This window comes from Sabethes cyaneus, chromosome 3, assembly GCF_943734655.1.
Source record: "Sabethes cyaneus chromosome 3, idSabCyanKW18_F2, whole genome shotgun sequence".
NCBI lineage: Eukaryota > Metazoa > Arthropoda > Insecta > Diptera > Culicidae > Sabethes > Sabethes cyaneus.
Genome location: NC_071355.1, coordinates 176,083,312 through 176,341,503, shown reverse-complemented (window position 1 = coordinate 176,341,503; position 258,192 = coordinate 176,083,312). Strand labels below are relative to the sequence as shown.

Genomic DNA, 258,192 nt, shown 5'->3' with positions numbered 1-258,192 from the left:
ACACTCGTGTGGCCTAATTTCACAGACGCATATTCATTCTTTCGGACCATCGCTCTTATTTATTTATGCACTGCAACGAGTTTTTGCGAGTGCGTGTTTAGCTAACAGCTACGGTCGTCGCTCTCGTTCGTCGTTGAAGCCCGAACTGCTGATACCAATTACTCGCGAGGGTTCACACTCCCGCCCATGAATAAAATCGAGGGCAAAAATGACGAAGAAAAGGAAAAGTAATGCAAAATTTGTATCACATTTCTCCATTAGCTTCACGGGCAGCTGATTGCTCATGAGTTTTTTGACTCGCGAATAAGCTACGTAAGAAGACAATGTGAGGGTGTGCTTGCGCGAGTGCGTGGGTAGCAGAATGTCTGCACACAGCAACGGCGGCTGTTTCTTTTACGACTGCGTGAGCGATGTAACTGTTGAATACTATGCTTCTCATATTCTCTCGCGTTTGAGTAGGCATCGTTGACTTCTCGTTCGTTTCGCAACAATGCTTTCGGTTTTATTAAATCCCAAGAATACTCAAGAATAAGACACACAACAATAGTAATTTAACTGCTGTTATTAATTGTTATGTAAACTTTATTTGAAAACTAGCCGCTCTAACCTAACCTATACATACTAGAACAAAAGACTGCGGCTTATTCAGTTTGAAAGTCGCTTCGCCGCTTTATATTTTACAAAACTTAAATCGATGCGAGGACTAGGGAAAACTAACTAGTGGTCAGTATCAGTAGACCTAGAAAAACGAATAGACCTAAACAGATGTGATTTCTGCCTGGGGTTGCCCCCCCGCAGTGGCCGGCACTTCCGATGGCGGGGCACCGGCGAACACTCGCCGTTGCCTACGGCCGGCTCGCCCTGAGTCATCTAATAATGAATAAATTAAAAAAAAGGAACATTTGCTACTAACCTGGTAAAAAGGTCCCATATCTTATGATAAGCATAACTCATATCTCGCTTAACCAAAATCAAAAATTCAAAAATTGCTGAGCTCGAAAATCAGCCAAGTCTAGTCAAGTGATTGAAATCTTACAGTGTAATAACGACAAAGCAAAAATAATTTGTTACGATATTAATTTGATATCAATTTAATTTTTATTATTGGTGACAAATAATATTAAAGTTATAGTAAGTAATTTGTAAACACCGCTTGTTGAATGTAAAAGCCATTTAAGCGCTTTCGTCGCTTTTTATTTTATAAAAAAGAGCAAAGGAAAATTACCGTACCTCGAAGCTAACTGGACGGCTTTATTTTATAAAGGTAACTTGATGCGAGAACTAGGGATTAGGGAAAAATAATTAGAGGTCTACTAGATCTAGGAAAACGAATAGCCCTAGACAGATGTGATTTCTGCGGGGGCCCCCGTGTTCTAGTGTTACATTCGGGCTAGTGTTACATTCGAGCTTGTGACATTCGGGCTACTGTTACATTCGGGCATGTGGTATTCGGGCTTTTGGTATTCAGGCTAGTGTTATAAAACCTGGTTGCAGAGCCTTTTCTGACCTGCCTTGGCTGTTCAAGTTCGATCAAATAGTGGTACAATGGCAATGGCTTCACTATGGTTCCCAAGAAATGGAACCTGCCAACACTGCGAGTTTAAAACCAAAAACCACCAATAAAGGTTTCCTGCAACGGCATCAGCCTGTTCTGAGAAACAGGATACGGGAGAGAATTTTGTATGCATAATTGAGGAAAGCAATGCCTCGGTGATTGCTGCATTCGAGTCAAAGGCCTTTTTTGTAAATAGGGAACATGAGACCTTCTAACCAGTCCGTAGGAATTTCCTTCTCAGTCTATACCTTTTAGTATAACCTTATAGATCATTTTGCGATGACGTCATTTTGCCGTCAAATGACACCACTTGGTGGTTTGTTTACATGTTTTTTGTCACATCCAGCAGTTTAGATTTGAAATTTCGTGAAGGATTACTGCATCAGTTTCTGTAAAATGCATGTAAGGCACTTTCTCTTAAATAAAAACTATAAATTTCTATCATTATTTGCCGAACAAAGATAGAAAACTCAATTCAAAATTCAACACCATGTAAACAAACCGCCAAATGCTCTCAAAAAAGTGTGGTTAGGAGCTCCCGTGAAATGATCTATGGATTGCACCCGGTCTTTCAAAAGTTCGCTCCCGACTTTCAAAAGCTTAGCAGGGATGTCATCATTTCAAACTGCTTTGCCATTTTGCAGCTATCTCGCTGCTTTTATAACCTCGTGCAAAGTTAGTGGATCCATAGCTTGTCCATCATCTTCAGTCGTTCTCCTATTTCTGTTGAGCGCTCCATCTTGTTGACCATTCAACAATGTCTCGGAATGTTGATCCCAACGCCTAGCCAGTAGCCACCTCCTGGCAATTTCGCTGCCCATCAAACCAGATTTGCAAATTTCCAATTGCTGTTTTATTCAACATGATACGCAACAAAGAAAAGGTAAAGAAGAATGATTTTTTCGGTTATCCAGCAGCAAAACTATTGTAAACATCTCTGAACGTTTGTCTCAATTATGCCACCATATTTATTTAAATAGAGAGAAAATACCATCCTGTATCGTAAACGAATAACTTGAACCGCAATTAACGTATTATCAGTATGAGAAAAGTTTAATAACACTTCCAGGTGAACAAAAAAAGGATTTTAAAAATGCTTGTTGCGTAATCAAATCATCCTTTTCCAAACAATATCATTTTTTTAACTGTTACTTAAACGTTCCTGATATTCACAATCTACCATGCGCCTCCATTAAGTCAAATGCCCGTACAAATTTCAAGTTAAGTTTTCTCAAAAAAGTTCCATAGGCTACGCCTAGACGAGCAGTCCAGTGAAGTTCTGGATCGACAGGACTACACTATGGTGTATATGGTTAAACTCTAAGCCTGTGACCGATGTTTCCTTGTTAGTTGTTTATTTCTTTCCATAGCAAATAGTATTCATCTTAGTAGTTCAACCAGATAAAAGTAAGTTTATCATAAATCTGGTGAACAAACAGTTTTTATATTACTCATAAAGCTATTTCAAATATTTTGTAAAGTTTTTGTCCTTCAGGTGTTGGGCAACTAAAAGGGTGGGTGAAAAAACCAGATTTTTTTAATCGAGCAAAAAAATACAAAGACATTTTTACTTAAAGTTCAAACGTGAAAACCAGATCTAAATTTATTTCATTGCTTTCCTTTTCCTTCGGATGTAAGAAAGTCCTAGAAATAAAATCAATATTTCTCAACAAAAACAAAACCATTATTTTATGCTTCAAAGATTAAAAAAGTTGGGTATGTATCATTAAGTAGACCAATCTCAAGTTTTTTAGTCTTGACCTTGAAATGCGGTCATACATACATACTAATATTTTTTTGAAACGATGGTTCTACAATCGATGAAGGGGACGGTAGGGGAAAGAAATGAATTTTTTTGGTGAAGGAGGGGGAAGAGCCGAAAGGTGAGGAGAGGGGGGGGGATATTGGTAGCTATGCTTAACAAGTAGTCCTTTTGACTCCTACCTTTTGTCCAATGCTGGACTGCCCTTACCGTCCCTTCATCAATTGTAGAACCATCGTTTCAAAAAAAAATATATGCCTGACCGCATTTCAAGGTCATGACTAAAATCACGAGGTTTGGTCAACTTCCCGTCATTATTATTTCATACGGACCGAAATCTCATCTCCCCAGAACACAAAACAATCAAATTGTGAGCAAACAAGAAAAAACAAAAAAAAACAAATCTAAAATTATTCCACGTGTGTGCGAAACTGCTTTTCACCCGGCTAACGCAACGCAACGCCCCACCGAGAACGTGAGCACTCAAATTTTATCTGAATCAACTTCTTGGTTTATAATGAATATCCTGTGGAAACTAATTCGTTACCGTACGGCTGAGTCAGGGTCACATACTGAGCGGGATACGATTTGGGCGGAGTGACCACATGCTGAACTTATGCACATGATGCCCAGAGGACAAGGAGTGTCCATCGTAACCATATGAATATTCAATTAAACGTTGATGGATTTCCAGCTAATCCTTGAGCTAGGTTTGGCAGGATACTTTGATACTATTACTTTTCTTCCTTTTTCATGGCTATCCCGTAGGTTAGGGAGAATAAATTAAAGCAATGCAATGCATTCCATTATAAATTGTGGGCTATCATGGAGCTCAATTTTGCTAAGATATCAAGTTAAAAATATAAAAGTTAGTTTTAGAGACAAAATCATAAAACGAACCGCATTTCGTATAACAAATAGTTACCTATTGATTCTTTACCGTTGTCAAACACACGTATGCGATCAGTTGTGCAAATACCGATTTCACCACTACGATGGTTTGAAAACAAGAATCCCGAATAGTCGATGTTGAACACATCCGATAGGATAGTCAGTGGGATTAGCTGAAGCTTTGATTTCGGTTTCGACATTCGAATGTTGACCAAATTCAACAAATTCACCTTATCAATAAATCAAAATCCCTCACTGTACAGTCAACTTTGTCTGTGATGAGCTTTTCGCTGCCTTTAGCGCGCGTCCGCGTTGTCGCGAGAAACGCGAAAACGGTAGTGACCAGAATTGCATCCTGAAACTTGCTCGCTGTCTGTTGTTTGGAAGCGCTCTAAAATCTCGTCCGCTGATGGGATTATAAATTCGATTGGAAAGTCTGACCGTCAGAGCCAGAACTCGGACCCTGTTGGTAGCCCAGCCACCGCCCGCACCATCAAGTGTAGCTTGGGCGCCAAAGGGCAGACCAGCAAAAAGTTGTGCGAAAGAGTAATAACAAAACGTGACAAATAGGCGAAAATTTATTTCCATTCCGTAATGACTTTTTTGGCATTTTAGCAGCCAACGGCTGGCAGCATCACGGATAGGAAAATTACGTGGGCGAATTGCCATCTGGCACAGGGATGGATCTGAGGGCTGCGTATCAAGAAAACAAAAATGCACTTCTTCTACGGTACGGTTGCGATCGAAACTTCAAATCTGAATGTTAGGTAGCAAAAGCTTAAGCAGTATTTTCGGTCGATGGCAATAATTATAACACATATCCTATTGGAAGACTAAGAAGACGCTTTTCGAATTTTCTGAATAAGATAATAAAATTTAGCGATATAAATCATTTAAAATTGGGTTTATTGAAATATCTATTAAAGATTTTATATTTACATGCTCTTGTTCCGGAAAATTTTCAGTATTCACCGTACAATTAATTCATGAAGAAATTTCGTAGTTATGAAAATTAAAAAATAAATTAATTAAAGAGCAATGTACAGTTTTCTAGGTCCTTTATTTTTGATGCTATAAAAAAGTTAATTTAGCCTGTATTGCTTTATCGTGGATAAAAAAGTTGTTAATTGGGACTGAAAATCGAGTAATATTAGGTCAGGTGACATCCGTTGAAATCTGATTGCACGTCTGTATTCGACAAGGTTTCCTAACTAAAGCGAGCATCGTTTTCCAGAAGGTAATGGGAGAAATCTTTTTACTTTGATTCCGGTCAGTATGAATGCAAAAAGGTTTTCCCTTGAACCGTACCACTATCGCCAAGTGGATGTCACCTTTATGAGCTGCTGGCTGAATATTAATCATAATTGCGAGAAACGGATAAAAACAATCTCCAAACCGAGATCAGTTAAGATTGGGATGCAAAAAGGAACGAATATAATTTAATGACTGACCCCTTCCGGTCATAATGCCGCAGAATAATGATATAAAATACGAAAAAAACGAAACGATGGCTGATTACCAGTATTGCAGTTTGGATAAAGATACTGACAAGAATCGTTGGTTGAGTAAGAATCGTTCGTACTCAGAAAAGGCTGTTAAAATTGATTCTAATTGAAAATTTAAAATAGTGCAGATGCCACATGTGGCATTATCCGGGTTTAAAATAAAAAGCTGAGTGGTAATAATGCTCATACAACCTTCTTCAAATTTTCATTTAAAAGCTAGGTCCGAAATATTTAAATAATACTTAAGGCTACAGGGTGTTCAGATGATAAAATATAGATGATACGATCACAATTTAGTCGCGCGAAAATTCATATAAATTAATTTTTTTGACGTAGGACTACGTCTTTGTTTACTATACTGGGGCTGGGTAGCACTTTGTGAAAATGAAAATAGAAGTATAACCAAGGGTAAGTCGCTGAGAACATTCCGTTCACTTCATTCATAGAAATTTTGTATAGTCTGTGCCTTACTGTGCCGCCGAGGTGCTGATCGTGTGAAACCAGTCAAACTCGGCTGCGCCCAGCGTCAGCCAGACTCTTGATCGTTTTGACAAAAACCTTGACAAAAACAAACATTGGCAGGGCTGCCAATTTTCAACACTTAAAAATTTAAATGTCAAATAGGTGGGCCACAGTGTGCCATAAACTGTGAAATGAATGTACCGCAATTGCAATCAATGAGGTAAGCTGTTCTCTAAACTGAGCCTGCCACAATGTTCTAAGCGACGTACCCTTGAGTATAACGTTTGAATGAAAGATTTCAAATGGTAATAACTACTAAACTACTGAACGAAACTAAACAACTTAAATGTCGTTGGATAGATAAAATGACCAGCAATTTTATAGGGCGGTAAGAGAGCAATTTTAAGGAGGGGGGCTCCAATACAAAGGAAACAAAAATTTCCTCAGAACTCGAGAACTAATCAAGCAAATGGTAACAAATTTGGCATGTGGGGTTTTTTAGAGCCATGAATTTATTTATTTTATGATGGTTTGAGACCCCTCACCTCTGTGGTAGGAGGATAAGGACCCTCATACAAATAAAACAGAAATTTTTGTGTATGCGCCATATTTTCTGCTATGTAACAAGCGGTAAGCTGTGAAAGTAAACTAGTAAAACCTTCTCGGAGCAAAAGACAGTGATCATTACCATTTCAACCTTTATGATGCACACAAGTGATTTTTTGATCTCTGCGTCAGAAAGGTTGCCTGCATTGTAATTATGAAACCCCGTCCACGTATTTTAAAAGCCACCATTGCATTCAATGGAGAATTGAATCTGAATATTTCGCTCTTCTCTTTTAAACATTCACTTAAACAATGGCACTCACAGATTCTTGTAAACATACATATGCTAGAAATGCAGTTTACATTAGTCATTAGTGTGTTCTCAAATTAGTGTGTTTGATCTGATGATCTGATATAGTCCTACGTCACCCTTTCGTACAACCCTTAGGGCTGTATACCTTGTAGTTTTTTATAAAAAAAATTAAACCATTTCTTATTTTTACATTTTTAGTTTAGCTTCCGGTTAAGGTATCGACCGACCGGTTACGGCATCGACCGAATTTCCGAGACTTTCGTTTAACTCCTGCCTTCCTTCCTCTATAACAGCCGCAGATTGCAAATTTGCCTTAAGCTGTATCTTCGCTTGACAATGACCCAATATTTCTCGATTGCGCGAAGCTCGGGTGTATTACGAGGGCTTTGTTCTTGAGCATAACCTTCACGTAGTTGGCGGCATTATGATCCATGATCCTTGTTTCGTAAAGCCAGAATGTCAAATACAGCGAAAACAGCACGGAACAATCGTATTGCTTCAGTAACGGTTACAGACGTTATTCCAGACACCCGTTCACATAAATTCCCTGGTTGATGGTTGCAAAGAAAATATCGTTTTTCAAGCCACACGTAGAGATCATCCGCTTAACCAGGTATCTCTTAGTGCTCTACAATGGTTTCATATGCCTGAAAATGTCTGCAACCTTTCCTCTTCGGGTTGTCGCATGAAACTCCTGCCAAGGAAGATGTTTGTCTTGAAGTAGGTATCATCGTCCATCACCACGCAATCGAATTTCGACTGAATCGTCGGGTAGAGCTTCCGGAACTGCGTTTTGGCTGTCTTATTTTGTTTATCGTTGCGATTTGGAGCTGTTTATAAGTCGACAGTCCGACACGATGCATCGTTGTAGATAACAGTTTCTTTGCGACATCTCAGATGGAGAGGTTGGAGTTCCGTTTGAAAGCGCTGGCCACTCTTTTTGTCGTCACTGCGACTTTCGGTTGTCGATTTCTCTCCGATCCAAGTTCGCCAGATGTCCGGGCATAGAGGTTTCTTCTTCTTCAGCAGCATAGAGCCGGGGTGGCTCGTGCTGTTTCAAGCACTCGTCTCCATTCAACTCGGTCTTGGGCCACTCGTCGCCAATTTCCTAGTCGTCTCAGAAGTCGCAAATCGCTTTCGACCTGGTCGAGCCATCGTGCACGTTTGGCCCCCTGTTCCTGGTGCCGGTGGGGTTGTTGAAGAGGACTATTTTCGTCGCACAGTCCTCCGGCATCCTTACGACGTGTCCGGCCCACCGTAGCCTGCTAACTTTCGCTTTATGTACGATGGGACTCTCCCCAAGCAGTGCCTGTAGCTCGTGATTCATACGCCTCCGCCACTCTCCGCTTTCAGTTTGTACTCCGCCAAATATCGTCCGCAGCACTTTCCGCTCAAACACGACAAGGGCGCGTATGTCCTCCGTAAGCAGCGTCACGGCTTCAAGTCCATAAAGACCTACCGGTCTAATAATGGTTTTGTACATTGTTAGCTTCGTGCGGCGGCGTATGCTTCCTGATCGTAGCGTTTTACGAAGGGCAAAGTAGGCCCGATTTCCCGCTTGGATGCGCTGCTGGATCTCCTTACTAGTGTTGTTGTCCGCGGTCACCAGCGATCCCAAATACATGAACTCCTCTACCACTTCTAGTTCGTCGCCGTCAACGGTTACCGTCCGTGGGAGGCGCGCATTTGTTTCCTTTGAGCCTCTTCCTTTCATGTATTTGGTCTTCGACGCATTTATTTTTAGCCCAATTCTCCTAGACTCCGCTTTCAGTCTAGCGTAGATTGCCTTCGCCGTCGCAAAGTTCCTGTCAATGATATCGAAGTCATCTGCAAAACCAGAAGTTGGCTACTCTTGGTAAAAATCGTGCCTCTCATTTCGATGCCCGCTCGTCGGATCACCCCCTCAAGAGCGATGTTGAACAGCATGCAGGATAGACCGTCACCTTGTCTCAACCCTCGTCGCGTCTCGAAGGGACTCGAGAGTGTCCCAGAGATGCGTACGTAACACATCACTCGATCCAATGTAGCTCTGATCAGTCGCGTCAGTTTGTCCGGAAAACCGTATTCGTGCATTATCTGCCATAGCTTATCTCGAGCGACTATATCGTATGCTGCTTTGAAATCAATGAAGATGTGATGGGTGGGCACGTTGTACTCCCGACATTTCTGCAAGATCTGTGGGATAGTAAAAATTTGGTCCGTAGTTGCGCAAGCCCCCATGAAACCCGCTTGATAATTCCCTACGAAACCTTGTGCTATCGGTGACAGCCGGCGAAACAGGATCTGGGAGAGTACCTTGTAGGCGGCGTTTACCAGCGTAATACCACAATAGTTGCAGCAGTCTAGCCGATCACCCTTTTTGTAGATGGGACAAACCACTCCTTCCATCCATTCCTCCGGTAGCTTTTCCTCCTCCCAAATCCTCGAAATAACCCAGTGTAGAGCCTTTGCTAGCGTTTCTTCGCCATGTTTATAAAGCTCTGCCGGTAGGCGGTCCTTCCCAGCGGCTTTATTGGTCTTCAGCAGCCTGATTTCTCGTTTGACTTCTTGGAGATCAGGTGCTAGGACATCACTATCTTCCACGGGCGCTCCTAGGTCCGTTCCGCCTCCTTCTGCGACTTCGCCATTGAGGTGTTCATCGAAGAACTGCTTCCACCTGACGACCACCTCGCGCTCGTTTGTAATTAGATTCCCTCCCTTGTCCCTACACATGTCAGGTTTCGGTGTGTATCCCTTCCGAGTTTGGTTCACCTTCTCATAAAACTTGCGCGTGTCATTAGCTCGGAATAGTTGCTCTAATTCTTCACGATCTCTGTCCTCCTTTTGGCGCTTTTTTCCTCAGGATCGTGGTCAACTGATTCCTAGCTCGTCGGTACTTGGCCAGGTTCTCTCTAGTGGCAATACTTAGATAATTTTTCCAAGCATTTTTTTTCTCCTCCGTCGCTTGTTGGCATTCCCCATCAAACCAATCATTTTGTGTACTCCGAGGCTCAATACCTAGTGCCGCGGTAGCGGCATCTCCGATGGCCGAGCGTATTCTACCCCAACCGTCTTCGAGGTTTGAAGCACCTAACTCCTCGGAAGAAGGCAGTGCCTCATTCAGTACTCGCGCATAGTTCTCGGCAGCTTGTGGGTTATCTAGCTGCCTGATGTTCAGCCGAGGAGGACGGCTTTGACGTGTCCGGTATACGGTGGACAGCTTTGAGCGCACGTGTACTGCTACTAGGTAATGGTCAGAATCAATATCCGCACCCCGACGGGAGCGTACGTTCGTGATGTTAGAGAAGAACCGGCCCTCTATGAGAACGTGGTCAATTTGGTTCATTGTACGTTGGTCAGGTGATCTCCAGGTGACTTTGTGGATATCCTTGCGCGAGAAAAAGGTGCTTCGGATCACCAGGCCTTGGGAAGCTGCGAAGTTTATACATCGTTGGCCGTTATCGTTTGTGTCGGTGTGCAGGCTATGGGGTCCTACCACCGGTCTATACATTTCTTCCCTACCGACCTGGGCGTTCATATCACCAATGACGATCTTGATGTCCCGTGACGAGCAGCTGTCGTACGTTGCCTCCAGTCTCACGTAGAACACTTCTTTCTCATCGTCGGGTCTACCTTCGTGCGGGCAGTGCACGTTAATGATGCTATAATTGAAGAAACGGCCCTTTATCCTCAATACACACATTCTCTCGTTGATCGCCTTCCAATCTATCACGCGATCCTGCATTCCGCCCAGCACTACAAAGCCCGTTCCCAGTTCGTTGGTAGCGCCACCGCTCTGGTAAAACTGGGCCTTTCCGCCACGGATCTTCCATACATTCTCTCCTTTGCGACAGATTTCCTGCAGAGCTACGATGCCGAGTTTGCGGGGTTCCAAATGTTCAATCAGCACCCGCTCGCAACCTGCGAAATTTAGCGATCTGCAGTTCCAAGTCCCGAGTCTCCATTCGTCGTCCTTATTCCGTCGCCTAGGTCGATGCCGAATATTCCGCTCCGAATATGCTTGAATGTTGTTAGTTTAAGTTTATTTAGGTGTGTAGCCGTACTGGGGCAACACTACCGAGTCTCGCGATGGGGCTGCCATCTTATAGTGCCGAGACTCACTATACCTCCTTCCCGGTTAGTATACGACCTTAGTTTCCACCGGGGTTGGTTACCCGATCTCCGCTAAGGTTGCTCGTATTCAGGCTGGTACCACGAGGAGGTCGGGATCGGAGTTGCTGGATAAGAGGCTAACGACCACTATAGGGTCTATATTCCGCATTATCCAGCCGTTTACCAACCATAGGCATAGAGGCCTGTCCGGTAAAACAGGACTTCGCCCGACTAAATTTGGTACCAGTTGGTCCTCTCCGCGATTAATGGGAGCATCTCCTTTTTTAAAGAAAACTGGTTTTCAACTAACCCTCTTATTTTTTAATACTAGATTGACATTTTTTTCTCAATGAGTACAATTTGATCAATTTGATTTGATGTTAGACCAAGAACAAAATTACATCTTTTTGAAGTGAAACTCTGTGCAATGTAAACATATTTAGCGCTATCAAGAAGGCATGTATACAGTACCCTACTAGCACAGTTATTATTAACTAGTTGTGGTAACCGACTAATGACTAAATTCAGTCATAAAAAGGTTGCAGCAACCAGAAATGACAAAAGTGTGCTACTTGGGTATGTAATACAGTTTTTCTTAACAATGTAACCAGTTCAGTTCAGTAAGTTCAGTTTCTTGTATGATTGGTAAGGCTACTTAGAAGTTCTGATTGAGTTGTGTATTTATTGGGAAACTTAGTAGGTCACAATGTTCAATAAGGTTCGTTGCGTTCGTGTTTGCTAGTGGTTGGCTCGAATTAAAAACCGATTGTATGTAAATCAGCTCGTTATTCCTAATTTTGACACTCGTTTTTTCAATTATGACTCTAAAATGTATGATTTCGATACTTTCTATTGACGGACGCCGTCCGTCTACATCGTTTCTAAACCAAGACGAAAAATTCATAAGTAAATAAAGAGATATAAAACTGTACCTTTGATTATTATTGATCAAGAAACTAATAGTTTCTGTTACTGTTTTGCAACTAGAACGGTAAATTTGATATTATTGGTAGCGAACAGGAATTAAACATATTCAGATCATTGTTCTTACCACGAGTTTTTCTAACTATTCATGCTTATGCTAATCCTACTGCTTATGATTTCAATAATAGACCATCGAAATCACCCAAAACAGCAAACTTTTCAGCGCTTACTTACTCGCAGACGTTTTTCTTCAATTTACCTAAAATTTCCCTGCTCTAGTAAGGTTACCATAACGAATGCGGCATCATTTCTTGTGTGACAGATGGCCTAAATGTGTACATTGCAGAGCAGTATAACAGAAATACCGTCCTGTGCCTCCGATCTGGTTTCCGGTTTGCCTCTCGTTCGGGTGAGCACGAATAAAACAGGCAAACAACCTTGTTATGAGGCAATTCGTCAGGTTATGAGCAATGAAGCATCCGGTGCCTCGATGTGTTATTGCCGCACTAGGCGCTATTTCGCAGCTTCAGCCGCCTGGCAAAATGTTTTCCATTAGAGATTATTTTCAAACTTTTCATTCTATTTTTTTGCTCTGAACATTTTATGAATAAATTAGTTTTTTTTTACCGCTAGTCGTGTTAATTTTTTTTCATATATATTTTTCCACTTGTTAGGATTACAGGATCTAGGATTTTCATTAATTTATAGCAAACTAGATACCTAATTTATCCATTTTTTAGCTCTTTAATTTTGATTTTTGATACGTTTTTCGCTACTGGAACACTTGCTCAAGATGGTGCAATCTTTTATTCGTGCTAAGGTCAGTTTTGCAGGACTAGACAAGCTTTAACATAAAAATGTCCCTTTAATGAAAGTGTACCTCTCTCATGTTACCTTTGACCCTACTCAGGCCGATTCTTAATGATTTCTTTGCCTTAAGATTGACAACGCACCGAGTTTTTTTCCTCCAATGCCCCGGCTGAGCTGTTCGTTTTCGCATACATTATTTGGTTTTTGTTCTGTCCTCGGCGAGCATATTCTTGCGTTGCGGTCGGTCATACACAACTACCGTCGATTGATGTTGCTTTTATAACTCATATCTTTTCAACTCTATACAACTTTGGCATGATGCAGGTAGATTTCTAATATCAGCACTATAAAGTGATAGTAACAGTGTTAATCGCTTACGACAAGTGATGAATTGTTTTTTCGTATGTGCCTACGTATTTCAAATTGCTTTTGTACCAACCTCTTGTGAACAAGCACAAATTCGCTTAACAACGTTTTCAGAGTTACATTTTTTAAATCTTTTTTAACATTTATTACATTTTTTTGTACTAGAATGTTCCTAGAATGGCAACGCATGGAATCGATCTTTCTCGAAATTGATTCGAAAGATAACAATTTTTGTCCTGAATACTGTAACCATTTTTGGCCTACGAAATCCTTGTAAGAAGTTAATACGTATAACCGCATCTCAGAAGATAATGAAAGCCACATCTTCACACGGTATGTGTTTTTCGTGCGGTGTATATCTTAAAAAGGTACGTAGAAGTAAAAATGCGGACCTAAAATAAAGGTTCCCATGGTTTCGCTTCGGAGCACACGATATAAATTCAACTAACATGACATACATTCTGGTTACGACAAGCGTCGGGTCTGTGATGTGTATGCTAATATGTAACATATTCCAGAGCATGATGGAGTTTACATAATAAGTTGAAGGACCGGTTGAGCGGAATTTCGTCAAACGAAATGTTTGCGTCTGTGATATTTCATATTCAAAATTCCTTCAAAATGGTAAATTAACAGTCTGTGCAGAGCAAAATATAATGCAGGGTACGATGCAGTCGTGCGACGAAGAACGATTCATGAAATTTTACCCTGAGCTACTCATGGCTCCTTTTTACGCTATGTTTAAATATTTCAGTTATATGAACACCTGAAAGCACCAAACAATGTCTGATGGCCGGTGGGAATATACGGACGAGCACAAGTACAGCATGAAGAAACGAAATCAACGCACATCAGCAATTGCGTAAAAACCACGTAGTCAACGACGCCGGATGTTGGCTTTTGCACACTGTAGCCAAGCTCGACATGATTCGCACAATTGATAAGGGAATATTCATTACGGCCTCACCAGCTTATGGGCTATCCTTGACATGGATACCGGGACGACGACGTAAAAACACCTCCACAGCTGAATCATTTTCCAAACACACTGACCTCCGGTTGCGAGCACCGGGTGGATTGTAAAGTTGAAAGTTATTTTAATTTTGAATTTTCCAATCATACTTTGTTTCCTCCAGGTGGGCTGTATACATTTACAACGTTTCAAGATTTTCTATTCCTAGCCTTGTACTAGTGAGCCATTAGATGAAAAATATATAGGTACGCACTTATTAAAGACGAAATATGAAGCATAAATTTTTTTATTGCTTCTATATGACTGCCCATACTCATTTATGAGCCCCGTAATAATTTTCTCCATTTTTGAGTTAAGTGAATAATTAAGCTCTGTTTTTAATGTTCTCTTTCTCTTTAACATACTGAAATTGTTATGTTGACTCCTACTAAGTTATCAAAAATTCGAGATTATAACCGGATTCGAACCCACAACACCCGCCAGGGCATGTGGCTCGCTGGTACTAATGTACCTTTGGAACATAGAGGCTCTGGAATTTTTTATCCTTGACCAAAAAATATGAAGAATCTTTAATTTACATTCCGTATAACGTGCGATATAATGCGATACGTATCGAAATCGACAAAAAACGAAGCGAACATACCACGACTGGTTTGTTAGACCAACGTCGTACCGCGAGGCCAACGAAATGCATGCATATAGAGGTCAGCTCTATCAATACGTGGCATGAATGCGTCCATTCATCAACACGAAATTCGACCTACCTTTTGTTGATTATTTTTTTATGTTTGTTTGTATATTGTCCGCCTGCTTCTGTCCGCCAATATTGATTGGCACAATCGCCAGCACGAATAGACGAATCCATCCGGGACCCTAAGCTGACGACCTTTTGACTAGTGGACTGGTATCGCCAACTTTTATTTCCCCATGCAATGAATCTGATTCTTTAACTTTATAGTGCAGATTTTGGCAGTATATGCTTTAAGCGATGAGACAGATAACTTGTGATTGAATATTTTATTTCTTATATCGTACTTCTCTAAGACCGTTCGAATGTTATATTCATAGAAGTGTTGAAATCTGCTGTATGTGTTTTCATGATACTATAATGTAACTATAATTTTTATTTTAACTTGCATTTCCATTTATGGCAATTATTACCATAAGGTCCTCTGGATGTTCCGTTCAACTGGTAACTTGAACTGGTAACTGGTGGCTTGAACGTCATACTCAGCGACGAGTTTAACATAGGGAGAGAAAAATGCGAAATAAATACTTTAGATTGAAATTATTTAATTTTAAATAGTTATAACTTAAAATTCGAAATGCAATACAAATTCCGATTGCATAATATCATGCTACTTTGACTTCACATCCTAACACTCTTATTATAACGCCTTCTACAAAGGTCTAGTAAAAATGCGTGAGCGTGACATCCCAGTTCCTGTAATCCACGAGGATGTCAACAGATTTCAATTCAATAAGTATTACTTGCGATATGTCTCATTCTGTACCTCGTCGTCGATGTGGCACTCATGCTGGAGTACACTCCAATAAATGGCAACCGTTCTCGGTGAGGGCTGTTCTACTGCACGGTCTCACGGTTGATGTATTATCCAATTACATATGATCCAATATCGGTTCTTTTTTTCGTTTTGTTTTGCAACAAATCCTCGTGTAATAGCACATCAGATTACTTCCACGGTGGATACAGGAGTGACGTCTGCTAGCATTGCCCGTATATACTGTCGGAGTGTGCCAGTGGAAGCTTTTCATTCCGAAAAAATATTTTGTCGTTTATTTAAAAGAAAAGTTTTTGTTTATCTGTACGTTTTCTTTGAACCTGCAGCTGAGATAAGAAGCTGAAAGCTTCAAATTTACATGAAAGGTTATGAAGACCCATTACCTTTCTTCATGAAAATAACCACTAGTGGCCTACCGCGATTCTGTTTATCGGCATCCGAATAAATATAACCGTACGCAAGAAAACGATACTTAAAGTCTGAAGCATGGCACTGTAGAAAAGATCAACACATAAAATAACGTTTCCGACATTAGAAAAGTAGAGAAGAAAATCTGTTTCATTAGAAACAATTAGTTTTCATTTAGTTTAAAGGATTAGTAAAAGTTACGTTCGGCTGTGTTTCTCACAGTGCTTCGTTCCGCTTGGTGGACATTCTAAATCTAATCGGTACCGTTATTGGTTGCATTCTGACATTCGGTTCGGTACTGCATCTGATTCCGGTGGGTATTCCAAAGTCGAGATGTATACAATGTGTGAAGATTTTATTTCCTTTGTTTCGTGCTTCCCGTGTACGTTTCCGATATTGCCTCTGAAGGAGCGAGCTTTTCCGTGTTGCAGCATTGAAACAAATTGGGAATGGAATTGATCTGCAGATTGATTTTAGACTTCATTTAAAGTTGTTTTTCGTCATCTGTTACTTTCTCTTACGTTTACCTTACGGTATCCTAGACAATTGCATTATTATGCTTTTGTAAACTTTGTTACATGTCCTCTGTTAATAATTCGGTTTTACTTTTCAGGTCACAATATAGTACTTTGATAAGCTTTTTGGTAATTTATAAGTGATTTGATAATTTAATCTAAAAGAGTGGCACAGTGCGTTACTTAGCAAGCGAATTGATGATTTCCTGATCACGATAATGTAGAGCTTAACAAGTACTCCTTGGATACTTTTCACAAATCGTTAGCATGCTTCTAACATACTCAGGTAAGTGAACTAAGACGCACTGTACCGAATATTCCTCGTATCCAACCGCATTAATTTGCGAAAACAGTTAATCCCTCTCCGATCATCTAATATCATTGTTGAGAGCAAATGACGAAAGAACTGGACAGGCTGTGTCCAAGCGGGCAGTGCACTGCCGAAAGACATTGTTAATTTAAAAATCCGCATAAGTCGAGAAACATGCTGAACCTCGTGAACTGCGGAGAAAAGCATTTTAGTAACCACATTATATGATCATAAATTTAGTTACAAGAAGTATTTACTTTCAAATGTTTAGAAATATTTAGTTTGAAGTTTAACCTCGCCTACACTTCTTCTTCTTCTTCTTCAGCATAGAGCCGGGGTCGCTCGTTCTGTTTCAAGCACTCATCTCCATTCAACTCGGTCTTGGGCCACTCATCGCCAATTTCCTAGTCGCCTCAGAAGTCGCAAATCGCTTTCGACCTGGTCGAGCCATCGTGCACGTGGGGCCCCTGTTCCTGGTGCTGGTGGGGTTGTTGAAGAGAACTGGTTTCGTCGCACTGTCGTCCGGCATCCCTACGACGTGTCCGGCTCACCGTAGCCTCCTAGCTTTCGCTAGATGTACGATGGGAGTCTCCCCAAGCAGTACCTGTAGCCCGTGATTCATACGCCTCCGCCACTCTCCGCTTTCAGTTTGTACTCCGCCAAATATCGTCTGCAGCACTTTCCGCTCGAACACCGCCAGGGGAACGTATGGCTTCTGTGAGCAGCGTCACGGCTTCAAGTCCATAAAGAACTACCGGTCTAATAAGGGTTTTGTACATTGTTAGCTTCGTGCGGCGGCGAATGCTTCCTGATCGTAGCGTTTTACGAAGGGCAAAGTAGGCCCGATATCCCGCTTGGATGCGCTGCTGGATCTCCTTACTAGTGTTGTTGTCCGCGGTCACCAGCGATCCCAAATACAAGAAATCCTCTCCCACTTCTAGTTCGTCGCCGTCAACGGTTACCGTCCGTAGGAGACACGCGTATGTTTCCTTTGAACCTCTTCCTTTCATGTATTTGGTCTTCGACGCATTTATTTTTAGCCCAATTCTCCTAGACTCCGCTTTCAGTCTGGCGTAGATTGCCTCCGCCGTCGCAAAGTTCCTGGCTATGATATCGAAATCATCTGCAAAGCCTAGAAGTTGGCTACCCTTGGTTGAAATCGTGCCTCTCATTTCGATGCCCGCTCGTCGGATCACCCCCTCAAGAACGATGTTGAACAGCATGCAGGATAGACCGTCACCTTGTCTCAGCCCTCGCCGCGTCTCGAATGGACTCGAGAGTGTCCCAGAGATGCGTACGAAACACATCACTCGATCCAATGTAGCTCTGGTCAGTCACGTCAGTTTGCCCGGAAAACCGTGTTCGTGCATTATCTGCCATAGCTTGTCTCGATCGACTGTATCGTATGCTGCTTTGAAATTAATAAACATGTGATGCGTGGGTACGTTGTACTCCCGACATTTCTGCAAGATCTGTCGGATAGTAAAAATTTGGTCCGTAATTGCGCGAGCCCCTATGAAACCCACCTAATAATTCTCTACGAAATCTTGTGCTATCAGTGACAACCGGCGTAACAGGATCTAGGAGAGTACTTTGTAGACGGCGTTTACCAGCGTAATACTGCGATAGTTGCAGCAGTCTAGCCGATCACCCTTTTTGTAGATGGGACAAACCACTCCTTCCATTCATTGCTCCGGTAGCTTTTCCTCCTCCCAAATCTTCGAAATAACCCAGTATAGAGCCTTTGCTAGCGTTTCTCCACCATGTTTATAAAGCTCTGCCGGTAGGCGGTCCTTCCCAGCGGCTTTATTGGTCTTCAGCTGCCCGATTTCTCGTTTGACTTCTTGGAGATCACGTGCTAGGACATTACTATCTTCCATGGGCGCTCCCATGGTTAATTTCCGTTCCGCCTCCTTCTGTGACTTGAGGTGTTCATTGAGGTGTTCATCGAAGAACTCCTTCCATCTGTCGACCACCTCGCGCTCGTTTGTGATTACATTCCCCCCCTCGTCCCTAGACATGACAGGCTTCGGTGTGTATCCCTTCCGAGTATGGTTCACCTTCTCATAAAACTTGCGCGCCTACACATTTTCTCTGAATACTGTTTTACCTTTCTATTATATGAAAATATAGTATAAAGGTATAGGAGTCACTCAGAAAACTGAAAATGAAAAAAAGGCCCATCTGATACCCCATCCCATACTGATCGGACTTTTAGTTCAAAAGTTATGTATAAAAATATGGAAAATACTTCATTTTCTGAGGGATCCCTCAATCGATTTGAACTAAATTGATTGCAAATGAAAGGAGAGCCTTTTTTCTCCCGTGTTTGGAACTTACCACCGCGACTATTATTTTGATCTATTATGGTGTGTCCTCTTTTATTTTATGCCATGTCGTATCAGTGAGCTATCAAAGTTTGATTGACTACCTCTACAACTATGAGCATTTATCCCAATCTGGTGATGCATTTCGTATGAAATTTATCACCTGATTAGGAGCAAGCATTCCAAATAAGAGAAGAGCCTTTAAAAGCCACTGCCTCCAAATTTCTTGATGGTTGGGCTTGTAGTTTGAAAGTTACATAAAGAAATATTAAAAAAAAAGTACTTAAAACATATTTTGCCACATATAAGCATCAATTCAATGAGAAATATTCTTCAATTTATTACGATTTGAAAATTACCGTTAAGATCTTTCAAACGAAACCGAGTTTTAGAAAATCGGACGATTCATACAAAAGCTATTCAAACTTGATCACTTAAGCATCGTATATAAAACTTCTCAAAACGTGTAAAACCAAACTATATCAATCAAGCGTTTATTGTATTCAATATATGTGTGATGTAGGTGTGTGTTTATGTATGCGTGTATGTTTGTACGTGTGTATGTATATATGTGTGCATGTGTCTATGTATGTGTGTCCAATTTGCATTGAAATACAAGCAAAATGAGAAACGTTTCAATTATCATTTTCTTCACTTACTGTTACTCGCAATCGGACAAGAAAAGCAGAAAAGCGAAGAACATATGGATACAGTGATGTATACGATTGAAAATGCTGTAATGAGTTGATTTTCTCAAAACTATCTAACATTCTACCCAGTTATTGTTTCATTTCAGATATAATACAAAATTGACGTCAAGTATGTAAATTACTCATTGAAATTTTATTGGATCAATCATTTTGTTCGAGATATCCTTTTTCCTTTCTTTTCAAAGTGAAAAAGAGAATTTCCATTTGCATCTTATCAGATTAAAGCGCACACCAGTATTGATAAATCAATAACAATCAATGACAAATGTTTTGACACTTCGCTGAAAAGGAAAAAACTATTCCGTAAGCCATCAGTGGAGATATGCAGTCCCGGTATTGGAAGTATTTACTTTATTTTGGGCTCAGAATTTTGACCATGTAAAAATTAAGCCAAATAACAGATACCATACGCTTTTGTGATTGAATTAAAGCAATGTGATTGAACATGCCTTTGAAATTTCACTGCCATATTTTAATCCATTTGTAGTGAGAAAATATGTGTAACTGTTTAACATCAGACAAATAAAATAAAATTGAATGCTATAGATCCAACACCGTTCGGCTATTTCTAAACTTCAGCGCATCAAATTGCATCTAACCATATGTGGTTTCGTGAACAAACAGTTTCCCGTCAGTACAGTACCGCTCCATTACTGTTGCACAGTGGCGATTGCTGGAGCCGGTGATTCGATTTGATGGCTGATGTGGTTCGACCCCCCTTTTTCATTGACCATTCCGGTCAAAACATACGGCCCGGAATAGAAATCAACAAACGTACCCCAACCGCCATTCTTCTTGAGCTGTGCGTTCTCTCTGGGGGCCAAATCCGGAAGTATCCGATTGTGGAATGTCAGATTTGCTCGGAAGATTTATTCCCGTACATTCGGTTGGAATTTCAAGCAATTAGTTATGGATCGATACGTTCTGTGCTAGCAGTGAACGATTGGAGTTTGAAGCAAGCGATGATGATGGAAGATTGCGAAAAGGTAAGGTCGGTACAAATCATGGCATGTTGGTTGAATTTTGATGACTGTCTGGAGATTAATTTGCCGGATGAAGTTTGCTGGCAGTATGATGAAATAACTAGCCGCAAATAGCAATGGAGCGGCCGAAGGATTCGTGTGTATCGAAATGTGTAGGCAATTTCTAATCAAATGTATTGCCTAATATTTAGCCGTTGCATTGCAAAGAAAAATACCTACCTACATGCATGAGGCGTTTTTTCCTAAGTTAGCTTACCGTAATTAGAAAGTGATTGAAATTACCATCTTTGCATATTTCAGAGTGTAAAGCAAAATCAATGCTAAAATGTAAACCAAAGTTTGATTATTTCTATCGATTTGGTTTGTTCCTGTCAAAAAGTTTTTTTTTAATTATGACTTGTTGCGATGAAAAAAATATGCTCTGCTTACTGTTACATTAATTATACACCACATTAACGTTTACGTTTTAATTTAGCATTGCAATTTATTAAAATTTGTCTCACTCATCCATAGAGCCAATGGCTCCCTGGAGCATGGAGCAATAGATGATTTTACACAAGGCGAGCTCCTCAGGTTCCGCTTAAAGTAGTCGGTAAACATAAACCTGAGCACCAACTTTAACCAGATTTCACTAAGTAGAAAGCAATAAACACTTTCTTCTAGGCGGAAACATAAACATATTGGAATGGTGCGGTACTTAAAGTAAACACATAAAATATGGGGTCAGGTATCGTTTTCTTATATAGTAGCAGCACACTGCTGTTCGTAAGATTGCTTCAAAGGTGAATGTTCTTCGCATTTTCACACTTTCGCCAGACCTGCATACAATGCATAAATTAATTCGTCGTCACTCAATTCCGGAGAAAATTATTGTGTTTTAATGAGTCAGTTCCGTCGGGTCTGCGGTGCCGTAGGAAATTTCATATTCCACCGTGGTTTAGTTATTTTTGAAATATACTTTGCGTTAGTTGTTTGCCATAGAGCTAAAGAAAATGTAAGGAATTGTGGAAGTTATAATGGCGCACTTATATTTCAATCATACAAAACAAATTTAAACATATAATCGAAAAGCAACACTTGCATTTTCCAATATGAAATTATTAGGTTCACAACTTGGTACCTACCTTTCCAAAGCGGTATGCAGCTTCGAAATAAACGATACACTCGAAAGCCGTTTTGGGAGTTTAATTCAATATTTATTCAGTTTTCGTCGACTTTACCGATTGTTGTTTGTCCTTCATGACTCACATAAATTTGTAATGAAATGTCTTCGAGATAAGCAGATAATCAACTTCACCAAACGCAAGTACGTAAAACTGTACCGAACAGGGGTTTTTTGGCCGTAGAAACAACTTCTTACCTCCTTGTGTTGTTTACGTTTTCGGCCAGCGGCTGTTGAGAACAGCATCAACGCACTGCACCACTTTATAAACCGTTCAGTGAGTTAATGAATAAATTACTACTGAGGCATTAGCTGATTTTAGTTTTGTTGGGTTGTGTACTTTAATCGAATTTGAGATGTATTTTTTTTTTTTTTTTTTTTATTATAGTCACTTTAACAGCTTGGGTAATTCGTGACTTCTGCGGCATGAGAAGCGTGAATGCTAGCTAACCACTACACCGGGACTGACCCCAATTCAAGATGTATATTTCAGAGATTTTTCTATTGTTCAATCTATAGCTTGATTGAAAGAGTCTCACAATCAAAATCTAGTTATTAAATGTATTACTGAAATAATACTAACTTGCTTAATCGGAAATAAAACACTTTAAATTTCAGTTCAGTAAATACAGGCTAATTATGAATAATAATCTTATAAAAAATCGCTGTATAAAACGCAAAATAGAATTACAAATAATTGTCCAAATTTTCGCACGTATATTGCCTCCATTTTGGTACATATATGTTCTTATACGTTGTGAAATATAACTTTTTCGTTCAGATATGATTTCGTATATCTCAGTTGCAATCGAGATATACAAACCAAATGGTTTACTGGGTACTCTCTTCAACAGTATTGTAGATAATAATTAACTCTACAATTGCCCTTTACACTACTTTTTTGAATTCTGTTTCGCTGATACGCTGTAGTCAAATGAGCATCAGCTGAGCAAAAAATCGCAGACGAAGCCAACCTAAAGGGTGTCCACGTTGGGTAAAATTATTTGAAATTTTGCATGAACAAAGTTCAAAGTGCATTGTTTACATTGTGTGAGACTTTTCATCAGGTGCGCACGGGTACATCGAAAATAAGAATTAAACATGTATTTGAAAGAGTGTTTCCAAAAGCGATTTCTTCCTCTGCCGAAGTCTTCATGCCGTTACGCAAAGGACGTGCTGGAGCGGTATAAGGCAAATAATGTCGATTTCATGCCTAAAGATCTTAATCCCTCAAATATACCGGAGCTGCGGCCAATCGTGAAATACTGAGCTATTATGAAGCAGAATCTTCCGAAATGTCGTCCAAACAGTTGAAGAAATGAAGAAAGCATGGGCAAATATGCAAAAAAAATGTCGCTTTTGTAGTTGCGCAAAACTTCGTAGGTGGAATTAAGGCCAAAGTACCGGCATTCGGACACGGTGGCGAAATAAAATAAAATAAAATAAAATAAAATAAAGACGCTAAAACTAAAGTTAATTGTTTCGTTTGATACCCTGAAATTTGATGGCAATCGGATAAAAACACGAAGTTTGCTAATTAATTTTGTGAGTGGAAATTTTACTGTGAACACCCTTTAACGGTGCAGAAGATGTGCTGGACGGGCTCGACGGTACCTACGTTTAGAGATGGACATACCGTTTACCAGAGGTATGGTAACACACACGAGCTGGGCACAGCTTTCAAAGTGATCATGTGAAGTGAAGTTGAGAATGAAACTGCAGGTTGAGAATGAAGGGCTGTTTTTTGGTGCCTAAATACGACCGTCATCCAAACGTCATCGAACTTCATGGACGTTCAATGCTCAGGTCGGCTAGGAAGAGGAATACAACGAAGTACCTTTTTCCAACATAGGAATCTACACAAGTACACCTGGAGGTCACCAAATCAATCAGAATCACAGATCGACGACGTTTTGATCGATTATCGGCACTGCTCAGACATCATTGACGTCAGATTTTATCAAAGCGCTAACGTTGACTCGAACGACTGCTCCTCGTTGTAAATATCATTCTGTACTGATGCCAGCCTCGGTTAATTCTCGTGCTGCTGAATCAGCCTGACGTCGCTGTAAGCTATGCGAGTGTACTCGAAACTGTGTTGATTGAAGAGGACGAGCTGAACGAAGCCCCTCTCGAGGACTGTTGGAACGCCATCAAAACAGCTATTACAGCGTTGCGAAGAACTTCATCGGGCAGCTGGCACGGAATCTGCGAAACGTTTGGTTCGATGACGAATGTGGAAGGGGAGAACGCTGAAGGGGCGGCTAGGATGCGCAGAACTTGGAAAGACACAGACAGAAGAAGATGCAGCGATCCCAAATCTTCCGGGAGAAAAAGCGTTGCCTGGAAGAGTAGCAGTATGCGGAGTTGGAGCGGCTGCAAAATTCTCAGGAAACATTCAAGTTCTACCAAAAACTGAACAGATCCCGCAAAGGCTTTTTGCCGCCCGCCGAAATGTAGCAGGATAAGAATGGCAGTATTTTGACGAAAGCTCGTGAGGTGACCGAAAGGTACAAGCAGCACTTCGATGAACACCTGAATGGCGCCCAGATGGAGAACCATGACCGCGAGGAAAGCAATTTCGATGGTGCGACAAACGGAAAAGAGTTGGAGCCAGCCCCAATGATAGACGAAGTTAAGGTGGCCTTCATTCAGCTAAAGAATTATAAATCAGCTAGGAAACATGACATCAGAGCGGAGCTTATTAAAATGGGACCAGACAAGCTGGCCACTTGTCTGCACCAGCTAATTGTTAGAATTTGGGTTAAAGAACAGCTACCGAAGGAGTAAAAAGCTGGGGTTATCTACCCGATCTACAAGAAGAGCAACAAGTTGAACTGTAAGAACTGTCGTGCGAAGTGCTGTCCCAAATCATTTTCCGCCGACTATCGCCAATTGCAAACAGATTTGTAGGAATTTATAAAGTCGGCCTTGTATAAGGATGGTCAACAACGGATCAATTATTCACACTGCGGTAGATCCTCTTAAAAGGTCGTGAATACAAAATTTCCACGCACCATTTGTTCGTTGACTTCAAAGTTGCAAATGATACCATCGACCGAAAACAGCTATGGAAAAACATGGTCGAGAAAGACTTCACCAGGAAACTGATCAAATTGGTATACGATGGACAATACGATGGAGGGTACACAGTTCTGTGTTCGAATTTCGGGTGGATTGTCAAGATCATTCGAATCACACAGAGCGCTTCGTCAAGGTGATGGTCTCTCATACTTGCTGTTCAACATAGGACTATGAAGGTGTTATGAACCGAGTGGATATCAACACGCGGGGCATGACTTTCAACAAATCCAGTCAATTGTTCTGAAAAAGATTGGGTTAATGGTAAATACGTCTAAAACAAAGTACATACCTGCCGGCGGATCCGAAGCTGCCTGGCGCCGCTCGGGCAGCAGAAGCCGTGCTTACTATGGGCTTTAGAAGCAATTGCGGTTGAACAGACTAGGCCCCGGTGCAAAGTGTGTAGTCTAGTGCAAGTGAAAAAGACGCTTATTAGACCGGTTGTTTACTACGGGCATGAAACGTAGGCGATGCTCGAGGAGGACCGGCGGGTGCTTGGAGGTTTCGAAATACGAGTGCTAAGAAACTTAAAGTCTAAATAAACCAATACTAACTTGAACTAAGTTTGAACTTATTCAACGGTTCGCCGAATTAAAAATATTCTTCAACTTAGTTAAAAGTCAACTGATTCATTTCGGCCAAATTCAATCCGGTTAGTCAGCAGCGACGACGGTCTTACAGTCCTTTGAGATGCGCGGAAATTTAAAAACGACAGTAGCTTCGAACAGGCAATCTCACCATTTAGCAGTTTTGTCACAAACAACACCTGGTGCACCTTACGCTGCAACTCAAGTGTGTTGAGATCAAGCATACCTCAGCGATCAGGATGCGGAAGTAAGTTATCTGGATCACGCCAAGGCAGTTTACGTAGAGCCAATCGTAGAAACTTTCTCTGGACTCGTTCAATTCGAAGATTCCAATAGAGCTGGTAAAGCAAAACCGTGAGTTAAACCATCATTAGACATTACCCTTCTTTATCGACAGACTTCGCAGCCGGCTGTTTAGAGTACAGGAAAATTACGAGGCCAGTGTAACGATCCTACTGACTCTATCTAGCAAACACCGCCAAGCCGAGATTCGAACATATGACGACTGGCTTGTTAGACCAGCATCGTATCTCGAAGCTAACTGGGCAGCCAATAGAGCTGGAGTGGTGTCCTAATTATGCGTTTTCGAGAATCAGACGGACTAACGCAATTTGAAATTATCATTACACGATGCCAATCAAACGCCATTTTCCAGTCTAGTGTGACACTGAGATCGTTAACGCAATTGAAAAAAGCAAAGCAAAGCAAAATCTTGGTGCTACATTCCGTTATCGAAACTTGACATTCTGTTTTTATACGACAGACTTCGCAGTCAGCTGTTAGAGTGCAGGACAATTGCAGGGCCAGTTGCTACGATCCTATTGACTCTAACAGCCTTTCCCAGTCGAGATTCGAACATACGACGACTGGACTGGCTTATTAGACCAGCATCATACCTCGAAGCCAACTGAGAGGTTAACGCAATCGACCCTTTTTAATATTTGACCATCAATTTTATAGTTAAATACGATCGGCGATTTAATATAGTGGAATGTCGTTAAACACATTTGGGAATGCTGACAGTCAAGTAGTTCGATTTACACCAATTCACAACTGTGTCCAAAACTGTCTGAAGACGGCAACAATCCTTGATGCAACTAAGATCATCAGTATATACCAGTCTGTAACCAGTTCCTAGAACAAAGTCCAAGTTACTGTCTTGTGGTACACCAGATTTATTTGTGAACGGCGACGTTAACTTAGACTCAAGTTTTACTTGCAGGACTCTATCGCACAAATACGAGCGTAGCCATGTGACAAACTGTTGCGAAGCACCCACATGTGAGATTTTGTCAAGCAGTGTTCGATGATTGATGCGGTCGAAGGCCGCTTTTAAATCAATATATATTACATCCACTTGTACCTTACATTCTATTTCGGTAATACAATTAGAAGTGTTGCTAGAATGCCGGACCACTACCCTGTAAAAATGATGTTTGCTTCAAATCCGATAGAAACAAGACGATCAGGGGCGCAGCGAGCAAGATGGTGTTAGACCAGGTAGAGCGAGATCTGGCGGAGAGTAGTCGGTGTCCAAGGAATTGTAGAGAAATTCTGTTCATTAGCTTTAGGGGTGGGAAAACTATCATTAATTACTGATAATTATCAGTAAGCAATAATACCACTAAGTATCAGTAAGGTTTCGCAGTTATTGATGCTTACTGATACAGTTACGTCGTCCTGTTAGAAAAATCATTTGGATTAAAGTTAATGGTCGGTAGTTGCGTACGATAGACGAGAGTGACACAATATGTCGTCGTTGTCGTCAGCAGTCTAGAGCCGGGGTGGCTCGTGCTATTTCGAGCAGTCATCTCTATTCGCGTTGACGGCATTAAACGATCTCTTGCACACTCGTAGAAATGCCCATATGTACGTGTGGGTGAAAATCTGCCAAAATGTTTCGATCTCTTGCGCTCTTTAAGAAATTCCTATTCCGCTTCACCCCTACAGTAAACTTTTGGAGGTGGCAGCAGCTTACGTTTGTCAACGCGAATTCAACTCGATCTAGGGTCATTCGTCACAAATTTCCCAGTCGTCTCAAAAGTCATGAATCACTTTCGAGTTGGTCAAGCTATCTTGCGTGTTGAGTCTTTGTGTTTCCGGTGCCGGTGAGGTTGTTGAAAAGAACTGTTGTCGTTGCTCTGCCGTCCGGCATCCTTACGACGTGCCCGGCCCACCGTAGCCTACCGACTTTCGTCAGATGTAGATGGGAGTCTCTGGGATTCTCAAGCAGTGAAAGTATGTCGTGATTCATATACTTCTACCCTTGCAAGTCATGCCTCTCGTTTCGATACCCGCTGGTCGGAACACCGCCTCAAGACTAGGATTGGGCGATACCGTATCGATACCCGCGATATCGATACTCGAAGGTCGATATTTCGATATATTTCATCGATACTTACGACGTCGATATTATGCTAAATCGATAATTTCATCCCGATACTATTTTGATAAAGCGGGATATGCAGCTGAAAAAACATAGGCTAAAACTAGGCCAGGAAATGCTCAAGAAAGCAATATTTTAAGGATTTTTTCACGCGTTGTTTTCTTTTCAGGTAGCTACTAAGTTTAATTCTCAAATTTACTTTATTGGAATTGACCAAGGGGTCGGTCACTCGGCACAGCCGTTTTTATGTTAGGCGACTTGAAACGAGCCGAATTGTGCCGATGCTGTACCGTAAGTGCCGAGCTGCAAGATTTGTTAAATCTTATAGATCTGGCAATCGTGCGAGATGATTTTGACACCTGGCAGTGCTCCCATTGCAAATGTTAAATTGAACCGGAGGTGTGCCGCTTGATATCTCTGAAGTGCCGCGGCACAATGTACTGAGTGTCCGACCCCTTGGAATTGATTCTTATGCAAAACCTTGAACAATGTCACTTGCATGTTTAACGGTTATTGAACAGTAAGTGCATACGATATGCGATTTTCAGCAATTCAAATCTGACCAGAGAGCACAGAGAGTAGTATTGGGCGTTGACGGCATTAACGAAGACTTTCCAGCTTTTTACGCGCCATAATAGCGGTGAAAGTGGCAGAGGTGGGACAGAGATCGGGCAGAGCTAGAACCGGAAAGGAGAAACTCCCGGCGGAACTCTGCAGGAATGGCCAAGAACCGCCAGCAACGACACATCACTGAATAGTTTCAGGGGTTCGGGAGAGAGCGGCTGGACGAATGGATTGCGGGTGTGGTTTGTCCCATCTACAGAAAGGGCGATCGGATAGCTTGCTGTAATTACAGCAGTATAACACTGGTCAAAGCCATCAACAGATTTGGTTGCGTAGGCTATGGCGGCAGGAGAGTTCATAGGGTAGCACCCGGTGGGCTTTATGGAGGCCCGTGCTACTATGGATCAAATTTTTACTCTTCGGCATATCATCTAGATGTGTCGGGAGTACAGCCTATCATATTTTTGTGGATTCCGGGGCAGCATACGATTCAGTCGGGCGCGAACAGCTGTGATAGGCGGTGCGGTTTTCCGTACAAAACGACGTGTCCGAAACAGAGCTGCACTGGAGCGAGTGATGTGTTGCGTGCGTGTTTTGGGGGCACTCTCTTTGCTCAACATTTTTTTATTGATTTTTATTGATTTTATTTATAATTTTTATGAATCCCTTTTTTTGAGTAGCATGTCCTAATCCCAGAATGCCGCCTTAAATAGTATCGATAAGTCTAATATCGATGGCTCACGAGCGATATATCGACGGTATCGATAAAGCGGCGGATTTGATATTGATATTCAATAATCGATACTTTCGTGAATTTTGCCCAATCCTACTCAAGACTGATGTTGAACAGTATACTGGATAAGCTGTCACCTTGTCCCAACCCTCGCCGCGTCTCGAAGGGAGTGTTTCCCCGAGACGTGCGAAAAACATCACTCGTTCTAATGTAGCTCTGATTAGTCGCGACAGTTTATCCGGAAAACCTGTTTCGTGCATTATGTGCCATAGCTGGTCTCGATGGACTGTATCGTATGTTGCTTTGAAATCAATAAAGATGTGATGCAAGGACACGATGTACCCTCAACATTTCTGCAAGATCTGTCGGATGATAAAAATTTAGTCGGTAGTTGCGCGAGCCCCCATGAAGTCCACCTGATAAATTGCAATGTAAAGTTACAATGAATAATGCCGTTATTACAATTGCCTATTTTTTGCTACATACAGCATTATATGTGATGGGTAAAATTACTGATATTTACTGATAGTTATCAGTAACGTACTGAAACTATTGATAGGTATCAGTAACGATTTTTAATGATAGTTCCCATCCCTAATCAACTTGTCTTGTGGGGAAAACCAATTAAGTAAGTAAATAAGAAAGAAAGTAAGTTTTGCACACATTTTTGATCAAAATATCATAATTTTGAATTATTAGCTCTCTATTGGCAATTAATTCTCTAAAGGTGCGTTTAGACTGGGCAATTTTTTGGCAACATGTGGAATGCAACATGCGGAATGCGACATGTCGCTAGTTGTTGATAAACGTTGCTTCTGTCACCACCTGAATACTTGTGATACGTTGCTATAGTTGCATGGAAACGTCGGGCAACAGTTTGGAAAAAGTTGCATGCCACATGTTGCCTAAACGCACCTTAATACGATTTGGCATAGGTTGGGCAATTTTTGCGCTGTATGCAGTAGAAATTTGCTCTTACATTAAAGCATTTTAACTACGCTTCTTTGCTGGTAATCGAATGTTTCCCAATAATTATATCCAACGTGAAATTGCTACAAATCTGATACCATTCAACCAACATCTCACTTTCACCCAGTTTCTGACCCCGTCTTGCCATGCTGCGGAGCAACGGGACGCGTAGGTACACAGCAAATCGACATTCCTGTTTAAGGCTCGGTTAGACTATTTGATTTTATCGGTCTGACTTCCACCGCATTCATAATTGATAAGCCAGATAATGTTCAAGCTTGGAAATTCGCATAGATTATCTGATTTACTAATTAAGATTCCGATCAACATCGAACCGACAAATCATATAGGCTGGACGACCTGTTAGAAATCACTCGCATATTTGCTCGCTTATTGCGAAACATCGTTAACAATGCGTTGAGTGTTTTATCGATTTCAATTTCATACAATCTGAAGTCGGAAAAATGACCTCGAATGACGACTGATGGAGTCATGATAATGGTCCAACAGCACCACGGTGACGACGTGACAGACGGAGGGGTGGCGACTGTGACGAGCAGCTAAAGACGTCTAGCGGCACGGCATTGCTGGGAAATTACGTGACAATGTTGGGAAATGCTTCGACAGCTCCCCCTCGGCGATTGAGCTCTCCTCGTTTGTGCTGCCGGATCACCCACAGTCATTACCGGGTTTGTTAAACATTTTCATTTATAGTCTAACACATTCGAGGGTGTGCGGTGCTTGTTTGATGAATATATCTTAGAGCTGAGTTTATCGTCGGAGGATGTGGCGAAGAAGATAGTTTTTTTTCACTCTGTGTGTTGACCATTTTTCTTTCTACCTTAATAAATCAGTTCTGTTAAGAAGTTTCTAAATATCACGCATGCATGAAGTCTAGGGGTGATGGATGGGAACGAGGATTTTCGATGCACTTGAAAGAAAATTCTCTCGACACTAATGCGGAAACCACAGCTGACAGACAAAGTCGTTTTCTTCGTCATTTGGATTGTTTATTGTTGCTTTCGGTTGTGAGTCAACTATGTATAAAATGTTGGGAGTATCGCGCGCTAACTTCAACACTCTCAATGGGCTGTGGATTGATGCTATGCTGTTATGCTGCAAATCTACACAGTGTTATTGCCTTATGAGTGGGACCACACAGAATGGCACCGAATAAATTTAGGAGCGATTTCGATGAAACCATCTCAATGAATTCTGCAGTTGGCACACACGCCATTCCGCATGCATATTTTAAGCCTTATACATACTTTTCGTTTTGATTAATTCTAAGCAAGGAAATAAGACTGTAAATTTAGATGTTTGGATAGTATTTAGTATTCGAGCAAGAAATACGAACATCAGAAGAAACAGAAATATCATTAAATATCATTAATGGTAAGAAGCAATGCTGTTGGTGCCTGACTGGCTGTGGCATACGGAAAGTATCACACATCCTTCATCCGATCTGTCTGCCGGGGCCATGTTTGCCGGTCTCTTTGGGTCTGTTCCGTGTTAATCGTCTTCTGCTAATAAGCAACGACTGACAGGAACATGTGTTTGATGCTCCAATTTTACCCGTTAATTTGATATTGTTGGTGAGTGCCTTAGGCGGTCGTTTTATGATGTGTATTTTTTTCTTTGAAATTTTTGACATGTGAAAAATATGTTCTGCCAACGCGTCACTTTGGGCATTTGGCAGAAAATATGTACAACAATTGACCGACTGTAAAAATATGTTTGATGTCTATTTCAGTTTGATATGTAACATGCAGAATTTTCATTTTCAGAAAGCAACAAGACCAGTAAAATGAATTCGGATTCATGTAGCCAAACTAATTTAATATTTATGGAAATAATATCAATATAACGCTTTGTAGTATTCTTATCGATGTAAATGTTACACTTGAGAAATTTAATTTCCTAATTCATTACTGGCATTATTTCTGAATGAGTTCAAGCCGCCACATAATTTTCTTTATTAAATTTTTACGTCTTCAATCACCAAATCTAGTACCTAAGAGTCCAATCTAGTAAAATCTACGCCTACTCTAAGGACAAATCAAATGGTTTGTATGTTATCATAATCAAAATCTCAATGAATTATAATGATGAAACTTTTTAATGTCACTTTAAAAGTACAAAGGAAATATAACGTATGCACGGAAATTCAATCGAGCGTTACCCTTCGTTTGCAAGTCATAAGTCTTCGTTCGTCGACTCGTGCGATCCTTCATTCACAACTTGGAAAACAAATTATACGCTTTCATCCACAAAAAATCTCTGAGTGTGCCGTTAATTCATCAAAGTCAAATAGGAAAAGTGAAGCACATGAAACGAAACACACAAATCGGAAACATCCGCTCGGGAATTACCGTGTTGTTGGTAGCGAGCGTATTAATAATTCGCGAAGTTTTTCGTGTGGTTTCCCACACGACAATTTTTACGAATTCGCGGTAATTATTTATCCCGAATCCCGGATTACCTGCTGCCTTATCACATGTAGAAAATAACGAAACTGCTCACAGTTTGGGAATTTGGATTCGCCATTAGCTACAATGCACAGCAATCAAGCTGAAAACTGGAACCATGTTTTCGGTTTAAGCTTGACTATCTGCGACGATGTACAAAAAAAACTTTTACGCCGAATGAGGCAGTGGGTAGTGAATTTGGAAACGTAACATTGTGAAATCTCAATTACCAACATTACCAACCGAGAAAAAGAGTCAAACCAATGTCGTGGAAAAACTGTGGTACACAATTGATTCGATGATTGCAAAAGCAACGTGAAAAGTTTTAATGTTATCGGCTTCATTTTGCGTAACGTAGGTATGCTGTTGAAAATTGTTGTTTTCCAGTTTTTATTTTTCTTCACTTTACCTTCACATGCTTATACATACAGATTGACAGGAGGGATAGGCAGGATTGGCACATGAAACTGTGTGATCACGAAATTTAAATACCAGATCCTGAAAAGTTTACGTATTTCCGAAGCAGTACCTATTTCTCAGATTTTTTTTTTTGTATTTAAAAATTGTAATTTGCATTTTAGTATGTCAGAGTAATAGTTATTTGTACTGAAAAGCAGACAGCCTTAGGTCCAAGAAAACAGTGTTAATATGTATTAATATTTTTTGAAACGGTGGTTCTACAATTGCTGACTGGACGGTAGGGGAAAGCAATGAATTTTTTTTAGAAAATGGTGGGGAAAGAGTGGACAGGTAAGGGGGGGGGGTAATATGTAGCTACACTTAACAAGTTGTCGTTGTGACTCCTACCTTTTGTCCAATGCTGGAAGGTGCATGGGTCGTACCAAGCACCTTTTCAGAGATTATAACCGGATTCGAACCCACAACACCCGCCAGGGCGTGTGGCTTGGGCGCTGCTACTTGTACGCTGGACAAAAGTAGACTGCGCAACCCGCCTTATTAATGTAGCGACGTATCTGGCTTTGGGTTATTTTTAGACACACACATTGCGTCTCTTCCTTCATCAAGTGTAGAAACCACCGACCGAGAAGATTTTTTATCTAACTTGTTTTTACTTTCAAGACGACGACACTGTGCAGGCCCTTACGAGGCCCTCATTCTTAGTGATGTCCGAAATGTTCAATTATTCGATTACCGATTAATCGGTGAGCGTTTTCTGCACTAATCGATTAATTCAACTATTCGTGCCAGTGGTGTTTGATTAAAAATATTCGAATATTTCTTTGAATAATTCGATTAATCGAACGATTATGAACGACTACCGACCATTATTCGGGGATTATTCGTACTGATTGAACCATTCGATTAATTCAACTACTCGTGCTGACAGTATTCGATTAAAAATTATTCGAATATTCCTTTGTTATTCGATCAGTTAAATTAATCGAACGATTAACGGACATCACTAGGCGGAACTGGAGATCAGCTGTAATGGATTAAATTAGATTGAGGAATTACGTAATGCTAGCTCTCAAAGCCTGGATGGGCGAACGGGTTTGGATTGGCAAAGCCGCTCATTTGAATCTGATCGCAGTAGGAAATGAACGGTTCAGAATCGCTCACAGAAAAGAGCCGTTTTGTCCACCGGGCTTTGTCATAAGACATAAGGCCAAATCAGTAGGTAAGCTACGGAATGGGGACATTTCATTGAGAAAACTAGCAACTCTGTCACAAGTCGAGAGAATGGGAACAATAATCCTATCTATTTCTAATATTTGTATATTAGAACAGCATTTTCCAAATGGGGGTTCACCATAGGAGTTGGGGGTGCGATCTGTTCTCCCCAAGGACCCCACCGCCATGCCACGGCACCATAAATAGAAGAAATCATCGTGGCTCCGCGAGGTTGTAACTGACTTGCAAGTGACGAGGAATTGGCGACGAATAACCCACAACCTAGTAGAGTGGATACGAGTTCCTGATACCGCCTGAAGCACCCCGGCTTGAAGCTGCCAAACAAAAAGATAATTTATAATAGGTAGTAGAATCAGTAGTAGGGGTCACAATTAAACATCAAACAACCCAAAATTTGCACCCAGTTATAGGTGAGATTTAAAGATTAGCAACACAATTTAATCAATGATTCACTTGAAAAGACTGCTATTACTCCTCACAATGTTGTACATTAAATGCAACGCATGACAAATTAGGGTAAAAAATATGAAAATACTGCTGGGGAATTTTTGAAAATTGTAGAAAAATTTACATATTTTGTAATTAATGGTTAGGGGAATTGTGTATAACGTGCCCCCCCTGGCCAATGTGCCCCCCTTCGTTTTTCGCTAAACAAGCGTAATCAAAATGCAAAACCACCCAGAAACCATAGTATTTGATGGAACTAGCCTACTATGCAAGTATGACAGTTGTCACATGCTGTAAAAACAAAACAAAAATAAATTTGTTTTTGAGCAGCTTCCTATGTAACTTTTGGCGTCATTTCCATAAGCTATTTTCTTGTCAAAATCTGCTATTAATATTTTTTCAAATAAGTAAAAGCAGGCCAATTTGCACCCCTTGCAAATGTGGCTATAAACATAGGTAAACAGTTCTAAGTTGAAGCCAATTGCCATTATTTAATTCAATTAGTATTGTAGAGCAACCGTGGTGGGAATAATTTATTACCAACGTCCAAATTCTAGGTAATTCAACTACCGGGTAAAAAACGCCACAACTGCAGTATAATGTGCCCCATGCAGAAAAGAAAAAGTGCACCAGAAGGCCGAAACTAGGTTTATTTTACATAAAATAACGATATTTTGCAAAACAAAGGAAATAGTTTCACTTTCTACAAAATAGAGTTGGTCTGTCACTGGTAGAAATACTCAAATTACCGCATTGGGCATATTATACCGCAGGATGGGACATTTTACCCCGCGCAGACAAGAAACACAACATTTAGGTGCTTTTATTAAATAATTCCTAGCATGTTTATTCCACAATACTAAATGAAATAAACAATTGCAATTGGTTGTCTGCTTAAATACCAACATTAATTTGGGGAAGTATAGCGGAGATATATCCATTTATGCTTAGGGGGGGGGGCACATTATACACATTTCCCCTACTAAGGAAGAGACATATGTTTATAATGGGAAATTTTCTTACGTTATAAATCAAAAAATTTGTCAAATAATGTGTTCTTTGGAACAAAATTTAAAACAAATAAATTTTTTTAATTAAACAGAATAAAAATAAACTGAACGTAAAAATTCAGTTTACATTAAAGCCAACCCGTAATACTTGTGAACCGGTTTCTTTCATCCCTCCTTCAACAAGTGTAGATTACCACTTGCGGTAACCCGAAATAAAATTACCTCGAAAATGGCGGTTACGATCTCTTTCATTTCCTCCTTGGTAATACAGCCGTCACCGTTGATGTCGTACAGCGAGAAAGTCCACTGTATTCGGTGCGTTGCCTTCAATAGTCACTGTCCGTGTTAGGCGAACGTTATTTTCTCTGGACTGGAGCCCCTTCCTGCCAATTCAACGCATTGATCTGTAACCCACTTCTCCTAACCTCCGTTTTTAGTCTGGCGTAGATTGCCTCCGCCATCCCAAGGTTTATAGTAATGATGGTAAGGTCGTGCGCGAAGGCTAAGAGTTTACCTCTCTTGCCGAAGATGGTTCCTCTGGTTTCAATGCCCGTTCGCCAGATCACACCTTCAATAGCGATATTAAATAACATACAGTGTGACACATATATATTCGAACAAAAATCATCGAACTTGCAACGGCATATACAAATAGTACAATCAAACTAAAACGACGTGTGTGTGTCATCATGACTTAAGTCTTTCTTGACGTAGTTTCATTTTCGGATTGTGTCTCGTTCGGTGTGCACGTACCGTTGTTTGAGTCGTTGATAATAAATAAATTCCGAAACGGTGCTGCTTGCGGTAGCTAGATGGCTCGACCAGGTTGAAGCCAACTTGCGTGTGTCGACACGCTTAACGCATTGGCGGGGCGTAGTCCAGGATTGAGTACAGTAGGGAGCAATTTTTGAAACGGTAGTAGTAATAGCTAGGATTCAGCGGCAGAGTTATCAGTTGGTTACGTTCGTATCTCACTGGCCGTCAGGTGGCAGTAAAAAATTGATGATAATTAGCATTGGAAGAACTAACTGCATCAAAGATCTAGGTATGCCTACAAGGTGCTCTCCCAGATTTTGTTGCGTCGTCTATCCCCAATGGTAAGAGAATACATAGGGTAGTATCAGGCGGGCTTTATGGGGGCCCGTGCTACTACGGATCAAATTTTTACTCTTCGAGAAATCCATCAGAAATGTCGAGAGTAAAACGTGCCCACGCATCATATTTTCGTGGATTTCAGAGCAGCATACGATACCGTTGAACGCGCACAGCTATGGCAGATAATGCACGAGTACGGTTTTCCGGACAAACTGACGCGGCTAATCAAAGCTACTCTGGAACGAGTGATGTGCTACGTGCGCGTTTCGGGGACACTCTCAAGCCCTTTCGAATCGCGCAGAGGGTTACGGCAAGGGGATGGACTGTCCTGTATGTTATTCAATATCGCTATTGAAGGTGTGATCCGGCGAGCGGGCATCGAAACGAGAGGAACGATCTTCAGTAAGAGTAGCAGACGACCTCGACATCATTACTAGAAACCGTGGGAGGCAATCTACGCCAGACTAAAAACGGAGGCTAGGAGGATAGGGTTACAAATTAATGCGTTGAAAACCAAATATATGGTAGGAAGAGGCTCCCGAGAAAGTAACGTTTGCCTCCCACGGACAGCGACTATTGACGGCGATGAACTGGAAGTGGTTGATGAGTTCGTATATTTGGGATCTCTGATCACCGCCGACAATAATACGAGTAAGGAGATCCAACGACGCATTCAAGCTGGAAATCGAACCTACTTTTCCCTTCGCAAGACGTTTCGATCAAGGAGCATACGCCGCCGCACAAAGCTGACGATGTACAATACGCTAATCAGACCGGTAGTCCTCTAAGGACTTGAGACAGTAACTTTACTTACGGAAGACATACGTGTACTTGCCGTTTTTGAACGAAAGGTGTTGCGGACTTTTTTTTGGCGGATCACGAGCTACAGGCACTGCTCGAAGAGATTCCCATCGTACACCTGGCGAAAATTGGGAGACTACGGCGAGCCGGCCATGTGGCAAGGATGCCGGATGACTGTGTAGTGAAATCCGTTCTCTTCAAGAACCCCACCGGCACCAGGAAGAGAGGGGCTCAACGTGCTAGATGGCTCGACCTGGTTGAAGCCGACTTGCGTATATCGAGACGCGCAACGAATTGGCGACGAGTAGCCCAGGACCGAGTACAATGGAGAGGAATTCTTGATACTGCAAGAGCCACCCTGGCTCTCGGCTAAATAAGTAAGTAAGTGGTGCGTTCATCTCTCGAGTATTGTTGCCAAATTTGGAATCCACATTACCAAAATGGAATTGATCGTATCAAGGCCGTATAGCGGAGGCTTTCATGGAGGGATCCATTCTAATCAATTTGGATACATTAGTTGTCCGTCGCAATGTTGCCCGTGCTATTCTCGTGTCTGACGTCCTAATTGCTAGAACTGAGTGCCCAGCATTGCTCAACAGTATTTGGCTACAGGTACAACCAAGAACTCTGAGAAATCAAGGATTATTACAACTTACCGCACGGCGGACGAATTACGTCATATACGGTAATATCGTTGGGTTTCTTCGGTTATTTAACCCATTTCCTCCCAGCGTTGCGAAAACGCAACGCACTTTCATTCGTTTCTAGAGAAGGCCCGGTTGAAGATATCAACTTGGACCCTGAGAAACAAAGAAAGATTGGAAAAAAATCTAATCGACCTGTTTTTGCTCAAAGGTCAGATGTTACATGTAACATAATTACAGCTGTGACAAAACAACAGGTTTTGCTTTTTTTTAGACAGTTAAGGAAAAATGCTCATAAAACTCGATTTTACCTCTATTAACGCTTGACCTATCAATCAGTGTTAGTAAGAATCGGTTGCTTGCCAAAAAAACTTTGTTTCATAATTTTGATTATTTTTGTAATTTTAAGATAGGTTTGAAACTTTGCGTTGCAATATTCAAAATTTGCAACGGGAACATTTGTTTTCGTTCGTTCGCTGCTGTGTTTGATTTGATGTCGTTACTTTTTAGTAAACAAATGAATGTAAATCTTATCTTTCGCTTATTTAAAATATCCCGAAAACATTATAAAAGTTTACATAACATAGAATTCGCAGCTTCCAACACTGATGGCTGATGGAGAAGCCGTTGTGATAAGAGCGTAATAAAATTGTTAAAGTACCTTTGCATCCGGAATATCTGGAGGAATTGAGTGATGGCAACGACAGTTTCATGGACGCAAATTTCATGTTACAACCTTTCCGGAACGCGTTGGTAGGCATTTAATCATCTGCGATGATATACATTTAGCATTCAAACTGCATACTATGCGTCTAGTGCAAAGATGGTCTCCAACCCAAATGTTTCGATATCTATCATAAAACATAACATGTAATTCTCTAAGTCGTTCATTTAATCTTTATTAAAACTCAAAATCACAAAAAAAATCCCAACTTTGATTTAACGGTAAAAAAGTATGAAGCATTTATATGCATAATAATGAAGGTATGCAAAAACGGTATACCCTTAAGGCCCAGCGTTGCGTTTTCGCAACGTAGCGTTTTGTTTTGTGCGGGACACAGGGTCAAAATTAAAAATACATGTTAGCGGCCTTTTCTTAGTTGACCTAAAAGAGAATTCTCCTGAAAGTTTCAACTTTCTATCCCTGCTGGGAAAAGTGTGAGGCTTAATGGGTTAATAGAGTTGCAGGAGGTTTTGACTTTAATTTGTCCAGAGAAGTGATCAAACGTAATATTAAGACAATTCTAATTAATTCAAATATCATTAAGGCATAGTGAATGTAATAAATAAATAAACCCCGGCTTTATGCTGTTTTTTTTGTCGGAAGATTTGACCACTGCGACCATTATTTTGATTGTATTGTGGTATACTTCTTCTTTTGTCTAGGTATTAGTTGCCGACATAACACTATTGATGGAAGTGTTTGTCATTGTCAATTCATACCTCTTCTCCCAGTCCGGCATTGAACTTCTTATGAAGTTTATTACCTGATTACGATTTGCAGACCTTCGAAAGGTTCCATTGTTCCTTTACCGAAAATTCTTAGTCTGCGAAGAGTTAGTGCACTGCACTGGCAGAGCAGATGTTCTGCGGTTTCGCTTTCGAATTCGCAGAGTTGGCAAATATCATTGTCCAGCCTACCAATCGTTTTGAGATGGCGTTTGCTCGGACAGTGACCGCTAAATAGTCCTATTATTATACTTTGTTCGGTTTTATTCAAATTAAGCAATGATAGGCTTTTTTACGGTCTGGCTATATAAAGCGCTGAGACTGTCTTAGTCCTGTAGAGGATTTCCAATTTTCCTCTATTGTTTTGTGTTCCCTTGCACGAGGTTCGGATTTAAGCGCGCTTGGTGACACACCACAGAACGGTTCTGGGCTTTAAGCTGTTAGAAGTAACTAAGTAAAATCGGCGACATCTTCTGTTTATTTTGTGTAAAAACCAAGGGATGATACCGAATGGCCGAATCACGAATGGCCGAAATCCAAATGGCCGAATTTCAACAACAATCACAGAAGGCCGAATCGCGAAAGGCCGAATCACGAAAGGCCGATTTTTTTCGGAATGCCTAAATAACTATCCATTAAAAACAAATTGACAAATTTGAATTGACAGTTAACAAATCAAACAAATCAATTTAATCAAACAAAAAACACAATAAGCAACACAACTATTTACTATAAGTATAGACGATTGAAAGTTCTTTCTTTCCCTAAGCGCAAGAAATTTAAAATGATATTTAAAATAAGTATTTATTCACGCCTCAACCTATTAATTACTGGTAATTTATAGGTTTTCTTCGCTTTGCTGCTTCTTTTTATTTTTCTTCTTTCTTTTGCAGATGGGACTTGGTCGGCTAATGTCATTCGCGCAGCGCAATTCTCTAGTGTGCTGGCAGCCGCATGTTTCCCTTGTTTACGGTACAAGGTAGCAAGTTTCCTCAAAGTCTCCTGAACCGTGGATGAGTTTACCATGTCGATGCGGTGCCAGCTTCCATAAAGATTGTATGGCGTATTGTCACGACTCAAACCCTTGTCGACCTCGCGTTGCTCTGCCATCTGCCATATTGTCTTGTTGTCCACAGTGATAGGACCGAATTTCAGCTCATGTACCCTCGTCAACACGGTTTTGTACAGTACCTCTGCATAGTTGAACTTGCCTTGGGTTACGTAACATATAGCCAAATTGTTCCTAGTAGCGTCCGTATTTGGATCATCTGGTCCTAAAACTGTTTCGTATATCTGTAACGCTCGTTCGTAGTAAAAACCTGCCTTTCCGAATTTCTGCTGATTTTGGCACAGGAATGCCAGCACGTGAAGGTTCTTCGCTACGTCCGGATGACTTTCACCCACCAAACGAACTTGCATATCCAAGGCTTTCGAACAGAATATCTCTGCTTGCTGCGAATTGCCACAGTTATCGTACAGTGTAGTAAGGTTGTGTAAGGTTGCGACGACATCAGGATGAACTCCAAGAGTTTTCTCTCTGATAGCTAGCACGTCGTGTAATAGACGTCTAGCCTCCTTGTAGTTGCACTGATCTCGGTAGATTTGCGCTAAGGTGCTCAATATGGCCCCAACATCAGGATGATCATGTCCAAAAGTTCTCTCCAGTTCATCCACAGCGTCCGTGCATAGAAGCATGGCCATTTCGTGGCGATCTTGAGACACATATTTGAGCACCTGTTGTTGGATTTTATCCGGTGAGATAGCGGAAATTGGTGGTTCTTTCACAAATTGTTTTTCATGTTGCAGCTGCAAAATGGTCGACTCCGCTGCAAAAAGCTGTTGTTGAATGCCTTGTAATGCATTGCGTAACAGTAGATTCTCTTCGGTGAGCTGTTGATTGTGGCATTGTAACTGGCGTTTTTTTGTTTCAAAGTTCTGAAATTGCGCCAGAAACCTCATCATTAGCTCGCCATTTTCCGATTTTCGCTCGAAGTTGTTATTCATAATGTCGATTTCTCCAGAAAGTATAAATGTACTCGTAATTGCTGTTCAAACAATAGTTACTAATAAACTGATGTCGATTTGTCGGCGCGTTAGAATTTATACTGTATAGAAAGGGTAGGTAGTTTTAATAAACAATGTTTACCTAGCAAGTTATTTGCTACCTCAGGTACTCAGTATAGGTCGATCAATGCTAGGTAAGCTGAATCAGAGCTAGGTAAGGCAAATAAAATGGCCAAGTCAAATTCTAATCTGGAGTGGACTTTACCTGATTCGTTTAACGTGGAGTACCTAGTGATGTCCGAAATTTTCAATTACACCCAATTCTTTTTTTACACGGGGGATGCGTCCCGTGTAAAAAAATACCGTGCAAAAATAAACCGTGTTATTTCGAGAAACCGTGCAAAAAAAATTCCGCGTACTAGAATCCGTGTAAAAAAAGAATTGGGTGTACAACTGTTGTTGGTGAAATTTTAGAAAAACCGTGTTATTTCGAGAAACCGTGCAAAAAAAGTCGTGCAAAAAAAATCCGTGCAAAAAAAGAATTGGGTGTATCCGATTACCGATTAATCGGCGAGCAACTATCCACTAATCGATTTATTCAATTATTCGTACTAGTGGTATTCGATTAGAAATGAATGTTATCGAACGATTATGAATCATTAGCGGCCATTATTCGGGGATCATTAGCGGCCATTATTCGGGGATTATTCGCATTCATATTATTTCCTTTGAACTATTCGATTAATTCAACTACTCGTGCTTTAGTTATATGTACTTGTTTTTTTTTGCGAAAAAATAGTGATCGTCAAACTATATAACCTACGTCGTTCAGCTTCATTCGAAGCGAGGCCGGAAAAATGTAATTTAGGAGTTGAAAGTAAGAAGAAACATTGCATAGATTTCGTGAAAAATAAGCTTGGAGAGAAAAAACATTTTATATGCAGGATGGAAAGGCAGGTAGCTATGCTTTGTTAGTTTGTTTCCACAAGCAAAACGTTGATTGGCTGTTAGAGTAAGTTTGTGTTTGTATATTTTAATTGCTTTTATTCGATATACACGGAGTAAGTTCTTATTGTGAATTAATAAAGATTTTTTTAGATTTATGGAGTGCTTGCTACATATTGCTTAAAGACTGAAGGCAACTTGCTAGCGGGCTCTGAAACCAGATAAAAAACAAAGTCTTACAGTTCGTAAATTATCAAGCGGAAGCGTTCCGAAATCAAACTGGTCTGGTAATTGGTATGCCTAAACAAGGGGCAGGCTTTTCCAACGACGGAAATACAGCCAAGAGGTTCTTTGAAAATCTTTTAGTAACGTCTTCCCTAACAGGTTTGGATATCAAAATCGTCGAACAATTTGCTACCATATTGTCGGTCATCTCATCGGGATATGACATTAACACTCAAAAAAGTTCGAGACATATTGACTTGAAACTGATAGGCTATATGTCAAACAATATGGTTGGTACAAGATGCCCGCCAGCGTACACCGCATTTAAACCCATGGGGCAGCAATCGTAGAAGTTTCCGTTCTACCGATTGGTACATTGTCGGAAGAACCTCAAGAATGTAGAAATAGGAATATAAAAAGGTTCCTGGACCATAGAGCAGGAAAGTGTGCACGGTATGAAGCCACAAATCAAGATATTATTGACAGACTTATGGTATCCACCGGTCCTTTGATATCTCCCATACAGAAAATCTCGAGAAAAAAAATAAAACTATTCAGTTTAGCGCAACTGCAGCTGCTAACGACCCACATTTTCCTGAATAAAGGGTGTTCCACATCAAATTGCACCACGGAAAAAACGCTGTAGAAAATGCCCCATTGGGTATTTTCTGTTGAAAATTTGGGTAGAAGTAGTTTAAAGTGCTTAGTTTACACTGTATTTTTATCGCTATCAGTTTTTCGAAAATTGGAAAAAATGGCGTCACCTGAAAAGAAACGTCGCGAATTGGTTTTGCGCAAACACCTGTAAAATCCTTAAATATCTTATCGGGATATCGGAAAACAACTCGGAATCGTGCAGCCAACGGTGAGTCGTGTAATTAAACATTACTACGAAACTCGAGCAGTGAACAGAATGGAATGCGGTCAGAATGGATTGTTCTATTAGTGATCAGGATCACAAGCGTGTCGTGGATGCTTCAGTCAGGAATGTGGCCAAAAAGTTGAATCTGTCCAAGCTTTTCATTCAGAGCCTAGGACCGGGAGGAACTGCGTATCTACAAAGTGTCTCAGCATGGTTAATGAGACTTACGTCAAGGCGGACTTCCGGCAGCTCCTGGGGCTACTGTTCTTCACCGCCCAGCACAAGTGTAACGTTCCGGAGGAAATAAGAAAGCAGAAACTTTCAAAGTTTGCCAAGAAATACATGATTTGGCAAGCGATCTGCTCATGTACCAAACGGAGTGCGCCGTTCGTGACTACTGGGACTGTAAACGGGCAGATTTACCCCAAGGAGTGTCTACAAAAGCGTCTGTTTCCTTTGTTGAAGCATCACGAGGGTCCTACGATCTTCTGGCAGGGCTTAGCTTCGTGCCACAATTCAAAGGATGTATTGGAGTGGTACGAAACCAACGGGGTTACTTTCGTACCCAAGGACATGAGCGGCCTCAACGCACCGGAACTAAGGTCCATCGAAAAATACTGGGCTATTATGAAGCAAGCAACTACGGAAGCATCCTAATCATTATTTTTCTGAATGCTTTCAAAAATTGGCTGCGCTAGTGTGAGATTAGATTTGATTCGATTCGATAATTGGCCGGTATTTTTGCGATAAGTAAACTAATAGCGTAAAAATATACCCGCTATCCTACGATGAGCTTTCTAGGGCAAACATGCTTCTGAAAAGTTGGTGCCACACCTTTTGTTTAGTGGTTGCGAAATATAATGATATGTAAATAAGCGCTTGAAAATTTATCTTGTGCTCAATAGCTTTGCACATAACTTTTTACTGATTGCAAATGTTGCACAAAGCTATTCAGTATGTTCAAATACACGTTTTTTTCTGAAGACTGTTTTTGAAAATCTAGTTTCGGGAAGCTTTCGGTAAATCAAACAACTGTTACAGGAAAGTACTATATTTTGTCAAAATTTATGAAAGTCTTTTCCAAACACCTACTAACCAAGCAAAAGAAAAGAAAGTACGTAAAATTTGAAAATCGTGTTTTTACAGTAGCGGCGTTTTATGATGACGAGTTTAATCCGCGCCGCACTGGAATTTACTTCCGTGTATGATCATCTTTCATTCAGTTCCCGTGATAGAATTATTACAAAATTAGTATCAAAATAAGCGGGAGAGTCTGTAGAATCGAAATCTGAAATAAGCAAAGGTAGAAAATTGTGTTTTTTTAAAGTCGTTCATGGCCCTTTAATCATCCTCTTAGAGTGCTTCAAGTATTCCGTAGGCAATTGTTTGATGTGTTTGATCCTTTCCGCAAACAACGTTTTTACCTTTGTTATACTATAACAAAGGTTTAAAAATTGGTCGAAAAACACGAAATTGATCCGAGGCCCGGAGGGCCAAGTCACATATACCAATCGATAGGGTTCGACGATTTGAGCAATGTCTGTGTGTGTGTGTGTGTGTGTGTGTATGTATGTAATGATTTTTTCTATCGCCTATTTCTCAGAGATGGCTGAACCGAATGGTTCGCTGTTACTTTTGTTTGAAAGGTGTTATTGTCTAGTAGATCACTATTGAGTTGTTTCGTGACACGACGTTTCGTTTAAAAGTTATAAGCAAAAATGTGAAAAATACGTGACACGGGTTTCTTCAAAACTACATGACCGATTTCAACGATCTTAGTATCAAATGAAAGCCCTTATTAAAGCTAAATTGTTCAGGAATTTTTAATTGAAAACAAATAAGCAGTTTAAAAGTTATGCTTTAAAAACCTGTTTTGACAAGGTAATAATTATCGCCTGTTTCTCAGAGGTGGCCAAACCGATTAATGCGCTATTAGTCTCATTTGAAAGATAATATATCCTAATAGATCACTATTGAATGGTTTTTTGATTGGAAGTTAAATTTGAAAGTTATGAGCAATCGTATACACCACACCAAAATTTACAATAATTTTTAATGATTTTAACCAAGATAATTTACCTAATTTCAATTATTTTAATATCAAACGAGAGGTTTTGAGACTACTAATATATATGCAAAATTTCATAAGAATTGGTTTTGCCGGTCAAAAGATATTAACCCTCGAACACTCGCGCCAACTTTTGTAACACAGTTACTCGCGCGCACAATAGCCCCAAACCAAAGAAAACGTGTGCACTAGAGTTTTGACTGGAAAAACTTGGTTTTAGGTTTATCGAACCTTTGGAAGAGTTTCTTGAAATTGGAAGCTCTATCGTCTGGTGGAATTTAAATTTTTATTAATCCCCCTAAAAGTGAAATAAAAAAAATATTTTTCTTCAGTGTCAATATAACACATTGATGTGTTCTGCAAGGTTATAGAGCATATTATTACAAGAAATTTTTCTAAAGACGGTAACCTTCTATCTCTGCAGCGAAGATAGAAAAATCTTATTTATTGTATATGAATTTGTAAAATCAGTTTTTCTATTATTGCTCTTTTTGTAATTTTTGCATGACTTTTTCATGTACTACAAAATTGTACAAATAGTAAAAATACACAACTTTTCTGAAAATAGTATACCTGTATGTTTGCTTGTTTAGGAACTGTAGAACTTTGATTATAAAGAATACCTTAATTTTAACTCCTAATTACTCGACTATCAGCAGACGGATACATTTTAAACATTTTACATTTGCTGATAGTTTTGCTGCATAAATTTTCCCAACAATTTAAATTATTAATGCATTGAATAATTATGATATTTTGCTCACAATAAGTTTGTTGAAGAATATACGTTAGTTAAACAACGATTTGTAATTTTATAACAATATGGCGTTGAAAAACCTACACGTGTTGTATAAAATACAACAGCGTGAGTTAATAAAAATTGATGAAAATTATTCAAGAAAACTCTATTGATGTGATTCAAATAGAATGGCATTACAGGAAACTATGCATGGTTCAAAAACCTATAAACTAGACCTTTACTAGACCTTTACTAGACAATGTATATGCTAAAGGACAAGATTTCCTCTTACAACTTTCCTTTATTTGCACTTACTCAGATTAATAACAACTTACTTACCCTTACTCAGCAACTTCATGATCCTTTTTTCATCAAAATTTAAAAGTGTTCCTATTTTGTTCAAATTTTGTAAACTTATTCAATTTTCGAAAATATTATGTAAACCAACGCACTACGCAACTATAACCAATAGATGAATTATTTTCCGAAGACGTGTCGATTTCTATCTCAAATAGCAAGTAAGACCTATAACAAAGGTTCCTTTCACCACTAGGTGGATTAAATCGTGTTTTTATTTCTCCGAAGCAAATTATGCAACTGACTGTTATTCCTTCCAAACGAAATAATGTGATCTAAAAGTAAATTTATACTGACTGCCACCGTTTTGGAAAACGCTCGATTAACAATTTCCGAAGAACTCGACATTGAACGATAAAACGATTCGTGGCTGTCGAACTAAAGTACCACCAGCCGAGTGTTGCTCCTGTACTCATTCGAGTTTTCCAAAAATAGCAGTACCGTGCGGTGTTTATTCGCGACATCCACAGTTGTTTTCTTTAAATTGAATTCGAACCGGAACACAAATCATCCTACGATAAACAAGCCTCAGGGATTGATCGTGCAGCGCGTTGAAAAATTGCTAGGAAGAAATCAAATGGTGTCGTCTTGTTGCTTCCTAACATCACCGTTTGCGTGCAGGCCATTTTTAGTTTTATCGACTGTCTCCAATGATGCTATTTGGGTATCTACTAGTGAAGTACCACCCAATAAACGTGTTTATTTGAAGCCGGCTGGCCGGTCTTTGAGGATTCATAATTCATTTGCTTGGCTAGCTCGGTGCGAGCAAAGAAACGATAATACGCTTGTTGATGTCTGTCTAGCAGCAGCGATGGGCATGAAAGCGTGCACGCTTTCGAAAGTGGAAATCGATGAAAGTATCCCTTATTAGATGAATGATGATGTTCGCTGACGGGTTTGAACAAGCTAAAATAGAATGGTAATACGGACGGTTTTCATTTTGTTTTGGGCCCAACCACTCATCTCAAGTTTGGCTTTTATGAAAGCATAATAAATAAAAGTTGTTTTTCGCAAAATCGAATCTAAACGAAGACTCGTCGGATTGAATTATTGTTCTGAATAATTTTATTCTAAGTTAGGTTGAATTAAAACATTGAGTAGAAAATTATTTTGACTCGAGAACTTTTAAACGAATTATGTTCTTAAAATAATAAAAAAAAAAACAACGAAGAAGTCCATCAAATTTCTTTATTATCATGAAAAGTTGTGTGAATATGTACATCTCCACTAAATTACAAACAAATTGAAACATATCTTACTTCACATTTGAAAAAGGTCTACTAAATGTTACTAAAATGTTAATGTTAATATACGAATCGGTTTCCATTGATATTAGATAGTTAACTGACATTTGCTCGTTGAAATTTATGAGACATGCCAGCATGTCAGGATAAGAAATAAATCTCACATAACTTTTCAAAAGGACCAAGAAATAGCAATGTAGTTTCATGTCATGGAATGGATAAATACAATGTACATTAGACAACAGCTTGAGTTTTAGACAGAAAAGCGAAAAAATCAGGTTAAGAAATAAAAATGCTCTTCATTGTAATAGTATCTGCTTGATATGAATATCGAAATACCACGTTAAAAAAATACCACGGAAATAAGCTTGATAATAAATTTTTGTAGTTTTTCACTTGCAAAAAGCATTGCATTATTTTGCAAAAAAAGTCAATCCTGTTCGATCATTAGAAAATTTATATACTATACTTTAAAAACAACAACAGCGACTCGCATAATCAGCTCTGGTTCCCAAAACAGTACTGTTCTTACTGGGTGGACTGTGAAAACTTTTCTACCACAACATATGATCGGAATCGCTTTCCAACAGCATACTGCGCATGCTGAAAATCTGTTCATTCGTTGATTCTTGTGTTCTCTCAAACATTCAGCTTCATTTCCTCTCACAGTTCATCCGTATCAGTCAGCTGATGAAAACATTTCGCGCCTCGCGGGAAATCCACCTCACGAACACGGAAAAATATTCACCCGCCTGCATCGCCGCTGCTCTTGGAAAAATATTCTCATCCAGCCGATCGCAGTTGGGGGAGGGAAAACTTGTTGTTATGTTCTGACGGCAAGCAGGCCCAAACTGTGCCCGTGCCGTTCCTTTGAACGTCAGTCGTAGAGCGCGATTCAAACCGGTAGGTTGTCGTATGGAAATCGAAGGTAGTGTACTCGAAAAATCGACATTAACGACCTTTCTACGACGCGATATTTAATTCCGCAGCTACTGACAGATCCTCCCGTTTGCGGTCGACTGTGGAACGATTTGTGCAAGTGCATCTAAACGGAAGCAAGAGTGTAAATAACAACTCACAGGCGTCCGTTTCGGATGCAGGAGCGAATGAAGAGCACTGCATGTGAGGCATATGAAGCGTGCACATGATATTTATGAGATCAGGATAAAGAGCGCACGGTGATACTTTAGCCTGGCTGCAAGGAAGAAAAAAAAAACGCGACAGTAAACGTATCTGAGTTTCGCCGCGTGCGGGCAGGAGGATAGATGCGAAAATAGGAAGTGCATGTCAGTGGTAGCGACATTTATGCTCCATAACGTGAGGATAATGATTTAAGTGTTTATGGTGAGAGAGAGAAAGAGGGATCATTACACGGCACTCGGTTAAATTTAGATGTGAAGTGGTGCTCAGAAGTGGTGGGAACAGGTCGACAGAGAAGTTCTCGACGTGACAAATGCACTGATGTGCAACCGAACGCTACAGTTACAAATTAGTCATTAGGGGATTAGTTGGATAATGCTCTCGTCGTATGTAGCGGTGGCGAGTGCTTTTGGATTTCATATATTTTATGAGGTAAATATATTTGCGGGCTAGACCGTCTCAGCTAGGATAGGTGCTTAATGAACATTCAACACAATTAGCGAATATTTATGGATGTTTAAATTTGTTATGGTATAGTATATTTTTCAATCAAGGGCCGCGAGTTGTGAATAAATTATGAACTACTAATTAGAATAAACAATGTTTCTCTGAGTCTATATACATATGATTAAAACCCTTACAATGACTAAAAACGCATTAATGTGACATGCTGAAAAAGTTTGCTTGAGATATATGTGAAAAACGAAGTAATGTTAAATTATGAGCAGCATGAATAATTGTATAATCACAAAATTCGACTCAACTAGAGAGAACAAATAAATGTATACCAAATCCTTTTATGTGCGATTTTTTTTTTGTTTTTAAAAATATGGTTTATTTCCTATGTGAACTTCTCATTCTAGACAATTTTAGTGGCAATAATTTTTTATCCATAAATGATTTTTTTCCGATGGTGACTTATAGAATTATGACTTTGTATTCCTGGAAATTAAATAAAAAGAAAAGTTATCCAATTTAATTCTACTATGTATATTTATTCTTGACAGATACGTATTTCGCCTACGACTTGCAGGCTTCCTCAGTGTCTGTTTTCGAACTAACAGTAAGGATAAGTATAGGGATAAGTTTTCTTTTTATTTAATTTCCAGGTTTCGTATTCTACTAAGACGCTCTAAAAACTTCAGACTTTGTATTTCTAATCGACATAGTTTCAGACAAAAGATAGAACAATCTACCCATTGTGGACAGCCTCCAACGATTGTATCGTGTATAGCAGCGGTTCCCAACCTTTTTTTGTCCGAGAACCCCTTGACGAAAAAAAATGTACCCCTTTCACAAAAAAATGTACCCCCCAATTTATATGACTTTATGTGTAACATTTTGTTGAAGAACATTGACCAAAATAGGTTATCAAGAATTCCTTCTTTAAAAACAATAAACAAAAATGTCGTCATCATCATCGTCCGCGTAGAGCCGAGCTGGCTCGTGATATTTCAAGCAGTCGTCTTCATTCGACTCGATTCTGGGTCACTCGTCACCAATTTCCTATGAGTCTCGCTCTGGCTCTGGTGATCATCCAGATGTCGCTTAGTCTTGCCGTCGCAAGTCGCTTTCGATTTGGTCAAGCTATCTTGCACGTAGGGTCTGTTGCTGGTGCCGGTGCCGAGCATTTCGATGCTCGCTCTTTGGATCACACCATTAAGAGTGATGTTGAAAAGCACACAGGATTAGCCGTCACTTTGTCTCACTCAACCTTCCCAGCATCTCGGAGGGACTCGAGAGTGCCCCCGAAATGCGCACGTAATGCATCACTCAATCCAATGTAGCTCTGATCAATCGCGATGGTTTATGCGAAAACCCATGTTTGTGTATCTGCCATAGCCGATCGACTGTATCGTATGCTGCTTTGAAGTCAATAAAAATGTGATACCTGGGCACGTTGTACTACTGACATTTCTGGAAGTTCTGCTGGATGGTAAAAATTTGGTCCGCCCTATTCAAGTGTTCGACCAATTTTTATGGTAAACTCTGTAAAAACTCAACTAGCAAGTATTTTCATATTTATGTTTATTGTCGCCGCTATTTCTGTGCTTCCTCGCATGAAAGAGCGTACTGTTTTTTACTTAAATGTAAGCAACTGCTTACATGTCATAAAAATTCTTCATCGAGTGAGCTGTCACAAAAGAACTCAATCAAACCCATTCGCTCCTGTTTTCAAGGTATGCCCGATCTGCTTTCATCTATGCTTCCGAGTTCCTGTTTGTATTTAGCACTAGTGATATCATCGATGGGGGCTTTGATTTGAGCGTCAAACATTTCGAAGACCCGCAAAGGCAACATCGATCCATGTGTTTATAGACTTGGTAAACTTCCCCCTTCCCCAATGTCGGCCAAATCAGAGTCCTATCATTGCTGCATTGTCAAAGGGTTTCAGGGTACAATTTTATTCAATTACAGTTCTACAATTCACAAATTCAAAGTACAATTCGTTTCAATTACAATTCTACAATTCGACTTACTATCAATGCGACTTACAATTAAAAATGCGCCCCAGGTGCTTTCAAGATTTACTTTTTGAAATCAATAAACAGGCCCTGCGCGAATTTTTCTCCAGTTCCACATCGTTGATGGGCTGCTACCTTAGCCACTCTGGCTGACGCCCCCTCAATGTTGACTTTCGCATGTCTCCGCTTAACGATCATCCTCAATATTTCATCTGAAATTCTGCTGGTGACGGGTAAATGCAACAATGACTCCAAACTAATTCGTATCTAACTTGCACTGGTTTGACATCTCTCGTCTCATCTTACACATCAAATAAAATTGTCCGCCATTACTGTCAAATTTTTCGCGAACCCCCTGAAACTTGTAGCGAACCCCCATTTGGGAACCGCTGAGTGTATAGTAAAACGCAAATTCCAGAAGATATTTTTACACTCAAATTATTTTATATACGATTAATGCATAATTAAATATAACAATTCTCTGTACTGTTACAGTAATAAATTATATAAGAGTAAAACAATTTATTCTTCACTTAGCTTTGGCATATTTTAACCCATTTCCTCCCAGCGTTGCGAAAACGCAACGCACTTTCATTCGATTATAGAGAAGGCCCGATTTAAGATAGGGTATGTTGCTACATCGTCGTAATTGCCTATTCCCGTCCTGTCCAACACAAATTATTAAAAATATCACCATTTTTATGACACACAATGCAAAACTAGTTATTCCCTAATATTTTAGTTAGTTGTCTATCATACGCAATCAATCAAAGTGAGCTGAGATCTATTCAAATGTTTTTTATCATTAAAGAAGTCCTACCAGCCAAATTTCCTACGTTTTTTCGTGCGACGAAGAAGACAATGTCGACTAATCGTTTTAATTTCCGTCATTCATAAATGAAAATAACTCACGCAAGGCATTGTCGTTATTCTACAGCCAGGAAAACTTGCCCGACCTGCAGAAATTTAGCAGAATAACATTTGTCATGCCGTCCTACACAAATACATGCGCGTTAGCTTCGTAAACATTGTTGTGATTTTTAGTTCGGACGATGAAAAATTTTGTTGGACGGATTTTAAAACGGTACGACGAATTTTAGTAATGCAGTCAGTTGCGTAATTTCAATAATATGCTTTGATAGTCGCTTTTCAGTGATTTCAAAGTTCACGGATCGGAAGGTAAGTGTGTTTTAGTCAAATCAGTACAAGAACTTTTGGAGTATTCACTAAATCCATCCAGCAAATGATGAAAATTAGAATGGCTTTCCTTATTACGACGAGAATTAGAAAATGACCCTATCAACTTGGACCCCGAGAAACAAAGAAAGATTGGAAAAAATTCTAATCGACCTGTTTTTGGTCAAAGGTCAGATGCTACATGTAACATAATTACAGCTGTGACAAAACAACAGGTTTTGCTATTTTTCAGACAGTTAAAGAAAAATGCTCATAAAACTCGATTTTACCTCTTTTAACGCCTGAGCTATCAATCAGTGTTAGTAAGAATCGGTTGCTTGCCAAAAAAAACTTTGTTTCATAATTTTGATTATTTTTGTAATTTTAAGATAGGTTTGGAGCTTTGCGTTGCGAAAACGCAACGCTAGGAAGTAACGATATTCAAAATTTGCAACGGGAACGTTTGTTTTCGTTCGTTCGCTACGGTGTTTCATTTGATATCGTTGCTTTTTAGTAAACAAATGAATGTAAATCTTATCTTTCGCTTATTTAACATATTCCGGAAACATTATAAAAGTTTATATAACTTAGAATTCGCAGCTTTAAACACTGATGGCAGATGGAGAAGCCGTTGTGATAAGAGCGTAATAAAATTGTTAAACTACCTTTGTCTCCGGAATATCTGGAGGAATTGAGTGATGGCAACGACAGTTTCATAGACCCAAATTTAATATTACAACCTTTCCGGAACGTGTTGGTAGGCATTTAATCATTTAGCATTTAGCATTCAAACTGCATACAATGCGTCTAGTGCAAAGATGGTCTCCAACCCAAATGTTTCGATATCTATCATAAAACATAACATGTAATACTCTAAGTCGTTCATTTAATCTTTATTAATACTCAAAATCACAAAAAAAAAAATCCCAAATTTGATTTAACGGTAAAAAAGTATGAAGCATTTATATGCATAATAATGAAGGTATGCAAAAACGGTATACCCTTAACGCCCAGCGTTGCGTTTTCGCAACGTAGCGTTGTGGGACACAGGGACAAAATTAAAAATACATGTCAGCGGCTTTTTCTTAGTTGACCTAAAAGAGAATTTTCCTGAAAGTTTCAACTTTCTATCCCTGCTGGGAAAAGTGTGGGGCTTAAGGGGTTAATCATTCCTATAAAATCCAATATAAAAATCATACGCATATGACTTAAACTAGACTTTCTGTCACATTGCAATCGTCTATTTCCAGAATTCTCGATAATTTAGGGATGTAGATTATTTCCAGTAACAATATCACTCCATTAAAACGTATTTGAATACATTTAAGAAAACAAAAGTGATATACACCCTAATAGATTAATTCACTGTCACCCTAATACTGTAACAAGATACGATCTATTTTATAAATAAACTTCTCCAAAGACACCTCCTCTGAAAAATTATGGATTTTTTCTTAGGTACGGCTTCGGTTTGATCTCACTGAGCCGAAACCTGGGGGATAATGGTAATGCCACATGGAAACTATTTTAAAGAGCTTTTCAGAAAAAAATATTTGACTGAGACCCAAAGTTTTTTTATGATCGCAAAGACATTGAATACATTCGCTTTTTGTTTTTCCATGGTGTGCAGACCAGAGAAACTCTAAGTTTTCATAAAGCGTCGAGAATACAATGGAGACGCATGGGTTTTGTTTTTACTTGTAATCAAAGAAATGCATCTCTAAAATAAAACACCTTGCAAGTCCATTGAATCGCAGTGGTCCAAGGTCCCCAACAAGGAAAAAAAAAGTCCATTGAATTTTCAAAAATTTATTTCTTTAAAAAAGAGTATCTCAAAAACTAAAAATGTTACATATCTGTTTTTTGATACCTTATGTAAACAACTAGCTTGCCATTGAAAGTATAACGAAAACATAAAAAATATTATTATTTATTATTTTAAATGCTTTAAGTGATTTTAAGAGTTTCAATGCTCTTACAAAAAATGTTTCTGCAATCATAAAAAACTTTCAACGTCAGTTTATTGTTTTTTTCTGAAAAGCTCATTAAAATACCTTTTAGGCGGCAAGAAAATCATTAAAATCGGTTCAATGGTTCAAAATTTAAGAATTTTCAAGGAAAGAATGGTTAATAAACCATAGTTCCTAGCGGAAACGGGATGTGCCTGTTAGCGTTACGGTATAGAAAAATCTCGCAAAGGATCGTTATGCAAAGCAAAGCAGAGCCTAGGTGCTACATTCCGTTATCGAAACTTGACATTCTGTTTTTGTACGACAGACTTCGCAGCCAGCTGTTTGACTACAGGACAATTGGAGGGCCAGTTGCAGCGATTATATTCACTCTAACAGCCTCTCGCACTCCAGATTCGAACATACGACGACTAGCTTATTTGGCCAGCAGCATACCTCGAGGCCAACTGTGAAGATCATGAAATATTAACAATAACAATATTACAAAATAAATGGATGTTACTTTGCGTATTTTACTATAGCATTTTTATACACATTCTGTGTATAACTACATATCACAGAAGTTAACTATAAAATACAAAGAAATACTCCCTGTTATGCATAAATTCATGAAATCTTCCAAATTTTCATGCCGCGTGCTTGAAATGACAACTTTGAAAAAAGATAGATAAAAACGGGTCAAAATGGTAGACAAAATCGGGGGTACCTAAAAACGGGTGTAGATTAAATCAGCTGTAGATATAATCGGAATACCACTGTATTTCATTTGTATGGGAGCATCTCCTTTTATAGGGGGGAGGGGTCATAATTTCCCTCCTGAAGAGGGGAGGGATCTCTATGCACCATAGAAAAAGAATTTCCCTCCCAAAACACCCACATGCCAAGTTTAGTTTCACTTGCTTGATTAGTTCTAAAGTTATGAGGAAATTTGTATTTCATTTGTATGGGAGCCCCCTCTCCTAAAAAACTGGAGGGGTCCTAATTCATCATAAAAAAAAATCTTGCCTCCAAAAACCTTTACATGCCAAATTTGGTTCTATTTGCTTGATTAGTTCTCGAGTTATGAGGAAATTTGTATTTCATTTGTATGGAAGCCCCCCTCTTAAAGGGGAGAGGAGTCATAACTCCCCTTCTAAAGAGGGGAGGGGTCTCAATTCACCATAGAAAAAATTCTTGTCTCCAAAAACACCCATATGTAAAATTTTGTTCCATTTTTGATTAATTCTCGAGTTATGCAGAAATTTGTGTTTCATTTCTATGGGAGCCCCCCTCTTAGTGAGAGGAGGGGTCTCTAACCATCATAAGAATCTTCCCTGACCCCAGAAACCCCTATATGTAAATTTTCACGCCGATCGGTTCAGTAGTTTTCGATTCTAAAAGGAACACAGGGACAGACAGACAGACAGAAATCGTTTTTTATAGGTATAGATTAACCCTTAAACGAACAACATCGTAAAAACGATGCGATCAAGCTAATGACTATTTTTTCATGAAAGGACACTCAAAAGAAGCTCAAGTTATGGTTTTCATGCAAAAATAGTTATCTAGGGGATCAAGAGGTAAGAAGTAGTCCAATTTCTCTTTTTCGTTTTTCATGTTTCACGCTCTACCCAGATATTATTTTCAATTCATATTCATTAGAAAATTAAAATGAATCATGTAAATTACTCGTAGAAAATTTTTAAGGTCAATCATATTGTTCTAGATGTCCTTTTTCTTTAAAAGTAAAATAGGGGAATATTCGCGCAATATTTTTTATGCAATTTTCCTGAATTCTCATATTTGAAAGATTATAACTCTTGAACTCTTATCATAATGTGAAGAAATCTGTTCTGAACACAGCTTTCATATTGTTAATACAAAATAAATTTGAAAGCGAAGGCCGTTTACAGGCGGTGTTAGAGGATTAATAGTTAGTCATACCTTCTCATTATAATCTAATCTATCTATTCAAATACATAGTTTGGTTTATTACGTTAATTTAAAACATTTGTTTCGTGCGAAAGCTAAATACAATATGGCGTATCTATACAGAATTGATCTTATTGTGGTTACTTATCAAACTTGTGATAAAAGTGATTAATATGGTAACATCCTGAACAAACAGATTTATTGCTGCTATTAAGAAGAATATTAGAGTTCAACACCGGAAACATTTTTTATGCGAGGTCGTATTGCCAAATTCTAGTATTTCTTTTGTCCCGCAAACAAAGCTTCATCAAAGCAAACTGTAAGTTGCACAAGAAAAGTTATTATCAATCAGTTTCCATATCACAGGAAGCAACTAAAATGTTGTTAGAAATTGAGATTGACTAACTGGATATATTTATTTTGCTAAAACAACTAGTTTTCAAAAATTGCAAAATATCGACAACCTGTTGATTTTATCTACCTATCATACCAAATTGCACGAAAAAATTTAATGTGCATATGCTACACAACTACGGAAACTAATGAAAATTTATTCTATCGGATATCTTATTATAGTCGCTATGAATGAAATCGATAAGGATGATTTAGCTTTTTACCAGAGCAAGATTTATGCTGTATAGCTTTGTAGAACAAAGCGAAAAGCTTCATGAAACTATGGCGGTGGCTGTCAAACAGTGAAAAGCTTAATCGGTTTTATGGCTACTTTCAGCAGAGCATTATACAACTAGTAGAGGTTATAAGAGTGGGCCACTTGGTCGGAAGGCAGTTTTATAGTGATCATCTGAAAGTTCTAGTGGAGCTCACAGTTTTATTAGCGGTTTTATAAAATTGGTCATGAAAACCACTAGAGGAACGTAATAAAAATTCAAATTGCTGCTTGGGCTGTGTGTCCCCGCCTAGTACTCATACCAACTCACGCTCATCGAAGTCGCTTTCTGCTGTTTTCGAGCTATGTCCAGGCGGTCAAAGTTTGTGACTGGTTTTTTGTTACCTATACCTAAGTAAGATATATCTAAAAATTTCAGTAAAAAAGTATAAAATAACACGCCAACCGAGACAAATATGGTACATTATGGCTTACGTACATTGTAGCAGACATACATTATCGTAATCGTCTTTTGGCAATCGTAAGCATTAAAGCGGTGATAAAATATGTTTTTAAATGATAAGTGAAACGCAACAATATAACGCAAATTGGAAGAGAAAAGGACTTTTGTTTCTTTCTAACGCAACGTTATATCCGAATGGCGCGTACTCATCCCATCATCGGACGGCAGCAGGGTTTTCCATGTCAGTACAGATATTATGATTATTATGAGGCACCAAATTAAATTATGTTCCCAGCGAGCAATCATGACGCATTTTTATTCATTTTTCCCATCCGTGTCGAGGAAAGGCAAAAATTTCACTCCAACATAACAGCGAGAGCTGGTGGAAACTGAGTTAAATATTGTTTTGATTATTATTGTGCTTAATTATGTTTTTCGAGGGAGGCAACGGTATTGTAGTATATATAGAGATGAAAACATCACAAGTTCGATTTGAAACCGTTGAAAATTTTGTTTCAAGTGCAACCATAATTTTAATTAGGCTTTTTGCTGTGGCGAACATTAACTATTTGCTTTACTATTAAAATATTCATATTTTCAAATTAATATCGTTTATTGTTGATAATGCCATATTTTGAGACAGTCTATACATTCACTGTTAGGTGACCCGAGGATGATTTTGAACTTTTAATTCAAACGGTAATACGAAAACTATAATTATTTCGATGCAACAGATTGATTAACAGAACAAATTAAAACGTCTGTCATTCCGGGCATGTCAGGGCATGCATTTCTGACACTTGGAACAAATAGTGTCAGCACTGCCGGAAGGCATTCAATCTAGAAGCGTCGACGAATGGGCTCTATTTTATACTGACTGATGCAATCACGTCGCACAGTTTGGTGCCACAAATTGTCAGCGTGATTCAATCAGTGATTGCGGTACTTTTTCAACAATTATCTGTATCGATACGCCCGCGGCAGATCTTTTTGCTCGCATGAAGAAACTATAAATTGTGAAGCGCGCCGCGGTACTTTTCAACGTACTATGAATGGTTCCAAAATGAAAGCGTCTGTCTCGAGGCTGTAGAAATAAGTATATTCACACGAAGAGTTAAACTGTCAGACACTCCCGGTGTTGATAAAATGGCAATAGAAAAAATGCGTCCTATGAAAGTAACATTAGAGGAAAATTAGGCCTTTATTTAGTAATAATTTTTTCTCTTAAATGTAGAGTTGAAAATTAATTTTCAATTTTTGTTCGTTTCTTTGGAAATTTTTATTCCAAATATCGGCCGATATCAGCGGCCTTCTGGCCGCCTTTCAGGTATGAAAGCCAAAATAGACGACAACCAAAAAGAAGTGTTTTAGTTTAAAGGGTGTCCACGGTAAAATTTTATTTTATTAAATTTCGCCTCCGTATCCGAATGCTTGTTTTGTACAACCTCAAAATCGACTTGGTTTACATATTTACCCATACTTTCTTCTCTTCTTCAACTGTTTTGACTACTTTAGGATGTTTCAGAAGATTCTGCTTCGTAATAGCCTAGTATTTCTCGATTGGCCGCAGCATCGGTGTATTTGAGGGATTATGGTCTTTCGGCACGAAATCGACATTATTTACCTTATGCCACTTCAGCACGGACTTTGCACAATGGCATGAAGTCAAATTCTACCAGAAGATCGTAGGACAGTTGTAAGACTTCAGAAGAGGAAGAAATCGCTTTTGGAGACACTCATTCAAACGATTCAAACACACCTGTCAATGTTTATGGTACCTGGGGTCGCGAAAGTACTCCGCTTTCCACATGAACAAATTGCTTGCCAAATTAAGAATTTCGGAGCATTTTTTGTTTTCGGAAGTTCTTTGGAATATCAAACTTATCCTTTGCAGTAGGTAGAAATTGAGATTCCCAACTTTTTGCCGATGGCACGATGTGACAGATTGTGATTTTCGATGTACTTGTGCAGAATCTTTTCGCAAACGAGCTGTTCTTTCGACGGCATTTTTCATATCTTTGCGCACCTGATAAAAGGATTCACACAGTATAAACAATGCACTTTGAACTTTCTCCATGCAAATTTTCAATGGATTTTACCCAACGTTCCAAAACTTAGAACAATTTGAGTGTGTTGCAATTTTACAGTGGGCATCCTTTAATTCAGCGTTTTGCTTTTTTGGTTTTGCTGCAGTTTCCATTTCTCACCATTCGATGTGTTTCAACTTTTCAGTAGTTACTTTAATGGTTACTTTTAATCTTGATACTTAAATTTCGGCAAACAATTAGTGAGTGGCTCAGATTTCCAACAGCTGCATAAAAATTTATTAAGCAGAGTTAGGGTAAATTTAAAGTGTAGTGTGTAGAATGAGAATTTTAATATATTCATATACTAGAATTAAGGGTTAATACTCATATTCCGTCTACTAACAGATTAAATTGTTTCCATTCATCACGCGTTTTATTTTTAATTTTTCCAGATCAACGTCTCTTTTAGCCGCCAAACTTTATGAACACTCCACTGAAGTGAACATCTGTTTCCGCAATCAACGGGCTGAATAAATCGTTGGCGGCAAAACCGCCAGAGGACGGTCTCGGAGCCAGCCAGTGAGTGCAGTGTTATAAAAAGTGTAAAATTCAGTGACATCGCAGAGGAACAAACTGACAAGCGAAAAACAAATATTTTCTTTTCACTGTGAACCTTCCGGCCAGTGTGTGAGCTACTGCACGCTTGTTGGGTATGTTTGATTAAACAGTCGGGAATAGGCTTATATCTCTACGAATGTCACACATAAATGCGTGCCGTCGTGTTTGGCTGAATGTGTTGCCTATATAAAGTGTTTACATCCTCTCAGATTTGCTAGAATTTTTTTGTGCGTTCACTAGGAGTTGGAGATCGTGCGTGATAACTCGCCAGCCGCCCCCGTCGTATCGCTTGATTGTGTCACTGGACGGCTGAGCATTGCATATATCATGTTTCTGCTGCTCGATGATACGAATTGCTCAATCATTGCCATCGTATTGTGAAGCATCAAACGAATGAAGGACGAACGTTTGTAAGCGATTTAGTCCCGTTTGTGTTCCGTCAGTTTCAACAGTGTGAGTAAGTATACGAACCAAGGACATCTATTTGCACACTGCACGCAAGTCAAGAGTTAAATTGGTGTTTACGTAACAAACATGAAATAAAAAAAAATATTCGAGATATTGCCATGATTTTGCAGAAACGATTGCATGGTATTTGTTTCTGTCTGTTAGTATGGTACTAATCTGTATCTAATTCGCAAATAGTATAAAATCTTTCGCAGGGATTATCCACTTCTGACCAATGGAAGTGCTAACTAACATTTTTGTTATGTATGTAATCGCTAATCAAGTGCTCGTTTTCCTGATATCAACTACATAAGAATTGAATGTGTTATGTACTGTAAAACCATTTATTCATATATCATGTGGTTTTAAGGTTAAAAATGATACGCCTGATAGATATTTCCTTTTTCTTCACGAAGAACACATAATACAAAGTACTAACAGCTGTAAAAGAAGCCTACGTTTTAGTAGTAATAAATAACTAAATATTTATTCCATGTTCAACTCAAATCAAATCAAGAACAAATCACGATACGAATTATGTGTGCCGCTAACGGTTCACATATGATATCTTCACAATTTTTCCTCCAGTAACCTATTATTGAAAGACGAACAATAAAGTGGTTTTGACCATCTGTACAATTCCTGTACAAACCGCATGTAAATATCATAAATCTTTTCAATTGCATCACTAATTGATCAGGAAAAGGTATTCATGTCTTTTGCGGGAACGTAAACTAATTGACTATTTTTATCCGCATTTAGTAGAATATGAAAAGCCAATCAGGCAATCAGTGAATGGCAATCATTACGCAATGACGCGACGGTTGCCCGTCATCCCGTAAACCATGTGGTATGATGATAGGGTGATTTATATATTTTGGACATGCGTTAAGCGTACTCTATTTTGGACTTTTACGGCAAAATCAAATGGAAAATGTCCAAAATACAGTAGGCGTAACGCTTGTCCAAAATAGATAAATCACCCTAGTCAGCAAAAAATTTCACGCTGTTTCTACAGTAATAAAGCACTACTCCACTACTGTGGCACTCCAGTCGATATGAATTAACTAATACATAACATAATACATATTCTAATGTGTAACGAAATGATCTATTTTGCGCCATGGTTATTACTTTGACTAATCCTACCATAACATAGGTGCAAAGAAGAAATTTCCTCAAGGTAAGCTTGAGAGACTTTTCCCAGTATTTTATTTAAAAGGCTTTTAAATTGTAAACGCCTTGCCCTACACCACCTTCCCGTGAAAAAGGTACGGCAAACTTGGGATAACGACGGCAAGCGACAGGAAATGCCAGTCAGCAGCGACAGGAATAATCCAATGATGATTATGCATTTACATCATTAAGCTATTTTCGTGATTAATAGATGAGGTTGTGGATGGGTATAAGCTGTATAATGAAGAGCCACAGATGAGCTGCCACTGTCAATTACAGTCCCGGTAGTCTTTCCGGAATTACTCAGCAAGCCAGAAGGTTTCCATGCTCGGGTGATTGTTTCTGGGTGTACATGAAATAAGATTAAAATTTAATCGCAATAAAGCGATATAAAGTGCCATTGTGGTGTAATTTTTTATATTCAACTTTTTACGTGTATCATCTGGATCATAGCTAAACCTGAGATATATTATTTTCAGTGCTACACATTAATCAATCTTGCTTGATAAAAACGCAATACTTCTTAGGCTAAGTATTTTTGTCGATAATTGTAGTATTATTGTTGAAATTTTTTGATAATTTCTTCTAAACATAAATTTTCTTCGTCAAAGCCCAGAAAGTTTTAAAAGTTTATCATACAGCTTGTGAATTACCAGATTCAGCCTATTAGGTGCTTAGTTTTAGCTACTTCTGCAGCGGAAAAGTCTACACATCTATTCTCCCTTTGGTATATATAACGCTATAATTAACACAGTACCTAGCTTTTTCACCACATCATGTACTTATGCTGAAGGACCACTTGAAATAATCACTTATGTCCAACTGTCTATTGTAAGGTTAACGGGGCCAAGTTTCTGAGGATTTTACCACAGCACATTGAACATGAAATTTCTCACTAATTCACGTTATGAATCGTGACTGTCGAGAGTTTTTAAGCGATGGTTGAAAATATTGATAATTCACAACCAATTAAAAATGCTATGAGTATTCGGATTTAATGGATTCATAATAAAACGACATTCAAATAAGAAAAAGTTGAAATGCCATAAAAGGGATCTATTTTTTTTAATATTGATTATTTGATTATTTATTATTATTGATAGTTTTAATAATATTTAATGTTGAACTGAATCGAATGTAGGCTAAAATGGGCTTGAAATTAGACTGAAGAGAACTGACATCACTGCATAGTCGTCCGGAATACTTGCACCGTGGCAGGGCCGCCGTACTAACCTCCGCCACTCTCCGTTTTTCATTTGTACTCCACCAAAAATAGTCTGCAATGCCTTTCATCTTCCGTAAGCAAAGTTACAGTCTCAAGTCGGTAGAGGACTACCGGTCTGACTAGTGTTTTGTACATCATCAGCTTTGTGCGGCGGTGTATACTCCTTGATCGAAGCGTCTAGCGAAGGAAAAACTATCCTGTTTATTGTATAAAAAAAAATAATCCGACTACATGTGCTCTTTATGACCTAAAGTTACATAGTTAAAATATCACAAGCTTCTTCGAATATATTGACGAAAGATTTTTGTGGTCAAGTTGAAGTCAAACAAGTGATACACCTCTTGGAATCGTCCGCTCACACTAATCATACGATGTTTATTGCCGTACACATTGTTTCTAGGGTTGTCGTAGCCATCGTTGCATCATAGTATACGTTGTGGTGCATAGATGTGTGGTTGACAGTGTAGTTGTAGTATAGAAACAACTTTATGCTGCACTGATTCGATTCGCGAAATCCACTATTCTTCATAGGGTAACCAAACAATTGACGCGAACTTGAGAATTGATCTTATCAATGAGTCATTTAAGATTTCAACCAGTCACACAGTCTATCCGAGAAGCCGAACGACGAAATTTGGCGTACAGTATTTCATGGTCCACTGTGTCGAAAGCTGCTTGGATAAATGTATATACCGCATACATTTGCACGTCACTGTCCATATTGCTTATACAAAAGGAAGTAAACTCACAGAGATTCGTCTCTACAGTACACTTGTGGAAGAACCCGTGTTGATAGGGCGTTATATAGTGTTTGCATGCCTCAAAATCACTTAATTCAGTATGATCTCAAAGCATTTCCATCCAGCGCACAGCGATGTTATCCCACGATACTTGGTAATATCTGTTTTGTACCCTTTTTTGTATATTGGTGTCATACACGAGCCTTTCCAGGCTGTGGGGAATGTCCTAATTTGCAGTGAAATGTTGAAAATTGCTCGCATATGTTCTACTAGAACTCCAGAACATTTTTTAGCACGCACGATGGGATGCCATCTGGCCCAGCAATAGATGATGACTTCAACCTCGCGATTGCCGTAAACACGATCTCAGCACTGATACCGAAAACATCCATGTCAATAACGTCGGCGGGAATTAGGCTCGACTTCCAGCTTCGTTGAATCTCCTTACCTGTATTGTTGTCGGCGGTGACCAGAGATCCCTAATATATGAACTCATTACCCATTTCCATTTCCATTCATTATGAATATTGGATACTTCGAGTTGAACGGATACAAAAATGCTTCATCCGTAAGATTTGCAGTATGCTACCCTGGAGTAACCCCGATACTCTGCCGCCTTATGAGGAACTTTGTCAACTAGTAGGAATTGCGCCTCTTGAGCAGCGACGAAAGGACATCATCGTCAAGACTGCTCATAAGATTCTGTTGGGTACTCTGGACTGCCCTGCTGTCTTATCGCGGCTTCAGTTACACTACCCTCGTCGACCGCTACGGAATCTTCTCGGAGCTTCTGCGTGTCGATTCGCACCGTACAAATTATGGGCTTTATGAACCAATTCGTCGAATGACTTTGGAGTATAATCGTCGTGGAAACAACATGTTTTTTTAGCTACTTTTGTACATTTGTAAAGTGTGTGTATTGTATTTAGTAGTTTTTTATTGATTTGTTCCTATTGATTTATGTTTGTACAACTGTTTCAAAAGATATTGGGTTTTTGTGCCGCTTTGAGTAAGAATATGAGACTTACTCAAGGTGGCTTTTCACAATCTAATCACAATTCATTAAGACTCACTGTCGGATGAAGTAAATAAATAAATAAATAAATAAAATTCCAGTTAATGGTCATCAATAGTTATTGTCCGTGGGAGGCGAGCGTTGCTTTCTCTGGAGCCTTTCCCTACTATATATTTGGACTTTGACGCATTAATTTGTAATCCAAATCCTCACAGCCTCCGTATTTAGTCTAGTGTAGAATACCATCACAATTCCAAAATTTCTAGTAATGATGTCAAAGTCATCTGCGAAGGCTAGCAGTTGGTTACTTATGCCGAAGAACGTTCCTCTCGTTTCATTATCCACTCGCTGGATCACCCCTTCAATAGCGATGTTAAATATCATTCAGGATAGTCCATACTCTTGTCCCAACCCGCTACGCCAGTGATAGCCAAACTGCGGCCCTTCGTGATGATTCATGCCCGCGGACTGATTTGAAGAATGGCGGACTTATGAAGATTTTTTTTTGATGGCACAGGGGTCACTCAGTTCAGTCGTAATACCTCGTGCATATTGCAGATGTGATTGCTTTCAAGTCTAAATCTTTGGGTGATTCCTAAAAATCGGTTTTTGCTACTGCCGATTTCACATTTTGTTATGCGTAAAAATGGCCAGAGGTCATTGCGGCCCGCGCACTCCAGTGAAGATCTGATTTGGCCCGCACCACGCCTATGCCTGGGCACCACTGCTCTTCGCGATTGGAAAGGATTCGAGAGTGCCATCGAAACACGCAAGCAGCACATCACTTGCTCCAACCACACTTTGAGCAGCCACATCACTTTGTCCGGCAAACCGTCCTCGTGTGTTGTCTGCCATAGCTGTTTGCGCTCGACTATTTCGTATGCTGCCCTGAAATCCACGAAAATATGGGCATGTTGAAGTCCCGACATTTCTGGAGGATTTGTTGGAGAGTAGAAATTTGATCCGTAGTAGCACGAACACCCATAAAGCCCGCCTGATACTACCCTACGAATTCTCTTGCTATTGGGGATAGACAACGTAACAACCTTGTAGACGGCGTTGATCAGCGTAATGCCGTGGTAATTACCGCAATCCAGCCGGTCACTTTTTTATAGATGAGATAAACCACAGCTTCCCAAATCCTTGAAATTATCAAGTGAAGTGTCGTTGTTAGTGGTTCTTTGCCATTTCAGAAGAGTTCTGCCGGGAGTCGGTCCATTCCGGCGGCTCCATTATTTTTTATCCGATCGATTTCTCGCGGGATCTCTTCGAGAGCGGGAGCCGGCACGCTGTTATCGTTTGTAGGCACTCCTAGGTTGACTTCTGTTCCGTCTCCTTCTATTATATCGCCTTTGAGATGACCTTCGAAGACCCAAGTAACACACAAAACAAGTTAGAAAATAATATTCGTGGAAATTAGTCGCTTAAGCGTACTATAAACGTACTTTGAAAACATATGTCGTTATTATTAAGGTTTTGAGATGTTTTGGGATAACATGAATTTATTTGACAGCTCATATCTAATGTATAATGTTTGTTTTGTCAACATGTCAACATGAAGTTTTTATTACGTCACCATTACTAAATTTAAACTACTGGAAGAACAAGTTGTAGCTTATGCTATAATAACGTTTTAAATTGGTATGAAATAACCTGATACATACTTCTTTCAATTCTTGTTTCATTAGACTTAAGTTTTTTGCGCTTTTCAGGTAATAGAGAAGTTCTGATATATGTAATATTATACTATTCGATAACAAGCTGTGTTGCTTGGGGAACTGCTTCCACCTGTCGACCACATCGCATTCGTTTGTAATCAGGTTTCCCACCTCGTCCACGTATCAAGCTCGGAATGTATTCTTTCCAATATTGGTTCACCTTCTCATAGACTTGCACATCGCATCAGCCCGGAAAGCTGTAGCCTTTTCACGATCTCTGTCTTTCTTCTGGCGCTCGTTCCTTCTCAGGATCGCGGTCAACTCACTTCGCGCTCGTCGATACATGGTCAAATTCCCCCTCGATGTAATGCTTGGATAGTTTTTCCAAGCTCTGTTTTTCTTCTCCACCGCTTGTTCGCCTTCCCTGTCAAATCAGTTTTTTTGTGCACTCGAGTTTTCTTCACTTAGCAGCGCGGTTGCGGATTCATTAACAGCTAAGCGCATTCTGCTCCAACAGTCCTCGAGAGTCGAAGTACCAAGCTCCACAGTGAAAGATAGAACTTAATCGAGGTGTTGTCTAATTGCCGGATGTCCCGAATGGCGAGGAAAGTGGTTTTGACGTCGTTAGTTTTAACCGCACACATATTGCTACTAGTTATTTATCAAAATTGATATCCGTACCCCATAGGAAGCGTATATTGGCGATGTACGAGAAAAATCGGCCATCGAAAAGATACTTGAAATCTTGTTTTAAATTATACTTAAATTTGGTTTGGTTTATTGGTTTGGTTTGACCTGAATGTGGACTTGATTTCCTGGGATAACCTAAACTTATACGATATCCATTATATCGAAATCCGAACGAGCAACAGCGAGTAAGGACAGCATGCGCCCCGATGGTCAAGTCGACTGAAGGCCGCATCATTCGATCGAAGCCTATCAGAAAATGTTACTTACCAGCTATTCAATTTCGTTATTCAAAGTCGTCTGGAATAAAAATTTACTTTCCAATTTCGTTACCAAAAACGTTAACATAATTCTCACAAATTACTTCACGTGATGCAGGTTTACAAACTTCACCTTCCAGGAAACTATACTTCATGGTCAATCTATTCCCGTTAACTCACTGTTCCTGCTGTCGACTCTGTCTACACTGTCTTCACGGTTGTCTACTCTCCCCTATACAAATCTTTATGCCAGGCATATAACACAGTTTAAGGCATCACAGGTTTTAGACTTGCATCTTCCATTTGGAACGCATCTATCTGCTTAGTTTATCGAAGAATGGAACTTGTCGAACTCTTTGAGTAAGATGGGATAGAGCAATGAAATTTCCTCATCTTTTTAGTTGGTTTTGGAACATACAAGAAACATTTTTCATTCTAACATTCAAGAAACACATTTTACAACCAGAATCAGCTTTTTGCCTGGATGCAAGGAACAGTAAAGCCATTATTTAAAATCTTTTTGCAGCATAGATTGGTTCTGGTTGGCTGTGCACTCAATCTTGTGCATATGCATATCTAAACAATGCACATTCAATACCTGTCTACTGGGAAGACGTATCCGATAAATTACCAAATCGTTAAATCTGCCGTGAACGTCGATATATTGAGAGGCAGCTCGTAGAGAGTGACGGCTCCTCTCGAGCTTCGGAAATAATCGTAAATAATTGCATCATCGACTGAGGAGTAGAACGTAGAACGTTGCCCACGTCCTGCTATCATGCTAATAAATAACCCAGTGCTCATAGGCAAAACCAGTTTGCTTTCGTACAATTTAGGACATAAAAACTATTGAAACAGCTGTGGTAAAAGGCTTATCTTTTTGTAGCATTTTTCTCCGAAAGACTATAAAAACATCAGTAATTTATATTTATTGAGTTTGGTCAACGAGAATTATATTTTATATTTGGTTTTTGACGACAATCATCAATATATCATAGATTTAGTGTTGGGAAATTTTTTTCCTGTTCTAGTGATGACAAATGAAATCTAAACGTTAACATGGCTTGACGCAAAGCATATTTTATTTTGACCAAATCATAAAACAAGTCGAATTCCATTTATCCTAACCGAAATTGCATTAAGCTACATAGTTAAGTTACGTTTGGAAACCATACTAGACGGGTAAGCTGAGTTAATTCCTTAGGTTATCCTTCATTTCAAAATTGTCGTTTTGATTGTTTAATGTGTATCGTATGAACACCTACGTTAATCTGTGTGCTGTCTTATAAATAATATTCAATCACTAGAGGTAAATTCCTTAAAGTGCTTTCTAAGGTTAAAGATTTACAGATTCACGGTATGGTAATGTCAGTTAGCAGAGAAATCCCATCCAACAACCATAAATTCAAGCAAAAGTTTTAAAGCATTAATCACCGATAACTGGGAGTTACGGAGGATTATCGAAAGTTAAATATTTCACTTTAAAACTTCACTGATATTTTTTTGTTAGCTGCTAAAAGAAACCACACGTTTATGGTATGTCTGGCCGATGTGCAGTTAAAAGTATAATGTTCCAGAATGAATTATAGCTTCCTCGGAACAAAGATTTTCAGCATGAACAGACACAATTGAAATCTCGAAGCGATCAACCAAAACGGTTGAAATTCAACGCATCAACGTACTTATATAACTGCGGACAGCGATGGGAAAAATATATACGATATAGTCACCGCTGCTCCGTTTGTGTATCCAATAATACTGTCCTTTACCTTAATTCTCAATTCAAGCGCTCTTTTTTCCGGCCGATAAATTTTGTGCCAAATACCTACTATTGAGAAGTAGTCTGGCGAGAATCGTCGTCGCCTGATAGCAATCAATGGAAGGTGGTGCACATCTCTACACATATGTAGGCTAAAGTCGAACTGGAAGGATTATTGTCGTTCGCAACGTTTACAACCACGCAAGTTTCTGAATTTATCGACATATGTAGGAGGAAAAAACTATTATTTTATCGAGCATTCATGCTAGATTTTTGGGTCACTTCGGAGCAAGAAATCAAAGGATATAGTTCTTGAAAACTGTAGAGCATGGGCGGTAGCATCATACACTCAGAAGATGGTATTTTTTCCTATTATTTTCTACAAGTTTTTAGATAACATTCTATCAATTAATTTACTGAATTTTCACTGATTCTACTGGCAACGTTTGTAGTATAAGACAAATTGTACATTTTCTACATTGAAATTTTTACGTTGTGAAAAAAAAAAACGTTTCGAAAATTTATGGTGAATTGCATGTTGAAATGCAGGTTTGTTTCGTCAATGAAATGTGTAAATTCTTATTTAACATTTTTGCCTAATTTTAAGATGTCAAAAACTTCTATTTGAGTCTACATTGAGTTCATACTAGTTACAGAAGATGGTTATTTGTATGTATGTTATAAAAATGAACTCATATACTCGACTATGTGAGGTAAGGTCCGAAATAATTTCTTTTGCATACGTTCCTGTTACGCATTCATTGAAACGTGTTGACACGGAACGGTAGAGAAAAGTTGCAGGATAGAATTATTGAAGCAAGCAAAATTTATAGCAGGTCTGATTCAAAACGGCTTTATTACTCTTGGCAGCATTAAAGTTTTGGATTGATTGGTTTACCTACTATTTAGGCTGTGTTAGTAAGAATAATCGTAATCGTCATCGTATATTTTCGTGATTTAAAAGGCCTTTGCCAATTCCAACAACAAAAAACAGAACTTTTCATTGATTGAATAATAGCTTCATCAAACGAAATCATAATGCATTAATATGTGAAATAATCAATTCAAATTCTTTAAAATTGCCAATAAATTTTTAATTTATCACTATTCGGTTACTTTATTTGCAATTATGTCCTACGATAGTGGACAAATTTTTAACAGTAAAGTTCATTATTTGACTAGGTTTCAACTTAGGTATATCTTTTAAAAACAAGAATTAGCGATAATCAGTTATACATATTCTATACAGCGTTTGTAAAACAGGAGACTGGCAAATAGAAACAGGATATTTTTAGATAATACGTTTTAAAAGACTCGGCCCTTTTGAACGTTATTACCGGTCTTCATCAGCTGAAGCTATGTGTAATTATTGGTGACGATGATCAGCACCAACGTAATTATTTCCCCGGTACACTTCATTGGACCCGATGATTTCAGTTGCAACCTTCACTTCAGTGCATAATTACGTTTTTGTCCAATCAACTTGTTCTAACGATTGTGCCATTTTTCAACTTGCTTTCCTGTTCATTCGAGCTGCAGCACAACCCGAGCAGGAGGGAAGAGCAAAATAATATCAAAATGTGTTATTGGAAATCGAATAACTCATATGAAAATTTAGTCTTGTTTTGGCTGACATAGTTGGTAAAATAACAAAAAATAATATCAAAATTTTACTCCTTCAAGGCCAAAAGAATAAGTATTTGTGTTATCTGAATAACAAAGCAATAACATGACTGTATTCAGAGTTTAGAATAACATATTTTAGTATTATTAAGGTACTGAATAACAAATGTAGTAGCATATGAGCTATTAAAAAATCATTTTATAAAATATTTATAATCCAAAAATTTATTTAATCATTAAAAAAAGTTATGAAATATTTCGTATGTCATTTTAAGGTCAAAATAAGATATGATAACAAAATCAGTTATTAAACTCATCTTACAACCACTGTTTTAAATATCTACTCAATAACAAAATGTGTTATCAATGTATCTCCATATCTTTTCAATAGCAAAATATAGCATTATAACACAGTTTGATATTGTTTTTATATTATTTTGCTCTTCGCTCCTGCTCGGGAATCGAGCACATCCTAACAAATGGACCAGAGAGTTGGAGATAACTTCAATTTGACTCTTGTCACTTCCTTAGTTTAGACAACTGTTCTCGATTTCCACAGACGCATACGTTTTCTCAACATAAAGGCATAGCCGACACCATGGTGGTCTCCTTCCATAATCCAAACACAGCAGGTATAATCTCAGATGGGAGGAATTCTAACGGCTGGTCCTATTTGAAAATCGACTGAATAGTCGGATTGTGTCCAAACTAAGCTAGCCAATTTGTTTTGTGACATAAAATTAGCATTTAGACAATTGGCTTCAACCGAATTTAACCAGAGCATTGTCAAAATTGTTGACGACATTGGGTATTAGGTTTTAAAATGATATACAATTTCCCTAGAATTTTCTCATTAGAAACAGATTACACGAACAAAGTTTTCTTTATAACCAGTTAAATAGCTGGGGACCGGCAATGTTTTTAAACAAATATACTTTGTGTTCTATCTTTTTTTGAATATTTTGTTCCTAATGAGGAATATTGTATAATATTTTTTTCTTTAAATTGTATCTTTACCTAGGGAATACTAAATTAAAAGACACCTTGGTGTCTTAATCTGTCGACACCCACTAAACCTAGTTCATAGAATAAACAACAGCAGCTGGATTGATAAAGTTTAATTAATTAGCACCTTCACTGGAGAAACCTGTTTGATCACACAACTTAATCTGTTTACTGTTTTCTAAACATAAACTGTTAGCCTTCTAACTTAATTACTAAGCATATGTATGTGCCTCCTAATAAGTTGAAAGAGAACGCATCTAAACTTGAAACTACACGTCGCAGCACTCTACCGACTTTGGTTATTCTACATTTTCTAAAACATCAGTGCTGAATCATTATAGCAATGGCGCCTAATAAATCTCATTGAAATGTGCTTCAACCTCAAATTGATGAAAACATCGTTAAACATCTTTTCAAGCTATTTTAACGAGTTTGTTTTTCTCTATCGACACAATTTTTCCACAGCGTCGAACTACGTGCAAAGCATAAATATAGTAAACACGGGCCGCATACTAAACAAAAACTAAAATAAATTAAAAAGACGAATTAAAATACCACCGTCACGTCGCCACCAGTAGTTGGCTGTCATCGACATTCTATTGGACACAAGGTCGTCTAATATCCGCGCTGGGACTGGCAATTGCCACTTTCTAGCCATCTTCGTTGTGCCTCCACCGAATTGCTCATAGTGACTGGAACATAAATTCTAATTAGCAAAACACGTGTTTCGGCACTTTCGGATTTCACTGCAGGCAACCGTAAGCAAACAAACAGGCGCTATTATTCGCGCCTCTCTGCTATGATACCGCAAAACCATTCGTGCCAGGATTAAATGTCTTAATTCCGTGATAAAGAATTATCGCCTCAGCGAATCTTGCCAACCGTTTGCCGGTCCGATGTAGCATTCGTCATGATGCCACTATGATCTAACGCCAATGAGGCACTTTGGCTTGGCAAAATTACACCTCGAATTACGGATGGGTAGGTCTAAGGATGGGTAGCATTGCATTGAACGTAAACAGAACAATGGCAATCGTAAACTGTGGTTGCTCCTAGAAAGAATGTCTACTAGGAATATGGCGCTTGAATGTATGTCTGCACTTACACTATGCAGACACGAATATTTTACGTAAACGTATTTAATTTGAAACGTAAATAAAATTTTAATTTTTAGTAAACGAATATTTAGAACAGAAAATGATGAAAGTCGCAACTAGTTGAAATATCAAAACTTTATTATTATTGAATTTTTGTTAAATATTTAGCTCGAACTCATGTTATTATTTTGAACATTGATTGATTGATTGTTTTGTTCAACAGCAAATTTTTTTTAATATTTTACGAACTACGTCAGTTCAAGACCACACTCTGGAATAAACCCTTCAAATTTTGCTAGCCTTCAAATAAACATCTCTACAATAAAACCAAGGTCTCCATGCTATGCTCCGTTTTTATTCAACAGAGTCTACAGCTGTGACAATTGCAGGTCTAGTTACCTCCCGTTTTGGGCTTATAATGTATAAGTGGGAGCTTTAAAAAAACTCACACGGGTAAAAATTCGACCTCTAAAATAAGCAAAATGACTCATTATTTCAGGATTCTAGCTTTTGTTTTATGAAAATGAATTTTAATGAATAATAATAACACGAGCTCCTTGCGGTACAGCACAACCCAAGATCATGAATTTTGTACTGCCTGATATGGCAGTTTAGTCATGATTTCACAGCATTTCAAATTTGATGATTTCATGACTTTATTCATGGTATCAGAATAGGATTTCTCTCCGTAGATATACAATGTGATGATCACAGTGAAAATACTAATTGGTGCCGCTTCCCATTTTTTCCATCAAGGCCATGAAAAAGCTTTTTCCATAATTGATACCGTGTTTGGTGAAAATAGAACAAAAGCAACAACGCATCGATGATTTAGAGCGTTGCTTACTCGAAATGTGTACTATTGTATTTGTGTGACAATGGTTGCAAACTAGCACAATGCATGTTAGCTCGAAAGATGCAACTCTCCTACCTCCCGAATAATCCACACGTCCTTACTACGTTGAAAGTCACGTAAATTTCTCTACAGCAAGTTGCGTGATTTTCAGTTGATCATTAATCGAAAAAATAAAAACAGTTATCTGATTCTCACGTAAACGGATTAGTGTGAGGGCGAACTAATTTAAATTCACGTAAATGGTACGGAAAAAGTTGGATGGAAAATACTCACATAACTTTTCCCTCAACTCCGGTGTGAAAATTATTTTGAGTGTATAAAAGGACGTGCGCTTCAGCAACAGCGCTGCTGTGACGTAAATAATGTAAACAACTTTTACGATTTTACGAAAATATTTCATATCATGTTCAATGCTTCACTTGATAAATACTTTCATAAGATATATTAACAAATGTTGTTTATTGTATAATTAAAAATGTACGAATAAAATACACTTACACCATCTGGTGAATAAATTCTGAACCGTTCACCAAGGTTTAATCTACCGTAGAACCATGTTCAGTGAACTTTTCCGAGAATAAGAACGATTTACACGAGTAGGATCTAAAAATTTAGGACCCAAAAAGTTCGATTAGTGTGTAAATCTTGTCAAATGCCACATATAACTTTGAAAATTCGCATATATTTTTGCAAAAGGAACCATTATTCCTAGTGATAAGGATTTCGTGATATAAACGTCACAAATATGAAAACATACATCTATTTACAATCCCTCCTTGAGCTAGAATGGCCCATAATGAGATTAGGTGATGATGCAGACACTTCTTGTGATGGTATGAAATTGGTAAATTTTGACTACACCACTCTTGCGATGCTTTTAACTGATGAGAGACAGCAGAATTCTGTTGAAAGCCAGAATGAATTAGCAAATGATTCTTCAATGCAGGTTCTACATATATGTAGTAATTAGTGTTATTTACTTACCCCCGCTGCGATACAATGTTGCAAAAACTTGACATTCAACTTAGCATATATACGATTATTTGACTGGTTGTGAGTATCTTGTAATAAAAACGGTATTGCATCGAAAAAATTATTTTAAATCATGTTTCTGATAGACGATTGAAACACATTGGTTTCCCGGATTGTTCAGAATTCTCGCGAATTCACTCCCTAATTCATTTCAGAAGAAAATTGTATTCTTGATCCAGATATTTTTTAAGAATAACTGCATATTTGAATTTGGTATTGCCGTATTGGTATTGCTTGACATAAGAGGTAAAATAGTTAAAGTAATAGCTAAAAATGTTCTACAAACACTTAAATAGTAACTGGTTTTGTTATTGCAATATCTAAATAAGGCCATAACAAATATTTTATAAAGTTTTTGTTCTTCCGGTGTTCGGCCATTGAAGGGGGGGGGGGCGAAAAAAACAACAAAGTGGATTTTTTAATCGAGCAAAAAAATCTTGGATTTTAAGAATTTTTATTTAAGGTTTAAACGTGAAAACCGAATCTATTCTTGCTTATAATATATACGTTATTATTTTCTATGCAAAAATATACGAAAACAGACAAAAACGAAGGAATTTTTTTGGACGATTTTCGGAAATTCCATTGTTCGAATTTCCATTTCTGTTTCGTGCTAAAAGCGTTAATTCAACTCGGATACTCATTTTTCGAGTTTTTCAGCCTGTAGAGCCCACAGATAATTGATTTTATAAAAATAAATTTGACTCATATCCTACAAATTATTTTTTTGCCCCCCGATTTTTCAAGCCAATTTCCAAGGGGGGTGACAAAAACCTTGAATATGATTTGCAATGGCCTAATATCAAATATTTTTACTACACGGGACATCAATTGAAGTATTATACCTTTATGAGGAATTAACAAGTCATTCTTTGTAGCTTCATAGCTGATTCAGTAATTCATTTGGTATAGTATAAAAATATAATATAACTTATTAATAGCATGTTGAGGTATCATATCTCATCGAAATATTCATAAGTATAGGTATAGATGAGGTATTGGCTCCTGCTCGGGAGAACCGTGAGCCTACTATACTGCCCATAAACGCATAACAGTCCCATATGACTTTTCACCATTTTTGAGATAAGCCTGGGAATCATCTTTAAATTACCTATTCTTTCAATATTTCAAACAAAAAAGCTATGTTTGTTCCCGAAATGTTGAAAAAAATATTAAACTATGTCAGTCCCATATTACAAATAAACGCATAACAGTCACAGTAGTGAATATATATGAATAAGCATTTGATTTTTGGAAATTCCTGAACCGATTTGACTGCAACAACTACCAAACGAAAGATTTTATGGCCTACAAGAACACTATTGAAGGAAATTTGGAGCGGATACACGGTTCCGAAGCTATAGTCGGAACAAGTTCCGGAATATATGGAACTTGAATCACCTTGAATCACAATAATTCCATTGTACGACACCTCTAAGTACTCGAATTTGCAAAACTAGACCATTGGTAGTTGTATAAAGTGTTCAAGACGTCATTGACCATATCTAACCACAAATCCGGAAATGCTCCGGATACCCCTACAGGGATCAGTTTCTGAATAGAACTAAAATACAACATGTGACATCTCTAAGTACGCGAAAGTGCAAAACTAGCTCAGAATAGTTCATTTGTCGTCATATAATATGTCCAGGATCACATTGGTCACACTCGGACACGTTCTGGGAGTGTTCCTGACACAGGAAAGCGACCAGTTTCTGAGTTGAACAAAACCTCTTATGCGACCCCACGATAACAATTTACAAATAAAAGCAGAAAATGCTAGGAACTGGAAGTTTATCTTCAGAGTTATCCTTACTCTCGTCAAATTTCAAATAGTTCAGTACAGACATTTGAAACTGTTGAATTAAACGTGCACATGAATTATCAAAACAACAACCACACGTGGTCGTGAAAATACTCCACCGGCAGTCACCGGCTCACCAGCAATGCAAGGATCAAGGCATGCTGTAAGTGTGACTGTTATGCGTTTATTCTTGCTTATTCAAGCACAAATAAACGCATATCAGTAACTTCGGTAGTTTTTATAAGTTTTGGAACAAATTGTAGGTCACTTGTGAACAAATTGCTTGTAAAAGTATTCTATAATGTACATTCAAGAAATATGATGATTTGGACGATTTGTTTCCGAAATTTACTCAATATTTAAGAAAAAATTGTAGCGGTTTCAAATGCGTTTTTCGCCGCTGCACGTTTTTGCATATGTGACTGTCTTCCATTTATGGGCAGTATAGAGGCATGTCTAGCTAATTTTATACATAGTTGCTTTATAAGTAGTAGTAGAATGTTTAATGGTGCAGAAAATAATCTCTCGTTGACGCTGATGTGTTTGAGTTATCTCGAAATCTTACAAGCTTTGATTTTCTTCAAATACATACAAGTTTATTATCAGTTCTCGTTTGAGTCAATAAACACAGCAGCACAAAAACGTTTCAAATGACAAATAATTACATTTTCAACAAATAAGTTTCACAATCAATATCCTTAAAACACTAACATGAAACATCCTCTCGTTTTGTAATGTAGTTGAGAGAACTGACTCTAGAAAGGCGACATCTTCAACTGAATAGGCTGTATTAGCGCAAAATTATTGAAGCGCAAAAAATTAGAATTTATTTCAATTATGGTTATGGTTACTCCTGGATTCATACAGTAATAATAGGTTATCGTGGCTCATACTTGATAGAGACTCCCAAGCTAAATTAAACTTTACTTTTGAGTACGGATCGATTCTCTTGGTTTAAATGTTATCAAATGAATTTAAAGTCTGAAACGAGCCGTAAAATCCATTTAATTTTATTTTAATTTTCGGGTATGGCTTGCGGGAAAAATCCAATATGGAAATGTTTTTTGCAGACAGTTTTTTGAAATCTAACATGTATTTATATCGTTCTGTTGTCCGAACAATAAAGGAATTATTAAAATTTCGGAAATATGTATATAAACAAATTGTCATCAATTTGGTTTTCACCAGTTATGTAAAAAATATCTACGATATTCGCTGCTTATAAATCCATACCCTTAACTCCTAGAAAGCAATTAACCGTGCCTGTGGGTAATTTAATTCCATGCAGCTAAACGGCTAGCAACATATGTATTATACTTTACAAAACTTTGAAGACAGGTTGAGGAAAGTCACATAAGGTTGTTCAGGACGGAAATCTGCGAAAATGTTCGGGATTCCAGTCAGTGCCTTACAGAATGAAAAGCCCCAAATGACGAGCATAAAACTCTCTAAACTATCTAGTTATACTGAAAGCGTTTAATATCTTTTCAACAATCGTAACTATGAGATACAGAAAATAAAAGAACAGAGTGATCAATCACAGCTAAATAATATTAGTAAGTTTATTTCAAAATGTAGTGATCTACGGCCTACAAACCATCTAAGTAAATTTGTTCAAATAATGCATTTTAGTCATATTCCGGGTTTGATGCAATTTTAATCTATTGGCGGTGATGAATGGCAGTCTATTTCTTATTCCAATTGTTGCCATGTATCATTATTCATACTTTTTCCTATTATGCTATAGGATGTTACGTCTGTTTGTCTTTGTTGCTAAGTCTGTTTGTCTATGGTTTCAATTCCTATCAGATGCAAAAAAGCAAAGCAAAGCTACATTCCGTTATCGCAATTTGACCTTCTGTTTTTATACGACAGACTTCGCAACCAGCTGTTACAATACAGGACAATTACGGGGCCAGTTGCTACGATCCTATTGATTCCAACAGCTTCTCCCAGCCTAGATTCGAACATAGGACGACTGGCTTATTAGGCCAGCATCATACTTCGAGGCCAACTGGGAGGCCTTCCTATCAGATGCATACGTTTCAATTTAGGACTAATTTGACCTATGGGCTTTTCCTGGACTTTGTTTAGGTGATAATTACAATAGCAATATAGTACGCGGAATTATGTAGGGGGGCTGGGGGTATAATGCCCACGTTAAGAAGAATATCATATTATTCATCAATGCGGAATGCATTTCCAGAAACTAGACTATAAACCCTAAAGTAGAACAGTTTTTTACCTAACATGCTTGTCCTGAAGCATAAAAGCCAATAAAACACGTTTAAATCGTGAAATTATATAAGGCATTTGAAAATTTGTTTTCAGATTCGTTAGGGGTAAAATGCGCATAGGTGTGTACAAAACGAACCACAACAAAGGGGCCAAATGCACCACAACAAATTGGCAAAATGCGCTGTCTGTTTTATTTTAATGCAAACCCGGCACGAATCAGAACAGCGTGAGGACCTACCTACTTGTTAAATCCGTTATTCCGGATCGCGGTTTTGCAATCGCCAGGTCCATCTTCGCTGGAGCGGTCGATGCTAACATATCACACAAGGGTTTTTCTTGGTACCTTGCCGGCAACGCGTCTTTCACTGTTTTTCACTGGTTTTCACTACCGCCACGAGTGGCAGGTTCCGGCCAAGACCGACGGTGGGGTTTTCTTACGTAGCTTCGCGACATCTTAACCGGGTTTTTCGGAGCGAATCAGAATTAAAACAACACTTTGCCTTTTGCTTTTACCAACGTTTTGACGTTTTTTTAGGCAAACGTGTATGGGCTACTAAATCGAATAACGTTTAGTTGCACTGCAAGTAAATTCATGCTTCTCACGGCGCATTTTGCCCCGCTAGAACTTGTTTAAAAAAAATCGTTTAAATCACATAAATAATAATTCAATTGAGCAATTTTACATTGGCTGCTGGATACCGAGACCATTGTTCAAAACAAGAGCCATTTACAGATACGTAATATTGTTTATTGGTGGCGTAATGTCTTACGAAAAAGTTGCGAATATTGTAAGAAATAAGCCTGCAACTAATTTTTTTGTTTTTAATAGGATTTATGTAATTTAGAAAGCTTATATGGTCAACACAAGTTTGTAATGTAAAAAAGAAGCGATTGGCACCTTAATTACAGTTTAAAAGTGAGTAATTCGTGAAATATTACAGCGGCGCATTTTGCCCCGACTGGGCATTTTACCACCAGTTACCCTACACGTCTGAGCGGAATTATAATCAAGTCAAAAATTAGTGCATGGAATTATATGCACTGGCTTGAACCTGCTGAAGTATTTTTTATTGTTTTTTGTAACTTTGCACCAACTTTCATATTTTTTCTAATATAAATGATTAAAAATTCGATCCAAAGATGAAGTTATGGTTATTCTATCTAATCATTTGAATTTTTACACGTATCAGAACACTGCCTGTACCGTAAGAACGTGGAATTATCAGCAGTCACGGTATACGATATTGAAAAATCTTCAAAACTGGTGTACAGATTCCAGAAGTTTCAGTTAATCTTTCATCTTTCAATATTCATATTCAATCAGATTCCACAAATATATTAAATTTTCGGAAATATTTTTGATACCTGTGTATCAAGTTACACTTGTTAATGATTGTTAATACATAGTAGAAATGTGACATTTTGACTACAGAGTCGTCTTTTCTAGTGAGTGGCTTCTGTAATATTAAGAACAAGCAAATTGCTTCTAATACACAATATACATACAAGGAGAACGACAGAGCATGGCTGGCTATGAGACAAATAATCTTGCTCCATTCTCGGCCTAGGTAAGTCAAGAAAGCAATGGTGATTCTATTCTCGTGTAAATGAAACACATCATGCTTGCAATCCCTCACAGGCAGCTCGCATGGATCCTTTCAAGATTTTAGGAAACCGCAGCCATCCATCAGAGTTGGAATGAATTTTATTTATTCATCATTCTGAACACGGATTGTGCCATCTCACCGGGACAAGACCGTGTTGCGTTGTGGGAGGAAAGGTGCATAAAGTACGGTGCCACGAAACTAAGTATTCAAATCTCGTAGATAGCTCTTGCGCCTATCTATTTGCGAAGATACATCGGTTACATTTTATCAAAATCCAGTCCACCATTAGGTCGGAAGGAAATGTGGTGTACTCGTAAATCGCGGTCATTTCGCACCACAATTTGGAACCCTTTCAACGAAGCGCAAAAAAAAACTTTGATCAACAAACAGATGAACTTAACAAATTAACTCGCATATTTCAATGGCATTCGTGCTCAGGTTTGCGTGCTAAATTTGACTTTTGATTTTACCACAAAGATTTCAAAGGAAGAAAGTCCTAGCAAAGGACAAGTATCATTTTAACTTTCAGTGTTATCTTAATTTATTTTAAGGTGTAAATTACATTGTACAGAACACGTTCTCGTACAAATAGACTTTTTAGTTATGTTTTTAACAACTGGAGTGGTGTATATTTTGTTGCATAATACCGTTTTTATTTAGCCCTTAATTAGTTATGTTTGTGCAGCGCTAGATTTATAACGTGAGAGTACTTTCTCCTGGTGACTTACTGGAGGCATTTCAGTCGTATTCCAATAGCGACTGGCAACTAAGTTTTTCGAACTCAATCCTTATGAATATTCTGTGACTACATAGAATCTACGATGAATGCACCTACTACCAATTAAAAGAAGCCGGAAAAAAGCAAATGCTTGGATCCTCCTCCTCTCCGTACGTCATTCACTTTAATGTCGACGCATGGTTGAGTGTCGCTCGCTTTGGTGCATACGCTTGTCAATTTGAACCTCCTCTACCTATTCAGAAAGGTTGCCTGTGGAAGGTGAAAAGCAAAGGTCGCGTAATCCAAACCCCACAGAACGCGGAGTCAAATTACTCATCGTTTGGCTTCCTACTACTATTTAGATAATACAAGTGTTACCACCGTGTTCTCAGCTCTGTAGATACGAGTGTTTTCACAGAGCTTTGAACAGCTGAGCGTGTCGTAATTAATTTGTGTGACATTGCACTGCATTGAATATTTGTAAGTTTTACAGTGTGATGTAACAGAATTGACGCAACAGCATTCTAACAAATTTAATGATATTTGAAAATAAAAATCTAACAAAAATAACTTTGAAAAATAAAAAAATATAAGAAAGGAAAAGGGATATTTTTGACATGTTTAATTCGCATCATAATATTTATTTGTAAATGATGTGTTTTTAAACAGCTGTAGCTAGTTTATTAAAAGATCGGATCCTTTGGTGTTTTTTTTTTGTTTTTATTTCTTATTTCGAAATGTTCGCATTTCGCACAGTGCCATTTTGCACTTTTAGTTGGACCAGCTATTGTAGGTTCATTGCCCTGTTAAAAGTCGTTGCTAATTGTCACTTGAGTATCAACAACTGCACATTTACAGTTTGCCCCGTTAACCTATTGGCAACCTTGCAAAAAGGGATTTTACTGTCGCATTTGTCTAGACAATGTTGTGCAAAATGATTAAAGCGGTGATCTCATAACCTTTTACTCGTGTTACCGTCTACTACTGATGTGGGTTATTTTATGTCAACCTTGCTCACGTCGGACTCTTTTGGAGAGCACTTTGCCCAATACCGCTTGAATTAGGCATAGTTGCATGTTCATGATGACCATACACATTTTTTACTTTTTTGGTTTTAATTTAGCAACTCCATAATATAATGAAATATACTTAATGTTACTATAATGGCGTAGCGTCTATCGCTTTAAAGGCGGCTAGTTTTTAGCAACTTTTTAGAATATTTTTTGAAACTACAATTGATGAAGGGACGGTAAGAGAAAGTAATGAAGAAGGATTTTTTTTGGGAATGAAGGGGAAAGAGTGGAAAGGAAGGTGGGGGGAGCAATAGGTAGCTACGCTTAACAAGTAGTCGTTGTGACTCCTACCTTTTGTCGTTGGACGTTGGTACCCGTGTACCTATGAACTTATGAATGAATTTATGTACAACACAGTTTAATTTGTGGTAATACGAAGTTTGTCGGGTCAGCTAGTAGGCTATAAGAAAGCTTAATGGTAGAAAAGGAAACAAAAGGGCACCAACAGGGAAGAGGGTAGGAACGTTAGTATTTTGTATGTTCAGTTATAACTTCAGAACAGCATGACTTGGCATACACTTTCCTTGACTTAAAAGGTTCGACACAAAGGGAATGACAAAAGGGAGGTGTCACTAACAAGGTGGGGTGGGGGTCGCCACTCAGAGAGGAAGGTCGGAAAACGAAAAAAGGTTTTGTTTCTCTTTTTCGTTTTAGGGATTTTCGATGAGCCAACAGATGCATAAGTGGCTGCGGGACAAAAGAGATAGTTAACCCTCTAACGGGTAAGACCGTCTGTAGACGGCCTTCGCTTTTCGAACTACAGAGCCACATACGAAATTTGTCTTGAATTGACAATATCAGAAATATGTTCAAAACTTTCCTGACATTATGATACTAATATCACTACATTCTGACCCTGCGTTCAAAAGTTATCACCTTTCAAAAACAAGAATTCCGAAAAATTCCGAAAAAAAATTATGGTGCGAATATTCCCTTTTTTGCCTTTGAAGAAAAAGGACATCTAGAACAAAATGTTCGATCTCAAATTTTTCCTATGAGTAATTTACATGCTTTTTTTCAATTTCGTGATATATTTGAACTGAAAAAATATTTGGGTAGAGCGTTAGGCATGAAAAACTAAAAAGAGAAATTGGACTATTTCATACCTAGCGGTCCTCCAGATAAATATTTTCCCATGAAAATCAACACTCGAGCTTCTTTTGAGTGTACTTTCAAGATAAAGTCATCATTTGCTCGATCGCATCGTTTTTACGATGTTGCCCGTTAGAGAGTAACGTGAGTATGCATATATGTTTCGCCATAACCCGGGAATGCCTGCACGGTTCTTCATCAAACTTGGCACACATTTTCTCTGACACAATAGAGTAGCCATAGGATGGTTCACAAAAGAGGGTGGCGATTTTTTACAAGAGAGGAAGTACAAATAAGTAAAAGGACTGGATTTCTCTTGCATTTGCACCGATAGCAATTGTACAAGTGCCTGGATGCCAGGAGAAGGGTCCGAAAAGAGGAGTTACCATCTAGGAGAGGTACAAACAAGGGAAAAAGGCATTTTTTCTCTTTCATTATACGGATTGTTGAATAGAAAATAGGTGCATATGTGACTGTGAGACAAAAGGTGACAACTGGCTGGAAGAAGGGGGGGGTGGTAAGGGGTACGTCGCGTACGTCAAAATGATGAAAAAACACCTGGACAGTTCTTCATCAGGCTTGGCACACTCCTTAACTTAGGAAATCACCACTGAGGGGTTGACAAAAGGGGGGTCCCTAATATAGAGGGAAGTCCGAATAAGTAAAAGAGGTTGCATTTAGACTGGTTGCAGTTGTGCAAGTGACTGTGAGAAAAAGGGGGGTTCCTCCGAGTAGGGTATATTTAAAAAAACCTTCGTTTCGTTTCCGTTATAGGAATTTTCATAAGGCCGATGCATAATTAGGTACTTGAATAAAGGAGAAGCTGACTGGAAAGAAGCCGACAGGAGGAGGGACGAGGAACGTGAATGAATGTATGTTACGCCATAACTCCGGAACGTCTGGATGGTTCGTCATCAAACGTCATTTGTCAAACACATGTTTTTCGACATAAAAGAATCAGCGCAGTGGGTTGACAGACGAGGGAAATGGTCTCTTACAACGGGGGAGAAAGGTTCAAATGGGTAAACGGGTACGTTTCTCTTGCATTTGGAACGATAGTAGTTGTACAAGTGGCTGGATTTCTTAAAGGGGGAATAGGGTGACCATTAACAAGGGAAATGTTCGTAAACGTAAAAAAGGCTTTGTGCCGATTTACAAGGATTACCGAGAAGAAGAAGACAGATTTACAAGTGATTGGGGGACAACAGGAGCGGAACTGATAATGGGAGTAGACACATTCAAATGGAGAAAAAGGGATTTATTTCTTATGCATTATGAGAATTTTCGTTACAATAACAGAAACAGTACTGCTGAGAGACAAAGAAGTCAAAGACAAAGAAAAAGAAGTATATATAAGTGAACGTGAATTTGTATGTTAGTATGAATGTATATTCCGCCATAACTCCAGAACGCCTAGGTCGTTCTTTACCATACTTAGCACACATGTTCCTTGAAATAATAAAATCAGCACTGGGAGCAACCTTTGCGAAACCCGCACTAGGGTAGTCTAATTTTCTCACACATGCGTTCTCGTTCTAACGAACGCACAGGCATGAGAATCTCTCTCGGACTCCCCTTCTTATTTTTCCGTGCACTGCGATGAGTTTTTGCGAGTATGTATTTAGTTATCAGCAACGGTCATCGCTCCAGCTCGTCATTGCAACCCGAGCAGTTGATACCGAACACTCACGAGAGCCCGCACTCTTACCTGCCTGTGAAACGAGGACGTAAAATTAAAAAGTAAAGCAAAGTCTGCAGCCACTGCAGAGCGGACAGCGCAGAACGCTGCGAGGCTGTGTGCTCGCGAGGCTGTGTGCTCGCGAGGTTGTCGGTTGCAGAAAGTATGCACACAGCACCATTGAACTGCAGTGGTTGTGTGTCGTACGCTTGCGTCAGTGGAGTAAGCGATACATGCTATGATTCTCAAACTCGCTCGCCTACGGGTCGGCATCGTTTACTTCTCGCTCGATTTGCAACATTACTGGCTAGTTGCCAAAGGAGATAGTCCCTAGCAAGGGGGGAGGTCCAAATGAGTAAAATGAGTTGTGTTTCTCTTATATTTAGATCGATAACAGTTGTGCAAGTGGCAAGTGGGCAAGCGGGAAACAATAGGAGAGTGGGTCTAGAAGGTGGAGGGGGGTTTAAAGGGGGGGATACAGGTATTTTTAGAGAACAAACAGATGTATAAGTGACTACGGGACAGAAGAGAGAGACAAAATGGGAGACGAGGAACGTGAGTATGAACGCCTGGACGGTTCTTTATCAAACTTCGCACACATGTTCTTTGACATGAAGGAATCAGTGCAAGGGATTGACATTGATTTCCTTTCTCTTTTCCAGATAACAGATAACAAAGATTAGAGCCGTTCAAATGCAGAAAAGGGTTTTTGTTTCTTGCTTAATGAAAAATTCCAGTACAATTAAAGAATTACAAGAGTGAGTGACAATGCGGCCCCGAGTAAGATCGGGTATCAGCTAGTTCGCACTATTTATCAATCGAAATATGATTTTTTTTCATGCGTAGAAGAATCACTGATCACCTTGATCCATAAAACCTGACCTGACCCCTGACAAAACTGATTTTGATTTTCACCTGCAGCTTTGCATAAGACGTATATTTTTATTCATGCCTTTATTTTCTGTCGATGTCGGTCCACCCTAAATAGTGCCAATCACCGACCTAATGTCAATAGGATGTTCTGGTTTTTAAAGCAAACATTGCTTACTAAAGCATGTCAAATCTCTTGCATGCAGTTGCTTGCTGCAATGTAAAAATAGCGACTACCAAATCTCATCGTTCATCAAGAAAAATATGCATTCTAACACTATGCTCACGAGCAGGTGGTTGCGGTTTTTACGAAGTGAGTCAAGCGATGCAACAGCCTCAGGCATCCGAGCAGAACGCGTAAAAATTGGCGTTCACGGGGATTATATATGTAATCTTTCCATACAAGAAAAACAAACACAACATAATAAGTTCCCAGCAGTATTACTCAAAGGATTTGCCAGAAGTAATCAAACCGAAACAGGTGTATAATCTCGGCGGAAGTAATACCTACCTACGTGCTGGAAAAAAGGAAAGTTTATTGACGAAACCGTAAAATGTTATGTATACAGCCACATACACTGAAGGAGGACTGGAAGTGCCTTCTAGAGAAAAAATACAGCCTCTAGTAGGTATGTGAATAATCCGACCCACTTCGGTGCCTTACTGACCCTGCATTGAAAGATTTAAAAACCAGTTGTGTGTTTGGTAGTAATGTATGGCAATAAGATGGGTTTTGAAATACCTGACGAAAAAGGGGATAAAAATAAAACTTTGGAACATATTATAATCCACGAATGTTTATTTAGCACATAAGTTAGAAGGTTCAATATGCGGCTGACACGTTTACTTAGAACAGATTTTTGAAGAAACTTCCCACGTCTTGAGCTGCCTGCTGGAACCAGTTGCTAACCTTCGTTAAAACACCATTTCCGGATTCACTCGAGCCTGTGGACTCCTGTTGTGCGCTGCTACTACTGTGCTCTGCAGGAGACCAGTACGCGTCATAATCTGCCATTACGACCGCTGTCGACGTTAGTGTAAGCACAGTCAGAAGAATTAATAAAAATTTGATTTTCATGATGTGTCTGAACCGGTGAACTGCTCTCGACTGATAGGGTGTGGTGTCACGTACCCAGACCTGGCCATCTCGTACAGTTGGCGACTCAAACGCTGTTTGCACAGATGTAAAAACGTTTTGAACATTTTGTGTGGAGTAAACAAAATTTGAAAAACTCCGCAGGGAGAATGGTCTTTTTATCAGCTATTTTCGTGTGAAGGAATTTATGTAAATTCGTTCCATTAGTGCTCTGTATAGTTTCCATTGTTGGTATGATCAAATTATCTAAGTTGAATGAAGTTCTGAGAAAACACTTCGATTTGATTGTATTTTTTTACGATTCAAATTGATTAGTGTTTAAATTTGTAAAATTCAAATTCAAGATTCAAATCTGTAAATGTCTAATAAACATTTGAAATAATTTTCCTCATGATGAGTACAATAAAAATGTTATTTTGCATAAAGAAGTTACTCAGTTTTTATTCATTCAGAAGTTTTTTATAGCAATCGAATCAATTGAATTTTTGGCTGGTGAAACTTAAACCCGGAAACTAGGTGATTGGAATATTTTATTTGCATCCATTCTAGACAATAGTAGGTATCGATAACGTTTTAACAAAGCTGCAAATATCACGTCAGTTCTTTTTCATTAACATGCATGTATCACTTTGTATCGAATCAAATATCATTCTAAACCGATTAAGGAATGTACATATTTCACTCAGCACTGTACTCCTTTCGTCGCCTCGTATTTTATAAATTACTTTGCGGACCGCCAGGTTGATGGTGCTTCACATGCGATGCTTAGATATGCTTTCGTCGGCTTTACTGTGCCATATATGTAGGTACCGCTTCCAGTGCTGTTGGAGTGGAAAACTAAAGTACACGCTATAGCAACCTGAACCGTAAAGGCATTCTGCAGCATAAGGTAGATGAAAACATGCTGCTAAAGGATACATTATACTCATCGATGAGTGTACATATACCTATACAAATAGGCAGTTATGTGTTTTATTGGTAGTAAAAGAACCGTTTACGAGCTATTCAGCTGCAAGCAAGGTTCGTCATTTTACCCTCTCTGATGGTACGTAACGGGATTGTGGAAGCCATTGACCAGAACGAGAACGGTCATAGGTTATTCGGGGGTTGGTAACTTGTCAAGTGGAAATATGTCGAACTGGTATCGCTCATAAAGCTCAAATGTTGAGAAGGCGCGCCTCTTTATTTATAGCGGTCTTATTTTCCATGTGGAAATGTTTAATGCATACAATGGTTTCATTATTATTGCTAACCTCTTTAAAGCCTCGTGAAGTGTTATTAGCAACTGGATCGAAAGGTTTGATTAGTTGAAGAAAAAGAGTACCAAGAGCACCAACTATGGTGCAGAGAATATGCTGTGGATAACTGCTTTCTTGCTTAAACAGTGGCCCGTACTGTACACAAAACTCATCCCTGTCAGGCTTCATCTGCACTCTACCGTAGAGGATGTGACATCAAGAGCACGACGTCGACCGGGTCTCTGCGAGCATAACCCATGTCTCGTGGCCGCTTTATTAGTGTTTTGTAGATGGTCAACATCGTGGTGCTGCGAATTACAGGACCTGATAGCCGAGTCTAAAGTAAACACAATTTCCTACTATGTATAATGTGCTTTTGTATTTCTCTGCTGGTGGATTACGTGATGCGGTGCACCGAATTCAGGTTCACATTCATGTTCGTTCAAGATTCTTGTTCAGATAAACACCAAGATCGAAAAACCTATATCGAGAGATTTTGGGCCAGCACCAAACTGGCACTTTTCTAAAAATGAAACCCTAATCGGCCTAAACTAGTTAAATACTCCCCACGAAATAAAGCTCTGAAGCGGATGGTAAGAGACATCCCTGCTTCTTGTTTCCTCTAATTCTGCTAGCTTAACTCGTATTTGAGATTAGTCTTCTTCCTTTATTGATTTAGTAGTATATGTATTTAAGCAAGAATAATTTATTTACCCAAGATACATTTCACAAAAAGCTCACAGGCTGGTGAGCAGCTGAATAATACGTAATATAGACCCCATAGTGGTCCTTAGCCTTTTATCCAACAACTCCCATCCCTACCTCCTTGTGATACCAGTCAGAATACGAATAACCTTAGCTGAGATCGGATAACCAATCCCATTGGAATCCAAGATCATATACCGACAGGAAAAGATGCACTGTGTCGTTTCGGCACTATAAGATGACAGCGATGGTCACGAGAGTCGCTAGCGCTGAACCTTAAATTACTACGAAAAACCAAGAAAATTCGACTCGAAATATTCGATATGGACAAATGCGACGAAATAAGGACACGGCATGGATGCTTGGTAGCTGGAACTGCAAATCGTACAAATTTCGTGGGTGGCGACAGGGTGTCGCTCGATCAGTTGGAACCCCGAAAGTTCGGCGAGAAGATGTGGAGGATTCAAAGCGGCAAGACCCAATTTTGCCAGAGCGGTGAAGTGCCCAACTAGCTAGGAACGGACTTCGTAATGATGAATAAAATGCAGGGAAATGGAGAGAATATGCATGTTGAGGATAAAAGGCCGTTTCTTCAAATACACCATCATAAGCGTGCACTGTCCACACGTAGGTAGACTAGACAACGAGAAGCAAGCGTTCTATGCGTAGCTGAAGGCAGCGTACGGCAACTGCTCGCCACGGAAATCAAGACCGTCATCGGGGATTTGAACACCCAGATCGGCAGGGAAGCAGTGTATAGAGCGGAGATTTGGCCCCATAACCTGCTAACCGATACGAACAATAACGGCCAGCGATGCACAAGCATTGCAGCTTTCCGAGGCCTGGTGATCAGAAGCACTTCATTTCCCCGCAAAGATATCTACAAAACAATCTGGAGATCACCTAATTAACGAACATTGAACCAAATCTACCATGCTCTCATCGATCTTCGAACATCACCAACCATCCCCACGAGGTGTGGTTATCGACTCGGACCATTATTTAGTAGCAGTACATGATGTCGCAGACGTGCGATCCTTCCGGGGACCAAACGTTGACTCGGACCACTATCTCGTAGTAAGCAAGCTCCGCGCCCGGTTGTCCAACGTATTGGAATCGAAGCCAACGAGGAAGATACAAGTTGCTGTGGAGTACTCTTGGACGAGTGATGAGCGGATCGGTGAACATCTCGGAGAGAACCTGAACGAATAGTGGAGACACATCCACGACGCGAACAGTACTACAGCGCGGGAAGTGTTGGGTACTACTGCTGCAGCCACTTCCAGAGAGTGGTTTGACGCAGAGTGCCAGCGAGTGACTGATGAGAAGAATCGAGCCAGAAGTCACATGTTGGCTGCAACTGTGACACGCCAGAGCAGAGAGAGATACCGAGATACTAGAGCTGCTGAAAAGAGACTTCACCGTCGTAAGAAACGTCAGCACTGGGATCGCACTCTTGCGGAGGCGGAGAATTGCTTCGAGAGGCACGAGAAGCTTCTTTAATACGACCAACGGAATGAGGAACCGGACCGTGCCAACTCCTGTTGCGTGCAACGACAAGGAGGGGAACCTGATTACCGAAAGATCGGAGGTGGCTAGGCGTTGGAAACATTATTTCGATGCATTGTTGAATGGTGAACAAGATGGAACGGTCAACAGAAACAGGATAACGATTGAGGATGATGGACAAGCTGTGGATCCACCACCTTTGGACGAGGTTAGGAAAGCAGCGAGAGAGCTGAAAAACGGCAAAGCAGCTGGAAAGAACGGCATCCCCGCCGAACTTATGAAAGTCGGGAGCGAACGGCTGTATTGTGCAATCCATCAGGTTATACTAAAGGTATGGACTGAGGAGGAATTACCTACGGACTGGTTGGAAGGTCTCATATGCCCAATTTACAAAAAGGGCCATCGACTCGAATGCAGCAATTATCGAGGTATTACTCTCCTCAATTCTGCATACAAAATTCTCTCCCGCATCCTGTTTCTCAGACTGAACCCGTTGCAGGAAACCTTTGTTGGCGAATACCAGTGCGGTTTTCAAGAGGGACGCTCCACAATGGACCAAATGTTCACCTTGCGAAAGATCTTCAATAAATTTCGGGAATTCAACTTGCAGACATCATTTGATTATAGACTTCAAGGCGGTGTACGATTCAGTTAAACGAAACGAGCTGTGACAGATTATGCTTGAACATGGTTTTCTAACAAAACTGATTAGGCTGATACGTACTACCCTTGACGTTCAAAATCAAGCGTCAGGATAGCGGGTGAGACATCGGACTCTTTTGTGACGTTAGATGGTTTGAAGCAAGGTGACGGACTATCGAGCTTGCTGTTCAACATTGCATTGGAAGGTGCTATTCGAAGGGCCGGCATGCAGAGAAGCAGTACCATCATCACGAATTCTCATATGCTCCTAGGGTTCGCGGACGACACCGATATCATTGGTGTTAAACGTAGAGCTATGGAAGAAGCGTACACGCATCTTAAGGAGGCAGCTGCGAGGATAGGGCTTATCATAAATTCTACAAAACAACGTATATGGTGGCTGGTAGAGAGCGTGCCCAGCAAACATTTTCGTACGTATATCAAAATAACAAATATGATATATGTACCGATATATATCTAGAAAAATCGCATTCGATGCACGAAACCAGCATATGCGTACTGTTTTGGAGGCGATATACATGCTGCAAATTATATGAAAACAATTCACATTCATAAGTATTTGAATACGATGAAATCCGACTCAACATGATTAGTTCCATAATGCTATACAATTCTGTGACGAAAATCGTATGTGAATCGGCTAGTATCATTTTATACGAATAAATGTAAACTAGGGTGCGCTTTATTAAGCTTTATGTACGATTTCGAGTTTGTTTAGCGATATTTAAGATGATTTTCACACATTATTATACGATTTGTGGTTTGCTGGGTGGTAGCCCCTCGGGTGTTGGAACTGCGGAGATGGATGGATAGATGTAGATACTTTTGAAGTGGTCGACGAATTTGTTTACCTTGGTACGTTAGTGACATGTGACAACGATGTGAGCCGTGAAGTAAAAAGGCGGATAGCGGCTGCCAACAGGGCCTTCAACGGATTACGTAGCCAGTTGAAGTCCCGTAGCCTACAACTCCGAAAAAAACTCGCGCTCTATAAGACGCTAATTCTCCCGGTGGTACTCTACGGCCACGAAGCGTGGACGTTGAAAGAGAGCGACCGACGAGCTCTTGGCGTTTTCGAGCGTAAGACCCTGCGATCAATTCTTGGCGGCATATTAGACGAAGGAGTGTGGCGCAGGCGCATGAATCATGAAATATACCAAGTGTACAAAGATGCGGATATTGTGAAGCGACTAAAATACGGCAGGCTACAATGGGGTGGCCATGTAGCAAGGATGCCGGATGAGCGTCTACAGAAAACAATATTTAGTAGAGAACCCGACAGAGGCCGACGACTTCGAGGCAGACCCCGTACCCGTTGGATGAACGCTGTTGGCGAGGATGCTAGAACAGTGGGTGATAGGGGCGACTGGAGAGTGGCAGCCCAAGACCGAGTAATGTGGAGACTGCTCCTGAATTCGGCATGGATTGTCGCCGAAAAAGTAAAGTAAGTACAAGTGTGGTCAAAACTATCGACGCTGTATACCTCGCGACAAAGCCGTCCTCCTCGGTGAAACATTCGGCAATTAGGCAACCCGCGCGTTACACAGAACTACGCACGCATACTGGATGAAGATCTACCTTCCTCTGTGGAGCAAGGTGCTTCGACCCTCAAACACGGATGGAACAGGGAACGCTATACGAACGAGTTGACCACAATCGTGAGAAAGAAAATGTGCCAGAATTAGGACAGAAATCAGGAAGAGCTAGAACAGCTATTCCGGGGTAATTAGAGGCGCAAGTTCCATGAGAAGATGAACCAATCTCGCAAAGGATGCTCACCGAAATCCGATATGTGTAGGGACGAAGAGAGAATCTGGGTTACAAACGAGCGCGAGATGGTCGACTCTATTGAAAAATAATAGAGCCGTCAGCAAAGACTGTCTCCCGGCAGAACTCTACAAAAATGGCAAAGAACCACTAGCAACGGCACTTCACTGGATAATTACAAGGATTTGGAAAAAAGAGCAGCTATTACACAGTAGTCCAAAAGGGCGAAAAGTGGAACTTTTTTCCTACTTTCTTTTGTTTTCATTTTATCATTTATGGTGTTCAGCAATTTTGTTCGTATGACTATCCCCCTTAATCTAAAACTGTTAAAAGTTAGTCATCGCTAACAATAATGAAAATAAAAAAATATCTTCTTTGTGTTAGGAAATATAGACATAGTTTCTTTGGCAAAGTTGTAGACAATATAAAAAATAGGCAACTTTGCTGAAGAAATAAAATTTATATCTTTATCGAGTGCTAAACTATAGGGCATATTCTTTACAACTTCTTTAAAAATTGGTTTTTCAAACTTTCATACTTAGCTTTTCTTAGTTGCATTTAACAAGTGTGCAATGTTCTAGGCAATTATCGAAGCACTCAAAATACATGTTTTTGCAGAGGACCGCAAATCTCTTGAACCTTTACAACTTAGCAATTGTCGCATATTCAAGTTTTAAATTTCCATATTTTCACGAGCCCATGGGGTAAAATGGGGCAAGCGGATTTATGAAATCAGCGCTTCCACTTAAAGCTTAAGCCGAGTACTATAAACTTGTATGGGTTCCGCTTGTCCTCAACCAAACCACACAAATAAGAGTACGGCTAGCATACGTTTTATGTGTTTCGCGTTCACTAAAGGCTCAATACACGTCCATTTTTTTGTGTTAGTAGATAGATACATGGTTTCTTTGGCAAAGTTATAGAAAATTTAATGTATGCTTTTCGACTGTGATATGCAATTTTCAGGTTCTGTTGTTCGGCTATGTAGTCTGTATTTAACAGCTAAAACGATGTTTTGCTTCTATATCCGACGTTTCGGAGGTTTTATTCCACCTTTTTCAAGGAAAAGAGGCTGTACGTTTTGTTGTGACCACCAAAACGTCGGATATAGAAGCAAAACATCGTTTTGGCTGCTAAATACAGACCCCATAGCCGAAAAACAAAACCTGAAAGTTATAGAAAATAATAAAGCAAACAACTTTACTAAAGAAATGACATTTATATCTCTATCGAGTGCAGAGCTGTAGAGCATTTTCTTTGGAAATTCTTTAAAAATAAGATTTTCATACTTAGCGTATGTTGGTTGCATTTTACAAGAGTATATGGTTCTAGGCGATTATAGAAGGACTCAAAACACATGTTTTTGCTGAAGGTTGCAAATCTCTAGAACCTTTCCTTACAAAGTTATCGCTTATTAAAGCTTCATTTTTCCTTAACTTTACGAGCCAGAAGCGATAACTTTGTACGCAAAGCACATAAAACGTATGCTTGCCGTACTCTCATTTGAGTGGTTGGGGACAAGCGGAACCCATACAAGTTTATAGTACTCAACTTAAGCTTTAAGATGAAGCACTGATTTCATAAATCCACTTGCCCCATTTTACCCCATAGCCTCGTGAAGCTATGCAAATTATATGAATATATGATAACTAAGAAAGTAAAAGTTCCAGAGATTTGCGGTCTTCTGCAGAAACGTGCGTTTTGAGTGCTTCGATAATTTCCTAAAACAATGTGTTTTTGTAAAATGCAACTAACAAAAGCTAAGAATGAAAAACTGATTTTTAAAGAAATTTCAAAGAATATGCCCTATAGTTCAGCACTCGATAAAGATATAAATTTTATTTCTTCAGCAAAATTGCTTGTTTTTACATTATTTACAACGTTGCCGAAGAAACTATGTCTATATTTCCTAACACAAAAACGGTAGTTTTTATTTTCATTATAGTAAGCAATGACTGACTTTTGACAGTTTTAGTTTAAGGGGGATATTCACACGAACAAAAGTGCTGAAGACCATAAATGATAAAATGAGAGCAAAAGACACTAGGAAAAAAGTTATTTGGAAAATATATGGAAGGTGTGGTTTGTCCCATCTATAAAAAGTGCGATCGGCTGGAATGCAGTAATTACCGCGCGCTGATCAAAATCGCCTATAACATGCTCTCCCAGTTGTCTGTCCCCAATAGCAAGAAAATTTGTAGAGCAGTATCAGATGGAGTTTATTAGCCTGTGCTACTACAATCAAACAAGTTTTCACTTTCCGACGAATGCTCCAGAAATATCGGAAGTACAACGTAACCATGCATCATATTTTCGAAGATTTCAGGATACGAGAACGGTTTTCCGAACAAACTGACGCGGCTGATCAAAGGGCCCTATCCTGGAGCGAGTGCTATACTACGTACGTGGTTTGGAAGCACTCTCCCTTAGAATCGCCCAGCGGGTTGCGGCAAAGGGATGGACTGTCCTGTATGTTGTTCAGCATCGCTATTGAAGGTGTGATCCGGCGAGCGGGCCTCGAAACGAGAGAAACGATCTTCAACAAGAGTAGCCAACTGCTAGCATACGTAGACAACCTCGACATCATCCCAAGGATTCTTCTTGGTAACTTTGCTTACGGAAGACATGCGAGCATAAAAATATTTATTTAATAGGTAGGAATTTGATTATACATATATTAGTATCTTTTTAAACCTTATCAATTATTCTACATTATTCTACAAAAATCATTATGTATTTTCCCACAAATGCAATGCGCCGCATTCAAATTTTTTACATGCAAAATATATCAAATAAACAACATTGAAATGAATATAGGTAGGTACCCACTACGGTTTCGATGCATAGCGACGCTGTAGGAAAAGCCGGTTATTCAAACATCGAAGTAAACAATACAAATGAGAATGCACAAATCGGAACCCTTTGCCAAATAGTGGCACATTCATCGAAACACCCGACCCGCCGCCGCACTCTAACTAGCGTACACTCATGACCCGTGCGCAGGTGTGTACTCACGGTAATGGAATTGGTTTCCTTTGGTTTGCCAAGATAAATTGCTTGCATTTATCAATCAGCAGACGGGTTATGTCTTCACTCACACACCTCATCTGCTTTCCGCTGGATATAGTGCTCAAGTGGCATCCTTCCACAAAGCTTTCCTTTGTGGTTGCTTGTCCAAGCGGTAATACATATGTCGTCATTGATTGTTCTGTTGGTATACTTTCTATCTCTCGTATCATGTTGTTCGAAACAAGTCACTCAAGTACCTATGTCAAGGAAAAACAAATGCTGTGCTTGGTTTTTACAAAACGTTTAGTTTGAACCTGCAAGCGCGTAATAATTAGGATAATTAAAAATTTCTCCACGGATTGTAAATTGACTCAAAAAAAAATGAAAAGTAGAATTCAGTTCCGATAGTATAATTGCATCAATTTTATGTGCTACAATTATCACGAGTTCACCTGAAAAATGAAAGAAACCCCGAAATACTGAAACCTTAACTACCAAACGTAACAGTGAGAAGAACTATTAAGCACTGCATAAAATAAAACGGCAGTGGAAAAAGGCGTTAAATTACACAGTTCGGAGCAGCTCAAACGGTAAACCCGGGCTGATGCATTTTACAACAGTTGCAAGTTTAATAATTAAAACTGCTTTCCCATAGCATTCATCTAAAGCTTTGGAACATATTTTAGACTTCTTTATTTATACTTTATCTCAAGCATAATCGCATAAAGAAGCCGGCAGTGGTGAACAAACATTTATTATTCTGATTCATCCGGCTCTTACCAACAAGTATAATCTTCCCTGTTGGTCAGTCCGATTGCAAGTTTGATGCCAGTAACGTCTTTGCCTTCACTCTCATCCGAAGGGCTCTTTTGGCTGACTGCTCCGATCATGACGAAGTTTATTTCTGTTTTGTAGATTTAAGCTTTGGCTCTTGTTGATTCTTTATTTCTTCAGTACATATCGGTCGGTTTGCGTTGATTTGAATCTTTGGTAAATCCTGAGAATGGCTTTAGGATAAGTTGCATTATCATTGTACGGTTTGTCATAATAATTTGGTATGTTACACCATATTAGCTTATGTTTGTTTGCTAATTCTAATTATTTTACTTTTTAAAACCATGCGGGATGCACTTCAATGAACCTTATGAAAATTTGTTATATAAGATTAAAAAATTAAGTTTCTTCAGTGATAATAGTTAAAGCAACAAAATTTCTACACGATTATGAGGAACGGCCTATTTGAGTCACAAATCGCAACATGCACTATATCGAGAAAAGAGGAAAAAAAATTCACAACTTACGCGCGGATTCGTTTAACTTAAGTGTTAGTTTAAACCAAATTTTTTATTGCATTCTCTATGTGGAAGCAAGTGTCCGCTCCAGGGGAAACTTTGAATAAGATCTGTAAAGCAGGATTAGAAGCCTGATTAGAAGTTTCCTAAAAATAAATCCTCTAGGTACCCTTGGGAAAACATCATGCAAATTTTCTGCTAGAAATCAAATTTTGTTCTTATTTCAGTGACCAAGCATCAAGCATTTTACTAGCTATAATAAAGTAATTATCAAACGGATTTATGCACTTCAAAATTATCCTATGCCAACTATCACGATCGAATGATTCGAAATAATTTCTCTTCAATTTGAGTTTTGAATTTTTCTACAACATTCCGCGTCAATAATATGCGTTATTGCAAATCAAGCACATTTCCAGCATGCTTTTATCACCTGCCCGGAATGGTAAACAGATGCTTACTGCCGGAGCGTCCAATTGCAGAAAACGATGCTCGTGATGTGCAAATATTTGTACGGCGTTAATTGAAAATTGGCTCTCCATGCATCACTCCAAACATGTCCCAGTGCGCGTTTGAAGTTTCAGCCAGCTCGCAGTGGCCGTGAACAAATCACTCGGCGTACCCACCGGCGATGTTTGTCATGTGGCCTCTCCCTTCGCTGAGCTCGCCAGTCGGTGTGGTGGATGTCGTGAAAATCTAGCTGCAATTCAATTGAAATAATGGACCGCTGCTCTTCGGTGTACGAGGAACTTCAGGTGCCAAAGTTAATTATTCATCGATTTTGACTAAGTAAACACCATTCTACCGGCGCAAAATTTGCAAGTGACCGATCCAATCGTCTCTAAAGTCCTGAATTATTCAAACTTCTTGGGCGATTTAATCGACAAATGAAGCTTCGCACCGTGGAGGGTTGCCCTTTCTATATCAAACAACTTTTTTGGAGGCGGATTTGGGTTTTTGTCATATTAAAAATTTAGTCAATTATGTCAGAATCACAAACAAGCAATTTTTCGTTGGTTTCGAAACAAAGTTTTAAGCAGTCTATTATTCGAAATTGACTATTGCGATGAAACCGTTAGTTCGGAAATCTTCATAACAACTCAAATTTGCAACTCAAGATCTGCACTTCCCACAGCTACGTTCTATGTCACCAAGAACACGATTTTTGGTCGAACCACCCCTAGCAAAACAAGCAAAGTCTTCTTGATAATAATTCAATTTTAATTATAAACCTTCGTGACAGGGTTAGAACGAAACGATAGCTGCTTTGGGAATGATTCTCCAGTGCACCAAATTAACTGCAAAGCCTGTTTAAATACCTGGGAAGTGATTAGTAGCCAAAGGGCCCCAAGCACTTAGTATTCTTGACGGCATCAAACAAGTTAGTCCTATGCAATACATTACGACTATACTGTCTGTTCAACAAGAGTTTATTATGAATTATTGAATATTACCAATAGATATTTACCGTATTAGCCGTATACTTAAACCTTCCAGTTGGCTTGTGCGACGCTGGTCTAGGAAGGCAATCGGTGTATCTTCGAATTTCGACTGGGAGAAGCTGTTAGACGCAATAGGATCGTAAAACTAGTCCCGCAATTCTCCTGTACTCTTAATAACCTACTGCGAAGTCTGCCAAGCAAATTAAAAACAGGTCAGGTTTCGAAAACGAAATGTTGCTTTACTTTAAAAATTAGACCGAAAGTTTCCAGAATTTCACGAAATTTTATACACAGTTCACATGTTTATGGATGAAAATGATTTTTAAAATATTATAGATCTTCTTTTTACCATTTGTACCTATAACTCAGCTCCGCCAGCGATGGTGGAAACTGAAGGACGTCGCACGCTCACACAAAAGTTGTAGAGATTACTTTTTATCAGTCCCCACTAGCGTGCCCACTAGGGCGCCAATCAACCAGCCTTCAAAATTTGACTTGGATGCAAGTTGAAAAATCGCCAAAGGGGCGAGTTCGTGAAATCGAGGTTTTCGAAAAAAAATTCCAAATGACTTAAAAAATGCATGTAACGTCGAGATCTGGTTTTATCTCGAAAAAAATTTTGTCAAAAGTCGACTTTTTGGAACTTCGTCGTTTCTTTTTTCGAAATATGAGGTAGAACACATGGTCCATAGGAAACTGCCACTTTTTTCCCAAACTACTTGTAAAAGCAAAGCAAAGCCATGGATATAAATGTCCTTCAGCACTTGACCCTTCTTTATCGACAAACTTCGCAACCGGTTACTAGAGTACAGGAAAATTACGGGGCTAGTGCAAAGACCCTATCAACTGTGTAGCGGCACCGCCTAGTCGAGATTCGAACACACGACAACTGGCTTCTTAGGCCAGCATCGTACCTCGCAGATAACTGGGCGGGTCAAAATTATTCTAATACACAATAAGTCTCTGATACGTGATACTTCACTAGAGTGGTCCTAATAACAATAGAAGGACATACGGCATATGCCCACATATAAACAAAAGGAGGGGCCCCAGCCTTTCAGAAAAATGCTTTAGCGTGAAAGTTCGAGTATTCGTAAGATAGTGAATCTATTACAGCTTATCACAAAAATTCCGGCCGATTAAATAGAAAATCCCGAACTTTCGGGTGCAATTGGATTCAAAATCAAAGTTGAAATTGCACTAGAACTTAGGCTTGGAACTGGACTAGAAATTAGAGTTAAAATTGAGCTTGAATCCGATTTGACATAGGGTTTTAAATTAGACTTGAAACTGGACTAATTTCAGTTTGAAGCTTTGTTTCAAATCCTAAAATTGGATTAAAATTGGACCTAAATTTGAAGTAATTTTGGTTGGAGGTTGTATTTGGAATTAGACATGCAAACGGTGTAAAAAATAAATTCAAAATTTTAACTTAAAATTGAACTTGAAAAGGGTCTAGCCGGTTTTCCATACAAAAAATGCCCCCAAACCTAAGTACATTATGCAATGACTCAAACAAAGTACTTGATCTGAGGAGCATTTTGGCAAATTTTCAGATCATTAGACGCCATCTTGAATCAGTAATGGCGGCTAGAGTGAATTTCATTTTTCGCAGTTTACACCGAAACCAATTATCAGAAAAATTTGAAAAAAATCACAGATGTTATCCTCACTGCAGGACACATTTCCATTGTTTTTTGGAAATTTTCCGATGCGAATATCACAGTAAAAAAATTGAAAAAGTTTTCAAGAGCATATTTTTCAGTGTTCCAAAGATGGCGCCGCTTATTTTTTTCTATCAAAAAGTTGTTCAATCAAATGTAATAGGTTTTTTTAGATTTTTAGAAAATGATTCTTTCAACCGTTTAATGAAAATCAGCGTATTTCTTCACGACTGATCAAGCTGTAAATACAATTTTATTCTTAATTTAAATCTAGCTCTTTACCTTGTATTAAACTTACAAATTTAGTCTTCAGATCCGTTTTTATCTTCCTTCTGCAGATTAAATCCGATCTTTCTAATACGTCGATACCGCAAATCAACTGAATTGTACATAATTTTGTAATTAGTTTCACTTAGGGTTAGATTTTTTATTTTAATTACTTACTAGTGTAATATTTTAGGTAAAATCATTCACCACTAACTCCTACAGCACTAATTGTAACCTGTTCGATGACTCTGCAAGTTTGTATTTATTGTACCACTTTTAATTTGATATTTTACCACATTCTACTCACATAGTTACCAAATTAGCTTTAAGATAGGCATAATTAGATTTAATAAACAATTTTAGCCTTTTAATATTTACTTCACACGGTATAATTAACAAATTAAACTATATTATAGCTTCACTTTGCTGCTAAAACTTGCAAACGGTTTGTTTACTTTTTCGTTTTTGCTTTCCTGACGTGTTGCGAGACGCAGCGAAACTTTCATTCATCTAAGTTGTGTTGCAAGAAACAGCAAACTGCTCGCTTTTCGTTTTTTGCGGCAGAGTTGCCTGCTCGGCGATTTCCATCGCAACACATGTTTTCTATCACATATCCGATATTAGGAGACACAATTTTATCAATTTCTTGTTCGGCGTTCACTAACGAAGATGCATAAGCGTCTATCTTATTTTTATTGAAAAATAGTTTTCTAAATTACTCTTACAGTGAATAAAACCTTATGGTAATGGTTAAATATGGTTATGGTAAATGTAATCTTTGTTCAAAATCCTTAATGTACTAGGGGACTAGGGGACTTCCCTCTACTACATTTATTTAGATTTATTCATTTGACACGAAGAACCCTCTATTAAACAAAACTCATGCAAAATCTGCTACTAACCAATGATTTCAGTCATTGTCATTTACTCATATCATTGTAGAGTCAAACGAATTTCCCGGAATGGAAGGTGTAAAATAAGAGGTAATAGCTTGAGGCATGATGGGAATAAGTTCTATACCTATTCCATCGGAAGTGATTAAATTTCATTACCATTTATTAAGCGTTCGGTTTCGCTGGTTTCAGCAAACCTGGCACGATATAGTACTTGAATCTGTGATTCATGCATTCCAGAGTCAGTGATATACCCACATACTTAAGTGTGGGCATGACCTGTGAAGCAACGAGAGCAACATGTGAGTTCCCGATCAGGAAGCGGTTACAAAAAGTTGTTCTACCAAGGTGGCCTCAGTAGTTACTCTATTTTCTCTGGAAAACTGAGACAATACGCAAAAAATTCAGAAATTTATATTTTTGTTTTTCAGATTTAATTTTTAAAACAAATTAAGTTTCGATAACGAAATCGAGACGCATGTTGGAAACGAGTATTTTCGGTTTTCAGGCTATTATACTGTTAGAAATACCCGTGACATTGAGTTAAAGGAAAGCCAGGTGTCTCTATTTCATTATAAACACTTTGTATCGTTAATATAATTTATCTAAAAATCTTGAAATCTAAAAAACATAATTGTACATCTTTGAATTTTTGATATGTTATGTAAAAAACCTCAGCTATCCAGAAAAAATATAGAAAAATTGCAAAATCAAATCACAGCTTAGGCTTAGCACAACTGTTAGAGAAATATTGTAGATATTTTTCAGAAAAAAATGTATGATATTGTGTACGTTGTATCTTGACGAATGGTATACAGCCTACTTGAAAGTTTCCGGATCAAAAGAATTTTAATCATAATTTTCAATTTAATCAAAATATGCTTTCGCTTCGCACAAGGCGCACCTCTCTGGCCCTCTGACAGCGAGGATACTTTTCCCACACGGATCGCCTTCTAGCTTAATTGAATTCACCTCACGAGCTCAATTATGCTCGGTGCCCGAACAGAAAATGTATACAGATACAAAACAGCCCTGCTTCTAAAAGATTGTTCAAAATAATTGATGTTGGTAATCATGCTACTGGTTTATAGTTAAGGTAAATAGAAGCTTGACCAAAGAGTAAGTTTCTATTGATTATAGTTAAAAACCAATTTTAAACAATAGGTAAGCTAATTTAATCAACATTGGTATTCACTCGTACTCGGAGGGCAACGCTGCTAACAAGAACCCTCAGCGAATACTAATCGTAGTGGCAAAATGTCTAAGATTTTTGCCCAAAGCGTGAAAACCTAATGAAAAGTAATTCGTTTTGCCCGAACACGTAAATCAATTTTGCTGTTCCTTTTAATGGCCTTGGCTTCCTTTTCAATCTTGTTTAGTGTTTTCGGCAAATCGATTCAGAGAAAAATAAATCTTTTGGAATCTGTTATCGAAAAATTTCTTTCTCCCAGATCAGTGAAAGTTGGAAAGGAAATTATGATGGACGCTACCAGAAAGACTAGTGCTCTGAAACATTACATTACCGACGGACTACGACACTGAAGGCGCACATATTTGTCAAATTGCCATTCGAGATTGTTTCGAAATGGACGACTGTGCTGTGACGCAGAAGAGACGGGCCCTGGAATGGGAACACGGTGGCGTGCAGTCATCGGACTGTTTCAAAAATGCTCCGTCATTATTAAAAATGCTTCAGTTCCCTCCAAATCGGATTTTTGTTTTATTTCGAGCCGAATCTGCTCTTGGTGTATAAATTATATTTTCCTACTGTCATTAAAAAGTATTCGCCACATTCCACCATCTTCACGCTCTCGCTATCTTTCTCTCGTTTTCCTCAATGTTACAAACGAGGTGAAAATGTAGCGAGAAAGAACATTTCCATAAATCATTTTCTTATTTGCTGGGGTGTGACTTCCTCCTCGTCGAACCTAACCGTCAACAAGATTTGAGAGGTATCGTTGGATGTTGTGGCGAAATGGCGGTTAATCCAAAATGTAAACGGAAATTATAGGGTGTCCGAAGATTTCAGTTCATTAATTACATTAATTTAACAACTGAATTATCTTTCACATTTATTTTTTTTTGTTTCCTATGCTTTTCTTATTTCAGTTTCTTCTACCGTTTTTCGTTAATTTTTTTCTATTAGTATTTATCAGTCCATTTTTTACTTCACTTTTCCCTTACTTTTCTCTTTGCCTTTTAACGAGAATGTTGTATTCTATTTCCTTTCCCATAATTCTTAACAGCTTATTTTTCTTTGTCAAATTACTCAAGTACGCATATTTGCGTATTTCCATCAAGCCATTCTAAAATCACTTGCACCGGTGGAAAGGAATTTCCAGCTGGGATGTGTATAATTTTTTCCGAGAATAAGATTAAGTGAGTCGATTGCGAAGATCTAAGCAAACGCTGCATGCTGGCTTGTATTGCCATTTTTCTTCGGCTTCTTTGATGCCCAGCTCGGAGGCCAGTTGAAAGTGCCGTAGCCGGGTGTCGGGTGCCGGGTGCGTTCGGGTAGGTTGAAAATATCATTTGCATAGATAGAAATTCTACGCACGTCTCCGACCAGAGAACTCATCGAGATGGCACGTTTCAACTCGAATGGTATCTATCAGTGAACTCATCATATCTGCGTGCAAGGAAAGTTACTGAAACTCACTTATAAACCTTCCACCTTTGGTTGCGAATTTTGCGGAGATCAAAATATGAATATCGGGTGAACCACAAAGAAATGTCAGGTCATTCAACACCTAATTCTCATACCTTGTAAAGAATGTGGCTTTATGATTAGTCATGTACGAAACGAAAGTCGTTCACTTCCTGTATTTGGGTTGCGCCTCGCAGTAATATTGGGCGGAAAGATCTACCATGCCGTATTGGTAGATTATCGATTACATGATTTATTGGTACGGTTATGGAGAACGCAACACTACTGAAAAAGACACAAGTCCGATTAAAAAAGAAGGACATGAAAAGGAAGAGCAGGTAACCGGCAAAGACAACATCATTTGATTACATATTTTGCCATGAGGGTTTCTGCGATGCCATAACACGGCATATAGATGAGTATTTGGATAAACAACAAGCATGAGAAAATACGAATTGATTTGGTGCCAAGTTGACGGAGGACATGATCTCATGAGGTATATGCCAGCAGCCCTTCCTACATCAATATATGTATTGAACGCCCAGGGAATAAACATCAAAGGCGCCTCACAGAAGACAAGTTTGTCCGGGTAAAAATAGATATGAGTAAAGGTAGATATAGCAACAAGCAGGCGATAAAAAGCACAAATCCAGCTTTGGAACCGCTGTCTGCCGACGATGTTTGTGAGAATCAGATGATGACAGAGGAAAAACTTATTTTTTCTGTTATTGGGACGGATATATCCTTCTCAGCTAAGATGATTTTCAAATTTTGAATTGTTCAAACAAGTGAAATTATTATAACAGAATTATTATTATTACCGATGTAATAATTTAAAAATGCTATTTCAATTATTATTTCTTGGTATTTTATGTGATTCTAATACGATTTTCCAATGTTTTTTCAGATCCGAACTGTACACATTAATTAATGGAAAGGAACAATAAGGTGAGAAATATTTCTACCGTAGCCAATTTCAACTTCTGTTAGAAAAGAGAAAGTTTGAACCTCATAAAAACTACAATGCGCACAATTTATAAACTATTGCAATTGCAATTACTGCAAAAGGTCAAGTTCTTAAGGACGTTTATACCCATGGCTTTACCTTTGTTTTTTTGCAATTGCAATAGCCAAGAACCACTAGCAACGGCACTTCACTGGATAATTTCAAGGGTTTGGGAAGATGAGAAATTACTGGAGGAGTGGATGGAAGGTGTGGTTTGCCACATCTGCAAAAAGCGGGATCGAATAGATTGCTGTAATTACCTCGGCATTACGCTGGTCAAGCCGCCTGCAAGGTGCTCTCTCAGAGTTTGTTACATCGTCTATCTCCAATAGCAAGAAAATTAATAGGGCACTATAAGGCGGGGTTTATGGGGGCTCTGCTACTACGGATCAAATTTTTACTCTTCGGTAAATTCTCCACAAATGTTGAGAATACAACGTGCGACGAGCCCACGCATCATATTTTCGTGGTTTCCAGGCAGCATGCGATACAGTCGAGCGTGAACGGCTATGGCAGATAATGCACGAGTACAATTTTTCGGGCAAACTGACGCGAAATTTACTGATCAAAGCTACCCTGGAGCGAGTGATGTGTTATGTACGTGTTTCAGGGGCACTGTCAAGTCCTTCCGAATCGCGCAGAGGGCTGCGGCAATTAAATGGACTGCCCTGTATATGATTCGGCGAGGGACATCGAAACGAGAGAAACGATCTTCAGCAAGAGTAATCAACTCCTAGCCTCCTCCTCCGGTTTCATCCATCCGAAAGACGCTTTTATCAAGGAGTATACGCCGTCGCACAAAGCTGACGATGTACAAAACGCTAATACGCAGATAGGTAGTCCTCTGTGGACTTGAGCTTGCGGAAGACATACGTGCGCTTTGCCGTATTTGAACGAAAGATGTTGCGAATTATATTTGGCTGAGTACAAACGGATAGCGGAGAGTAGCGTAGGCATATGAATCACGAGTTGTATGCACTACTTGGAGAAATTCCCATCGTACACCTGCCAAAGTTGGGAGACTACGATGGGCCGGCGACGTCGCAAGGATCGCGGACGACTGTGCAGCGAAATCCGTTTTCTTCAAGAACCCTACCGGAATCAGGAATAGAAGGATCTAACGTGCTAGATGGCTCGAGCCGGTTGAACCTGACTTGCAAATGTCGAGGCGCTCAACTAATTGGTGATGAGTAGTCCAGGAACGAGTTCAGTGGAGAGGAACTATACGGCAAGAGTTACCCCGGCTCTATACTGGTAGAAGAAGAAGAAGCGTATACGCGAAGGCAGCCTTCGACTTATCTACAAGAAGCTGAATATCTGCTTCATTGGCCGAGATTCACTTCGATTATGAAACAAATTTCACAGGCGCTAAACGCGTCTTGAACAAGCAAACTAAGCGTATTAATGAAGACTCAGTAGTGATTGACACAAACAGCGGCACGAAGCAAGTACCATGGTGCTATCCTTCGCTCTCCACATAGCCAGTTCCTGGGAGCGCTTGGTGCAAATTATCCGTATCACATTACCTACAGATAGCATTAACAGTAATTAGTTAATATCTGCTGAAATGTAACTTATCATCAATATCTTAGAGAAAAAGAAAACTGTAGAAATATGACAATCCACGTTCGTAAACCATAAATGATAGACAATCATTTAAATCGGTTTCGCTAATCGGGTCAAAGATCAAGTTTTGTTTATTTACTATTTGATGGGACTTTCAACCGTTGGTTGGTTCGCCCAAAAAAAAATCAAGTTGAAGTTAATATAAAACAGTGTAAAGTAACAAGTAAAGTGTCAATTTATTGGGTTGATGTATTGTTACTGGTTCGTTGCTACTCGTCAAAATTTGAAAATCTTTTCCGTGGTTCGTTTGCATGAGACGAGGATAAAAGTTTCTCAGCACTGTGTCGTTCAGTTGGCATATCGCCAATTTGCATTTGTAAGTTACCGAAATTCCGCCATTCTATCTGACTAACGATACTCAATGGCGTGAAATAACCATTAAGTTTATTCCTAAAGGTGGACGCGCGACATACGAGCAAGCCAAAAGTTTTAGACCAATCAGTCTAACGTCTTTCTTGCTTAAATCACTTGAGCGGATTGTTGATCACCACATCCGCGAAACAAGCTTAGTAGAAGTTCCTCTTCATTCAGCACAGCATGCTTATCAAAGTGGCAAGTCTACAACCACTTTATTACATGATGTGGTGGATAAAATTGAGGTTGCTTTTTCACAAAAGGAATCTTGCTTAGGAACTTTTTTGGATATTGAAGGCGCGTTTGATAACGTATCTTTCGCTTCGATTTTGGAGGCTGCTCGTTATCATAATGTGCCTTCAATAATCATAAAGTGGATAGAACAAATGCTTAGTAACCGATTGCTTTTTTTCGTCCTTACGGCAAGCAAGCATTTGGAAGCAAAGTGTTTGTGGATGTCCACAAGGTGGCGTTCTCTCGCCTCTTTTATGGAACCTTGTGGCGGACGGCCTATTGAGGAAACTCAATGGTCTAGGCTATCCGTCATATGGTTTTGCGGATGACTATCTCATCCTAGTAGTTGGAAAGTGCATAAGCACATTATTTGACTTAATGCAGCAGGCACTACGTGTCGTAGAAACGTGGTGCCGAGAAACTGCACTTTCGGTAAATCCGAGCAAAACATCTATCGTCTTATTTTCAAGACGTAGAAATACCAATGGAGCTCGCGCTCTGCGCTTTTACGATTCGGATGTTGATGTTGTGAACGAAGTGAAGTACGTGGGGTTGATTCTCAACTCCAAGCTTGACTGGTCCACAAATATTGATTTCCGAATTAAAAAAGCGTGCATGGCCTTTGGGCAATGTAGACGAGCAATTGGCAACTCTTGGGGGCTTAAACCCAAATACATACACTGGTTATACACGGTCGTTGTCAGACCAATACTGGCGTATGGTTGTCTTGTATGGTGGCAGAGAGGGGAAGTTGTGACTGTCCAGACAAAGCTAAACCATCTTCAAAGGATGTGTTTAATGGCAATGTCTGGTGCATTTACTACAACTCCTACTGCCGCCCTAGAAGCTATTTTCAATATTAAACCTCTACACTTCCACCTGAAGCAAGAGGCACAAATATGTGCTTATCGACTACACGCGATTGGCCTTTGGCAGTCTGTGGACGGTTCCACTGGTCATACTCGACTGTGGTCGCAAATTGTTGCTGAGGACAAGTTTCCCCTTACTCCTAGCGATGTAACGCTCATGCGTACTTTCCCGTATAGGACTTTCTCAAGTGACTTTCCTCCTAGAGAGGATTGGATGTCAGGCTACATGGAAAGGAAAATTTCCGACTATGTGGTCTGTTATACCGATGGTTCCTTGTACGAAGGTCGCGCGGGTGCTGGTGTTTACTGCCGTGAGCTGGAATTGGAGGAATCCTATTCGTTGGGTAGTTACTGCACCGTTTTTCAAGCTGAAATCTTTGCAATTATGTGCGGAGCTCAGTTTGCACTTCAGAAAGAACTGATAGGCAAGATTATCTACTTCTGTTCTGACAGTCAAGCCGCTATAAAAGCCCTTTGTGCGGCTAATTCTAAATCTAAAACAGTCATCGCCTGCCACACCCAATTAGAAGAACTAAGCATTCTAAATGCCGTTCATCTGGTTTGGGTTCCTAGCCATTCTGGTATAACCGGAAATGAATGGGCTGATGAACTAGCAAGATCTGGAGCAGAAAAGTCGGTTTTCGGACCGGAACCTGCTTTACCAATTGCGGCATGTTGGATGAAACAAAAGATTCGATCTTGGTTTTCATCTGAACATGTACGTTATTGGGAAAATCTTGAAACTTGTCGTCAAACGAAAAGTTTCATTGTTAAGCCTTGTGAGAAGGTTGCGAAATTTCTTTTGCAACACTCAAAGGTAAATTGCAGTATTCTTGTCAGATCACTGACTGGTCACTGCAGACTAAATTATCATATGGCTACGATTCAGCGAGCTGAATCGTTTCATTGTAATTTATGTGAATCCGACTACGGTACACCATATCACGTAATTTGCAACTGTCCTGCAGTAGCACAATTGCGTCATAGGATCTTTGGATCCTACGTCTTAAATGAATCGGATTTTAGGAAACTAAAATTACGAGACATTTTGATGTTCCTTACCGAAAGCGGTATTGAGCTATAAGCTCTTATTTATCATGAGTATACCCCCCAGGGGGTATACTTTTGATAAGTTAACTACCAAGGATTGCAGTATCCCCTCGGGGGTACAAAAATCTCTCGGTATATATATGTTTGTGTTTGTCCAAATTCCTCATCCAGCCCTTCCTATTCCTCCTGTTTTCCTTCCCGTCCTCATCAGGTAAATGATGACACGGGCAAGATGGGCAAGGCACAAATCTTCCACATGATTGTGAGGAACGTGCTGCTCGAGCCAAAGATGCTGATACCCCGGCTCTATACTGGTAGAAGAAGAAGAAGCGTATACGCGAAGGCAGCCTTCGACTTATCTACAAGAAGCTGAATATCTGCTTCATTGGCCGAGATTCACTTCGATTATGAAACAAATTTCACAGGCGCTAAACGCGTCTTGAACAAGCAAACTAAGCGTATTAATGAAGACTCAGTAGTGATTGACACAAACAGCGGCACGAAGCAAGTACCATGGTGCTATCCTTCGCTCTCCACATAGCCAGTTCCTGGGAGCGCTTGGTGCAAATTATCCGTATCACATTACCTACAGATAGCATTAACAGTAATTAGTTAATATCTGCTGAAATGTAACTTATCATCAATATCTTAGAGAAAAAGAAAACTGTAGAAATATGACAATCCACGTTCGTAAACCATAAATGATAGACAATCATTTAAATCGGTTTCGCTAATCGGGTCAAAGATCAAGTTTTGTTTATTTACTATTTGATGGGACTTTCAACCGTTGGTTGGTTCGCCCAAAAAAATATCAAGTTGAAGTTAATATAAAACAGTGTAAAGTAACAAGTAAAGTGTCAATTTATTGGGTTGATGTATTGTTACTGGTTCGTTGCTACTCGTCAAAATTTGAAAATCTTTTCCGTGGTTCGTTTGCATGAGACGAGGATAAAAGTTTCTCAGCACTGTGTCGTTCAGTTGGCATATCGCCAATTTGCATTTGTAAGTTACCGAAATTCCGCCATTCTATCTGTGCTTCTGACTAACGATACTTTCGAAACAAATACTATTTTTTTTTGATTTTTTGAATTTTTTGGAAAAGTTTATAACTTAAAACTGTGTTTTGTATGCCAAACAATTTGTTGGGTTAAAAATAGATTGAATAGTTACAATATTTTAGAGATTTCTTTTAACTTTTCATTCAGCAGTACAATAATTGCTGCTTAAATCCAAAGCTATTTAACATGATAAATTAACAGTGTCAAATAATATTTTTGAATATAATAAATACACTCGAGTACTTTTTTTACAGTTTTTTTTGAATATTAAGAACGGGGCAACTTAGACTTCAACTTCGTTTATTTCTCAATACATTTGGGAGAGGCCCGACAATCGTCACGTATTTTGTCAATGGTCCCTAAGCTGCACCGTTCTTGAGTAATCGAAAAACACAAACCGTGTAAAAAAGACTTGAGAAAATTAACCCCTTCCCCCCGTTCCTTCTCCCAAAATTAGAGCTGGTACACTAAAAAATAGTGCGACTGACAGGGGGATGCAAAACGCTTAAAGAAAAAGCATAGCATTTCGGAACTTGACCTTTTATTTTTACTCAACGGGCCTCGCAGTCAGCTGTTACAGTAGGTAGGGGAAATGTGTATAATGTGCCCCCCCTAAGAATAAATGGATATATCTCTGTTATGCTTCCCCAAGCTAACGTGACAACTACGAGTATATGTTGGTATTTAAGCTTACAACCAATTGCAATTGTTTATTTCGTTTAGTATTGTGGAATAAAGATGCTAGGAATTATTTAAGAAAAGCACCTAAATGTTGTGTTTCTCGTCTGCGCTGGGTAAAATGCCCCACCTGCGGTATAATATGCCCAATGCGGTAATTTGAGTATTTCTACCAGTGACAGACCAACTCTACTTTGTAGAAAGTAAAACTATTTCCTTTGTTTTCAAAATATCGTATTTTTATATAAAATAAACCTAGTTTCGGCCTTCTGGTGCACGGTTTCTTTTCTGCGTGGGGCACATTATACCGCAGCTGTGGCATTTCGCACCGCGTAGTTGAATTATCTGGAATTTGGACGTAGGTAATAAATTATTCCCACCACGGTAACTCTACAATAGTAATTGAATTAAATAATGGCAATTGACTTCAACTTAGATCTGTTTACATATGTTTATAGCCACATTTGCAAGGGGGGCAAATTGCACCACCGCAAGTGGGGCATTTTGGCCTGCTTTTACTTATTTGAAAAAATATTAAATGCTAAAGCAAATAAAGCGTTTCAAACCGCCATTTTTGGCAAGGATGTCTTTTTGAAGTTCACTTCACGCAATCAAATCGCAACAACCGGTTATTAACAGATTTTGACAAGAAAATAGCTTATGGAAATGACGCCAAAAGTTACATCGGAAGCTGCTCAAAAACAAATTTATTTTTGTTTTGTTTTTACAGCATGTGACAACTGTCATACTTGCATAGTAGGCTAGTTCCATCAAATACTATGGTTTCTGGGTAGTTTTGCATTTTAATACCGCTTGTTTAATGAAAAACGAAGGGGGGGGCACATTGGCCAGGGGGGGCACGTTATACACAATTCCCCTACAAGACAATTGCGGAGCTAGTGCTATGATCCTTTTGACTCTTACAGGCCCTCGCAATCGAAATTCGAACATACCGTCATCCGGGGATACTTGCAACACTTTTGAACTTTGACTTAGTATAACTTTCGATGTATACCGTTTAGGTCCAAGTGTAAGTAGCCAAAACTTGAATAGTGGTGAGTACTTTTGATTTATGATTATGAGAAAAAATATAAACTAATTGAGTCTGCAGAATGAACCGAAAAAAGGGGTGTTGCAAGTTACCCAGTAAACGGGATTACTTGCAACACTTTTCTGATTTTGCGTTTCTTATGGTTTTATATCTGATTTCAAACCGCGAATGACTATTTTGAGATATTTTGAATGTATTTGTAGTAAAACAAGAGATACTGGAGGTGTTTTCTGTTTCCCAATTGCGTCTATCGCTTTTTAAAAGATATTCGGTGAAAATGCAGCATGTCGGCGAACTCCAAATTGCCGTTTCAAGGCACGTGGAATTTTTCACAATTTTAATTTTTCTGGAGATGGTGGTAGACAAAATACCATCGTACAGATGCCATCTTGCTTTGTACATACGGTCTATTACGATAATTTTCATTTTTTCAAGTGCTGCAAGCCGCGCCATATTGGAAGTAACAACACGAATTCATCTTTTTTTCTCCAAGTTCAAAATATAAACAAAGCTCAAAGTTGCTATTTGTTAGCTTATATGATACATGTTGGCACTGTTTCCTTAGCAAAACGTAACGATTCGATGGGTTCAGCTTTAGCTGCAAGATTTTATTAATTTAATAACAATGTTTGTCATAATCACTTTACAACTTACAAATTTTCAGTACAATCTACACCGATGAGATTCTTCCCTTTATGTTGAGCACTTTTAGATCATTCAACTATAATTTTATACGCTTTGTAAATTAGGTATCTAGATAATCTGAACTTTACTTACTTTTAATTGTAAATAATAATTTAGCTAGGTTTTAATCAACAAATTAATTTTATCCAATAGAGTAGCTTTTTAACACTTTTAAACAATAATTTAAATCAATTTTAACTTATAACTTGTGAGCGTGACTTTCCGATTTTGCTAGACTTGTTTTTGTTTTCAATACGATCCGTCACTGTGATGCATGTCAAATATGCCCAGTGAAAATTAAATGCTCAGCGTGTAGTCTACACTGCCAAACATATGGGGGCTATTCGCCGTCACATTCCCCAGCCCGTGATCCGTTGCAATCTCCTTGCTCAGGATCACCATCCATCCTGACGTCGAACAAAGTCAACTTAACTACCGGTCTTCGAGCAACTCCTCTTTTCGTACACGCCCAAGTCTGCCGTACCCGATCATCTGGTCCCACAAGCACCTCCTCTATTCGTGTTCTTTCTTCCTTCTTCATCTCCAGCATGCGCACATCAGGTTCGTTTTTGAACTGCGAATCGTGCTGATGGAACTTGTTCTTCCGCCGATTGAAGAATGTCGCACGACAGTTCCGCGTTGTTCGCACTTTGGGCGCATTGCCATTGGCCTTGTAACGCCACAACTGGTGGATGGCATCCTGTCTTCGCCCCTTCCACTGCAGCTGCTGACTTTTCTGACACGGAATCGCCTTCGTCAATATACCGTCCAGCGGGAAACGATATCGCACCTCGGCACTGTGAACCATCGCTTTATCTAGTTCATCGTTCTTTGCCAACTGGGCGGATGAATTATGCCGACGGTTCGATTCAAGGACATCAGCCTTTCGCCTTGCCACCTTCGTAACCTGACGAGTGTGGCCCTTTTCTTGGTTCAAATCAAGCTTTGAATTGGTCCATCCTCCAACGTGAAACCCACAAGTGAATGATTCCGATACCGGCTGTATGCAGCCGTAGATACTCCAGCCGAGTCTACACTTGGCAGCAATTGGTTGGTCCCAACCTCCTTGCCGAATCTTTAACGGAACCGTGAGTTTCAGGTTGTCAAGACCAATTAGTAGCTTTGGAGTAATATCTCTGTAATTTTCGACTGGCAAACCTCGCAAATGTGAGTGATTGTTTGCCAATTCGTGGTATCGCAATGACTGCATCGGCAAGTCAAGGCTGGCTACGGTCCGAACGTTGAACTGCGCATAGCGTTCGGTAGATCCACTACCCGAAATCTCCATTCGTATTCGTTTGGAGTTCGGTTCATTCCGAGTAACATTTCCAGTCCACTGTAAATTTAACTTTTCAACCGGTCCACTAATTCCCATTTCTACAGCAACTGCTTCATCCAGCAGTGTTACTTGTGAACCTTCATCCACAAACGCATACACTTCAACCTGACACCGTTCCCCGTACAAAGTTACTGGAAGAATCCGGAAAAGAGGAGCACCAGTAGTCTGCTGGCCGGTATGGCTCGTAGAGACTGCTCTGTTTACTGATGGTGTTGTCGCATGTAACAATTTGTGGTGACGTAGACTGCATCCTTCAACTCCACAACCTTGCCAGGTCTTGCACGGCCAATTCCCGTGTTGATTGAGACACGTCCAACACAGCGAGTTTTGACCGACAACCTCGCACCGCTCGTCTACGTTTAAGGCCTGGAACTTGTAGCAATCCGCAACCCTGTGTCCCTCTATTTGGCAAAAGATACAGAACTTATTTGCCGATGATGGCCCAGCCGAAGGTTGCTCCGAATGAGCTTGCACAAACCCTCGGTCTTTGGGCTTCGGGTACGTTTCCTTGGATGTCTTTCCTGCTGGGGTGTCGTCCATCACCTCGAACGCTAACTTCACCAACGAAGACGTGAACGCTCCAAACGTTCCAAGATTAACCTCGGCAAAGGAACTTTTATATTCCGACCACTTCATCTTGTAATCTACAGGATGTTTCCCTACTAGCTCATGAAGTAGAGACGGATTCATCAAATGCGATTGCTGCTTGGCAGTCTTCAGATGTTCCACCAGATTATCAACTGCTATACCGAAGTCAACTATACTCTCCAAACTGTCCGTGTTTAGTGGAGGAAGACGATGAATCCTTTCAGTTAGCGTTTTAATCAACGTTTCTGGCCGACCATATCGTAACTGCAATATTTTGATGACATACGGCACGCTGGTTGGACAAAGAAGCCTACTACGCACCATTTCCAACGCTGGACCTTTCAGGCAACGCTGCAACCGCATTAAATTTTCATCCTGGGAAAACCCACACGTAACCGTAGACCGTTCAAAGTTACTGATCCAGATTGGCCACTCCTCTGGATTCCCAGAAAATACCGGCAGGTCTTTCCCCATTACTTGTCTCGCCGCTAACTGACGGCTGGTCGGTGGTATCTCCGCTCGTGCATTGGAATACTGGCTATCATCGTCCTTAGTTCTCCCGGGTTCCTTCGGCTTCTGGATACTTCTACGAATATGATCGCGTTTGGGACGGGATGCATCAGTGTTGACCAGTTTACCGGAATTCCGTTCCAAGACATTGTCAACTGGTTTCTTATTCTCTCCACCTGTTTGCTTATCTGATTGCTGCAACCACAAGTTAACCTTTTCCACGGACTTCGCCGCCTCACTTTGACAAACGCTCGAAGTATCACTACCGCGCTGCGACAGTTGCCGGACAAGACTATTCATTTTTTTGAGAGACTGCTGTCTCATTTTTGACTGAGCTTTACGAAACTTTTCCTCATCCGCGAGCTGTTTCTCTTCGAACGCCTTTTCCTCAGCCAACCTTTTGGCTTCTAATGCTAACTCTCGCTCTTTCATTTGTCTTTCTAGCTGTAGCTTTCTTTGCCTAATCTCCTTTTCCTCTATCAACTCTTGCTCTTTAATTCGCTCTTCGATGTCTTCGAAGACTTCCCTGCGTTGGATGGTACAGTCAACGTCTGGGGACCTGCTTTCTGTGACTGCGCGCGACCTGCGTTGCCACACGAAGTACAATTCCACGACTGATCCGCTACACTTTCGTCTACGTTCGCACAACTAAAATGATACCAGGAACCGCAGGAGTCACATGCCACCATGTCCTCAGCATTGTCCGGTCGATCGCAGACTGCGCAAGCGGATTGCAGATTGTCGTCACCCATTCGGCTCATTTCCAGGGGATCTCTCGATGAAAATTTCTAAAGAAATTGTTGGCACTGTTTCCTTAGCAAAACGCAACGATTCGATGGGTTCAGCTTTAGCTGCAAGATTTTATTAATTTAATAACAATGTTTGTCATAATCACTTTACAACTTACAAATTTTCAGTACAATCTACACCGATGAGATTCTTCCCTTTATGTTGAGCACTTTTAGATCATTCAACTATAATTTTATACGCTTTGTAAATTAGGTATCTAGATAATCTGAACTTTACTTACTTTTAATTGTAAATAATAATTTAGCTAGGTTTTAATCAACAAATTAATTTTATCCAATAGAGTAGCTTTTTAACACTTTTAAACAATAATTTAAATCAATTTTAACTTATAACTTGTGAGCGTGACTTTCCGATTTTGCTAGACTTGTTTTTGTTTTCAATACGATCCGTCACTGTGATGCATGTCAAATATGCCCAGTGAAAATTAAATGCTCAGCGTGTAGTCTACACTGCCAAACATATGGGGGCTATTCGCCGTCACAATGCACTTATTGTGTACAGGAACCAAACAATAAATAATAATTCCATGTCAATGAACTGAAGCAACTTTGCGCATCCATTTTTCTTACTCTGAAAGTGACATTACTTTCCAATCGTATAAAAGCAAGCAAAACAATGATATAATGGATTAAACTTCACTAAACAATAGGTAAACATCCCTTCTTTAAAATGGCATTGAGTACAAATGGTTATGTTAACAAACAAATGCGTTAGCGCTGTAGAATGCGCGATGCGCCAAAGTGTTGCAAGTAACCCCGGTGTTGCAAGTATCCCCGGATGACGGTACGACGAGACTAACAGGGAGCGATATTTTAGACACTAAAACTTCCCCAATTGCTTGTTGGTTTTCGTTCTAAATAAATAAGGAGGTTGAACCCAAGTTACTGTGAACAAACAGCATGACTTACAATCGATTTACCTTGCAGCATTCTAAGTTGTAAGCTGATGTTTATTGTTAATGTATCAGCTAAATCCAGAGCATCCATGTTTGTATCTACAAAGCAGAATATCGTTTCATTTCACTTAAAATAATTGGTTGAGCACTAAGTCAATTAAAAGAAGTTGAGATATCGAGAATGTTTTGAAACAAAAACGAGAACCACACCAAAGAAGAACGTGTTGTATTCGTAATTCAATACATGTGTACCTACCGATGCAATGGAATGATTCGAACTTCGAAGAGCATAATTGAGTTGTATACAAGTAGATATTTTAATATTACATCTCGAAGAGAGCAAGAATCGTACTGGGTTACTTCCTCCTCAAATTTCTACTTCGGCTTCTGGGATCAATTTGGAAGGTTTTAAGTTAAGACACAAATGCATACTGAATCCCTGAAGCTCATGTTGATTAAGTTTCAAATTAAAATATCATTAGTGCAAGTTACAGATAGATATGTGCCATTTCATTTTATGTGTGTGTTACTTTTATTAAATTGAAGACTATGCTTGTCGATCCTCTTACCAAAGTTAAAAAAGAACTTTTGCAGACTCAACCGACGATATCAAATGATAATATATCTATATAACTTTGTTACCGAACCAAAGAAGGTTCTGTACTGCATGCGATTGAAAAATTAATTTGAACCGGCATTTTTTCTCATGCTCGAAGCAATACGAGTGCAACTAGCTTTTTATGACAGTCTTTTACCTCAACAGGTAACTTACACCATCCACTACTATTGCATATTCATTCACTTAACGTTCGCTTAAATTCATATTTAGATTTATGCTGATGCGCAAAAACCTGCACAACGAGCACTTCAACAATGCTGCTGAAGAGCATCGAGTCAACCGGAACTGGTCTACTATAGCACACCATTTTTCTCCGGTCCAGTCAGTGGTTCTATTATTATTATTTTCTTTCACACCGCATTCACTTCTGGTGCTGCTCCTATGCTGAATAAGCATCCCGGCCAGCCCGTCGAACGTTATGTGGTGCATATAATAAGGCTGCGTCTCTTTGGCTTTGCGTTTTTGGTCACCGACATACAGGATCATTCGGGGCACGGTTGTAGAATGCTAGTTTGGAAAACCCACTGCGTCACTACCACGATGCGGTTTAAGCAGCCAGTGTGACAGAAATCCTCGCGGCTGCATGCATGCATTGTGGGGATGGACAAAATAACTCTAGAATAATTATAACGATGTTTAGTGGTTCATGTTGATGATAATCGATGAACATCTAAAATCACTGAAATTAAATTCTTTACGTACCTACATTGACCATTGTAATGAGATGGCGGTGAGCGCACAATTTGACCATCCCTAAACTATGGAGCTGTCGAGAGGTAAGGTAGAAAAACCTATTGGTTGCTGTTTGCAGTCCTGGTGTGAACGGTAAATGGTTAATAAAATTTTAACACTTTTTACCTCTTAGGCTATCTGCCATTTGCATCAGCAGCAACAGCTACCGGTATGTGGCTGATGTAGCAGAATGAGAGGCTCGTTTCGGTGGTTTTATTATTATCGGTAGATTTTCAACCACAACATGCTCTGCACCGGTAGGATAAAAAGGGGCTAAATTATTCAGCTTTATGGGATGAAACAGTGCAGCTTTATCGTGCAATTAAATTTTGTTTTAAATCTCATTTCTGATATTGCGAGAGCGCGAAAAAGAAAGGGAGAAAACACTACTCTCGTTCTCGAACACTTACGAATTAGTTATTTTAAGACAAGTAAATGCTAAATTTGAAATTAGAAATATTTTATAATTTAACCTTAAAGACCCAATCAACATATCGCTTTAAAAAAAGTAATTAAAGCTTGACCGCAAGCCAATAGTTAAAAAAACTAACGCTTTAGTATGCATTAAATCAATTTTCTCTTCTATACAACCGTAAACATGGATCATTTTTGCTTATACACAATCGTTAATATTTTTACAGATCTGCTGCATTCATTGGGACAAAACAAGTGGGGTATTCAGTCGGTGTAGCTTGCTTTAGTTCGAGTTAACGACACACTTTACGTACATGTATATTTCAAAAGCTTCACCTACACCAGGAATTCAACTGTCCGTACCATTAGCTTGGGTAAATGGTGGAAATAATACCTGAAATTATACCTTTCGGTGGTTGTTTGGGTTGAGTTAAATCGACCGAATGACCGTCGACTATGAACTAGTTAGACCGTAGAATTAGTTTGAACGATGTTTATGGTAGGCTATTCGAAGCACGGTATTCGGTAGTATAGTCTAGTTTCCAATGCTAGTATCGAATAAAAGGCTGCATTTGATACACCTTTGTGCTCAGCATACAACGCTATGTTCATTTGCTTTACCGCTCTCCATGTTATGGTGTGTCAATGCAATGCGACAAAGCGATAGGTTAAAAAATTGTTTTCAGTGCTTCAATTTATTTTTCAAAGTGAATAAAAATCACTGCTATGTCCATGGTGAGCCCCATTTTGTAGTTGAAATCATTTGTCATTTGCTATTATTCCATTGACAAAACGATATTAATTAAATGTAATATTTTTCTTCCTAAACCACTCACGTTCTGTTAGTAAACCAAAAAGAAATGATCAGACGGATTATTGGAAGACAATATCTCCACATGCGAGTACACTTCCAGGATATGACGTATAAAGGCAGCAGAAATATGAGAAATTAGTTTTACGTAAAGTAAGAAACCGATTAATCAGGGTTTCCTATTGTAATGAATATGAATATATGGTCCTACCACCTGCCTTAGCAGAACATCCGTTCATAGCAATGAACCTATCATGTCAAAAAGAGTTGAACATATTCAATGATTGGTCATGCTTCCCAACTCTTGTATGAAGGACCAAAAGGGAATTGAATCGTTTGTTTGAGAAACCCCACAAGTCCACTCGACACTATTGTTGGAAAACAACAAAAAACTGATTTTCTCAAAATTTTGAACCAATCGTCATATTTTTTGGTATGAGGTTCTATGATAGTATCTAAAATACATAATGTAGACTTATCTTTTGATCAAAATAATGATTCTAGCTAAAATTACAAGGCTTTAAAGTTGATGGATATTTGGGGTTTCTCAAACAAACGAGAAATTGACAGTGCAGTTGAGTAGTTTTAGGCCGTTTTTATTCAAACTTGTGATCTTTCCATGTTCGTAGTGTGTAATTTGGTACCATATATCACTGGGGATGTTAATTTAGTACGTACCGCTAAAAAGAAGAAGAAGGGAGGGGCGCTAAATATTATTTATTAAAAATTTTGAAGTAGAATATTACAAGTGTTAGAAAAAGTTGTGTACTTTTTTAATCGAAATTTTTATCATGGTTTGCATTTCCCTATTAAAAAATAAAAGGTAAATGGAATAACGGCGGGTTTTGAATTGCATAAATGGACCAGAGTAAAACGAATTCACATCGCATAGAATAACTTGATACTTTGCTAGTAGTAATTAAAGATATTATAACCAGAAAATAAGTATTTTAAATCTTGTATAACAACTGTACTATGATTATGGAGCAGAATCTGAGGAGCAGGGTCTGTTCTCAAATTACGTTATACCAAAAGGAAATGGAGATACGTGAACAGCACCTTAAATACTTCGAACGGATAAACTATTGATTTTACAGTGACTCGGGAGTGCTCGACGGATCACTCACATTAGATAAATAGAAGATTAAACCTTTTATTTATATATTGTGCTATTATTTACATTGTATAGTAATTAGTGGGCTACTGCTTTTGTGAGAAACGCATGGATAGTTTAGTCTGTCGATTTCCGGAACGAGATTGCTACAGTTTTTACTGTATCTTGATTACAAGAATTGTTTATTTACGTTTATCTTGTCGACAAACTAATCCAAACCTATCTGCTTTTGCAATCAGCTCTCACTTTTCCAGCTAAAGCTTTCTTTTCTTTTTGATTTCATAGGCCGTTCTTTTACTTTTAATAACTTTCGCCTTGTATTCTGTAGTCCGCCGAACACTATGTTTCTTCTTTTTGACTGTGTCCAACTCGTAATTTTTCGATTCCGAAGACATTTTTATACGATTGAATTGTGTTCCTAAAACTGCTTACAGCATTGCACGTAAACATTGAATGATAATTTTGTACCTATCGCAGCGCCGCTCTAGGTGATTATCGGAAACATGGATATTTGGGGTTTCTCAAACAAACGGATATTTGCAACCCCAATTAAAAGGGGTTCGTGGAACTAACTTTGTCTGGAATTTTGAGGGAAGGTGTAGATATCCTCAAGGATTCGAAAACTGTTAAAAAGTCAATTTTCATAAAAATGGCGTTTGTGGGGTTTCTCAAACAAACGATTCAATTGGTCTATAAGCAACATCACTTACACGTACCAGGGATTTAGAGAATCTCCTTCCAAGAGTTAAGTCGCCTGAGTCAATCGTTGAATAAACCGTCTTAATGCAGAATGACTCCAGCAGGTGGGGCGGGCTCTTCTCCCCACCTCTCTTCACCCACTAATTATCCACGATATGTTGTTAATCGGGCCAAGATTAACCCTAGAAAGTTGACTGTTTCACTCTCCCTAGGCCCACCGCTTGAAACAAGTGCTCTGATGGTTCCTTCCTCTTCCCCATTCTAGTTTATTTATGAAATGTGGTGTATATGGATAAAAATAGGACAATCTCACCGGCAGTCCTTCGAATGGAATAGAGTTGCGTCCTTTTAGTTTCCATAAGTGCTTCCAATAATTAGTTTAATTTTTTCCTCTGGTATCTAATATCCATGTGCAGTATTAACCAGCCAAAGTTTTATATGGCAGGAGATACTTCATAAGCTAAAACGAAAAAAATAATTGAAATAACTTATTTTATGCTTACCTATTAACAAGGTCGTGTGGCTTCGCCGTCGGCCCAAAACCTCGATTTTGAGATCAGGCAGCCGGGAGCCACCCAGCATCGCACCTCCTAGCTTGGCTACTCAAAAGAGCATTACCAGGTATGGCCACGTGGATGCGCTAGGTAGGGGCTTGGGATGGCTAGAGCTATATTGAACACTCCTTATTTGCCTTCCCCATTTCATACCCATCAGGGTTTCCTATTGTAATCAGTTAAAAATAAATTAGTCTAGGGGGGCCCTACTATAAAAGAACAAAAAACTACGGATTTTTGTATATTTTTTTTTTGAGCATGTTGAAATTAAAGTTGAGTGTTGGGGTATTTTGGTTATTGGTAATATACAGAGCTGGTTCGTTCACTTTGCCTTAATTTTGATTCATTTGACAGTACCGTCTCAGCCGAGCAAAATTTGATAAAGTTGTATATGGAACGTTTGTAGAACTAGTTATCATCTTCAATTTTGCTGAAAAGTTTTGCTGTGTCTGTTGTAGTTACAATGCTACAATGCTAGTACATCATAAGTAACTAAATGAACGTACATTTAGTGACTAATAAGGTACTAGCATTGTAGCACCGTAAACACAAAAGATATTTAAAGCTATATTGTATATTTTCTAGATTCAATAATAGTGAATATTATGCTGTTGGCAGCTGGGCGCGTGGATATTCTCTAGAAAATATTTTCTTGTGCCGGGAAGCAACGCACATTCGTTGAACAACGAAATGGGCCTAAAACTTATCGACTTTGATGCGTCCAAGAACATGGCCGTACGTAGTACCTTCTTCCAACATAGACTCCTATACATGAAGGCCTCCAAATCAGACAGAATTCCAGATCGACCACGTTTTGAACGACTGCCGGCACCCCTTAGCCATCATTGACGTCAGATCCTATTAAAGCGCTAACGCTCAGACCACCGATGGTTAAAATGCACCCAAAACTCCCCGTTGTGAACAAAGCTAGCTTCGGTTAAATCCCGCGCGGAAGAAGCAACCAGACGACGACGCAAATTTCGTGCACTTATTCGAAGATACGCTACCGGAACTTGACGAAGCCCTCTCGAAGACTGTTGGAACACCATCAAAACAGCCATTAGCATTGTAACGGAGAGCGGGCATGTGGCACGGAATGAACGGAACGATTGGATTGCCAATAAAGGGTAGAAGGGTAATGAATGAGGAGAACGCTGCGCTACAGAGACTATAGATTACAGAGGCGTCGAGACACTCAAAATTCGCTAAAATTTGAATCAAAACGGAGAGTACCATCATCAATAAGGGTAACTCTCCGCTTTCGTTCAAACTTTTGCGGTTTTTGAGTGTCACGGCGCCTCTGTAATCTATAGTCTCTGTACGCTGCGCAAGCGATCACCATACACAGTGCCAACACGTCAGAACGAGGAAAGACACAAAAATACAAAGATGCAGCGAAACCAAATCTTCTGGCAGAAAAACCGTTGCCTGGTAGAGCAGGAATATACGGACTTGTGCCGCGAGCTGAAATGTGTCGGGATAAGAAAGGCAGTATTTTGACGATAGATCGTGAGGTGATCGAAAGATGGAAGTAGCAGTTCGATGAACACCTCAATGGCGCCCAGGCGAAGAACCACGGGGGCGAGTAAAGCAATTTTGACGGTGCGACAAACGGAGAAGAGGTGCCAGGCCCAATGATAGGCGAAGTTAAGGAGACTAATCTCAAGATTTTAGTCTTGACCTTGGAATGAGGTCATACATATATTAATATTTTTTTGAAACAATGGTTCTACAATTGATGAAGGGACGGTAGGGGAAAGAAATGAAAATTTTTTTGGTGAAGGAGGGGGAAGAGCGGAAAGGAAGGGGGGGGGGGGTATTGGTAGCTATGCTTGACAAGTAGTCATTTTGACTCCTACCTTTTGTCCAATGCTGGAAGGTGCATGAGTCGAACCAAGCTGTAATCTGAGATTATCTGAGGGTTCGAATCCGGTTATAATCTCAGATTACAGCTTGGTTCGACTCATGCACCTTCCAGCATTGGACAAAAGGTAGGAGTCAAAATGACTACTTGTCAAGCATAGCTACCAATACCCCCCCCCCCCCCCCCCCTTCCTTTCCGCTCTTCCCCCTCCTTCACCAAAAAAATTTTCATTTCTTTCCCCTACCGTCCCTTCATCAATTGTAGAACCATCGTTTCAAAAAAAGAAGTTAAGGAGGCTATCACGCAGCTTAAGAATAATAAATCGGCTGGGAAAGATGGCATCGAACCGGAGCTTATTAAAATGGGACCAGAAATTTATCAAGCCGACTTCGTTGAAGGACGGTCAACAATGGATTGAATATTTACACTGCGAGTGCGACAGATCCTCCAAAAGGGCCGTGAATACAGAGCTCCCATGCACCGTTTGTTCGATGACTATGTTTACAATGGCTTTCATAAGCAGTTCCGTTCAAACAGATTAAGCCCCCTTACAACGTACCCTGTACAAGACGCTTATTAGACTGCTTGTTCTTTACACGCATGAAACATAGACAATGCTTGAGGAGGAACTGCGAATGTTCAGAGTATTCGAAAGACGAGTACTAAGAACGATCTCCTGCAGCGGACGGCAGAACGAACTATGGAGGCGGAGGATAAACTATGAATTCGCACAGCTCATTGGTAAACCTAGTATTCAAAAGATGGCTAAAGCTGGACGGATACGATGGACAGAGCATGTAGTAAGAATATCGGACATCTACCCTGCAAAGATGGTATTTGCTTCAAATTCGGTAGGAACAAAACGACCAGGGGCGCAGCGAGTAAGAAGATTAGACCAGGTGGAGCGAGATCTGGCGGAGAGTACATGGTGTCCAGGGAACTGAAAAGCGGTATCTCACTGATAAGTAAATTGAAGGAACTTTGTTCATCAGGCTATGGCAAGCCCACTAAGAAGGAGAGAAAAAGAAGCAACTAAGAAGAAAAGCCAACTAACAAGAAGTCAGCTAAGAAAAAGAGAGTTTTCTCATAATGTATTAAAAAATTGGAAACTCTAATTTTTTGTTTTTGAGATACAATTTTTTAAACAGAGAGAATGCAATGGAGATGCATGGTGTTTTGTTTTTACCCGCAATTCCACGGCTATTTCTAGCAAACAAATAGATATTTCTAGTTCGTTTTTCCCAAAAACGAACAAGTTTCAAGACAAAATTTAAAAAATGGGGTTTTTGATGTCCTTCCCCATAAAAATCAATTAAAATACCTTCAATTTACCGCAACAATTCCTGTAATCGGTCCAGTCGGTTCAAAAGTTATGATTTTTCAATTTCTATGGAATTACTGAGGCGTCTAAAATGTTTCATGGAGGCAATTATAACGTAATGCAAATTATCGCTTAAAAACTGCTAAAAATTCAAAAATCTTATCAAATGAAATGATGATCGGAGATTTATTTTTCACTTTTCAACGACTATTCTAACAAAAGTTCTCTATTCACTAGAACTGTTGTACAAGAGAAAATGTGTGAGCATGAATAACTGCCTAACTTTGCCGGAATTTTTTTCCACTTCAGCTTCACATAAAAACCATAGGGTAAGAGCGCCCAGAGTTATTGTGGGTATGCAAAACATATCTCAGAATAGCTATGCACAATTGTAAAACGAACCCATGCGGTGCATGAGTACTTCTACCGTACTAGCTCAAGCTCGGACAAGCTTACAATTACCGTCATACTTACTTGTACTTATAAGTGTATTTAATTTTTATAAAAAAACAATAAAAATTATATTATATAATAGCTTGAGCAAAAATTTTCACTTCATGTTGAAAAACAGCGGTTTTATGCCAGGAAACAACCGCAGTGTAGCAATAATTTACTCGTACAAATGGAACACGCGGTGCCAATGACTTATTGTATCTCTAGCTACTCCTTGGATTTGCTCGGCTGGCATGCTAGTGCACTATGTTCACCGTCAGGTAAAAATCTCCAAAGAGCAATTCTGGCTGGCGTTAAATATATCATTCGCGGTATTTTATTATCTGCATCTTTTACCGCCGCCAAGGTGCGGGCTGTAGTACAGTGAAACTCCTGTAGGACAGAGCCAATGTTTTCATATCTGTAAGAATTATAACGCAGATTGTTGGAGGTAGTTGAATATTTGAAAATGTATTCCAATCGATTAGATAAACAGCTTAGAGATTATAAAGTATAAAGTAATCGAGTATTTTACCGAAAAGTTAGTTTCAGTATTCAACCAACTAAATTAAATTATTTAAAAAAGGCACTAGCGAAATAACCTTCAAAGGTACAAATGTCATGACATACCCGCTACGATAAATGTTTGTACTCATGCAGCAAATTGGTTCTCAACTCTGCGAAATCATACGAAACAAATTGAAAAATAATTGAATGCCAGCCGACCGGCTGGGTGCGAGATGATACAGAAAAAAAAGTTTAATATATGTTTGAATTTTTGTAATGCATCTCTTTTCTGTTCCAGTTAAAATGTGTTGCAGAGCATGTAACCAACCGGTTGTAACTTTTCGTGCGGATTGCTTTTTTTATGTTGCTTTCGATAGGGGCAATGCACGGCTACTGAAACCGTGTTTGCCCTGCTTCTTGCTTTTGAGAAAATTAAAAAATGTAATCATTTTTACATCAGTCTGGTCGACTAAGTGAGCGTACGAAACGGTATGGTGTGGCGATTGGGTTTAAAAATTACGACAATCAGTATGATATGAAAAATAATTTCTGTCAGTTATTCTACGGTTTTTTTGTTGTTTCTGTTCATTTTTCGTCGGCATATTCTCTTCGTGTCTGTTGTCAATCGTAATAACATTGGATTTTAATCGTATCATTGAGCTATTCATTGAAAAGTTGTAACATAAATGTTTTCCTGGATACGTTTTCATTGTTTAAACATTCAGAAATCAAAAATTTTTGTTATTCATTTGTTGTTTTGTTTCATAACGGAACCAGTTTTGAGCAAAATCGACGCACCTTTAAATTTTCATAACGCTGAATTGCTGTAAATTTCTTTCTCATGACTGTTGTTTCGTTACCTACGAAACTTCCCCTCGCAAAGGTGGTTGATAAGTGCATTTATCTCATAGCTCTATTTTTCTTTTACATATTCTAAATGGTAGAAGCCGTTGGATTCGACTTGAAACGCTTTTTCTATCAAGTTGCGACGTTTTTACATTTCTCAGTTCAATGCGCAAAATTATTATCTACTCGTCAGTACAATTTGCGGTATCGTTATGACACATCTGCTACAGATGCCGAATGAATAATGTGCGTTTCATGAAAATCGTGTGGTTACAGACATGTTCTTGCATATGGTATGAACAGTAACCCCAACAATAACGCAAGCATTTTTTATGCAGCGCTTGCAAAAATATAAAATATTTTATTGACCTTTGATAAAGAGTTATAACACTTGTGATTCCATTCTAGTCAGCATTAAATTTTGCAAAGACATAAATGTCACCATACTACTATTAACCTCAAGGTTCTTTTAATGCTAATATTTATATTATTAGAACAAGTTAAGAAATAGAATCGAATTTAGTGATTCTTTCCATACATCCTAAGTTATAATGAATTCTACCATAAAAATCATAATCTTGTAAAAATCTGAGATTCAATGCACGGCTGGCATAAATATCAATGAGAGTAGTACGAATCCCTTTTAGTCTATAAAGAGAATTATAAATTTCTCATTTCTACAGGCAACCATAAGATAGTGTAACTAATTGGATGTGGACATAAGGATGAGGAGGAATATTGAAATTGTTTGACGGAATAAATCAACTTCGATTTTTCTGCTATGCATTGAAATTTACTCCTCTGTTGCAATCATTTCAAACCAACATTCAAATTACTGTCACCGTATTTCTTCTCTGATTAGAAAACTTTTACAGCTCGTGTGCGACCAGCGACGGTTGCACTATTAGGAACTGGAATTTCAATTGCCAGGACCTACGGGAAAAGTTAGCACAAAGTGCAACTACGAGAACGATCAGCTTTTCATCCAGAAGGGCTCACTATCTCAATTTAATTTCAACGTTGTTGCCCCAATCGAACGGTGGCTTACAGCTGCACCTGGCAACTAGGAAACTGTTTCTTTATCGATTTTTATTTCGTCCCTGGATCTACATTACCATCTGAATTGAATGGCCAAACGTAATCTTTACGCTATTGCCGATGCTGCATTATGTTTTCCTATTGCAAACTTACTGCTGTGTTGTGTTCCTTTTCTTTATTGTTGTCTTCATCTTTTTCTTTTGCTGCCAATCCTGTCGTTTGTATGAAAAGTTAATGGCAACCAGCGAAATTTAAATAAAAAATATCGACAAAAGCTTTCAGCGACAACTTTTCATTTCGTGAAAGTCACATGAAAAGCAGCAAATAATAGCATAGCAGATGCAAGACTATACAGCAAAGGGCACTTTTCGACAACACGTAACCAAATAAGAAAGAATTGCTCCCATTTGCATGCCATCCCATTTTTCAATCATTGGTGTCTGCAGAATTGAATGAAGGATGCTTTCGTCTTTTGCCATTGCTGTTTTCAATCGGCGATTTGATCCATAATTTAAGTTTTATTCGGTAATGTGTTAGATGCTGAGAGATATATGTTATTTTACCGATTGCCTTATGTGGTTACTGTATACTATATAACCCGGGAGTCCTTTTAAATTACAAAGTTGAGAGAAAAAGTAAAAATAAGAAGTTAAGTTAAGAAATAAAGAAGTTAACACCATCATTCTCTATAACCAAAGAAATCGTTTCGAAATGTTTGTGCGCCGTTTTGAATAACATTTTATTACATCAAAAATATCGCAATTTCTTAAATTCGTATTTCAACGAATTTTAGAGTGGTTTACAATCGAGCGAAAGGTATTTTAGTACTTTTTCCCAGCATTCAAAATTAACGTAATTTGACAAACCCGGACGTTCAAAAATAGAGAAAAGTGAAAAATGAAACAAGCCTTTGGTTTAAAAAACTAGTAACTGTATTCAATAGATAAGACTTTATTGATTATATAACCTGATGTTCTTTGCTGACATTATTGGATCCATTTAGTTATACTTCGCTTCATTATGAAGCTCTTATCCAGCATTACTTGGTCCTTGCTGCGTCAAACAAGGTTCGACTATAGGTACCGTTTCTTCTGACAAGAGGAAAAAAAGGTTTACCCATGAATAACATCGAACTAATTACAGTTGAGCAAAGTTTTCCTGCTTATTTTTCAATATCCTGTGGTAGACAGCTCTTATACTGCACGGGGTACGCACGTGCTATCCATAATCTTTACGCCTTGTTTCCTTCATTATCTTTGCTGCGTAACATTCAAGATGGTTATATAGAAAACTTTGACATACATGTAAGCATAAAAAATACTTTGCACACTCTTTTGTAACTTGCATGACGTAAGTATGTTATCCGTCGGCGGATCTATCAGATTCTTCCCTGAGTGCTCGTTCCCAGACTATGACAAGCTTTATCGTAACCGCTCAGCTTCGATGGGTTGCATCAAGGCGATGAAAGGAAGATGCGTACACCGTGCAAGCTTATCATTACAATCAATCGCAGGACCGATCCATGGGAGACAAATAGAAGCGGCATTTTTATCCATCTACCAGTGTCAGGGAGACGTAACACACATAATTTTTTATTTTTCTTTAATCTCACGTAATTCGACAATTGTTTAACCACTTTAACTTTAATTGTTTAACAGCCTACAAGTTGGTCCTCATGCATAACTTTATATATGAAGATGTTGATTTTAAACTTATTATTAATCATTACTTTTTTTACAGTTAAGGCATTTCAATGAGAATGGTAGTTTCGTGGTGAAGTAGATAAGCGACCGCTCTTGAAATAGGCGGAACGTATGACAATGGTATATCTCATATATGGCATATCTCACATCGATTATTATCTTCTACTGTGGAAAATTGCAGACCGTGCAGGATGGATATAAAAAAACAAGCTCACATTTTTTATCACTGGTGTTACTTGCGAGCGCATTGATAAAATCCATCTGTTTCCCGGACAAAAGATTACTTAACGTATTGGAAAATGATGCAGAGGTTACGCAAGATGCATAAAGGACATGTTCTATCGATCGAACCTACTATTGACACGTAAGCAGCGATAGTTTGCTAAGAGATGCATATGATAAGGGTATGATCATATAATACAACGTTATAGAGAAAGAACGTATTGCTTCGAGATACATTTGAATCGAGTTATATTTTTCATTGTTAAATGGAAAAAATTATTGCTAATCGTTTGGTTATGAAATTTTACTTTGACCATTACCTATGCCTATAAGCGACATATATGTACCATGAATCATCGGAAATATTTATTTTATTGCATCACATCGATGTTGACTTTCAAAAGGCCTGTTCCGTGCGCCAGTTAAGCACATAAACTGAATCAAAGGCACAATATCCCGTACACCATACAGATGGAGATTCGGTGCAGTTGGTGGCATAGTAATTAATTACGCTTTTATCTGAGGCGCTTTACAGCCTACGAGCAACGACCAAAGCTATTAAATTTTCGGGTCGACTTAAATCCGTGTCAGTTGAAAATCTACATAGCTTTTAACTACTTTTATTGTTTGAAAAAGCAAAACTTTCGGAAATATGCATCTCCATTGATAACAGTTCACGCATTTTGAAAGAAAAAAGCTTTTATAAACATAATTTACAAAAACCAACGATTGTTTTCAACGAAAACGGAATATTCGGCCACTGCTACAAAAAATTGAAATATCGAACAAAAATCCTCTGCCCGAGAGCTCAGTTCGAATACCCTATCGTTACCGTCAGATAATAGACGGATAAATGAACTGGCGTAGACTGCACCAGATGACACTAGCGTATTTTGCAAGATGTAGAACCATTTTATGATGTTTTCTTTGGACATTTGTTTAAAGTGTTACGTCTGTCAGTCTGTACTATTGGTTTGTTATCTTACACATCATTGCTCATCTGAGTCTACGAGCCGTAAAGACATTTCGTTTTTTGTTTGTTTTTCGGACGCATATTTGCTTATTAAATTTTTGACAAGTGCGTTTGATTATAATAATAATTACCCACTGTTTAAGTATTTCATAAATTTCATTACATAATCTAGGAAAACTGAAATGTATCAGTTTATAGGCAGCTCGACGGGGTCAAAATTAGGGTATTTTTTATATTAAAAGTCTACAATTTCTTAAGATAGAGGTAGAGGAAGGGCGGTAAAGACGGACACCTTAAGGTAAAGACTCAATATCTACTGAAATATAACTGTATTGATCGCAATTTTCGTACAAACTGAACCTTTAAGTTTCTGTCTAATAAAGTTACAACGTGTACTGGAAAATTTCTTCCAAAATTTATGCTTTTTTTAATATTATAAACATCCTGTATAAATCAGAATTTCTGCGCATGGGCGGGAAAGACGGACATTTGATATGGGAAAGACGGGCACTCGCAAAAAAGTGTTACGCATCGTCGAATTATCAGTATTAAGAAAGATTAACATATTTCATCATGTATTTAGGAAAGAATTGGTTTGGGAAAACCCCCTTCCCGATCCCCGCTTTGAGCGAGAAAATAAAATGGTTCCGTTCAATATTTTAATTGGTGACGAATTAATCGTTTCTAAAAGTTGGCCTATTCCAACTGTTATATGACTTCTGGTTACTTTTACATATATAATATGTAAGTATTTCCAATGTAAAATCGTTGTTGGGTAAAATGGGTTCAAAATCTGTATGTCCGTCTTTCCCTACCGTTGGGTGTCCGTCTTTCCCGACTTGGATACCATTTTTTCAAACTTCAATAACTTTTTACTTTACATTCAAAAATTCGCCAGGTTTCCAATGGATATTCAGTGAAGGATCAAACTAACGCAATGTCGTCGGTTTAGCATGAATATGTTGTTTTTTAACGATTTACCAGCTATTTTCTTCTCACACAAAATTACATCGGTTAGTGTATATACGCATTTTTTCTTTGTTTTGCTTATAAATTTGACAGCTGCGCTGCTAAAAATCGGCAGTTTAATTCAAAAGTGTTAATTCAGTCTAAAGAAACATTTCCCATCATTGATTTGCTTCAAAAATTTATTTTTTATGAAATATGACAAGTGTCCGTCTTTCCCGCCCTTCCCCTATACTACATTTAGCAAAGTTGTACATTTTTACTATTTATATAACTTTGTAGAATATAAAGGAGTCATACAACAACTACAAAAAGAGCTAAAATAGAAAAACTAATTTTAAGGATTCGTATATATAAGAAATGGATTTTTTCTATCTTCGCTGAAGAGATAGAAGGTTACTATCTTCAGTAAAATTTCTTGTAATAATACCTATGTTCTAAAGCTTTACAAAGCATATCAATGTGTTATATTGAAACTGAAAAAAAATTAATTCACTTTTAGAGGGATTATTTAGAGGGAAAATTTGATTTCCGCCAAACGATAGAACTCCACTCAAAAAAATCGGCACGCCAAGTTAACGTGAAAATATAGGTAATTCTCATCCATCACACTTTTCATCTAACATTCACATGAATTATTGGTAACTCGCCCTCATGCTAACCAGTTTACGTGCGATCCCGGTGAATTTTATCAACTTTCCTATTAACGAATGCATGAAGTTCATGTAAGCTGCTGTACAGAACGTGTCAATTTTTTAGAGTGCTTGAGTTTCAAGAAACTCTTCCAAAGGTTCCATAAACCTAAAACCAAGTACTCCCATTCATAACTTTAATGCGCACGATTTTTTGGTTTTAGACCACTGTGCAACGCGTTTGTTTTTAGTACTTTTGGCCAAATGAAGCGGATTTTACCCTACTCTTTTTGGAGTAGAGAGATTTTTTAATCAATAAATCTGGAACCCGCTGAGATAAAACCGATTGTTTTACCACGAAAGCTATCTTCATGTGGATTCAGATGGCAATGTATTTGATTGCAGCAGACGGTAGAATGTTCCTTTAATTTTCTTTGCTGACATCGTAAAATTAGGGTCGCATGATTTTTATTTGGTCAAAACTACAAGAAAAAAACAGGTGTTGTGAACAAACACCAAGCTGCTGGTATGCACATAAAATTACTTAAAACTTTAAATTAAAACAGAAGAAAACTTATCCACTTCTACTATGTATATTTTATTCACGACAGATACGTATTTCGCCTACGACTTGCAGGCTTCCTCAGTGTCTGTTTTCGAACCCTCTAAAAACTTCAGACATAAAATTAGCTTTCTTTTAATGAAAAAAAAAATTTTTTTTCCCAGTGGAATCTAGAGATATGCGTGTTTGCATTAATAAAATTAGGATAAAATTATTTGACCAGAACATCAAGAATACGATCATCGAATTCCCCATGAAAGTAGCCTATACATGTAGAAAAAACGTCAATTTTGTCCCAGCAGTTTACATCTCTTAATATCGCGAAAACTAGAGTAAAATGCTTTCTTTCAACAATAGCTGCCAGAAACAAGCCGTGAACAAGCACCACATCATTAGCGTTGAAGAATTATCTTTCTTTTCACATTAAATGATTGAATTTAGCTCAGCAGCATTTTGAGGTCACAAAGGTCTTCAAAATCAAAATGAAAATTACCATAATACAACACCCAAATCCCGGTTGCAAAATCAGTGTTAACGGCACTTGAGCAGAAACACTCCCCGTACTCGAAAGTCTTCACATGCAAATTTCCACTTTTTTGTACAGAAAAATAGAAAACTCGCTGAAGTACTGAAAACTGAACTGATAGCACCGGATCGATGGCCGTACTAAAACTTCCCATATTTTTACTTAGTTTAGAAAAAAGATACTTAACCAATTCATTAAAAGTCTTATATTTTTAAAACTTTTGGCTGAACATAATAGGAAAAAGTCGTAAATCTAAGCTCAAAAATAGTCAGCCTAATATGCTAAGTACATGACCCGATCAGAAATCTGTACTAAACTTGAAGTAGCGACAGTAGTTTAGTTCCAGGAGGCTGTTAGGGAGAGGCTGTTAGAGTCAATGGGATCGTAGCAACTGGCCCTGCAATTGTCCTGCATTCTAACAGCTTGCTGCGAAGTCTGTCGTATAAAAAACCGAAGGTCAAGTTTCGATAACGAAATGTAGCACCTAGGGTTTGCTTCTCTAGTTTAGTTAGTAAAACATTCGGGTACCAACCGAAAGAGCGTGGGTGCGAGCCCCACCTGCCATTGTACGATCCAATATATTTATGGCCTATATATCGAAATTTTCTAGCCCACCCAGTTTATCATTCTTCGTACCAGACACATCCTCATTTCCAAAAAAAGAGTTTACGTCAAAAGAGAAAAACACCCGGTGGTGGTAAATTATACCAGACTTGCCGAATCGATGTCCAGCAACAAATTGCCGGTTTCTATCGCACCGACCGAGTAGATAATAGTCTTCTCGGCGGTCTCTCATTGCGATCAAGAACTCATTCCATTCATCACCGTGCCCGGTTCAGATTGACAATGAACTTGAGCATCTGTGGGTTAACATTCACTGCCGCGAGCGTGTCGTATTATTAGGTGCAGCTTATATTTCTCCTAATATGTCGAGAAACCATTCCGTCATCGAGAAGCACAGTAGTTCTATCTCCTCTGTATCTTTATCACTTAATGTGCATGACATAGGGTATGTTGCTGCTTCGTCATAATTGCCTATTCCCGTCCTATCCAATACAAATTATTAAAAATGTCAGCATTTTTATGACACACAATGCAAAACTAGTTATTTCCTAATATTTTAGTTTGTTGTCTATCATACGCGATCAATCAAAATGAGCTGAGATCTATTTAAATGCTTTTTATCATTAAAGAAGTCCTACCAGCCAAATTTCCTACGTTTTTTCGTGCGACGAAGATCGCAGCTTAATCGTTTTAATTTCCGTCATTCATAAATGAAAATTACTCACGCAAGGCATTGTCGTTATTCTACAGCCAGGAAAACTTGTCTGACCTGCAGAAATTTTGCAGAATAACATTTGTCATGCCGTCCTACACAAATATATGCGCGTTAGCTTCGTCAACATTGTTGTGATTTTTAGTTCGGACGATGAAAAATTTTGATGGACGGATTTTAAAATGGTACGACGAATTTAAGAAATAAAGTCAGTTGCTTAATTTCAATAATATGCTTTAATAATCGCTTTTCAGTGATTTCAAAGTTCACGGATCGGAGGGTAAGTGTGTTTTAGTCATATCAGCACAAGAACTTTTGGAGTATTCTTTAAATCCATCCAACAAATAATGAAAATTAGAATGGCTTTACTTACTACGACGGGAGTTAGAAATAAACCCTTCATCTGATTTTCGGTGACTTCAATCTTCCGGACCTCCGCTGGCGTGCTACTTCCTCCGGTTTTGCCGACCTAAAGCCCACAGATTCAACATCTGTTAGTCATACTCTTATCAACAATATGTCAGTGCTCAATATGAAACAGCTTAACCTTAAGAGGAATTGCATGAATCGAATACTTGATTTGTGCTTTGTAGACGAAGATGTGGTAACATCGTGTATGTTTGAAGAACCTCCTGAAGCGCTTATTTCGGTTGATCCTCTGCATCCACCGCTTTTAGCGCGTCTACACTGCTCGGCTCCCACAAGCTTTATCAAACCGCTTGACGACCAAACATTGGACTTCGCACGTGCTGACATTGGTTTGGTAGTTTGAAAATGGCTTAGTCATTTGTTGACTGGTCACCAGTGCACTGTGCGGTAAATGTAGATGATGATGACGATGTTTTCGCAGAATGCTGGAAGAAATGCAATATTTCTAACTACCGTGGAATAACCTCTTTATGTGCCGCATCTTTTTGAACTTTTTGAAATATTGGTAAACAAAGAACTTTTTAAAGCTACGAAATTTTACATTTCCCCGGAGCAACACGGATTCTTTCCTGGTATCTGCCGTTACCAACCTAGTTCAGTTCTCATCATGGATCCATGGATCAAGGACTTCAAGTCGACGCGATATACACCGACCTTAAAGCAGCCTTTGATAGAGTCAACCACCATATTCTGCTTGCCAAACTCATGGGTGTGTCATCAAATCTAGTTCGCTGGTTCGAGTCATATCTGACTAATCGCCGACTATACGTCAAATTGGGATCAACGGTATCAGATGAATTTCATAATCCCTCAGGTGTCCCACAAGGCAGCAATTTAGGACCATTGTTGTTTATCATATTCTTTAATGACGTCTGCCAAGTGTTACCGAAAGATTGAAAACTTTTATATGCTGACGATCTTAAAATCTTCTGGACAATCAGTGCTCTCACAGACTGTCAATTGTTGCAAAAAAGGGTTGACAAGTTTTACGACTGGTGCCAACGTAATTTTATGACTATCAGCGTGACGAAATGTTCTGCAATCACGTTGACGAGGAAAAAGATCCCAATTCTATGTATTTATAGAATAAGAAACGAAGAAATACAAAGATCAAATATTGTACGTGACCTCGGGGTTTTGATAGACTCAGAACTAAGCTTCCGAGAGCATTATATGTAGTCATATCGTTGCTCGACGGAACCTCGGGATCATCTTCCGTATCTCAGCTGAATTCCGCGACCCATGCTGCCTGCGCGCCTTGTACTTCAGCTTAGTTCGATCGGTGTTGGAAACAGTAGCTATCGTTTGTAGTCCAGTCCGTAGCATTTGGTTTTGGATCCACAGAATTGAAAAAGTTCAATTGAGATTCATCAGATACGCTTTAAGACTTCTTCCTTGGCGAAATCCAAATGAGCTACCGCCGTACGAAGCAAGATGTAGAATGGATACCCTTCAAAAGCGAAGAAATGTTCAGAAGAAGGTCTTTGCCGGCAAACTGTTGTTGGGGGAAATCGACGCGCCTTGGATTCTCTCCAAAATAAACATAAATGCAGTACCACGACCCCTCCGACGCCTGGATTTCATGAGACTTCAACAGTACAGAACAGATTATGCACAAAATGAGCCCATTCGATCGATGTGTTTTTTATTTAACCTCGTGACAAATTTGAATTTAGCATTTGTTTGACTTTAATGTTAGTGCTAGCGTTTTTCGTGACCGTGTAACAAATTATTATATGGTATCCTAGTTTATAAGTGTTCATGTAGACTCTTTGTCCAATGAATATAAGCAAAATAAATAACAAGAAACAAAGAGCAGTCATACAAAAAAATATCGTCACCAAGGCAAGTGTGTGGTGCGTGGAAGGATGGAACTGAGGTGATCACACAAAATTCGATATTAGACTACTTAATATAAGGGTGCAGCAATAGTTTAGTTAGTAAAACATTCGGCTACCTACCGAAGGAGCGTGGGTATGGGCCCCACCTGCCATTGAACGACTCAATATATTTTTGGTCTGTAAAACGAAATTTTCTAGTTCATCCAGTTTAACAAGTCGAAATATATTACAGAAATTCTAATCAATGGACAATGTTCTCTGGATCCCCTTAACAACAGAAAATGCAATATGCATAAACTTTGTTTAAAAAAATATAATATGGCAATGTTATTTTTGATACGCGCCATTCTTACTTACTCAAAATTTGTCATTATATACAGCAACTAATATTTGACTAAAAACTAAAGCGTCGTTTTTTTATGGTGATAGTCTCACTTTTAAACATGAGATAAACTAACTATGACAGCAGTAGCATATCCAGTGATGCACTACACATTCATTCACCGGTAAAGTCCCGTGTGCACATCTTCTAGTTTCAAGGCTGATTTGTTTATTGGATTGTATGCATTTTTTATAAAGACAAACCTACAAAACACTGCCACCACGGAGACTAGCTCCTAGACTAATCCTCTTCGTTAATGCAATGAAGCAGAAGCAAAAAGAGTGTACGTAAATCCGTCCGGTATAAAAAAGATACTACATAACAAGCAGTAGTGTAGCACAAAACCGCTCGAGTTTCTTACCTGCACTGCAATCAACCGTAATTCGCATAACAAGCGGAAGCGGAGATTTTTCCACTTGGAAGTGATAATTGTCAGCTTCTCCATTTCTTTTATGTTTTTAAAGTAGGTACAGACATTCATTCCGGTAAAATATATGTCCTTCTTGAGCAGACAGTTTGAAACAAGTCTCGTAGAGAAATAAAACTAAACTAAAACTATATTGAATTCGAGGATACGGTAGAAGTTTTGTGGTTAATTTTTGTGTAGGCAAAAATGTATTAATTATTAGTATTTTTTATTATTATAGCAATTATCAGGCAATTATCTGTTAAAGTGTTAATACTATGTACTGATGTAAGAACCAAGTAAAGGACAAACAATGCAGATGAATATACACTAATATGTCAAAAGGAATATTTGCCGCAATAAACTATCGATATTCAACGCATCAATAACCTATATATGATGGGAAATACAGATTCTGCTGTTCCTCTAACAACTCATTGAAGAAAATTTAAACATTTTTATCGCAATTAAGTTAAAACTATGATAACGCTGCTTTACCACATAAGCTCCTACTTATGCGAAACATGTTTTGCATGTTGCACCATAAATGTATGTATTACTGCTTATGGCGATACGAGAAGAAACGTTTTCAATGTATTGTTATTTTAATCCTGCTCTACACTATACACATGCCTATATCTGCATTCGATATATCGCATCACATCATCACGATGAAGCAGAATGCAACTTGCAGGACGCTGGAGGATTCGTTTTGTTGTTATAATGTAATTGCAACTATCATGTTCGTTAGGATTGCTGCTCATACCAACAGTTTATCGCATTTTTCGTCGTCGTTTGTTGTTTATTCCCGACTGTTCCATGCCACAGAGTGATGGCAAATCGGAAACCACACCCGAGTTAGTTCGAAGCATTGTCGAGTACCAAGCAGATGAATGGAAACACAAAGTATAATCATTGCACATAAGAAGATTGCAACTAGAACGGATTGTTGAATGTTTGTTTGCACTTGTCAATATGTCAATTTTGCTACGATCCTAGAAGGCCCAAATCGAAAGTCACCGAAATTCGGTCTAGGTACTTTTATATGAAACCGCAAAGCTGGTCTATTACGAGTTGGGTACGGACATCAATTTCTGTTCCAACGAAATGGCACTGCACTGGTCTGTATAATCTTTTGCATCCAATTAAATATACCTAGATAGGATTTGTTCTACTAAATGTTTCTTGTTTACTGATTGGCATTTTAGCGAGGTTTTAGTTATCACATTTGGTTTACCTACATTCGCATGCATCGAAGTACAGAATATCTCCTTTACGTGTAACGTTTAATAGTGTTACAAAGTCATCGTTTGTGTTTGGAGCTTGGAAATAGAACGTATTTTATTGACAAAAAATTGAATTCATGAAATATCGCTGTTTCCTACACTGGCAATAGTAACTAATTTTGTCAAAAGGGTAAATTAATTAAAAAAACGTGTGAGTTGAATAAAGAATAAACTTGTATCGAAATCTGCATAATAATAAAATTACTATTATTATTCCAGCCATAATACGTAGTAAAGTGTCTGTACAACATCTGAACACCCATGCTATTATGTCCTTTCACCTCCACACTATGTTCCTGTCAGCTCCACACTGAAAGTTATTGTTATTGAACTAACAATAAGAAACCATATGTATATCAATACGTGTGAAATCAATTTAATTTATTAATTACCATCCGCCCTCGTCGCACGTTCCACTGCCTTTGTTTTATAGTCAATAATTAAGCATGTACTATACCGAGTTCCGTTTATTAAAGTTGGGTATCAACTGCCAGCACTGTGTCTTGTTCTATCACGCGTTTCGCTTTTACAAAATTTGTAAGAGTGATAGGTACGTGTGGTGTCTTGTCAAAATTAGTAAGAGTGACACGTATTGTACCTTGTACGTGAATGTTCGTACTTTAAAGCTCTTACGTAGGCACAGAAGCTAGAAAAAGTGGTACTAAATATTTTGTTTTTCTTCTCTTAGTTTATTCTCTTATTCTGTCTATCATGGTGACTCAGAGGGGTTCCGTAGCCGCAAGGTTACCGAATCTGCTTTGACAAGCGAGTGTTCATGGGTTCGAGTCTTAGTAGGATCAGGCCATTCGTGTGACTTTAGCATGGATTTATTCTCACATGACTCTCTCCCAAGTAACAATTCCAAGTTTTATTACGTTCGTATAGTGGTTTTCATGACCAATTTCATAAAACCGCCAATAAAACTATGAGCTCCACCAGAACTTTCTGATGACCGCTATAAAACTGCTTTCTGACCAAGTGGCCCACTCCTCAGAATGTTTTCATAACCGCTATAAGAATCAAGCTATAAGCTCAAGTAGCCGTATCACGCTCTGCTCAAAGCAGCAATAAAACCGGTTAAGCTTTCGCTGCTTGACAGCCATCGCCATAATTTAAAAAAGCTTTTCGCTTTTTGCATTTCGCTTTTCGTATTTCGCTTTTCGCTTTTCTGGCAAAAGCTAAATAAGTTCACTAGCTTTGTCAACTTGAAAATATATCTGTGAAAAGAAAAGTTTACTGACATATCATTCTGAACGATTTGGTTTATACCGACCAGAATAAAATATCCCATAGAATATTTATTGAATTTTAGGCAATATCATTGGCTTGCAGCATGTGCGCGTTTAATTTCATCGTGCATATTGATATGATAGGTCGATAAAATCAGTGCGCCACTGAAATTTTGCAATTTTCGAAAACTGGTTGTTTTAACAAATTGAAAATATTCAGTTAGTCAATCTCAATTTCTAGCAAAATCATTTTAGTTGCTTCCTCTGACAGGAAAACCGATTGATAATGACCTTCTTTCTGCAAAATACTTTGCTTTGATGAATTTTTGTTTGCGAGCTAAAACAAAATACTAAAATATGGCAATATGGCTTCGCATAAAAAAATGATTTTGGTGTAGAACTTTGGTATTCTTCATAATAGCAGCAAAAAAACTGTTTGGTCAGGGTGTTACCGTTTTAATAGCTCTATAAAGCTAACAGATTTATTGCGGTTTGACAAGTAACCGCGATAAGATCAGTTTTGATTGGTGCGCCATTTTGTATTGATACGCCATACGTATGGTAGGTTTGTAAGAGACGTGGTGCAGCCAACAAGTTTTAACGTGGTAATAAAAGCAACCACAATAAATTTGCTTTATTAACAGTTTTATTATGGTTTTATAGCTAGCTATAAGTGTGTTTGGACTCGTATCCGCTTGGTATTGCGCAATACCACAATAAAACCAGAGGTAATGATTAATACCGCAATAAAACCTTTATAAAATTCAACTAAAACCAAGTGGCTTTAGAATTGTTACTTGTGCTATATTCTCTATATGACCCCCTTAAAAGCACTCTTGACAGTGCAACAAGTCACTCTTATAGTAAAACTAGCTGACCCGACAAACTTCGCATTGCCACAAATTAAACTGTGTTGTACATAAATCGTGAATCTCGGATGACCTTTGTCACAATCTTGAGTTTTGCAAGTTTCTGGGGAGTTCCCTGGTGTTTTAACATATAAATTTTCCTCACAGTAAAGTAGAAAACAACTCCCCCCATTGCTTAGCCTGATCAAATAAAGCGGATAGCATTTAAATACTCGCCATCATTACAAACCATTTCGTCGAATGCCATTTTGCGGAACACCAATTCTCGGTTGACCATAACGCGGAATATAGAGTTTCGCAGAATACCATTTCGCGAAAAACCTTACGCGGGATGTACCATTTCACGGAAAATCTTTTCGTAGAAAGTACCATTTCGCAGGGGTGACCCAACTGAAGGAAAGTAATAGAGGTCAGTAGATCTAGGAAAATAAATAAACCTAGATAGAGGTGATCTCTACGGGGGGCTGCCGACCATTTGCTTAATTGCATTGATTGCTTTGGTTCCATTTGCTTGATTACTTCTCGAGTTATGAGAAAATTTGTATTTCATTTGTATGGGAGCCCCCCCTCCTAAAAAATGAGAGGAGTCCTAATTCATCATAGAAAAAATTCATACCTCCTAAAACACCCACATGCCAAATATGGTTCCATTTGATTAATTATTTTTCGAGTTATGAGGAAATTTGTATTTCATTTGTATAGGAGCCCCCCCCTCCTAAAGTGGGGAGGGGTCTCAATTCACCATAGAAAAAATTCTTGTCTCCAAAAATACCCACATGTAAAATTTTGTTCCATTTGCTTGATTAATTCTCGAGTTATGCAGAAATTTGTGTTTCACTTGTATGGGAGCCCGCCCTCTTAGTGGGAGGAGGGGTCTCTAACCATCATAAGAACCTTCCCTGGCCCCAAAAACCCCTATATGCAAATTTTCACGCCGATCGGTTCAGTAGCTTTTGGTTTTATAAGGAACATTCGGGCAGACAGACAGAAATTCATTTTCATAGATATAGATTTGTATGGGAGCCCTCTTAGTGGGGGGAGGGATCTCTAACCATCATAAGAACCTTCCCTGGCACCAAAAACCCCTACATGCAAATTTTCACTCCGATCGGTTCAATAGTTTTCGATTCTATAAGGAACATAGAGCAGACAGAAATCCATTTTTATAGGCATAGATTTGTATGGGAGCCCCCCCTCTTAGTGGAGGGAGGGGTCTTTTGCCATCGAGAGAACCTTCCGTAGCCCCAAAAACCCCTACATGCAAATTTTCACGCCGATCGGTTCAGTAGTTTTCGATTCTAAAAGGAACATAGGGACAGACAGACAGACAGACAGACAGACAGAATTGCAACGCCTTGTTAACGTCGTACTAGTTGGTTTAATTTACTGCTACTGTAACTGATCAGAACTGTAACCAAAATACTGGAACATTTTTTCAAACAACTAGAGGAGTATATCTCTCGAATAGATTATAGAGCTTGTTAGAAGCATTACAAAATATAAAAAGTCTTGCCTAAAAATGTCTCTCTGTTAACCATGTTTAACAGGGTCAGATAGTCGTCACTTGTGTTTGGAGATTAGTGACAGACTGTATTCTATTTATGTCAATTGAATACACGAAATATCGCTGTTTCCCTGCACCGATACATGCTATGGAATGTAATCAAGTAATAAATTAATTTTGTTAAAAGGGTAAATTAATTCGAAAGCTCGTGTAAGTTGAATGAGGAATTAACTCGTATCGAAATATGCATAACAATAAAATTACCATTATTACTCCAGCTGGATAGTAAAGTGTCGATGTTATGGTGATTTACAACATCAGGTGATTTACACCTGTGCTTTTGTCAATTTTTAACATAGCTGTTTACAAGCTCCACACAGAAAGTTATCGTTATTGAACACTATAAGAGTTTACCAATACGTGGAGAATCAATATATTTTATTAATGACCATCCGCTCTTGTCACACCTTTCGCGTGGTTTCGCTGCCTTTGGTTTATAGTTAGTAATGTGGCATATATTACAGTTTTGTTTACGAAAGTTTTTATTCGAATGCGTTTTTTACTGATCGATGTTTGATTTCATCGAGACAACAAACTATTAATGTTATGTTATATGGTTTATGATACAAATATTGACCAATTTGGTAAGAGCGATATGTGTTGTATCTTGTCAAAATTTGTAAGAGTGACACGTGTTGTGTCTTGTCTGTCAACATTCGTAAAATGATGTTCTTACGATGACACAGAAGCTAAGAAAAGTAATTTTCAATATTTAATTTTTTTTCTACAAATCTTGATTCATTTGTCCTGTATTGCTATTAGGGTAGATGATCCATTAGTTGCGCCACTAAGCACAACATACCTTCATTTTGCTTGTTTATTGAGGTATATGCTTCAATTAATGCTTGTGGGATATAAATTTATCAAATACAAGGTATTTGTCACAAGGCAAGACAATTGCTTTCGTTGTACGAGAAGCTTTATAAAGAAAAAATGAATTTTCCGATTCAATTATATTGTACCAACAGTTGCGCTAATGTTTCCTTAATTAAGTTTGATGTTCCTTTAATTGTGTTATTCCATATACATTGCTAGGTTGCTAAGTGAAAAAACATCGTAGCAAAACTATAGATGAGCGCCTATAGTTGTGCGCTCCAACTGCGCGTCAGCTTTTGGAAAATTGGTATTTTAGCAAATAATGCTTTAATTTTAAATGGTGTAGTCTAACTACCCATACTTCTAAAAACCTGTTTTATATAATGAATGTAATTGTTTTATCTAAAACGCTACGGTGACGAAAATATGCATTAATAATGAATAGTAGCGCAACTATTGGTACTACCACAACTATTGGATCAACTACCCTATAGGCATAAAATATGTTTATTCGCCGCTTTTGTTTATCATGACGACTATTCATCATGTTGTTTATATTATTTTGCTTACAGTGCTGCTAGCTAGGATGACCAGTACTCATCATCGTCTTAAAATTTGATAATGTTTTTATTTTTTTTGTTTTTTTGTTGAGGATCCATTTATTTAATCTATTTTTCAATACTTAATCGAGGAAATTGTTAGCATCACCATGTAGGGTAACCTAAACAACGAACATAACACACCCAATCAATTTCGCATTTTATTGTTTCATTCGAACTTATCCATCAACGTTCCACGCTCTGTGAATGCGGCAAAAATTCGCAAATCGATATGTCATTGAAATCCTTCGTGGAGCATTAATTGTATTCTACATGTGCGGTACACTTGTGGACCACCAAGTGTAGTCCGCTAAACTTATTATCTTCAACTCCTCTGGACAGGACAGTACAGTACCTGGTAACCAAAAACCTGGCGTATCATATATACTAACCGACATTCAAATGGATGGTAGATATCAGCTGTCGCAGCGTAATCCCCAACAGTATCAGTACTGTGGTTCAGCTAGCATGTTCTCCTCAGTAGGTGCGGGATTTATGCCATCGACTCCCAGCTGCAAGGATGTATATTCGTATATCCAACAACAGCAACAAACAGTATCTCTTCTCAATGCCAGCGTCAAGCACACTACCGGCTGGCTTGCGGAGGATATCATCGATTGATTTATGGGGCTTCCTTGAAGTCTAGCAGGTAAGAGAGGAAAGGCAGACGGAAGCTCGCGAATCTATTCCATCACTAGGTATTGCCGTCGAAATTTATCTGTGGAAATTGGCGTGATAGATGTGGGCCCAAGAAGCGGTGACAGTGTCAGGTATTTAGCGGTGATTCCGCACTATGATCATGATGAATGAACTTGCCCGGACCGAGGCAGCCGCCAAATTATTGCACACCGATAGGTTAGGTAAGCTGGGGAGTTATAAATAGTGGGAGTGTCACATTTCAACGCAAACGAAATTTGAAAATACGTAAGAGCAGGATTTCGAAAGGTTAACAATTTCTAATTGGAGCAAACAATGGATTGCTATACGTTAGTATTTTTGGCTAGGTACATAATACATGCTGAACAAAATTGGAGTGATAATAATAGTAAACCCATTTACATGACTTATAAAAGTTTAACACGTTGAACGGTTAATCATATGACCCCATCATTTCACTTTCCACGGAGGCGCATGGTGGTTTGATACAGAAGAACTTGGATATTTAGCACCGAAACTTCAAATGGTTTATCATTAAAAGCGGTAATTGACGGAGAACGAAAAATCATGTTACTCAGTGCCAGAGATGCGAAAAATCGCTTCTAGCGAACAAGAATATACGAGCGATCTGAATCGGATTAATTGACATTACTATAATGTTATTCTAGCTAACTGAGACAATGAAGTATATATTGTGGTCTTCAGAAAAATTTCACCAGTTCGAGCTTGCATTCGGACAGATTTTGCAGCCTTTTTACAATAATCAGGACTTTATCTAAGTTACAACTACAATTCTACTGACATAATAATAGTTTCCAAAAAAAAAAACAATTAGCGATGAATAGGCAGGACAGTACTAACTTCCAAACTAAACTTAATTTTCAAATAATAAACAAACTATAAGCACAAAATGGGACGATTCAAATATGACTTCCACCAAATTTCTGCTTTTTTAGACCCCCCTTCCCCCTCTGTCCGATTGTGTCACAAAACTCAACCTCCCCCCCCTTTAGACGTCACACAAACTAAAAATAAAAATGAAAAGCGTGTTGGAAGTAAAAAGTGGTTTATAAAAATAGCTTAACCTTAGTTTATTGTTTATAGTTAGTTTATGATTAAACAAATATAGAAAATAACAATTAATAACAAAGGATAACTGCGAACAAAGGCTCTAATAACATTCAATTGCAAATTGTTACAAATCAATGAAGAAATGAAGCTTTGGTTTCAACTGAAGTAGCACGGTTCCGCTTCAAAACAAGTTTCAATCTGTGTCGGCGAAGCAGGTTTCACTAAATCGTGACGATAGCTTTTAGAGTTCAAGTTCATTGTACTTTTCTATCCAATATTTAGTAAAAAACTAGAAATTAGAAATTTTGGTTGCAAATGAACTGAAATTGATTTACATATATCCTTCAATGTAACGCGTGGTCTATCTAGTTAACATTGACAAATTGTGCCTGACTTTCAAGCACCGTAAGCTGGAACAATAAGTTCGAAAATAGCAATAAATCGATGAGTGATGAATGACTGAGAAACATATTTTTGCTGCTTTTTGGTGAAAATGGAATTTTTTTCGACGGATGTCATATTTGCCTAGACCCCCACCCCCCTTTGTCACAATTTGTCACAAAATTAACAGCCCCTTCCCCCCATAAGCAATGGACGTCATTATTGAATGATCCCAATGGTAACTGTATCAGAAACGTAGTCTTGGCATTGCTTGACACCAGTTAGTATCTCTTCGCCTTAATTATTTCCTCATACTCATCAAATAGTACCAAATTTTCTTGACGTAAAAGTTTTGCAGATCTTCCATTTGATTAAAATTTTGACATTTCTCCATTAGCATAAACACTCGCAAATACGGAAACGCTTAAGCCCATGTACCATTTGGGCAGTATTTGCAACATCACTAATAAAGAGGGAGAGAGTGAAAAGTTTACAGTCAACAGTTTCCATAAATTTGTTCAGCTTGCGCCTAAATATTACCCCAGGAAGGAATCGGGAAGTTATCCACGGCTGACATTCACCGGAAAGCCTACCACACAGCTTAAGCTCAGAAGTTTCATAATCTTTGTCGATAACTTTCCGTCGTCCCCGAGGATGACCGTGTACCGCCGTCACTGGTAAATCTAAACGGAACAACTCATCTTCGCGTTCGCATTAAAATATGCAAATTGAGACCTTTTGCATATTCCGCGGGTGCGTTTGGAAAGCGGTTTCTACACAGCTGGTGAATCGCTGTCATATTGTAACCAACCCGTCCGGTTTGTTAGCCTTCTACCGGCTGCCAGAAATAAGCTCCTCATTGAAACCCGTTAAATAATTACTCGGTAGCAATTCGTAATAAATTGGCCCCATTGGTACAGCAACTTCGTTATGGTAGAAGGTGTGGAATTGTCGATGTCATTGCGTCACAATAGCACTATTTCAGTTTAGCTAAGCTACAAGGAATGAACATGAAAAATGTTGTGTCTACTAATTCATGATGATTCTATTCCAGACCATTTAAGTTTTTGGAAAAATTCAACCAAATATGGAACGTTGAAACAAAATAAAGGTTAAACGCCAATGATCAGAATACCATCCTTTATTACTACCTATAGAGTAAATGGAAAAAGTTTATTTTTTTATCAATAAAGTGTTAAGCAATACCTATATCGAACTCCTGCTTGTTTGTGTACAGTATTGTTTTATCATTTCATCAACATTTAAAAAGTTTTACTCATTACAAAATTAACGGAATTCAAAATAATTGAAAATAATTATGAAAGGTACAATTTGTTCCGCAGCTTCCTGCAGAAGCTGTTCCGCACAAACCGGGTTAAATGTGCGAAGCTCACAATACACTATACAGCTATGTATCATTTATTGCGTTAATACCGTTGTATTCTTTCACCCAGCAACAAATTATTCAACAAACATCTCATAATTAAAATTGCATGCATTCATTTTATCTTCATTCGCAGCTCGACTAGAGGGGAGCAGCGCTAAAACATGCTTCTCGTCCGGACTGCCACGGAAAACTGCACCATAGGCTGCACCATAGGTTCCATTCAGCGAATTCAGCGAGCTAACAGGTGAATCACAATATTAATCTATAGAGCGTCATTCGAGCCGCGCGTGCCGCGCCAAAGCGAGGCTATCCGGAAGACAAAGCTTGAAAAAGCTCTCACGCTTCGGTGGTCGATGGGAATAAAAAATCCTTTCTCCGGGATGTTTGAACAAGAACGAATATACACGACTAGTAGCACGATACATGTATGTCCTGCCGGCGAGGGCAGTTGTGTGAACAAGCACTTCAAATGAAAAACACTTTCAGCGGCGGTACGTACGTTGGTGTGGAAAGGACTCCCGGTGTTCGGCGCGGAAGCGCAACAAAGCACAACTTTTACCTTGTACCTGTGTCAGTTAATTATAAATGCACAAGCCAAAGTAGTGATGCAGCTTGCCTGCATACGCGACAACAGTGAGGTGCGATTCTGCCTAGAGCTTATCTTCGCACGCGTCGGAAAACTGCCAACGGTGGCAACGTGGAATAGAACGTTTTGTAATAAGATACAAGCGGCGGCACTCACTCATCTTGTATTGAACATGAAAAGGACGAGGTCTGCGGAAGGGATATAAAAGAGAGAAAAACAGAAAAAAAAACATCCGAACAGAAAATAAATGACTAGCTTGGAGCTCGTACAATAACATGGCCTGGCGGAACACGATGAGCAGCAACTTGTGTTGCTGCTGCTGCTGTTGCTGTTGCTGCAATCAGAGGCAACTGCTGGCTGTGATACTAATTTTTACTATCGCAATGGGAGCTCCACATTCAGGTAAGCAGCAAAGTGTATTACAATACAGTACGACTAAAAATAGTTTAGCAAATTGGTATAATGGGAACAAGTTGATCTGATATAGTTCGGTGAAACAATCTGCCAAAATAAATGATTGGGGCTTGGGCGGGATTTGCAGAATTTATCAAATTATATTATTATATAGTTGTATACCGCAAAGTTGATGATAATAATCCGATTTCATATTACCCAGAACAGTTTTGCCTCGGCAAGTTATCCACATAAACTACTAGATAGCGCAATGCCATAATTCGGGATCAGGATTGACTTTGAGCAATTTTTTTTGCAACATGAGTTTACGGATTAAAACCGCACCCGAAACTCAGTACTTTGAGATTAAAAATATAAAAAAGAATCATAGAAATAATTTACATTATTCTTAATATTTTTGCTACAATTGAACTTCATTTTTGTTAAGTTTAGTTTTATTTAAAAAATGGGTCAAAGCGAAACGTACTTAAAATTAATTATGTTCAAGTAATTTGATTGGTGTTGAATTTAAAATGGAGGACAGGCTTAGAATGACATTGTAATTAACATTCAATATTTAATTAACTGAAATGATTTGCCCACACTTGTCCATGGAGAGTACATGATGTGGTGAATAAAATTAAGGTTGCTTTTTCACGAAAGGAATCTTGCTTGGGAATGTTTTTGGATATTGAAGGTGCGTTCGATAACGTATCTTTCCTAAAATTAAAAAAGAAGAAAACTTATCCAATTTAATTCTACTATGTATATTTTATTCACGACAGATACGTATTTCGCCTACGACTTGCAGGCTTCCTCAGTGTCTGTTTTCGAACTTCAGTCAACGTATCTTTCGCTTCCATTTTGGAGGCTGCTCGTTATCATAGAATGCCTTCAATAATCATAAAGTGGATAGAACAAACGCTTAGTAACCGATTGATGTTTTCGTCGTTGCGGCAAGCAAGCATTTGAAGCAAAGTGTTTGCGGATGTCCACAAGGTGGTGTTCTCTCGCATCTGTCATGAAACCTTGTGGCGGATGACCTACTGAGGAAGCTCAATGGTCTAGACTATCCGTCGTATGGTTTTGCGGATGACTATCTCATCCTAGTATTTGGAAAGTGCATAAGCACATTATTTGACTTAATGCAGCAGGCACTACGCGTCGTGGAAATGTGGTGCCGAGAAACTGCACTTTCGGTAAATCCGAGCAAAACATCTATCGTCTTATTTTCAAAACTTAGAAATTCCGATGGAACTCGCGCTCTGCACTTTTACGATTCGGATGTTGATATTGTGAACGAGGTGAAGTACGTGGGGTTGATTCTTAACTCCAAGCTTGACTGGTCCACAAATATTGATTTCGGAACTAAAAAAGCGTGCATGGCCTTTGGGCTATGTAGACGAGCAATTGGCAACTCTTGGGGGCTTAACCCCAAATACATACACTGGTTATACACGGTCGTTGTCAGACCAATACTGGCGTATGGTTGTCTTGTATGGTGGCAGAGAGGGGAAGTTGTGACTGTCCAGACAAAGCTAAACCAACTTCAAAGGATGTGTTTAATGGCAATGTCTGGTGAACTTACTACAACTCCTACTGCCACTCTAGAAGCTTAAACCTCTACACTTCCACCTGAAGCAAGAGGCACTGATATGTGCTTATCGACTACACGCGATTGACCTGCAGTCTGTGGACGGTTCCACTGGTCATACTCGATTGTGGTCGCAAATTGTTGCTGAGGACAAGTTTTCCCTTACTCCTAGCGATGTAACGCTCATGCGTACTTTTCCGTATAGGACTTTTTAAAGTAACTTTCCTCCTGGAGAGAAGAGGATGTCAGGCTACATGGAAAGCAAAATTTGCGACTATGTGGTCTGTTATACCGATGGTTTCTTGTACGAAGGTCGAGCGGCTGCTGATGTTTACTGCCGTGAACAGGAATTGGAGAAATCCTATTCGTTGGGTAGTTAGTAGTTACTGCACTGTTTTTCAAACTAAAATCTTTGCAATTTACATTTCAGAAAGAACCTATTGACAAGATTATCTACTTCTGTTCTGATAGTCAAGCCGCTATAAAAGCACTTTGTGCGGCTAATTCAAAATCTAAAACAGTCATAGCCTGCCACACTCAATTAGAAAAACTACGCTTTCTGAATGCTGTTTATCTGGTTTGGGTCCCTGGCCATTCTGGTATAACCGGAAATGATATGGAGCAGAAAAGTCGGTTTTCGGACCGGAATCTGTTTTACCAATTGCGGCATGGTGGATATAACAAAAGATTCGATCTTGGTTTTCATCTGAACATGAACGTTATTGGTAAAATCTTGAATCTTGTCGTCAAACGAAAAGTTTCATTGTTAAGCCTTGTGAGAAGGTTGCGACACACTAAGGTAAATTGCAGTATTCTTGTCAGATCACTGACTGGTCACTGCAAACTCCCTGTTCATCTGAAACAAACACAAGGATGTATGGATAAAACTTTTTGTAACTTTTCCGTGCATAATCCTTGCATTCTCCTTACTCAATTATGGCTCTTTTATACCTCCTACAAAATTTTTTAACAGCTCACTGCAGCTCAACGAATCGTTGTTGCCCACAGTCACGCTCAATGTCACCGTTCATCAATTATCCCACAAGTTTCATCTGAAGTCTATTCCCTTCGGCTGATGCGCACTTTTCTGATGATTGCTCGTTGTGATAAAGATACTCTTGATGCCCCCCATTGTTCTCCACCAGTTCCGCTAGATGACAGTTCGGACAGTCGGATCGATCACAGAATTTTACAGTAGGCAGACTTCGTTATGACATTCGACTTTCTCCTCCAAACGTTGAACCCGTTGACAGGTGTTTGTTGCATACATCAAGCGTGCTAATTTTGGTCTGGTGTTTGGTGATTACGAAAAATCCAAACGACCTTATGTGCTGATCGATGCCACAAAATTCTACAAACAGCTCTGTGGTTTCGCCGATTGCGTCGATTAACACGGTCAAGATCCGCGTTTTTCGAGCTCGTAAAAAATTGTTCGCTTCTCATCAAGATCGCTCCTGGGTTCAACAGTTTTTTAGCTAAAATTTTTTACAGAATCTTTCATTATTTTCCTTATTAGTTTGAGCATTTTCAAAAAAATATATATTAAATATGGGAAAGACCTGCCTTTATGGGAAAGACCTACAGATTTAAAATGAGAAAATCCAAAAAGTGGAGGAATGAATGAATGAATGAATGCGGAATACTCTATCCTGCCGTTCATCATCCATCAGCATCATTGGGGTCAAAAAATGTCGAACAAACTCGTTCATCTAAAACAATTTCAAGCGTAAATGCTCAATACTGAATGCTTACTGAAACAGATGCCGAAGTATCGTCATGCAAGATCTGGCCAAGCTCGTTTTCTCTTACTCATTTTTCTGTTTATGTTAGTCTGCAAAAACACTCTAAGTATTTAATCTTGGCAAAAAGTAAGCTTCAAAGTACAAAGATAATTCAACGTATGTTTTATAAACTGAACGGAAAACACGGTGCATTCCATATACTTAGCCTCGCTTTGCCATCTTTTTCAGATTCCAGCCAGCTGCAGACTAACTTTCTGACGCCTATTTTACCGCAAGGATACTTTGCGACCAGAAATAACACAAAAGTTACAGCCCAAAGAGGCGGTACCGCGCTGTTGCCGTGTACCGTACAAACACAAACCGCCGCTCTGGTAGGTTCGCAATGGAGAAGATAATTCAAAAAACAAACACAAATATCTAAGGCCATGCAAAATCTTTTCCTATCCTACGCAGGTATCCTGGGTACGGCGAAGAGATTTCCAGTTGCTAACAGTGGGCCTCTCCACCTACAGCAGTGACGAACGCTTCCTGGTGGAACATATCCGGCACATGGGCCACTGGGCACTGCGCATCAAAGCCGTACGGGACGAAGACCAAGGACTGTACGAATGCCAACTGTCGGTGCATCCGGTGCAATCGGTTTTTATTGAACTCACAGTTGTCGGTAGGTCATATCGTTTGGTGGTTTTATTTATTTCTGATTTTTTACAGTTTATTGTTTATTGGTTTATTACGTTTATAATTGCAATATATTTAAATCAAGAAAGCCAAACTCCATCAAATTGGTACTGGACGATCTGAAAACGTGGTAGATGTAGGAAATAGAAATAATTTTTTTTTGCATAATTCTTAATTCCCAATCAATTGCATAAAATTTGGATATGTTCAGCCAAATTTTGAATAAATATATTGAACAGGAAGCATAGGATCGAAAACAAATTACCAACTCGTTGTTTGGTCGTTTCCCTCATGCTATTAGAAAATTTCGGAACACAATTTTATCGGTTTACAAACCCTTTCGTTGCTCAACGGAACACAAATTCTACGATTTACATGGACAACAACTATAGGTAGTAGAATAGAGAAAACTCGGGATCCAATTTCATCTTGGAAGGGAAGCTCAATAAGAACTTATTCTCGGGATGCGTTTATCCTTCCCATTTTATATGACCATTTATCGACCGAAAAGGATACTCAATTCGATGCAAATGAGTTTGGTACCCACTCAAATCAAAACGTATCAGTACGATGAGATAGCTATAGCAAAACGTTATAGTAATAGTTCCTTTTTCATTTTTTTTATAATAATACAAAATGTTGGTGCAGCCTGTGGCGGTAAATGGACAGTCAGGAAAACAATTCACGGCTCACAACAGCAACAATTGCTGTACACGTCCCCATCAATTATTCGAAATTTAACAAATTGATTTTCTTGAACAAACAGAACAATCGAATCAATACAGCGTAAAAATGTGGCAAAACGAGTACTGGTTATTGTCTGCTGATTGAATCACTCACCCGTTGTGTGTTATATCGTTTTGTTCAATTCATTTCGTTTGATAGCAGTTCGAACGGAAGAAGTATTCAAATTTGCTACGTTTATGTTATGGAAGCGATTCAATACATTCACGGGTTGTGGGTATTGAAGAAAATTACGAAATTTAAATGTCTGATTTCATTGGATGATTATAAACTGCATCTCTTTATTATCAATATTCACCTGATTAATATTGAATATTCTTGAATTTATTTTAAGATCGTTTGGTTTTCGAATAATAGATTTTTCATGAAGCTTTTATTAGAATAAAATAAAAAATATTTCAATGATTAATTATTTAGACCCTAAACTAAACTTTTAGTTTTAGTCATTTAATACAAAATGTGGAGAATTGCATATCCCGAGCCAAACCAACCATTAACGCAAGCTAATTCACATACGAGAACACCCCAGTAAGTCTAAATCCTTTCACTCACAGTTGTTGCCAAAATAGAGAACAACGTGCTACCCTAAAGAGCCAGAACTATAACGCAGCAATCCCCTAATGAATGTTTTAATTAAATTACTCAAACGTATCCCAACGGATGGTAGATCCGTGTTGTTTTCCGGGATGGACATATGTGTTATTCAAACAAACGAACATACGTTCTGTTTCCAGTCGGTTAACAGACAATTGGCTGTTCGATGATAGATTAAGCTAAACGGTACTAGAAGAGTCACAGTGGGATGAATGTCCTATTAGAGTTGGTATAATGGCAAATTGATTTTCGCCGGTTCAATTGTATTTGTAGTTATCAGGATACTCAGTTGTTACATTGACTATTTTACTCATCTTTGGTTGTTTCGGTTTATTTATCGTAATTTCTGGCTATATAATTTAGTTGTGTCTCACTGATTACTGTTGCAGAGGCCGTTGCAGATATTTTGGGTGCTCCGGACTTGCATATCGATGAGGGCTCCACGTTACGGTTAGAGTGTAAACTTAATCAAGCTACCGAGTATCCAGCTTATGTTTTCTGGTAAGTTAAAAATAACTTCTATCATTTCTTACTGCTAACTTCTTACTTCTTACTACATACTTGTCACTTCTTATTTCTCACTTCTTACTTTTATTACTTCTTACTTCTATCTGTTTATTTCTTACTTTTTACTACTTACTTCTTACTTCTCACTTCTTACTTCTCACTTCTTACTTCTTACTTCTTACTTCTTACTTCTTACTTCTTACTTCTTACTTCTTACTTCTTACTTCTTACTTCTTACTTCTTACTTCTTACTTCTTACTTCTTACTTCTTACTTCTTACTTCTCACTTCCTACTTCTCACTTCCTACTTCTCACTTCCTACTTCTCACTTCCTACTTCTCACTTCCTACTTCTCACTTCCTACTTCTCACTTCCTACTTCTCACTTCCTACTTCTCACTTCCTACTTCTCACTTCCTACTTCTCACTTCCTACTTCTCACTTCCTACTTCTCATTTCCTACTTGTTACTTCTCCTCACTTCCTACTTCCTTACATTTTCTTCTATTTCTTTACATTTTCTTCTATTTATCGCTCCGTTTTCTTTAATTTCTTTTTCTGTTTTCTTTTATTTTTCTTTACATTTTTATTTCTCTAAACATTTTCTTTCATTTCTCCACTTTTTAAACGTCTTTTTTACTTTTCTACTGCTTCTTTTATGTCTCTATATTTTTCTTTTATTCTCTTTGTTTATTTCTCTTTGTTTTTGGTTTTTATTTACTTTTCAAATTAATTTATTTCTTCTTATATTTTTCTGTACTTCTTCTTTTATGTTTAAATTTTCATTTAATTTAACTACTTTCATTTTACTATTTGGTTTGTATACAATTTACCGTTTTCTATTTTATTTCTAAATTTTTATTTCGTTTCTTCAATTTCCGCGTATTCATGTTGTTTGTCGATTATTCCAATTCCATCTCTGTTTTATTTACAACTTTCACTATATTTCTTACTTACTTAGTTGGCTTGGCGGCTTCTATTCCACTATATTTCTAGACTTTCCCAATTATTACAATTTTTGTATCTCGATTTTCATGTTATTTCACGGCGCCCTTTCTATACCCAGAGCTTTATTTTATTCACGAGTTTTATTTATTTTTCCTTTATTTTCGCAATTTCATTTTATTTCTCGGTCTTGCATATTATTTTAAGATTTTTGTTTTATTTGTCATTTTTTTTATCTCGATTTTCATATTATTTCTAGATTAGATTTCATTCACGGCTTTTATCTAGGCTATTATAAATATTTGATGAAGTATTTGTCCGTCCGATTTTGGGAGCGAAAAAAATATTTTTTTTATCTCTATTTTCGTATTATTTCTCGATTAGATTTCATTCACGACTTTTATTCAAGCCAATTCAATACAGTGGGCTCCCGTTCATTTGAACGATTCCTTATGCAAACTAACGGGGTATGTTTTCAATTTGAACAACTGGCAACCCTAAATATGCTTTAACTTGTATGAACTAGCCGCCTTGCTCTTTGCGCTGAATATTTATTTCTCCTATCGGATTTCTATCATAATCATTGGGAAAACGGAAAGTGAAACAGATTAAACACGCTAGATCAACACAAACAAGTCGTGTTTATCGTGCATTGTCTGCATTAGTAAATGATGTTATGTTGAGAATGACATTTGAACCATTTTTAATTAGCACCTCGTGCAAACCAGCGGGGTTCAAATTAAAAAGTGTTCAGGTTAAAAACGGTCAAACGAACGGGGGTCTACGGTATTTGATAAAGTATTTCTACGTCCGATTTTGGGGGCGAAAAAAATACTAAGACGTTTTACCAAAAAGCATAAACATTTAAGCGTTTCGCGCGTATCTACCCAAAATTTAATCGTGAATACAAATTCTATTCTTGCTTTTCATAAATATGTTATTATTTTTTACAGGAATGTTATTGTTTTCCAGCATTTTCCATTCCAAAAGAGACAAAATCGAAAAAAATTGCCGTTTGTCGGTCATCGCATTGGGGCCGCTCACTTGGCATGGATTACCTACGAATGGCCGAAACACAAATGGGCGAATCACGAATGGCCGAAATAACAAATGGAATAATATATCTATTGGCCGAATCACGAACGGCCGAATCACAAATGGCCGAATCACAAAAGGCTGAAACACGAATGGCCGAACATCATATTCGGCCAAAAATAATCACGGCCTTCAGTCTGCACAAATGTTGGGTATATGCTATCCTTGCTCGCTGCCGCTCGTTCGGACTTAGCTGAGGGATAATCCCTACTAGTCAGTAAACCTAGGAAAATGCGTACCCCTAAATAGTAGTGGTTTCTGCGGGGGGCACCCGCATTTAAAGGGTTTTCAGGGGGATGTTTCAAATTCGCGAAGAGAAATAGATGAAAAAAATTATTCAAAATGTGTAAGGTCTCACAAAATAATCATTAAAAATTTTGTTGACGCAGTTGCACTTTTATCAAGTGCTAAACAAAAGTGTTCTCGAAGTATGGTGTTTTGTTTTATAGTAAATAATTGTATTGCTTATTTTATTTTTTGTTTGATTGAAGTAATTTGTTAACTGAAGTTTTTGCGTCTTAGTACAATACGAAACCTAGAATTAAATAAAAAGAAAACTTATCCGGGGTCAGTCCCGGCGTAGTGGTTAGCATTCACGCCTCTCACGCCGAGGACCCGGGTTCAAATCCCAACCCCGCAGAAGTCACGAATGACCCAAAACTGGTTAAAGTGCCTATAATCTAAACAAAAAACTTATCCAATTTAATTCTACCATGTATATTTATTCTTGACAGATACGTATTTCGCCTACGACTTGCAGGCTTCCTCAGTGTCTGTTTTCGAACTTCGAACAGAAAAGAGTCAGTGAGGAAGCCTGTAAGTCGTAGGCGAAATACTTATCTGTCAAGAATAAATATTCATAATAGAATTAAACCTGATAAGTTTTCTTTTTATTTAATTCCAGATATTTGTAAACTGTTTGCCATTTCATGTTATTTTTTGAATAGTTATTTAGGCATTCCGGGAAAGCTCAGCCTCTCGTGATTCGGCCATTCGTGATTCGGACTTTCGTGATTCGGCCATTTGTGTTTCGGCCATTCGGTACCAGTTTCTTGGCATAATCATAAAGGTCCGATTGGCATAATTCCTTAAACATCATTTGATGACCATATGGTCATTTTCCTAACATAGCCGCATTGTCAGTTAGGAAGCACTAAACAACAAAATCTGGCTAAATTATCAATTATGCGTTTTGTTATAAAGTCGTTATGCCAAGTGACCATTATGCCAACAAACCGTTATGCCAAATGACTTCATGCCATATAGAGTAGTTCCACTTCTTTTTCGTACTAAGAGCGTTAACACTCCGTAAACTCATTTTTCGAGTTAGGCCATTACAAATATTTTATAAAGTTTTTATCCTTCCTGTGTTGGGCCACTGGAGGAGGGGGCGAAAAAAAAACAATGAGATTTTTTTAATCGAGCAAAAAAAATATTGCTTTTAGGCATTTTTATTTAAAGTTTAAACGTGAAAACCAAATCTATTCTTGTTTTAAAATATACGTTATTATTTTCCATGCAAAAATTTACGAAAAACGACAAAAACGAAAGAAAAAATTTTCGGCCGATTTTCGGAAATTTCGTTGTTCGAATTTCCATTTTTGTTTCGTGCTAGACTGCCACTATTCGCATAACCGTCACATTTTCTATGGAGTTTCCTATATAAATGGGACTGTTATGCGCAGAGCGGCAGTAGAAGTATTAACTCAACTCGTACACTCATTTTTCGAGTTTTTCAGGTTGTAGAACCCACAGACAATTGATTTTATGAAAAAAAATTAACCCTACAAATTATTTTTTTGCCCCCCGATTTTTCAAGCCAATTTCCAAGGGGGGATGACAAAAACTTTTGAAATTATTTGTAATGGCCTTACTTAAGCCGTAGATCACACAGCTATTTAATTTTATATAATTTTTCTGACACACAACAATTTATTTCTCGATTTGCAATTTATTTTTCGATTTTGATTTTGTTTTTCGATTTTCGTTTTATTTTTCGGTTTTTATTTCATTTCCCGATTTTTGTATTATTTCTAAATTGTCATTTTATTTCTCGTTTAGTTTCTTGTTCTTTATTTAATGTCGCGATTTTTATTTTATTTTTTTATATTCATTTGACTTCTTTCAATTTCTCAATTTTCATATAATTTTTCGATTTTCGTTTAATTTTTTGTTTGTTTAATTTTCTGTCCCTGTTTTTATTTGTTACAATCATTTTATTTAATTGTTTTCGTTTTGTTTATCTAAAATCATCTTGTTTCTGCATTTTCATTTTTTCTCCATTTATGTATTTGTATTTTCTTTCTTTTCTTTCGGGAGTTAAATTGTTTATTCTGTGAGTTCTGTGGTTTCTGTGAGATAATCTTGCTAGAACTTAAAACCGTCTACATAATACAATAACAGATATACAAGTCATTGGTAATTCAACGGAAAAAGTAGCAAAAGTGGTTTGCGGTTCACTGTTCGTGTGCATAATCCACTTGCCAACCGTATCGTCCGGTTCTCGCTATACTGGATTTTAATGGAAAGTCATTAACTTAACGCCAAACTTGCAGCCACCTTTCTAACACTTCAGAACGTGCCTCATTTTGTCTTGTTGGTTCTCTTCCCAATCAAGGTACCACCAGCAAAGCATGGTAAACTTTGACCAGCAAAATGGGTTTTCGGTAACGCCATTCCAACCCTTGGCCACGGTCGGAACGTCCTCGCTGAGCGACACAACCGAACAACATCATGCGCCATTCCACGAACCCGATATCGAACACCATCTGCCGCACCACGGCCATCACCAGCATGAACTGCATCGTCATCTACACCTAGCGCATCGCCACCAGCCAGGTAGCCACACTCTGGACCAGGATGATGGCAGCTTCGGAATAAATGCACTCGAAATGATGGTACCTCCTGGACAGCTGGATCATTCATCGGTTGACACGGCAGAAGCGCAACTGACCACAGACTCTTCGGATCCCATCAGCAGCTTAGACCACCATCCGGTGCAACAAGAGCTATGGGCGTTAAATCGCAGCGGGTTTCTGCCGTACTCGCACATACTTTCACCAGTCACCAGCGTTCTGACAATCAAGGAGGTGCACTCCAAGCACGCTGGCAACTACACATGTGCACCTTCCAACACCCGGTCCGCTAGCATCACCGTTCACGTATTACAAGGTAACTTTTCGGAGAGGGTACAGAAATATGGCTTCACTCGAAATCCTTCCCGTTGGTCGGCAATATAGATGCTATAGAGCTGGACGCTTGAAGGATAAATACTAACGGTGGCTTGCTAAAGTTACCAGTCGTACCGGCATAAGCGCGAATACCACAGATGAACAGAAAACTACTTTCACCCACCTCAAAGAGAATGATTTTATCAGTTAATAGTAGAAATGTGGTGGCTAGTTTAAGTCTGTTTGTCTGTAGTTTAGTCCTTGCCACTTTCAATTACCAACAAAAATGTTTCGAGGAAATCAGATAACTGGTGATTGCAAAATTTCCACAAACAGATGTTCCAATTTAGTAACAAGTCAACTTGTTTCGAGCGTGATATCCAAAACAGGGTCTGCTTTCCAAATGAAACGCACCAAAGCAAGTAGGACATAATGAATCACCTCTACTGTAAGTGTTTTCTTTTTCGAATACGTGCAAATTCACACCCCCAACAATGGCCTTCGGCCGTTAACCGGTAACTTGCTGTTATCAATTAGTAAACTTTATTCTGTGGTATTCACCAGAATTCTGATATTGTGGAGCGTATCAAATTATGTTCATTCTTATATCTGTGTTTCTGATCCGAGCAACACATTCCTCAAATTATCACAATGATTGTAAGATCGCTAAGAAAATTGAGATATTATTAGAGGTTGGATGCACAAAAATATTTGTACGTATAATTTACCTACCGAATGATTGGCAAACTTCAATTTACGTTTTTTTTTTTGCATGTGAGAATTTTCAATATCCGTGACATGTCCATTCATAAACTCAATCTCCGTTGCATAGATTTGAAATTGAATTTATTTCCACGTAACAAAAATCCAATACGCACTCTGACAACAATTAATGCCGCTCATAGGTTAGCGGCAGCTGTAACCCAATTACAATGGACCATTAATTATCATTCGCCAGACCACCGCGTTATGCTCTATGGCAAGCACTTTGCCAGCGAAATCGAAAATGGAACAAAAATTGAATTTTCCTCCCAACAATACTACACACAGCAACATTCCGCTAACCATTCCGCTTGTTCTGGTCGTTTCCGTATCGTCACACACAGGTGAAAAGCCGGCCGCGATGCAGCATGCCAACCAGAGCCAGCTGGACTCGGACGTCAGCAAAACCAAAGGTGGCGCCTCCAGCAGAGCCATCCGTCCACACTCCTTCATAGTGGTGGTGTCGTTGGTGCTGCTTTGGACGATGGCACCGGAATCTATTCTCGCAACCCACGCGCTAAATAGGTGAAATCGGTTGTCCCTTACAACGGCCAACAAACTAGCTGAATGCTGCTGTTAGACAGTAACCATGCCCGTGCATGACTTACAGGTTAAATTAGTTTAAACGAGAGTGAAGATACTATATCTATGCTGAGGGAGTCCTCACTGTTAAAGCATTGGTCGCCTGAAGCTAGGAAATAATACTGTCCCTCATCAAATGGATGTATTATAATGCAATATGAATTACCTTTTAGGTTTATTTTACAGATAAAATCGTTTGCCCTCTCTTATAAACAGAGGGACACCCTATTGTAATAAGGATGGTGTGTACCCTGCCCGGAAGTCCGAAGTATTGTGTAGAGAATGCAGGGAATAGCGGAGTAAATTTCGCAAGAGCAGAAAAAACGGAAACAATGCAAAGTATGAGTCAAACTAAAATGAAATGTAAATTTAATTTCAGGTTTCTATTCGTGAAATACAGCAAACTTCTCTATTTGGTAAAATTTCATTACGAAACCACGATTCAATTTTGTGACACAGAACCTAATAAAAAAAACTGAACGAAATCGTAGATGGTGCAGAAAAAAATGTACAGCCATGCTCTGTGTGTTAATGAATTATAGAGAAGACTATTGCTAAACGAGAAGTGTGATTAGATAGTGAAATTGTTTCAACAGCATCTGCAGAAGTCAATAAAATGTAAAGTCGAATAAAAAAATCTAAAATGCCGCAAAAGTATTATTCATATACAGTGAATAAAAATGATTGTTTTTTCATCCGAACTCGTTCCACTCTTTTCCCGACATAATTTAGAAAGAATTTAGAATAATTTAGAATCTGTGACACATCGCCTAGTTGTTTTCGTGGTACGATGCTGTTCTAATAATCCAGTCGTCGTATGTTCGAATCTCGGCTAGGCGGTGCTGCTCGATACAGTCAGTAGGATTGTCAATAGGACTAGTCCCGTAACCGCCCTGTACTCTAATAGCCGGTTGTAAAGTCTGTCGATAAAGAAGGGTCAAGTCTAAGAAAAGACGTTTAAGCCCAATACTTTGCTTTTTTATCTGTGACACGGAAAGGGTAAGATGTGCAACATATAGGTCTTGAAGTATCTTTTTGCATGCATGTATGCCATGAGGGTTTTTACATTTCTATGAGGTTCTATGCAAATTTAAGAAATGTGGGTTTTGCAATGAATAATTTTTTGAGCTCAGAAAAAACTCATTTCTACAGATCAATAAAGCGAAATCGATCCGTTTCCAATTTGAATAATTTGTTGCAAGAATACCCAATTTTGTTAACCGACCGGCATCCAACAAACATTGGAATTTTTACGATCCGTACTAAGTAGTTTTTGTACTAAATACAACGTTCTTCCGTGATAAGATTAAATAATCTGATAAAGTTGAGACGAGTTATTGTCGTATGAGATAAAACAATGTGAAGCAAAAGCGCAGCAAAATAATTCAGTTTTAATTTTAACCAAAGATGCTGTTTATCTTAGTATAGAGTAGGGCGGTAAAAGTGCGAATACCGCGGGGCAAAAGTTCGAAGCTAGAATCCATGAAATTAGCCCAGCAGTAGCTAACAAAACCATATGATCTTCAATCTGCGTTATATTTCGGTAAGGAATATATCAATTTGCACCTATTCTATTTTGCGCTGGTGTATTGCAGCCTCCGTTAGATCGAAACTTTTTCAAACGTTTGTTTTTTTGTTTCATCAGCGGAAACACATTGTTTTCCTTCGGCCAACATCTGTAGAGCACACAGTTTTCTGCAGATCTTTCATTTCTAGTATCTGTAATATAGTGAATAAAGCTGTATATAATTAGTTAACGTTAGATTCAAGCTGTCAAAGTAGTCACCCATCCATGCCAAAGTAGAAAACTTACTCGGAATCTGCACCGATAAATCATTGAATCGCACTTTTACCCGCATCGCACTTTTACCCCTCCTTACTCCATACTTATATTGTTACTGCTGTTTTGATTCACTTTCCCATTCTTTTGGTTCATCCTATCAACCGGAGGCCAAAACAATATTCATGAATTATGGTGAAACCCTATACATTCAAGTTTTTCATACCAACTGGTTGTATAAATAAAATAAAATAAAACACTTTTAAATTTCAAGTATAGTCGCGATACATGATGAGGTTGCTGCGCCTATTTTTAAGTCTGCGATACCACGCCGTATGGAAAAAAGAGTTTGCTTTATTTCTCCCATAAGATTTACACAGGAAAAGCAAAGCAAACTGTTTTATGCATACGGCCTACTGTGTGGTTTTTATATACAGCCTGTGGTTTTTATATACAGCCTGTGGTTTTTATTTCCAACCTGTAGGTCGCACCTGTACGATACAAACCATAACGCTTATAAAGCAACCCCTCGAGTAACTCAATGGGTGTTGCTGCTGCGCCCATCGTAATTTCTTAGTTGCTCAATTAATAATAAAGCTGATTATTGGCATATTATTCGGGATTATCAAAGGCTTATTGCCTACCAAAAATCAGCTAGAGTAGGGCGGGGTATAAGTGCGGTGTTTGAAGCTGTCATCAATTTCTATGAGATATACACCCATATTCTGTATTTCGAACGAGTTGAAATATTTCGATCGACTTGGCAAATATTTCATTCGAGTTGTTTTTTCATATGAAGATCTTTCGTTCGAGCCGCTGTTTTTTCGAACGAAATGTCAGTTTCGAACGAAACATAAACCCGTTCGAAATACAGAATAGGGGTAATAAAGAAGCCGAGTCGAAGCCCCCGATGCAAAAGTGCGAAGTTAGAATCCACGAAATTGGCACAGCAGCAGCTAGCAAAACCATAATATCTTCAATCTGCGATAAATTTCAGGAAAAAAATTTTTCTCAACTTGCACCTTTTTTATTTTCCGCTGGTGTACTGTAGCTTCCGCCAGATCGAAACTTTATCAAACGTTTAATTTTTGTTTCACATTCACACAATGCTGTTTTGTTTTGTTGCATCTATAGAGCACACAGTATCCTGCAGATCTTGCATTTCTAGTATCTATAATACACTGTCTAAAACTGTTTTTTAACTCGTCCAGGAATCCGGGGCACTTTTGCCCCGCTAGGCGCTTAACGAGGTGTGATCAAATTATCGAAATGTATTTTGTGAATTTTTCTCACCGCAAAGGGATCAAACTCATCAAAAGGGATATGTGAATGATGTAAAACGCTACTATAATTTTTCGACAAGTAATATCCACCTGTTGATATTGTATTTGCCGCATATCGAAATATTACATCAAAACCGCTCTAAAACAACATTTACCCATAACTCAGCAACTATGCTTCGTAAACAACAAATGTTTACGATAAATTCAAGCTGTTAAAGTAGTCACCCATCCATGCCAACGTAGTCAATTTACCCGAACTCTGCACAGATAAACATTGAATCGCACTTTTGCCTCTCCTTACTCTATATCATTTTGAAGGAACAGGAGAAATTGCGATGAGCGAACAGCACCACCCAAGGACCTATTCGACGGATTACTGTACTTCAACTGCACACCAAAAGGGAGTCAGATGGTTTACGTGTTGGTGTTTTTAAGTGCTAACTCTAATGCAACGAAAGCACGTTCCACCACAATCGTAACCTTACTACCCTCAAATACTTTATTTCAGGTTATGTACAGCAATAAGTTGATCCAGGAATAATTCTCGGGTGTACGCTTACCACTCGCTGGCATCGCTGACTATCTCGAAATAATCTCTAATATTAGAGTAACAAAAAGTATGAAGATCTTTGCCTAGAGAGGCATGAACGAGGGGCTCACGTAGAACTTCGAATGCAGGTTCAATTCGACAAAGCTTGACATTTTGCAAATATTTGCAACTTGCAACGCACAACTTGCATCACAAGTCACATGGATGAATATTCCGTTAACCCCTTTTACATCTATGACATCAATTTTGAATGAATTCTTTTGGTATATGGATACAAGCGGCCGAAAGATTCACTTTCAAGACATCAAATTAAAGTGGGTTTATCGCGGTCCTACGAAATCTTGCTGGAATGAGGAGACTTATCACTTTTTCTGGCGCACTTCCCTGATACAGACATCAAATTGGTCTAGGTTTATAGCGGTCTTAAGAATTTTTTTGTTTAGGACGAGAGGACTTAATCACTTTTTCTGGCGTACTCCCCAAGCACAGATATCAAAGTAATATAAGTCTGGACGACGTTATGAAGCTCCGACCTATTGGGACGAGGAGGCTTTGTCAAGGAAAAGTGTAACGAGAACCATTAAATGCAAGTAAAATTTAAGTACGGTTTTATAAAACAGTACCTACTACTTGCGGTATAGAAACATCATTATTAATATTTTTTTTTTTTTTTTTTGAAACGATGATTCTACAATTGATGAAGGGACGGTAAGGGAAAGTAATGAAGAAGGATTTTTTTTTCGGGAATGAAGGGGCCGCATTTCAAGGTCATGACTAAAGTCACGAGTTTGGTCAAAACATCATTATTGCTACGTCAAATCAACACTACTTAGTCCTACCAATCACAAAGCGTGTATTTTTAGTTAGACAATGCCCAAATTTTTTTCAATTATTCAAAAGTTTGATATCAATATCTCTAGAACCTATTGGGGGATGACTGAGTTATAAGCGAGTAAACCATTACCACTTTTCGTTACATCCCAAGTAGCACTTGTAACTAATCATAAAAATAAAAAAATACAAAAAGGTTGCACAGCAGTTACATTTAGGATACTTGTAACGAGTTAGGTTACATAAAATTAAAAATAGTTACTTTTTAGTTTTCTAGTGACAAAAATCTCAAAAAGTTACCAGGTAGTTACCAAATGACCAAATTGAAACCTTTTTCCAAACTGTCATCAACTTGCTGGTCGCAAAACAGTTAATTTTTCGTTACGAGCAGTTACGAAGTCAAAAAAAGTCGGCTAGTAACATTTTCGCAACAATTTGTTCACTGTTCCTTGTAAACACAACGGATTAAGGAAAAACTAGACCTGAAGAATATTGCTAATGGTAAAGATAAACAATTGGTACACGGGTTGTGAAATGCTCTTGTAAATGCGTTTATTTACTTAATTGATGGTACTTGGAATCTTCTCCGCCCAGACATTGGTATTAAGTAAACAAATGATGATTATTCTCAAACGTCAAAACGATCAAGTTACATCGAAACGAAACCGGCAATGAAAATAGGTTACAGTGTAACTTAGAAATGACGACATAAGAAATAAGTGACTACAACAGATTTAATATTGGTTACCGTATAACCGATACCGTAACCAGGTCGAAGGCTAAGGTTACGTACAACTAGAATGTAACTGAAATGTAACCTTCTATGATTAACACTGGTGGTAACTGTTTTATTCAAACTGAAACTATTCTTTGATATTAAATTAACACTTTCTTTTCACAACAATCACTAAAAATACCTTTTCCCGATATCAACAATGTGAACAATGAACAATGGCTGCTTAAAATCATTTCATGCAATATGCCGAAAACGATACAAAACTTCAAGGACGATGGTGTAGTAGTTAGAACCAAAGGCAAAATGGTTATGAATTTTACTGTGATAGAAGTGATAGCGAAAACAACTTGATTTTTAATGGTTTCTAGGTGAATGCTCCACTAATTCATTATTGCTAAGAATAAATTTTAAAAATCAAAAAATTAAAATTTAAATTTTTATATTTGATTTACAAAACATCGATTTTTCAAAGAAGTAAGTAACGAAAAGCTATATTAAATAAGAGCGCGTGAATTTTTCAAAGCTAGAATCATGCATTTCACCATAAATTTGAAACTGCATTAAAATTTGTGTTGAAATAATAATTTATACACTCTTCTATATTCAACAGTTAAATTTACTGCTTGACGTTGACAGCCATAGATTGAAATAATAAACCTGCTACATTTTCGCTATGCAATAAAAGTTACAAGATAACTAATTTGCCACCAATTGAAAGTCAATTTACAGTTTATGTGTAACTTCAATAGTAACCATTTTGTAACTATACATGTTACATATTGGTTATTGAGTAACTGTTAATGCAACCAGATTTAGTTACATAAGTTGCGCTATTTCGGTTACACAACTGTTATATTTTAGGTTACTGTAACCGAAGTTTTACATTTAAATTTGTCGCATATCAGCCGCTGCGACTCAATTGTGACAACGTGTGCTACTTGGGATGTTGCCTTTTCGTTTTTCTAAAGTGCACCCCAATATAGAAATCAAATACGTAGTCCTACATCAAAAGTTGGTGGTGAATTTCCTCACTCGCTTCGACTGCTCTACTGCGTCATTGTTCGTTGAATACTTACGCAATTTGGTTCAAACTTATTAGGTTGTAAAGCTCGAACCAGTGTATAAAGAGTACATACCTTATCTGCCCATGGTTTTTATAGTTGACGTAACAACCATCACTATCATTTTTGGGAAAACGCGTAATATTGCTTTTAGCTAAGTAACTATTAGCATTCTCAATCAAAAAATCCCGCCATTTCAAAAAAGATTATTGATTAGAAAGGGGTCGAAAAGGTTTTGCAATTTTTGGAACTTTGTGAGTTGTTGAAAATGATTGTCCTTGCTACATTTTTTAAAGCCAGTTCACATTAACCCATCGATCAGTAGGCTTTTCCCCCAAAAAGGTCTGCTGCCAGAAATCTCATGTACAGTCAGCCCACAATCATGGGTCACACACAATTGTGGGTCATTTTAGCTTTGGCTGCTAATATCCGTTCAAATATCACCTAATGATTGATCAAATTATTAGTGCTACTTACGAGTAACAATTTCATTAAACAATTAATATAATATTCACGCATTAATCGGCAGGTAAAGCTAAAATGACCCATAATTGTGTGTGGCCCATAATTGTGGACTGACTGTAATTTTTTTTTTGATTAGTCACTTTAACATCTTAGGTCATTCGTTACTTCTGCGGGGTTGGGATTTGAATCCGGGTCCTCGGTTTGAGAGGTGTGAGTGCTAACCCTACTATTGGTTATTCGGTTATTCAATTAGCTCATGTAATTTGTGTCGTACCAATAGTAGGGAAAATCAGCATTACAGTCAACTTGTAGCAGATATGCTTATTTTACCCGCAGTGCCCCTACAATTCACAGATATTTTTAGCATTTGTTAGAAGCTCAACTGCTCTCTCTGAAAATACTTCCTAGTCAAGATTCGAATACACGATTAGTTTGGCTTATTGGCTAGAGGAATGCCGTAGCTCAAGACCAACTGGGAGTTTTTATATACAGTCGAATTTCGCTCATTGGACTATCTTTAGTTGGGCTACGCTGTAATCGAGCTCCCATTAATTGGACTGTAGCACATCTAAAACGAGATCAAATGACGATGCTTATTTTTCGGAAGGCTCTTAGATGGGCTGTCGTAAAAAAACGAATAATCTACTAGACTAAATACATCAATTTTTATACATTCATGTACGCTTCTTCAGTGTAGACAGTTACGGAGGGCAGTAATACATATATTTAAAAATCAAATCTCACTTTTTGTGTGCAGCAAGAGTTGACTGATTACATATGTAGCATCGGGTACTTTTACCATTAGGTGGATTAAATATTTCTCGTGCCTCCGAATGCAACTAATGCAAGGCGATAAGCTGTATCACTAACTGCTCCCCTACAGTTATTAGTTAATGCTGCGGCATCACGTTATCTTGTCGTAACCTTTTGGATGCTGTAATTCATTGAATTGTAATCGTCGCTGGTTAGTTATTCGTCAATCGCATCACAGACGAGTTCAAATACGGCAAAAAGTCACGATTCTAAACCCGCACTTCGGCGGGACGTTAGACGAAATGCAGAAAAAACCAGTTCTACTGATTGTAATTTACCTACAGCATTTGGCCTATTGTTATTACGATTTTCCTCTATTAACTAAACCAAGTGAGATGTGCACGTTCTACGGACTGACAATATACTCAGACGTAAGTTATTTACAGAGGAAATATGGGCCGAATTAACTGAGGAGACCAACTCTCAATCAAATCAAGATGTTCGGGTATATCCCGGGGAGGAATGTGATCGCACGTGCAGTACCAATGAGCCACCGAGAGTCTGCTATTTTCATTGGACTCTGGAAAATTACGCCTCAATGGGATCGTGAGTATTATAGTATACTGAAAAATCAAACCGGAAACGTTAAGTTTTTCATATAAATAGATCATGTTGGGACTGCGCCCGCGGAATTCGGGAACACTGCTTCCATTCCCAGTGTGTAACAGGTAATGGAATGGAACGTGCTATAGTATCTATCAACCGAAAAATGCCTGGTCCTTCGATTTATGTTTGCCGAAACGATACGATTGTGGTCGACGTTCTTAACAGTATGGAAGGACTTGCTTCCACGATTCACTGGCATGGTTTTCACCAGAAAGACACACCATGGATGGACGGCGTTCCGATGATTACACAGTGCCCAATTCCATCGGGAACCACCTTCCGATACTCGTTCACGGCAAAAGAAGCTGGAACCCAGTGGTATCATTCACACTCAGGATATCAGAAACCTAACGGGCATATTGGGGCTGCCATTGTGAGGAATCCTAGTGACATAAACGCCGATTTATACGACTATGACCATTCAGAACATGTAATGATCATATCGGACTGGACGTTGGATTCGGTGGAACGGTGGGTACCGGGATTGCAAAGTTCTCAAATGAGAGTTGATTCCGTGCTGATCAATGGTCGTGGGCGATACAAGCACATAGACTACGTCCCGTTGACAGTGTTTCGTGTTCGACCAAACAAACGTTACCGCTTTCGGTTGATCAGCGCAGGCAGTCAGTACTGTCCGTTTCGATTGCAAGTGAGTTCTAATTTCGAATGTAAAGAAAGTAATTTTTTTTATTAGAGTTATATGTAACGCAGATCGAAAAACATAGAATGATGATAATTTCTACCGACGGAGGTGCAGTGAAGCCGCACATTGTTGATACGCTTATTTCTGTGTCCGGAGAGCGGTATGATTTCGTGCTGCGCACCGATCAGTTAGAAGGTAATGCATTTTTGTTATCATTTTTTCACAGTAGTATAACCGTCAGAACGCAACTAGTCACTGACATCACAGGATGTTTAGAGATTTGATTTATTTTAACGTATTGCAAAGGTCAATGTCAAACATGTTACCCGAGTTCGATTATCATATCAGAAGGCGGCAAAAAAAGTTATAGCAGTTAGAAGCTATTAGTATGTGGACTTTATTTACGTGCACTCGCGTTTAATCCTTTATAGTTCAATAGTTACGCAATATCGGTGGACCACGGGGCCTGGGAGACGCTTGTTCTGATAGTAGCGGATAAGAAGAGTTCACTAAAACCACGCACAGAGACGGGAACGGGAACTGCGGAAACGAAAGATTTGGATTGCCGTGAGTGTTCATAGTATTTTTAGATTTAGGCAGATTACCTATCTATGGCCATTAGGGCTGTCGGTATTGGGCGCTTTTGGTGAAAACCGGTATTTCGGTATTGGCGTAGAAAATACCGGTAATACCGGTAAAATACCGGTATTAGCAGATTATTCGAAATCAATAGAAATGTTGATGTTTTTCAGTAAATTTTTTATTTTGAAACATTAGCTTCAGTATTGTTACTTAGCAAAATAGAATTGAAGCAGATATAATACACTTAACGATTTAATTTCCTTACTGTAGAACGAATTTTATTGCCAACACTTCCAACAATAAAAACACTTCCGCTTTCATTGATGTCTAGCGAACGATTTTAAGCACATCACGAACTTTCCTTTCATTTCTTCAAATTTATAGTAGAGAGACTCGCCTTTAATTATTTACAAAATATCTTGTATTGTTGCTTCCAGCATAATTAATGCCCCGGTCTCCTACAGCCTCTCAACAGTTTTTTCACCATCCCCAAACCGGAACTCCAGCATAACGTCTTCCTCTTCATCATCGTTCACGAATACCTTCTCTTCTCTGTTATCAATCCCACTATTCCAATATAGTGGGATGCAGATTTCATCTCCTTGTGTAATCAATGTATCACTCGAAAGACTTGAAAAATATTCCAAATTCTTTCCTGGCAGATCCTTTGTTGGCAAGAATGCTCAAAACGCGCAAAGATCCCCGTATTCTGATCAGAGCCCGGCATCGTCGAAACAAATAAATGAAGCTAACTTTTCCTTACATTCGCTTCATATATGAAGCGACTTGTTTCATTTGTTGAGCAGAACGTTTCGCGCAAGCTTCAGCTGAAGCTACTGATTGTGTCAAATGATGACGATTGACAGTCATGCACGATTTGTCGATGTTGAGTAGATTAATGTAGGAAATGTTACTCAACATCAATTCAATTGCATTCAAAGTCTAGGCTGACCTTTTTCTGAACATTTGATAGAGAAATACAAATGAAACTTTAAAGCCGGTCGTCATGATGAAGTGAAAATCGTTTCAATGACGCTGATTTTTGAAATGAAGCGGCGCTGCTTCAGTTAAAACTGGAGCTTCATTACTTCATTGTTGAATAACAATTTATTAGTGTTGGGTACCGCTAATTCGCTAACCGAGCAATCGCGAAACGCTAATTAGGCTTCATAATTTATACTCAGACTAGCCGAATTGTTGCTGATCCGTAATTCCAAATGAAGTGCCGCTATTAATTTTGAAATTAATAAACTGTTGAGCATTTAATCCATTATTATAGGTTTTGATCTTAGTTTTATTAAGAAAGTAATAATTTGTACAGTGATAGATTACAATGCAAGTTGTTGTGATATGTTAAAAAAAACTGTGCCTGTAATTTGCAGTTTGCGATTAGTAATTCGCGAAACTTCCTCGATTATCGAGCAAATTGAATTGGCTAGCGAATTAGCGAATTAACGGTGCCCAACACTGCAATTTACTATTGTAAGTGACGTTTCTGGGCCCTGATCTTGTTTCCTAAATTCGTTATTTGAGAGCTTCGAATAATTTGTTGGCATTTGAATACCAAGTTGTTCAAAAATAAATTGAAACCCGACGTTTGGCTTATACAATGAAACATTTTTACAGCAAAGTTACTCTACTGTGCTTTAAGCGGGTTCAAGAGCTATAATTATGTGACCCACAACTTCACTCTCTTCATTGTTAGTAGTCGTAGAATCTCGTCGGCATTAACACCAAGTTGTTTTTCTAAGAGTTTTATAATCTTTTATCAAATTTAGTTCTTATTCGCGTAAGGGGTTGGAAAAAACAAGCAGATTAGAAAATACCGGAAATACCGGTTTTTTGCCTTTCCAAAACCGGTATTTCGGTATCCAAAAATTGGCCGGTATTACCGGTTTCGGTACTACCGGTACTACCGGTTAGACAGCCCTAATGGCCATAGTTACTGTAGTGCCGAGACAACAAATTTCTTAATTCAGCCGCTCGTTCTAGATCAGACGCTGTCGTAAGGCGCTCCAAACCTGCAGTACAACTTCGCACTTGGTTAAGAAATCATCAAGTCATCAAGAGCCGTCCTTGACATGAACACAGACGCTCAAGGCTAATACATTGCTACACTCAGCGTTCGCATGAGTGCCTTTTTCCCTGCCGGTATATGACCTATAGTTACCCGAACTCCACTAAAGTTGCACTAACAGCATGCCGGCTCCCGATCTCGACGTGATCCGGCGAGAAATCGATCAGCTGAAGAATTATATAGCCGCCGGAAAGGCGGAAAGGAATTCCGACAGAACTCTACAAAAATGGCAAAGAACCACTAGAAACGGCACTTTACCGGATAATTTCACGGATTTAAGAGGAGGTAAAACTACCGGAGGAGTGGATGGAATGTGTAGTTTGTCCCATCTACAAAAAGGGCGATCGGTTCAATTGCTGTTGGGTCCTATTCTCACAGTCACCTCACCTAATTTTTTTAAGTTAGGTGACAATTTGCGATTCTCACAGTCACCTGGGTGACTCCGCTCACCTGGGTGACTGTACAAATCAAATGGGGCCTGTAAGGTGAGGTGACTTTAGGTGAGGTGACAGGAAAGTGAACGAAGTGAGGTGAGGTGAGGTGACTGTGGGAATAGGGCCCGTTATTACCAGAGCATTACGCTGATCTATGTAGCTTACAATGTGCTCTTCCAGATTTTATTATGACGTCTATCCCGAATAGCAAGAGAATTCGTAGGGCAGTATAAGGTGTGCTTTATGGAGGCCCGTGCTACTAAACCACGCATCGCACGCAATTTTCGAATCGCGCAGAAGGTTGCAGCAAGGGGATGGACTGTCATGTAAGTTATTCAATATCGCTACCCCGCGAGCGAGTACTCCTAGCCTTCACAAACGATCTCGTCCTTGGGACGGGGGAACCAATCAACGCAAGACTAAAAACAGAGGCTAGATAGGCTGACTAGACGTCCCGGATTATGCGAGACTGTCCCGGATTTGGACAGCCTGTCCTAGATGACTAAGCGTCGCGGAAAGTGTCCCGTTTTGATTAATTTTATAATCGAAACGGTTCCTAAGGATGAAACATAGGAAATTATGTTACATTGCATGAAAAACACTGCTGACACCGCTCATCAGCCGGTGCATACCCTCCCCAGTTACGGTCCCAGCCAGCCGGCACCTCGAGCTCCGCATCTGACCAATGTCGCTGGTGAGGCGCCTACCCCTGTGTATCTCTGAATTCTTATCCGTCACAAAACACTAGTTTTCACACGGATGCCAATGAAACAGATCCCTTGCCAAGTCATGACCTTTTATTTGGAACCCATCCCCAAAACCAATCTCGAATCTGCTACAAACTCTACCGCGAGCCAGAGCATGAAGAATTTAACCCCTGAGCAGTTGACGAGCAGTCAACAGCAGTTGACGAGCAGTCAACAGCAGTTGACGATCAGGAAATCAACTCCAACGTCTGGCTGACGCCTTGCGGACAGCCCTGACAGTTTCCTTGCACCCCTCAATTACACACACCTTAGCTCTTTTAGGATAATCCGTCAGTCCCGCCAGCTCCCGAGCCGACGCAGACGGATTCTACAGGTGACCGCATACAATTACTTTCATTTCGGTTTTTACATGATGAATATCTCGACACCACGTTACCTTTAAACTGCGAAAAGTAATATACCGAGCTGTTTACAAATAACACAACGCTACCAAAAGCTAGCATCCGCGGCTACTTGAAGTGTCGCTATCGCCAGCATGAAGTGCTCAATTTCTAGCAAAAAGCCATTCAATAAGTACCGCATTCATCCAAAAAAAATCTGGTCACTTCTAGGAGGATTGGGTTACAAATCAATGTGTCGAAAACCAAATATACGATAGGAAGAGGCTCCAGAGAAAACAACGTTCGCCTCCCATGGACAGTGACTATTGACGGTGATGAATTGGAAGTGGTGTATTTCATGTATTTGGGATCTCTGGTTACCGCCGACAATAATACGAGTAAGGAGTTTCCACGACTCATTCAAGCTAGAAGCCGAGTCTACTTTTCCGTTTCCCTCCACAAGACGCTGCGATAAAGGAGCATACGTCACCACCCAAAGCTGACGATGTATAAAACGTTAATCGGACCGGTAGTCATCTATGGACTTGAGATAGTAACTATACTTATCGAAGACATCGTACACTGCGGACTATTTTTGGAGGAGTACAAACGGAAAGCGGAGAGTGGCGAAGACGTATGAATCACGAGCTGCAGTTACTACTTGGAGAGATTCCCACCGTACACTTGGCGAAAGCTGGCTGACTACTGTGGGTCGACCACGGCGCAAAAATGCCGAATAACTGTACAGTAGAGTCTGTTCTCTTCAAGAACTCCACCGGCACCAGACATGGGGGCCCAACGTGCCACCGCCTCCCCGTCTCTAAACTGCTAGAAGAAGAACAGAAGTTGTTAAAAGAGCAAAATCCATAAAAAGAGTTACTTGAGGAAAAATTAGATTTAAGCATTTAAATATGTTTCTAATTTGTAAGAATAAGCACATTTTGTAGGGGGGACAGCTGCAGATTGAGACCAATTTTGTTTTCGGTCCATAAAACTTAAACAGAATGTTTTAATTATGAGTGTTATACATCATTGGAAAGGTATTTCTGTTGTCTATACAGAAAAAAATGCAAAATATTTGAGTTTAGAAAAATTAATAAATTATGGTCATTTCCGTGAAGGTCCCAGAAATTTCCAAAAAGAAATTGTTGCTGCAAGTTGAGAAATTTTACATTTTTACACTATAATAAAAACAAAATCCATTTTATTTGTAAAGCAAAGCCTGGGTGCTAATTCCGTTATCGAAATTTGACCTTCTGTTTGTATACGACAGACTTCGCAACCAGCTGTTAGAATACAGGACAGTGCGGGGTTAGTGCTACGATCCTATTGACTCTAACAGCCTCTCCCAGCCGAGATACGAACATACGACGACTGGCTTATTAGACCAGCGTCTTACCTCGAGGCCAACTGGGAGGTTTTATTTTATTTGTACATGCAGTATTTTTCGAAGTCAAGCATGTTGAAAACAAAATTTCGACCAGCAAAAATTTGGATTTCTTCTTCTTCTTTGGATTTTCTTAAGCACAGCTAAACCATTTTAACACAAGCATTTTTTATATCATCTCAATACATGCATATGTAACTAGTTTTTGATGTTGAAGAGCATTTCCAAACTTATCAAATACATAAAAAGCCCTAATAATTCAAGTCGGAAAACAAAAAATATTGACTCGAAAAAGTTTCCAATAAATTTTTTGCCATTTTTTATAGGGGGATGTCCCCCAGTACCGGACGCCTAAGGATTTTGACATATATAAAATCAACACTTAGCATAACTTCAGTTTTTATTCACTGGAAGAGTAATTTAGAAGACTATTTTGCAATAAACCAAAAACTCATAAACAATTTTAGAAGCCAAATGAGAAATTCTTGTATCTCCCAGTACCGGACACTTAATAGAAATCATAAAATAAACCAATTCAGGGCTTATAGTTCTGAAAAATACATGTCAAAGTATTTAAAATCTCTTATTGCTTGCATACTTGTTGACTAAAGATGTCTGAAAAATTTCTTTGCACAAAAGTCGATGGTTTTTTACGCACTACAACGAAGCCCTACTGTTTTCTTCGAAAAATTGATCCTCATCTGGTTTCCTTGTTTTTTCATATTCCAGATAACCGGTTCAGTATAAGTGATGTTTTCTTTCTTCTCAATCCCTTTTTTTGCAAAATATTGAATTCTTTCAAGAATTTGACTGAACCAAGCAAAGCATTTTGCTTGTCCGGTATTGGGGGACGGCTCGGTGTCCGATACTGGGTGACGGGAATCACTAAGTACAATTTATATTTTTTAACGAATTGAATAACTTTCTGAAAAAATGAACTATGGAGCTTAGAAAATATATAATGAAAGATATTTTAGCTACTAAGCATATTAGCTACTAAAGTGCACCATTTGAACTATGAAAGTCAGAAGTGTCCGGTATTGGGAGCTGTCCAGCGATGGGGGACTTCCCCCTATCCGCTAGGCTTACAAAGAAAATATGCATCTAGTTTCTTCTAAATCAACTAGGTTATAAGAAAATGCTTAGGTTTGATGTTTAGAGCAAGATATCGGGCGCTATTTACATTCATTTCAAAATAATCGAGTTTTCTCAACCTGCAGTTGGTCTCAACTTGCAAATGCTCTTAGTGACTAACTTCGATATACCCGTTCTCGAAGTTATTTCAATAATATCCATGTTTTATGAAAATACTCCTTCGTAAAAGATTAGTCGGGAACGTTGAATGGAACCAGTTAACCGCTCACTCTGTATCAAAATAGTTAATCGCTCCTATCTGCAGGTAATTACTGGATTCGTGTTCGCGGTATCGGATTCTGCAACAAGATAAACGTGGAAGGATTTGCCATTCTCTCGTATGCAGATCCGACCATTCCTACGGAAGATCTCATGTTTCCCGTTGACGATCCGCCAAACTTCGACGATGAGTTTCCGCTCGGAATCACGCTGAACCATCACACGGCTCGTTGTTACACACCACACGACAACGACACCTGTGCCGCCGACCTGGAATCGCACGAAGTGTTCCGAGACAAAGAGCTGATCGAATCGCGCCCCGATAAGCGGCTATATTTAGGCTTCGATGTTATCGAGTCCAACAATAGCTTGCTTTTCTCGCAGCAGGGATATGTTCATTATGCTAGTAAGTATCTCTGATATGCTATTAGCATATGAATTTTAATTATTGACTGACCGCACTGCAGCCGTTCGGAACGCTTTTAACGCAATAGGAGTTACAAACAATATTAGCTTCATTTGGCCTAGCTTTCCGTTGCTTATTCAACCAGAACTTATTACAAACGAGAACCGGCAATTTTGCAATGACACACATCTACCTGCACAATGCAACGATTATGCCATTTGCTTTTGCACCCACAAATTAAAGGTTGACCTGAATGACATCGTCGAAGTGGTTTTATTTGATACGGCACTTTGTAAGTCTTCGAATAGTTTTGGCCGAATGCTTTTATTCTCCAAGTTTATCTTCCGTCAACTCATAGGCACTCAGGACTTCTATCATCCGTATCATATTCACGGTCATCGATTTATTGTCACCGACATGGGTCGCCTACCAGAGGAAGCAATGAACCGACGATTGGACTACTTGCAGGAGAACAAGTTCACTCGCAAACCCAACAGCCACAACCCACCATACAAGGACACGATATCGATTCCCAACAAAGGTTTCGTTCGGACACGCTTCAGGGCGAATAATCCCGGTATGTAAGGATAGTTCAAACACACATTGCAACTGTATATTATCTGGGTTATTTGGGTTGTATATTTGTCACAGCAGGGACCAACCTGCCAGGAAAAATTGTTATTTTATGCATGATCATTGGAGAAAGCAATATTATGATATCCGTAATACGTATAGCGATTCCTGAAAATGGAGCACAATAGCAAGTTGTTCAAAAATAACTATAATTTGGGAGTTACTATCGAACCTAATTGACGATTTGCGTAGTTCTCTACCTTCTTGCATCTCGTGAATATACACAGTCTTGAGATATCAAATATTATGTTTTATTTCAGTTAACTTGTTTGATGTTTGCATCTCGAATCAATATTATGCATATTGGAGAGTTTACTAAATTAACAATATTTAAAAACTTGTTTATAGCATCAATTTCCCCCATAACACCTATAAGAATTTAAGCTAAACATATATTGCAAATTATTCCCTAAACTTTCCATTGTTCAGTCAGTTCGAGTTAACTTTGAGGGAGATAAAATTTCGAAAATCCTCCGCTTTTCATATTCACCCATTAGATGTAATAATCTGTTCATGCACCGCCATCCGCCACTGAGAATCTTAAATTTAATGAAAATTAAATTATACTCCACACTGGTGCCCAGGTTTCTGGCTGATACATTGTCACTTCGAATGGCACCTGGGCACCGGCATGGGTCTCGTTTTGCAGGTCGGTGAAGTACACGAGATGAGGAAAGCGCCACCAGATTTTCCACGCTGCGGGAATTTCAAAACGAAACTGAACGGACTGGATTAATGATGACAACCGCGTAGGTGCATGCCAATGAAGTCATCCGGAAGATTGCAACAACGTTTTCAACCGTGCGACAAGGCATAAGTGCAACGCTTCAGTAATTCCACCGCCGAGCAATGAGAAAGAGTACCTATAATTGAGATGCAGCTTTTTCCTGTCATGACAGAAATGCTAATGGTTGTTAACGTTAATGCCTCAATGGTCGTTTCGTTCACCAAATGGTGCATGTGTCGATGAAATTTTACAGTTTCGGATGCGTTTCTGGGAAAACATTTTTCTATCTGCTTATTTCATGTTTTCATTTGTCATAAGGTTCACGTTAGCAAAAGTTTTGTAGTCATCGAATGCAAGCAATTTCAAAAATATGTTACACTAATTTATTTTATAATTTTATTGCATACATTTGTATAGAGATGCCTATGCTATATAAGAAATATAATAACCATCAAGAGTTGTTTTATTTCAACGACAAAATCACACCAGATGCAAGTAATGTGCCCTGAGATTCCGCCGGTTTTTTATTTACGACAAAACAAACATTTTCGTAAACACCTCCAGGCCAAAAAGCAACTCACGGCACGGACATAGGCTTGATACAATTTCTTACATCCTTAACTTATGGCACCCTAAAGGCTTTTACCGCTGCATATACTAATTTGAATATTAACTTGCTTACCACAAGCGAACGAACAAATTAAACCCTCACCCATTAAATCTAGAGCTTCATGTAATTCACCCCTCGGCACGTACGCCTTCTAATTGACAAGACGAATCTAATTTGCTCGATTTCGTCTCCCTTCTTCACACCAGACTAGAATTGCTTTGCCGTTCAACTCGTCTTCCCCTCTTTAGGATTGCCCCGATTATGTTGAGCGAGCGAGGCCGCGTATCACGTCCTTTTTCTTTACGATATTATAAAATATAGACCAGAATACGAGCCAAAACCACTGTTAACATCGGAACGCTGCGCTGCAAGCAAAATAACATTCATATATAATAAATGTTGATCGTCACGTCGGATCCTAATCGTAATCCAACAGACGATTCTTATTCTACGGTCGACAAAAATACAAAAAAAAATCGTGCAGAAATTCGTAGAACGCGCATGTTGTCCATTTATAATTTCATTCGGTTGTAAAGTTGTGTAATGGTTAAAGTTTTTTGGTTTAATCCACACCTTCTCTTCGTCGTTACAAAATGTCACAATAAGTACTAGCATTCTCGTTATACATGTGACAAATGATAAGAATTAAATATGATGACACCTGTTTACGAGAGACAATAACTTACGAAACTAAGTACAGGAAATAACTATATTAGAAAATCCTCTACCACAAAGTATCCGATTAATGGAAAATGTATAATTCCAATTTCATGCGAAATATACCTAGTAAAATTTCAGGAAATACCAACACTTATGTTATTTAAACGTCATCGTAAGCACCAAAGGGCATTGTTATTTCAAATGTATTAAAACCCTTGCAGAGCAATAAGAACCCTAAACAATCCAAAAATTATCCCGACATTGCCTTAGTTAGAACAAAACCAACATCTTTCCCCTGGGAAATGGACATTCAAAAGTTGGGCTGGATAACAAACTCAAACATAAACGTCGTCGTAATAATCATCAACATGGTGCCTTTTGTCGACTCGGATGATGAGATGGATTTCGTACTGCTCTCGTACTACCCAACTTCGGTTTTACATGCGTCCTTCTTATTCTGTTATGAACGCTCTTGTCCGGACCGGAAAATAAAACGAAAACGTAAAACAGCATCGTACTTGTTAATTGCGGTTTCATGAACGGCATCCGTTCATTCGATTATACTTTCTTCTTGGAACACTTCTATGTCTAAAAATAAAAATAAGAAAACTTATACAATTTAATTCTACTATGTGTATTTTATTCACGACAGATACATATTTCGCCTACTACGACTTGCAGGCTTCCTCAGTGTCTGTTTTCGAACACTGAGGAAGCCTGCAAGTCGTAGGCGAAATACGTATCTGTCGTGAATAAAATACACATAGTAGAATTAAATTGGATAAGTTTTCTTATTTTTATTTTTAGGTTTCGTATTCCACTAAGACGCTCCAAAAACTTCAGTCAACACTTCTATGATTTATAGACAACACTTATACCTACTTGGTTTTCAGCCAGCGGTATGAAATCATCCAGGATCAGAATATAAAATAGCGAATAATGTTTAACCTTGTCAGAAAAGGGCATATTTGTACATAAAGAATGGCATGGAATTTCTCTAAATTTATATTTATATTACATTTATTTGCGTACTGTCTTCAGCTTAATGCTGTTCAGACTAGATTCAGTTAATGTATATAATATTATTCTTAAAGCTTTTTCTACTTAAATTAAAATTAAATAAATGATACACTTCATTGGTTCCATTTGCTTAATTAGTTCTCGAGATAAGAGGAAATTTGTATTGCATTTGTATGGAAGCCCCCCTCTTAAAGGGAAGAGGGGTCATAATTTCCTTCCTAAAGAGGGGAGGGGTCTCAATTTACCATAGAGCAAATTCTTGCCTCCAAAAACACCCACGTGCCAAATTTGGTTCCAACTGCTTGATTACTTCTCTTGTTATGCAGATATTTGTGTTTCATTTGTATGGGAGACCCCCCCCCCCTCTTAGGGGGGAGGTGTCTCTGACTATCATAAGAACTTTCCCCGGCCCCAAAAACCCCTACATGGAAATTTTCACGCCGATTTTTTTTTGTATGGGCTTATCACATTGACCACAACATTATTGATCTATTGTAATGTTGCCCGGGTGTATGCTGTATTCTGCACTGCATTTCTGTGCTATATCGTTATTGAGTAAACGATAATCTTATATTTTTTTATGCGTGCTTATGTGTATGAGGGTGTTACCCTTGCTTCGATGCATGTCCTACTATACCAAACCTGTTTCGCCTCGTTATAGTTAGAAAAACCATTACCTCAATAGGTCCTCATACCAGTATACTAACCATAAGAAGCGTCTTCGGGATAATGTAGAACTTAGCATGCAGGTAGGGGGAGATGAGGGGCCTGAGAATAAACCCATGCTAAAGTCACTCGAATGGCCTGATTCTACTAAGATACGAACCCATGACCATTCGCTTGTCAAAGCACACTCGGTAACCTTGCGGCTACTAACAGAGCCCCCCTTCACGCCGATTGGTTTAGTAGTTTTCGATTCTATAAGGAACATACCGACAGGCAGACAGAAATCCATTTTTATAGTATAGATTATGAAGTGTTTTACCCCTCGGTAAAACCCGTACATGATATATGTCACTAAAGTTTTTTAGGTCCACCCCGACCAAACTTCAAATAGCTCCAGCCCATCAACTGTAACAGATAGAACTTTTATTTCTTTAGCAAAGTTACTCAAAATTTAATGTTCTTTAACTTTGCTGAACATTTTATTCAGCTAACTTAAGCCATAAAAAAGTTTATGTTTTGCACTCGCCCTCTATGATGGCCACCCTAATGTCATGTACACCAAGAAAAGGTGGAAGTTTCAATAACAAATTTTCTCCGAACATACTATATACCTAGGACTAACGGTTTTTAACGGAATTACTTTTGACCAACTAGATATGGGTTTCAGCCCACAGTGCGGCGTATGCTCCTAGTAATTTTATTTCTTATTTACATTTATATGACACTATACGCAATCATGAACGCAAACTCTTTTTGGTGAAGGGAGGAATGTCTGATGCGAAGAATGAATAATTGAGTGAACTGGAAAATTTCGATATAGACCAAAAATATATCGGTTTGTGCAATGCCAAGCGGTGTTCGCAACCTGGATCTTTCGATTGGTACTCGACTGCTTATTTTTTTGAAACGATGATTCTACAATTGATGAAGGGACGGTAAGGGAAAGTAATGAAGAAGGATTTTTTTTTTTTTTTTTTTTTTTTTTTTTTTTTTTTCGGGAATGAAGGGGAAGGGTGGAAAGGAAGGGGGGGTAATAGGTAGCTATGGTTAACAAGTTGTCGTTGTGACTCCTATCTTTTGTCCAATGCTGGAAGGTGCATGGGTCGAACCAAGCTATAATCAGAGATTATAACCGGATTTGAACCCACAACACCTGCCAGGGCGTGTCGCTCACTGGTACCCGTGTACCTTTGAACCACAGAGACGCTCGACTGCTTTACTAACTGAACTACCGGAACCCGTTATGTCAGGTGCTGGTGGCTGTCCAACTAAAACAAAAAAAAATTGTTACTATTCTGTCGATTCTATCATCCCTCGTAGCATACGCATTACTGAATTAATCATTCTTTGCATCAGACATTCCTCCCTTCCCAAAAAAGGGTATGCTCCTTGCTCGAGGGGTATTGCAAAGCGAAATGGTGGCTCGACCTTTAGCTTGATTCCGTCGTTGTAGGCTTCTATTTAGTCGTATTATTGTTGGCGGTGACCAGAGATCCCAAATATATGAACTTATCAACCATTTCCATTCCATCGCCGCCAATTGTTATGCCCGTGGCAGGCAAACGGGTCTTTCTCTGGAGCCTCTTCCTACGATATATTTGGGTTTCGACACATTGATTTGTAATTCCTCCGTTTTCAATCTGGCGTCTCAAGGTTCCTAGTAATAATGTCGAAATCATCTGCGAAGGCTAGGAGTTTGCTACTCTTGCTGAAGATCGTTCCTCTCGTTTCTACGCCCGCTCGCCGGATTACACTTTCAATAGCGATTTTGAATAATGTACAGGACAGTCAATCCCATCTGCGCGATTCAAAAGGACTCGAGAGTGTCCCCGAAACCCGCACGTAGCGCATCACTTGCTCCAGGGTAGCTTTGATCAGCCGCGTCAGTTTGTCCGGAAAGCCGTACTCGTGCATTATCTGCAATAGCTGTTCGCGCTGGACTGAATCGCATGCTGCCCTAAAATTCACGAAAATATGATGCGTGGCACGTTATAATGAAAGTCGAGGGTTTCGTCACTCGTTGTGTTGAAGCCATGCTTTATTCCCGTCGATTGTTCTTCAACAGTTCCACCAGTTCGTTCTGAGACTCGGAATGCTATTTGTTCGACTAAAACTCTTTTCACTCCGACTCGCATTATTACCTCGTAAATATGAATATAATGAGTACAGTGGACCCCCGTTCGTTTGAACGATTCCTCATGCAAACTAACGGGGTTAGTTTTTAATTTGAACAACTGGTAGCCCTAAATATGCTGGAACTTGTGTAAACTGGCTGCCCTAGTCTTTGTTATTGTTTGGTGGTTTGATTCAGTTGGCAATTGCAAGCAGCGAATATTTCATTCTCCGATCGGATTTCTACCATAATCGTTGGGAAAACGCAATGTGAAACAGATTAAGCACGTAGATCAGCACAAACGAATCATGTTTATGTGCATTGTCTGCATAAGCAAATGATGTCATATTGAGAATGACGTTTGAACCATTTTTAATTTGCACGTCGTGCAAACCAACGGGGTTCAAATTAAAAAGCGTTCAGATTAAAAACGGTCAAACGAACGGGGGTCCACGGTATTGCCCAGATAATGACAGATAAATGCCGATTATCATCTAAAGTGATATACGCAATCATTAAAAGTTGGAAGCTGTAAGCCAAAGATTAAGTCAAATGAATCTGGACAGCAAGCGTTTGCAACGTAATAAATGCTGTCTGTGGCCTAGAAACCAACTCCAGTTATTGTACACAAGAATGATAAACTGACAAAAACAAGCCATTCGTTCAAATGTTTTGTCGTCAACTGAAAATCTTCCCGTATGTGAAAACACGTGTTTGACGTCGGCGGACGATTAAAGAAACAAGATGCATTCATCAGTCGTTCTTTGCACAATATCTAGTAACCAAACAAAACCCCATCTGAGAACTGCTACTTAACTATTATACCTGGAAAGGCTTCCCTTCTAGGAACAAGTTTATCACCCAGAGATAACACACTTCACATGTCTGCAGGGGATCTAGCGTATTATTTAATTAGCAAATATATTTCTAAAGATCATTGCAGTATGCCACTTTTGGCACAACCAAACGAAATTTGAGTTCAAGTACATCGATATAACGTGGAATAGAGCTATGATATCTAAGGCAAATGTATCCCTATGACTTAAATGATCACACACCACTTTACTGCTCTCATCGAACGGATGTATACTTTTCTCTTGGCTAGACTATCAAGTGGATCTTTGACTTAAAGCTAGCTTCAGACTATATATAATTAAAATAGTTCAAACGTGCTGAATATAGTGCTAGTAGTTCTTCAAGTGCGACAGGATAAACTTGGCTCTCTTTGCGTGATAGAAATCGTCGTGAGTGATTCCCCGTGTATATTTTCGAAAAGAGATAGCCATGCCTTACCGAAGAAGTGTTTCTATACTTTGGGTTCAACGATTTGCTGTGGTTTCGATTCTCGTGGTTACTTGGACTCGAATGGTTGCTAGCAATCCCACAGGCTTGAGCCGATTCCAGCAGTTGTTCCGCAACCAATCGACACCGGTTGATCTGGACGCATTTCCTGGTCAGCTCTGTTTGAGACAATGCGACCAAACTAAACCTCGGGTTTGCTATTTCAAGTGGACTTTAGAGCACTATCATGCTATGGGACCGTAAGTTTATCTGTCTATGTTTTAGTTCGCATTATTTAATTTAACTATTAGAAACGATTAGAAATATACCTCTATATTTTTTAAGAAAGCTCAGATCATCAAAAGAACAAGAATAGAAATATCAATGAATTTCCTAGAATTCAGTGACAGTTTCATCACACTAAACGTGCTGTTCATTGTGGTTATGCGTATTATTACTTCAAGTGAATTGTATTTATTTCAAATTTGGTGATTACCTATTGATGATACAAAAATGTAATAAAAGCAAATTTTTATACCACACAGCATTGAGGAAAGCAACGGCACCTCAATCCATATCCATATCCATATCTAAAACTTGTAAACATACGAGAAATCACCACTATCGGCAATAGACAACTTATGTTGTTAGCTTGTCAGGCCACCAGCGTACCCTGAAGCAAACTAGAGACGGGCTTGATCGGGTACCTGATTCAAATGTTATTAACCGGAAATTAGCAGTCATTAACTTTTCGTCGGAGAGCCCAATTTCGGAAGCAGTTTTTGGGTCCAAAGCAGTTTTTAGGTCGGAGGCAGTTTTTGGGTTTTGGGTTCTGTTTATAGAAATGTATTCACTGTATTCTTCTTGTCAATCTGAACACTGCGAATATATTTTCAGGAACAGAATTTTTGTTCCAAACAAAAAAACTGCTTTTGAAATTTGCATAATCGATGGCGACTAATTTCACTTTAACAAAAATACGTTGTAATGAAGGTGCGTGGTACACCATAAGTAAAATGAGCATTAGTAAGTAAAACTAAACAATCGTAAAGAATAACATGCAAATTAAATGCACTTTCCCGAAAATCCGCTCTCGGTCATTATCAATCTCAGCTCTAGAATAGAAATAGAATTTGTTATATCGTACCAAGCGAGAAGTTGATGAATAAACGACGAGTATATTTTATGCTTAGACCAAGTCAAAATGGCATCTAACAAAAAAGCATCGAAGTCGGCAAAATTTTGCCGAGATTTGGACAGCCGAGCGTTCGGTAAAAATTTTTATGCTACCAAACGTTAGTAAAAATCTGTAAACGTCGATATGCACCATCGAGATTTTCACCGAACGCTCGGCTCGGCTGTCCAAATCTCGGCAAATTGTGCCGAGTTTTTTAAGTGTGTATATAAAGCAGTTGCCCTATTGTAACTCGAAGCTAGTATCCTACCGCCTCCATAGGATTCTTACTGAAGATGGTTGAATACAGCATTATCACCATCGATGCAATCTTCCCACGAGCGGAAAACTGCGTTTTAGATAGATGGGTCTGCCCTATATCGTGTTATCTGTATCTATTTTCGATTGTACTTTTAATCATTCACGGCCTATTTTCCTAATACCTAATAAAATTCATAATAAAAGTATTAACTATGGGAAAACTTTAATTCGGAATCGGATTTTTAATATCCGACGAGCTCCCACATGGTTTAATTAAACAAGGCAGCTCTAAATAAGACACTTGTTGAGCTTTTATGGCAATAGATTACCACCTAATTTAACCGAAACCACTTTATTCGACCACTTTGCACTGTTATCAACGTTTACGTCAAAATGAACAGTTAAGCATTCTACAGGTTGTAAATACTTTAATGTAGTATGTTTACAGATCATTACTCAGGCCACTTAAAATTTCTAACAATCTAACACTATCTATCACGGACTGATAACGTTTCTTCATTAATTGTCTGTCATTCAACAGGGCCTGCAAAAACTGCGCGGAGGGTAACCGCACTGACTGCTATCGCAGCGCTTGTCTGACAGCGGATGGTATAGAGCGGGGCGTCATGTCAATTAATCGGCAGATTCCCGGTCCGGCCATTCAGGTGTGTAAAGACGATCTGATTGTTATTGACATGACCAACGCAATGGGCGGCACTGCGGCTACTATGCATTGGCACGGACTGCACCAACGGGATACACCCTACATGGACGGTGTTCCGTTCATTACCCAGTGCCCAATTGATTTCATGAGCACCTTTCGCTATGCATTTTGGGCTACACAACCTGGAACACAGTTCTACCATTCGCACAGTGGACATCACAAAGTTAATGGTCACTATGGTGCTATGATCGTTCGGGAACCAGAAACTAACGATCCGAATGCGGTCCTGTACGATTTTGATCTACCTGAACACACGATGGTCGTGTCCGATTGGATGCATTATGATGGGGAGATGTTTATGCCAGGGCTTCCATCAGGCGGCGGAATCTTACCAGTCAATGTTTTGATCAATGGCAAAGGCACTTTTACCAAAGCGAACGGCACCCAGACGAGTGTTCCCCTAGAGGTGTTTCGAGTTCGTAAAGGAGGCCGCTATCGGTTTCGTTTCATTAACGCAGCTAGCCACGTGTGTCCACTGGAACTGCAGTTGCTGAATCACACACTCGAGATCATCGCCAGTGATTCGTACCACCTGCAGCCTTTCACTGTAAACACACTTGTCTCGACATCCGGAGAGCGATATGACTTCGTTGTGCACGCTGACCAACGGAGCGGTAAGTACTGTAACCTCAAACACCATTTTTTATTTGTTTGTGGGAAAAGTATCAAACATATCAGGGGTATTCACGTAGCGCTTACTATGATGCGTATACGGTGCATTGCGTATTTGTACTCGCGCTATTCGCAAAACAGTTCCATCTCTATATAAACTGTTACTGTTATGCGAATAGCGGTAGTATATACACGGAATACACCATCTACGTAATATAGCAAGCCCTTCGTGAATACCCCTATTAAATTTTAAAGATACAATCAAGAGTAGTGGCTCTGTAGTCGCAAAGTTAACGAATTTGCTTTGGCTCGAATCTAAGTAGACTGAGGTCTTTCGATTTTAAGTGAATTTAGCAACGGTTCACTCTTAACCCCCCCATCATCTTTCCTTCATACTGAATTCAGCATTATTATTAATAAAGCCTCGCTTGCCAGCGCCGGTTATAAAAATGGTACTGGCTTGAGGTGCGCAATCTTGTCTAGAAGTAAAGTGCAAAGAAGGAAGTGCGGAATACAGAAAACCATCTGAACGATCTCACCATAGATCAGTGTAGTGGTCGCAGTAAGACTGCCCATATGAAGATAAATAAAAAATATTAGTAATCAATAACCATTGGCGTAGCTAGGTTTAAATAGACTATTTGGCACCAAACATTTGCCACAAACGGTTGACACGTTTCTTGGTAGAGACAAAATAGTTTCGTTTCGTTCGCGGCCACTGGCCCCTGCTTACTTTACTTGACTTTGCCCCGTTACCGAAATGTAGCACATTTTGAACAGAAATCACTCTCTAGCTCCCTGATCTGTACGTCTCTATAAATACTTAGGACCTGACACTTTAGTCCATCTTTCCATATGCACCCAAAAATCCCTGCCAGTTTACTTGAACTCACACGGTCCATTTGTGGCCTGTGTGCTATTCATTATAAGGTTTTGCAAGGTGACGTCACGAATGAACCGGAATGAACGCAATTCACCCATTTGACATCCACTCGTGGTTTGTTTACATGCGACACCTCAAATTACGCCAGAATTTAAAAACTATATCAATTGAAGTCAGATCAACTACCTAGCACCACGTTGGTTTTATCTGGACTTCCGGGAACACCTAGACAAGTGGCCAATTTTGTCCATGAACAAATACTTAACGTAAAGCAAAGCCTGGGTGCTAATTCCGTTATCGAAATTTGACCTTCTGTTTTTTATACGACAGACTTCGCAACCAGCTGTTAGAATACAGGACAGTGCGGGGTCAGTGCTACGATCCTATTGACTCTAACAGCCTCTCCCAGCGAAAAAAAATACTTAACGTGCGACACCTTAAATCACACTAGAATTCAATAACTAGATTAATGGAAACTACATTTGCTATCTATAGGTTAGGTCGTATCTAGATATTGAAGCCCAGCTTCGAACATGAACAAAAATTCATCATACTAAGATCTCGTATCACATCACACTAAAAATTTAAAAATAGATCCATGTAAGCCAAATGAGTGCCTAGAATCACTATGGACAATTTCGAACAAGGTTTTATTATCAAGCATGTACCACATTGTGATATTGACTTCCCTAGGGTTTTCCGGAGTCCCCCAAACATGGTCATCTACGAAGCACAAGAACAGCTTGTTCCCGTGAGTTCCGAGATCACGCATTCATGTGATGGAACGCGGATTTGTTTGGTTTAGCCAGAATGATTGGTTTTTTGATTGAAATACGGCTGCGCATATATTGATGTACTTTATAAAAGAATACCAATTCAATTATTCAAGCTGACTGATCTCGTTAATTACGGTTGTACATGGTCCATAAGCTAGATCCGACGAAACTAGAAATGCGCGATATTATTTTAATGTAGCATTGATTTCGAAGAAGTTTGTCCTTGACTTTTATTACTCATTTTATGTTGAGAAAAATTTATTTTTTCTCAGATTTTCGTCAATTGTTAAAGCAAGCAATGTCCAGTTCCCAAACTTTGAGAACAAATAGGTTGCCATTCACACCATTTAGAGAAACTAAGCGCAGGGAAGAGACAAAAAACTGCAGTTCGATCCATGGAAATTGAGGTCATGTGATCCGTATCGTCCAAGGTTCTTACAGCTTGATACCAAATTTTTGAAAGAAGGTGATGGTTGTGCTGCAGTATGGCCGATAAAATCTATTATTTATTACCGCAAAATGCCGACCGTTGCATCTCTAAGTCGAATCAAACGTTTAAGGGTGAAAGTTACAATCTGCTTTAGTCCTAATTCCTAAATATTTACTACAACAACGCTCATGCTTGTTCGACGTGGATTCTGTGTGCCAATATGTTGGCATTGTGCAACGCATATTAGTCTGCAGCAACAAAGCGAGTGTGCGTTATCAAATAATCTATCGTCTGCCTACCGAGAGAAAACGACCGAATCTCACCGAGTTGTAGCGACGGGAAGATTAAATGCAGACGGGGCCCTTTCATATCAAAGATTACAATCATTTCTAGCACTTTTCCTTGTTTCAGTCACACGATATACCTTCCGCAGATGGCTTTTGCGATTCATTCACTGCACGCCAGTTGCCGGAAAGAATATAATCTTTTGTCGTCAGCAGGAAACCGGACGGCACAGTAAGCGTTTTATCACCTAGTTACAGAGATGTGAAAGGCTCTCTACAGGTTTCAAATTTCAATTACAATGCACATCCTTTAATCAACACCATCTAGATAGAGAGTGTCTGTCTGTCTGATTTTTCTTACCAAGCAGATACGGAATCCCTTCTGTACTTTATGCATATACTTGATATGAAAAAAAACGACGATACGGTCGTAGAACCTGCCTCGTTGGACCAAAGGAAAACTTATTTTTAGTAACGCCGCTTCTTATCGCCGGAGCCAACATAAATCCTTTTATGTGTTTTTTATCTGAAGTGCCATTAGAATAAGATAGAAAGTATTCGGGCAGAGTAAGGTATATCTTATCTTGGTTGCACTTGAAAAAAACTGCTTCTTAAAAACATTTGTTCCTGCACCAGAGACCCCCTGGACAAGATACGTATTCTGCACGACAACATTCTTGTAGGATGTAGCCAGCATGAAGCGCACTTTTAGCCGCCGTACTGGCTACCGCTCTGTTGCTGTTGTTATTATCAATTCTTTTATCACATATAACCGACAAAAGCCCAAAGCAAGCACTCCACCGCTTTTAAAAACACTCACCCAACACCTCCTCCACTTCACCGTAACGAAGGCGATCTCCCAAAAATGTCAAACCGCAAACTTGACGGAAAACCGAAAATCTAGGCCGTACCATGTATACCCACCGAACGCTACAGGACATGGATAAAGATAAGTGTGGAAGCCTCAACTCGTTGCCTGGCTTTGTTAGGGCAAGTTGTCCGAAGAAGGACGACAGGACGACAGAAAATCGGTTTGGCCTTTGCCTTCGTTTACCGGATCAACTCGCCCATGAAACGTAGGCACAGGCATTTCGGTGTAGCGTTTTACAAGAATTCCGGAAAGATAGTCATAAGCAAACTGTTATCTGATGAGCTGATGCATAATTAATTCGTTTGCCGAAGTATCACTAACCAGGGTGTTCCCTCTTATCAAGATTGGTTGATTAACAATCTAACTGAAAGCGCCGGCTTTTAGAAATGTTCCTATTTTAAGCATTAGAGAGAATATTAGCCATATAACTTAAAACGTTCTTTAAAACAGTAATACTGGTATAGGGATAAGGGAGATTTTCTGTCAGTTCGACAAATGGTTAACAGCATACTGTGTTAAGCGGGGTACGCTGCTGAAAAGTAATGGGTAAAAAGATAGGACAAGAAATGCTCAAGAAATCGATTTCGTTTACGATTTCTTAAGCAGTACGCACTTCATAAGAAATATTATTTCACGTTCAGATGGCGCAGTTTTACATGCAGGTGAATTAAACCGTCACTTTTCCGTACGGAATAATATCCGGCGCAATTATTACCACAAGAAAAAATGACAGGTGGTTGCTTGCATTGGAGTTGTCAAAATTTCTTCGGTAAATAGCAAGATTTTTTCTTGAGCTGTTTTCTTTTCAGCAGCGTACCCCGCTTTAGAATCCAAAAGAGCAACATGTGAAAAGGGCCTAAATGCAAATGAGAGATTCTCTTCGTGCCTCCTAACGGTTGTCACGGTGACATAAATGCATTCCAAAGCAATTTTTCTAATTCTAATTTGCTAGCTAATAACTCCAGAAACCGTTTCACGCAAAATTAATCCGTTCAAGTGTATTTGCTTCGCCGTGATAAGCAGAAGAGAGGAGATGCGAAGAGAATCTCTCATTTGAACATAGGCCCTTTTCACATGTTGCTCTTAATTATTAATTGTTGTATGTATAAAACTTGGTGCAGCAAAATAACTTTGCATATTTATTTCGTTTTTATCAAATTATGTACAGTCTGGCATGTGAACATTTATGGTGGGGTTTTACATATTGCAATTAATAGATAACTTTTGGAAAGTTCCTTAAGCTTTTATTTTCGAATATTCAGCTTAGTATTTCGAATTATATTGAATATTATTTCAATTAGAAAATCTCATCCCTCACCGTTTGGTATATTGCTCTAAACGACGTAATTATGTATATCTAAAAACTGACACAATTACTGGTTTTGATATGTTTCTCTCTAAGAAAAACAGACATTTTTTTGCTATAGATACCCGCATCTTTGTACTTGAGAAAAAACATCGTGCGTCTCCATTACATCATCCATGTAGTGTTGATAGCAAATAATTCGATCATGCTATTCGTTAGTTATTTACTCTTATGAATTTGGATTTAATATGCGATAGAAGCAATTTTTAACAAAGTAAAAACAATCTTTTCAAGGTTATACTGTAAATAGTGCTCAGCTTCACTATATTTACGAATCACCCAAGGAACATTTTTGTTATATAACAGCTTATCAAGCGCTTGTTCTATTGGTTTTAGCCATACAATAGTTGAATAAGCTACTCTTAAACAAAAATGTTTGTTGGGCAGACAGCCCTTATTATTCTACCTAACCTTTATTTACTTTTTTCTGAAAGGTAAAATACGTATGAATCAGTTTGTCGAATTAGAAAATAAAACGATTCAATTAATTTAACCCTACCGCCGCCTAACGATTGGAGCCAAGCAAACGAAATCGAGTTGAATGAGTCAATTACAGAGTTGTCTCCTCCACTGGGGGCTAACTTGTAGCCTTTTCAGTCCGTGATGGGCGCAAACTATTATCCTTTCTACTAGCATAGTTCCTAGAAGCAGTTGCCGAACGGCTTTGTTGACTTGGCAAATACGAAAATTCACTAAAACGATTATCTCATTATGCAAATAACGCTTTCCATTGCTGCAGATGACTACTGGCTTCGCATAAGAGCGATCGGACCCTGTGAACCTAGGAAAATCGAGCAGCTTGCCGTGCTTTCGTACCAGCCACTGTCCGTTCCGGAAGAGGATATTGCATTTCCCAACCAGAAGACTCCCAGTTACGATGAGAATCTGTTTGCCAGTCCTATTGTAAGATTAGCTATTGAAAACGATTTGGTGTTACGGAAACTGATTTAACGGTGCTTGGTTTTAGTATGCGAATCATCCAAATACAACCTGTGGCGTTTCACGGCCGGACGTATGCATAACAGACTTCAAAGCCCACGAAACAGACGACGACATTATCAATGGAATCCCCGATAAACAGTTCTTCCTCGCATTTGAAAATTATCGATTGGATTTCAACATTGCATTTGCCGAAAACAGTTACGAGCATTTTATGAGTAAGATTAAAATCAATTGTAATAGGAACAGTATTATTAACATCAATAATGTTATCATTTTCCGATATAGACATTCATGACGATGTTCTCCTTCAAGGCGGTATCAATAATATTAGCTTTACCTACCCACCATACTCCCTGTTAACCCAGCCAGAACTAATTTCTGAAGATATGTTCTGTGACGACGATGTTAAACCTGCACGTTGTGAACGACAACAACATTGTACCTGTATTCACAGATTAAAAATTCCCCTGGGATCACTGGTCGAATTATACATCCTGGATTACACGGCGGAAATAAACCCACTTAATCATCCATTTCACTTGCATGGGTACCAGATGTATGTAATGTCAATGGGTCAAGATCCTCGGCGCCCCATTACCTTAGCTCGCGCACAAAGTATTGCTCGCCATCAAGCTATGCACCGGACTCGAGTGGAGACGTTTCCACCGATAAAAGATACGGTTTCGATTCCAAGTAAAGGGTACACCGTAGTACGTTTTCGAGCAGACAATCCCGGTTTCTGGTTGATGCACTGTCACTTCGAGTGGCACACGGCCGTCGGAATGGCTCTAGTATTGCAGGTCGGAGAACATCGCGATTTTGTACGAGCACCGAGCGGGTTTCCAACGTGCAACAAGTATCAACCCGATGTGGATGAGTCACTCTTTGCTCTGTGATTCATTTTTGTATTATGTAAATTGTAACTAATTAACATGTGTTACTGTTATTTATTTATAGGATTAGAATGAAATGAATGAAATATGAAATAAATTTTTGATTTGCAGTAAAAATATTGTCCAATGAAAAAAATTATAATCTAAATATAAATATAAATCTAAATTTGTATTAGTATGAATAACTTCGACACATCTGAACAGTTCTCTACCAAATTTGGCTTACATGGTTCCTTGACATAAGGAAATTAGCATAGGGAACTTGACAAAAGAGAGGAGGGGTGCAAAAAGTAAAAGGGTATAAAAGTGGAAATTAAAATCTAAACCCTATATGCTACCTTTCACAGACACGAGCGTTCTACTCATATTGCTATTATTCGAGCGTTCTACTCATATGGCTATTATGCATTCCAGAAGAAGAGCAAAATCAAACAGACTTTGTTACCACTTTTTGATCGAGGCGTTGTTCGAATTCTGTTCTACAAAAAGTTGTTGCGTTTCTCTTGCATTTGGTCCGATAGCAGCTATAAATGTTTACAACATCCCAAATGGCCTCTCGGTACACTGGACACTGGTTCAACGAGCCAGTCGTCGTATGTTCGAATCTATACTGGGAGATGTCAATAGAATCGTAGCACTAGCACCGCAATTGTCCTGTACCTTGGCAGCGACGTCTGTCGAATAAAAACAGAAGATCAAGTCACGAATGCGGAATACAACGCCAGGGTTTTACTTTGCTTGCTTTGTGATGTGTCCATTTGCAGGGTTCAAATATGAAAAAAGGCTTTTTTTCTTTTTCTAGAAAAGAATTTCCGGAAAGAAAACAGATGTGTAAGTGACAGGGAGACAAAGTGGCCCGAGTAAAATCGACTTTTTAGACGACAGGTTCTTTCTGGGTACCGTGAACGTACCATATTCTGCGCAGTTAAGACATTTTTATGATCCTTCCGCTATTCCAAGTATCCTAGATATAAATTAACAACGTGGATAGCAGCAACGTGTAGTGCTACGGTCTATAATATCTGGCAAAAAATATGGGAATTATAAGTCGACCAACAATTGAGTATTTTTTTCGTTTTGTAAACTTATCCACGGTGCCTAATTCTGCGCACTTTCTTGCCCATGTTCCTAATTCTGCGCATATTTGCTCCCTAATTCTGCGCACTCTTGCCATGCTTTTTATGTCTTTATCCGCTGAAAGCACACAAAAAAATCCGGCATCAGCCATTACCATAATTAAATCCATGATCCGGCCTTCTTGTGCTGTCCGGGTGGCAAAGGAATATTGTTATCATTTTGATTGCCTCATTTTAATATTTTATTCTCGATAACGTGAAGGGCGAATTGATTCGGGTTTTCTGCATACTGAAGATTACACTGTAGACTAATACTAAAAATTGTGTTTTCTCTAATCTAATCTAATCTAATCTCACACTAACGCAGCCAATTCTGGAAGGCATCCTGGAAAATGACGATTACTTGAATCAATCATTTTTCTTGTCAACGGCCAGGCCAACTGCGCAGCATGTACCACAGAGAGAATTCCAAGGAATCAAGTGGAACTAGAAAAAATACCTAATTCCATCAAACTCCTTGAAATCAAGGGAAGGAAGAAAGCGTGGACCTCCCGTACCAAACGCTTCCCATATACATAGATAATGATTTATTTACAGTCGTTGGGAGTATCTTTGCTAATAAGGGTTAAGTGATACTCCGGACCCTCAGGGATGAACTAATGGCATTTAGACCAGAAGCCAGGCTGCAATTGGCCAAGGATATAGCGCCTTATTTCGCTCTCTGAAAATAGATTAGTTTACCAAAAAATTAGTATAAATCATATAATACTTGAAATTAAAGTCGTGTGGTTTAATGGTTGCTCAAAACTACATTTGTAAGGTTAGGAACTGAAAACCGCACGACCCCGCACCTCCTAGCTTGGCTACTCAATTATACAAATTGAAGTATTTCCAGGTATGGCCACGTGGAGGCGCTAAGTAGGGGCTTGGGATGGCTAGAGCTATGTTGGGCGCTTCTTCCTAGTTGCCTTCCCCATTTCATACCCCTAATACTAAAAATTGTGTTTTCATATAGAAACTACTTCCCCACTCTCTGACAGCCCCATGAGGTTGGACATTAACAAAAAAATAGAAAACATGGCTTCATGAATTGGCGCTCGTAGGTTCGGACCCCGAGACACAGCACAGGATGCCAATCAATGCAAGTTAAAGATTCTACTTGAATTTTCATGCATCTATACCTCAGCCATTTGGGGAGGTTGCGTATTCTTTCGCGATTTCTTCGTAGGATACATTACTGCGCAGAATTTGGAACATGAATAAAAAATCTGTGCCTAAATCTGCGCATTATTGCATCGCATTTTTCTAAGGAAAGCAATGCATGCAATCACTCTTTTTGTCTAAAACATGACTAAAACTAATTATTCTTTCTAACGATGCTGGGTAATTTGATCATTGCAAAGGATTTCGATCATAAATTTGTTAATTTTCTAGAAGGACAATCTTAGCTTTGGTGCTAACGACGATGTTTTCTGCCATATAAAATACTTTCACTTTCACGTTAAATTATTTCGCTCTCAAATATTATGACCCGTTAGTGAATAATGGCGTAATATTCAACAGACATTTATAAAAAAAAATAACGCAATGATCATAGTTATGCACAATGTTGAAAAATCTATACCTATAAAGAAGGATTTCTGTCTGTCTGTCTGTCTGTCTGTCTGTCTGTCTGTCTGTCTGTCCGTATGTTCCTTATAGAATCGAAAACTACTGAACCAATCGGCATGAAAATATTCATGTAGAGGTTTTTTGGGGCCAGGAAAGGTTTTAGTGATGGTTAGAAACCCCTCCCCCCACTAAGAGGGGGGGCTACTATACAAATGAAACACAAATTTCTGCATAACTCGACAACTAATCAAGTAAATAGAACAAAATTTGGCATGTGGGTGTTTTCGGTGACAAGAATTTATTCTATGGTAAATTGAGACCCCTCCCCTCTTTATAAGGGGAATTATAACTCCTCTCCTCTTTAAAAGGGGGGGCTTCCATACAAATTTCCTCATAACTCGAGAACTAATCAAGCAAATGGAACCAAATTTGGCATGTGAAGGTTTTCGAGGGCAAGAATATTTTCTATAGTAAATTAGGACCCCTCCCCACTTTAAGAGGGGGGGCTCCTGTACCAAAGAAACACAATTTTCCTCATAACACGAGCAGTAATTAAGCAAATGGAACAAAATTTGGCATGTGGGTGTTTTTGGAGACAAAATTTTTTTCTATGATAAATTGGGACCCCTCCCCGTTTTAGGAGGGGGGGATCCTATACACATGAAATACAAATTTCCTCATAACTCGAGAATTAACCAAGCAAAAGGAACCAAATTTGGCATGTGAAAGTTTTCTAGGGCATGAATATTTTCCATTGTTGTATTAGAACTCCTCCCTACTTTAAGAGGGGGGGATCCTATACAAACGATATACAAATTTCCTCATAACTCGAGAACTAATCAAGCAAATGGAACCAAATTTGACACCTGGGTGTTTTTGGAGACAAAAATTTTTTCTATGATGAACTGGGACCCCTCCTCACTTTAGGAGGGGGGGTGGGCTCCTATACAAATGAAATACAAATTTCCTCATAACTCGAGAGCTAACCAAGCAAATGAAACCAAATTTGGCATGTGAAAGTTTTCGAGGGCAAGAATATTTTCTATGGTGAATTAGGACCCCTCCCAACTTTAAGAGGGGGGGCTCCTATACAAACGAAATACAAATTTCCTCATAACTCGAGAACTAATCAAGCAAATGGAACCATATTTGGCATGTGGGTGTTTTTGGAGGCAACCATTTTTTCTATGATGAATTAGGACCCCTTACCTTTTTAAGAGGGGGGGCTCTCATACAAACGAAATACAAATTTCCTCATAACTCTAGAACTAATCAAGCAAATGGAACCAAATTTATCATGTGGGTGTTTTTATAGGCAAGAATATTTTCTATGGTATATTTTCTATGGATTTCCCCACTTTAAGAGGGGGGGGGCTCCTATACAAATGAAAAACAAATTTCCTCATAACTCGAGAACTAATCAAGCAAATGGAACCAAATTTGACATGTAAGTGGTTTTGGACGCAAGATTTTTTTCTATGGTGAATTGAGACCCCTCTCTTCTTTAGAAAGCGAGTTATGGCCCATCACCCCTTTAAGAGGGTGGGCTTCCATACAAATGAAATGCAAATTTCCTCTTATCGCGAGAACTAATCAATCAAATGAAACCAAATTTGGCATGTGGGAGTTTTAGATGGCAGAAATTTTTTCTATGGTGAATTACGACCCCTTCCCCTTTTAAAAGGGGAGCTCCCATACAAATGAAATTCAAATTTCCTTATAACTTGAGAACTAATCAAGCAAATGGAACCATATTTGGCATGTGGGAGATTTTGGAGTCTTGAATTTATTTTACGATAGTTAGAGACCTCTCACCCCTGTGGTAGGGGGATATGGACTCTCATACAAATAAAACAGAATTTTTTGCGAAACTCAAAAACTAATCGAACTCGAGAAATTCGAGACTCTTCCATAAAACATTAGTCAATACAAGACCATAAAAACTATCTATAGTAATACTAGATCATTCAGGACGAGACGGTCGCGAGTGTTGCCGGTGACCCGCCGTCGGAAGCGCCGCCCACTGGGGTGCTTGCAAAACTCGAGATTGTGACAAAGATCATCCGAGATTCATGATTTATGTACAACACAGGTTAATTTGTGGCAATACGAAGTTTGTCGGGTCAGCTAGTACTCATATAAAGAAAAATGCGCAGAATTAGGAGCTGCGCAGAGTTAGGGGCGGTCACGGTATAATTTCAACCCGCTATTAGCAATACACTGACAACCTGAAAACGTTTGACTGAAGTTTTTGGAGCGTCTTAGTAGAATACGAAACCTAAAATTAAAAAAGAAGAAAACTTAAAGAAGAAAACTAGAAAACACTGAGGAAGCCTGCAAGTCGTAGGCGAAATACGTGTCTGTCGCGAATAAAATCTACATAGTAGAATTAAATTGGGTAAATTTTCTTCTTTTTTTAATTTTAGGCTGAAAACGTGTGTTTATTTTCCCGAAAATAGTTTTTTATTCAGTGGTCAGGTTTAAACTAATCCAGGTTAAAAAATAAAAAACAATAACGCTTAGGTAGGCTTTACTTCTCGTGGTTGTACTCCATAATTGATCCGAGCATTGTGAACGTAAAACTAAACAAACTGGTTGATACTTTTTACCTGACCAATAACGACACCGACCAAAACTAAATTTAGTTATAAACCTTTAAAGGTTGCACTGCTAAAAAAGAAAATGACTATTAGTCCAATATTCGCTGTCACCAAAAATTGGCATTAGCATTTTTATTACTGATCTCGGATATTTGTTGTTTTACATATATTTCGGCAAATAAATTTCTCATATCTCAGTAGAAAAACATTCAAAATTACTGTAAAACGTGAAATGTTTATTGTACCTTGCAGCAATTTTACGAGTCCTACGCAAATTTGTTTTTTAATAATAATTATGCTGTACGTACTAAATACATTGAAAATATGCTCGTCTGGCAAGGAGGGGTGCAGTGAGGAGACAATAACGAAAAACTGATGGTTCAAATTGCTAAATTGCAAACATGTGTGGTAAACGCAGAAAATAACCACGCTAATAATTTTCACGTGGGACTCTAAATAGGTGGAAACTCCGCAATACCATTATCACGAAAAAATAGATACGTATGTTTTTATGTAATTTGATATTTTGCTTTCCGAGATTATGTTTTGCATTTTTATCGGTTACGAGCTGACCCGACAAACTTCGTATTGCCACATTCACCTTTGTCACTATCTCGAGATTTGCAAGTTTCTGAGGAGTTCACGGGTGGTTTAATATACAAATTTTCCTCACAGTAGAGTAGAAAACAACTCCTCGCATTGCTTAGCCTGATAAAATAAAGCGGATAGCATTAAAGTCTTCGCCAGGATTATATAACAATACGATTTTGCGGAACACCACTTCTCGATTGTCCATAATGCGGAATATAGAGTTTCGCGGAATACCATTTCGCGAAAAACCGTACGCGGGATGTACCATTTCACGGAAAATCTTTTCGTGGAAATTACCATTTCACATGGGTGATCCTCTCCTTACTCTCTGTCGCTCGTTCGGGCCCAATTGAAAGAAAGTAATAGAGGTCAGTAGACCTAGGAAAATCAATAAACCTAAATAGAAGTGAAATCTGCGGGCTGGCTACCCCCTCGCAGTGGCCGGCGCTTCCGACGGCGGGTCGCTGGACACACTCACGGGCTGCGGCTGTTACGCCCCCGTCTTAAAGGAGGAGGGGTCTTAATTCACCATAGAAAAAATTCTTGCCTCCAAAAACCATCACATGCCAAATTTGGTTTTATTTGCTTGATTGGTTCTCAAGTTATGAGGAAATTTGTATTTCATTTGTATGGGAGCCCCCCTCCTCAAGGGGAAAGGGGTCCTAATTCCCCTCGTAAAGAGGGGAGGGGTCTCCATTCACCATAGAAAAAAATCTTGTCTCCAAAAACACCCGCATACCAAATTTTGTTCTATTTGTCTGATTAGTTCTTGAGTTATGCAGAAATTTGTGTTTCGTTTGGATGGGAGTCCCCCCCCCCCCCTCTTAAGGACGGGAGCGGTCACTAACTATCATAAGAACCTTCGTTGGCCCCAAAAACCCCTACATGCAAATTTTCACGCCATTGGTTCAGTAGTTTTCGATTCTATAAGGAATATCCCGATAGACAGACAGAAATCTATACAGACAGGTATAGATATAAAAATTTAATGTCAAATATTATCATTCAGCATTTCAATGCAATTTTTCTTAACGATTAGCCACAAACAAACAGACATAACACTCGTTTTCCATTCTTCGTACCGATTAAACAGTCATTTCAAATTTGGGCTTGGTTGGGAATGTCTCCGTTTTGGCCAAAGTGGCGCTTTTTGGTGAAAAAAGGGGAATTTCCCATAAAAAAAACTTGCTACTTCGAGGGATACCCATGTTGCTATTTGATATTTGGGAATGTCGATCATAGATGGTGCTAGTGTTCAGGCTAAATGTGAGCTATACGATAATTTTTGTTGATTTTTCTCCCAAGAGTTATATCTGTTCGTCTGTGGATTAGCTTTGACACCAACATGGGTATGAAAGGGGGAAGGCAATGAAGATGCGTCCAACATATCTCTAGCCATCCCAAGTTCCTACCTAGCACCTCCATGTGGTCATACCCGGTAATGCTCTTTCCTTAAGAGTAGCTAAGCTCTTTCCTTAACATTGAGTAGCTATCATATGATATGTTTTGTAGCGCACTATAAAGCATTACAATTGAATTGATATAAAACTTCATAGTTACTTGGGGATAAAGAAGGGTTAAGTCTTAAAAAGACGTGTTAAGCCAAAAGCTTTGCTTTGTTAGGTATGATCGTAGGTGACAGAGCTGTCCTGCACTAAGTGCACCTATTTTGCCTAAGAGCGCTCTCTGCACACCACTCAGTGTAAAGTAAGAGTGCACCGTAAACACTTAAGATAGCGCAATACTTAGTTCAGCCATTGGCGGAACTAGGGGGGGGGGGCTAGGGGGGCTAAGCCCCCCCTAGGAGAGATTTAGCCCCCCCCTAGAAAAATTGACTTTGCCATCCAATAAAACGGTCGAAAAAAAATTCTGGGGCTATAGCCCCCCCTAGAAATGAGCGCTAGTTCCGCCAATGAGTTCAGTAATCCTATGGAAAATAATTGACTCTATAAATGTCCCACACAATACCCAAGTTTTCCCAAAAAAGTTACTTTTTTTACCTCACTTGATGAGCCGTCGGTATCTAAATCTGACAGTTCTTTTTTTATTTCAACTTAGTCAATATTTGATGAAAAAATTCATAAAAATCAAAAATAGAATGATTTGCTCTTTGACAGATATCAACCGAGCCGATTGATTGAAATGATGTCAGCAGTTGTCTCCCTCTCTTCTATCTTTCTGATAGAGCTCTTCATTTTGACCGAGCTTTTGACAGCTCCCATAAGAAACCTGGGGTGACATTGCGATTCTCGTTTCGAGTGATTTTGTTTCGTTTCGCCCATTCGTTTAACGTGGTCGAAACGAACCAAAATCACTCGAAACGAGAATCGCAATGTGACCCCTGTATCGTCCGATGACCATAGTTTTTGCATTAATTGTGTTGTCTAAGGCGAGCTAAGAACAAAAGTGGTTTATAAGTTATCGTCTAATCTCAAAAAAAATTTTAAATAAAAAAATGCCTTTTTTATTACTTTTACTCGTCAAATTTGAAAAAGTCTTCATGTGAATACCCAATTGTAATTCTTTATACTGCGCTACTAAACATATCATATTTTTTTTTGTATGGACTCATCACTCCGACCAGTATGGTTAGATCTATTGTGATATCGCCCGGGTGTTTGCTGTATGACCTGCACTGCATTTCTTTGCTATAATCGCTATTGAGTGAGCGATATGCTTATTGAATTTCATGCGTGCTTGTGTGTAGTAATTGGGTTTTTACCCTTCTATCAATGCTTTCTCTACTTTACCCGCCTTGTTCCACATGATAGCGCTGTCCCCAATTATGGCCATCCCTGGTACAGCACAACAGTGCATTTAACTATAAGGGTCTCATTTTGCGCTGTCAATAGGCCTTATCGGGATAACATAGAATTCAGCATTAAGGAAGGGTAAATAAGGGGCCTGAGAATAAACCCATGCTAAAGTCACTTTGACATCGAATGGCCTGATTCTACTAAGATTCAAACCCACGACCATTCATTTGCCAAAGCAGACTCGGTAACCTTGCGGCTACAGAGCCCCTCGAAACAAACATATCATATAATGTATTATTTTCTTACATGTACAATTAATGCCGTAATAAAGTGGAAAAGGGCCGCACTATTGTCAAATTAAAGCTGCATTATAACAGCAATTGCTAAAGCACTATTAGGGCCTGTATTAAACATCGTTTCGCCTGCATTATCGACAGATCATTATTTTTAGCTTGTTTGTGAAAAAATATAAAAATATCACTTTGTCCGGCATGTCAAAAGACAAAAATAAACATATTTTCATATTTATTTTTCAAGTTCGCAGTTTCTAACACAGCTTCTCAAGCTATGCGTTCTATTATTTACGATGAACGAAACGTTTTATTTCGCATTTCAAATGTTTCCTTTAATTAGATCCGAACCTGGGTGCGTGTATCCCTGCAACATTCATTTGCTGGCGCTTTTGATATCTCAACCACAGCTGCTGTAGATGAGTGGGTTGTAATTAGTCGTACTTAAATCGTCGTTCGTAGTTCATTTTAGAATTCAATTGGTTGAAAAAAGACAGCAGCAGTTAGGTGAAACAGAGCATGAGTAAAGGCCGTAAATAAGCAAAAACGATGTCGGGTATAAGCATTTTATTAATATTTACGGTACGTTTTAAAGATTTGTCCTAGAGCTTGTAACCCAGTAAACCATTTGGTTTGTATATCTCGAATGCAACTGAGTTATACGAAATCATATCTGAACGAAAAAGTTATATTTCACGCCATATAAGAACATATATGTACCAAAGTGGAGGCGATATACGTGCGAAAATTTTGACAACTATTTGTAATTCTATTTTGCGCAGTTTTTATAACACGCAACTAAATACTCCTGAATATATGATATAGATATAATCAAATATTGCAATTATGTATCCTGCTTTATAATTCACAGTCATGAATTGTATATGAAGACACGCACGACTGCAAAACAACTTATTGTTCACTTCGATTTGACATACTCTAATCATTATGCAATTCCAATGTGAAATTGACATGAACACGAATTAATGTGAACTTTCTATTACGATTTTGTGTTATCTGGGAAGCAAGATATTGTAACATTATATACGCAAATAGTGTCTTTAATAATGCTAATTTACGATAATGCTTAAACGCATTAGCAATGTTTATACAAAAGTTTTAACCATGCGAATTGCTGATATACCGCTGTCTGGTATTAGCGATGCCGAGCTACAGCCAATATGTGGTTATACGTTAATGCTTGTGGTAACATGCATGTAACCCAAGCCCCTGGCAGACAACCATGTTCTCGCCGCCAACATCTCGTGCGTGCGAAAATGAGATAGCAATTCAGCACTGCGTTTCACTCAACTGCCAGCAGTCTGATTTGGGCCCGCTGTCAAATTTTGAGCCCCGGACATGCTGTCGCTGACGTTTACTGCAGCTCGATATAGAGATGTCGATGGGGTGATGTAATCCATGGGTAATCATTTATTGGCACGCGAAAAATTTGCACATACTAAATATTCATATGCGTATAATTTTTATGTGTATAATTGCACATACCACTGATGAACTGACATAACACTTAGAAGAAAATCCTTTAAAAACCATCGTCCTGCACATTTTGCTTGCACACTAGCACCCTCTGTTATGCATGTTGCGGAGTAGCTTGCATTTGCAGGGTTTTATACTGTAGGGATTTGCACATTTGAATGGTTTTATACTGAAAACTCAAAGCAACAATCGCGCGCCGCGGTGTGGCCATGTTGCGAAACATGCTTTTTTGAAAAATCAGTGGTTTTCGATTGGACGATTATCGCGAGTGTCTCGTCTGTTTGTCTGTGCACATACTATTCATATGCGTATAATTTTTATGTGTATTTCTAGCTTCTAGGAAGATTGTGTTTATATGCGGCCCATGGTAATCATACACACTTAAAAATTTTTACCGAACACCGTAATTTTTTGACGAAATTAGAACTGCTGAACGTTCGGTGGTCAGTGCAGTAATTAATTTGCTTGACGAACACTCGGCAATGAAAATATTTTTATGAAATGTCAAAAATTGCGGACTGTTCAGTATAAATTAACAAATCTCTCAGCAAAAATCATTGCTGAAAGCCGTAATTATAGTGCTGATACTTCGGTAATGTGTACTGAATTGTCGTCATAAATTAAAAAAATATTTTTATTGAAATCATGTCTTAAAAATAAATACAATTAATTATATAGGATCTATGATGCACAGATATGGTTCTAACTTGGTCTCGAGGTATGGCTCTGCCAGCCGCCGCATGTTCGAATCTGGACTAATAGCGAATTCATAAATTAACCTGGCTCAGGTCGATTAGCACTCAGTTTTAATCGAAGTGCTGTCAAAGCGTTCATAAATTAACCGAGATTGCATCTCGGTTAAACTGACAGCATTCAGTTTGAAGCGCAGGTTAAAACTGTCTAGCATTACGGTTTACGGGTCGATCTGTCAAACTGCCCGTATCGTTCATAAATTTCGGGTTGGAGTTAGCACGAACCCAGGTTAATTTATGAATTCGCTATAAAAGAGGTTGTTCCGAGTTAACCTATCTGTAGCACCAGCCCCGCAATCGTCATCTAGTTCTGCAGCTACCTGCAAAGTCTGCACCGAAGCACTAAGTAGCATTTGCTGCTTTGTTTTATGATGACAAAATTTTGAATGAGAAGGAAAATGAAGATTTACAATTTAAATCAATATTAACTGAATGAGAGATGGAGGGATATATATTTAAAACACAAATTACATAATAAATTGGCATACCTTATATAAAGAAGGTTAAATAACGTAGCGAAGCTCTGCTATGCGCCACTCATATCTTAAGAAGAACTATAATTGTTCATATTTTGAACAATTTCCACACACTTTAAACACGCAATAAAGTATTTTCTTGATTGCGCTTCATTTTGACAGCTAATAAATGCTTGATGACAACTTCCGCAATTTTTTCTGATCTCAGCATAGCTTTTGCGGGCTATCCTGTAATAAATACTGATAGTTCGTTAAACAATTGCTGAATTATTGACAGTTACGAAATGGAATCGCTTTGCGAAAAAATACAGCGAAAAATATTAACGAACTCGCCACCGGTTAATGAAGATCTGTATTAAGAAATGTCAAGTAGTGACGATACTCAGCATTCCTTGAAAAATTACCAAATTGTTCAGCATTTTTCCAAATGTGCTGATTTAATCCGCAAAATAAATTACCGAAGATCTGAATAAAAACTAAGTGTGTATGGAATTTCATATGGAAATAGTAAGTTATGTGCCGAATATTTTGAGTGTAGAATTTTTCAGGAGTAAAGGTCGTGTTTATTATTTTGAGTGTAAATATGTGGTTTCCATTTTGATCGATCGTGCAAATTTTTTTTAGTGTACATTTTTTCGAATTTCGAGCAGTTTTTCGGTATTCATTTTTATGAATCATGCTTGCTATCGTTGACCAATGACCGTTTCTAAATATATCTGGCATCTCTGCGGGTGTATTGTAACGATTGTAACCTATTGTAATCACATCACATAAACGTTATCTCAAAAATCGCAATTGCATTGTTTTATCAACAAATTAGATACAAAACGGCCCAGACACTATAAACATTTTGTAATCAACGTTAGTTATTGTCGATTGAAATGAGTCTTCCCCTTATCTCGTTAACTAGAAAAGAAAGCTTTAGTGCGTGCCATCGTTTACATAGGTAACTTCTGTAATTTAAGTCGTACGTGTCATTCATTATGTTTGCCTTTTAACAGCCCATTCCTTAGTGAAGAATTAAATAAGCAGGTTTATGGAAAATGCAACAATCCCAATGGACACGGTCACAATTATACAGGTATTGTACGAAGTGGCAAACAATTCTAATCTGAGATTTCTAACAATTTCCTGTGTTGCAGTGGAGGTCACCGTTCGCGGCCCAGTTGAACCGAAGACTGGGATGGTTATGAACATTACAGACTTGAAACAATACATGGATCAAACCATCATGAAAAAACTCGACCATTTGAATCTTGACAAAGACGTTCCTTATTTCAAAAATTTGGTAATGTATCTTTAAGGGGAAATGAGCAGTCATTGTATTTTTAAATTCCGGAAGCACTTTTTGGGCCCAAAACAACTATTTTTATAACAGCATTTTCTTTTTAGCCGAGCACCACGGAAAATGTAGCCATTTTCATTTGGGATAGCTTGCGATTGGTCATGTCGAAACCAGAGCTGCTGTACGAAGTCAAAATATATGAAACGGAAAAGAATTCAGTTATCTATAGAGGACAAAAACATGACGGAAGGAATCATTATCACCACCATCAAATGGAAATGAGCACCACTAACGACATCGTTTGCTCGACAAATTTGTCATCAGATTCTGATAGTTGAGTATATCCTTGATAATGAATACCTGTATCGCAGACTAGAGTTAGTTGCTTATTTGAATTCACTTGCGTACGTATATAAGAAAGCCACTATTCAATCAAAAACAAAGGATACTTAGTATTCACGAATAAGGTCGTATATGTGTTGCACGTATTGATGAAGTATTAATCCCATGAAAAAATACAGTGATATTCCATTAACTAATATAATCTTTAAACTGCTCCGCCCTTTACTAGCTGTGATAGAGAAATGTTCCGTCTCCGACCCTCCACTAAAAAGACACGTCTTCCCCCGCCGCGTCGAAATATTCGGAATAACGCATATTAGTCAGCATACAATTAATGCTAATTCAAAAAGAGTGAAACCAGCAGATCCAGGTATAACAAGTTAAGGACGTTCGGACCAGAAAAATCCATTCGGACCAGAAATCTATTGAATTTGAACAGATTATAATCAACTCTTGCTAAAATATTTCTATCACTAAAATAACTTGTAATATAATATCAACCTTTATAAGATTCCTTGAAGTCAACTTTACTAGTAACTATGAACAAACTTGACGTAATTTACAATTGGTAGCACCTACCTTGCCAATATACTACAATGGTTTGCTTATAGCATATAAGTTACAGAGTAACGTCCGTATTCAATCTACACTGGATAATTAATTTGATTTATGATGTATTAAAAATAATCACTGGAATAATTTCACTACTTGTAAGCGTACAATTGTTTCGATATTTTGTGCTTTTTAGTGCTGTGTTTAAGCCTACTCTGGAAATAAATAATTTAACCGATCGTTGCACATTTGGAAAATTATATTTGGCATTATGACACAATTTCGATACTTTTATTTTTGCCACAGCATTTGTACTAAAAATTTATTTGCTGTACCAATTTACCCACCATACCCAATTGCCAGTTCTAACGTTTCTAAACATTTTATATTCTGCCTTCATATTTAGATGTTATCATTCATCTTTTTATAACAGTTGACCGACACGTATGGCACACCTAATTCAAAATCATTTCGCGGCCAATATTTCAATTGCGGTCTGCTTTCGGGCCTTTCATCGCTAACGAAAAAGTAGGCAAACAAAACACACGCCGTGTACGCAGAAATGAAGATCAGAATGTGCCAAAAGCCGTGCAGATATGGAAAATTCACCCGACTCCATGCGTCACAGAACATTCTATCATTTATCCAGCAGACTATTGCAATCATCAGGATAGTAGTATTCCGGATACCTAAACGGTAAACACGTTTATCCTGCACACTGCAAAAATTTATGTCATTAAAAGCCAACATTCAATCTAGACACCCAATCCAAAAGATTTTCACTTTTCTTTCTTTACCTAAACACCAGACAAAATTCAGATAATGTACTTACATTTGTAGTTCTTTGTAGAGCAAGTATGTTGCAGGAATTGCCAACAGCATTAAAGCGAATGCATTTATCGCGGGGTAACACACAGAAAGTGCAGTAGCTGTTAGCGAGAAAACACTCATTGAGATGCAGAATCGCTTTCTACAAACGAAGCAAGAACAACAAACCTGACTAAATTACTTCAGATATCTTCAATATATTGGAATCATACCTGGAGTGTTTGAAAATACGAGGAAAATGTCGACGAGGACAGAACAAACTCAGCGTTGCCATAAATACCCACAGAATAGTCAGTTCATCCAACAGTTGTCCTAGAAGGCTTAAAGTAGCGTGGAAGTAGGCAGAACTTAAACCTACCACGATTAGTAAAATCCATATCATGTGGATTGCTGGCTGTATCAGTTTTCCATAGTCTTTGAACAAGTAGATCAAAAAGGGAGGTCCAACAAGAAAAAGGATATTGCTGATCTGAAATTTTGATTGTATTATGAATAATAGTTAATCTATTGTTCACTCTCGATCTCGACATAATTTTTGATACAAAACTGGTTTTTGAAAAAAAAAAAAAAGATGAGAACTACTGTCCTCACCGTGAAGCTGCCATCATAGTTTAGCACTAGTCTACTATATGGAACGGTTTTTAGAAAGCGGTGCAGTTATTTGTACAAAGTTCCAATAGAGATTGCTGACATTTATCTTACGCATACTTCGCCGCGTATACGTATACGCGATTTGTATTCATCGTGAATTTTTTTTATAGCGAAATCGTTTCGCGATGCTCACAAACCAACAATACAGTCACACACTAGCAACCCTTATACATTAGTACAATTTAGTATAGCTGCACATAATTACGGCATTGCAGTGTAATAAGAATTCCTTGCACTAAGCAATAAAATTTTTGAACAAAATTATAGCGATTTTCAAATTTTTATTATAATTTTTTTTTATAGATATAATAATCTTAATTTACTTGCTATGAAATTATTATTAATACCTATTTAGGCACCCATTGCCAGTTAAATTCAAACATTTCAAATATTTACATTTCACTACGAAAGTGACAAATGCATTTATAGCCATACATTTTCCACAAAATTGTATAAAACGTGCTGCTCAAGCCACGAATGCTGAAGCAGGCTACAAATTATTTCGTAATTTATGCTAATAAACAAGATCAAACTGCAATAAAACCCATCTGGTGCTTAAATCGTTGTGTAGCCGCTGGCAAACCGCTCGCAAAAAAGTGCTAATAAGTCCGGTTCATATCGTTTACTGAGCACAAAAGTAAATTCACAAGCCTGAAAACCAGCAGAACTCACCGCACAGCTGTTCGACTTATTTTCGCCAAGTACGATTAGTATCATAGCAATGCAGAGACCTTGATTGCGTGCGCTTAGCTTTATACAATCTCACTATAGGTATAGAGAATAAAATGACTTATGTAATTACGCATGCAGCGTGTTATTTCTCAATTGCTTTAGTTAGCTATACATTACCTACTGACACTCCATAGAAAGAATATTTTTTATCTAACACAATCAACTTACCGTGTTGACGAATTCAGCAATATCCGAGGAAATTAAGTAGTTTCCTTCACACCAGTCCACCGGTGAACTGCCACGTTCTAGATGTTCCCATGTCATTTTCAGAGATTCTAAGTGTATATGCACATAAAATGCGTATGTATTCTACAGCGAAAAAAATCACATTTATTACACGACATATAATGCAAGATTAGCGGATTTTGATACTAATACCTGAAACAAAAAGAATACTTTATTAAAAATTTGAAAAAGAATCAAGCAATTTTTTTTTGTTAGAATTTTCGTCGCTTTGATTTTTTAAATTTTATTTCTTTTTGTCTTTACAATTTGCATACCTTTTATTGATCACTTTTAGCCTTTGTTCTGGATTGGAGTATTAGTTCTGGATTACATTTTAACGAAAAGATAACGCTTTAAATCTTTCTGTCTTCTAGCTTAGTAAATACTTTATAGTTTATTTAACACTAATGAACAGGGATGCCAAATGTTTTTCGCATGCTTTTATCGCTTGTTTATTTTTTATTTTATCTGCAACCGCAACAAAGACCAAAACCAGACCAAAAACAAACAGAAAACTGCTCGAAAAATGTAGAATGAGTTCAGTGTTGCCACATTTTACCTAAACCCAAAAAGTATAGATTTTCTATTAAAAATAAAATATTTATAAATAAACTCAAAAACATTATGAGAACACGCATATTTTTTGCTTAAATGTTTGATTAACAAGTATTGAAATAGTTATGAAATCTACTTAAGCTATTGTCACGCACCTTGAATATTATACTCGGACACAGAGTGTATAAAGCTTTGCAATGCATTTTATACTGATTAAGTTGAAAGATATATCGCTGTATTGTGCAAAATTGATGTAAACAAAACAGAAGCGGATCATGTTGAAAACAATCAAATCACACTGCTACAGCATTTTGCTCCGCAGCAAGTGCTGGCAGTTTTTGTACACTGATGCCAAATCGTTAGCTTTAGTTTCCGCGTATCTCTTACTGTGAGTATTTCTATAGCAAAGCTGGGTGCTAATTCTACCCCATTGGCAGGCAACCATGTTTTCGCTGCCAACATCTCGTGTGTGCGCAAATGAGATAGCATGTTAGCACTGCGTTTCACTCAACTGCCAGCAGTCTGATTTGGGCCCGCTGTCAAATTTTGAGCCCAGGACCAGGGCTTCGACCGATCCTTTTTTTCTACCGCAGTCACACTAACGCGCATTCAAGTTCACACCGTCCGTTTAGAGGTGGAATACGAACGCTATGCATAAAACAACTGGCAGTTTGCTCAGTCAAACGCCGAATGCACGCAACCACCCCATCGACATCTCTATATCGAGCTGCAGTAAACGTCAGCGACACCATGTCCGGGGCTCAAAATTTGACAGCGGGCCCAAATCAGACTGCTGGCAGTTGAGTGAAACGCAGTGCTGAATTGCTATCTCATTTTCGCACACACGAGATGTTGGCGGCGAGAACATGGTTGTCTGCCAGGGGCTTGCACGCAACAGAATGAACGCTTTTTGACATTTTCGTTTCGATCAAGTTACCTTTACCGTTTGGAGCAGCGAATGACTGCAAAACAGTCAAATGACTGGCAATCACCACGCTAACGAAAAGCAACCGCACAATCGTATGATTCAATACTACAAAAAAATCAAAGGGGTTGTGTACAAGACACGACCGCATATATAGGTGACGCAGGACTACGTAAGTCTCTTTGTAGTGATAGTAGCATGTGTTCATGCTTGTAATCATTCGATTCTTCATATATACATGCTATCAGTGTTGGGCACAATTTTGCTAATTCGCTAAATCGCTTGTTAGCGGCGCTAAATTCTGGTTAGCGAGTTAGCGTTTTCGCTAAATTTGGAATACGTTAGCGAAACCGTTAGCTTCGCTAAAAATAACCCCTTGAAATCGCTAACCGCTAAATCGCTAAAGCTGCATGAAAATTGTGAAATTCAAACTTTACCTTGCCATTTTTATATTGCGTTGGTCAGAAATAATGTCACAAATCAACAAGTTTGTATGCGGTTGAATCGCCAAAATAATAGTATAACTGTCTGGTGATTGACAGAGGGAGTATCATGTATACCGAGAGGTCCACTCATCTTTTCCAGACAAGTCGAATTCAAACGAGTTCTAATTGAATCGAAATTTGATTTCCGGCAATAATAACATAAAAAACAGACACTGATAGAGCATGCAATATGGAACTGAAACACGAATGTTTCTGGGTAATAGATACTAAGTTTCTAAGTTTCTTTCTTTAAGGGCAAACAAGTTGTGGTAATGTGGTGACCGCGATTAAAAGAACTTCTTTGAGAAATGGCATACGTAGTCAAACTAAAATCGTAACAAATTTTTAGTTATTCTCCGACGTTTCGCTTTTTATTTTTACAGCTTTTTCAAGGAAGGATATTTTGACACTTTGGGCCGAGGCCGTGGCGGCCAAAAAACCACGTTCTCCAGGCGATAACTTCCAGCATGCATTTCATACTGCATATCCCTGTTCCCCACAAGCCCCGAAAGAAAGAGCAGCAGCTTCAACATTCGCTTCTCGCTGATCGTCAGTTACAGAAGGGCATTCTTTGGGAACTTTCTGTGGGAGATATATTTGACGCCATCGCTTACTTTCTTGGTGGGGCGTAATGTTTAAAGTTTTTGGAGCGTCTTAGTAGAATACGATACCTGAAATTCTACTATCTATATTTATTTACGACAGATACGTATTTCGCCTACGACATGCAGGCTTCATCACTGTCTGTTTTCGAACTAAATGTACTCAGTGCTTTGACAGTCGTTGCCGTCTAACATCAAGTAGGTCTCGTCACCCTTCGCTGTAAAGATGTTTTCACCAGCACCTTCAGCCTTCAGCCAGCCTTGACTGATGCATCCACTTAAAAAAGTCCGTTTTGGCGAGGTACTTTTTCACTGTTTAGTTCCGACCTCTCCAAGGCGCGGAAGGCTGAGGGCACCTTGCTCTTGGTGTCCCTTTTCAGCTTCTACTGTACTTAACCATTCTCTAGAAGGGAGAAGATGTTGTATGTGCCGGATCGGTTAGATCCGGCGGACACGAAGTGCCTCACGATGTCCAACTTCTTCACTCCGGACTGCATCTGGCAGTACGAACAAAGCATCGAGTGTAGTTGCTTGTCTGTTTTCGTCGCAACTGCTAAAAATCAATTGATAATCCAGTCAAATTATTTATGTACACAATCAGTTCCATTGGCGGTACATAGGTGGATTCATCACCAGTTGGCTGGGTAATCGCATGAAAAATTACTAAAATCAGTTCATTCAATCGACAGTTATTTGCGCCATACATATATAGTATATGCTCAAAACAAAAATATTTTTGGGTAATTCAGATTTAGCGAGTACCGATTAGCGAAATTTTCGCTAATCTGAGTTTATCGATTAGCGTTTAGCGATTAGCGAGCTAACTTTTTCGGTTAGCGAATTAGCGGTTAGCGACGCTAAATTTTCGGTTAGCGGTGCCCACCACTGCATGCTATATGCAACATATATACAGGCTACATGCGTTGTATGTAACATTTATCAAAGTAGTAACATTGCATACGTTCAATTCTCAAAAGATTGTGCATTTGAAAACAATTTAAAACAAAATCAAGAACACAAACTATTACTTTCCTGCTACCTTACTGAAATTAAAGATTGTTTTTATTATCCATGGTTTCCCACAGCTGTAGCACATTTTTCCAACACAGATATCAAATTCGTCGAGGTTTAATCGTCACGCTGTAAAGAATTTGCGATCTGTTGGGACAACGAACTTGTGTCATTTTTTCTGGCACACTTCCCTAACACAGACATCAGATTGGACTAGGTTTAATCGCGTTCGTAAGAAATCTGTTGGCACGAGGGGGCTTTGTCACTCTCTCTGGCGTACTTCCCAAGCAAGGACATCAAAATGGTCTAGGTTTAATCGCGGTATTAAGAAATCTTGTTGAAATGAGGAAACTTTGTCACTTGTTTTGGCTTACTTCCCAAGCACAGATATCAAATTGGTATAAGTTTAGATCATCGTAAAGAATCGTCCAACCAATCACGAAGCGAGAATTCTGGTAAAACATAGGTTCATTATTTTAAATTTTTCAATAGTTCAACATCAAGAATCCATACTTTTCTTCATTTGGGTCAATTCTTAGAAGATTTTCCGATCGATTGGTGTAAGAATATTGAAAATCGATCGGAAAACCGCTGAGCTGTTAGCGCTCAAAACCTTTCAATTTCCGTGACGCTCGCATTTTTTGATTTTTTGGAATGACACCCTATCTCAAAACTTGCCGTAAGACGTAGTCCTACGTCAAAAAACAACCACTACATGTGCATGGAAGAATTCGGTCGGACTCCGTCCAATATAAACGAATATTTTGCTTGCGTCGGACCGACGTCCGGGTGACAAACTATTACTGTGAGCAGCCGATTTGGAGACAAAAAGAGAAACGAAAAAATACGTCACCGTATGCTTCCAGTCAGTTTGCAGTTTATATTCTCAAAGCGCAAAGCAAAACGGGAGATTGACTGTTTGCTTTTGCTGAGATGCCGCATGAATTGTAAGACGGCAGCAGCGCAAGCGGCAGATTGACTGGATAAGAAAAACAGTCAAATGATCGTTCAAAAAGCGGAGTTTGAATGCGGAAAGTTCGCATTCACGGCAGTCACATTCAACTTGCAATCCCTTTTCAAGCCTTGCCCAGGACATGCTGTCGCTGACGTTCACGTTCACTGCAGCTCGTTATAGAGATGTCGATGGGGTGGCTAATTCCGTTATCGAAATTTGACCTTCTGTTTTTTATACGACAGACTTCGCAACCAGCTGTTGAGTATAGTTACTATATATATAGTTCGGCGGATAGAAAACCAGGCGAATTGGCATCCCTGATTTTTAAAATTAAATTTGAAATTATAAAAAAATGTGCAGGTTTTTACGGAAAATAATCGTTACTGTTTTACCTGACTCACTGCGAATATGCGCCATACGTTTTATTCGTTTATAACGCATATGTAGTTAATATCGATAACAAACGATTTTTTATAAGTTGTGCTTTTGTTATTGCATTTAATTTGTAAAAAGTTACATAAATAACAATTCAGTTTCACAATACAATTATTGCGTACTACTGGCACATGAAATATAACGTTTAAGCACAGAGAACAGACTACCAGGTAATAGGCGTTTTTGACAAGCTATCGCCCGCTTAGAGGCGCTGCATAAAAAAAGTGATGAAAAGTAAAATCGCTGTCAAACTCCATATACATTTTGGAAAAAAGCTGAAATAATATGCAGTTTTCGATTAACCCTTTCAATTGTCAGGATTTTAGATAGCGAAATATTGGAAGAAATTTGTTTATCTACGTTAAGGTTAGTGAAAATATTCGAATTAATTAACTTTATGGCAGAAAAATGTTAATGTTTGATTTTGTACCGCATAAAACAAAAGTACATAGAGTCAGCTGTAAAGTTTACATATCCTGGATAGAGAATCACCAATTATTTTCAGTCTTCAGCGTTTTCCAATGTGTTTTTAAGTGCTAACGGATTTATTTTTTTGATTAGCATCATCTGCACCAAGAACCAAACATATAACCTATCAGTTCGTAACCATAAATACACTTGCGAAGCTCTAATAATCTCCCGAAGCAGGAACAATATATATCAAATGAAAGGCAATGCTTTTTCTTACCTCTATTATCCATTTTCATCATTCCCACTTTTGGTAATTCAATAAAATATTACATTTAAAGTCGAGTTCCATATAGGTGCCAGCAAGCATTTTGGGAATTGCACTTTTTTTGTAGTTCCAATAATCACAACCAGGTAGCGAACGGTTGCTCTTAGTTTTGCTCAAATTCGCCTATAGGCGAATAAACGCAAAACTAATGAAGCCCATGCGACTCCTACATTTAGCTGTCCGAACTAGGAAAATGATGATCAGTTACAATTTTTCGCTGGATGGATATACAAATCAAAACATTTTTTATTTAAATCTCAGTAAAATGAGTATTGCGAACATTAAATTTTCTGCAGCGGGTTAGAAATCTTATTTACTAGCTAGCGCACTGGTGGTTGCAAATGAAATGTGTACTTAGGACAAGTAAATTGAGATCCGGATTTAGTTTAGGTGTGTATGGTTATGTTTATAGATACGGGACCGAAAAATTTAGATCCAGATATATTCATGAAAGTGTTCTACTTAATTGTTTCAGGTAATTTTAATGGTTTTCAGCAAAGTTATAACAATATTTCATCCAAGGCTTGCTGAATCAATGTCCTTATTGTTTAGTATTTATTGTGTAATAAAATTTTAATAGTTTTAAATAAAATGCGGGCAAATAAAAATTATAGTAAGTATATATGTTATTTTCTAACCCAACCATAACATTTGATTGATTCCAAAGCGCGTATTTTAAAAAAAAATTCAAATTCGCTTCTGAAGATTTTAGTTTTCTATGTGTTTTGACAGCTTGAAATAAAAATATCATCATTTTTACCGCGGCGCCAACTACTTGTCGAATGAAGCTTTTATTTACCTATAGGCGAATAAACGCAAAACTAATGAAGCCCATGCGACTCCTACATTTGGCTGTCTGAACTAGGAAAATGATGATCAGTTACAAATTTTCGCTGGACGGATATACAAATCAAAACATTTTTCAATTAAATCTCAGTAAAATGAATATTGCGAACATTGAATTTTCTGCAGCGGGTTAGAAATCTTATTAACCAGCTAGCGCACTGGTGGTTGCAAATGAAATGTGTACTTAGGACAAGTAAATTGAGATCCGGATTTAGTTTAGGTGTGTGTGGTTATGTTTATAGGTTCCAGACCGAAAAATTTAGATCCAGATATATTCATGAAAGTGTTCTATATATTGTTTAAGGTAATTTCAATGATTTTAAGCAAAATTATAACAATATTTCATACAAGGCATGTTGAATCAATGTCCTTATTGTTTAGTATTTATTATGTAATAAAATTATAAATGGTTTTAAATAAAATGCAGGCAAATAAAAATTATAGTAAGTATATATGTTATTTTCTAACCCAACCATAACATTTGATTGATTCCAAAGCGCGCAGTTTAAAAAAAAATTCAAATTCGCTTCTTATGATTTTAGTTTTCTATGTGTTTTGACAGCTCGAAATAAAAATATCATCATTTTTACCGCGGCGCCAACTATCTGTCGAATGAAGCTTTTGTTCACCTATCGACAAAAGGTGTGTAAAAGGTTTTTATGTAATCTACGAGTAATCCTTCAATAGAGCACCCCTCGAGCAGTAAGTGGTAAACTAAATCTTGATGTCGCTGCCATCGCTGCTATGTAACTTCAGCACAAAGAAATTTTGATAAAGGTACGTGGATATTTTTTGATGCGTTTGGCAAACTATTTCTGGAGGGCGCCACCAACAGATTTTACACACAAAAAATCGATTACTTCCTTCGAGCCTGTTAATCTGTTCTCTGTGGTTTAAGCACGTTATTTTTAGTGATCAAAATTAACGATATTTTCGATACAAGGGCGATATTTTTCGAAACCTTTCGAACCAACACGATCCCGCGAACACAACGCATATTCGCAGTGAGTCGAGTAACACAGTAGGCTAGGCGTTAACACATAATATATGTGCTCTTATTTGAAAAACATTCCTTGTTTATTTGTTCGCTTTACAATAAAGTTTCTTCAAATTCTAGATAGAATTAACAGAATGGCGAATGTCGCAGATGTAAACAAAACGGGTGAGAGTTATATTTTGCTGGAGCAGCATAGGAAAATCAACTCTCACTCGGTTTGTTTATGCAACCATGTTCTCGCCGCCAATATCTCGTATGTGCGAAAACGAAATAGTACTTCCCTACTTCGTTTCACTCAACTACCAGCAGTCTGATTTAAGCCCGCTGTCAAATTTTGAGCCCGGGACATCCTGACGCTTTCAATCATTGCAGCTCGATATAGAGATGCCAATTGAGATTGCTGACAGCTACCGTACGCACACTATACCGCGTATACGTACACGCGATTTGTTGCTGCTGCTGTTGGTTTATCCATGACGCTTTTCAAACTGGGGAAAAACAACACAACCGCAAATTAGCAAGCTCTATCCCGCTTAGTCACGTCGGGCAAACACCGAACAAAAATCTGGCAGCGAAAAACTTTTCTGCCAGACATTCTGCCGGTTTTCTGGCCGCCGTCACCCGTGAAAACTAGCAGAAATGCAACAACCGTTTCGGGCAGAAATTTCGCCTAACGGTTTTGTTTTGATTTTTCTGCCCGATTTCTGTTCGATTTCTGCCAGCCATATCGAACAGAACTTTTTTGTATTATTTTTCATTATTAAAGATAGAATGTCATCCTACACCGAAAAAACTCTACACGTGCAATCAATGTGCAGATCACATAGATATTCTTCTGGTGCTAATCACTACAGTTCCATAGGAATAACACATGAATCATATTCAATTGCAAAACCGTGGGTAAAACACTTTGAAAGGATCTGATATTCACATCAACTCATCGTGAAAGCCACGTGAATTTCAAATATAATGACTTTTCATAAGAGTTAGCCTTTGATTAAACGTGTAAAACCAGTGAAATATTTCTAAAAACTTACACCTTAATTTCATGTGGATTGCAACAGGATATGATCTAATGGTAAAACACGTGGATTTGCGGTGCTAAAACAGTGACCACCATGTTGATTGAAGGTTTGTTGGAAAAGCATGGTTGTTTAACGTGTTTTCCATATGAAATATTTCATTTCACGTTAAATTGAAGGGAAACACTTTTGATACCCGAATGATTGACATATGAAACAAGATTATCAATATTTGCACGTTGAAATTCATGTGTAAGATCTTATGGTAACGCCGTGTCTATTTTTATCAGTGTACAAATTACGTTAAACCAAATTTATATTTATTTTTGTAACTTTTATTTACATTATTATATAAGCACACACACATAAAGCAATAAATGGCGCACAAAAGAACACCGGTACTGGAAACAATTTTCTGAAAAAAGGTCTGGTTATAAATGAATCACACTAAACAAAACAAATATTTTTATGATTATAGTTATAGATGCAGATTGATTGATTCGTTTTGTGTGGCTATACGAACGAAAACTGAAGGTTGCAAATATAAATTTGTAATTTTCTTACCAAGAATCGGAAACTGCAGCGAGCAGCGCATGTCATCTCTTGTCACTTGTTATGACATAAACAGAATTGAGCGAAAAACGAAGAAGATGAACCGGTTCTGAACGTCAAATTCAGCCGGCGCCATATTGATTCTGTTCGATTTCTGCCAGGCATCCGACTTTTTCGTAAGCGGGATAGCGTGCGCCGCTTGCGACATTCGCCTTTTGTTGATTCGATCTTTAATTACAAGTTGAGTTCAAGAATATTTTTTTTCAGTGTAGAACTTTGGTCGTTATTGTTCTCTTCTTTCGGTCAAGCGCAGCCCTGGCAACTCACGGCGATATATAGGTAAACGGGGTAAACGCGAGTGCTCGTTTTATGCTTTGTGTCATTATTTTTCTGATGGGCTTCAAGAAGTTTCATAAATTTTTTTGAAGATACTCCGTTTATCCGTATTCTGCTCTCCTGTTTCATAATTTTATTTAATCACTTATAAATTAAGTGAAATAAAAAAAACATTCTGCATCGCAATGCCAACCGCGAGTGCCGGTAAATATAGTCAAACTTGGATTTCAATTAGCTCAGGATTGTACAGCGTTTATTTCCTTTTCGGGCTTTTTTTACAGCAACATGGGTAAAGTTCTTCACCAACGCTGGGATACCATCACAAGCCGCAGCCGGATATGCGCACGTCTTTGTGGAAAATCGTATCCAGTTGGATATGCTGTCCGATTTAAATAAAGAATATCTGCGCGAAATGGGAATCACGACAATGGGAGATATAATTGCGATACTGCGACATTCAAAAGCAGTAAACGAACAAAGTGCCCGCGAACGTGTACTAGCTTCGCCAGGCGATATCGACCACGGGAGCACTTCAGTACCGGTTGCAGCGATTTCAGCTACACAAAATTCCGTACCGAAGTCCGTTATTTCCAGTAAGTATAAACAATTACGGTGATAGGTCTATGCATGTAATCAATCAATTATTTTAGGACCGAATTCTACAGTCTCGCTTCCCAATAAGCCACGAAAAGTATTTCCTGAGCACAAGATCACACTGCCGCTGGCTGGATCTAGCAGCGGATACAATCGAACTGCCAGTGACGTTTTAGAGAAAAGAGCCGCTTCAGTATCAACGATTAACGAAGCTGGACATGAAGCAAAAGTTTTTAAACGTTTTTCACATAACTCTGATGGCGATCAGGATGACGAGGATGAGGACGATGACCAACCACCCGCAAAGATTTCTTCTAAAGTAACACTGAAGAAAGCGGAAGCTCCGTCTGCATCTATATTTTCTCGTCTTGGTGAAAAAAGCAAACGAAGCATCATTGACGGACCAGCTGGAATACTGAAAAAGTCCCCAATTAAGCCGGTATATATTTTATTCATATATTCTTTTTGCTAACGCGTTCAATGCCACTTTTTATACAGATATTTTCAGAGAGAAGAATCACATCGGGCACGCAAAAGGTAATGTTGGTTAAAAAAATTCCAGCAAAAGCTGTGTCTGTTTCAGATGAAGAAGGTGAAAGGGGGTCCTCTCGAGGTCATCAGTACTCTAATCTCAACGCAATGGAAACGAACGAACCACAAAAGACGGTTTCGTTTTCGGAAGAAGATGAAATTTTGGAAATTGCTCCTCGCCCACCAAATCGTCCCTTCGCTGTCACTGGACCGCGATTACGCTTCAATGAGCGTGAAATATCAATCAAAGCTCGCCTTGGTAATTCACCTAATCGTAAACCGCCAATAGCATCGCTACGAGGACCGAGGAGAACAATTGCAATGAAACCAGCAAGAACTCCAGCAGGAAATATAACAAGCTTGTCACCGTCTTCTTTAGTACGATCCAAAATGAAGTCGGATGCAATGCTGCTCCGTAAGGAAACTCCCATTCGGAATCGACTGACTTTGGTGGGAAGAAATTATACAGCACAGAGAAATAATCAACCCACACGCAACGAAAAATTGATTGATCCTCAGCGGATTACCAAAACTTTCGATCTGGATTCAAAAATGTCAAATTTATATGTCAAAAGACCTCGTCCAGGTCATCACTCGGGCAGAAACTCAACCCAGCATAATAAAGGCTCACCCGTAGGCAGTGTCTTCGATCGTCTTGGTTACAATCAACAATAAGCTACCAATTTTCCGCTAGAGGATCTCGAGTTGCTATTCAGTCAAAAAAAATATACAACTAGAAATACTAACAAAAATTTATGATTCTTTACTGAACGAACCTATTCAGTACTATCAGTTGATGGAAACAATGTTTTCCAGTAAGAAAACAGCAGCAATTATTTTCACTGGGTAAAAAATAAATTGAATTTATTTTGGTAGTATTTGCCAACAAACAAATGTTTAGTAGTAAAAATTGTGTTATGCCTAATTACACTGATCTTTGCTAACTTTCTAAGTTCGACTTTATTATTATTAAATGATTCCGAATATTCTCGTATAGAGCATGTGGTTCATCTTACGACTGTTTTCTGTCGTTTCTTTAATTGCATTTAAATTTTTTTCATTCGTCGGAAACCTGAAACTTTAAATTAAAGCATGGAATAGGGATTACTTCAATTAAAAATAAGCTCCGCTTCTCGTTGTTAGTTCGGAATGACCTGTATATTGACGTATTAAATTTGGAGTTTGAAATCCTTGAACAATAAAGTATACAATTGACGTTTTTCCCTGGAGGTAATTATGTAAAGAAAGAATATGAAATAAAATCGTGAAGAATAGTTGATACCTGCAAAAAAAAATCTTTTTGCTACAATGAAACAAAAAATGACACAGTAAACGAAGAGTAGTGATCGAAGTAATTGAAAGATAAACAAGAAAAGTAGTAGCACAGTTCAGTCGTTATTTGGCCGTTCTGCCCCACGCATTTAAATTGGGAACAATTACACGTCGCTGACCACTTTCGCGCTGAACAACTTCAAGCAAGCTCATACTAGGCAACCAGGACTAAAAAAAAAGAATAAATAAGATCAGCTGCAACATTGCACTATAGAGCTACTATACCGAGAACCGATCCGCTGTAGCAACGACGTTTCGATTTGGTTCGGCATCGTATGCAACGGATTCGACACCAAACATGCGGCACATTTCATGTACCACCTGTCGTTTTTCCCGATTCATTATTGGAAAGGAGTGACTGCGAGACTTCTTGCTCTCCTTAGCTAGCTTGACAAGGTCAGTAAGCTTCTCATGAATCATCTTAACCGTGGCAGGATCCTTTTTGGCGAACGCCTTTAGCAAATCAGAATAGTTGGGCTGTAGTTTTGATGATATATCTGGATTACGGATCTGCAAGCCGATGGCAAGCCGCCGATTACGCTCCAACGTGCGACATTCATCATTGCATTCCAACCTAATGTAAAAAAACGAAATTATTAACTCAAGACTTTTTGCTAAGCCATACACGACTTACGTTTTGTTATTTTTCATTTTTACTGGTCCCAAAATGTCACTGAGTTCTACAGATCCGCCTCTTTGCATTTCCTGCATCGAGGAAGCTAGTTGGGCAGAAGTGATACGGCGGTATTCTTTGCTAAAGTCGTGACATGTTCGATTCTGTTTTCGATTACCACATTCACAAGTTACTTCTACAGTCTCTTTACAAGGTAGGTCTATCGGACAGTCGCCATCATGACACGGTGCTTTGCAAAGATGCGGACAGCTGGATCTAGGGGTGGTACATTGCTGACGGCAAATTTCTCCTTCATTGAGGCACTGATTTTCGTGGCATGGTTTGATACATTTGTGGCGATTGCACGCGAGTGGTTTGGCGCATGCCAAGCCGCAGCTGAACGATTCCTGGTAGCATGGAATAGTTTTACGTTGTTCATGTTTTCCATAGCAATACTGGGTGGTTAAAACGACACATGGTGGACACTGCGAGTCCGAGTGGCAATTGTGTAGTACCGGATGAGAGCAGAGATGCCGTCTCGAACAGGGCTTATCACAAACCGGTTTTTTGGTTCCACAAGGCACTGGTGGGTAGATAACACTTGAACCACATTCGCAGGTTAGTTCATCAAAGGAAACTCGATGACATGTCTGGCAAGAGCCCTTGTGACATTGTTTGTCACAGCGATGCCGACCACAGCTGAGCATCTGTGAACAAGTTTTCAGACAGATATGATCGTAATCTATACAGCATTCCTGATTGCAACGGTGTTTCGCACAGTTTCGCATTTTTGTGCAACGTTTCTTGCATCTTATGTCACCCTGCAATTGCTTGCATTTAATTTGCTGATCCATGTGGCCACAGCGGCATTTTACGACGGTCGATTTGTTGCACGGTGGACATTCGCCCAAATGACACCGTGCCGTGCACATATGGTGAGATCCGGGAGCTCCACATTTCAACTGCTTTCCACACACTCCCTTGCATACAACAATAGGATCTAAGCACGATTCCCTTTCACCTTTTACAATAGCCTGCTTACCACATGGACACGATGTTATCAGATTAGGAGACAGCGCACACTCTCCACATGGACCTAGGTGACAGAGTTTCGTACAATTGTGCTTCATACAACTTAACTGCGCGTCGCAACTTGATTCACAGCCAAATCTAGTAGTGGCCAAATTATCAATAGTACACCGAACGGTTCTCTTTGTTTTCCGACAAAAGCATTCATGTTCCAGCATTTCCTCGCAGGTTCCGCATTCTTCTTTGTGACATTTCCGTTGGCAAGTGTGAACGGTACAGTTTAACATGTTGCCGCAAATTGCTTCGCAATAGAACTCATCCTTTTGGCTGCATTGCATCGGCTTAGTAGCTCGTCCGCAACCACAACGGCGTTGCACAATCGCTTGACACGAAGGGCAAGGTCCAGGGTGACAAAGTAAAGTGCAAGGATGGTCGCAAAGCTCTTCCTTACCGCACACCTCTCCGCATGAATGAGCCACATCGCTATGATTGTATTGTGGATTTTTGATCTTACCACAGAAGCAGTAATATTCTCGAGGTATTTTCTTAGACATGTTTTGACAAGCTGGACAGCGCCAACCGTCATCCGATTTAGAGCTAGTAGCCCATTTGGTAGTACAGTTTAGATGAAGAATATGATAACAATTGGGGCAAGACCAAATACTCTGTGTTGGCCGAACAACGTCACAACAGACCAAACACTCCAACTTAGACGAATCCAGCTCTCGGATAAGCTTCTCTCTCTGTGAACATTTGGAAATAATCTTCGCTTCTAATTTCTCCTGTCGAGCACGATTCCTTTGATATCCGTTCTGTTTACGCTCATATCGCATTTCGGAGTCTTTATAACCGTTGGATTGTTGAGGTATGAAACGGTCTTGCTCACCTCTTTGACCGCGTTCGTTATTACGGAATCGGCCGCCTCCTGCATTTCCTCTCCATCTTCCATTCTGTTGAAACTGTCGTGGGTATTGTGTCTGCTGTGGCTGGGATCTGTGGGGTTCCCATGAGTTCGCATTATGCCCTTCGAAACATCTTCTTTCATCTATCTCGCAATCAGGTGACATCTGAGTCTTGCTGTTTCTACCAAAACCATTTTGGTCACCGTGACGACTTTTCCGGCTGTTATTCCACCTTCGGCCATCGTATTGCTTGCGAATCGCTCCAGCCGGTCTTGCATCATTACGTAAACTGACTTCACCGGTTAAATTTTCACGGCCCGACTCTTCCTGCCTATGCTGCCAACGTGGAAAGAACTCAGCTGCCGTTGGTTTTAATACAAAGTTAACGTTCGTTGTGCTTTCGCTATTCAAGGTGTTAATGTTGGAAGCTTCTTGTAACGATGCTCGAGCCGTAAATTGTGAAATGAATTGTTCGAAGCTGTTGTGTTCGCTAGCACTATTTCCATAGTGAGAGGAAGATGGTCCGTCCCCACCACCGCTTGCCATTCCAAATTAACGGAGCTACGCCACAGCCGATGCCCCGCCGAGAGAATATGAAATATTTTTACCCCACGAGGGGGTTCTTATCCGGTTTCTCGACACACCTCTTGGCAGTGTTGTTTGTCGACCCTAAGAATAAATGAGTGCTCATATTAGCTTAAATTGTGCAATACACTAGAGTTGTCTCATAACACTGAGGATTAGTTTAGATAAAAAGTAGCGCTCAGCCACCGTTTCATGGCATTATAAAAAAAGGCCACAATATTAGTATCAAGCCTCGATTCGCTGAAAACTAGTAAGGCTAAAAACGATTATCCACTTACCTGACTTTAAAAATTGAAGAAAAACACTAAAAAAAAGCAAAATACTCGAAAACTACTGCTGAAAAAACGTCTCGCAGTGAAACACGAGCCGATGGTGATCAGCGACCATCGCGCTTCACTAAATCGTGCTGATCTGTCATCTGCCGTTTAATTTACACGCTTATTCATTTTGCCTACAAACACAGAAAATTTCACCTGTGTCAAGAGTGTCGGTGCAATGAGGCTTATCCCGCTTACGAAAATTTCGGATGCCTGGCAGAAATCGAACAGAATCAATATGGCGCCGGCTGAATTTGACATTCAGAACCGGTTCATCTTCTTCGTTTTTCGCTTTATTCTCTTTAAGTCATAACAAGTGACAAAAGATGACACGCGCTGCTCGCTGCAGTTTCCAATTCTAGGTAAGAAAATTACAAATTTATATTTGCAAACCTTCAGTTTACGTTCGTATAGCCACACAAAACAAATCAAACAATCTGCATCTATAACTAATCATAAAAATGTTTGCTTTGTTTAGTGTGCTACATTTATAACCAGACCTTTTTTCAGAAAATTGTTTCCTGTACCGGTGTTCTTTTTTGCGCCATTTATGTGCTTTAAGTGTGTGTGTGCTTATTGTCAATTGCAAGGAAAATTGTACCATCCAAAGTGCGATATCGCTCATAAAAGTGCTATTCTGCATTAAATCGTTTCGGTATCTTCGGCGCACTTTTTCGTTATCTTCCAAGCAATAAGTGCGCCGAAGATACCGAAACGATTTAATGCAAAATAGCACTTTTATGAGCGATATCGCACTTTGGATGGTACAATTTTCCTTGCAATTGACAATATAATAATTTAAATAAAAAGCTAGAAAAATAAATATAAATTCGGTTTAACATAATTTGTATGATGACATTCTATCTTTAATAATGAAAAATAATACAAAAGAGGAAAATCAGCCGAACCGGTTCCTGCACCGGTTCTGTTCGATATGACTGGCAGAAATCGAACAGAACTCGGGCAGAAAAATCAAAACAAAACCGTTAGGCGAAATTTTTGCCCGAAACGGTTGTTGCATTTCTGCTAGTTTTCACGGGTGACGGCGGCCAGAAATCCGGCAGAATGTCTGGCAGAAAAAGTTTTTCGCTGCCAGATTTTTGTTCGATTTCTGCCGGGCGCGCCTAAGCGGGATGTTGGGCTTATGTCGTTTTCGTTTTCGTGGTGCAGCTACACCGTTTGGTGTTACACTTTTCGCTGGATGAACGCTTTCGGTGCAGCAGCAGTGATGTGGTATGGGTGTGTTAGTGTTTTCCTATCTGCACCAGCTACACTCTCTTTTTTTCTGGCGTAGCTGGTGCAGAAAAAGTGTAGCAATGGTGCAGCACAAAAGTCAAAAACGAACAGTTCAAGAGCAACATTTCAATAGGGCCCAAGTGCAAAATATAAAAAAACTGGTTTTTTGGTTATATTTAAAGCTTTTATAAGTATCTATAATAATACCAAACATCATAGCGATTTGAAAACTTTATGACTCTTAAAAAGCAAATTTGAAAAAGCCTTATGTGAAAACTGGCAACAAAGTTTTCATTTTGTGCTTCGGCCCTTCTGTATGAAAAAGCCTATACACAGTTTGTGTTTTGTTTTGCATTCGGCCCTATTTTTGTTGTGGGATTTCTGCTGCTTGCTGCTGCTGCGAAGATGATCCCTGCTGTACAATTGCGCGAGAGACTCGACGGACGACCGAAAAAAACAATACGATGCTACCTGCATAAATAACACGGTCATTCACAGACACGACATGTTTAGTATTTAAGCCTGCGCGGCAACAAAAATTTACGTTACTTTTCGGCTTGCACGAAAAAAACTATTTCGCTGTATATATATATCACCTGTGGAGGAACCGGACAGAGTTCGTTAGTTGCGCGCCCGAGACATTTACTATCGCTGAACTGCCAAGGCGTGATGCACTTGCACGCTGTGGTGAGTTAGAAATGCTAAATGAATGAACTGCTGCTGCTTCACACTACCAATAGCGACTGCCGCACTGCCGCACTACCGCACCTCACGGGTAACACGTTTCGCTTCACAAACCTGTTCAACGGTGGCAGATTTGCTGATGAAATTATTGCCCTTTGCATTGAAAGTTGGATTTTGAGCACACTTGTTCAGTCACACATTTTGTAGGTGAGAAAAGTTGCCAAAATTTCGTGGTAAAAACCCATGAATCTTGGTTGATTCCTATTTGAATTCTAATGCTTAAGTAGAGTTGTTATCGACGCTCCGAATAATATAAAAATAGTTTCTAAATACATAATTCCGCGCATAATTCATAATTTTAACAAATATGCAGCATATATGCATTGGCGGAACTAGCGCTCATTTCTAGGGGGGGCTATAGCCCCCGGCATTTTTTTCGACCATTTTATTGGACGACCAAGTCAAACCCCTAGTCGACCCCCTAGCCCCCCCCCCCCCCTAGTTCCGCCAATGCATACCGTGGACCCCCGTTCATTTGACCATTTTTAATCTGAACACTTTTTAATTTGAACCTCGTTGGTTTGCACGACGTGCAAATTAAAAATGGTTCAAATGTCATTCTCAACATGACATTATTTGTTTATGCAGACAATGCACATAAACACGATTCGTTTGTACTGACCTAGCGTGTTTAATCGGTTTCACATTTCGTTTTCCTAACGATTAAGAGAGAAATCCGATCGGAAAATGCAATATTCGCACTTGCAACTGCCAACTAAAACAAACCACCAAAACAATAACAAAGAGCAGGGCGGCCAGTTCACACAGGTTTCAGCATATTTCGGGTTACCAGTTGTTCAAATCAAAAAGTAACCCCGTTAGTTTGCATGAGCAATCGTTCAAACGAACGGGGGTCCACTGTATATGAAATAAATGAAAAGTTAAATACTATTTGCTTTTCCTACAACTGGTACTGGCGCCACTGCTAAATCAAATGTCAGCTCAGATGGGAGAGTTGTAATGATGGGAAATGCCGATCAAAATCTATAGCGATTATGGATCAAGTTTTCTTATCGTTAATAATTAATAACGATAATATGACTGTATAAGCAAAAATACGTAAGAAATAGAACAAAAATGTTAAAATAATAACAACCCAAGAAGAAGATTTCACTTTAAACCCTCCAATTTTCGATACTCTTCCGTGACGATAAAGTTTGATGGTATTATCGATATAAGATTACTAGCGATATTATCAGTAGCACACTTTTCATCACAGTTTTGAAGGTTGCACTTTATAACTGTGCAGTCCAATTGAGTGTGAAGAGCGCAATAAACCCCAACTTTTCTAGTAGAAATAATAAAGCTGATCCAGTAAGCTGTCCCAGTTACGAATTTTTAACCTTTTCTAGCCATTGCGCTTCAAAACAACGTGATAAAAAAAGGCCAAACGCGAAAAGCTGTCTAAAAAACGGCCCAATACCAAAATCATATCACCACTGACAGTAAATAAAAGCCTCATGTCAAAGGCCCCATCAACAATTGATAATCAAATCAGCCTTATGAAAAAGTCGTATTACCGAATGATCTCCGAAAACGGCCAAACGCATATTTTTGCAAATTACAAAGTAAATCAATGTTTTTTCTGCTGGTTGTTGCATTACACATTAAACTATTATGTTTTTGCGTCATAATGTGACATTCAATTCTAAGCAACACTGTTTATATCAAATAAGGAGTTAAAAAATGATGCTCAAGTTTCAACATCGATTTTCTCGAAACTGTCAGTTTTGACTTCGGCCTATTTGAAATGTTGCTCTTGAGTTTTGGTACAAAAAAGCTACACCGGTGTAGCCTCGGTGTAGCTACACCGCAAAAACGAAAACGACATTAGAAAGGTATATTTAAACTGAGAGAGATTCGCGAAGAGGAAAAATTCTAACGTCAAATGCAGCCAGTACGATCTGTCAAATGCAGCCAGTCGTTATCGTTATCCCAAAATGGAAAAGTATTGTTAATTCTCATAAGTTTTCTGCCGGTGTTTTTGTGAAAAACACATTCGGAATTGAATTAGTCTTGTTTGTCTCAATTGTAAATTAACATTTTTGCAAAAACTGAAATGCCCGTGTGACAATTAACACCAAAATATGTTATTATAAAATGCACACTTCACACGTCCAATGAGATGTTCACGCACAAGTTTCATTTATTTGCCCGAAAATGAAAGCAAACGTAATAGGAAGAAGAAGAACAGCCAAAGCATAAGAAAAAGAAGACCGTCTCCGCGACTCTCTCTCAGTATTTAAATACCCAGGTAACCTAGAGTGACTATATACAGAGTGGCGACAATGTCAAAATTGGAATGATAATTATCTGTCAGTGTCATTCCAATCGAGCAGACGACCTATCCAACGCGTATGCAGGAAAGAGAAAGAAAAACCTTGAAAAAACCGCATTGCATACATTTGGAATGACTTGTCGCCACTCTGTATATAGTCACTCTAAGGTAACCAATAAGCATTAAAACACAGAGAACAGATAAACAGGCTCGAAGGAAGTAATCGATTTTTTGTGTGTAAAATCTGTCGGTAGCGTCAGTATAATCAATATATATAGAATGCCAGTGTCGCTGCAGTGCGCGTGGTAAACATCACACATGTTCAGATAATGTATTTACATTATATATGCAAATGTGTGTGTGCCTGAGATTCATCAAAAGGAGAATCTCATTGTCAAACTTTGACAACCAGTTTAAAATTTCAAATATGGTTGCCAAGTAATGTGATTGGAAACTTCGTTTGCTTCAAATTTCTGAAAAAATCGGTGCAAAAGGGGCACAGTTGAGGGATTCTATTCATCCGGACGAAAAGAAAAAGAACGTTTAAAACCATTTCACTGGCATAAAAACACAGCGGAGAACGCACTAATGACCAACCAGCGCACAGATTAAGAACAGATAAATAACAATGAGCAACTTTGACAATGAAGTTCCCGATTCACAGACTTGATACAGATTGTTAGCATCATGTTTACCACAATGAGTCCTATTGAAAAACAGCGACACTGGCATTCTATATATATTGATTCTACTGTAGCGTCTCCAGAAATAGTTTGCCAAACGCATCAAAAAATATCCATGTACCTTTGTCAATATTTCTTTGTGCTGGAGTTACATAGCAGCGATGGCAGCGACGTCAAGATTTAGTTTGCCATTTACTGCTCGAGGGGTGCTCTATTGAAGGATTACTCGTAGATTACATAAAAACCTTTTACACACTTTTTGTCAATTACCTGGTAGTCTGTTCTCTGTGATTGAAATAACCCAGTAAACCATTTGGTTTGTATATCTCGATTGCAACTGAGGTATACGAAATCATATCTGAACGAAAAAGTTATATTTCACGCCATATAAGAGCATATATGTACCAAAGTGGAGGCGATATACGTGCGAAAATTTTAACAACTATTTGTAATTCTATTTTGCGCAGTTTTTATAACACGCAACTAAATACTCCTGAATATATGATATAGATATAATCAAATATTGCAATTGTCTATCCTGCTTTATAATTCACAGTCATGAATTGTATATGAAGGCACGCACGACTGCAAAACAACTTATTGTTCACTTCGATTTGAAATACTCTAATCATTATACAACTCCAATATGAAATTGACATGAAAACGATTTAATGTGAACTTTCTATTACGATTTTGTGTTATCTGGGAAGCAGTAAATCAGTCGTTTATTAGCATCCCTGGCGTTTTATACTGCAGGTTGTTGTTTATCAGCTTTTTGACTGCATAACTGTTGTAAATTGGCATCCACAATTTTATTTAAATTCTTCTGGTTGGTAACTAGCTGCAAATTGTTATGTATAAGAAAAAGGCTCAGTAATAGCTAAGCCCATATCAGAGATGCAACAGCAGATTCAAATACTGCAACGAACACATGCAAATGAGTTTCAAATAAATACGGCTGAGCTGGCCTCAGAATCCGATGTTTAAGTTGATTGAACTTTAAGTACGGTCGTTAACCTGTTGATCCGAAATCTCCCTCAGTACAGTGTTCCGCGAGTGATAAGATATAAAAATTGGCGACGAGCGAGAAAAGTTTCCGGTACGCGTTTAAGTTCAAATGGTGCAAATAGTGAAATTTAAGTAGTGCAAAGGCATTTTGAAGATTTCGGTGATTTTTATAAATTGTACGGCAAAGGTCGGTATAAGTGCTTTTAGTAGTGGAAATTTGTTAGGAAACTGACGAAAATTTGTGTGCAAAGGTGCTAAATTTTCTGAGATTTATAGCGTCGCTGAGGGGGAAAATATCTGTGAAAGGCAAAGGTCTACTATTTGAAAAATTGGCGGAAATAGTGCGCGGCTTGTGAGAGGCAAAGGCTTCCCGTTAGGAATTTTGAATTGTTGAATTGAGCGGAATACGGAATACGGAAGTGAAGCAAAAAGTATATTTAAAGTGTTTTTTTAAAAGGCAATTTTTCGTTTAAAGGAAGTTTTATATTCGGTGCTCCAACGGGAGAATAGTTTTTTTTTTGCTAATTCAACAATACATACATCGCCTATATTGCTTGAAGCGTATTGAGCTTAGCTTCGAATTGTGTGCAGCTGTAGATTTTTTTGCTGAAGTTTGAAGTGGTGTGCAGCTTACCTACCAGTTTACCGCATCGACGCGTGAGAGGATTTGATTTAGCAGCGTCCACTTATCGTGCGTTACTTATCGTTACGCATCCATAGCGTTCATCTGGTCATCAGCGGCAGAAAGCCCGTGAAGAGATTTTGTTCTGAGTGGTATAGTATACATCAGCTTCGGTAAGCGACTTCTACATTTGCTTTTATTAGGGTGACCGTATTTTTTTCTTGTGCAGCAATTTCATCTGACATGGCTTCTACCCAGGTAACCAATAAGCATTTCCAATGCAATTTAAATGCAAGCCAATAAGCATTTAAGTTGCCTTAAATGCTACTTAAATGCTATTTTGGCAAAATATGCGGCTACTTTACTGCTAGCCCTCTTATAGTGCTGACAATGCTTATTTGCAGCTAGTTACCGACAAGAAGAATTTAAATAGAATTGCAGATGCTAATTTAGAACAGTTATGCAGTCAAAAGGTTGATAAACAGCAACCTGCAGTATGAAACGCCAGGAATGCTAATAAACGATTGATTTACTGCTTATACTAATGCTTATTGGTTACCTGGGTAACATTATCGGTTCTATTGAACCCTACGTCCCTGGTGCTTCATTTAGCAATTATGTTGAGCGTCTTGGATATGTCTTTCAATACAACCAGGTTCCCGAGAACTCGCAAAAAGCTCTATTCATTACGTTGAGTGGGCCAGTAGTGTTTGAGGAACTCAAGCTACTGTACCCAGCTAAAGACTTATCAACCATACCATATAATGAGATGATAAAAAAAATTGAAAGAGCGGTTCGATAAAAGTGAATCGGACTTGATTCAGAGATTTAAATTTTACAACCGTGTGCAAGGGGTTGATGAATCGGCGGAAAATTTTGTATTAGCCGTCAAGATGCAGGCTGAGTTTTGCGAATTCGGGGAGTTTAGGGATACAGCAATTAGAGACAAATTATTAATGGGTGTGTACGACAAAGATCTGCAGCAAAAGATGTTAGGCGAAGAGAATCTTACGCTAGCATCAGCTGAGCGCATGCTAGTGAATTGGGAGTTGGCCGGATCGCGAGCTAGGATGTTGGGTGGTAGAGCAGAGCAGGTAGCAACGGTTAAAGCTAGGCTGGGAAGACGGGATAATTTTTTGAATGATTCCAGGAATAGAGGCAGGAGCAGGAGCAGAAGTCGTTCGGGCTTTGGTTTGAGAAGCAGGAGTAGGAGTGGTAACAGGAATAGAAGTAAGAGCGGCTCTAGACATGACCATTATGGTTATAACAAACGTAATGTAACCTGTTACTACTGCGGCAAACCGGGCCACATTTTAAAGAAATGTTTTAAGTATCTTAACAGCCAACGGAAACCGACTGTTCGTTTTGCTGACGAACCGCATCCTGGTACTAGCAGCGGTTTGGAACAATTATTCAACAGATTAAAGCCAACAATGGATGACTCTTCGGATGAATCAGGTGATTTTACTTGTATGATGGTATCTAACAAAACTAGATTGAATGAACCATGTTTGACTGATGTGTTGATTGAGGGTCGTACTGTTAAAATGGAGGTTGATTGCGGCTCTTCAATTACTTTAATAGGAAAACAATTATATTGCAAATTTTTTGACATGCCTCTGCAAAAATGTTCAAGGAAATTGATTGTTGTTAATGGATCTGAACTTTCAATTTTGGGGAAGGTGTTGGTTGATGTTGTTATTAACGGAATTTATAAGCGTTTAGAGTTGATAGTTTTAGATAGTAAAAACGATTTTCTTCCTTTATTAGGACGTAGTTGGTTGGACGTTTTCTATCCAAGCTGGAGAAAAGTTTTTGCTAATTCTTCTTTTGCTAACAATATTCGTTCATATGACAGTAAAGATAAAATAATTTCGGACATTAAAACACGTTTTCCCAATGTTTTCCTCAAAAATTTTTCTTCTCCGATTATAGGGTATGAGGCTGACTTAGTGTTGAAGGATGATTCACCGATATTTAAGAGAGCCTACGATGTTCCGTACAGATTACGAGAAAAGGTTTTAGAATATTTAGACATGTTAGAAAGGGAAAAGGTTATTACACCAATTAATACTAGCGAGTGGGCTTCCCCTGTAGTTGTAGTGATGAAAAAGAATCAGGAGATCAGAATGGTTATTGACTGTAAGGTTTCCATTAATAAATTAATCATTCCAAACACATATCCTCTTCCCGTTACGCAGGACTTGTTCGCTAAACTGTCTGGTTGCAAGATATTTTGTTCGCTGGATTTAGAAGGTGCATACACCCAGTTAGCTTTATCAGAAAAATCTAAGAAAATAATGGTAATAAATACCATAAAGGGACTGTTTACATACAATCGTTTGCCTCAGGGAGCGTCTTCTAGTGCTGCTATTTTTCAGCAGGTTATGGAGCAGGTTCTGGCAGAGTTAGACAATGTTTCTGTTTACTTAGACGATGTTCTAGTTGCAGGAGTTGATATGGAGGATTGTCGTAAGAAGCTTTATACAGTACTGGAACGACTAAGCAATGCAAACATCAAAGTTAATTGGAAGAAATGTTCGTTTTTCGTGTCGAGTTTGCCTTATTTAGGGCATATTATATCTGACAATGGGTTGCTTCCAAGCCCAGATAAAGTGACTACAATTAACCAAGCTTCTACACCTAAAAATGTAACTGAGTTGAAAGCTTATTTGGGTCTCCTTAACTATTATGGCAAGTTTGTTCCGCATCTGTCTTCAAAACTGTTTTGTCTGTATCAATTACTCAAGAAAGATGTTAAATATGAATGGAGTAAAGAATGCGAACAGGCTTTTATTAATAGCAAGGCTGCTTTATTGGATGCAAATATTTTAGAATATTATGATCCAAAAAAGCCAATCGTAGTTGTTTCAGATGCTTCAGGTTATGGATTGGGTGGAGTAATCGCACATGTGGTTAACGGTGTAGAAAAGCCAATTTGTTTTACTTCGTTTTCCTTGAATAAAGCACAGCGTTCTTATCCAATTCTGCATTTAGAGGCTTTGGCACTAGTAAGTACAGTTAAGAAATTCCACAAATTCCTTTATGGACAAAGTTTCACGGTTTATACTGACCATAAGCCTCTAGTTGGAATTTTTGGAAAGACGGGTAAAAATGCTATTTATGTCACTAGGTTACAGCGGTATATTTTAGAGCTTTCTATCTATGACTTTACCATATGTTACAGACCATCAGCACAAATGGGTAACGCGGATTTCTGCTCTCGTTTTCCGCTTGAACAGGGTACTCCAGAAGAGTATGATAGGGAATTCGTAAAGAGCATAAATTTTACTCAGGAAGTTCCCATAGATTGCTCCAAGATAGCCAAGGAAACAAGTCGTGATGTGTTTTTACAAAGATTAATTGCTTATTACCAGAATGGTTGGCCTGAGAGAATAGACAAAGACTTGATGAATATTCACTCTAATAGACACGACCTGGAAGTGGTTGACGGGTGTCTAATTTTCCAGGATAGAGTTGTTATACCAAAATCGATGCAAGGAGATATTTTGAAATTGTTGCATGTAAATCATTCTGGTATGGTAAAGATGAAGCAAATGGCTCGTAGGTCTGTGTTCTGGTTTGGTATTAACGCTGCTATTGAAGCTTTCGTCCACGCCTGTGAACCGTGTAATAGAATGGCAGTAACACCCAAAGTTAGCACGCAAACTCACTGGCTTCCTTCGATTCGTCCGTTTAGTAGGATACACGCGGATTTTTTTTATTTTGGTCAAAAGGTATTTCTACTGATCGTTGACAGTTTTTCAAAATGGATCGAAGTAGAATGGATGAGGTTTGGAACAGATGCAAGCAAGGTTATTAAGAAATTCATTTCCTTTTTTGCCAGATTTGGTCTTCCGGATGTGGTGGTTACAGATGGCGGCCCACCATTTAATTCGGTTGCTTTTACTTCGTTTTTGGAAAGGCAAGGTATAGTTGTCATGAAAAGCCCTCCTTACAATCCTTCTAGTAACGGACAAGCCGAAAGGTCTGTCAGGATTGTAAAGGAGGTGTTCAAAAAATTCCTTTTTGATTCAGAGGTAAAGCGGATGGAAACGGAAGATCAAATTAATCTATTTTTGATGAATTATCGGAATTCTTGCTTGCCTAAAGATGGTAGTTTTCCATCGGAGAGGATTTTCAAATATACGCCAAAAATCCTATTGGATTTAATTAATCCAAAGAAAATAAATAAGCCTAAGAAAATTGACGATTTCATTGATTATAATAAATCAAAAATCTGTGATATTAGTAATAAGCAATCAGTTTCTGTGGACCCTATTGCTCGATTGAAATTGGGGGATATTATTTGGTACAAAAATCACAATATAAAAGACTGTTCAAGATGGGTTGAAGCTAAATTTGTAAAACAGTATTCTCCTACAATCTTCCAGATTTCTATTGGAAGCGTGGTGCTAAAGGCGCATCGAGAGCAATTGAGGGTCCCCAAAGTAACTAACTGTCGTCAGAATCTGACAGTTCCGTGCAGAAGGACCTGCAAGCGTGAAAGGACTATGTCAGACGACGAACTCTTTCATTTCTCTGACACGATATCAAAGAATAAAGAAAAGAAAATCCGATACAATGATGGTTCAAGTAGCAAAGCGGGATCTTCGGTATTGCGACGATCTGACAGATTACGACAGCATAGAGACAACAGGAATTGAAAAGTGAAAAGTTTTTATTTGAGTTTTTTTTTTTTTGGTGAGAGAAAAGATGTAATTTAAGAAAACGTGAAGAAGTTTTTATATAAAAAAAAAAGAAAAGGTTATATGTATGGTTATATAGAAACAAATGTGAAAGGTGTCAATGGGCACAAGCTGAAAAAGAAAAACATTACTAATTGAAAATTATGTACAAACAAAGCATAAAGGTGTCAACGGGCACAATCTGAAAAACAAAAATTTTATTAAACGAAAATTATGTATAAAGTAAAAGGTGTCAACGGGCACAATCTGAAAAAGAAAATTTTATTGAGCAAATTTTATATACAAACAAGATAGAAAGGTGTCAAAGGACACAATCGAAAGTGAAATATAAATATTACAAATATTACTTACAAAATACAAAACTGTCAATGAATAAATGAAGTCAATGATTGTATATTAATTAGTTAAGTGAATAAAAATTTAGAATGTTAAGCGCAATCAAGTGGTTATACAAAACATGAAAATTATTAGCTATAAAATTGTAAATACTTAAAAAAAAAAAAAATTTTGTATTCAAATTCTAAAAGAGGAAGAATTGTTATGTATAAGAAAAAGGCTCAGTAATAGCTAAGCCCATATCAGAGATGCAACAGCAGATTCAAATACTGCAACGAACACATGCAAATGAGTTTCAAATAAATACGGCTGAGCTGGCCTCAGAATCCGATGTTTAAGTTGATTGAACTTTAAGTACGGTCGTTAACCTGTTGATCCGAAATCTCCCTCAGTACAGTGTTCCGCGAGTGATAAGATATAAAACAAATAAGCATTGTCAGCACTATAAGAGGGCTAGCAGTAAAGTAGCCGCATATTTTGCCAAAATAGCATTTAAGTAGCATTTAAGGCAACATAAATGCTTATTGGCTTGCTTTTAAATTGCATTGGAAATGCTTATTGGTTACCTGGGTATTTATGTGAAAGAAGAAGACATCCCAAGTAACCGCTAAGCACCGAATTAAGCTTGAAAGCTGATCTATATTTGCAAGTTACATGCGGCCAGATATATTTCGGCATTGTCAATGCATAGCAGCTTTAAAACGGCATTCTCAATACTGAATTAAAATTTACTTGAATCATGTGAAAAGCTGATTGGATGCTCTAAGTGAGCTTTATTGCCGTTACCGGCATCAAAAGAGATTTTGAACACTGCTCACACTTGCAGGAAATCTCCTTGCGAACGTATGTGTGATAAAAGAAAAAATGTTTCCTTCTCTTTTTATCTTGCGCAAAATCCTGCACCGCCGATAGAATAAACATCAACACGAATCTATATGGCATATGCATACGGATAATATGCAAGAAATATTTCTATATTTACATGTATGCTACACACTTCCCAAGCAGCACTTGCAACATCTTCCATGTTGCTATTTAGTCTTGTTTAAATTTCAAAAAACTTCACCGGTTACATTATTGAAACACCCAACAAATAAGCAACTTCATGTTATTAATACGTTAGATTCAAGTTATCCAATACTTATACTGGCTGTCACAAATATATTAGTCTATATCTTGTAACATGAAACTTCATCGCAACATCGTGTTATTATAATGTCATTGCTAAACAATAATGTCACATGATGTTGCATCATGTTGATTACGGCATATTTTTAAATAAAATGTAACCGAACAAATACAATCAATGTAACATCATATTCCGCCATATTTTTATGAAAAAATATTTTTCAACGAAGAAATGTTTTTATTTTAACAATATCCCGCATTTTGCACCTTACTGGACACCGCAGTCTAAAAGTGCGACTGGCACAAAAAGTGCGACAATGCGAATGCCGTGAGTGAGAAAGAGAAAGAGTAACAACTGCAATGTTGCTGTTTTGTTTTGTCATATACATTGGCATTAGAGAAAATAATCTGGATTAATCCAGGTACAGCTGCAAAGCAGAATAATTACACGAACATTCATCAGGAATCCATGGCATTTACTAAAATATTATTTGATTACAGTATCTAGTTCGATTTTACACCGCTTTTTTCCATCGTAAACGAATTCTTAATTTGGCTGGTTTAATTCTTTAAACTTGAAAATTAACAAATTAATAACTTTCACGAGCCGCATCAAATAATACAAAGCAAAATTATATTTTGCCCGATAAATTTTGAATGGCATGAAGATTAGCTCATAATAGGCCCAAAAAACTAAAGTTTTGTTTCGCATTAAGGATATTAATGTAAATAATTTTCGTCTTGGAGACCAGAGAGGAAATTTGCTTACTGCTAAACATAATTCGCGATTACAAAGTTGCTCATAATTGTTTGGTTTTTGTCGGAGGAAAAAAGAGAAGAAAGTATTTTTGTTTTTGTTTTCACGCAAGTTTTGACAACGCGACATATAGGATTTCGTGTGAGTGTGAACAGACTTAAAATCCCTTTTAGTATCGTAGTCGCAAGCTTTGATAACGCGACATAGGATTTCGTGTGAGTGCGAACAGGCTAAAAATCTCTTTTAGTATCGTAGTCGCGAATACTTGCTTGTATGTAGATAACGCGCATTGGTTTTTGTGCGAGAAAAAAAGAGAAGAAGTATTTTTGTTTTTGTTTTCACGCAAGTTTTGACAACGCGGCATAGGATTTCGTGGGAGTGCGAACAGGCTTAAAATCTCTTTTAATATCGTAGTCGCGAATGGATAGATAATGCGCATTGATGTTTCAAAAAACATATGTGTAACAATTGGTTGCATATAGGCTCCACCTCTTGCGCTTTTTCAATCGCATAACAGTTCGATAAAGGTAACTGATGCGAACTTTTACCATACTTGAATGTTTCAATTATAGTTGCGTAACCCTTCATGCAACAAATGGTGTTGCTTGGGTTAAACGATTCGGTAAAATTTACCGAAATCTAAACAGTCGAACGTTCGGTAAAAAATTTGGTGGTGCATAATCGACGTTTACGGATCATTAGTAATGTTTGGCATCATAAAAAAATTTACCGGACGTTCAGCTGTTTAGATTTCGGTAAAATTTTACCGAACTCGGTGCTTTTTATTAAATGTGTATCACATAAAAAGAAAATAAAAGGTAGGTAATTCTCCAAAAGCGCAGCTTATGGAAGAAATGTGAAAAATAAAAACTTTCCCTCCATTCCACCTTGATAAGCAAATCAAACATCCGAGTTAAGAATTTCGGTAATTTAGGTAGAGCTATTGGCAGCTGACTCGCAACTACCGTTTACAGATCAACTGGTAAAGGCGCCCTGCTTCTCCAAGCCACGTAATCGACAGATTGGCTGGCGGTTCAATTCTAACCGAAGAAGAAAAAATAACAAAAAAGCAATCTTGAATCGTCAACAAAGTACGCCAAGTATAACAAGAGGAAAGATAAAAAAGGATGTACATACTAGTGTACATATATTTTCCGCATTTTTTATGTTTGACGTTTTACCGTTACATTTGTAACCCAGATAACACAAAATCGTAATAGAAACACGGAGAACAGACTACCAGGTAATTGACAAAAAGTGTGTAAAAGGTTTTTATGTAATCTATGAGTAATCCTTCAATTGAGCACCCCTCGAGCAGTAAGTGGCAAACTAAATCTTGACGTCGCTACCATCGCTGCTATGTAACTCCAGCACAAAGAAATACAGCAAAGTTTCGTTAATTGGTGGTTCGTTAATTGGGCGGTTCGTTAATTGGGCGTTCGCTAATTGGGCTATGTGACAACTTGAATGTCAAAATTGTATGGAATTTTCGAGTTTAGAAATTTCTAACAACTGTCAGTCGGCCCAATTAGCGAATCAACTGGAGTGCAGTCGTGGCCCAATTAACGAATTCAGGCTGTATTGACAAAGGTACATGGATATTTTTTGATGTGTTTGGCAAACTATTTCTGGAGGGCGCTACCGACAGATTTTACACACAAAAAATCGATTACTTCCTTTGAGCCTGTTAATCTGTTCTCTGTGTTTCTAGTATAGCGTTTTATGGGCATTGTCGCAACCTTTCGTTGCGTCGCACCAATACATCCAACTGCAGCGATAGTACGCACCTTTCGTGTACCACTTTTGTTCGCAAGACATGTATGACGTGCCGCCGGCGTGCGTCGGGATCGTGTTGAAACGTCAGTGAAGATCGAAGATAAACAAAATCGAAAATTGAAATATGCCCGCGAGTGAAGCAGCGAGTTTAGTTTTTGGCTATTTTCCATAAATAATAGTACATATAAAAATTATAACTAATATCACAGTGATAGAACTTACAACTAGTATTACGGTGAATAAGTTTATAAATAACTAGCTGACCCGACAAACTTCGTATTGCCACAAATTAACCTGTGTTGTACATAAATCATGAATCTCGGATGATCTTTATCACTTCTCGAGTTTTGCAAGTCCCCCAGTGGGCGGCGCTTCCGACGGCGGGTCACCGGCAACACTCGCGACCGGCTCGTCCTGAATGATCTAGTGTTACTATAGATAGTTTTTGTGGTCTTGTTATTGATTAATGTTTTATGGAAGAGTCTCGAATTTCTCGAGTTGGATTAGTTTTTGAGTTTCGCCAAAATTTCTGTTTTATTTGTATGAGAGTCCATATCCCCCTACCACAGGGGTGAGAGGTCTCTAACTATCATAAAATAAATTCAAGACTCAAAAATCTCCTACATGCTAAATTTGGTTCCATTTGCTTGATTAGTACTCAAATTATAAGGAAATTTGTATTTCATTTGTATGGAAGCCCACCCTCTTAAAAGGGAAAGGGGTCGTAATACACCACAGAAAAAAAATTCTGCCATCTAAAACTCTCACATGCCAAATTTGGTTCCATTTACTTGATTAGTTCTAAAGTTATGAGCAAATTTGTATTTCGTTTGAATGGGAGCCCCCCCCCCCCTCCTAAAAAGGTAAGAAGTCCTAATTCATCATGGGAAAAATGGTTGCCTCCAAAAACACCCACATGCCAAATGTTGTTCTATTTGCTTGATTAGTTCTCGAGTTAGGAGGAAATTTGTATTTCATTTGTACAGGAGCCCTCCCTCTTAGAGTGGGGAGGGGTTCTAATTCACCGTAGAAAATTTTCTTGCCCTCGAAAACCTTCACATGCCAAAGTTGGTTCCATTTGCTTGATTAGTTCTCGAGTTATGGAGAAATTTGTATTTCATTTGTATTGGAGCCCCCCCTCCTAATGTGGGAAGAGGTCCTAATTCATCACAGAAAAAATTCTTGCCTCCAAAAACACCTACATGCCAAATTTGGTTCCATTTGCTGGATTAGTTCTCGAGTTATGAGGAAATTTGTATCTCGTTTGTACAGGACCCCCCCTCCTAAAGTGGGGAGGGGTCCCAATTCATCATTGAAAAAAAAATTGTCTCCAAAAACACACACATGCCAAATTTGGTTCAATTCGCTTGATTAGTTCTCGAGTTATGAGGAAATTGGTATTTCATTTGTACAGGAGCCCCTCCTCTTAAAGTGGGAAGGGGTCCTAATTCACCATAGAAAATTTTCTTGCTCTCGAAAACCTTCACATGCCAAATTTGGTTGCATTTGCTTGATTAGTTCTCGAGTTATGAGGAAATTTGTATGGAAGTCCCCCCTCTTAAAGGGGAGAGGAGTTATAATTCCTCTTATAAAGAGGGGAGGGGTCTCAATTCACCATAGAATAAATTCTTGTCACCAAAAAACACACCCACATGCCAAATGTTGTTCTATTTGCTTGATTAGTTCTCGAGTTAGGAGGAAATTTGTATTTCATTTGTACAGGAGCCCCCCCTCTTAGAGTGGGGAGGGGTCCTAATTCACCGTAGAAAATTTTCTTGCCCTCGAAAACCTTCACATGCCAAAGTTGGTTCCATTTGCTTGATTAGTTCTCGAGTTATGAGGAAATTTGTATGGCAGCCCCCCCTCTTAAAGGAGAGAGGAGTTACAATTCCTCTTATAAAGAGGGAGGGGTCTCAATTTACCATAGAATAAATTCTTGTCACCGAAAACACCCACATGCCAAATTTGGTTCTATTTGCTTGATTAGTTCTCGAGTTATGAGGAAATTTGTATTTCATTTGTATAGGAGCCCCCCCTCCTAAAGTGGGGAGAGGTTCTTATTCATCATAGAAAACATTCTTGCCTCCAAAAACACCTACATGCCAAATTTGGTTCCATTTGCTGGATTAGCTCTCGAGTTATAAGGAAATTTGTATTTCGTTTGTATAGGAGCCCCCCCCCCTCTTAAAGTGGGGAGGGGTCCCAATTCATCATAGAAAAAAATTTTGTCTTCAAAAACACACACATGCCAAATTTGGTTCCATTTGCTTGATTAGTTCTCGAGTTATGAGGAAATTGGTATTTCATTTGTACAGGAGCCCCCCCTCTTAAAGTGAGGAGGGGTCCTAATTCAACATAGAAAATTTTCTTGCCCTCGAAAACCTTCACATGCCAAATTTGGTTCCATTTGCTTGATTAGTTCTCGAGTTATGAGGAAATTGGTATGGAAACCCCCCCTCTTAAAGGAGAGAGGAGTTATAATTCCCCTTATAAAGAGGGGAGGGGTCTCAAATTACCCTAGAATAAATTCTTGTCACCGAAAACACCCACATGCCAAATTTGGTTCTATTTGCTTAATTAGTTTTCGAATTATGCAGAAATTTGTGTTTCATTTGTATGGGAGCCCCCCCTCTTAGTGGGGGGAGAGGTCTCTAACCATCACTAAAACCTTTCCTGGCCCTAAAAACCTCTACATGCAAATTTTCACGCCGATTGATTCAGTAGTTTTTGATTCTATAAGGAACACAAAACAGACAGACAGACAGACAGACAGACAGACAGACAGACAGACAGACAGACAGACAGACAGACAGACAGACAGACAGACAGACAGAAATCCTTCTTTATAGGTATAGATAGTACGGTTTAAAAGGCTATAAAACGAGTTAGTACGGTCAACCAGCGTAACATTTAGGTTTGTATATGCAGTCATTTTGCTGAATCATGAAATTGCAATTAGATTCTTGCACTATGTTAATTGTGCTACAGCTGCTGTTCGGGAATCAAATTGCTGAAAAACTGTTGATAAAATATAGCAAAAAACAAGCATATAACACGGAAAACAGTATTGACACACCGATTGCGTAGCGAAGTACTGAAGGGACACTAAACGTAAGTTTCTCTTATGTCTACGGCTAACAATACTTACTATATACATAAAAACATACAAAGAACTTAGCGATATGAATAACAAAAAAACAAATCTAATCAATTGTATTATACAAAATTTTATAATCTCGTTCCATAGGAATTTTTTAACGCTGCTGTTAAATACACGTTATTAAATCGGAAAATCGTCTTCTTTTTCGTTGCATATCGCAACAGGCATATTGAACTATGATGCATGATATGGTGTGCACCTGAGAGAGATTCGCGAAGAGGAAAAATTCTAACGTCAAATGCAGCCAGTACGATCTGTCAAATGCAGCCAGTCGTTATCGTTGGCCCAAAATGGAAAAGTATTGATAGTTCTCATAAGTTTTCTGCCGGTGTTTTTGTGAAAAACACATTCGGAATTGAATTAGTCTTGTTTGACTCAATTGTAAACTAACATTTTTGCAAAAACTGAAATACCAGTGTGCCAATTAACACCAAAATATGTTATTATAAAACGCACACTTCACACGTCCGATAAGATGTTCACGCACAAGTTTGATTTATTTGCCCGAAAATGAAAGCAAACGTAATAGGAAGAAGAAGAACAGCCAAAGCATAAGAAAAAGAAGACCGTCTTCGCGACTCTCTCTCAGGTGTGCACCATAGGCTAATAAAAAGCTAGATTTCTGCTTCCTTAAGTGCTCACTGGTTTTTTGGGTGTGCTCAATAGCCGCCATTATCACAACAGACCTCATAGTCCATAGACAAGTATTGGCGCTGGCATCGCTGGTTATGTGCAGGTTATGTTCTGTTTTGCTATGTACTGTACTACAAATGTCAAACTTGTTTACATTTAACTTGTGCAGATCAATAACAATCATACGGCGTTGATAGGTTAAACACACTTGAAGATTCTTCTTGCGAAAAATGGTGCGGAAATACTACGTAGTCAGCTGCAGACGTGGCTGCTGATTATCTAAACGGTAAGCGGGTCCGGCGGCATCGTGTTATAAGTCTGTTCGAAACGGATTGAGTCCCGAATGGATGCAGACAAACTGCAAGTGATGCTTTCAATTGTCGAGTCGATAACGTCCTGCACCACAATTTGCAGCAGATTTTTACCGGTTAGCTGATACATCATTTCAAATATACGACAAAATAATGTGGACTACCGCTAACTTCATGCGTTGTTTTTGACGTAGGACTACGTCTTACGGCAAGTTTTGAGATAGGGTGTCATTCCAAAAAATCGAAAAATGTGAGCGTCACGAAAAATGAAAGGTTTTGAGCGCTAATAGCTCAGCGGTTTTCCGATCGATTTTCAATATTCTTACACCAATCGATCGGAAAATCTTCTAAGAATTAACCCAAACGAAGAAAAGTATGGATTCTTGATGTTGAACTATTGAAAAATTGAAAATAATGAACCTTTGTTTTACCAGAATTCTCGCTTCGTGATTGGTTGGAAGATTCTTTACGATGATCTAAACCTATACCAATTTGACATCTGTGCTTGGGAAGTAAGCCAAGACAAGTGACAAAGTTCCCTTATTTCAACAAGATTTCTTAACACCGCGGTTAAACCTAGACCATTTTGATGTCCTTGCTTGGGAAGTACGCCAGAAAGAGTGACAAAGCCCCCTCGTGCCAACAGATTTCTTACGAACGCGATTAAACCTAGTCCAATTGGATGTCTGTATTAGGGAAGTGTGCTAGAAAAAATGACACAAGTTCGTTATCCCAACAGATCGCAAATTCTTTACTGCGAGACGATTAAACCTCGGCGAATTTGATATCTGTGTTGGAGAAATGTGCTACAGCTGTAGTGTCCGGTTATAATATGACTCTGTATGAATATGCATGCTTGCCGTTTCATTAGAAATGTAGTGAAAAGATGTGCTGTTGATAAAATAGGATTGAATTGGTAAAATCTTTTCAACGTGGGGAACCATGGGTAATAAAAACAATCTTTAATTTCAGTAAGGTAGCAGGAAAGTAATAGTTTGTGTTCTTGATTTTGTTAAATTGTTTTCAAATGCATAATCTTTTGAGAATTGAACGTATGCAATGTTACTACTTTGATAAATGTTACATACAACGCATGTAGCGTGTATATATGTTGCATATAGCATGTATACATGAGGAATCGAATGATTACAAGCATGGATACATGCTACTATGACTACAAAGAGACTTACGTAGTCCTGCGTCACCTATAAATGCGGTCGTGTCTTGTACACAACCCCTCTGATTTTTTTTTTTTTTTCATCATTAGGGAATTGGTGAAACTTTCCACAATTGAGCGCTGGATTGTACTTTCATTTAACCGCAACCCAATAAACTGACTGGGGTAGATATTCGGCAACTTCTCGGTAGTAAACATAATCACGAAGTAGTAAACATTAGCACGAAAATATCCTAAATGAAAATAACTGCTGCTTTAGCGACCTATTTCGACGTGATAGTCGGTAACTCTGCGGGCGGCACAGACTGTACTTATTCCAACACCAGCAGCTGCTCCCGGCACCCTCAGCGATTTTGAAATAGATAGAAATTAAATTTAAGCACGATCGAGAGTTTGATAACAGGAATCCGTTTATACGATTTACACTATTCCGCAAACACCGACACCGAACAGCTGTTTTTGGTAAACGTAATCATACCACAGAGAACAGACTACCAGGTAATTGACAAAAAGTGTGTAAAAGGTTTTTATGTAATCTACGAGTAATCCTTCAATAGAGCACCCCTCGAGCAGTAAGTGGCAAACTAAACCTTGATGTCGCTGCCATCGCTGCTATGTAACTCCAGCACAAAGAAATATTGATAAAGGTACATGGATATTTTTTGATGCCTTTGGCAAACTATTTCTGGAGGGCGCTGTCGACAGATTTTACACACAAAAAATCGATTACTTCCTTCGAGCCTGTTAATCTGTTCTCTGTGATCATACTTTAGACACAGAGAACAGACTACCAGGTAATCGACAAAAAGTGTGTAAAAGGTTTTTATGTAATCTACGAGTAATCCTTCAATAGAGCACCCCTCAAGCAGTCAGTGTAGTAAGTAAACTAAATCTTGATGTCGCTGCCATCGCTGCTATGTAACTCCAGCACAAAGGAATTTTGATAAAGGTACATGGGTATTTTTTGATGCGTTTGGCAAACTATTTCTAATTTCTGGAGGGCGCTACCGACAGTTTTTACCACCCCATTGACATCTCTATATCGAGCTGCAGTGAACGTCAGCGACAGCATGTCCGGGGCTCAAAATTTGACAGCGGGCCCAAATCAGACTGCTGGCAGTTGAGTGAAACGCAGTGCTGACATGGTATCTCATTTTCGCACACACGAGATGTTGGCAGCGAAAACATGGTTGCCTGCCTACGGGGTGGTTTTTACACACAAAAAATCGATTACTTCCTTCGAGCCTGTTAATCTGTTCTCTGTGCACTGGGCACACTAGCGCCTCTACTTGTCTAGAGGTATGAGGTCTGTTATTATCACTCGTGGAAAACTGGATCCATTGGTAAAAAAAATCAGAGGGGTTGTGTACAAGACACGACCGCATATATAGGTGACGTAGGACTACGTAAGTCTCTTTGCAGTGATAGTGGCATGCATTCATGCTTGTAATCATTCGATTCTTCATGTATACATGCTATATGCAACATGTATACATGCTACATGTGTTGTATGTAACGTTTATCAAAGTAGTAACGATGCATACGTTCAGATATCAAATTCGCCTAGGTTTAATCGTCTCGCAGTAAAGAATTTGCGATCTGTTGCAACAACGAACTTGTGTCATTTTTTCTGGCACACTTCCCTAACACAGACATCAAATTGGACTAGGTTTAATGGCGTTCTTAAGAAATCTGTTGGCACGAGGAGGCTTTGTCACTCTTTCTGGCGTACTTCCCAAGCACAGATATCAAATTGGTATAGGTTTAGATCATCGTAAAGAATCTTCCAACCAATCACGAAGCGAGACTTCTGGTAAAACATAGGTTTATTATTTTCAATTTTTCAATAGTTCAACATCAAGAATCCATACTTTTCTTCATTTGGGTCAATTCTTAGAAGATTTTCCGATCGATTGGTGTAAGAATATTGAAAATCGATCGGAAAACCGCCGAGTTATTAGCGCTCAAAACCTTTCATTTTTCGTGACGCTCGCATTTTTCGATTTTTTGGAATGACACCCTATCTCAAAACTTGCCGTAAGACGTAGTCCTACGTCAAAACCAAAAAAATCATTGAAAACGTCAACCTTCGGGAAAATTTCTCGGGCGTTCGTGTTCGTGTTCGTATCCCCGTTTTATGTCAAAAAGCAGTCGACTCGCGGTCTTCGTTGCAGCAGGCCTGCAGCGTACCTAAAACCACAGATAACAGACATCCAAGCTAGAACAAAAAGCTTCGTAAACCGTGTGTAAAATGACTCTAGCGACATCTAACTGCTTATTGCCACTTGCATTCTCTTAAGTGATTGAAGCGCCCGCTTGCGATACCTGCAGCTGGTGATGGGCAGAGCTGCCAGATATCCCGCTTTTTTCAGCTTACCACATATTGTACACATATATTATAAATACGGCATGGTTAAAAGATATGTTTATATTAGAAATCAATATAATTCCAAATAGATGAAACAGAATGCACAAAATCATTGTTTCCGTGATTCGGCGTTAAATTCGATAAAGAATAATTCTTTTAAAAAATATCTGGCAGCTCTGCAAAGTGTTGCTGATATTTTGAGGTTTGTTCATGACAAAAAAGGAAGGGAATATTTTTTCCTTTTCTTTATCTGCCCGTTTAAGATTTCGTGCAAGTGCGAGCAGGCTCTTCCGCGAAACTAAAAAAGGATGTTCAATTCTTTTCGCACTCACACGAAATCTCATTGTGGATTGGCAATGCGTGCGTGATGTCAAAAGTAAAATATTTCCTTCTGTTTTTTTTCTCGCTAAAAAGCTAAACATCGATGATTCGCGGTTTTGCTGATATTGTTTAGGCGTGAGAAAAAAAGAGGGAATTATATTTTTGATTTTTTCGTACTCACACGTTGACAGTTCGTTACGAGGTTTCCTGTAAGTGCGAGCAGCCACGAAATCTCTTTTACTGCTTTCAACGCGAATTCGTGACTACAAAAGTGAATGAAATTTTCAAGCCTGTTCGCACTTACACGAAAACCCATGCCGAATTGTCAAAACTTGTGGGAAAACAATAGCAAAAATACTTTCTTCTCTTTTTTTCTTACAAAAACCAAACAAATATCAGCAACTTCGTAGTCTCGAATATGTATACAAGAGATCGTGTAGGGTGTAGCCAAAGTAAATTGATATATACCAGGTATGTGACCATCGAGGGTTGCATTAGTGTGTGTAGAAAGAAGAAGAAATAGTTCTGAAATATGATGGAACTTGCATGAAAATTAAAACTAAATTAATTGTAATTAATGAATGCAGCTATATTATTCCAGACAAATATTTGAACATTTACAATGAAATGTAAGGAATATATTTTAAAGTCATTTGCACTTGTAGCCTTCTTTATTATGCGTAAAAAATTTGAGAACATGGGTGACTAACTATTTCGATGTGCAATTGAAAAATGAATTAATGTTAATGTAATACTTCACGATCAATACGGTATACGGTTGCTTGAATTAAAACACGTTCCATCCAACATTTTGCTTGCATGATGCTCTTGAATATCTGCCTTTGATGTCTTCTTTTAAAAAATAGTCTTATTCGAATAGATGCTTGTGCTACTGCTTGAAAAGTCACTGTTCCAAGATGATACCTTTTTATCATAAATTTACCCGTCTCAACACTACGTAGAAAACCATAAAAAGTAATCTTAGATTGCTACAAAACGGTCTTAGAAGATAATTAACACTTTAAAAGCTTACCAGAAATCAGACGAAAAATATCGCGGGCGGATAACAATGTTGCTCATGCTGCTTATTGAACAATCATCTCCGAGCATTTTAAAAAAAATCTTTTTTGTTTTACTACTTGTAGGAAAGCGATATAACGACATTTCTTTGAGATCTTGATACCGCTCTGACGAAAAAATTTCCGCTTGCAATTTGGAATGTTGCACTTCATTGTATTCATGAAAACACATACTAGAAATAATGTTCTAAGCATAAACATAAAAGCTGTAAGAAAAAAAAGACAAATCTTGCGTATCCAACGATTTTTTTAAAAAATTAACTAATTTTCCATACAAAATGCTCGAAATCTCAGAACTAGTGTAGATGTGTTAGTGCAAAGTGTATATGACAGCTCGCATTGTCATATACCTGGTATATATCAATTTACTTTGGGGTGTAGCATCGTAGTCGCGAATGTGTACCTTATGGGGTTTCCTGTATGAGCGAGCGGGTGTCGATTTCTTTTAATATACACTAGGGCCCCCAGCTATATAGGATTTTGTGTTAGTGTGAGCAGGCTTCAAATTGCTTTTGCGCTCATGTCTTCGAATGAACATTTTAGGTGATCGCAGTGCCACCATACTGCTTATTGCCACTTGCGAAAAACCGTTGCAAGTTTTTACACACGGTCCAAGCCTAGCTTGGATGTCTGTTATCTGTGCTAAAACCTAAATTTATGCAGTTTTTACCTAAATCAGAACCTTCGTGCGGGAAGCTAAATTTAGGTAAACGCTGTTTACCTATTTTTACGTACCAGCGTGGAAGTCATCATAGAGCTTGCTAATCTGCAGTTGTGTTCGTGGTTTGTTTTACAGACGGTAGATAGAGTTACTATATACAGAGTGGCGGCAAGTCATCCCAAATGTATGCAATGCGGCTTTTCCAAGGTTTTTCTTTCTCTTTCCTGCATACGCGTTGGATACCCCATAAAAAGTTTGACAGATGGCATTTTACGCGTCTACCAACGAAATAGGGTGCTCAAGACATCAACCTGCTAATCAACCTACATAGTCGGGTTTCGTAGGTAGGTTCATTTCGTCACCCGACTTATTGGAGAATTTAATCTGTTTTCGTAGGGTATCAATTAAATCGGTCAAAGAGTCGGTACAGGTTGCAAGGATTAGTTTGCCAATTAAGTGCATCGATTAATCATCAAACGGGATCGGTTTTCGTCACCCGAGCCGTCACCCGATTTATTGGCGAATTTAATCTATTATCGTAGGGTATCGATTAAATCGGTCAAATAGTCGGTTTAGGCTGCAAGGATTAGTTTGCCAATTAAGTGCACCGATCAATCATCAAACGGGATCGGTTTTCGTCACCCGAGCCGTCACCCGATTTATTGGCAAATTTAATCTGTTATCGTAGGGTATTGATTAAATCGGTCAAAGAGTCGGTTTAGGCTGCAAGGATTAGTTTGCCAATTAAGAGTACCGACCAATCATCAAACGGGATCGGTTTTGGTCACCTGACCCGTCACCCGATTTATTGGCGAATTTAATCTGTGATCGTAGGGTCTCTATTAAATCAATCAAAAAATAGAATGATTCTGTATATAAATACCTGTATATAACTGTTGACAAATCTGAGTATCGAGAAAATGGCGCTACGGGATGATGTTCGTGGAGTTTGCATTAATAGTTGGTAAGTTTACTATTTTCGAGTGTAATTATTTAGTCCACAATTTTAATAATGTGTTTTCGTATTAGGAACGTGCGGTTTGAATTGTGCTTTATTTGCAATTGAAAATTACGGTACCATCGGAGTTATGGCTCCTCGGCCGGTTCAGTAGCAGCAAAAATTTTACCAGTACGGACGCCCTGTCGGAATCAGAGCGGCTAAACTTGGGTTAGACCCAGGTTTAAGTTTGCAATCTGTGTTTTATCATTTGCAATGGCCTCCGATGGTACCGTAATTTTCAATTGCAAATAAAGCACAATTCAAACCGCACGTTCCTACGAAAACACATTATTAAAATTGTGGACTAAATAAGGCTTATACAAATTTGAAAAAAAGTTTATGTCCTGGTCTCAAAATATTGTTGAAGGGAGGGGCAAGAAAAAAATAATATTAAACCTTCAATAACCAAACAAAAGAGAAGAAACCTGCGTTTATTTTTCCATATTTATTAAAATTTTAATACAAATATTTTGTACAGTAGTTAAATTTTAGTTCAACCCTTTCAAACTTCAAAAATTTTCGACCCAAGCACATCCTGTAAGTAAGCATCCTGGTAGAGATGAAGCAGTTTGATAATAGTGGAGTGCCACAGGATCACCTTAGAGAGCCACAAACGTATAACTTGATCTTAATTTTGTTTTGAACCTCCGTATCACTCGGTTAGTTACCTTGCTTTTTTAATAATCGAAATCCGTGTCACTTACTAGTTCAGAACTCGGTAACCACGACATAGTATCGTAATCTAACCATAGTGTGAAAATGGCAGTTTAGGTCCCTGCCACTTTATTACTTGGAACACTTATGCTGTGCTATCGACATGTTTTAAGAAAACAAATCTCTGAAGCTATTCACGTTTCTTGGTCAACCTTTTAGTCATAAATATCAGCCCGAGCAAAGTTTTAGAGCAAATTTAAAACAAAATTTGATATCTTGATGTAACGGATTTTGAATACTCGGTGTGATTTCATTTTGGTCGACTTAGCGGTTAAAATATCAAAAATGATTGCAAAAATTCCAAGCCGTGAAATTAAATTGAATACTACTTTTGTTATCAAAAATATCAAACGGAATACTTATCTTGCTGTTACACAATATTAATAGGAAAGCAGAATTAGTTGTCATTTTACTATTATATCATCATCATTTTGCTATCATCATATAATTTGAACCAACCACTCAACTAGAAAAAATTTTATAAGAAAATAGATTAATTTAAATATTGAAGGTTTATTTACATCATAAATAGAATCTGTCAACAAATTTTCTTTCAATAAAAATGAAAACAAAATGATAGCAAAGTCTGATACATCATAAGTGCCATTTTGAGTTGGTAACAAAACATGTTTTCTAGTTGATATCAACAGCAGAATATGTAATAATTTTGATATACTTTTGTTATCAATCCTTGCTCGGGAGGCCTCTCCTTTGTCTATTAAGGATGCACACCGTTTCGAAAATTTCAAGTTTCGAACAGTTCAGTGACATCCTGCATGCTGCATGCATCCAATGAATGGTAAAAACTGTATCGTTGAGTACCTCCAAAATTACGGTAGTTACTTGGACATTACGGAGTAAAACGACCAATTTTGAGCCCCGAAAACCCGAAAAATTGTGTTTCTATTTTTATCTTATCTAGTACCTTTGAGGGAAAAAATAATCCCACTGCAATTCAAAAATCGGAATATCTCCGTCAAAAGCGGTACCAAATTTCACTAATATATTGTTTAATTGATTGTTGCCTCCATCTAATTCTTTTAAAACATGGTAAATTCAAATGGAATCAAGCCGAAAGTCTGATTGCAAGCACACCAATTTTCGACGTCGGGAACTTAAAGATTAAGCACAATAGTTGCCTATGACTTGCAGCAGAATCAGAAAGCTTAGTTGGTGAAAGAAAGTTGATCGAGACTAACGAGATAACTATAACTTTGCACATGTTGGATAATTTAGAGATGTAAACTCATTGAACTGTGAAAAAATCCGCTTGTCACTAAAAAATGCAACAGACTAATATGACACTTTATTTTTTTGCCCCTTCACATTTCGAAAATTTGGGGTGACATAAACTTTTTTCCAAATTTGTATCAGCCTAATTACACTCGAAAATAGTAAACTTGCCAACTATTAATGCAAACTTCACGAACATCATCCCGTAGCGCCATTTTCTCGATACTCAGATTTGTCAACAGTTATATACAGGTATTTATATACAGAATCATTCTATTTTTTGATTGATTTAATAGAGACCCTACGATCACAGATTAAATTCGCCAATAAATCGGGTGACGGGTCAGGTAACCAAAACCGATCCCGTTTGATGATTGGTCGGTACTCTTAATTGGCAAACTAATCCTTGCAGCCTAAACCGACTCTTTGACCGATTTACCCAAGTAACCACGAAGCTTTATATCAATTCAATTGTAATGCTTTATAGTGCGCTACAAAACATAGCATATAATGTATTATTTTCTTACATGTACAATAAATGCAGTAATAAAATGGAAAAGGGCCCCACTATTGTCAAATTAAAGCTGCATTATAATAGCAATTGCTAAAGCACCATTAAGGCATATATTAAACATCGCTTCGCCTGCATTATCGACATATCGTTATTTTTAGCTAGTTTGCGAAAAAAATATAAAAACATCAATTCGGCTGGCGCGTCAAAAGACAAAAATAAACATATTTTCAAATTTATTTTTTAAAGCCGCAGATTCTAGCTGCTTCCCAGGCTATGCGTTACTCGATTGAATTGTTTTGTTTTACATTTCAAATGTTACCCTTCATGAGACTCGAACCTGGGTGCGTATATCCCTGCATCGTTCATTTGCTGGCGCCTTTGATATCTCAACCACAGCTGTTATAGATGAGTGGGGTTGTAATTAGTCGTACTTAAACCATCGTTCGTAGTTCGTTTTAGAATTCAATTGGATGAAAAGAGATAGCGGCTGTTAGGTGAAACAGAGCATGAGTAGTGGCCGTAAATAAGCAAAAACGAAGTCAGGTATAAGCATTTTATTAACACTTACGGTACGTTTTAAAGATTTGTTCAAAAGCTTGTAAGCCACATATTGTAACATTATATACGCAAATAGTGCTTTTAATAATGCTAATTTACGGTAATGCTTAAACGCATTAGCGATGTTTACATAAGTGTTATAACCATGCGAAATGCTGATATGCCGCTGTCTGGTATAAGCGATGCCGAGCTACAGCCAATATGGGGTTATGCGTTAATGCTTGCGGTTACTTGGGAAGTCAACCTTTAAAAATAAACAAGAACTGTAACTATATTTTTATGCTGTATATTGAGCTATGGAATTGATATCAAGCTATGATCAAATTGTTAAATAAAATTACAGCATTGTGTTCATTGTCAACGATATTTCTACCCGTCGGCAGTACCGTACTCAGAAATAATTCTACAATCATCGCTTTTATCGATAGCATCTCCGGACCCCGGTGTATCCAGAACTTAAAATGTTCCTTAGTTGTTAGTTTCAACATATCCATATCCATATCCAACTTTATCACGATTTATTTTCACGACGTTGAAGGCTTTACGTTTGATGCATCGATAATCCCTCGATAAGTTTCTATGAAGAAAAGGTTTGAAATACTGCTATTAATTGATGAGAATATACAATATTTCTTTTTACCTACCTCATATCAAACGCTTTTTACCATACTCAAAAAGTATAAGAATACATGTTTGTTGTCTTTCAATAAACAAGCACCATCGTTGCTAGAGTGACTGATATTGGTGTTGCCAGTTATTCAAATATGTAGAATATCGCGATAAAATATATTGAATATGGCAACATGGACGAAGCGCAACTGGTGCACCCTGAGATAGATGTCGCTAATATTTTATTCTAAACTTTACACATCATTTAGATGAAATTTTATATGAACATAAATGTCTGTTCTCTGTGCTAATATCGCTACAAAGAGACTTACGTAGTCCTGCGTCACCTATATATGCGGTCGTGTCTTGTACACAACCCCTCTGATTTTTTTATAATAGATTTATTTGCCTAATTTAATTTCTGCATCGCGATTAGGCCCGTTCCGACCAGAAACTACCCAAGTAACCACGAAGCTTTATATCAATTCAATTGTAATGCTTTATAGTGCGCTACAAAACATAGCATATAATGTATTATTTTCTTACATGTACAATAAATGCAGTAATAAAATGGAAAAGGGCCCCACTATTGTCAAATTAAAGCTGCATTATAATAGCAATTGCTAAAGCACCATTAAGGCATATATTAAACATCGCTTCGCCTGCATTATCGACATATCGTTATTTTTAGCTAGTTTGCGAAAAAAATATAAAAACATCAATTCGGCTGGCGCGTCAAAAGACAAAAATAAACATATTTTCAAATTTATTTTTTAAAGCCGCAGATTCTAGCTGCTTCCCAGGCTATGCGTTACTCGATTGAATTGTTTTGTTTTACATTTCAAATGTTACCCTTCATGAGACTCGAACCTGGGTGCGTATCCCTGCATCGTTCATTTGCTGGCGCCTTTGATATCTCAACCACAGCTGTTATAGATGAGTGGGGTTGTAATTAGTCGTACTTAAACCATCGTTCGTAGTTCGTTTTAGAATTCAATTGGATGAAAAGAGATAGCGGCTGTTAGGTGAAACAGAGCATGAGTAGTGGCCGTAAATAAGCAAAAACGAAGTCAGGTATAAGCATTTTATTAACACTTACGGTACGTTTTAAAGATTTGTTCAAAAGCTTGTAAGCCACATATTGTAACATTATATACGCAAATAGTGCTTTTAATAATGCTAATTTACGGTAATGCTTAAACGCATTAGCGATGTTTACATAAGTGTTATAACCATGCGAAATGCTGATATGCCGCTGTCTGGTATAAGCGATGCCGAGCTACAGCCAATATGGGGTTATGCGTTAATGCTTGCGGTTACTTGGGTTATGCGCTGACGGTGGTGGTCTTTGGAACTAGCCGAACGGTGAGAAAGTTGACAGTTTGCTTGAAGAATCGGAAAAAAGTTCACTTTTTTAATTTTCTTAATGTAGTGAAACAATGTACAAGTAAAATTATTATTGCAAAATGTAAGAAACTTGAGTACTTTATTTTTGGTAGATACTTTGTCAGTGGTTTGTTTACAGTATATACGAGAAATTAATGTTTTTGTATGTTTATGCGACAACAAACAGGTTACATATCACGCTAAATTATAAAAATCCACGTGCTTGAGTGGTAAAAAACTTGTTTTTTTGTGAAATTAATATAAACAAGGCTATTGCAAGCAAGATACAGGATAACTAAAGAGAACATTCATATTTTCATGTAGTGCCGGAGCAATATGGTTCGATAAGATTGAAAGATATTCGAATGTTCAGAACTTTGACTTGAGCCGATACAAAACAAGCATAAGGATTTTGTAAAGTAGAAAAACATTCCAATAATATGCAAAAACCGCTTTAGTCAGTAAAACAGCAAATTTCTTACAAAACCTGACAAAAATTTAGTAAACTTTTCAATCGAAAACCAGTTAAAAATTAAATTTACTGAAATTTTTTTATGAAATGTACCGCATCTGACATTTGTTTTCGTTTTTCTCACCATCGCAGCAGGTAGCGACACGCCGGCAGTTTTTACTCAAATTTGTCAATACACTCTTTTTCATCCAAAATTAGGTAAATTAGGTGTACTGCGGTAGTTAGTTATTTTTACCTAATTTTCAAGAGTAATTTTTACCTAACAGATATAAACATTCAGCTTTACCTAAATTTAGGTGATTCATTAGGTACTTTCCTGGTAGAGTGTAAATTTATGCTCGGTAGTTCTTACAAAACCTGACAAAAATTTAGTAAACTTTTCAATCGAAAACCAGTTAAAAATTAAATTTACTGAAAGTTTTTTATGAAATGTACCGCATCTGACATTTGTTTTCGTTTTTCTCACCATCGCAGCAGGTAGCGACACGCCGGCAGCTTTTACTCAAAT

The 258,192-nt window shown here is 38.6% G+C and overlaps 8 protein-coding genes across 8 annotated transcripts; 5 read left to right on the top strand and 3 right to left on the bottom strand.

Annotated features, from left to right (window-relative positions):
* Positions 1-40,828: 40,828 nt before the first annotated feature.
* LOC128740433 (kinesin light chain-like) lies at positions 40,829-42,028 on the bottom strand. Its single transcript, XM_053835973.1, has one exon. The coding sequence runs from the start codon at positions 42,026-42,028 to the stop codon at positions 40,829-40,831; it is 1,200 nt and encodes a 399-aa protein (XP_053691948.1).
* A 7,355-nt stretch (positions 42,029-49,383) lies between these two features.
* On the top strand, positions 49,384-162,198 carry LOC128741609 (uncharacterized). The gene is made up of 9 exons (XM_053837549.1): positions 49,384-50,040; positions 60,680-61,302; positions 105,605-105,645; positions 148,311-149,165; positions 152,721-152,863; positions 152,946-153,156; positions 154,898-155,009; positions 159,671-160,224; positions 161,330-162,198. The coding sequence occupies exons 4-9, from the start codon at positions 149,039-149,041 to the stop codon at positions 161,512-161,514; spliced, it is 1,332 nt and encodes a 443-aa protein (XP_053693524.1). The 5' UTR covers positions 49,384-50,040; positions 60,680-61,302; positions 105,605-105,645; positions 148,311-149,038; the 3' UTR covers positions 161,515-162,198.
* A 7,099-nt stretch (positions 162,199-169,297) lies between these two features.
* Positions 169,298-179,387, top strand: LOC128741918 (uncharacterized). Its single transcript, XM_053838042.1, has 8 exons — positions 169,298-169,416; positions 169,473-169,632; positions 169,693-170,341; positions 170,404-170,530; positions 177,302-177,661; positions 177,723-177,953; positions 178,020-178,238; positions 178,879-179,387. The coding sequence occupies exons 1-8, from the start codon at positions 169,329-169,331 to the stop codon at positions 179,028-179,030; spliced, it is 1,986 nt and encodes a 661-aa protein (XP_053694017.1). The 5' UTR covers positions 169,298-169,328; the 3' UTR covers positions 179,031-179,387.
* Positions 179,388-185,005: 5,618 nt separating this feature from the next.
* Positions 185,006-194,590, top strand: LOC128740432 (uncharacterized). The gene is made up of 5 exons (XM_053835971.1): positions 185,006-185,631; positions 187,348-188,144; positions 193,492-193,655; positions 193,720-193,909; positions 193,980-194,590. The coding sequence occupies exons 1-5, from the start codon at positions 185,375-185,377 to the stop codon at positions 194,588-194,590; spliced, it is 2,019 nt and encodes a 672-aa protein (XP_053691946.1). The 5' UTR covers positions 185,006-185,374.
* A 12,391-nt stretch (positions 194,591-206,981) lies between these two features.
* Positions 206,982-208,123, top strand: LOC128739174 (6-pyruvoyl tetrahydrobiopterin synthase). Its single transcript, XM_053834602.1, has 4 exons — positions 206,982-207,182; positions 207,238-207,317; positions 207,379-207,524; positions 207,629-208,123. Exons 1-4 carry the CDS (start codon positions 207,118-207,120, stop codon positions 207,857-207,859), a joined length of 522 nt encoding a protein of 173 aa, XP_053690577.1. The 5' UTR covers positions 206,982-207,117; the 3' UTR covers positions 207,860-208,123.
* Positions 208,124-208,292: 169 nt separating this feature from the next.
* Positions 208,293-211,244, bottom strand: LOC128739173 (alkaline ceramidase). Its single transcript, XM_053834601.1, has 5 exons — positions 211,127-211,244; positions 210,795-210,935; positions 209,456-209,712; positions 209,248-209,385; positions 208,293-209,133 (listed from the first exon to the last, which is right to left on the bottom strand). The coding sequence occupies exons 2-5, from the start codon at positions 210,888-210,890 to the stop codon at positions 208,818-208,820; spliced, it is 807 nt and encodes a 268-aa protein (XP_053690576.1). The 5' UTR covers positions 210,891-210,935; positions 211,127-211,244; the 3' UTR covers positions 208,293-208,817.
* A 9,163-nt stretch (positions 211,245-220,407) lies between these two features.
* Positions 220,408-222,418, top strand: LOC128742111 (uncharacterized protein C19orf47). The gene is made up of 4 exons (XM_053838329.1): positions 220,408-220,512; positions 220,590-220,901; positions 220,959-221,341; positions 221,401-222,418. The coding sequence occupies exons 1-4, from the start codon at positions 220,494-220,496 to the stop codon at positions 222,106-222,108; spliced, it is 1,422 nt and encodes a 473-aa protein (XP_053694304.1). The 5' UTR covers positions 220,408-220,493; the 3' UTR covers positions 222,109-222,418.
* Positions 222,419-222,444: 26 nt separating this feature from the next.
* LOC128742110 (protein shuttle craft) lies at positions 222,445-226,288 on the bottom strand. Its single transcript, XM_053838328.1, has 4 exons — positions 226,173-226,288; positions 223,400-225,978; positions 222,991-223,339; positions 222,445-222,933 (listed from the first exon to the last, which is right to left on the bottom strand). Exons 2-4 carry the CDS (start codon positions 225,853-225,855, stop codon positions 222,829-222,831), a joined length of 2,910 nt encoding a protein of 969 aa, XP_053694303.1. The 5' UTR covers positions 225,856-225,978; positions 226,173-226,288; the 3' UTR covers positions 222,445-222,828.
* Between the last annotated feature and the right edge of the window lie 31,904 nt (positions 226,289-258,192).

Coding starts and splice junctions, on each gene's coding strand:
- LOC128740433 (XM_053835973.1), bottom strand. CDS start 42,028: ATGAATAACAACTTCGAGCGAAAATCGGAAAATGGCGAGCTAATGATG.
- LOC128741609 (XM_053837549.1), top strand. CDS start 149,039: ATGGCCTGGCGGAACACGATGAGCAGCAACTTGTGTTGCTGCTGCTGC. Junction 149,166..152,720: donor AATGGGAGCTCCACATTCAG/GTAAGCAGCAAA, acceptor CATCTTTTTCAG/ATTCCAGCCAGCTGCAGACT. Junction 152,864..152,945: donor AAACACAAACCGCCGCTCTG/GTAGGTTCGCAA, acceptor TATCCTACGCAG/GTATCCTGGGTACGGCGAAG.
- LOC128741918 (XM_053838042.1), top strand. CDS start 169,329: ATGCAGAAAAAACCAGTTCTACTGATTGTAATTTACCTACAGCATTTG. Junction 169,633..169,692: donor AATTACGCCTCAATGGGATC/GTGAGTATTATA, acceptor TCATATAAATAG/ATCATGTTGGGACTGCGCCC. Junction 177,954..178,019: donor TTTATTTGATACGGCACTTT/GTAAGTCTTCGA, acceptor GTCAACTCATAG/GCACTCAGGACTTCTATCAT.
- LOC128740432 (XM_053835971.1), top strand. CDS start 185,375: ATGCCTTACCGAAGAAGTGTTTCTATACTTTGGGTTCAACGATTTGCT. Junction 185,632..187,347: donor CACTATCATGCTATGGGACC/GTAAGTTTATCT, acceptor GTCATTCAACAG/GGCCTGCAAAAACTGCGCGG. Junction 193,656..193,719: donor ATCTGTTTGCCAGTCCTATT/GTAAGATTAGCT, acceptor GCTTGGTTTTAG/TATGCGAATCATCCAAATAC.
- LOC128739174 (XM_053834602.1), top strand. CDS start 207,118: ATGAGTCTTCCCCTTATCTCGTTAACTAGAAAAGAAAGCTTTAGTGCG. Junction 207,183..207,237: donor GCGTGCCATCGTTTACATAG/GTAACTTCTGTA, acceptor GCCTTTTAACAG/CCCATTCCTTAGTGAAGAAT. Junction 207,318..207,378: donor ACACGGTCACAATTATACAG/GTATTGTACGAA, acceptor CCTGTGTTGCAG/TGGAGGTCACCGTTCGCGGC.
- LOC128739173 (XM_053834601.1), bottom strand. CDS start 210,890: ATGACATGGGAACATCTAGAACGTGGCAGTTCACCGGTGGACTGGTGT. Junction 209,713..210,794: donor TTGCTGAATTCGTCAACACG/GTAAGTTGATTG, acceptor TCAAAATTTCAG/ATCAGCAATATCCTTTTTCT. Junction 209,134..209,247: donor CTCTACAAAGAACTACAAAT/GTAAGTACATTA, acceptor AAATTTTTGCAG/TGTGCAGGATAAACGTGTTT.
- LOC128742111 (XM_053838329.1), top strand. Junction 220,902..220,958: donor ACCGAAGTCCGTTATTTCCA/GTAAGTATAAAC, acceptor CAATTATTTTAG/GACCGAATTCTACAGTCTCG. Junction 221,342..221,400: donor AAAAGTCCCCAATTAAGCCG/GTATATATTTTA, acceptor CTTTTTATACAG/ATATTTTCAGAGAGAAGAAT.
- LOC128742110 (XM_053838328.1), bottom strand. CDS start 225,855: ATGGCAAGCGGTGGTGGGGACGGACCATCTTCCTCTCACTATGGAAAT. Junction 223,340..223,399: donor AAAATGAAAAATAACAAAAC/GTAAGTCGTGTA, acceptor TTTTTACATTAG/GTTGGAATGCAATGATGAAT. Junction 222,934..222,990: donor CTACAGCGGATCGGTTCTCG/GTATAGTAGCTC, acceptor CTTTTTTTTTAG/TCCTGGTTGCCTAGTATGAG.